General features: G+C 42.0%; 10 protein-coding genes and 1 pseudogene across 37 annotated transcripts; 9 read left to right on the top strand and 2 right to left on the bottom strand.

Annotated features, from left to right (window-relative positions):
- Positions 1–5,593: 5,593 nt before the first annotated feature.
- Positions 5,594–22,133, bottom strand: LOC110506096 (polycystic kidney disease protein 1-like 2). Its single transcript, XM_036964559.1, is given in 35 exon segments — positions 5,594–6,291; positions 7,404–7,535; positions 7,614–7,715; positions 7,917–8,127; positions 8,329–8,489; positions 8,608–8,735; positions 8,832–8,965; positions 9,122–9,452; positions 9,567–9,752; positions 9,843–9,983; positions 10,091–10,187; positions 10,286–10,749; positions 10,853–11,075; positions 11,263–11,495; positions 11,586–11,785; positions 11,883–12,029; positions 12,123–12,301; positions 12,396–12,497; positions 12,581–12,811; positions 12,933–13,123; positions 13,232–13,457; positions 13,666–13,797; positions 13,977–14,097; positions 14,266–14,609; positions 14,706–14,843; positions 15,063–15,239; positions 15,366–15,514; positions 15,672–15,952; positions 17,978–18,182; positions 18,427–18,580; positions 18,715–18,836; positions 18,974–19,381; positions 19,476–19,616; positions 20,672–20,830; positions 21,493–22,133. Coding segments are annotated over 35 exon segments (6,840 nt in total). The 5' UTR covers positions 21,812–22,133; the 3' UTR covers positions 5,594–6,120.
- Positions 22,134–27,551: 5,418 nt separating this feature from the next.
- On the top strand, positions 27,552–35,507 carry LOC110506506 (beta,beta-carotene 15,15'-dioxygenase). Its single transcript, XM_021586162.2, has 11 exons — positions 27,552–27,764; positions 31,143–31,271; positions 31,363–31,492; positions 31,635–31,782; positions 31,884–32,031; positions 32,133–32,353; positions 32,471–32,740; positions 33,069–33,174; positions 33,385–33,479; positions 33,581–33,692; positions 33,794–35,507. Exons 1-11 carry the CDS (start codon positions 27,698–27,700, stop codon positions 33,952–33,954), a joined length of 1,587 nt encoding a protein of 528 aa, XP_021441837.2. The 5' UTR covers positions 27,552–27,697; the 3' UTR covers positions 33,955–35,507.
- A 3,900-nt stretch (positions 35,508–39,407) lies between these two features.
- bola3 (BolA-like protein 3) lies at positions 39,408–43,513 on the top strand. The gene is given in 4 exon segments (NM_001160638.2): positions 39,408–39,555; positions 39,770–39,896; positions 42,360–42,448; positions 42,727–43,513. Coding segments are annotated over 4 exon segments (318 nt in total). The 5' UTR covers positions 39,408–39,519; the 3' UTR covers positions 42,793–43,513.
- A 3,525-nt stretch (positions 43,514–47,038) lies between these two features.
- On the top strand, positions 47,039–77,604 carry LOC110506505 (synaptic vesicle membrane protein VAT-1 homolog-like). Its single transcript, XM_021586160.2, has 9 exons — positions 47,039–47,371; positions 48,372–48,501; positions 48,761–48,976; positions 50,174–50,316; positions 52,002–52,105; positions 55,359–55,414; positions 55,560–55,754; positions 72,722–72,805; positions 75,813–77,604. The coding sequence occupies exons 1-9, from the start codon at positions 47,142–47,144 to the stop codon at positions 75,909–75,911; spliced, it is 1,257 nt and encodes a 418-aa protein (XP_021441835.2). The 5' UTR covers positions 47,039–47,141; the 3' UTR covers positions 75,912–77,604.
- Positions 77,605–81,215: 3,611 nt separating this feature from the next.
- Positions 81,216–83,130, top strand: clec3a (C-type lectin domain family 3, member A). Of its 2 annotated transcripts, none has more exons than XM_021585637.2 (3): positions 81,216–81,463; positions 81,576–81,662; positions 82,649–83,130. In XM_021585637.2, the coding sequence occupies exons 1-3, from the start codon at positions 81,355–81,357 to the stop codon at positions 83,044–83,046; spliced, it is 594 nt and encodes a 197-aa protein (XP_021441312.1). In that variant the 5' UTR covers positions 81,216–81,354; the 3' UTR covers positions 83,047–83,130. The 2 variants fall into 2 exon arrangements, with proteins under 2 accessions (XP_021441312.1, XP_021441311.1); XM_021585636.2 differs by having other exon boundaries at positions 81,260–81,463; positions 81,570–81,662.
- Positions 83,131–85,584: 2,454 nt separating this feature from the next.
- On the top strand, positions 85,585–108,284 carry LOC110506502 (ubiquitin carboxyl-terminal hydrolase 47). Of its 5 annotated transcripts, none has more exons than XM_021586156.2 (30): positions 85,585–85,883; positions 90,222–90,281; positions 91,584–91,778; positions 92,419–92,532; positions 92,678–92,831; positions 95,060–95,156; positions 95,265–95,410; positions 95,607–95,686; positions 95,996–96,013; positions 98,268–98,417; positions 98,653–98,748; positions 98,909–99,061; positions 99,310–99,468; positions 99,637–99,768; positions 99,975–100,051; positions 100,493–100,548; positions 100,753–100,865; positions 100,981–101,088; positions 101,329–101,536; positions 101,659–101,774; positions 101,928–102,047; positions 102,188–102,989; positions 103,856–104,031; positions 104,146–104,226; positions 104,384–104,499; positions 105,009–105,127; positions 105,776–105,906; positions 106,216–106,263; positions 106,383–106,513; positions 106,674–106,848. In XM_021586156.2, exons 1-30 carry the CDS (start codon positions 85,839–85,841, stop codon positions 106,846–106,848), a joined length of 4,176 nt encoding a protein of 1,391 aa, XP_021441831.1. In that variant the 5' UTR covers positions 85,585–85,838. The 5 variants fall into 5 exon arrangements, with proteins under 5 accessions (XP_021441831.1, XP_021441833.1, XP_021441832.1 ...); XM_021586155.2 differs by having other exon boundaries at positions 85,586–85,883; positions 95,993–96,013; positions 106,674–108,284; XM_021586158.2 differs by lacking the exon at positions 90,222–90,281 and having other exon boundaries at positions 95,993–96,013.
- A 4-nt stretch (positions 108,285–108,288) lies between these two features.
- Positions 108,289–114,533, bottom strand: LOC110506504 (annotated as a pseudogene).
- A 1,368-nt stretch (positions 114,534–115,901) lies between these two features.
- Positions 115,902–160,242, top strand: LOC110506499 (F-actin-monooxygenase MICAL2). Of its 14 annotated transcripts, none has more exons than XR_005039679.1 (21): positions 115,902–116,111; positions 129,438–129,818; positions 137,515–137,722; positions 138,223–138,339; positions 140,262–140,363; positions 142,427–142,582; positions 142,740–142,840; positions 143,401–143,658; positions 143,767–143,882; positions 143,952–144,078; positions 144,248–144,344; positions 147,492–147,639; positions 148,427–148,626; positions 150,090–150,184; positions 150,403–150,474; positions 150,591–150,728; positions 152,865–152,972; positions 155,418–155,489; positions 155,677–155,754; positions 156,543–156,696; positions 157,019–157,159. XR_005039679.1 is itself a non-coding variant. In XM_036963525.1 (21 exons), exons 2-21 carry the CDS (start codon positions 129,558–129,560, stop codon positions 159,597–159,599), a joined length of 2,706 nt encoding a protein of 901 aa, XP_036819420.1. In that variant the 5' UTR covers positions 115,902–116,111; positions 129,438–129,557; the 3' UTR covers positions 159,600–160,242. The 14 variants fall into 14 exon arrangements, 7 of the variants coding, with proteins under 7 accessions (XP_036819420.1, XP_021441823.1, XP_021441826.1 ...); XM_036963525.1 differs by lacking the exons at positions 155,418–155,489; positions 155,677–155,754; positions 156,543–156,696 and adding exons at positions 157,541–157,617; positions 157,713–157,800; positions 159,541–160,242 and having other exon boundaries at positions 157,019–157,196; XR_005039680.1 differs by lacking the exon at positions 155,677–155,754.
- A 5,464-nt stretch (positions 160,243–165,706) lies between these two features.
- LOC110506498 (alpha-parvin) lies at positions 165,707–174,027 on the top strand. Its single transcript, XM_021586145.2, has 13 exons — positions 165,707–166,005; positions 168,450–168,539; positions 168,763–168,833; positions 168,955–169,057; positions 169,207–169,347; positions 170,295–170,410; positions 170,510–170,568; positions 171,557–171,576; positions 171,724–171,785; positions 171,873–171,941; positions 172,030–172,131; positions 172,235–172,307; positions 173,191–174,027. Exons 1-13 carry the CDS (start codon positions 165,870–165,872, stop codon positions 173,265–173,267), a joined length of 1,119 nt encoding a protein of 372 aa, XP_021441820.2. The 5' UTR covers positions 165,707–165,869; the 3' UTR covers positions 173,268–174,027.
- A 6,666-nt stretch (positions 174,028–180,693) lies between these two features.
- LOC110506490 (transcriptional enhancer factor TEF-1) lies at positions 180,694–241,524 on the top strand. Of its 10 annotated transcripts, XM_021586134.2 has the most exons (16): positions 180,694–180,884; positions 181,304–181,430; positions 204,505–204,602; positions 205,061–205,313; positions 223,807–223,871; positions 225,599–225,661; positions 225,753–225,815; positions 230,291–230,302; positions 233,050–233,184; positions 233,458–233,504; positions 233,838–233,899; positions 234,065–234,189; positions 235,414–235,587; positions 236,798–236,938; positions 237,593–237,745; positions 238,385–241,524. In XM_021586134.2, the coding sequence occupies exons 4-16, from the start codon at positions 205,112–205,114 to the stop codon at positions 238,496–238,498; spliced, it is 1,356 nt and encodes a 451-aa protein (XP_021441809.1). In that variant the 5' UTR covers positions 180,694–180,884; positions 181,304–181,430; positions 204,505–204,602; positions 205,061–205,111; the 3' UTR covers positions 238,499–241,524. The 10 variants fall into 10 exon arrangements, with proteins under 10 accessions (XP_021441809.1, XP_036819244.1, XP_021441810.1 ...); XM_036963349.1 differs by lacking the exon at positions 204,505–204,602 and having other exon boundaries at positions 238,385–238,705; XM_021586135.2 differs by lacking the exon at positions 225,599–225,661 and having other exon boundaries at positions 238,385–238,705.
- A 2,520-nt stretch (positions 241,525–244,044) lies between these two features.
- On the top strand, positions 244,045–246,187 carry LOC110506489 (ras association domain-containing protein 10). Its single transcript, XM_021586133.2, has one exon. The coding sequence runs from the start codon at positions 244,332–244,334 to the stop codon at positions 245,724–245,726; it is 1,395 nt and encodes a 464-aa protein (XP_021441808.2). The 5' UTR covers positions 244,045–244,331; the 3' UTR covers positions 245,727–246,187.
- The last annotated feature ends 12,091 nt before the right edge of the window (positions 246,188–258,278 follow it).

Here is a 258,278-nt window from a genome sequence, read left to right as displayed (position 1 = left end):
GTTTGATGTCAGCAAATAACAGTAATGTGAAGTTGATGTGCTGTAGCTTACAGTGCATCTCTCTCTAGTCTGTCTTGCTAACCTAGTGGGCAGTGCATCTCTTGGTCTGTCTGTGTCTTGCTGGCTTGCCAGCCACTTCCAGGGCTGTGTTCTGCGACTTTGTGCCTGACAAAAGTGAGAGTGAAATATGACTATTTATTATGTTTGATAAACAGCAACTAAATTGCAGCGCAGGGAACATGCGTTCATATGCACGTGCACAAAATGAAACTTTCCATGCAGCAACCTCTGTGGGGACCAGTCCAGACAATATATGGGTGTGGTGACACTCCTCATATGCGCACATAATTTTAAAACAAGACAATGATTATCTAGTCTCTCAGTCAAGGTTTAGTTACAACTCTGGACTAATGCAAGATGGAAAACAATGGATTGACATTGACTATCAATTTATATATTGAATTTAAAATGTTGATTAGCTAGGCGTACTGGGCAATATGGATGCAATGGATGCATCTAATATGGTTGCATCTCTCGGTAATTAATAACCATCAAGTATTCAGCCAAGCCACAGTATAAATAGTATTTTATATTTGAAAATGTATAAAAGGATATCTGGGGGAGCCAATTTGAATGGACCTGATGCAGTTGATAAAAATAATAATAGTATTGTTGTCACGCTCTGACCTTAGTTCCTTTGTTGCGTCTTTGTTTTAGTGTGGTCAGGGCGTGAGTTGGGTGGGTTGTCTATGTTGTGTTTTCTATGTTGTGTTTTGCGTTTGGCCTGGTATGGTTCTCAATCAGAGGCAGGTGTCGTTAGTTGTCTCTGATTGAGAATCATACTTAGGTAGCCTTTTCCCACTTGTGTTTCGTGGGTGTTTATTTTCTGTGTCTGTGTGTTCCACACGGAACTGTTTCGGTTGGTTATTTCACGTTTATTGTTTTGTTTCAGTGTTCGATTGTTTTAATAAAGAGCATGAACATGTACCAGAATGCGCATTGGTCCTCCGATCCTTACTACTCCTCCTCATCAGAGAAAGACAGCCGTTAATTGTTATCTATAATTTACAGGTGCTATGCTTAAGTTTGTCAGTAGAGGAGATGCTAGATCATCAACCAGTACAAGCACAGACTCAGTTGATCCACATCCAGTCTCAGCCAGTACTAACACAGACCCAGTACAGCCGTCTTCAGCGAGTACTAACACAGACACAGGTGAAGTACTGTACAGGCAGCCTCAGCCAGTACTAGCACAACCAGAGGTGTATAGCCAGCATTATTTAAGCAGCTCAGACCCTAATAGAACACCAAATGACCCAGCAGATTGGCCCCCAGTCTTAACAGATTTTATGAGGACTGAGTTATTGCGCAGAGGTCAATTCAAACCAGGACTGGATTTTTCTTACCCTAAAGACAAGTCTAGAAGAGGTTTCCATTCAGGCTTATTACAGAGACAGCTGTCAAGTGGGGAAAAGATTACCAGGAGCTGGCTAAATGGGGGAAAGATTACCAGGAGCTGGCTAAATGGGGGAAAGATTACCAGGAGCTGGCTGAATGGGGGAAAAGATTACCAAGAGCTGGCTAAATGGGGGAAAAGATTACCAGGAGCTGGCTAAATGGGGGAAAAGATTACCAGGAGCTGGCTAAATGGGGGAAAAGATTACCAGGAGCTGGCTAAATGGGGAAAAGATGAGCTCTTTTCTACAAAAAAACTACAAAACAATAAAGGAAGGTGTCAACAACACCATTCTGAAACACCATGATGGTACTCCTGAACACACAGACAATATGATTAAGTGGATAGAACTTGATCTGCTCCTAAGTCTGACTCTTGACCAGATACAAATGACAATTTTGGAGGCTGAAAGAAAGAGATGGTGGGATGTTCTTATATGTTTAATAAGTATCATCACCCAGTCTCCGGCTGAAAGAAACCTAGCATTCAGGGGTTCATCAGACAAACTCTTCAAACCAGATAATGGAAACTTCCTAAAAGAGGTTGAATTACTGGCAAAAATTTGACCCCGTTATGGAAAATCATCTTAGCAAAATTAAAGAGGGAGAGACACATGCTCATTACTTTGGGAAGCGCACACAGAATAAGCTGATACAGATTGTGAGTGACAAGATTCTGGAAGCAATAGTGACTCAAGTAAGAGACTCAAAGTACTTCTCCATTATCTTGGACTGTACACCTGACATTAGTCACCAGGAGTAAATGTCCATTAATCTGAGAAGCATGGCTTTAAAGGGAAAGCCAGAGATCAAGAAGCACTTCCTCGGCTTTGTGAATGTTGAGGTTACAACTGGCTTGAATCTGTCAACTGTCATCTTAGATAACCTGAACGAGCTGAAGATTCCATTTGAAGATTGAAGAGGACAAGCTTATGAAAATGGGGCCATGAAGCGCAAGCACCAAGGAGTACAAGCCACACTGCTAAAAAATAAATCCCAGAGCCGTGTTCATCCCATGTGGAGCACCTACTCCAAACCTTGTCATTGCAGATGCTGCCAAATCTTCAAAAGATGCAGTTGGGTTTTTTGGGCATGTGCAAAAGCTCTTCACCTTCTTTTCAATTGGCACACAAAGATGGAGTGTTTTGAAGAAACACATGAAAATAACTGTGAAGTCATGGAGTGACACAAGATGGGAGAGTCGGCTCCAAAGTGTTCATGCAATCAGGTATCAGGCTTCTGAGGTTGTGTGACAGAAGTGCATTTGTGTAAATGACTGCTTAACTAACTATGTGACATTGTTTCTCAATTTCCTTCAGACAGTCCAGATAGACTGGTGCCCATGCTGATGCTGACAATGCCCAGACTGTAGAGGGAACCAAAGTTAATCACACAGCTGTTTAGGTTTTATTTGACTATTTTAATACATATAGCTATAGCCATAGCTGCAGTGTTATATTTTATTATTTTCTACATTTTATATTTTCTACAATTTCTTATTTATGTTAATGTTAATATTCACTTATCTTAAGATTCTATAGAAAATACTATATTCAATAAAAATGGTTTGTTTATACCTCATTCTGTTCTGTATAGGACTTGTTATTCTTAGGCCGATGGAGCAAACTGTTTTAAAGGAGGAAGGATTGTAGTGGGAGCACTGGGATGTCAGGTGTGACTGTGTGGCAATGGTAAAAGGTTTACATGGCTCACGGGTCAGGTAGGAGGGCCCCTTAGCAGAATTTTGCTTCGGGCCCCAGGGAGGTCAGGTACAATGAAACTGCTAATAGTTCATCAGTTATGGATTCTTGATCACTCCAAAGTTACTTGGATAATTGTGACAATTCTAGAGCTAATACAGATGTAGGATCTTCATTTGAGCCAGTTTGCTTCAGCAGGAAAATAATCCTACTGGAACAGGAAATGTGAATTACTTTGTGGATTATAATTAATAGACGTTCTTGATAGACGTTGATACATTTCTCGTGAAAGTGAGAATCATGTGGAAACTACAAACTTAAGAAGCCTTATCAAACCTACACTACATGTTTTGAATGTCCTGCATTGCAGGAAAGTTCTGCAACAGGTTGATCAAATTAAGATCCTACATCTGTACATTCCAACGAACGTTGACTTTTGAGGATTTGTGCATTTATCAAACCCCAAACGCATGTGGGGTCCTCTCGGGCACCCAGGGCACTTTTTGTGACTCTAGATAACCTTGAGCTGATAGAGTGCCCGTCGTTGCAGTGACATTTCATGATAATATCTGATCTATTAACTTTCCATTGGTTCTTCTGTGCACACTATGGTGACCACGGGTAATGAGGAATCAGGGTTTGACTGCGGAGAGTGAGCCTGAGCAACGGCTATCATACCCAAGGATTAAGGCAGCAAGAGCAAAATTACCCGCTGCCGACTTGGGGAAGTACACAAAAAATAACAAGGCCCTGTAATTGGAGTGAACACACTAGAAATTATTTAACGAGGATCCATTGCAAATATTTAGAAGTTGAATTGTACAGTGGTTAGAAACTTTGGAAATTGTCATTAATATGTTTTAATAGTAAAATTTGACTGCCTGTTGTGTATTGTCCAACGGTGTGACATAATGTCCTATGGGTGATGCTGATAAATGATAGGGGAAAAATGGTGTTGTCTTGGACAAAATGTGAAGAAAAAAATAAAAAATAAATAATTGTTAATAATTGCATGTGGCAGGTAACATCATCATAAGACACAAGTAAATGAATTACTTTTTCTCAAGGTTTGGCAAAATTTCGGGAAATTTGACTCAAAATGTAATGGGGAGGCGCTTGGTTATTGTCATTGTACAAGAAAATAATTTGTTTTTTAATTGAAATTCCAGAAAATCATGACTGATTTAAAGACAGAAGAAACTAATAATGAGTACAATTCATTTTCTTGGTTTGTTAATTTTGATATAAATGTTAAATCATTGGTGGCCACGAAACATTTCGAATTGTGTAGACATTGTTTTCAATTTTAGAAAATGTTATATATATATATATATATATATATATATATATATATATATATATATACAATTAAAAATAGAGGGGAATTTAATTTTGACATGAGGTAAGTAGAGAGCAAGTGGGCCTAAAATAGACCCACCTTTGGGAAGTATTTTTAATAACATGTTCGTTTAGATATTTGGTTTTAAATTCCTCCCATCTAAAAGAGATTCTTCAGTACTTTTGTAGCCAGTAGTTCTGAAAGTAGCATGCATGAGCCAAAAGTGTTTCCCGAAAATTGCATACTACATCGCATATTTGCAGATATGTGCACCACATCAGTGCTCTTTCTCGCTCTGCTTTGTGTGCATCTTGCTAGCTGTCACTCAAATGGAGAAAGGCTAAAGCTCGTTGGCTGAAACTCGAAATGCTAGGGGACGTGGGGGAAAATGTAGGGAAAATGGTGGCTAATTGAGGTAAGTAATAAAAAAAGTATCCACGAGTTCATCTGACTCTGGGGAAGTAGATAAAGGGCCTCATTGCCAGAATCCTGCCAGTATCCCTTTAATGACCAACCATCCTGCACACCAGAACAGTAAGTGGAAATTGAATTTTTGTTTACTTCTGGCTTCCCACAAACTGTTTTTGTGCAACCCAATACAATAGGGAGCAACACTAGTGTATGTAAATATACCCGCATTGCGAAAAGCACCTGTGTTGTAGCTATCTACAGTAGCTAGCCAATCTTGCAGTTTGTCCATGCAACTATGGGCCAGTCAAGCAAAGCTAGATTTCTGCTTAATCTATGCATGGTACGGCTAGCTTAGCCTATAACCAACTGTGTTCGTTTTCATTGTTTCATTGTGTGGCTTATTTATATTTTTAGCATATAGGATGGCAACTTCACCTAACTTCGACATGGCCTGTCAACCAAGCATGTATAACTCTGTCACCCAACCAGACTGGGGTTAAAATTATTTTACAATACATTTCGAAATAAGTATCCAGATAAACTTTACTTGAAATAAAAATACACTCTCATGCATTTAACCCAAGTATTTGAAAAATACTTTAAAATATAATTTATTTGTAACCATTCAAATACTCAAATAAAGGTACTTGTTTTGGGCTGTGTATTTGAAAATACTCAAATACAGGATGTGTATTTGAAAATACTCAAATACAGGATGTGTATTTGAAACTACTCAAATACAAAGAAAACAAGTATTTACATAACAAATACTCAAATACACATGCATTTGAACTTAGGTCTGCAACCTACTCTTACAAGTAAAAACAGAAACTGCACTAAACCATTTCTGTAGTAGTTCTTTATCCTAGGGAAAGTGATCGGAATGAATTGCGCAGCCCACAACAGTCATCTCAGGCCTTTTATCTGATCTTAATGCAACCCATTATAATGATGAAAGAATACAGTTTGCTCTGGTTCAACACCCTTTATATTGTTTATTTATTTTGGAACTAAATATATTGAAAAAGCAGAACTGTTAGATAGAGGAAATATTATTTCATGTACATATGGTTAGAACATTGCTAGATTTTATTAAACAGCTACAAGCAACCATACAAGTGGTGCAAAAGTCTTGAAATAACATGTTTTAATACTCCTATTGAGCAACATAAATGAAAGCAGTTCCAATATCAATTCATACAGAGTGGCAGATCTTTACTGAGAACTAAGCATCTCTGAGGATATAGTGGAGGGTTCTTGCTTAGTAACAGAGGCATGGTTGGCAATCACCTTGGGACTGTTACTTTCTTCTTTCTTATATTTGATCCCGAACAAGCTGCAGAACTTCATCAGCATCAGATCCACTATCTCCTCCTCCTCTGAGGGCTGTAAAAAAAAAGATCAGTCAAATCTGATTGGTCTGACAATGATACACCTACAGTAGCCAATGGCCACTGTTAAATGGTGGTGTTGATACTGTATTATTTAAGTGATAATGCCCTCGAAGCCGGTGTTTGGAGGATATATTGGCAGTCCTCCAAACACCGACTTCGGGTTACCAACATATTCAAATAATGATTGACATATTTGAATTAAAAACGTTATTTGGATTAATTTATTCATACTATTTCATCCTACCCTTGACGGCTAGTCGTTCAGTCTTTTTGTTCTGTATTTATGGACGCGACCCAGTCATACATTGTAAATGTTCCATTGCCATACTGGCTGGCAACGTTCTGATCCCTTGCTTGCTAGCTAGCCAACAATGGGTAACTTACATTCACAACAAAATGTGCAGCCAGAATAACGGCAAAGTAACTGCATTTGCATTTGTTTAAACTGTTTTCTAGTGATATTTATTGTGATTAATCCCCATAATGAGCTAATGAGGCACGATTTCGCTTGGCATAGAAAATGTGTTCACTTGTCAGGACACTGTTGTTCAGAGGAGCTAGCCAACAACTCAGCTAATCACTTCAAACTGAAGCTGGAAAGACTGCAAACTAGCTGCACTTAGTTTTGTTTAAGCTATTTTCAACTGACATTTCTTTGCGTTTATCCATAAAAATGACGGCAGCTGATTCATGATTTCGACTGGATGAGAAACGCAGCCTGCCTGTCTGTCTCGTCCCGACTCCTTCATTACCATGGAACAGCTGGAGATAGAATTTGAATATTGAAACAATGTTTAAAATGTTGGAGATGCAGACAGCAAGGTTTATACAAATCTCTGCTGTTGAAAACGAAATGTCAGTCTAAAAGAAATGTGAGATAATGTCTAGATGCTTTTTATAGTGGAGATCAAGTTTGTAAATTGCTTGGCTGGGCTGATGAGACAGTGGATTGCGCAGTCAGATGGAACAGAGTAAATACGTCATAGATTTAGTCAGTGGTAACTTGTGGAATCAGCTGGAATGCGGTTTTAACCAATCAGCATTCAGGATTAGACCCATCTGTTATATAAACACAGAATATTATATGATTATGATGCACAGTACCTTGTGATGCATTTGCTCTTGAGTGAACGCCACCAGGATGACTGAGATGAACAGGTTCAGAACCACAAAGGTCATGAATATAATGCAAGAGCCAATGAGGAACGCTCCAAGCACCGGGTTGTAATCAAGAACCTGGATTGGAAGGAGATACCAATCAAAGACCTGCCATCATGGCCATAGCTGTAATTTAGAGAGCTTTCCTTTACTAACCTCGTCATAGTTGAAGATGCCTAGTTGCAAGCTGACCATGGTCAGAGCAGAATCCAGGAGAGTCCTATATGAGTACAGCTTCCAGCCATACATCAGATTAGACTGCAGACAATGATCACATGCTAGATTTAGTGTTAAAGCGTAATGAATCATAACTCAGCTGTGAAAGATTCAGTTAAATTGAAGAGACATTTATCACAAAAGCAAGCACATCGCAATTTATTAGGAATACAGATGCATTGCTACAAGAGAATGCCAAATAGGAAAGTTGGAGAATGAAAAGTTTTCCAGGAAGACCCTTACAATCATAGAATAGGCCAGGAACATAATGGTGATGACCAGTATGAAGCCTGATATGTCAGTCCAGGCACGTTGCAGTGTGGCTGTGATCATGTGTAGCTTGGAGTTGAACCTCATCAGGTGCCACAGTTTGACTGTAGCCAGTAGCACCAGGAATGCAATCAGATACCCCAGCACTGCATCTGCTGTGGCTGTCTCATGGAAACTGGCAAACCTGGATAGAGAGGGGAGAAGTTGAACATCACACAGGAGCAACGGACCAACAATAGGGATAACAGACTAGCGAAAGAATCAAATCAAATCAAATTTATTTATATAGCCCTAAGTACATCAGCTGATATCTCAAAGTGCTGTACAGAAACCCAGCCTAAAACTGAAGAAGAACAGAAACTCATGATACCCAGTGTGAACTCACTGGTCTTTATGGTTGTGGTAGTACTCCATGTCCCGGTTCCCTAGCAGGCTCCTCTTAATGAAGACAGACAGTGCGCTCCAGCTCAGGAGGATGATGGCGAGCTCCAGCAGGTTCCACTTTGTCTTGAAGTAAGCCCACTTCTGCTGCTTCATCAGCTTTCCCTGTGAGGAGAGGAGAAGAGTTAGACTCAGGAGGAATTCCAGAACAATGGCACTAGACCATTGTGTCACAGATTTTATACGCTTTACATATAAGAAAGGTATTTAAATGAAGGCTTACCTGAACATACATGTAGTAGAAGATAAAGAGGAAATAGATGACCTCAGAGGCCATGACAAAGATGTGGAGTCCACCGGTGGACTGGTATAGTCGGACACTCTGCAGCTCACTGCGAAACTGGAACGCTCCTGAGAGAATAAGACAGGTGCTGACAATCTGAGTTTTGGATGCCTTTAAATACTTACTTTGTGCTGTATCATGGAGTGATATAACAACTGTCTCACCTACAGCTGTGGTCTCCAGCATGAGTGTGACAATGCAGAAGAGGTTGACATTGGCATTGTACACTGTGAACTCTACAAAGACTGCTCGGGTGAACATATCAAGCCAGGTGTTGTCAAACAGATACTGAAGGGTACTGCAGGGACAGAATACATGGATGAATAAAATACACCATTCGATACACTACAGCCTTTGGGGACCGGGGCACCAACCTCCATTATATAACATTATATACATTTGCTATGGCATGATAATTGTGATCAATTTGAAGCATTGGTAATTGTGAGCTTACCTGCTAGCATTCTGTGAGTCAGGGCCCAGGTCCACCACAAACCCCCCTCCCCTGTAGAGAACCACACTCCCCCAGATGGGTTGGGCTCTGAGTCGGGCCTGGGTTTGATACCGCCAGGGGCTGCGAAGGGTCTTTGAGGTGTTTTCACTCGCAGAGCGGTTCCAGCCTGGCCCATAGGAGCCCATGTCCTCCACCTCCCATGAGTATGGAGCATGGCAGTCAGGTACAGCCTGGCGCATGGAGCGGGCGATTCGGCAGGAATTCTTCTGCACCCTCACCTGGCGAAGACGGGCATTACCAACCAGTTTGGAGTTCCCATCTGTGATGAAACCTTCAACACACCATTTGCTTTTGTTGACATAGGATTCAATCTATACCTTTATTTAGAAAATTTTGGAGCGTCGTGTTTCTCAAAGAAATAAACATCCTCTTTAGAGAATCCTACCTGGGTACTCTCCGAAGAGGTTGCTGAGAAGAGAGGTATTTGCCCAGGTGAACACATTTCCGTGGCTCATACTGTCTGAGATCCCTTGGCTGAAGCTCTGCCGAATGTGCTGAATCAGGAAGTAAGCGTTAGGGTCCCGCTGACCATACGCCACAAGGAGCAACATCCACATGAACCCCATGTAGGCTGCAACAGAATCATAGGGCTTAAACATGTATGTTAACCAATAGGTGCAGTGAATGACAGTGCAGTGAACGAAAAAGTGGTTCCTCTTACTGAGAATCTCTTTGATGAGGGCGAAAACCTTCTGCTCCTTGATCATGTTGTTCCTCATCCTCTCGACGTCTGTGGGTGGCGGGGGCTGGTAGAAGCTACATGTGCTATCCCTCCTGACAGCCCAGACTACATCAGGGTCATCTGTGGACCAGATTGTGTCATCTTACACGGCTTAATGTTGTAAAAGTCTAGCTAATGTACAAGTAAACAGAATTTCCCCAAAACTGTAAATAAGGAAAACAAAGAACCTGGGTTTCTGAGTGCCCCCTCAATTTTTGGATCCCCATACTCCTCCTGATCAACTTTCTTCAGAACGAGAGCAAAGAAGGCTGCAAAACCTAGCACCTGTGATAGGAAATCCACAAAGTTATACCCAGATTACAGATACATGCTGCAGGGCATTTTAAATTGAAATGAGAAAGTTCTAATCTAATGTTTCTCACTTTCAGCGGCTGAATGATTAAGAGGCTCTGAAAGAAAGAAACGACCATGGAGATGAGCCAGCTTATAGAGCGGTCCTTCCCATAGGTCAGCCCATACATCATGGTGAAGTATCCTGATACTCCGCTGGTGGCTACCACCAGTATCCAGCCAATAAACACAAACCACCAGGGCAGCCCGTCTTGACAGCACTTTTTACTGCCACTGTCCCCATCACTACTCTCAGCTTGGCCCGGGCTTTGAGCCAGGTCATCCCCTGCCAGGCTGGAAGACTCTAGCAATCCCTTCATGCCCTGGACCTGCTGCACTGCCCGGCAGTAGCTGTCTGGGTTGGGGAAGCGAGAAGGTCCCAGTAGGCTCAGCTCCTTCTCTACATGGCGTAGCTGCCTGTACAGATACTGGCTGTTGGTGCTCCTTTTCTGTCTCCCATCCCCAGTCTTCTCAGGGCTCCCACACATGCTGGTCTCTGAAAGCAGAGGGACATAGGAAATATATGGGTCAGACAGAGTTTAACATCTTCAACCAATACTGATGATCATCATTGTAGGATCTGGAGGCTCGGGCTGTACCTTGCAGATTGGTTACCCCTAGTGAGAGAATGAGCGATCCCTCTTTCTTGGAGGCATCAGTGTAGAACTCTCCACTGGCTCGGTTCTGCTGCCGGATGATGTCCTCCACCAGAGAGAGCAGATTGTTGATATCAGTCTGTGGTCCAGACTTCATCTCTAACTCCAGGCGTGGAATGGGGCTCTTCATAGCCTTGGAGAGTGACTGAGCAATCTTCTTTATGTCCTGCGAGAATACAGTACATTAACAGCCTTGCTAATGTGGAGAGAATACAGAATAAAGACAGTCAGGAAGAGATCAAACTTACAACTGTCTACTTACAAATCATAGCTGACATACAGTATCTAAAATGAGATTTTATGGTAGGGACTGTTGGCTTCAATTGGAATATTAATATATTGACATAGTTTACCTTGATGACTGTGTCTGGTGTGAGTTCTCTGTCCCTCTGTGGGGAGGGGGGCTGTGAGTGAGTCACTCTGCCAGTCTTCCCCTGCTTGGACACCTCTGCCTTGGGCTTTCCAGGCTTCGTCTCTCGGGGGCGGGTGTTTCTGAAGATACTCACAATGAGGAGATTAATTGGAAACATTATGATTGAACTCTGAACTCCAATCATCAGCTGCTGCCAGGTGAACTCGATATGACCTACAGGAGTAGAAAAAGAAAGAAGAACCAGTTATTGTTCTGAAAACCTACCATTTCCAAATGCCACCAATACTGTGCAGGTGTCCATACCCAGGTCCATGGTCTGCTCAGAGGGGTCGGTGGGGATGCCCCAGAACATGATGCTGGTCAGCATGGTGCACAGCAGCAGAGAGAAACAGCAGGAGACTCGCTGGACACATGTGAAGGTGCTCGTTGGAGGCCGGCTGATCACAGAAAACCAGATGTGGCCATCACGGAAATCCTTTGCCGTCCTCATGAAGAACATATTGCTGCAGAATATACGGTATAGGAAGCTTGTACCATAATGGACAATTAGATTTGTATTAATATTTTACCATTCCAAGGTGCATTCAAGTTCCTTCTCACCTGAATTTCTTCAAATCCATCTCCGTGGCTACAGGGAAAACTTTATCCAGAGTGCACTCACTCATATCTATGGTCAGCCATGAGTTACACAGGAAGTGCCACTTCTGTCCTGTCTCTACATCTTGCACCATAACTTTGTTTATGTACCTGCAAGAAAACTCTTATTGTCAACTAGACCTACATCTTCACTTCAAAGTTCAACTTTGGTCATAGATTTTTCCCCTCCTCCCCCTTTCCTACCAGGCTGGGTGCCCCCCTGAGTTGTCGTGCCACAGCCTGATGCTCTGCAGCTCCCCCAGAGAGAAGGGTGTGGTCAACAGGAACATATCCACTGCACCCCTCTCAAACACAGGCTTGTCAGGGTCAGTGAGGTGGTGTGGCTCACTCTCTCCTTGCATGCCCAGCAGAGTCACAGTAACCTGCAGCATCAACACAGGGTCAGGGTGACTGAGTGTGGTTTTATCAGAGAACAGAATATGATGTCCTGCAGCAGTGGGAACTGTTGGTACCGACCTGAGAGGAGGTGGAAGCACCACGCCGATGCCCAGTGCTAATATTCAGCATGTAACGGTATTCAGCCAAGGGGTCATTATCTTCCAACAATGTCACCTTCACCTATAAGAAGTAACACTTGAAGGTAAAACTCTGCATCAACAGCAAAGATGATAAAATGGTAGCAGTGGTTTTTCAAGTCAGACCTTGGCTGTGTCCTGGATGTCCTTCCTGCGTGCCCATATGACCACCAATACGTAAGCAACAAAGATGGAACCAATAAAGCACACCACCACAGGATTTTGGGCGAAGGTGCCAAAGAGCTCAGCCGTACGTGACACGTCTACGAGGTTGGGCATGACGAAGAAAGAGTTCCCGAAGAAGGTCAAGTGCGTACATAAGCACTGGGTGGCCAATAGCGTGGTTAAAGGACCAACCTAAGGAGATCACAGTTGGTTTATGTATTTCATTATGGCCTGGTCTAGGATTGCAGGGATGCTGCAATGTGCCTTTGTTTTATCATAAGGTGTTGTGTTGTGTAGTACTTGTTTAACTCACCCTGCAGCCATCTTCACTCCAGGTGGATAAGGTTTCATTCCAATATTTGCACTGAGCAGCAATGGAGGTGACAGTCACAGTGGCATTGACGGATTTAACCCCTGCTTCCACAATGGGCCTCACAACAAGGTAATGCACTCCAACTTTTCCTGTCAAATCTTTGGGACCCAGGACCCAGGTGTATTTCTCCTCTGTACCCAAAACACACACACAGTTTCTAAACGTGAAATGCTTTCCGTTCACCATGCTTCACAATTCTTATGTCTACGTGACTCATGTACGTTCAGGAGGTACATCACCTTGCGTGTTGCTCTGGTGAGGCATCTGAGTCTTGGCTATGTATTGTTTATCGTTTGGGTAGTCTTTATACCCCAGGAACAGTTGAAAGGTTATGTTCTTCGATGGCTTTATCTTCAGCACCAGTGTTACATCAGGTGAAGGGACGTCGACCATCAGTGTGCTGTAGTTTCCCAAGTACAGTATTGTGCTGTTTGCTTGCACTCCTTCAGGCCTTGGCAAGAAGATCTGAGCATCAAAGAAGAGATTATGTTTTTCAAAGAAGAGATAATGGGTATATAATTTATTATATACAGCAGGATGTCATTCGCCACTGATATCTGATCCAGGATCTGCAATCTTATATCTTTAATTTAATATGGTATTATTAAGGCAACAGTAGAGTTGTTCCACTCTCAAATGACATAGAATATGAAGGGGTTTGCAGCACTCTGACCTCAATCTCCTCAGATAGGTTCTCTATGGGGATGACAGAACCATTTCCTCTTGTCAGGGAGACAGATCCCACAGTGCCGGTAATGTTGTTCTCCTCGCTCCATGAAAATGGGTTCTTCTTGAAACTTAGCATCTGTAACAAATAGGAAATCGTGAATCAAGAGAGAGGGTTTAAAAACCATACCTAATTATTCATCAACAAAACTAACAGGTACAAAAAGACATATCTCTCTTCACAATGAAAATACCTTTCATGCATACTGACTCATGATAATACATACATACAGTATATAGTCCCACATGCACACTTACTCTCACATCCACTGGTTCATCTGGAGAAAGGACATCAGCACCCAGGGGAGGGAAGGAAAAGCTTGCAGAGGAGCTATCTGGGATGTTTATAGACTGCATCTGAATAGTTTCTGTTGACACTCTGAGAGGGCATGATATGCTGTCACTCAATATTGAGGCTATATAACAGTTGCAATGTCTTGCAGACATTGCATTGTAACAGCAATGAAAATATGTCTGATGTGGTACAATCGTTGCTTTTTAAAACTACAGTTCCTTTTCTTATGTCCTCTGCCCACATTCTTCTTACCTGTTCACAAACACAGTTATCTGAGAGCTGTTGACAATCACAGGAGCTTCATCAACCTTCTTCCAATTCAACAGTGCACTCTGCACATTGTCCATGCCCTTGAGAAGTAAATCAGAGACTTCCTTCTGTGAAAGACAAACTGTTCAGTAAGGATGCTTCATTACTGTCATTAGACTAAGTGAAGGTAAATATGTGCTCACGTTTGAGGAAACATCCAGGATATTGCTGGCTGCCTCTACAATTGGTGTAGCTGCCTGCACCATCTCCTCTTCTCCACCATGCTCACTGACGTTCATGAAGAGGAGGGAAGAGCTGAGGTTTGCCACCAGGAAGCTAGCTTCAAGCTGGAAAAAATAGACCATCTGAAATGAAGTCTTTATTCTGGGCACATTTTGACCAATAGGCCTATGTGTTGGGGGGCTAGGTCTATCCAAGTGTACCTGAGCATCAGGACTAAGCTCATCACCCCTCTTGGTGAGTCCTGCCACAGCTCTGGCCGTCAGCTGCACTTTATGAGGAGTGCTGCTGGAGCTGTTCTCCAGTGCTTCAGTTATATTCATCAGCATCTGTTCTCGCAGCTTAAGGAGACACACCAACATTGAAGAATGATGTTTAAAGCCCTTAACCTGGACCTTTTACATGTACGCCAATTGCACAATCTCCATCTGGATTATTCAATCAAGATACCTCACAAACATCTGTCTTGTAAACTCAACGAAAACATACCACTATCTTTGTCTTAAAGTTCATATTCATTTAGTATCCCCCCCCCCCCCACACACACACACTCCTTATACCTTCATCCTGTCATTCTTTTCCTCACTGGAGCCTTTATTCAGTATGTCCGACACAGACTTGAACATCTGTCCAAGGGTCTCTCCAGAGAGCATCCCCTGCTGCCCTAGATTAGCCACTGTGCACGCCACTGCAGATTGGAGCTCCTGCACTGAAGTTCCGGACTTGGCTGGCCGCACCTTGGGGGATAACAACTAAATGAGTGCTCCAATTACTAAATGGATGTGAACTATGGAGATGAAAGGCAAGTCAGAGCCCATACATGAAATTATATCATTTATTTATTTTGTTTGGTAATAACAAACCTCAGTGTTGATTGTGGTACTTCCACGTGTCTTTGTGTTCAATTCTGTAACAGTCACCTCTACCGACAGCATGTAGTTGCTGCTTATCTCCCCAACAGGTAGAAAGATTAACGTTACTTTATTTACAGAACTGCAGCGCAGATGTTTACCTGAAAGATAAAGAAGAAAAACTATCTGATTATATATATATTTTTTTTTTTACTAAATCAATATGGCATTTTTATCTTAATCTGGCTCTGGTGCTAAACTTCTTTGATGGGAGAAGGTTTCCTGAAATATACAACACTGGCAAAGAGGGATACTCACCTTGGTCAGTTTTAAAACAATATTGGCAGCCGTTTGTGCAGGATGTAGGTGTTGTACAGGTGATATTGAAAGGATCCAGAACGGTGCCATTCGGAGGGTAAATACTACATGAAGGGGGACTTAAGGTGATAGTCGGAGCAGAGGTTACAGGTGGCGTAGTATCAGCAGGTGCAGGAGTCGTAACACCTGGTATCTGAATGGTGTACCTGGCATATTCAAAAGTTTCCTTATCTAAAGAACGGTGATATAAAAGGATATTTATCTTATTTCCACTCGTGAACATGTTACATTAGGTCCATACTTTCTGAGGATGAATCAATCCCAAATATGCTCCTATAAATATCTCCAACAAAAATGGGGATGTCTAATTGATCAGTCGGGAAATGTCTAAATATGACAATTTGTTGACTTTTTTTCTGTCGATATGCTAAAGAACAGTTTGATGCAAGTTCAACATATCTGAAGGACATCCTGTTATCAACTGAGTTAACCAAACATTTAGCCTGTACTTATAGTGTTTTTGGAATTGAATAGAAGGAATAGATACTCACCATAAACTACCACATGGAGATTCTGAAGCCTATCTGAAGCTTCTTTCAGGTAGTTTTTGTTCACTTTGTACTCTTTCTGACCATCTTGATCTTTTCTTTCCGTAAGTGGCTTTTTCCCTGCGTTGTTGTAACAGTTTTGCAGGGCACCCTAGAAGACCACAGAATTCAAAATGTTGTCCTCATGTACGCTGAACTCTGGCTATTGTATAGTCCATCACATGAAGTCCACAAATAATGTGTTTATGCATCAACTTGTTTTATTTATCTAGAATATGTCAACTCCAAATTAGACAGCATGGGTTAGTCAATAAATTGATTCATGCACTCCAATAAAACTCATTCACACATGAAAACAAACATTTCTCTACATCCACAATAAAATCTTCTAAACACGTGTATGTGACAAATAAAATTTGATTTGAAACCAATAAAACACACTTACTGTTGAAGGTCTTGGGTCCTCAATTTGCCAAATTACTTTTGGGCAACTGGAGTTACAGTCCAAATTTAATTTGACATCTTTTTTTACATCCACTATATTACAATTATCCTGGCAACTGAAAGAATATGGGAACGTTTTTAGCATAAAATAGACCTTAAAAACATTGAATTCACATTTTGTAACATAGTAACTTGATTATTGCTTCGTAAATAGAATGGAGTTCAGCAGTTATTGTTATCATACAAATGGAAATAGGAACAGTGTTGTACCAGAAACAGTTTACCTTTGTAATAACAAAGCAATACATACATTATTATGTCATTATTGGGCAACTAATGCAACATTAGTATTACAGTAATTACAGCATGCTCCATAGGCATGAGAGCAACTCATGTTAAATGTGACCAATTTACTTCTGAATTTGAATTAAATCAGTCAATTAACATGCTAATGTCATAACCCTGCTGTACACTTAAGGATTACAAATATGTCAATAGTTTAAGCTAAATCATTTCTAACCCAATTCATTCCAGATATTTAGTATCATTCTGTATGGCCACCTAGGCCAGTCCAAAAGCCTTATGATGTCCAACATACATGTAACTGCCAAAAGAAAGGAAACACTTGATTAAATGAGGGGTACAAAGTATATTGAAAGCCAGTCCTTCCACACAGGTGTTGTTCCTGAGTTAATTATGCAATTATTATTATTATTCCCTCATACTTAGGGTCATGTATAAAAATGCCCAGTTATTATTATTATTATTATTATTATTATTTTGGCTACCATGGCTGGATGAAGAAATGTCAGTGAGGGCTCTCAAAGGAGCATAGGGGGTTTAAGGTGTGTGTGTGTGTGTTTGTCTCAGTCACCAGATTGCAACACAATTGCAGACTTATTGGAGATTCTGGAGTGGTGCATGAGACAGAGTTTTTCACCAGCATCAACAAAACACTAACTTATGGAATTTCTAGAGGAAGCTTAGTGTCACCTCCCTCCAACAGAGATCCAGGCACTTGTAGAATCTATGCAAGGTGCACTGAAACCGTTCTGGGGGCCCAACACCCTATTAAGACACTTTATGTTGGTGTTTCCTTTATTTTGGCAGTTACCTGTACTTCTCTGAGGATGATTATGACGATGATACTAGAATTATTAATAGGCTTCTAGGATATTTAAATAGCAATTTTTATAATATTGTCATTGACTGTTTTTATAATGACACTGATGGGAGTTATCATGTCATGAAATAAAATAGCAAGACTTTGTTAATTATATTAACTTCACTATTTGAAGTGTATCCCCATATTACCAAATTCTAAAGTTGGCGAAGTTTGTTGGAGTAACCGTGATGCATTGGGATGTTGAAATCAAGTCGACCCATTTCCCATCGGCACTCCATTTTTTCACAGAAAAAGTGTATTCAAAAAACTCAAATGGGTTTGGAAGACAGTCTTTTTCAACCAAACGAGTCGTGTCTGTTGTTTTATCCTTGCATTTCCCTTTACAGTCTTCTTCTATTGGAATTGGAAAGGGAAAAAGGTTAGAAAACATCACCATAAGGCCATGCTGTAAAAAGATGACAGACACAACACTGAGTAAACAGAGGGGAAAAAACGATTGAGATTGTTACGGAAAATGGAAGTTATAAAACAAAGTTTACAGTCATTGTTTTTCATTTCATTCATATACTGTAATAGGGTGAGGTGAGAGGGTTCTCTTCAACAGCCCTGTGGCTTCAAGGCCTTAACTGGTACTTACTGCATTCCCATTCAAATTTGCTCTGCTTTCCATTAGATAGTCCTCCTAAGCCAGTTACCTCAAGTTTGACGCTTTCAGTGTCTTGACTGGCAGTTTCTGGAATGGCAGTGATTCTCAAGGTATAGGCTCGGCGAACTCTCATACGCTTTTCTGTCTGGGGATGAAAACAAATATGTGAAGAAAAACTGCAGGAAAATAATTACCTTCACATTAGTGAAAAAGGTGCTACCTGTTTAAGGTTAAAGAGAAATATATACATTTTTTGTAATTCTTAGCTATTTGACATACTGTGTTTGCATAGCCATTCTGCCTGAGGTCTGAACTGTTGTGACAAACAACTGTTGTGTTCCCCACATCCACATCCATGTGTGAGAAGACATTCCAGGCCCTGACTTTCACTTGCAAAAATCCTGTAACAAAACAGCTTATATGAATAATATAAACAAGAGTATTATAAAGAATTTTAAAAAAGGTCTCTTCATCAGTCTCTGTTTTAATCTCTGAGTAAGGTTTGTTGGATGACAGTTTGAGTAGATAGGTTAGGTACCTTGGATAGTGGTTGAGATATTATAAACCTGCATGCTTCTGTTTTGCATGTCTCTGGTCTCAGAGATGCTGTCGTTGGCTCCAGACACCTGGAAGAGAAGCTGCACCGGGGCTCCCCGGTCTAGGGAGACACTAACATAGAGGTCTGAGTCTGGACACTCCCCCTCCTCAGCCATCACTGATCCCAGCAGGCCCTCCACAGGCTCCAGCAGACACACCTGCAGCTCAGTGGACACGCCCAAGAACGAGACCCCGTTAGAGGCATGCAGGGTCAGCTGGTGGCAGCCAGAACCCAGCTGTTGCTCCACCTCTGGTCCCACTGTGATGTTGTGGGGGACAATTCCTCTGACTGCTGATGAATTGGCCACCAACATCTCACCACTGTGGAGTTTGTAGATCACATTCGTACCTGTAGATAGCAAAGTTGTCTCACTCTACCAAGATTTGTACTCGGAAATGTAAGACCAGATACTTTTATTTCGGCTCATGTTGGTTTTACTTACCAGCTTCTACTTCTACCTGGATTTGAAGGGGGCTTCCGTACAGGGCCTTGCAGTTTGCACCATCTATTGATTGGTTCATGCTATAGCACTTAATGACGCCAAACTCCCCGATGGGCTCCTGAAGGATGACGTTTTTCTGGACTGTGGACCAGAGACACAGCTGGGTGATGAATATGACTGTGTGTGCTGGGTGCTAGTCTCTGCTCTAGCTTGCCAATGTGTTCAAATATAAGAACTGAAATGTACCAAACTAGAACAAAGTTAATGGCCTACTTGGGTATTTTTGTCTAGTTTAATTTGAAATGCATCACATTGCATTCTGCATTTGAATTGAATATACTGTATTCTCATGTGTGTTGCTGTATTATTAGAATATGCCTGAGGGACAACTAAAGTTGACTGGCTGATGATGCTGTGCCATTTTTCACATAGTGGTCGACTAAAGATTGGTTGTTGTGTAATCCAACTGATAAGAGGGAGAGAGATTGGAATCAAGCAGAGAAGCATGTAGTACAGGTACTGTCTGAAGGCCACACAGCAACCACTGCTTCCTATATACTGAGGGAGAGGAAAATCACTTTACATAGTACATACTGTAACAGAGTGGGATAAGCTGTGTAGATAATAAGGGGCATATACTGTAGGCCTGTTTTTGTCACTACAGAAAGTGCTACTAACGACGTAAATTATATGAAATTGTCATTATCGTTCACCTCATTAGGCTGTCTTCCTTTTTAGAATTGAGTTGTACAAAAGCCATTACATTTATGGGAGGGGTATCAGTACACATGGTTTAGATAGAGGATCATTATTACAATGCCTACTCTGAATGTCTGCCATTCATGCATGAAACACTAGCTCAGGAGGACAAACAGTGCAATACGTTAAATGCAAAGGTCAATATTTACTACCTTGTATTTCTATTTATTTGTATTGTTTTTACAACCAAAGCATGTGATTTCACTATATTCAGGCTATAGTCAGTGGCTTTGCTTTTATTCGGCTACTGTGGTTTCCCGTGCGATAAAGACATCTTTTATGTTGATTATACAATAGCTCCTTCCTCAAGTGGAATTTTGTTCTCGTGCATTTCCCTCCTTTGCTGCAGCTGTGTTTGTTTTACAATAATAACAGTTCTATCCAGCTGCTCTCCTCGCTCTCTGCCTCACAAACACACACACGCATCAAATACAAACCAAATTGGCAGATGAAGTGCAGCTCCTGGCTACAGTTGCTTGTTGCCTCCCACTGAAACCCTGAGCTCCTCAGTATGTGACCACAGCCAGCCCCTGGATCAGGGTCGTTCACCCAGTTAGAGTAGCTGACATCAGAGCCATCAAGCCAGGAGAGAGGACCTGAGGATTTACAGCACAAACACCAATGAAAGTATTATATTCTATATACACTGTGGGTACAAAACATTAGGAACACCTGCTCTTCAAAGGAGAGGAAATAAAGTATTATTTTCCCACAATATTAGATGTCCCATCTGTTCGACCTGACATGCTTACTGTGTACTATCTAGTTAATTTAATAAATACTATGATAGCTTGTGTTCTCATGAGGAATGTCAGAGGCATTAATAAAATATGTAAAGGAGCAGGAAGGAAAGGAAACAGCGCTATTAGGTGATACAGTTTGGTCCTTTGTGTGGGGAATTTAAAAGACTGCTTTAATTCAACGGACTGGACAGCAAAACCTATTGAATGACAGATGTACCTCATTAGCTGCTAAAAGGATATATCTAAATGTGGCATGGTCTCCTAGCAATGGTGCGAGATGAACACATTATAAATCTCCCAGCAAGAGGCCAGCTGATGTGAGAGTCAACAAGCCCAGCATCTTAGTCTTAGGTTGGGAGACCAGTGGAAATGTAACGGTTATCTGTACAATATCTGCTCAAATGAATACAATGCACTCTACTCCCACCCTTTGAGATCCTTTGGATGATCAAAGGATCTAATGCATTAGTGTCATCAAATAATGCCCACTTTAGTTGCCTGGGCTGCTCTCTTACCTTCAGCAACAGCAGAGTCCAGTGTTAGGTTTGGGGAGGCAGGTGCTAAACCCAGCCACCAGTCCTGCTCTGGCTGCAGGTGCTTCTGTAGGAACTGCTGTGTATCAATATTTAGAATGAAGGCCAGGTGTCCACCACCCCGCTCACACCAGCCCTGTCCACTGAGGAAGGAACGCGGTAGAGCCACAAACTCATAACAGGAGCCGTCAAAACCCTCTTGGTACTCTGGGCAGGATAGAGGTGCCATCTCATCCTCTGCACAAGACAGGCTTAAGAGGAGAGCCATCAAGAGCAATACAGAGAGATTAGTGCTGTCCATCTTCACCCCTTCACCTGTGCACTATTACAGGCAGCCTGATGACATGCTGTCTTTTAAAGGGGCCTGACATTACAGAATAACCTGTTATGGCTGACTGCACTTTCTTTGTGAAGTTCTAATGGACATAATCCTTGTGTACAGACCACAGGGATATAGTGAATGGTCTACAATAAGGTCCTCAGGGAAGGACCCTGTGTCAACAGTAATAATGGGTGCCTCTGAAGGCTACCATTGATGTAACACACTGCAGCTTGCAGGTGTAGATCAACTTTATACAGGTTTGGCAGCAACAAACCAATGACCCAGATAAAGACCATCAGAGTTATAAAAGTCCAAAAATACAGAGACTCTTTGTATTTATACCACATATTAAACTTTACAGGGTCAAGAATTTTGTTGATTAACATTGGTACTGCTGTGAACTGTCAGAGGACTTTTAAATCGACCACTGACCCAGACAGTGGCCTTGTCTCCTGATAGTCATGTCCAACTCTTCTGGACTTTTGACATCCTTAGTTGTAAAGGAAAATGCATTTGTTCATGTGGTGAACTCGACAAGTCTGCTGTCTGTTTTGACTAATAAGAACATGTCTCTTTTAAGGAGCTGCATGTGAGTCGGTATCATGTCATTTGGTGTTTATTCAGTTTTAGCTCCCTTGTTTCTATTGTGTATGAAAATGTAATCTAATGATAGAATGTTGGCGTTTATGGGACTTTAGACCAGCGCTTCCCAAACTCGGTCCTGGGGCCCCCCTGGGTGTAAGTTTTGGATTTTTCCCTAACAATACTCAGCTAATTCAAATAATCAAAGCTTGATGATGAGTTGGTTGTTTGATTCAGCTGTGTAGTGGTAGGGCAAAAAACAAAACGTGCCCCCATGGGGGCCCCAGGACCGAGTTTGGGAAGCATTGCTCTAGACCAGCTGTACTATGTGGTAATCAGTGACAGTAGAATTGACCTCTGTAAAACCATAAACACATATAGCTAAGTATGTGCACAGATAAAGGCAAATAAACTTAGGTCCAAAGTATAGGCCTGCTCTACATTTTCTAATTGACTAAAGAGAATCCAGGCCATGGTGGATGAATGCATTTTCCATTTGGATACATTTTAAAAACTTCAAGGAGTTTGTGGGATTAAACTCAAGTTGCCTTACATCATGTCAACATGATAGGCTACAATAATTGCACTGAGATAATAACAGAACATATTAAATGTGTTATTCCCAGATGCCTGAATGTGTGTGGCCTTATCGTGTGTTTAAAGATAATGGACATGATCTGTGTTTTGAAAGAATTGCGTAATCATTTTGCACAGAATTGGCATTTAGATAACAGTAAGTTTCACAACAATTAGTTGAAAAGGCATGTGTGTGCGTGCATGCACTTCTGTGTGGAGTGTGCATGCACTTCTGTGTGGAGTGTGCATACTAGTCCATGAGCCAGGGCGGGGGATCGGTCGGGCTCACTTGGGGTGATGTCTCATAGTGATTTCTTTAAAGGTCTATGTCCCTAGAGTTGGAAAATGTGTGATAGCAATGCAGCAATTTGAGCTTTCTCCGGTTATCAGGCTTTCTTTCATCCCTCCATTCCATACATTTTCCCATAGGGATTTTAGCCTTTGACAAACCATGCCAGTATAGAACAAGTTATTGGTCACGTATACCATTTAATCATATATCATTGGAAAGCTTGAATTTACAGTTATCCATCAGACACATTTTCGGTATGTTCAGAGCTTCGACCAACTATGTTTTTGGATTGTAACTTTGGTGATAGAGGCACCAAATTGCACATACTGTACACAGCTAGAAAAGATTTGTAGATCTTGTAGATTTGTGAAATTTATCCCCAATGAGTTATGTGGCGGCCATATTGAGAGAAAAAAACCCTGTGGGGATAATGCCTGAATCCTCTGATGGCCCTGTATCTACACATCTGTTTAAAACCCTGTTCTAGCTATGTGTGTGAAATCTGGTGCCTCTATCACCAAAGTTACAATTCAAAAACATAGTTGCCCCACTACATGAAAGTATATGGCTAAGCTTCCAAAATTCTAATGTCAATAGCATAATATGGGTGATTATTAAACAATAGTTGTAGCGAGTGCTTTCAAAGTTAGTTATATTATATATAATATATATATTACCTTTCAGAACCACTTGTCAAACAAAGTTAAAAATGTGTCAGGGTTTCCTTTTAAAAGCAATTTATACAGGTAATTCTGATATGTACCCTCTAGGTCAAAGGTTAAACTTCTGTTGACCTGAACATTCCAAAAATGTGTCTGATGGACAGCTGTGAATCTTTCCAATGATATACAGTATAATTAAAGCTTATACGTGAGCAATGACTTGTATATTAGCATTATCTGTCATAGGGTAAAACCCCTATGGGAAAATTGTACAGGGTTGAGGAATGAAAGAAATAGTTATTACTGGAGAAAGCTCCAATTGCTGCACTGCTATCACACATTTTCTAAATTCACTAGGACACATTGTCGCCTCCAGTGAGCCTGATAGACCAAATTTGGGGGTCTGGCTTATGGACTTAATGTAATGTATAATGTAGCCACCGTCGTAGAGTCCTGCTGGAGACTGAGAATCTGGCCTCTCATTAAAAGAGCCTCTGGCTAAATTGGCCCCTCAGTAAAACTGGGCCACTCCTACGTAATTTCCTTCTATTTTCATGTCTACTCCTCGGCTCAGAAGGACGCAATTACCAGTGCAAGAACATTAATTGATTGATTTATTGATACACTGATTGCAAATAATTTACAGTGACACTGGATCTCTATTGGAGGGAGGTGACACCAATCTTCCTCTAGAAATTCCATAATTTAATGTTTTGTTGATGCTGGTGGAAAACGCTGTCTCAGGCGCCACTCCAGAATCTCCAATAAGTCTGCAATTGGGTTGCGATCTGGTGACTGAGACAAACACACACCGTTAACCCCCTATGCTCCTTTGAGGCCCCTCTTTCAAAGTCACTGACATCTCTTCATCCAGCCATGGCAGCCAAAATAATGGGCAGTGAACTCTTACCATCTACTGACACTTTCATGGATTTTAACATATGTATGCTTGTTTACTCCTTTAAACTTCCCTTTATCCATTCATTAAGTTACAATGGTAAATTATTGTTTTTTAATACTGTCCCAGGCCACTATCCAGGCCATGTCAGCCAGAGACAAAATCTCTGTTGGGGAGGCGAAGAGGAAGTTTGAGAGGGGACCAATTTATTATGAAAGGTAAAAAGGTCTTAAAGGGTCAATCTGGGATTGGTACATACAAGTACATTCGGAAAGTACTCAGACCCCTCACTTTTTCTACATTTTGTTACGGTACAGCCTTATTCTAAAATGGATTCAATAAAACACTTTCCTCATCAATCTATACACAATACCCCATAATGACAAAGCAAAAACAGATTTTTTGGACATTTTGCAAATGTATATATAATTTTTAAAAACTATTTAAAAAAAAACAAATTATTTACCCTTTTCTATGAGGCTTGAAATTGAGCTCAGGTGCATCCTGTTTCCACTGATCATCCTTGAGAGGTTTCTACAATTTCAAATAAAATGTTATTGGTCACATACACACGGTTAGCAGATGTTAATGCAAGTGTACCGAAATGCTTGTGCTTCTAGTTCCGACCATACAGTAATATCTAACAAGTAATCTAACAATTTCACAAAAATTACCTTATACACACAAGTGTAAAGGAATGAATAAGAATATGTACAGTACATATAAATATATGGATGAGCGATTGCCGTGCGGCATTGATTGGTTGGAGTCCAAGTTGAACTTGATTGGAGTCCACCTGTGGTAAATTTAATTGATTGGACATGATTTGGAAAGGCACACATCTATCTATACAACAAAAAACAAGCAGTGAGGTCGAAGGAGCTCTGAGACAGGATTGTGTCGAGGCACAGATCTGGAGAAGGGTAACAAAAAATGTCTGTAGCATTGAATGTCCCCAAGAACACAGTGGTCGTCGTGATTCTTAAATGGAATAAATTTGGAGCTGGCTGCCCGGCCAAACTGAGCAATCAGGGGAGAAGGGCCTTGGACTTGGCAGTGACCAAGAACCCGATGGTCACTCTGACAAAGCTCCAGAGTTCCTCTGTGGAGTTGGGAGAATCTTCCAGAAGGACAACATTCTCTGCAGCACTTCACCAATCAGGCCTGTATGGTAGAGAGGCCAGACAGAAGCCACTCCTCAGTAAGAGGCACATGACAGCCCGCTTCGAGTTTGCCAAAGGGCACGTTAGGACTCTCAGACCATGAGAAACAAGCATCTCTGGTCTGATGAAACCAAATTGAACTATTTGATCTAAATGCCAAGTGTCACGTCTGGAGGAAACCTGACAACATCCCTACGGTGAAGCATGGTGGTGGCAGTATCATTCTGTGGGGCTGTTTTTCAGTGGCAGGGACTTGGAGACTAGTCAGGATTGAGTGAAAGATGAATGGAGCAAAGTACAGAGAGATCCTTGATGAAAATCTGCTCCAGAGAGCTCAGGACCTCAGGCTGGGGCAAAGGTTCGCCTTCTAACAGGACAACAACCCTAAGCACACAGCCAAGAGAACGCAGGAGTGACTTCAGGACAAGTCTCGGAATGTCCTTGAGTGGCCCAGCCAGAGCCCTGAGTTAAACCTGATCGAACATCTCTGGAGAGACCTGAAAATAGCTCTGCAGCGACGCTCCCCATCCAATCTGACAGAGCTTGAGAGGATTTGGAGAGAAGAATTGGGGAAACTCCCCAAATACAAGCTTGTAGCGTCTTACCCAAGAAGACTCGAGGCTGTAATTGTTGCCAAAGGTGCTTCAACAATGTACTAAGTAAAGGGTTTGAATACTTATGTAAATGTGGTATCTGTTATTATTATTAATTTTTTTATAAATTAGCAAACATTGAGGGGGGAAAAACAATTTAATCGATTTTAGAATAAGGCTGTAACGTAACAAAATGTGGAAAAAGTCAAGGGGTCTGAATACTCTCCAAATGCACTGTACATGTTTTCACTTGTAAAAGAATGACACTGTATATAGCAATTGATTCTTGAATAATGTAATTTGTAATGCCTGTTGAGCTTATTCAACTGTCTAAATATAACTGTTTTACTCCATTACTTTGTAAACAAAAATTGTAAATAAACACTGTATAGCTCCAAAACATGGTTAAAACTTACATTTTTATCTCATGGATGAGCAGTCCTTGCATCCATAGCTCTGTCTATGAATTTGAGAGTGGTTACATTTCTCCAGCCCATCCCTCAGCTGTTTACCAGGTGTTTGCTTTTTAGTTTTCATTAATAAACTTACTATAGGGCAGCCCATTACATGTATAAAATCAATAAACTCCCATTATCGTGAAGACTGCCCAAAAGCACATTTTATTTCTAATCTATCCATTTCTTTTTTTTCTTTTCCATCTTTTAGTAAAGTTCAAGATGTCAATTTGATAAGAGATGAAGAAGAAGGAGTAAAAGAGAAGAAGTGGAGTTTCAATTCAAAGTTGTAATAAAATGCATTAAAGAGTCTGACCTCTGTTTCTTCGTGATGTTATATAACCACCATTGTTACAGTTTGATTATACATAAACAGGCCAGTAGATGGCGATAGTATTGTTTTAGTGAGTTATCACTTTTTGTGATCGCTTTACCTAAACCAGCCAATAGACGGGGCCTAGTAGCCTACGTGGTCATACGTGATACAGTTATGTAATACATTTGGAATTTTACCCCTAGACTATTGTCCATACCACAAAGATATAGACGGACCCGTCCATAGTCTAGCTTGATATAACCTATTGTGGTTGATAAGGGACCACTGTACCACATAACAGCCTATAGATTGAAACATAGTTGATGCCATGTTTCAATCCATCATCGGCAAGAACGGGACTGAATCACCCGAACCTGTCAAAGCAGAAGTAACAGGTAGGCGTATCCCTTTATGTACTAGCTAGCCGATCTTTCAAGGTAGTTCAGTGTTATTGCTATGTTAGTAAGTTAGTTTCCTATTTGCTAGTGACTTGCATAATAAAACTATTATTTCCTTCTGAGCAACTTTACTTTTTTAACGTTGGCACGTTCTGATTAATATCTTGTGCAGTGTTTCCAACTATTTTTCAGTGAGCTCCGCTATTGGCTCCGCTAGAAAACGGTGGATTACGTTTTGCTGTTGCTGCGACGACGTCACAGCACCAATTTGTATTGCTGCGGCACAGCTGCGGTCCCCGAAGAAGCGTTTTCGTCTGCTCTCTCGCCGCACCTCCATCCTTTTGTGCTTCTCTTTTTTTTATTTTTTTTATTATTAATTTCAAATCAATACATAAAGCACATGAGGGAACACAAGCATACATAGATTACAAACAATAGACAATCGAGCTAGGGGGTACAATATCACAATACAATTACACAAGGACTTTAAGGGACATGCATATACTTACAATTCTAACAGCTTTTTTTGTTAGTAGAGCATTTAACTGTCTTAAAATACAGTTCAATTTCTTTTTGTAGGGTACGAAAATGTGGTTTTCTGTTTGTAAATTTACATTTGTGTATATGAAATTTGGCCAAAAGAATAATGAAATTAATTACATAAAAATGATTCCGCTTATTTCTATTGTATGTAAAGAATCCAAACAGTACATCTCTCCACAATAGTGTTAAATCTTCATAAATGTGTTCAATTATAAACCTACTGATGTCTTACCACAGTATCATTTTAAACCGTCCCCTCGCCCATACCCGGGCGCGAACCAGGGACCTTCTGCACACATCAACGACTGACGCCTACGAAGCGTCGTTACCCATCGCTCCACAAAAGCCGCGGCCCTTGCAGAGCAAGGGGAACTACTACTTCAAGGTCTCAGAGCAAGTGACGTCACTGATTGAAACGCTATTTAGCGCCCACGCTAACTAAGCTAGCCGTTTCACATCCGTTACACATGCATACAATGCCAAAAAAGATGCACAACTGTTTCTGGGTGGTCATTACAAAAGGAGCAATTTGAGTTGATGTTTTCCTTAAACTTCTTCATATAGTGGTTGGCAGGATAATATTTATGAATAATTTTAAAGGAAACTTCCTTAAGTTTGTTAACAAGTAGGTATGTGTGTGGCAACATCCAAACTTTTTTCCAACATATATTATCAATAAATCCATTCCAATAAGGCATGACATAAGGTATAGATACAACATCCTGCTGAAACAAGGTTCGTATCGCTCTGTTGTTGAATGGACCAAAAGAGAAACAAATCTTTCCTACTGATGAGTCAACAGGGTCAATAGAAGGTAGGCTCTGAGGGTCAGGTCTTGACATAACATAGCAACACCTGAGGGAATGGCATCTAAAACAATTGCAAAATCTTTAGGTGTTACAGGGACCTTGTAAAGTGATAAGAATTCTTTATAACTGAGTAAAAGACCCTCTGCATTTACCAGTTGGCTCACCAATAGGATATTATTTCGGAACCAATATTCTAAAAACAGAGAGGTATTTTTATACAATATATCCCGATTATTCCATATATAATATCTGTGTGGAGAAAAAGTGTGTTTATAAATTAAAGATCGTGACAAGAAAACCTGGGGATGAAAAGCAGAAAGTTTCACTGGAACTTTGTCAATATTACAATTGCAAAACAACATGAAGTTAAGGCCACCAAAAGTAGAGAAGACATGATGAGGAATACAATTCCAGATAGAAGTGGGTCTTCTTAGGAATTGTTTTATCCAATTGATCTTAAAAGTATTATTTAAAGTAGTAAAATCCAGAAAATTCAGTCCTCCATTCTCATAAGTGTTCACTACAACAGTTTTCCTAATGTAATGGGTACGGTTTCTCCAAAGAAAGTTGAAAAGCATCTGGTCTATCTCCTTGCTTATTTTACGGTCAAGATATAAAGATAACGCACCATATGTTAGTCTAGCGATACCTTCAGCCTTGGTTATTAGGACTCTACCTTTTAAAGATAGGTCCCTCTGTAGCCATTGATTTAGTTTCTTCTGTTTTTTTTTAATAAGAGGGTTAAAATTGAGTAAGCCTCTAGACTTCTGATCCTTTGTAATGGTTATGCCTAAATATGTAAGTTCTTCTTTTACTGGAATACCATAATATGAAGGTGTCACACAATCTTTTGACAGCCATGAGTTCACATTTCTTAATGTTAAGATATAGACCAGACGCTTTGGAAAATGATTGTATCACATTGATCGATATGGGAATTTGGTTAGCGTCTTTCAGAAAAAGTGTCCTTTGTGCTTCTCTGCCTGTGTGTTCGCAGTTTCTGTGACGACACGGAACCCAAACCGGCTGCGCGCGTGCGCTATCGTGCATACATTTATTTTATCCCCCTACACCAAACGCGATCAAGACACGCAGGTTAAAATAACGAAACAAACTCTGAACCAATGACATTCATTTGGGAACACGTCGAAAAGCATTAAACATGTTTGGCAATTTAGCTAGCTAGCTTGCACTTGCTAACTAATTTGTCCTATTTAGCTAGCTAGATTGCACTTGCTAACTAATTTGTCCTATTTAGCTAGCTTGCTGTTGCTAGCTAACTTGTCCTGGGATATAAACATTGAGTTGTTATTTTACCTGAAATGCCAAGGTCCTTTTTATAGCCCGTGTAGGGCTACTGTGGTATAGCTAAGGGGTCCCAAATTGTCAAGACTCTCTATAGCCTATTCTTATTGCCAGATCTGTTTTCTCTATCAGCCACTGCAAGTGCTTCTTCAAATATTTCGTTTTTTTTTAAAGGCTATATTTAGAGGCCTGTGAGATAGGGTCTCATTTTAAGTGTAGCCTTGTAGTAAAAACAGTTATAAAACACAAATAGAGTTAAACAATTATCCTGCGAGACATCAGTACCCAAAATGATAGCCTAAATTGCAATGCTTACAAGTTGAAGGACTATTTTTTTTTACTGTAGACCATTGCAAAACAATGTTTTAATCAATTATTTGGTGACATGATTATATTTAGTATAATTTTATCTAAAAAGGATAACTTTTTTAATGTTTTACAATTGAGATTTTTCTGAAAATCACTGAGGACGATGGGCCTCCCCTTCCTCCTCCGAAGAGCCTTCACTGACACAAACACCTATATACAGTATATGAGGTATAATGAACCTCTATTGTAAACTTTCAAAAGTTATCAAATTTGCCATTCAAAAAAATATATAGGCTGAAGGTCAAACTTTATCAGGGATCAGCTCCATTTGTACATTGTTTGGTTTATCACATGGAAATATGGTAAAAATGAAAGCATTTATTATGTCTTGTATCTTCTGTGCTTGCAGGATGTGTCCCTGAGTGGCTACAAGGGACATTGCTGCGCAATGGGCCTGGTCTCTTTAAAGTGGGAGACACAGAATACAACCACTGGTTTGATGGCATGGCCTTAATTCATAGTTTCACCTTCAAAGATGGTGAGACAGGAACAACACATTGTACATTTCCACAAATGGTGAACACTTTCCCAGCTGGCTGAATCGGGCTGAGAATCTTTGTGTTTTACAGGTGATGTGTACTACAGGAGTAAATTCCTGAGGAGTGACACCTTCAAGAAAAACACTCAGGCAAACAAGATTGTTGTGTCAGAATTTGGGACCATGATCTATCCCGATCCCTGCAAAAACATATTTTCAAAGTAAATAATGCATTTTTAAACATGATTTATAGTTTATTTGTTACTGATTTTACATGTCCCTTTCATGGATGTCCACACAAAAAATCTCAACAAACATGACCAATAACACATAATATCACATAGTGTCTTGTCCTTTTTTCAGAGCCTTCTCCTACCTTCTCGCTGCCATCCCAGACTTCACAGATAACAACCTGATAAACATCATTAGATATGGTGAGGACTACTATGCCTCATCAGAAGTCAACTACATTAATCAAATTGACCCAATGACCCTGGATGTAATTGGAAAGGTAAATTCACATCTGTTGAAATGATCACTGTTGTCCATGTAATCTATTATCACTGGCTTTAATATATTCTCCCTTTGCCTGTCCTGTAAACTCAACCTCAGATGAACTACAGGAATCACATTGCTCTGAACATGGCGACTTCACACCCTCACTACGACGATGAGGGAAACACCTATAACATGGGAACTGCCCTCATGAGGTTTGGCATGCCCAACTATGTCATCTTCAAGGTTCCAGTAAATGCATCAGGTATCGGAACATTTTAATTTTGGGGGTTCTTGGCCATATACATGTTAGGGGAATGATTACACATTTAAGTGTTCACAGGACAATGTTCTTTCCCTCTCCAGATAAGGAGCATAAGAAGCCTGCCCTGCGGAAGGTGAAGCAGGTCTGCAATATACCGTTTCGCTCTACCCTCTTTCCCAGCTACTTCCACAGCTTCGGCATGACAGAGAATTACATAATCTTTGTCGAGCAGCCATTCAAACTGGACATCGTCAGACTGGCCACAGCTATATTTAGAAGCGTCAACTGGGCCAGCTGCCTCAGATACGACAAAGAGGACATTGTAAGCTACACTTGTCTGATCACAGCCTCATGGGATGTTCATTTTTATCTTCAACTCACTTTGCCAACAATCAAACTTCTTACATTCTCTCTGGTGATCCCCTTGGTCATTCTTTAGACGCTGATCCACCTGGTCGACAAGAAGACTGGGAAGGCTGTGTCCACCAAGTTCTACACCGATGCCCTGGTGGTTTTCCACCACATCAACGCCTACGAGGACGACGGCCATGTAGTGTTTGACATGGTCACCTACAAAGACAGCAATCTGTATGAAATGTTCTACTTAGCGAACCTGAGAAAGGAAACCCATGAATTCATTGAGAGCAACAACGTCAACTTCTCCCCACCAGTCTGCCAGAGATTCGTCTTGCCTCTCACTGTTGACAAGGTATATATAGGTAGATAAGACCACACATCTATCCTGTAAATACATTCATATTTAGCTCCTTATGAACAGTTAAAACATTGAGCACCTTAAAGAGGGAGCTATAGAGCATAATAGGCATTAAAGCATGAGAGGTCGTGATATATTGTGAATATATCACATCTAGAACTGATGTGATATTTTGCTTAATTAGACATTTTCATGATGAACTAGCTATTAATTCATATTATGTTTTCAAAGCGATCTAAGCTTCATGCAAAGCCACTTCAAATTAAATGTTACCATTACATGTTTATACAACAAATAAAGACTGGATACATGTATGTTATAGGATACTCCAAAAGGAACAAATCTTGTGAGGCTCAAAGACACAACAGCCAAAACAGTGATGCAGAGAGATGGCTCGCTGTATTGCCTGCCGGACACAATATTTGAAGGTGAGACTTTGATGTTAACTGAACATCACAGTGATCGGTATACCATTATATATCAAATGCTACATTAGTAAAACAGTTGTTAGTTTTAATGAAATATTGAGGGTTATAAGTTGCAGCATTTTTTATGGAACATCGTACCCATAAAAAAATGTAATTTTCTAAATAAATGTTACAATACAATTGTATTTATCTCCATTTGTACACAAACAGGTTTGGAGTTGCCAGGGATGAACTACAAATTCAATGGCAAGAAGTACCGTTATTTCTATGGCTCAAGAGTGGAGTGGACTCCACACCCAAATAAGGTGGTCTCTTACCAATGTATTCTCCTTAAAGATAGAGAAGTTGTTCCTCCTCATTACTCACTGAAAACATGCTTCTGCTTGTGTTAATAATACTTACACAGATTGGGAAGGGGGACATTGTGACCAGAAAGTACATTGAGTGGACAGAAGAGGACTGCTACCCCTCTGAGCCTGTGTTTGTTGCCACACCAGGAGCTGTGGAGGAGGATGATGGTAAGAGGCAGTAGGTCTTCTTCAGCACTACAAAAGCATTTAATCAGCTCTGATGTCTATGTCACTATAAAACGGTACATTTATTTATTTTCTGTTTTCAGGAGTCATTTTGTCCTCAGTCGTCTCACTCAATCCAAAGAAATCCCCCTTCATGCTTGTCCTTAATGCCAAAACCTTTAAGGAAATTGCTCGTGCCTCAATTGACGCCAGCATTCACATGGATCTGCATGGACACTTCATTCCCACACAGAGCACCAACTGACATAGCCAGCTAAGGGCAGGATTGTACCTTAACAATGTAGAGGGCAAAGTATTACTCCCAACCATTTAAAGTTGATGTCCGTGCCCCTGTGGAAATTAAATTAGCATAATTAGCATAATAAACAAAAATCCCCATCAAAATCCTTCAGTTTAAAGTAGAGATATCTGTTTTGTGTGGGCTGCGTCTCAGTCCACCGCATCCGACAATGACGGCCTTCCACATCTGTGGTAGAAGGTGGCAGAGCTACAAGATCATGTCTAGATGGGATACAGATTGTCAAATTGACCTCAAAAGGTGATTATTTTAGCTAACACTAACCCCTTTCCTAACCTTAACCTAATTCTCCTAACCTGCTACTTTAATTATCGTAACCTGCTGTGTAAGTTCTAAACCTGATACGAAATGTAAATCTGTTATTTCATGAATTAATCTGTTACTCAATGTGTTTCTATGGGCTAATATCAGTAAGACCAAATTCAATGTTTTATCAAATATTTTTTTAATACAAAATTGTATACCTACAATTCAAATCAAATAGCTAAATGATCCTTGGTATGACCATCTTAAAACAATTCCATATAGCTTAGTAGAAAACCAGCCCCGGGCCATTCGGTTACTAGGCTACCTCTCCAATAGTATTTGCTCAAATGTTGTATAATTTATGTTTACAGAACATCTACCACAAAGTGTCTTTTTAAATCTTATTTTTAGACAGAGAACGACATAACCTCTATTTTTCTAATCAGGATGTATACAATATAGTTTTGTATGTAAAAAGGGTTTATAATAATGTATTATTAATAATAATGTATTAATTCCAGTCTATCCTGGTCACCCAATTGTACATTATATTGTGTTTCTGTACACCAGGTTATTAAGGAAAACAATAGTGTATGGCAAAGCAGTTATGGCATTGTTATTATTTCTGTGGCATTGCTATCACCATTACTTCTCTCAAAAGTGAGAACTTACAGCACTTTCTGCGCACATAATTACCTCATTCAACAACATTATGATGATTATTACCATGGGTCACTACAATGTACTTACATTAGGTTTGTAAATATATATTTGAATATCCATTAGAATAGTGTGTTTATGAAATATGTCATACTTTTATTTAATTCACACAAAAAAAAACATGTATACTTTGATTTAGTACATTCCAGAGGAAGACTGAAACAATACATTAATGCTCTAAAGTTAGTTTAACAGTTTGACAATTTGCTGTGCATTAAATGCCAGTTATTGTTGTTGTTAATGTTATGTTTTGTTTTGTTTTAATAGTGTGTTAGTCTGAGTTTGATTCTGTGACTTTGCCTAAAACGGACCCCCTGATGTCTGTGTAAATGTGCAATTGAACTATTTGTCTTTAAGTCTGACCATGTCATCACCGTTTTAATTAATACATTCTAAAAGGAACATATTGTTTACAACTACAGTAATACAAGTGGCTATTTATTTATGTGTAATATAGTCCAACAACAACATGGCTATGCCAGTAAAGTACATGTTTGCTTGCTAAGAAATAAAAACTTCAGGGAAAAAACATATTCAAACCTTGTTGTTGCTTTATCCATATCTCTTGATGTTTGTAGAGGAACCAATCTTTCCCTGCCAGAAAAAAAATCTACAAAAATCTACAAAGAATATTACAGAAAAAAACAGACAAATGTTAAGACCATTTGTTCAGTTGGTTGATATGATTGTTAATGTAGCCCCTCTTTCCCCCATGGGAAATGTGGTTTGACTCGGGGACTTCACCCTTACTAATAAGAGACAGACACTGGATATTCTTCAGCGCCAGGCATGCACAATTAACAAGAAATTGGCATAGGTACCAATGGCTTAAAAATATAATATATTAGGTGACCTGGTGCAATCTCTAGGATGGGATTAGACTAATCATGGTATACATGTATAAGATTTGGGTAACTCAGTGCCAAGAACTGCCATCATGATTTCTTACCCCCGACCTTACCTCACAGCATAGACACAATACAGAGATGCCATTATTTAGACATAGTTATCTTTTAAAATAATTAGACTTTTCAGATGATCACTGCAACATTTTCATGTTTTATGTCACATTTTGCTATTTACATTTACTGTGCATGAGAAGCCATTTTGACAGCTTCACACAGCAATAATGAAATCACCCAAGACAGACAAGTTATTTATTGTAACTGATGAGTACTTACAGTAATAATAGTCTTGTGACTACTATCCTTATGCTATTTTCTCCCCCAAAAACCTGTCACAACATGGCAATTACAGTAAGTAGAAGTCTTACCTTAGTCTTATCCTTACCTTTCAGACAGCAGAATGAATGGAGAAGAGAGGCTTTTCAATCTTACAGGCAGTGTCACGGAGTTCACCGAAATCAATTTCACAGGCCTGTCTTAACAAACTGTAATAAAAGTGTTGAATTACATAAATATGTGACCATAACTGTAATTCCTAGAATGTTCAAGAGATCTAACAAAGTGAGAACAAAGATGAGGCCTACTATCTGATACAGAGTGTATAGCCAAGTACATCAGACGACAGTTACAGTTGAAGTCAGAAGTTTACATACACTTAGGTTGTCATAAACACTCCACACATTTCTTGTTAACAAACTATAGTTTTGGCAAGTCGGTTAGGACATCTACTTTGTGCATGACACAAGTAATTTTTCCAACAGTTGTTTACAGACAGATTATGTCACTTATAATTCACTGTATCACAATTCCAGTGGGTCAGAAGTTTACATACACTAAATTGACTGTGCCTTTAAACAGCTTGGAAAATTCCAGAAAATGATGTCATAGCTTTAGAAGCTTCTGATAGGCTAATTGACATTATTTGAGTCAATTGGAGGTGTACCTGTAGATGTATTTCAAGGCCTACCTTCAAACTCAGTCCCTCTTTGCTTGACATCATGGGAAAATCTAAATAAATTAGCCAAGACCTCAGAATCAAAATTGTAGACCTCCACAAGTCTGGTAAATCCTTGGGAGCAATTTCTAAATGCCTGAAGGTACCACGTTCATCTGTACAAACAATAGTACGCAAGTATAAACACCATGGGACCACGCAGCCGTCATACCGCTCAGTCTCCTAGAGATGAACATACTTTTGTGCGAAAAGTGCAAATCAATCCCAGAACAACTGCAAAGGACCTTGTGAAGATGCTGGAGGAAACAGGTACAAAAGTATCTACATCCACAGTAAAAAGAGTCCTATATCGACATAACCTGAAAGGCCGCTCAGTAAGGAAGAAGCCACTGCTCCAAAACCGCCATAAAAAAAACAGACTACGGTTTGCAACTGCACATAGGGACCAAGATCATACTTTTTGGAGAACTGTCCTCTGGTCTGATGAAACAAAAATAGAACTGTTTGGCCATAATAACCATCGTTATGTTTGGAGGAAAAAGGGGGAGGCTTGCAAGCCGAAGAACACCATCCCAACCGTGAAGCACGGGGGTGGCAGCATCATGTTGTGGGGGTGCTTAGCTGCAGGAGGGACTGGTGCACTTCACAAAATAGATGGCATCATGAAGATGTGAAAATTATGTGGCTATATTGAGGCAACATCTCAAGACATCAGTCAGGAAGTTAAAGCTTGGTCGCAAATGGGTCTTCCAAATTGACAATGACCCCAAGCAAACTTCCAAAGTTGTGGCAAAATGGCTTAAGGACAACAAAGTCAAGGTATTGGATTGGCCATCACAAAGCCCCTCAATCCTATAGAAAATGTGTGGGCAGAACTGAAAAAGCGTGTGCAAGCAAGGAGGCCTACAAACCTGACTCAGTTACACCACCTCTGTCAAGAGGAATGGGCCAAAATTCACCCAATGTATTGTGGGAATGTTGTGGAAGGCTACCCAAAACGTTTGACCCAAGTTAAACAATTTAAAGGCAATGCTACCAAACACTAATTGAGTGTATGTAAACTTCTGACCCACTGGGAATGTGATGAAAGAAATTAAAGCTGAAATAAATAATTATCTTTACTATTATTCTGACATTTCACATTCTTAAAATAAAGTGGTGATCCTAACTGACCTAAGACAGGGAATTTTTACTAGGATTAAATGTCAGGAATTGTGAAATACTGAGTTGAAATGTATTTGGCTAAGGTGTATGTCAACTTCCTACTTCAACTGAACATAAATTGGCAACATGGTGAGGGGACAATCTTCAATTTGTACGTCCATTTTTGTACTTTTAAAATAAATATATATTCCTATTGATCTTGAAGAATATGACTTACAAATTCCTCCTGAGCCTAGTTTAACTGTCGTACCCAATTACACCCCAAAAATATAATCTTGTTTGTATATATGCATCATGACAATATTTCATGAAAGACATACTTATGACACTGGTTGATTATCTCAGTTGATACTACAATCATAGTTTGTGGTTGTATTTAAATGCTCCACTATACTGTAGGATATACAGTGCCTTGCGAAAGTATTCGGCCCCCTTGAACTTTGCGACCTTTTGCCACATTTCAGGCTTCAAACATAAAGATATAAAACTGTATTTTTTTGTGAAGAATCAACAACAAGTGGGACACAATCATGAAGTGGAACGACATTTATTGGATATTTCAAACTTTTTTAACAAATCAAAAACTGAAAAATTGGGCGTGCAAAATTATTATGTTTTGATTAGAATGGCCAGACATTCACACTGTATGCTGAATAAAGTTATAATTTCAATGAAAGTCTGTCCATCATATTACACCTACAATATTCTAACAAAATGTCTCTTATGTCCAGGTGTGGTCTTGACAACAGTCATCAACTCCAATCCAGGGGAATCTGGCTTCATCTTAGTGCTGGATGCAAAGTCTTTCAAGGAGGTAGCTCGAGCATATGTGAATGCAGAGCTTCACATGGACATGCATGGATACTTCATCCCAAAGGAAAATTAGTCTGACAAAGCAATTATTTACTCAGAGAGTAGTCTACTACCCTCTACAAAGAAATAGACACTATGGGAAACAATATGGATAGTATTAGAAACTCTAAATACCAAAGTGCCTTGTAAATATTGTCTAAACAATGTGCTAGTATTGCTACATTTTGCACAACACATGATGTGAGCAGTTATCTGTGGACTAATGCCAGTGTAGTCTGTAGTCTTATCTCAAGGGAAACCATAATGACTATCCTCAAAATCATCTACCAATCAATATACCATTAAATATTTTTATGAAAAATTGTTTTGCTACCTATTTAATTATGTGATTGGTGTGTTATATAGTTATGTATTTTTTGTCCTGTATAGGATTGTCAAGGAAAACCATTATAATACAAATTATTGTACCATTTATTATTGTTTTAATTAGGCAAATAAACAATGTGTGAAAAGGGTGATGGTTGTCTCCAGTCCACGAGAGGGCGCCAGTTACAACAAAGTGTACGTTGCTGTTTGCGTGACACGACTGTATACCTACGTCATATTGTGGAGACGAAAACTGACATCGAGGGGCATGACTTTTTAAAAACCTGTGTTGATTACTGTTCATTATTGTTAGTTTTATCTTCAGTAAAGGACTTGGTCACCATGCTCTCTATTTCCAGATTTCTTCAAAAAAATCAAGTAAATCAATTTCATTCATTCTTATGCATAACTTTAGACTAGCCAACTTTGAAGGTTGAGTGCGATGTTCTGCTCACTCAAATCAGACAGCAAGTGACACTGGCCATTTAACGTTAGCTAGTTAAGTGAGCTATCTAACGTTACATCTTGTAATTCAATATTTACTGTGAGTTAGCAAACGTTCGCTAACTGTCTTTGAAAACATTTGTTTTAGGCTGTTTTGGTTTCTAGACAGTTGCAGAGGACTCTGTCTTCTCAGACAGATGGAGAGACCCGAATTGCACAACTTCTCAAAGAGAAGTTTCCATCGGCCACGTCTCTAAAAGTAGTGGACATATCAGGTAAATAGACATGGAAACATGAGTGTCTTTGTTGGTGTCTTGCTGGTGTTCAGTGGACTCATTCTCGCGTGGTCATCCTTTCATATTAGGTCTCGTTTACGCGACTACTGGAATGAAATAGGAGAAACCTGGGCTTCCTAGAATTGTGGATTATTGGCGGTTGGCATCCAATAATAATAGTGCATTGGGGTACCAGATGCACTCATAGGTTCAATAAAATACTTATGGAAAAACAACCAAAAACCCAGGCCAAACTGCATATACTATCATACCAAGCATTATCCCTAACCACAGGCCTGAGTGGGCATTACCTACTCTTCCAACAACTTCTGTAGATCCTTTTCAGAAATATCTAGATTATCCAGAAAATGTTCAGCTGCTCTACACAACCATTCCAATTTTATCTGACCAGCTTTCTACTTGTGCAGCACAATTCACAACCATAGCGATGAAGGTCAGAAACCTGGATTTGTCCAAACACAGTTGCTTGGATCCATACATTTCACTGGGAACATTCACTATTTGTCCTCCTCCCTCTGAGCAGGCAATGGAGAGAGCCTTGAGATCCTACCTCCTGATTCACCCTTCTCAGTGCTTATGTAACACCCCCTCCCACCTGTATCTGTTTCACCTTTAGCAGGCACTCTGTAGCCCTGGCCTCATGACTACCTCCACAATTACTACACTTTCTGGGCTCATCCTCCAAATATTCCTCCACTAAGGGGAAACCTCCACACCTTGCACATCTAGGTTACCCCATCCTACACACGGATGCTACATGGCCACATTTCTGGCAGCGGAAACACTGCAGAACAGCTGGCACGAATGCTCTAACCGGATAGCTCAATATATCTCAACATTACCAGATCAAAAGTACCTCCAAATCAAAGCATAGCAAAACCGACAGGCTCCTCCTTACAGCTACGCCGCAAGGCCTCACACACACCAGAAACCTTCCTCTTAGCTGCTCAACCTCTACACTTAGAGGCACTGCTATCACACCCTTGAGTGGAGCCCTGCTCTGTAAACTAAAGCACATTATTTCTCGTTCTCCCAGTCAGACCATGCACACTGCTCAGTCCCTTTGGGAGGTGGATAGGAATCCTATCCTAGCGAATAAACTCATCTCTATCTTAGCATACTGCATACATACTTCCCTATCCTACTCTCCATCCACCTTGAGACCTCAAATGGGTGTGCCAAAACCCTAGATTGACTTTTTCTAAGAACCAAACCCCAATCACCATAGAATCCTCATAGACAATCCTCTTATTTCCATTCCCCATATCTGCTTCCTTTCCATTCTTTAAAGGCACAGCAGTCCGTCATCTTTCTTCTGACTGCTCTCTTCGATTTTTACCTATCTCATCTTAACTCTCTTCACTTCCCTCACTCCATCTCACTCCCTCCATGATCACTATTAACTGGAGGAAAAAAGGTTTTCAGCTTCATCTCTTAATTTATTTGCACGAGGGCTAGTTAAGTCTACGCTCGGCTAGTGCTCGGCCTAGGCAGAGGCGTCATGCACACATTATTTTAGAAGTGTTACGAAGTACGAGAGTATTGAGGGGGGATGATCCGGAGGGGGAAGTTGGATTAAAAAAATGTTTTCTTGCAATCTAGAGCCATAATCATTATGCCTAATTCAATGATTTTTCTGGATAGGTTATCTAAGCATACCTCTTTACCTGTTCAATTTTAATGAGGGTGTCATTCTGACTATTGTAAATCACACATATCAATATACTGCACTAATATGCCTAGGATATTACATATAAATTACAACACAGTACATGGGATCATAATACATATCAAAACAGGCACATATCATGGCATCATTATTCATTCACAACTATCATATCATAAGGTGCCATATTACATTTAAACCAAGTATGTTTCTGCATATCTAAGCATACCTCTTGAGCTGTCTGTATCATCATGCCTGGTGCTTATTTTTGTTATGCTTCTCTGCATCTCTGCTAAAATCTGGGTAAAAGATTGAAAGGAATGTGAGTTTTATTCAGTACGTTTAGTAATTACTTGCATTTCTAAAGTCTAGCAAAATTGCCAGCAGACATGCCAGCTAAGATAGTTGGACAAGCTATGCTTGTTATGAGGTTGGAAGATTGGGAACCTATCTAGCAGGCTAGCTAAAGCAAACTTCATAAAATGGCAAGGTATTTTAGAGAAAATGGCTAGGTACTTTTGAGAAAAGTATTACAGAGAAACAACAAAATATTTTTGTTTTATGTATTCATCAAGAAATAATCAATAGGCTACATAGCTTAATCAAATGAATGTATAATCTTACCTCCTGCGAGTTCTGCCCATCACCAGCAGCTAAAATCAAAAACCGGACAAATCTTAGTGGGCACGTGCCCTTGTTCCCCCTATGGGCATGACGCCTCTGATTCCTTTGGTGCACTCATAACAATTGTGTATCATTATGTTTTGTGTTCTCAGGTGGCTGTGGTGCCATGTATGAAGTCCATATAGAATCCAATGAATTTAAAGGGAAAAGAACTATTCAACAACACCAACTAGTCAACCAGGTAACCTATGGCTATACATTCTGGAGAGATCAATTAGTTTGCACCATTGTATGGAAGGGTATAGGCTATATAGTTGTCAAAATTGTATATTTGCTTTGGTTGATACTGTTTGTACCGATCGGATGTGGGGGGAGAGAAGGCAACAACAAGTAGTAAAGTATGTCAAGTCTTATATCAAACCTTTCAGGTGAAGTTATTATCCTGTATTGCATTTTATTCCATATGCAAAATTGTTGTAAAAACAGCACAGCTGAAAAGTGCTATGTTCTCATCCACAGGCTCTCAAGGAGGAGATCCAAGGAATGCATGGACTACGAATATTCACAGATGTTCCTCGAGAGTAGGACCAAGCCCTTTCACAAATTGTAGGTCTATGAACGTACACCCCTCCAACGGAATGTCATATGCTGATTACATTTTCATCTAAGGATAAATACCCCAAAATCTCAGATTAATTGCTAATGTGTCTGTGACAGTAACAAAGGAAATGGTTTGTCCTGTTACTTCCTGACAGTATTGTCAGAAATAATCTGAAGAATTTATGGTAGGGACATATTTTACAATGTCAATTGTGTAATACATGTAACACTAAAACATCATATATTTTTATTTATTTACCATAAACACAAATTATTGATGAGATTGATGATATTATTCGAATGATGCCTTTACAGAAGACATTGACCTAAAAAGCTATGATGCGCACAAAATAACGCTGTCAGGATTCATTAGTAAATTGCCAAGTCAATTAGGCCCCTATCCAATTGAGTTGGCCTATAGTGTTTTTAATCATTGTAAAGATAGGATGCAAATACATTGTAGTGAACAGACAGAAAACCTCATAAGACAACTAGTTATTCAACTATTCTTGTACATTTAATCTGTAATTGAAAATCCTTCCTATATTTGTGTTTTTGTTTAGTGTAGTAGTAGTAGTTTGTTTGTCATGAGACAAGTTTTCATTCCGTTTCCAGTATTTATGTTCTGTATTCCTCCTTGTAACCATTAACGTAGAAATACAAGTTGCTGATGAAGTAGATGGCTTTAAATAAATGGTATGTGATTAAAAGGACAAAAACACAGGACCCATATGTCTTTATTAAAGGGATACTTCAGGATTTTGCCTACACTACTGCAGAACTTAGAATTTGCAGGTGTCTAACAACCTCATTAGATTGTAATAATCACTGTGTTGACCTACTTCTACTGTGTGGCCCCAATGTGACCCATACTTGGTAAATGTACAGCAGTTTTTTCTACCGGGAAATTCACTATCAGGTGGGACCCACTAGCTATTTCCCTGGCCAATCTTTTCTTAAAGTGAGAATACATTTTACTACATGGTAGTCTACTTGAGATGTAACTTTGTTGCTCACTTTGTTGGATTATAGACATGAAAACTATTGCCAGTAAATGGGCATTCATCATTTTGATATTTCCCAAATACTGATATAGAGTGTCATGTAGCCTATATGTTGTGATAGTCAATTAATGTTCGGTCTGTGTTTTGATACTCACAAATATTTGAATTTATGTGCCTGGAAGAAGAAATTTGCGAATAACCTTGTCTGATCACGTGCTCATTTGTAGCCACAATAGTGGAATTTGCAAAAAAAAAAAAAAGGTGGAATTTGCAGTTTGTCTTCAAAATAAAAGTCCCCTGTTTGAAAGTGATGTTAAGGGATAAAAATAGTGGAATCGTGTCATATTTGGACAGAATAATCCTAAACAAAGTTGGATGTTACATAATTTAAAATGACATACAATAATTAATTAATTTGACAGTAAACAGAAAAATCTGTTGAAATCCAACTGCATTGTGTTACTTCAGATAATGCGTAAATTCCGCCTGCACTGATCGGTTGAGAGATGCGCTTTGCATAGGAGTGATGCCATCTGACATAAGACAATGATCCCACTGTGGATGTATTAGACTGCATAATTGCATTGGGGGACATTCATACAGTACAAGTCAAAAGTTTGGACACACCTCATTCAAGGATTTTTCTTTATTTTTACTATTTTCGACATTGTTGTAGCAACCAAAAAAGTGTTAAACAAATGAAAATATATTTTATATATGAGATTCTTCAAAGTAGCCACGCTTTGCCTTGATGACAGCTTTGCAAACTCTTGCCGTTCTCTCAACCAGCTTCATGAGGTAGTCACCTGGAATGCATTTCAATTAATAGGTGCGCATTGTTGAAAGTTCATTTGTGGGATTTCTTTCCTTTTTAATGTTTTTGAGCCAATCAGTTGTGTTGTGACAAGGTATGGGTGGTATACATAAAATAGCCCTATTTGGTAAAAGAACAAGTCCATATTATGACAAGAACAGCTCAAATAAGCAATGAGAAGCGACAGTCCATTACTTTAAGACATGAAGGGTAGTCAATCCGGGAAAATGTCAAAAACTTTTAACGTTTTTTCAAGTGCAGTTACAAAAGCCATTAAGCGCTATGATGAAACTGGCTCTTGAGGACCACCACAGGAAAGGAAGACCCAGAGTTACCTCTGCTGCTGAGGTTAAGTTCAGTAGAGTTAGCTGCACCTCAGATTGCAACCCATATAAATGCTTCACAGAGTTCCAGTAACAGACATCATCTGTTCCGAGGAGACTGCGTGAATCAGGCCTTCATGGTTGAATTGCTGCAAAGAAACAACTACTAAAGGACACCAATAATAAGAAGAGACTTGATTGGGCCAAGAAACACAAGCAATGAACATTAGACCGGTGAAATCTGTTTGGTCTGATGAGTCCAAATTTGAGATTTTTGGTTCCAACCGCCGTGTCTTTGTGAGACGCAGAGTAGGTGAACGGATGATCTCCGCATGTGTGGTTCCCACCGTGAAGCATGGAGGAGGAAGTGTGATGGTGTGGCGGTGCTTTGCTGGTGACACAGTCAGTGATTTATTTAGAATTCAAGGCACACTTAACCAGCATGGCTCCCACAGCATTCCACAGTGATATGCCATCCCATCTGGTTTGCGCTTAGTGGGACTATCATTTGTTTTTCAACAGGACAATGACCCAAAACACAGCTCCAGGCTCTGTAAGGGCTAATTGACCAAGAAGGAGAGTGATGGTGCTGCATCAGATGACCTGGCCTCCACAATCACCCGACCTCAACCCAATTGAGATGGTTTGGGATGAGTTGGACTGTAGAGTGAAGGAAAAGCAGCCAACAAGTGCTCAGCATATGTGGGAACTCCTTCAAGCCTGTTGGAAAAGCATTCCTTATTAAGCTGGTTGAGAGAATGCCAAGAGTGTGCAAATGTATTTTGATTTGTTTAACACTTTTTTGGTTACTACATGATTCATATGTGTTATTTCATAGTTTTGATGTCTTCATGATTATTCTACAATGTAGAAAATAGTACAAATAAAGAAAACCCTTGAATGAGTAGGTGTAACTTTTGACTGGTACTGTATATTCACTGTACAGCCTTATCCCGTTTCATTGGTGCACAATCCATAGGTGCACAATCCATATTTCATTGGTGCACAATACATATATTTTTTAAAGTATTTTTTTTATAAATGTTTACAAAAATGTTGACCTTATGCCGTAGTTGTAGGCCACATGTTTGGTGAAAATCACTACAATAAATGCACTTTAGTTGTCAGCCTGGCCTGATATTGTGACACTATCTAGATACCTACTTCTCTCCTAACTGCAGGAGGTGCTGTTGTGTTGCCTGCTTTGCAGAACAAACTATCCCCATTGGGCATTAGACTGTATCACAGTGACATCTAAATGGTTACTACCAATATTTGAAGTTATTTATCGTGTAGGCTGCTGTCCTACTCTACATATAATCAAGTGGCATGAAACAAATTCGCCACGTTACTGGCCCGTGAAGCAACTGCTGCAGCAGTGCTCCACCTCAATATCATACCGTTGTACTGGTCATTCACACGGGCTTGTTGTACGTTAGCTGACATCCAGATGGTGACCAATACTACAAGTTATTTCTCCATCGTCCATTGAAATAAACATAACTTTATTTTACAAGTTTGAATTAGTGCCAATGCCATGCTTCTGTTTTTGCCATCAAGTCAACATTAACTAGGCTCATCAGCACGACTGACTGAACCGAAGCCTTTCGTCTCCACTCGACTCTCAACTGCAAGACATACGTGATCAATTTGGGCACCAGGCGTGTCCCTGCTAATGATTTATATATACACTAGATGACTGTAAGGGGGCGCCGAGTTGTAGTTTCTGTACCTCCATCTTGGCACTTCCCCACCAGTGTAAAACAAATATTTTGGAAGCTACATAAATACATGTATGAATGTCTACATTCGTTTTTGCCACGTGTTACAGACAATGTAATGCATACTTTTAAATCATATTATGCGAGCTAAACGTAAAAAAACAAATTAAATCCTTAAAGTATATATTTTTTTAGATGAATAATGTTACTGTCCCCTCTACAACAAACAATACTTAAATAGATGCAATTTTGTCCTTGAAACGTTTAATTGAGGAGTGCCAATATGGCGAGTGGTGGCTTCAAATCCTCTCATTGGCCAATCACAACACCAGCAATCCAAGGTTTATAAACATCTTTGGTGCGAATAGCCTCTCCTTCTTCCAAAAGAGAACTGATTCGGCTCATACTGCGCATTCTGAACTTGGAAGGAGGGAAGGACCAGTTACAAGCTCGAGCATCCCCTTCCAGCCCCATGAAGCCCACCGACATGGCTAAAGAAGGAACGGAGATGACAGAGGAAACTGAGCACATGATAGAGAAGAATGGAGCAAAAGAAACAGAACATGTAGTATCTGCAGGAGATACCAAAGAAATGCGAGCCGTAATACTTTCCGGTTTCGGGGGTCTCAACAAACTCCGGGTAACCAAGAAGGCGATGCCTGAGCCACAAGAGGGAGAAGTGAAAATTCGCGTCAAAGCATGGTAAACGTTGCATATTAAACTGTTGATTAATTGTTACATTGATGCCTGCCTAAATGATCTTAAAATATCAGTGATGCGAAGTTACCACATTCATACGTGTATTGCGACATGTTGCAGATTCCGATTCAGTATGGGCGAGCCATGAATAAATCTTCAATTAAAGTAGGTTCAACTCGACCTGTATAGTTTGTAAAAGTGACACGAGAAAAGGACTCATTGCATTCATGAAGCCACATGCCCTCTGATGTTTCACTGTTTGTGTAGATTATTAATAAGGACTGTCTGTGGACCAATCATGCAAATGAAAAGCAAAAACACCTGAAATGTTGGAATGAATTACAATTTGGCGAGATATTTTTTTTTGCTTGGCTTGTTCTTGACTGATAATCTTAATCAGTTTTTATTGGCCAAGGCAGAAGGAGGAATAGTTACTGTAAATACCTCAAGCCAGTTGAAATGGATTTTCTCTTTACAACTGGCTCATACAAAGTCCTACAGTTGTGGTATTTGTGCTCTATTCTCTTATGATAGGCTACTTGGCATTTAGTAAGGATATTCTGTTGAGGGATTGAATAATTGTCTTTAGTCCAACCATATTGTTTTATTGATAATATTGAAATCCATAATAAATACACGTAAACTATACTTTCAACAAGTGGCATGCAATTTTTTCGTAAGAGGGAGCGCCTATTACAGATATGCTCTATCACAGATTGGCTATTCATTGTTCAGTGCATGTGAATCACCATGGCCTTGGAACTGTAGCCAGTTTTAATAGTCTGGAATTCAAGTATGGGTTTGTAGATGTCAAACAGTTTGTGTTGTAAATTTATGACTGCTAAGGCTTTTATTTAGTAACATATTTTAAGTCTAAGTAACATTTATCGAATAGTGAAAATGTCCATCATGCATTATTGTGTCTTCTCCAATCACCTAAGTTAAAAATAAATAACTTTGCTTGATTGTGAGGTTTATATCAATGAGACGTTTACTGTTGCAGTGGCTTGAACTTCCTGGATCTTATGGTGCGTCAAGGTAATATTGACAATCCTCCGAAAACTCCACTTGTCCCTGGATTTGAATGTTCTGGAATAGTTGAGGCGATGGGAGGAAACACCAAGGGATTCGAGGTCAGTGAATCCAGATCACAGTATGTCACAGAATTATGTCATGGATTAGTAGCACAACTATATTGATCTCACTTTGCATTTTTACCTCCCAAATGATTGATTTGTGTTCCAGTTTGAAATGGTTAATGTTGATATTTTGAAATGCATTGGTCAGAGTAGCATGTGAGGTTTGTTGCATTTCTAAAAACAAACCTGTAACCATGTCACCTCTCAAATCTGCATTTATCATATTTTATAGCTTACCCTTTCCTCTCTCCAGATAGGAGACCGGGTTATGGCTTTTGTAAATTACAACGCCTGGGCAGAGGTGGTTTGCACACCGCTGGATTACGTCTATAACATGCCTGATGATATGACATTTCCTGAGGCAGCGGCCTTCTCCATGAACTTCGTGGCTGCCTACATGATGCTGTTTGAGGTTGCCAATCTCAGAGAGGGGATGTCAGTATTGGTCCACTCAGCAGGGGGGGGTGTGGTAAGTCAACTCCCGAAAGGAGGTGGAAAGAAAAACACAGCATCTCCTGAAAATGATATCAGTGATGTTACTATAGATACCGCCAAGGTGTGTATCTCTGGTGGTTCTTGAGGGTAACAGCCTGTGGCTATTATCAGACAGCTCAGATGCTGTTTTACATAATGCTCTATTCATGATTGAAGATGATGGTGAGATGTGGCTGAGAAAACGACATCTAGGAAAGATGTGACTGTGGTTGAAGATAGTGTGTCTGGGCTGTGCTGGTTACAGTATATATGCACACAGACTCTTCAAATTTAATATTTTTTTTTACAAGACATTGAATTATCAGGCGCATGTAGCAAATTTCCCTTTAGCGAAAGCACTGTTAGTGATTCCCAGCTTTAATAATTAAACATAACTAGAGATGTAACTCTAGTCTAGAGATGCTCCTACAGACTGTAATTCATTTATTTTTATATTTTTTTTATTTCACCTTTATTTAACCAGGTAGGCTAGTTGAGAAGAAGTTTTCATTTGCAACTGCCACCTGGCCAAGATAAAGCATAGCAGTGTGAACAGACAACACAGAGTTACACATGGAGTAAACAATTAACAAGTCAATAACACAGTAGAAAAAAAGGAGAGTCTATATACATTGTGTGCAAAAGGCATGAGGAGGTAGGCGAATAATTACAATTTAGCAGATTAACACTGGAGTGATAAATGATCAGATGGTCATGTACAGGTAGAGATATTGGTGTGCAAAAGAGCAGAAAGTAAATAAATAAAAACAGTATGGGGATGAGGTAGGTAAAAATGGGTGGGCTATTTACCGATAGACTATGTACAGCTGCAGCGATCGGTTAGCTGCTCAATTCATGAACAACCTCTTACAGTGTGTCAACATACAGTAGAGCGACTGCTCAGATTTCAGACTGATGCACACAATGGGGTATAACTCTGTTGTTTAATTCACACATGTAGTACCATACTGTAGTGGAGATGGACAAGAAAACATTTACTGTCTTTACCTAGTGTGTTGAATGATTAGAACAGGATGAGAATAATTATTATAATTATTTTTCATATCAAATATGGATTATGGTTGGTAAAGCTGTGATGCATAACCTGTGGAAATGTCATTGTCTGGATTGGCCTTGTGTAATTGTGTCTGTGTCTTGGAGAGTCTGACTGGGATTGTGTGGTGTTTTTCAGGGTCAAGCTGTGGCTCAGCTGTGCTCCACTATACCCAGCGTGACCGTGTTTGGAACGGCCTCATCTTTCAAACATGAATCCATCAAAGACTCTGTGACCTACCTCTTCGACAGAAATGCTGATTATGTACAAGAAGTTAAAAAGTAAGGTTTGTTTTTTGTTCTACAATAGCAATTATTGGGATAAAACCTTCTTCTAAACATAGAGCTGCAGAGGTAATTGTTCTACTCAATTTTTATGAATAAGACTAATTTGTTAGCAAATGTGTAATTTCGTTGGATCTTACAGGTTTATTAAAATATGTTTAGATATAATTTCACATAATTACTAATAATCTATTTTGGTTATAATGTGCAATTTGATATGTACATATGAAATGATAATGTGATAACGTAGAACACAGAGCATGTAGAGCTCAGGGAGGATGCAGATGTTAGTCGATGCCATATTTGGACGTGTGTGGCTGCGGTCCCTATGGCAACACGCAGTTCGTCTCCGAGAGCAACGGCAGTGTGTGGGGCAGAGTGCTCAGAGGCTCTCTGAAGGCAACCTGCAACAGGCTGTCTGCTGGGGACGTGGAACAGCTGGGCCAATCAGGAAAGCGCCCTGATGCCTCATAAATACTATGCCCATTCAGATCACTCTGTATGTCGTTGTCTTGTCTGTTCCAAACATATTACTCACCATATGTCTGCTGCAGGGGGACAAGAGAGAGCCATGAGAAAATTAGTTTTGATCAGTCATGGAAATAAAATTGCTGAAAACAAATTGGCTCCCTATTTAAAAAGAAGATGGAGAGCAAGCTTTGGAGGAAAAATACTGGAGTTTTAGTGTAGGTACAGACAACTAGCGCAAAAATAATATTGCGATATTGTCATAACGATACGATATATCGTTCAAAAATAATATCCCGATATGTAACTGTATGGATTTAGTCTCCCGTCGCTAATTATCTTGTTTGATTGACAATCACTGCAATCCGTAGGGATGCTGCCACCTCAATAGGAGACAATCAGAAAATAACCCTCTATGCCAAGGCTAACTTCATGTCTACTGTCTAATAGGAATAGTGTTTTGGAGGTGAGTCATGCAGTCAGGAGGCTTAAAGCATGTCCATCCGATAATCACATTCTGAATTTATTCTGAAGTGCTTTATAAATGCATACATTCAACCAAGCTTTCCTCTTGAGTTCCTTTCTTAAGGAGCCTAATCCCTGGTTCCCCCTCAGTACTTATTGACAGAGGCAGAATACTGTCTGCCTGCATATCACAATGGTAGTAAATACAGCCATATCAGAGGGAGAGGCAGATTAATAAGCCTTTCATCTCCGTGGCCCCACATTCCTCTCAGGATCAAGAGAAAAGCTAAATTAAATAGGTCTTAAGTCGCTCCTTTTCTAATATGCAAGGCCATGAGCATCATAAGACCCCCGAGCAGTTTAGCCAAGCAGGCGGTCAGACCACCAGGCAGAAAGGAAGGCTATAGGACCCCTTGATCAGAACATGCCTCTCATTCTTTCTTTCACATTGGTGCTCTTAAGTGAGTCATGCCACGAAAAATCGCACTGATGGTTAGCCTGTCCAATGCTTTTAATACTGTATCACTTGAAATCAAGAGTGGAATCTGATGGAACAAAGGGCTGATCGAATTGTCAATAAAGTGGATTGTTTAGTATTTGCTAAAAATATATAAGTGTAACTATTGAAATCTGAACTAAACATTGAATGACTAATAGATTGATAGGCGTCTGATGAAGCCTGTAGTTGGGGCTGTCTGTAAATGAGGAACGTGTTGATTCTCGTTAATTGAATATCCTGTATTTGGTAGGATCTCTCCAGAGGGAGTGGACATCGTCCTGGACTGTCTGTCTGGGGAGAACACTGGTAAAGGCCTCGGTCTGCTGAGACCTCTGGGAACCTACATCCTCTACGGTTGGTGTCCTATCAGGATGCTACTCATAAATTTGCTACATTGTGCCACCAGTATCGCACATAAGACTCTTGAGATATGATGTGGTGTTAGCCTGTGAATGATGAAGTATCTTGAGTGACATTTTTAATTTAGAAGATTTCAAACTTACTGACAGGTATTGTAAATAGGTTAGGCACCATTGTACTTGTGCTATACTGTACATATACACTGCCTTCAATAAGTATTCACACCCCTTGACTTATTCCATATCTGTTGTTTTACAGCCTGAATTCAAAATGGATTAAATAAATAAAAAAATCTCACTCATCTTCACACAATACCCCGCAATGACAAAGTGAAAACATATTTTTAGAAATGTTAGCAAATTTATTCAAAATTAAATACAGAAATATCTCATGTACTTAAGTATTCACACTCCTGAGTCAATACATGTAGCGGCAGATAGCCTAGTGGTTAAAGCGTTGGGCCAGTAACCGAAAGGTTGCTAGATCGAATCCCCGAGCTGACAAGGTAAAAATCTGTCGGTCTGCCTTGCAACTGTCATTGTTATTAAGAATTTGTTCTTAACTGACTTGCCTAGTTAAATAAAAGTTAAATTTAAAAAATGTAAAACATTTGGCAGCAATTACAACTGTGAGTCTTTCTGCAAACCTGGATTGTACAATATTTGCCCATTTATTCTTTAAAAAAAAATAGTTGTTGATCATTACAAGACATAGATTTTCAAGCAGATTTAAGTCAAAACGGTAACTTTCCACTCAGAAACATACACTGTTTTCTTGGTAAGCAACTTCAGTGTAGATTTGGCCTTGTGTTTTATATTGTTGTCCTGCTGCAAGGTGAATTCATCTCCCAGTGTCTGGTGGAACAAGGTTTTACTGTAGGATTACTGTAGGATTTGCCTGTGCTCCATTCTCTATGTATTCTGTATTCTGAAAAACTCCCCAGTCCTTAATGATTACCATAACTTGATGCAGCCACCACTATGCTTGAAAATATGGAGAGTAGTACTCGGTAATGTGTTGTATTAGATTTGCCCCAAACATAATACTTTGTATTCAGGACAAAAAGTTTTTTGCATTATTACTTTAGTGTCTTGTTGCAAACTGGATGCATATTTTTAAATAGTTCTGTTCAAGATTCCTTAGTATTGTAGAGTAACTACAATGTTGTTGATCAATCCTCAGTTTTTTCCTATCACAGCCATTAAACTCTGTAACTGTTTTAAAGTCACTATTGGCATGGTGAAATCCCTGAGCGGTTTCCTTCCTCTCCGGCAACTGAGTTAGAAAGGACACCTGTATATTTGTAGTGACTGGGTGTATTGATACACCATCCAAAGTGTGATTCATAACTTCACCATGCTCAAAGGGATATTCAATGTCTGCTTTTTATAAAAAAACATTTACCCATCTACAAATAGGTGCCCTTCTTTGCAAGGCATTGGAAACCTCCCTGGTCTTTGTAATTGAATCTGTATTTCAAATGCACTGCTCGACTGAGGGACCTTACATATAATTGTATGTGTGGGTTACAGAGATGAGGTAGTAATTCAAAATTCATGTTAAAAACTATTAATCCACCCAGAGTCCATGCAACTACTTACACTACTTGACCAAAAGTATGTGGACACCTGCTAGTCAGACATCTCATTCCAAAATCATGGGCATTAATATGGAGTTGATCCCCCCTTTGCTGCTATAACAGCGTCCACTCTTCTGGGAAGGCTTTCCACTAGATGCTGGAACATTGCTGTGGGGACTTGCTTCCGTTCAGCCAAAAGAGCATTAGTGAGGTCGGGCACAGATGTTGGGCAATTAGGCCTGGCTCACAGTCTGTATGGACTTCGCTTTGTGCACAGGGGCATTGTCATGCTGAAATAGGAAAGGTCCTTCCCCAAACTGTTGCCACAAAGTTGGAAGCATAGAATCATCTAGAATGTATGCTGTAGCATTAAGATTTCCCTTAACTGTATCTAAGGAGCCTAGCCTGAACCATGAAAAATAGCCCCAGACCATTATTCCTCATCCACCAAACTTTACAGTTGGGACTATGCATTCGAGCAGGTAGCATTCTCCTGGCATCCGCCAAACTCAGATTTGTCCGTCGGAAGGCAAGATGGTAAAGTGCGCTTCATCACTCCAGAGAATGCATTTCCACTGCTCCTGAGTCCAATGGCGGTGAGCTTTACACCACTCCAGCCGACGCTTGACATTGCGCATGGTGATCTTAGGCTTGTGTACGGCTGCTAGTCCATGGAAACCCATTTCATGAAGCTCCCGACGAACAGTTCTTGTGCTGACATTGCTACCAGAGGCATTTTGGAACTCGGTAGTGGGTATTGCAACCGAGGACAGACGATTTTTACGCGCTACGCACTTCAGCAGTCAGCGGCCCCGTTCTGTGAGCTTGTGTGGCCTACCACTTCGCTGCTGAGCCGTTCCTCCTCCTAGACGTTTCCACTTCACAATAACAGCACTTACAGTTGACCGGGGCAGCTCTAGCAGGGCAGAAATGTGTTGTTTGTCTATGGAGATTGCATGGCGGTGTGCTCGATTTTATACACCTGTGTGGCTGAAATAACTGAATCCACTAATTTGAAGGGGTGTCCATATACTTTTGTATATATAGTGTGTGTGACTTGTTAAGCACATTTTTACTCCTGAACTTGTTTAGGCTTGCCATAACAAAGGGGTTGAATACTTGTTGACTCAAGACATTTCAGCTTTTCATAAAACAAAAATACAAAAATGGCTTTGACGTTATTGGGTACGAAAAATCGCAATTTAATCTATTTTAAATTCAGGCTTAAACACAACAAAATGTGGAAAAAGTCAACAGGTGTGAATACTTTCTGAAGGCACTGTTTCCTATGACATAGCTTAGACCACATATTTTTTTTACGTTTCTTGTAAGATATAGGCTCAAGCTCTTTCACCTTGTCTAAGGACACTTAGAATACAGATGGTCCTATTATTTAAAGGTAATATCCCTCCATCTACTCAATAGTCAATCTGGACTGTATGACAGTCGTGGAGTTGTAACACTAATGCGGCATGAATCAATTAATGGTATGACGGTGAACAGAGTTCATTAGCTGTGCCAGATCTAAAGGAGGCAACCACTCCTCCCCCACAATAACCCCTCTTCACCTCTCGGCTCTTTATGGTTCACCCATCACTTCAGCCCAACAGTTAACATCGCCACCCTGTCTCTCTCTATAAGCTTGTGCCTTTGTTTTTGTGTTTTCAGGCTCATCAAACATGGTGACCGGGGAAACAAAGAGTTTCTTCAGCCTTGCAAAATCTGTGAGTCAGAAATGCTGAGTCTCTCACTGAGTTTACTGAATGGAACAGTCTGTTTTAATATTTATCGGGGATTCATTACTTATAAATGAAACACAAATTCATTATTGGGGTAAGTGATGTGTGTGTCTCTGGTTTGACTCCCCAGTGGTGGCAGGTTGAGAAGGTGAACCCTATTAAACTCTACGAGGAGAACAAGGTCATTGCTGGATTCTCGCTGCTCAACCTCCTGTTCAAGCAGGGCAGGTGTGGGCAGGTGAAAACGGTGGTGGAGAAACTGTTCTCCCTCTACAACCAGAAGAAGATCAAACCTGTGGTTGACTCCCTTTGGGCACTGGAGGAGGTAAGGGGACAGCTGGTGAGCAGGGACATTTCCCTGAACACATCTGGTATGATGTCTTTGACTGGCAGGTCTACTATACAGCCAATCTGGGAATGATCCACACGGTCACTAAGGAAACACAGATGGGTAGTAGGAAAGTTTTAGAGAAGGTGGTATGGAAACATCTTGGATGGAGTGTCATCTGTTGTTTGTCACTGTTCCGCTGTTAGTGGACATTGGTTCGGCCCGCAGATGGCAGGTGGGCCGTTGAGACCGGTTGCTTGTTTTGATGGCTGCAGTTATGTGACGTTCACATTCACGCCCACATGAATTCCATACATCAATCTCTCCATCTCTGCCAGTGCATCTCTCTGGGTGTCTGTTTTCCTCTTTCTGTTTCTACACCGTCACCAACTGTGTGTAAAGAAACACAAATGTGACATTTGGGTGTTTCACACATTCTGCTATTTCTGTGGACTTGATAGTGGAGCTGCTCGTGGTTAGCAGGCAGCTCAGCACAGAGGGTCATAGATTCATTTATTGAGACAACACTCCTGCTGCTATGAGGTAGATGATTGGTGGTTTAATTATTCACAAGATCCCCTGCTGATAGAACAGTGAAAGGCTTTTCCTCTCCATTCATATTACTGGTGTTTACACTCAGTTATATTTCTTTATACACATATATATATACAGATATTGACCAAAATCTGTTTCAAGTAAAAAAATGTATAGACAAATTAATGTATAGACAAATTATTTCTGTCCTTCCTATCGAATGTCCGAAACACTACTGTACATTTCATTTATCCATTCCAGGAAATGTGAATAGTTTCTCTGGTAAGGCTGACATGTTGTTATTTGAGTAGAAACAGTCAAGGAGATACAGTGTGTCATGTAATTTAACTGAATTACATTGTGTTGGTCAGGTGGCCAGTTCAAGTCACAGAGCTGACCTCTCTGATTCAGAGGGGTTGGGTTAAAAGCGGAAGTAAAGTTTTGGTTGTGTGCACTAGACCAGTGGTTCCCAAACTTTTTATAGTCCTATACCCCTTCAAACATTCAACCTCCAGCTTTGTACGCCCTCTAGCACCAGGGTCAGCGCACTCTCAAATGTTGTTTTTTGTCTTCATTGTAAGCCTGCCACACACACACACACTATACAATACATTTATTAAACATAAGAATGAGTGTGAGTTTTTTGTCACAACCCGGCTCGTGGGAAGTGACAAAGAGCTCTTATAGGACCTGGGCACAAATAATAATAATCAATAATTTTGCTCTTTATCTCACCATCTTAAAAATAAAACCTTATTTGTTCATTGAAAATTGTGAATAACTGACCACAGGTTAATGAGAATGGTGTGCTTGAAAGGATGCACATAACTCTGCAATGTTGGGTTGTATTGTATTGGAGAGAGTCTGTCTTAAATCATTTTCTACACACAGTCTGTGCCTTTATTTAGTTTTCATGCCAGGGAGGACTGAGAATCCACTATCACATAGGTACGTCGTTGCAAAGGGTATCAGTGTCTTAACAGCGCGATTTGTCAAGGTTAGGATACTCTGAGCGTAGCCCAATCCAGAAATCTGGCAGTGACTTCTGACTAAATTCAATTTTCACAGTTTTCGATGAGTCTCTCTTGTTCAGATATCAGGACTGGAGGCAGGGCATGAAAGGGACAACGAATCCAGTTGTTTGTGTCATCCGTTTCGCGAATATACCTGCATAATTGTGCACCCAACTCCAGTGCTTCCATATATCACATTTGACATTGTCCGTAAGCTTGAGTTAATTTGCACACAAAAAATCATACAATGATGGAAAGACCTGTGTGTTGTCCTTGTTAATGCAGACAGAGAACTTCTTAATCATAGCCTCAATTTTGTCCCGCACATTGAATGTAGTTGCGGAGAGTCCCTGTAATCTTAGATTCAGATCATTCAGGCGAGAAAAAACGTCACCCAGGTAGGCCAGTCATGTGAGAAACTCGTCATCATACAAGTGGTCAGACAAGTGAAAATGATGCTCAGTAAAGAAAACTTTAAGCTCGTAGGCTTAAATTCAAACAAATGTGTCAATACATTGCTCCTTGATAACCAGCGCACTTCTGTATGTTGTAAAAGCGTTACATGGTCGCTGCCCATATCATTGCATAGTGTAGAAAATACACGAGAGTTCAGGGGCCTTGCTTTAACAAAGCATTTTCACTGTAGTGTCCAAAACGTCTTTCAAGCTGTCAGGCATTCCTTTGGTAGAAAGAGCCTCTCTGAGGATGCTGGAGTGTACCCAAGTGGTGTCGGGAGCAACTGTTTGCACGCGCGTTACCACTCCACTATGTCTCCCTGTCATGGCTTTTGCATCATCAGTACAGATACCAACACATCTTGACCAACAAAGTCCATTTGATGTCACAAAGCTGTCCAGTACTTTAAAAATATCCTCCCCTGTTGTCCTGGTTTCCAGTGGTTTGCAGAAGAGGATGTCTTCCTTAATTGACCCCCCATAAACGTAACGGACATATACCAGGAGCTGTGCCAGGCCCGACATATCTGTTGACTCATCCAGCTGTAACGCATAGAATTCACTGGCTTGTATGCGAAGCAGTAATTGTTTCAAAACATCTCTTGCTATGTCACTGATGCGTCATGAAACAGTGTTGTTTGATAAAGGCATTGTCTGTAAAGTTTTCTTTTGGCCTTGTCCACCAGCATTGTCCCAGCCATATCCGCGGCAGCAGGTAGAATTAAAGTCCAACGTCCCTGTCTGTTGTTAGGTGCTTTCCCGGGTAAGGAGGCAGTAGCTCTTCGGCTGCATCAGATTCACAACTGTCAGTGTCCATGCTAACAACAAATGTATTATTTCTGATGCTAGCATTGGATGTGCTCGTGGAAGCAGAACAACTTGTGTCGTCGACAGGTGCAGGTGTAGTACTGCTGGTAGTAGCAATACCACCAGTAGAGCAGGTATGTGTCTCTATGGACACAGGCCTTACTTTTTTTTTACCATTTATCAATTTTTGAGCAAGCGGAATGAGCAGCAGCTACTTTTGGCTACATACTGACCGTTAGTGGAATTCCCACAAGAGAGAAGTGGTTAATGTGATTGGATGCTAATTCTTTGACTAGGCTACCTGTATTTGACATTGTGTTGTTATTTTGCTGAACACTAGACTGTTTAATTTTATTTTTGGCAGTGAAACGAGGCTACTTATGTGAGGAAAAAACTCACCCAAATGTATAGACCCGTTGAAAAATATAAATGGACTGTTTGAAAATGTGAAATAAATAAATAAAATGTGTATTTTATTAAATAAATATATACACATTTTATATATATATATACATACATACATATATATATACATACATACATACATACATACATACATACATACATACATACATACATACATACATACATACATACATACATATATATATATATATATATATATATATATATATATATATATATATATATATATATATATATATATCTCTTTTAAAAAATATTTATTTTATTTTAAATGTGAATCACATTTTTCTTTGTCTTACCCCCAGAGGCTGGTTTGGTACATGATTCTGTACAGTTCCAAAAGGGTTCTTCAGCTGTACCCATAGGAGAACCGTTTTGTTTCCAGGTAGAACTCTTTTGGGTTCCATGTTGAACCCTCCTTGGAAGGGGTTCTACCTGGAACAATAAAGTATTCTTCAAAGGGTTATCCTATGGAGATAGCCAAAGAACCCTAATTGGTTCTAAATAGCACCTTTTTTTCTAAGATGGGCTCCCTTGTGTTCAGAACACAGCCTTAGTTGAACAGCCACCTGTGACTTGCTTGAAGACAGTAAGCAATAAATAAAGGATTTATTTTATACTGAACAAAATTATAAACGCAACATGCAACAATTTCAACCATTTTACTGAGTCACAGTTCATAGAAGGAAATTAGTCAATTCAAATAAATACATTAGGCCCAAATCTATAGATTTCACATGACTTGGCAGGGGCACAGCAATGGGCGGGCCTGGCTTCCCAGTGGGTGGGCCTATGCCCACCCATGGCTGTGCCCCTGCCCAGTCATGTGAAATCTATAGAGTTGGGCCTAGTGTATTTATTTGAATTGACTGATTCAGAATGTTTTTCCCCACGAAATAGTTTTACTACAGATAGAAATAGTCCTCAGTTTCATCAGTTGTTCATGTGGCTGGTCTCAGACAATTCCGCAAGTGAAGAAGCCGGATGTGAAATCAAATTCAAATAAAATTGTATTTGTCACATACACATGGTTATCAGATGTTAATGTGATTGTAACAAAATGCTTTTGGTTCTAGTTCCGACAGTGCAGTAATATCTAACAAGTAATTTAACAATTCCCCAACAACTACCTAATACACACAAATCTAAAGGGGTGAATGAGAATATGTAAGTACATGTAAGTATATGGATGAGTGATGGCCGAGCGGCATAGGCAAGGTGCAATAGATGGTATAAAATACAGTATATACATGTGAAATGAGTAATGTAAGATATGTAAACATTATTAAAGTGGCATTATTTAGAGTGCATTGTATAAAGTGACTAGTGATACATTTTTTAAAGTGACCAGTGATTGGGTCTCAATGTAGGCAGCAGCCTCTCTGAGTTAGTGATTACTGTTTAGTAGTCTGATGGCCTTGAGATAGAAGCTGTTTTTCATTCTCTCGCTCCCAGCTTTGATGCACCTATACTGACCCAGCCTTCTGGATGGTAGCGGTGTGAACAGGCAGTGGCTCGGATGGTTGATGTCCTTGATGATCTTTTTGGCCTTCCTGTGACATCGGGTGCTGTAGGTGCCCCCGGTGATGCGTTGTGCAGGCCACACCACCCTCTGGTGAGCCTTGTGGTTGAGGGCGGTGCAGTTGCCATACCAGGCTGTGATACAGCCTGAAAGGATGCTCTCGATTGTGCATCTGTAAAAGTTTATCGGGGTTTTGGGTGACAAGCCTAATTTCTTCAGCCTCCTGAGGTTGAAGAGGCATTGTTGCTTCTTCTTCACCACCACCTCACGTCTGTGTGAGTGTACCATTTCAGTTTGTCTGTGATGTGTACGCCGAGGAACTTAAAACTTTCCACCTTCTCCACTGCTGTCCCTTCGATGTGGATAGGGGGGTGCTCCCTTTGCTGCTTCCTGAAGTCCAAGATCATCTCCTTTGTTTTGTTGACATTGAGAGGTTGTTTTCCTGACACAACACTCCGAGGGCCTCACCTCCTCCCTGGAGGCTGTCTCGTCATTGTTGGTAATCAAGCCCACTACTGTTGAGTCATCTGCAAACTTGATGATTGAGTTGGAGGCGTGCATGGCTACGCAGTCATGGGTGAACAGGGAGTACAGGAGGGGGCTGAGTACGCACCCTTGAAGGTCCTGGGTGTGCGTGGTTTAACGTGACCTGCAGTTGTGAGGCCAGTTGGACGTACTGCCAAATACTCTAAAATGACTTTGTGGCTAATGGTAGGGCAACATTAAATTCTCTGGCAACTGCTCTGGTGGACATTCCTGCAGTCAGCATGCCAATTGTAAACTCCCTCAAAGCTTGAGACATCTGTGGCATTGTGTTGTGACAAAACTGCACATTTTAGTGTGGTCTTTTCTTGTCCCCAGCACAAGGTGTACCTCTGTAATGATCATGCTGTTTAATCAGCTTCTTTATATGCCACACCTGTCAGGTGGATGGATTATCTTGGCAAGGCGAAAATACTCAATAACAGGAATGTAAACTAATTTGTCCACAACCTTTCAGAGAAATAAGCTTTTTGTGCATATGGAACATTTCTGGGATTTTTAATTTCAGCTCATGAACCTTTGGACCAATACTTTTGTTCAGTAAAGATCCTTGTTTGCTTGGTTTATTGTTTTTCCTTTTGATCCTATCAGGTGTTGTGGTGGGAAAGTGACAGACTGACTCCCCACTATTCTGCATGGTTGTCATGGTTTCAGAAGTTGATCCATCCACAGCATTCTGCAAAGTCATGCCAGGGTGGTTGGCACCTTTAAATGCTCATACCAGAATAGGAAATAAAGGGATTGAGGAATTTTAAATCCCTAATTACAGATGTATCACACTTATATGACATACTGTAATAAGTTATAATTTTTTTCCAATCAAGATTTTTTATTTGGAAATAATGATCTAAATATTTGCCGTGAGGTCACTGTCTTCGAAATCAGTCATCCGAATAAACTTGAAATAAACATATAATGACAGTCAGTGGAATAAATGCTATCCTAGCATGTCAGTTACTTTGAGTTGATAAATTGACTTTTCTAAAAGGCTTCCCTATCTTAGTTCTGTCCATTATAAACATTATTGACTTACAGGCTTTCAGAGTGTTGACTAAACCTACAATAATTTTACTCTGGGGACTGCATGTACTTGTAATACTATTGACAATGAGATTACTCCTCGTGTGCAACAATAGTGCAGGCCTGAGTTGGTCAGAGAGACATGACTGACCTTCTGTATCCATATGGTCCCTTTCCATCAGGACATAATGTGATGTGTGATGAATTGAGCTCTGTCACCTGAATGCAGAACCACCGTTCCCCAGACATGGTTCTTATTAATCTCTGCTGTTCACATCCCCCAAGAGGGCTCTTCAGAACACATGTTCTCTATCTGGAAGCCTCCACCACACAGAGAGTTATGTTTTGGATGTGAAGGTGTGTTCTGCCTTATGCCGTCACAGCGTGGAAAAGTGTAATTTAGAAAGTCATGGAGATTAGTACCTGCTGCTCCATACTCATCATAAGATGTAATAACATACTAGCTACGTGGTCTGTATCACCTGACTGATATGTCTGCAGACTCCGCACTGCCTGGAGCAAAACTACTCTGCTAATCTTGAGGAGACTGCAGCTGGTACCGCAGAAGAGGGCGAGAGAGTGTAAGGGCTGAGAGAGAGAGAGAGATAAATTAGTGAAGGTTAATGAGAAAGCAAGGGATAGTGGGGGATAGTGTTGTGAGAGAGAGAGGTTTGAAGGAGGCTTCAGTGTTGTAACATTTCACAGCATCGCTCACACTAAAGCTCAGCCCTAATAGTCATCCTTGTTTATGATCCTACTGTTCTGCTTGGAAACAATACCAGACCCAGAGGGGGAAATAGATGAGTTGGCCATGTCTTCTCCAAGCAATGTGAATCTTATTACCTGTGTTGTGGCCATGCTTTCTGGATGCCATTTAACCCCCTGAGCTGAAGATGATTATCTGGATACTTTCTATGACAGCAACAGTCATCATTCAACACCAGTGTGGCCAGGGGCCTCGCTGTGATTGTTTGGTATGGTCCTCTACCTTCTGTTCCACAGTAGTCATGAGGGAACTCATGCACCATCTCCCCGTGACATCCTGACCAGGGGATATCATTTTGTTCTCCACAGCCTCTTAATGTCTCTAGACTCAGATTTGTTTTGCAAAGCAATATATCAAACGGGTTTGCACAATGAAAATCAAGTTTACCTATAAGGCTTTTGTCTTGGAGAAAGGCAATGATGTGTTTCTGTCTTTTTTTCTTCCTCTGCTTTGAAGAGTGGCTTTGAAGCCACAGATTTCAATTACTACAAACTATTTCTGAACGCCCTGAGCATCACAGAGGCAATTCTCTCCTGTGCCCGTGAGTCAAGTGATGTCCTGGAGAGGTTCATAATAAAGTTGAGGGGGCTATTAGAGGAATGCAGCCGGAGAATGCACAAAGCTCCCCCCTAGAGATGCACATCAACCAGCTGTATCCTGCTCCTCCAAACCAGTCAGTCTTTCACAGCACTCCAGGAAATGAACACCCCTCCAGAAACACAACTCTAGTATGCTTTATGCTGTGCTGCTCACTCAGGGAAGAACCCATTTTTAACTTGGGCCACATCCATTTGTCTGTTGCCTAGGAATTGTCAGTGACCTGACACCTGAATGCATATCGGTTGTTTTCGGACAGTTGTTTACTGTTGTTGCAGAGCTCTCCCTCCCAACCAGCCTGGCTGTTCCACTTTGCTCCCTGACGCCTCAGATCTGGCATTGGCAGGAGGCAGGCAAGGCAGCTCTGGACAATCTGATTTATGGTCCTCTCAGACAGCACTTGTTAAAACTCAGCACCAGCAGTGTTTTCCCCTCACCAGCCTATCAGGCAGAAGGCCATTACTGACACTGGCATTACTCAGGATGTACTACCACCGTAGCCAGGCTACAGATAACCCAAGCCTCAGTAGATTCACTAGTCCACCTTGTCCTGGAAATATGTTTTGATTTTTTCATTAATGAGACTGTCATGGTTAAAGTCTGCTGAGTTGGCACCTACATCTTGTGTAACACAAGCTTGAACCACACTTCCAATGCTTTAATGCTGTCGTCTGTATCCTATCTGTATCCTATCCTACAGCCGAGAAGTATTCTCAACACAGCACCTTTTCTGTCGCTACTTGTTGCCCAGTGGACTTCTGCTCCGCTGTCTCGTGTCACTAACTGAGCTACAGCATTAGTATTACGTGGTTGTATATCACGGCACAGCTCTCGGTTTGGCCACACCAGATCTGGCGTTACCTCCCCGGCTGAGCCAAGCTTGGCACTGTTGCCATAGGAACCAAGGCCCTGCATTGAGAAACAGGCCGGAGTGTAGCCAGGGATCTCTCCGAACGTGAGGGTGGGAAGAGAGTGACCAGGCTGCCACAACCTGTTATGACACCCTAGAGACATTTTCACTGACCAGTGACCTGTAGGACTGTGAAATCTATCAGCAGCATGTGGGCTCTCAGACACACTGAAATGAGACGTGCTAAGACAGGCATGTATTATGGGTTGTTATCATTGTTAGCTACTGATTCCACCACATGGTCTGATCATTCCTGTTTATTTCAGTGATTCAAATGGCTGTTGTCATCCACCCCATGTTTGCTCTGGCTCCTGCACCTTTCTATTACCACTATCATGTAAATGAAGGCTCTTAAATCTTGGCCTTAGCTACGCTTGTTGATTTAATGACCTCACACCTGGCAAACCTGGCCTGTGTAAGACAGCATGATGAACACAGTCCTCTCCTCTCGTAGTAGGCAGTAAGCTGAATGTGCCCAAATGGCAAAGGAACTGAAGCCCCCAGAAAAGGTTGTTTACTGTTATCTGTTCATCTGTAATACATGGAGGAAAATGGATGGCTGACTCGTATTGGTGAATTGTTCATAAACATGTGAAATGATAGACATTAATGTTATTCATCACTGTGCAGTCCAACTGATTTGCAGAGATGAATTGAACAGCATGTAAACGGCTGTAAATAACTAGATAATATCACTGTGATTCCTAAACCCTATTCACTTTGATTAAATCTATTTTTAATAATGTAACTTTTTTCCTTATATGCACAGCATTGGAAATATGAATTTCTGTATCACTTGACTGAGTGGACTATTTTCCTCTGCATTGTTAAATGTGTCAAGTCAAGATATCTCAACATGTGTCCATCACAGCACACCGTGTTTCCTTCAGGTGATCGACGGGAGCTTGTGAATTTTCTAACTATAATAATAGCACATCAGAATTTCCAGAATAATGACAGTTTCTCTTTTCCTCCATTAAGAAGTCTGAAATGTCACTTGTGATAATGCCACTTGTGATAATGCACTTCTATTTTTTGTGGCTATTAGCAGGCCTTTTGGGTATTTCCAATCCACAGATGTGGTAGACATTTTTAGATGGGATCTCTTTATTTCTGCTGACAACATCCCAATTTGAAGACTATTAGTACATTTTCAAAAAGACAAGCTTAGCTTTCCCACTCAGTACTGTACTATCTTTTTCATATGCACGTGCAGGAAGTATTTACACCCCTTGACTAATAATTGTTACATCCTGAGTTTAAAATGGATTAAATTGAGAATTTGTGTCACTGATCTACACACAATACCTAATAATATCAAAGTGGAATTATGTTTTTCTAAATATTTAGTAGTGGTGGCTGCATCATGTTGTGGGTATGCTTGTAATCATTAAGGATTGGGGAGTTTTTCAGGATACAAAATACACTCAATGGAGCTAAGCACAGGCACAATCCTAGAGGAAAACCTGCTTCAGTCTACTTTCCACCAGACACTGGGAGATTAATTCACCTTCCAGCAGGACAATAACCTAAAACACAAGGCCAAATATACACTGGAGTTGCTTACCAAGAAGACAGTGAATGTTCCTGAGTGGCTGAGTTACTTGTCTAGAAATGATTAACAACCAATTTGACAGAGCTTGAAGATTTCGAAAAAAAAAAGAAGAGTCGTCAAAAATTGTACAATCCAGTTGTGCAAAGTTCTTAGAGATTTACCCAGAAAGACTCACAGCTGTAAACGCTGCCAAAGGTGATTCTAACATATATTGACTCAGTGGTGTGAATACTTATGTAAATTAGATATTTAAAAAATATATATATACACAAAAGTTTGGGGTAACTTAGAAATGTCCTTGTTTTTGAAGGAAAATATATTTTTTTGTCTATTAAAATAACATCAAATTGATCAGAAATACAGTGTAGACATTGTTAATGTTGTAAATTACTTTTGTTGCTGGAAATTGTAGACTTTATGGAATATCTACATAGACGTACAGAGGCCCATTATCAGCAACAATCACTCCTGTGCTCCAATGGCACGTTGTGTTAGCTAATCCAAGTTTATCATTTTAAAAGGCTAATTGATCATTAGAAAACCCTTTTGCAATTATGTTAGCACAGCTGAAAACTGTTGTCCTTGATTTTAATCACAACGTTTCTAAGTGACCTCAAACTTTTGAACGGTAGTGTATATTTCTAAAACCATGTTTTCACTTTGTCATTATGGGGTATTGTGTGTAGATGGGTGTGAAAAAAATGCTATTTAATCCTTTTTGAATTCAGGCTATAACAAGAACATGTGGAGTAAGTCCAGGGGTATGAGTACTTTCTGAAGGCACTGTATTTTAAAAGGAACATATGCTTTGTCCTCTTACTAGCACACCATAGAACAGCAGTCTTGCCAAATTCAATGAAAACCTACTTTTGTTGTTGTGGGACAATGATCTGAAAAGAACTTGGCCACACTGGCCACCATAAACACATTGAAAGTCTTGGGAACCCACATCCAGTTTAATCTTCTCCATGTCAGCATTTTCCTTTTCAGATTTTAGATTCACTCTAGCTCACATGGTGACAAGATTCTGTTATTTGGTGGCACAAAGGGAGGTCTTTTTTGCGTGGTGAAAAAATATTTTCCGTTATAAAGCTTTTGTAACACAGGTCTATTGATGCTATGGCTTTGGTTACCTCTCTTGCTCTCAAGCAATTTCCTATGCTACAAACATCTGTCGTGGAAAAATTCTTACACAGGGACACTCAAAGTCAATCTTAAATGAATCATTGTTTATTGTCTTCGCGCTGGAGAGGTTCCAACCAACTCAATGCACCATAGAACACATGTCTGTCAGAAGCTCTTCCTGGGCAGTCCCAGCAGTTGTCTTATATACAGCTATACACAGACAAGTTATATTTGCATGATTTAGCATAATTAATTAATCATTATCGTTTTGTTTCATTCATGGGACCGACCAATACTGTTTCATAACATGTGACAGACCTCATGAGGCTTCTCCTCTCTAAGCTGAGACCTTAACTGAGATATCGTTTGTTCGTTCTCAAAACAACGTCTGGGCGTACTGCCAAATTGCCGTTACTGATAAGAGGAGGATTTGTTCAGTCAACCACTTGCATGAACACAGACATTGGTTTATATAACAGCACATGAATAGAACACAGAAATTAGTTATAAGCACAAACATTCAAATTCCCTTTACACACCTCCGCCTGAACCAGCTATAATATGACTGACAATGTAATCGTCTTCTTCAGAATTTCTGCCTTTCCTGTCATTTGGGGTCTTGTTAATGTTGGAATCTATTAGAAGTTGTGACAGTAGCTGTGTGCCTAGAGATCGATCTCCTGTGTGAGGCTGGTGTGGGATGCCGTGGCCTTTTCCTGCTGTGGGAGGAGGATCTGTTCATTAACCAGCTGCCCACATTCATCTGGGAGGACCGCTCTCTGCTAACATTCAGATTACAGCTGCCTGATAACGAATGTTAAGTAATTGATCAAGCCTGACAATGCTTTTTCGGAAAGGGCCTTCTGATCCTCATAGGCTTGGCACTCACCGGTACGACACATCACAATGCTACCTCTGGCATGGTCTCAGAAAGGAATTCCAAGATATGACTGTTTAACATCGCAGGGACTTTATGCAGCCATACCTGGTTGTGTAAGCAGAAGCTTTTCCGTAAAGTCCATTCGGAAGTTATTTTTGTGGTTTGTTGGTGAAATGAGTTGTGCAATTGTCAGCAGTTGTGGGAAGACAGATACTGTAGCTGTCTATGGAGATCTCCGTGATGTTGTCTTGGGAGGATATCGTGCAGCATGTGAGTTTCAGCTTTGTATGAGCGAGGGAGAGAGAGAGAGAGAGAAAGGGAAAGGTGTGTTTATGAGATGTTTTTGTATTTTTCCTGGGAACCCTGTGCTCTGCTGTCAGTGAGGTTTGGCGTGAAATGCAGGGTATTCTCTGGATCCACAGCCCATGAAGAGCCTCATTAAAGGGAAGTGGGGTGGCGAGCCAGAGGAAAAGACTCCCATTGCTTGTGTGCGTGGGATGAGAATTCAGGGGCCGTTGGTTAGTGTAAATGCTGAGGCTGGAAAACGGTTCTCGCCTGGGTGGAGGGTGTGTCTTCAGAATGGAATGAAGGAAAGGTTGCCTGGATACCCATGTAGCATTGCCTGTCTAACTTGGAGTGTCTTGGCCAATTAGGGTGTAATCGGGATCTAGACAGGGAGGACAGTAGGGGTTCACCATGGATAAAGCATGGCGGAGCCTCCTTGCTGGTTCTCAGATATGTGCCTGCTTCACAATTTACCCCCTACCGACTCTCCAACCAGCCACAATTCTCCATCATTGTTAATTAACATCACATTAACAGTCCCTGACCTGCTTCTGCTTCAGGCTATGTCATTTCTTTTAACTAAAGAATGTTTTGGAAACAATGGGATCTAGACAAAGAGGTACATTGTCTGTGTGTACCATGGTAATGAGAACAGTGATATAGGCCATCCACGGTCAACATCTCTGAGGGGTTGAACTATTCCCATGTAGTGATTATGTTTGATCCCCATGAGTTTTAATGAGCGAGATCAGAGAGTAATCACATTACCCTTTTCCATGAAACCCCTCTACCTTCCAGCACAGTTATTGAATGACTTTATAGTATACATCATTTCCAATGCAGTAACTCTGATAATGGCTTTGAACACAGGAACAAACACTGGCACAGACTGCTGGTTAACAGTCTGGAATATATTGTTCTGGTTTCATGCTTGAGTTCCTTCCACCCTCCTCAGCCCATGAAAAGACTCAATGCCCTTATTCCGCATGCGAAATGAACGAGTGTGCTTGCATACTCCATTAAAAGACCTTTGCTTGAAAAATTTGAAAAAAGTGTCAATACTACTGTTTGTCCATCTTGAGACGCCGTAGCCACTTCCTCAAAATAGACAGAATAATTTTTAATGTTTTTGCCAAATCGCGCAATTTTACATTTAACTAAGATGTTATGTTCAGTATATCTCAAGTGAATAAATTTGCATGAAAACGATTTGTCTCTCATCAATTAACTGTTTGTTGTCATTCAAGAATCCCTAATGTTGACCAATCATCGACAAAGGGGCATAGACTTCGGCTACCGACTTCGGCTACCGACTTCAGGCTACCGACTTCGGCTTGCCTCAAGATATTTTTTGTGTGCACAAACATGCGAAAAAACCCTTGCCGAACAAAAACGTCACAAAATGTTGTCATAATATATGGAAAAACTGTTCCGGATGGGAAGCATGGGGACGTCTTAAATCTTCTTTAACAAAGGAACCTAAAGATTAAGAGATGGGGGTGGAGTGTAAGGTGTCACAGCCGTCCAAACCAAACTGTCTCACATTGAAAGTACTCTGTTTGCAGTGGCTTGTAGGAAAATGCTGAGGCAATATTTGTCAGAAATGGAGGGATCCACTGAATCACAGTAACTGTATGACCTCACCAGGCTGTATTTATGATCCCACTTTTTCCCATAACATATTTTATTTACTAACATCATCATTTATGTATGGACAGGGATTAGTGCACCTACCTGGTAGAAATGGTTTTCTCATGGTGTACCTACTGAGTACTGTCTGGATAGCACGCCACTTGGATATCCCAAGGCAAAAAATATTTGCCATTCAAACTGGATAAAATGGTCTCCTTCAAATACATTTTAGATTATATCAGTTTTTAGTCTTGAAAGAAAATAAAATAGTTATTGTTCCAACTTCAAACATCGGTGCTACTCAAGTCTGGTAAATCCTGTTTGAGTTGTAGGAGAAATAACATGAGGATTAGATCTAATTCCACAACCCACCACCCATCAGGTTGGAGTGGCTCACAGCTGCCACTACTAAAGCAGCCACTCTCCACTTTGAGTCAATGGTCGTTGAAAACTCATTTTTAACAAGCTATTGTACACTGGGATATTCTGTGTGGCTGAGTTAGTAAGCATGTATTAGATTTATGGTGAACATTATGAATGATAATTATTCACATGCTGATAATTGTTTACCTACAGGGAGGGATGTGACTCAAGGCTCTACGCTGACCATTTTTACAGGGAGCACGTGAAATTTCAGAGAAATTTAAGAGCACAATTAAAAATATTTGAGGTAACAAGCAGTTTTCTTTGTAGTAATGATGCAATCGTATACTCCGTGGCACCCAGGGCCTGCGGTACAGTGAAGGAATCATTGCAACAATTATCATCTGGGTGATTTTATTCTAAGCGCACTGGTGCTCCTATATTAAAATTCCAGGTCACACAGCAAAATATTTAGGTACATATGCAAGTAAAATGGTCACACTGTAGAGCCATGTGACTCATGTTTTCCATTGCAGAGTGCATCATGTTGAATTACAGCATCACAGAGCCTTCTAGTGCATCTCCCCGTATTTGACTGCAGGATTGTTCATGGTACACTCATTTTCCTAATTGTGTTCTCAAGTGGGTTTCTGGTAATGCAAACACTACTGCCATTAGAAATGACCAGGGATGAATTAAAGGAAATTAGAGATCTATCCAACCCCGAGGGGAATGAAACAACACACAATCAGGGAAAACACAATATGTGCTCAATGGATTTCGGAATCATTGTAGAAATGTTACCTCTGATACATTTCCATGCTAAAGATATTACAATAATGTAATGGGTGCCTACTCATGACTCAGTTGCTTCCTTTCAAAACATTCAAAGACAATTGCTCCATTATACGGATATGACTTTGAAAATGCACAGTGCCTTGAAAGATATATTTTGAACTACTCTCTCAGTGATGCGTTTTATTGTGCTCGCCAGGCCATGGACTGCTGTAAATGGATTCATTCTGCAGTAATCACACTGAGCATAGAGGCAATATCCCTGAGATGCATCAGGGCAGACTGGTCTCAGCTATCCCTTCTCTGCTGTACGTAGCAACAGGTGATGGGGAGCATGGGGAGTGGTGTGCTTTGAGCACTGAAACATTGGGATTGGTGAAACGTCACCACATAGAACAAAGAGTATAGAGGCAGAGATGCAACTTTAAAATGGAGTCTGACAGTAAGGTAAGAATACTTGGAAGGGCAGCCCTAAAGTGGTCTCCAGTGGCAATGACTTAGAGGAGGTAATCATTATAGGTCATCTCATCATGCTATATGTCATACTGTGAAATGGTGTGATGAAAAGTATTGGTGTGGCAGGGTTGACCTCCTTAGAAGTAGGAGGAATACACTTGCAGCACCTTTTCTTTTAGGCGGGCGGGGAGCATTTCCAATCATCTGTAAATGTCATGAGCTCTGACGGAGGGTTTGGGTATTGACTGAGTCTGGATAGATGAAGGACGGACGCTAATCTTCTCCGGCCATGTATATCAATTCAGAAAAGCCACCAGCACATGTCACGCAATATACAAATTACAGTATTCTAGAAATGACACCGATTTTTCAGTCCTGTGAAATGGTGTGATGATCGTCATGCTTTGTGCACATCCTGGCTGTGTTAAATGTGTGCTGGCTCTGATGACTGACTGAATGATTATACAGTGACCTGCACTGATTTATTTGAGAGAGAACCGGTGTGTGCTTCAAGTTACTGTCTGTCTGGGAAGTGGAATGTTTGACCTCTCACTTCCACCCAGCTGAATGAACAGGCAGTAACACTTTAAAACATGGCCCTCAGCTTAGCACATGTAGCAACTGTTCCACTCAGATAATAACACTCTGATCATTCTAAATGAGAGCATGTACTGACACTGGTCGTGTGATTGGTTGAGTTTGGAATCTGAACACCAATTAGTTGTGGTTGTTGGCTGTAATTTTTTGGGCTGTGTATATAGATTGCACCATGGCTAACCCTGTAAAACAACAAATTTCACTGCACCTATATGTTTTTTTTAAACTCTCTGTTGTTAGTCAGGCTATTTGCACGGCATAATAGCATTCAGTTCTGTGGACTGTGATTTAAGAATGTGATTTTTAGCTGGCTCCTATTATAAGAGTTTGGATGGAAGATGCTGTTAAATGTAGTTTTGAAGTTGTTGTGACGAGAAATGCAAACCCTTATCACCCCGATTGCAACGTCTACTCCTCTGTGCACATACTCCTCTGTGCACATGCGTCACACTCTGTTGCTATGTTTTTCATGGGCTTGCTGTGTCACCACTGCCACCTAATGTGCAGTGCCTAAAACTGCATAAACTCTATTCAGAAGGTCACATACAGCTCCCAAACAAAATCACAAGCTGTATTTTGGGGGATCGAATGTCTAAACTATATGGTATATATTGTTATTACTGACATTGATTTTATGTGACAGTCAGTATTTTGTCTGATTGGTTATTGTGTATGTACCCCAGGTAAAAGAAGCCATGCAGAGGATCCACGACAGAGGCAACATAGGAAAGCTAATCCTGGATGTGGAGAAGTCTCCCACTCCTTTGGTAAGTACACAACCCTGACCTTTTTTTCTACAAAAACAAGTTATTAATAAGTGGTCTAAAATTGCACATGCATTCAAGCAGTTTGAAAATCCTTGAGGAAAAAGGAAATTATTAAATAGCATCATGACTCACCACAGTGAGCAATTTATCCCTGGAAAACTCTTGGCCAAATCAACACATGGTTAGGTTTGAGGTTCCTAGATAAAACTGAGTCTGATAACAATGAATATGATCTCTTCCAATGGCACTGGTTTCTATAGTGACCCGTGAATGTCAGCGTCCCCATTTGGAGCAGCAAACATAAGAAACAAAAGCCTGAGCAGCGTTGACAAAATGTAGATTCAATGTTGATACTTTAAAAGTAACTGTCCAGTAAAACCCCATCTCAAACTCTTTTAATCAAATGTAATGCTTGAAATTTGCTTGGGCCATATGTGATTGGTCCAGCAGCTTTTGCCTTTTTTGTTTTTATTCTCCAGTGGGGCGAAGGATCATTCTTGAGATAATGGGAGGCACGTGCTCAGTAATGCACACTCACTGCACACAAGCAAGATAGCTAGCACGCCGAGCAATCCACAGCTGGTGTTAGCAAAAAGGACAACGCCTATGCAACAACTATCTCACCTGTCACCTCTATTTCAAATGATGTGGTTTGTATAGGTAGACCACAATTAAAATACCCAAATGTGGGACAACAGGATGATTTTGCGGGACATTCGCGAGACAGTTGCCTTCATGAATAAAAACATTTAGCAGCACGTCCCCATCCCACCCAGATGTAGCCTATTGAATATCATTATAGAATATGCATAAAATGTATCCTCCAATTTCAACATCTACCTATGGCCCACACATATTGTCTCAAGAAACATTTATATTTTTAATACCCTCAAACACCAAGTTAGGCATCCCTCATTTCAGAATAGGCCATGGCATCATCACTGTCAATCATGAATGAATGAATGATAATTCTTCACATTTTACCAGTGAAATGTCCAAGCTGCGTCTGCATGCCGATCATTTGATCTCAAATAGTTCCATGGTAATATGCATTTAGATCTTTGTGAATTCCTATTTCGTGGGCAAATTAGAGCAGATGGTGTTAAACTTCATAGCCTTTCTCTATTTTAATTTTTTCAATCATAGCACTGTTGAGTTTTGGCCGTCTGATCATTTTGGGGGACTATTCAGCTTACCATCCTAAAATCTCATAAGAAATTAAGTGGTATTTTTGGTGTAACAGTAACGTTATACTATGCTATTATATTTGGTTTTGTTATGTAGAATACTAATCCACTGGCACACACTGGTTGAATGAACGTTGTTTCCACGTCATTTCAATTAAATTAATTGACGTCTGTGCCCAGTGAGAATGAATCATTATGTGATCTTCTAAGACATTGATTCAGCTTTGATCTAACATTACTAAATGAGCACCATTGTGAGAAGTAGCAGAGTAATGGCAGCACTACACCCCTGCAGTCCTTTGACTAAATAAGTAATTGAAGCGCACCTAGCCTACGCCTTTCGAAAGATTCGGTGATGCAGAAATGAGAGACTACATGTGTGGCTGTTTTGTGAAAATATGGGAATATTTGTCCAAGGAAATATTTTTGGTGGTCTCATGGAAGGTCAAATAGCTAGGAAGGGAGACGTTAAAATCGGATTTAGTGAAGTAGCAACTATTGTGCAACTAATGAGCATGGAGAGCCTCACAAGTTTGACGAAATGACCTTATCTTTCAGTCTAATACGGTTATTTACTTACTTTTGTAGTTCTTTATCAGAAGCATGCTTTTTGAAAATAGTTAGGCCTACCTGTCCTCTCCAAGTTTAGCTGGAATTTAGCCCGAAATGATTTGAGAAATATGATTGGTTGACAATAAGCCTATGACATTAGTCTACATCTCGTCTTGCGCTGTGCAGAATATCAGATCTCAGCAACGATTGGAGAAGTGTTTAACATCACCAGTAGGCTACCACATTCTTATGATATTCATTTTTTTTTCATAAGCGAAAAGAGACAGGTTGGAATGTCTGATTGAAATACGGGACTAATAAAAAAAAATCTAAATTAGTGATGTTTGAATTTGTTAATAAAATGCAGAACATAATTGTATGGTTGTGGGATGTGGGAAAAAGGGCCAAACTGCTGGACTGTCCCGCACAATCCGGGACTTGTAGTCTCCCTAGGTTAGTAAGAGTTGGCCTGCTGACTGTTTAGAAGCAGTTAGCTAATGTTAGCATGCTAACGTTAGCGAGCATGCTAAGGTTCGCTATCAATGCTAAATAAGTCAGCTGGCTAACCAACAAGAAAGCACAACAACCATCTCACTACCTCCTTCAATTTTAAATCCTGTGGTATGCAGCTTAAAGTTTTAGGTCAAGGGGAAACATAGTTAGCTGTTGTTGTCTGATAAAGGTAGCAGCAGCCAGTAGCTAGTTAGCTTCACAACTACCTAGCTAGCTAACGTTATTTAGGTTGCTAACAACATAAATATTAGTAATATAATGACAAAGCAAAGGACAGAAACAAATCATAATTGTGCAATAATCAGTGTGCATTTATTCATTTATTGCTGTTATAGTAAAGTGCCCTAGTAGTTTTATTGTGTATTTCCAAATCCAGAATCCATCCATACTATTTGACTTGGTGCAGCCAGGCTCAGGAAGTCTGCCCCAGTGCCTCCACATGGGAACTAATTTGAATATCCAAGTGTATGCCAGTGTTGTTTCTGAAGCGCCAAGCAGGGACACAGAGAAAATCTGCTTTTTAACATCCTTAATTATATATATTTTGTATTAGTAATCTATTTAATTCATATTGTAATTAATTGTAGGTAATATTTCATAACAAATCTGGAACACTGGACAGATACTTTAATATCTGTATCCTTTGTTCCTTGTCTTTGGATGTTTTCTTATAGATACAGTTTATACCGTACATGTTGTGTATTGGTACTCTATTCTGTATTTGGATAAATTACAGTGTGTTCAATTCTGTGTAGATGGCCAGTGACAGCACAGAGACCAGTGAGGCTGGTGAGGAGGAGGAGGAGCATGAAGGGGACAGTGACAACAAGGAGCGCATGCCTTTCATCCAGTAGGCCCAGGTACGGTACCACAACTGGCCTGGACACCTCAAAGGAAGGAGATGGAGCGGGGGATTAGTTCCATAACAGATGACTCCACAACCCGAACTACGCACCGTGAACTCAAACCTTTGTACAGTATGTGAGTGTATGTTTGTGTGCTTGTGTGTGGGTTTGTTGTCTTTTGTTATGTAAGATGTTTGAAAGACATATGGAAACTCATAAGACACTGGTTGTCAAAGTTGCCCATCAGCTAAAGTGCCATTCACTATCCAGTATTATGATGAGCATTGTGTTGCTGAACAAATGATGTTAAAAGATGCTTAGACCTATCTGCAGCCTCGTCATTGTTCATTGTGTTCTATGGCAACCTTAACAAGGGAGCAAAGTAGGAATGGAGTGAATAAGGGGTTGATTATATTGCTTTTAGGGAAAATACGAGAGTGAGTGATTGAGTGTTAAAGAGAACAGTAAGTGAGTGAGAGTGAACCAGGCACATAAGTGATATTGACCATGCTTGTACTCCTGTCTTGATGGTTGAAACAAGAGGGAAACTAGGAGGGTGGGTGTTAGAGTAAACATCTCCTCTAAGCTATATTCCCCTTTCTCTTTTACCACTATTATGATGACTCAGAAGTGAGATTCATTTTGGCTGCTTCATGAACACTAGTCACTCTGATCACCCCATTACCACTGAATACACAGCAAACCCAGAGCAGATTGGCCCTGGGCTATTTACCTCCACCTGCTGCAGTGAGTCTATCAAAATTACTCTCTGAGATCGTTTCTCACCCTCCTCTCTCAGGTTATCTTCAGCAGTGTGTGAGCTAGGAGAGAGTATTATGAAATGCCACTGTAAATGCCTGCTACCATGTTTACCGACACATTAGAGATCCAACCTTCTGCGATGTTGTTATGGAATCACCAGTGCCTTTGAGCTAGAAGTCTGCAGCAGTCTTGTAGAAGATTTCAGTATTTGAATTGTACCCATTCCACAAACACTAAATTTCATGGTGGTTAGGCCAAATGACAGGCAGAATTCTGAGTGTGTTTCCTACATTTCTGCAACTAATAAAAATAAGAATGATAATGTCAGCTTTTGGCCTCATCCATAGTCCACATTTCAGACAAACAATGCAGAGAGAAATGGCATGGTGGTCAGGTAATGATGATGATTAACCACACCCGTTTCTGTTTAGTCTGTGTTCTTTATGTGTGTGTGTAAGAAGTTGTGTTACATTTACTGGCTGGTGCCTGTGTATAGTGTACAATGCCTCCCAAACAGAGTGCCAATGAGAGGGAGGACTAAAGACACATTCACTTACAGATGAGCTGATGGGCCATCAAGAATGGAAGTACTATTGCTGTGGATACCACAGGACAGGAGTTATTCGTATCAGATGTTACCATCTCATGTGAGATGGAGTATGACAACTGTATTGTGCTAACAGTATTATCCATATGGAAAGTGTGAAATCAATCATCCAACGTACAAAGCTATTTATTCATTAAAATATGAAACTACCATTGATGGTACGGAGATGAAAGCTATTCAATCGCCTTGTTATAAACAGTAAATCTAGCTAAGGCAGCTACAGTGCCTTGCGAAAGTATTCGGCCCCCTTGAACTTTGCAACCTTTTGCCACATTTCAGGCTTCAAACATAAAGATATAAAACTGTATTTATTTGTGAAGAATCAACAACAAGTGGGACACAATCATGAAGTGGAACGACATTTATTGGATTTTTCAAACTTTTTTAACAAATCAAAAACTGAAAAATTGGGCGTGCAAAATGATTCAGCCCCCTTAAGTTAATACTTTGTAGCGCCACCTTTTGCTGCGATTACAGCTGTAAGTCGCTTGGGGTATGTCTCTATCAGTTTTGCACATCGAGAGACTGACATTTTTTCCCATTCCTCCTTGCAAAACAGCTCAAGCTCAGTGAGGTTGGATGGAGAGCATTTGTGAACAGCAGTTTTCAGTTCTTTCCACAGATTCTCGATTGGATTCAGGTCTGAACTTTGACTTGGCCATTCTAACACCTGGATATGTTTATTTTTGAACCATTCCATTGTAGATTTTGCTTTATGTTTTGGATCATTGTCTTGTTGGAAGACAAATCTTCGTCCCAGTCTCAGGTCTTTTGCAGACTCCATCAGGTTTTCTTCCAGAATGGTCCTGTATTTGGCTCCATCCATCTTCCCATCAATTTTAACCATCTTCCCTGTCCCTGCTGAAGAAAAGCAGGCCCAAACCATGATGCTGCCACCACCATGTTTGACAGTGTTCAGGGTGATGAGCTGTGTTGCTTTTACGCCAAACATAACGTTTTGCATTGTTGCCAAAAAGTTCAATTTTGGTTTCATCTGACCAGAGCACCTTCTTCCACATGTTTGGTGTGTCTCCCAGGTGGCTTGTGGCAAACTTTAAACGACACTTTTTATGGATAATTTTAAGAAATGGCTTTCTTCTTGCCACTCTTCCATAAAGGCCAGATTTGTGCAATATACGACTGATTGTTGTCCTATGGACAGAGTCTCCCACCTCAGCTGTAGATCTCTGCAGTTCATCCAGAGTGATCATGGGCCTCTTGGCTGCATCTCTGATCAGTCTTCTCCTTGTATGAGCTGAAAGTTTAGAGGGACGGCCAGGTCTTGGTAGATTTGCAGTGGTCTCATACTCCTTCCATTTCAATATTATCGCTTGCACAGTGCTCCTTGGGATGTTTAAAGCTTGGGAAATCTTTTTGTATCCAAATCCGGCTTTAAACTTCTTCACAACAGTATCTCGGACCTGCCTGGTGTGTTCCTTGTTCTTCATGATGCTCTCTGCGCTTTTAACGGACCTCTGAGACTATCACAGTGCAGGTGCATTTATACGGAGACTTGATTACACACAGGTGGATTGTATTTATCATCATTAGTCATTTAGGTCAACATTGGATCATTCAGAGAACCTCACTGAACTTCTGGAGAGAGTTTGCTGCACTGAAAGTAAAGGGGCTGAATAATTTTGCACGCCCAATTTTTCAGTTTTTGATTTGTTAAAAAAGTTTGAAATATCCAATAAATGTCGTTCCACTTCATGATTGTGTCCCACTTGTTGATTCTTCATAAAAAAATACAGTTTTATATCTTTATGTTTGAAGCCTGAAATGTGGCAAAAGGTTGCAAAGTTCAAGAGGGCCAAATACTTTCGCAAGGCACTGTATGTTTCATATAACTGCAAGCTTACATATTACCTTCAGGATTATTCCCAAAGCAAAAATAAATGTAAATGTACAGACACATAAATAAATGTACAGACACAGTATAAAACAGCATACAATTCTTGTAACTTTGCAAGTGAATAGAAAATATGATACATTTTTGTATGTAACCTACTGTCTGTATGGAAAGAAAGGGCCCAGTTATTACATGGCTGTAGAAGTGATTGGAAAGTAGTCAGCTGTGCTTCTCCAAACGAACCACCCACTGGTGAAGAAATACAGTTTCACACATTTCATTGATCTTTCATTTGCCACTTACAACATTCATATGATCTTTAATTAGCTAAGTCACATTAAATGTCACAACATTTTATTCAAAATGTTATTAGCCACATCACAACATTGCACCTATTTCCTTTCATGATAGACTTGGCAATGGTGCTGGAAATCAAGTATATTAATGAAGGAGAACAGTACATCTAAATGTGAATGTCTCTTTGGGTTTTCCTGTTAGTCTAGGTCTCGAATGTAGAGTAACTTGCAGTGTGTATGTTTGTGTTTCCATGGGAGGTCATTATGATGGATAGTCATCTTGCCTTAAAAGTAAAAAAAGATAAACTATGTAGGCGTGTTTAGTACTGTAGCTGGAGCCTGATTACAGACTTATATGAAGATATTGTTTAACTGTATTTGTTGGTATTAGTGTTTTTGTTATGTTATACTGTACGTAGTCCAGTTCTGTTTACATGAATAAATGTTTCTGCAGAGCATTCTGGGAAAGCTGTGTGTTTTTCTTGGCCTGTGTCATCTGCAGGTTTTCTCCACAAGCCACCGTGAAAGACTCCCTATAATATCACACTCTTATAGGCTGGGGTATTTCTCCAAGAATGTACAGTATGAAAAATTATTTAAGCTTTAAATCCATGGTAACTTTCTCACTGTAAATTACTTGCCTGTTAACAACAGTAAATAGACTTTGACCATGGTTACTTTAAGTAGCTCTGCCGATTTCTTAGGTTCTTATCTAATTAAGACTCACTTTGAGTCTTGATATTCTCTTATCATCCCTTTTCCACTTATAGCAGTGGGGTATGTACACCTTTATTATGCAATATAAATGAGGTTGGTCCTTTGCTATTTACTGGCAGGCCGAATATCTTTTACTGTTTTTATTCTCCAATGCTGTAATCTATTTGAAATATGGATTGCATCCTTTTAGCATTGTGTAGCTAAACCACTTTAACTATGTGGTCATATTGCACCTCTCAACAGCCCTAGACTATTATCTGGATGAGACCAGGGTTCCAGAGTGTTGTTACGACATTGTGATTACTTTTCAATGTTGCTCTTCAGGTTTTGGGAATTAATTAATGCAAATGGTTTCACACAGACATTATATTTACTGTATCATTACACCTAATCCAATTTGAAAGGTATCTCCATTAATTTTTAAGTGCTTGGGCATCCCGGCTCTCTCAATCAGACAGCAGAGTTTTTCTTAACACTGCACCCCTCTTCCATCTGATCTGTCTACTCTACAACATCACAGACTAAAAAGAACCTCTGCTGCACCAGAGCAGGGAGCTGGACTTCTTCAGCTCTATTAAGCTCCCTGTTTTCCATGGTTACACAACTGAATCTGTATTTTCAGCACATTTGAATGAGATATAATTAGAGTTGACAAGCAAAATGTCATCATCCTCATAATGTTTTGATACATTGGGAGACCTATCTATCCATTTGGTCATACAAATAATGTTGGTGACATGGCGTTTAAAATAAATCTCTTAGCCATCTAGGGAGTAACAACATTTCTTTTTCTGGGTTAATTTACTGTGGGTCAAATGTATCCATGCACAGGGGAATGGTGGGAGGTCAGATACAGAAGCTATCAGATATTCTCATGCGGAACAATCTGTGCAGTGTTGCAGTCCATGAATTTACGGCTTGTTTGTGAAATGGATGGGGAAAACGGTAAATGAATTGCACCTTGTCCCAAGTAAATATTTATGAATGGGCAGAAACAGGGGCATCATTGTTGTCACCCCACCCATGGTATTTGAGATCCCCCTGACGTTTGAAAAAACCCAAAGTTACATAGTGTCAGCCAATGAGAGGTGAATCACTGCAGGAGCAAACAATGAGCAAACAGTGAGCCTGTATATAGTGAACTGCCCACAGTGCTTTGGGCTCCTGTGTCAATGTTAAAAGGTGTGCCCTTTTCTTTTGTCGGAATTTAGTGCAGACATGGCGCGTCTGGTTCTCCCCATCTTTTTGGTTATCTCTCTTACCTTGCTCCACCAGGGATATAGCCATCCATCTCGTACCAGGAAAGCAGTGCCATCACCACAGAGAGGTAAGTCTCACCACACACACTACACTAAACTTCAGTGGCTCTACTATGTTTTTTCTGTACATTTTCTCTCTGACATGCCTGCCTGCTTGTCTGTGTTTCTATGGAGATGCAGCGACAGATGAGGATGATGTAAAGTTGCAGCTGGAGAAGCTGTGGCAGGAGGTGAACTCCCTGAAGGAGATCTCGGCTCTGCAGACAGGTATGCTGAGCTGGCTGCTCTGTGCGCTCATACTGAGTGCTGCTTTATGGCCAGGAAGGTTTCAAAGAGGGAATGCTTCTCATGAGGAAATGTAGCTGTTACTCATGCAGATTTAGCAGTTACTGTATGTTTCTTATGGGTTAGGCAGGTGTATACTGTATGTACCTTTGGTACATGCACTCTTGGAGAAAAAAAATGGTGCTATCTGGAACATAAAAGGGTTATTCGGCTGTCCCCACAGGAAAACCCTTAAGAAAATGCTTTTTGGTTCCAGGTAGAATCTTTTTGATTTCCATGTAGAACCCAACAAGGTTCTACCTGGAATCAAAAAGGGTTCTCCTATGGATACAGTTGAAGAACCCTTTTGGAACCTTTTTTTCTAATAGTGTGGAATTAATGCAGAGAAATTATGATTTTGTATTTATTATGGTAATTCACGCTAACCCCAGACATTTACTAATATGCTCAGTCACCAGTAGAGGGCAGGAGTACTCTTACCTTCAACCTCATGCCTGCAGCAGCAATAATGATGTTGACAGATCACTGAGTCATGTGCTGTGGAAGATAATGCAGTTGAATTTCTGGAGCACATTGCGAAATGTATGATGATGGATATAAAAGTATTATGATGAGACAGGTTCTTTATACAGGGAGGGTGGAAGAACAGAGTGTTACAGTCTCATATAGTATGCCTCTGTCTGAGTTCCTCCCACTGAAAGGGCTTATGTCTTATTTTGGGAACTTGGTTTAGGAAACATGGATACAGATGAAAACCTTTGCTTGGTCCTACTAGTCTTCATTATGTCTGATTGATATTCTATAGATTAGAAAATGTCAGTGAGACATTATACACCAATATATTATGTAAATATATATTTTGTATATATTTCAAATTCTTCAGTAATATTTGAGCAAGGTAGGTGGGGTTATTGCCTGAGGAAGTTTTAAGGAGATAAATGTACTAAACTGCTTCCCTCTGCTTCCAGTTTGTCTTCGTGGCATCAAAGCTCACAGGAAGTGTTACCTGACCATCGAGGAACCCAAGCACTACCATGAGGCCAACGAACACTGCATCGCATGGGGTGGAACACTTGCCACTCCACGTGACCTCAATGAAAACAATGACCTGAGGGACTATGCCAAGAGGAGTGCACCAGGTACCAAGGAGTTCTGGATCGGTGTGACAGACATTGTGAAGGAGGGCCAGTATGTAGACGTCAACAGCATGCCCATCAGCTACTTCAACTGGGACAAGACCAAGAAGCAGCCCACAGGGACAAAGAGGGAGAGCTGTGTCGTGCTCTCACTGGCTGCACAGGGAAAGTGGCATGATGAGGTCTGCCTTGGCAAGAAAAAGTACATTTGTGAATACCCCATTCCCTAACTTGTGTACCACCATGGAGACCAGATGGTTGTTGACAACCTGATGATCATTTATGCTCGTCATTAAAAAATACATAGGAAATGGTTCCAGTGTGAGTCTCTCTTTCACCTTCACCTTTACTGCTAATCAAAATGTCCAATTTGCTTTAATTTATGAGTTTGTGAATTTGTAGAGAAGTTGGAATTCTAGGTAAACAATGACCAATTCCCTTCTGTACTCCCACTTGCAATAATGATTGTTAATGTGTTAATTGTTTAATAGTTATTTAAAAATAACAAGTAGATAGGGCACACTGCTAGTCCTACCAAAATATGCCACTTGATGATTGGTACAGGACTAGACCTTACAGTAGATTCTATTCTAATCTCTGATATTGGCCATAACAGACAGACAGCCAGACATAAGTTACGCCCATACATACATCCATACATAGGCCTACATACATACAGGTAACTGCCAAAATAAAGGAAACACCTAACATAAAGTGTCTTAATAGGGTGTTAGGCAACCACGAGTCAGGACAGCTTCAATGCATCTTGGAATAGATTCCACAAGTATCTGGAAGTCTATTGAAGGGAAGCAACACCACTCTTCCACAGGAAATTCCATAATTTGGTGTTTTGTTGATGGTGGTGGAAAATGCTGTCTCAGGTGCTGCTCCAGAATCTCCCATAAGTGTTCAATTGGGTTGAGATCTGATGACTGAGACGACCCTGGAATATGGTTTGCATCGTTTTCATGCTCATCAAACCACCATCAAACCATTCAGTGACCACTTTTGCCCGGTGGATGGGGCATTGTCATCCTATGTGGCAGTCAAAATAATGGCCTGCCCAGCATTTTTATACATTACCCTAAGCATGATGGGGTGTTAATTGCTTAATTAACTCAGGAACCACATCAGTGTGGAAGCACCTGCTTTCAATATACTTTGTATTCCTCATTTACTCAAGTGCTTCCTTTATTTTTGGCAGTTACCTGTACATACATGCAGTGGTGGATTTAGGTACTGTACAGGCGGCACTGGGCACCCGCACAAAAAAATATTGGAATGGTGATATTTGCGTGATCAGTTTTCTATCTCTCATTTGCACGTCACGTCATTGATACATGTCACCGTGTGGGACTGTGGGTCAATTAACCTTGTCGGAGTGGGCTCCCTGATTCTAGTTTGTGAGCTAGGCAGACCTCAGGTATCCCCACTTGAAGCCTGAAGTAGGAGGAGCGGGGGAATCTATCAAATAGCGCAACTCTAACTTTTTACAGTAAAATCAGTCAGTGGGGGCTGAAGGGGGCCCAGGCCCAGGGAGCCATACAAGCTAGAACAACCACTGCATACATTCCCTACATACTTTTTATATATACATATATATATATATTTTTTTTTATTAACAACAAATCAATACAGAAAGTACATGGGGGAACAGATGTATATATAAATAATATATCAAGGACAATTGGGTTAGGCGGTACAATATCACATTACACAAGGACCTTCAGGGGCATACGTACACTTACAATTCTAACAGCTTTTTGTGTTAGTAGAGTATTTAATTGTCTTAAAATATAGTTTTAAAAAAACAATTGTAAGGTAAGAAAATGTAGTGTTTTGTTTGTAAATTTACATTTGTGAACATGAAATTTGGCCAAAAGAATAATGAAATGAATTACATAAAATTGTTTCAACTTATTTCTATCATAGGTAAAGAATCCAAGCAGTACATCTCTCCACAATAGTGTAAAATCGTCATTATAATCTACTGATGTTTTGCCACAGTTTCCTTACATGAATACAATGCCAAAAAAGATGCAACACCGTTTCTGGGTGGTCATTACAAAAGGTACGATTTAAGTTGATGTTTTTCTTAAACTTCTTCATATAGTGGTTGGCAGGATAATATTTATGAATAATTTAAAGGAAACCTACTTAATTTTAACATCCACACTTTTTTCCAACAGATATGATCAATAAAACCGTTCCAAACCGTTCTTTAACGTATAGATAGATACAACATCCTGCTGAAACAAGGTTCGTATCGCTCGGTGGTTGAATGGACCAAAAGAGAAATACATTTTTCCTACTGATGAGTCAACAGGGTTAATGGAAGTTAGGTTCTGAGGGTCAGGTCTTGACACGTTCCTGAATAATAAAGCAACACCTGAGGGAATGGTATCTAAAACATTGCAAAATATGTAGGTGTTACAGGGATCTTGTAAAATGATTTTAAAAAATCCTTATAAGTACGTTTTTTTTCAACTCTGCATTTACAAGTTGGCTCACCAATAGGATATTATTTCGGAACCAATATTCTAAAAACAAATACGTATGTTTTCACAATATATCCCGATTATTCCATATATAATATCTGTGTGGAGAAAAATTATGCTTATAAATTAAAGACCGTGACAAGAAAACCTGGGGATGAAAAGCACAGCATTTCACTGGAACTTTGTCAATATTATAATTGTTAACATGCACTACAGACTTGATCTACGTACTTGGGTTATCAGTGACATCAGAGATGTTTAAGGATGTGACGATGATACCTTCTCTGAAATCTCGGGAAACTGAAGGCTGTCCATTTCCTCCCCATTGATAGCTGTGTGTTTGTGCTTGGTGGTGTAACAGAAACTATCCTATATCATTTTCATACAAGTTTTTATTAGTTTCAGTTTAGTTCTACAGACCCTCGGGTGGAAAAAACACAAATTATGTTTTTGTTCACCGTCGTAAAGTTTTCCCGTTGACATCGAGCTCGGGTAGATAGATGCCTGTATAAATTGTCGCACAAATGGAAATGGTGCCCAGCGAAGAGAACCAGCTCGTACCGAAAGAGGTGAGATTATCATAGCCAGTTACAGAACGGGTTTCTGGCAACAACGGGCCCTTAGTAATCATCCTTATCACAGTCAATGATATAATCAACTTTTTAGTTAGTACAGAAAATGAGTTGGTGGCATTATCTACTGACGCGTAAAACCGCAATGACAGAGCTGGCTAACTAACGTTAGCTTTCAGCTAGCTAGTTAGAAAAGATTGCTAGCATGCTAACCATAGCTAGATAGCGTTACTGTAGCTTTAAGCCCGACTGTTTCGCTCAAAACGGCGTAGGAACGTTTAACTATGAAGCTATGGTGGACAATAGGAAGCCAGCTAGCTACATGGAAAATAAAACAAGTGTAGAGTAATAATGCACGTTTTTTTTTGTTGGCTAGCTTGCTAATAATGTCGTTAGACATTGCTTTGAGCTGCTGCTAACGTTAAATTGTAGTTGGCTAGCTTGTCAAAGCAAAGGCAAACTAGCCAGCTGGACGGTGTCGTTGTCGATGACTAGCTAGTTTCAGATCGGGTAAACAAAAAAAGTCCTTGTTCCAGGTAACGTTAGCTAGCGAGAGCTAGCCAGCTGGCTATCTATTTTTCTAAGCATCAGTCTCACATGACATTTTGGTTTCATACCTAACGTTAACTATTTGATATATCGTGCACACAAAATGTGCTATTAGCTAGCTGTGCTAATGTTAGATGTTAAGTATAACTTAACTAGCTAGTAAGTAATGGTCCAATAGCCTCAATACCCTATAATTAGGTCTAACTGTTAACAATCTAAACGTTTTTATGACACTGTCAGTACCTCCTTATTAACATTTCATAGGGTTGTTTGTGTCCACAATTTCCACACGAAGATTTATTGTAGCTAATCCGGCCACAGTCTTGCCCTAGTTTGCTGAAATATAGTGCCAAGGGCTGTAGACGGAGAACTGCCTGCTTTCATTGCAATCAGAAATAATTACATTGTCTTTTGACATATTGTGTTAATCGCTTTCCAACCTAAATGGTACTAGAATGACAATTTAAATCTTATATTAATTTAGAAATGTGTATCTAGCTAAGAAATAATATAATGGCAGATCAAGGATAAAGACAAGAAGTGTTGCGCCTCTGTTTAGGCTGGTATTAGGGCTGAGTCTGGAATGTTGGCCTCAATAGGATAACACATCTCCTTAAAATGGAATTGACTAGTTTTAATCTGCTCTGGACAGCCGCGCTCAATAATCAAGTGTTCCCAGTGCTGAAGGTCCAAACCGTTGTGCTGCTGTGCTCAGCGAAGCCTTGATCAGTCCTCTCTCTCTCCATCCCCCTAATCACACAGCTGAAACCATTATTTCAGCTCTATGCAGGGCTCACTGCTCTCCATGGCCAAACTCTGATGACAATCTCCAACCCTATACACATCGCTGCCTGGGCCCCTGTCACTCTGCATTTGAGCATGGCTAGGCCTCATATTTCAGTGGATGTCTTGTGTAAAATAATGGAGAATCGTCTTTGTTATCCATTAACCAAGCAAGAGAACTATTCTTTTATTTCTGTCTCAATTTGAACTGGAACAGGTTAGGTGACACAGCTTTTTTGACAGTACCAAAACTCAGTTTAAAGATCTTGTTATTGTCCAACCAATATTCATTATTTGAAGCAGTAGCATCACAACATATCCACTCCTGCCTACTGTTAAGTTGTCCAGAGGGAACTGGTTGGTTTAAACTTTGTAGAGCCACCTGCTAGCTGCTGTTAAAGCGCTTGACAGAAGTCGTGTGCAGTGGGATGAGTCAGTGGGGTGGAGAAATCTGGCATTGAGCATAGGCACACCTGCTGTTGTATTGTTACGCAATTGTTCCGGTTTCCTCAAGTAAAGCAAGGTCTGCAAGTCAAATATTTAATTCTCGGTAAGTTGTGTAGGCTAGCTTCAAACACTCATATAATTTCCTCTGTGCTGGTGGTGGCCTTAGCCCTTGCGCAGGCCTGTTGCGTGAGCAGACCTTCCTAGGAGGTAACAGGATGTTAATACTGTGTAAGGGCTATTCTATTTACTAGAGGTCGACCGATTAATCGGAATGGCCGATTAATTAGGGCCGATTTCAAGTTTTCATAACAATCGGAAATCAGTATTTTTGGGCACCGATTTATATAAAATAAATAAATGTATACCTTTATTTGACTAGGTAAGTCAGTTAAGAACACATTCTTATTTTCAATGACTGCCTAGGAACGGTGGGTTAACTGCCTTGTTCATTGGCAGAACGACAGATTTTCACCTTGTCAGCTCGGGGGATCCAACTTTGCAACCGTACACTTAACTAGTCCAATGCAATAACGACCTGCCTCTCTCTTGTTGCACTCCACAAGGAGACTGCCTGTTATGCAAATGCAGTAATCCAAGGTAAGTTGCTAGCTAGCATTAAACTTATCTTATAAAAAACAATAAATCATAATCACTAGTTAACTACACATGGTTGATATTACTAGATATTATCTAGCCTGTCCTGCGTTGCATATAATCTGACTGAGCATTCAAGTATCTGACTGAGCGGTGGTAGGCAGAAGCAGGCGCGTAAGCATTCATTCAAACAGCACTTACGTGCGTTTTGACAGCAGCTCTTTGTTGTGCGTCAAGCATTGCGCTGTTTATGACTTCAAGCCAATCAACTCACGAGATGAGGCTGGTGTAACTGAAGTGAAATGGCTAGCTAGTTAACGCGTGCTAACTAGAGGGACGGAAGCTATACTGTTACACTGGCAATACTAAAATGCCTATAAGAACATCCAGTAGTCAAAGGTTAATGAAATACAAATGATATAGAGGGAAATAGTCCTATAATTCCTATAACTACAACCTAAAACTTCTTACCTGGGAATATTGAAGACTCATGTTAAAAGGAACCACCAGCTTTCATATGTTCTCATGTTCTGAGCAAGGAACTGAAACGTAGCAGGAACTCAAACATAGCACATATTGCACTTTTACTTTCTTCTCCAACACTTTGTTTTTGAATTATTTAAACCAAATTGGACATGTTTCATTATTTACTTGAGGCTAAATAGATTTTATTGATGTATTATATTAAGTTAAAATAAGTGTTCATCTAGTATTGTTGTAATTGTCCTTATTACAAAAAAAATCCAAAAGAAATCAGCCGTGTAATCGGTATCAGCTTTTTTGGTCCTCTAATAATTGGTATCGGCGTTGAAAAATCATAATCGGTCGACCTCTAGTATTTACGTTCATTGTCATGTTTGTTTTTTTTCCTTGAGATTTTATAAAATGTTTAGTTTCAGACCTTTCATAACTATACTAGGGACATTTTATCTTCTTTCCCCGAAAGTATGTCTACAGTTTGTCAGATGTGCAAATGCATGTTAATGCAATGTAACTCCCATGGCAACTCATGTTAGGCCTAAATGTTATTTTGAAAACCAAATCCCCAAGCAGGTTAACAAGCCCACTCTTGCTTTCGCTTTATGCAATGTTCACAGTTCCTGAGAAACAACATGCATAGAAAAGTTTCAGTATCTGTTTCCGGAAGAGTCATTAGCCCTCAGGTGCTACTGTGAAACCAGGAAGTAAAGAGACACTTTTCCCCCTCCCAGACTGTCTTCTTGATTGAAGAAACAATGAGATCTTACAGACTGGAGTGACATGAAAATGAGACTGAAAATTACAGGCTGAAGTTCTACTGAAATTCCGTGTTTTCTGCCAGCCAGCGACTATAGACCAGGTTGTTCTCTCACCCTCTGAAGGCTCTTCAATAAAGTTAGTATTGCTGTAGGCCTACTGATGCTGGGTGTTAGTTTGCTGTTATTTGCCCTATTGGCAGGAAAATGTTTTTCGGTGTCACCTGACTGGCTCAATAATGATTTAACAACAGAAATCCAGACTAGTAACTCTGGTTGTAGTTAAGTAATAATTCCCCTGTTTGTCATTTAGCCTAGATTCTCGTATCTGTTCTGTGTAGTGCATTTGTGTCTGTGCTCTATAGCACCTACGGCTGCATGTCAGCACCTTGCAACATTATCTGTGATAAAAATACCCCTAATCTTATAATTCACTCGTGTTGACATCTGCGGCTTGTTTGTAGCATCGGCCGGGACATATTTTGCCAAGATCACCAGCTTTACATAGTTAGTTGTTCTGTCTGTTTGATTTTAATAATACCTACAGTATTAGTGGTGGTGTTTAGAAGTTAATTGAAAGCGTGCCATTCCCAGTTAGTCTGAGCCGGTGTGCTTGTGGATACATAGAGAAACTCTGGCATGTTGCATAACTGTTTCACTTCTCGGTAACAGCTGTTTGCACTGCTTTAATCTGTGTTTAACACCCCTCCTCCCCATGTGTCATTAGGGTATGTTTTGGAGTTGCAGGCAGAGTATTTTCAATGAGATGAAGAAGAGGTTTTCTCAGGTAGTTCCTCCTAGCGGAGTGGATAGTCTGTGACTGTGTGCAGCTTACTGTGTGGGATTTGCTGACGACTGCATGGAGCATCAGGTTTTTGCTGTCCTGAATGTTTGGCCAACCTACTACCAGCTGGTCACTGTGCCTAGACCGTAACAAAATAGTAACTTTTAGAATAGAGGGCTGGCTGATTGAGTGAGGGCCAGTTTTGTTAACCCAAATGGCGGTAACACCAGCCCAACATGACACACACGTAGTTTAAATAAACAGACCATAGGCATTTTTGTTTGGGGGATAACTCATTTGAATTCTTTAGGAAAATACAAAAGGTTCTTCGATTAGGGAAACATTTGTCAAATGCTAACACACCACACTCATGTACTATAATTGTGGACAGTTAAATAAAGGTCACAATAAGCACGGACCATGTAATGGTGCCGATAGACCTTTTAAGCACATGTTATTGCGCGAGTCTCACTGAAAGTTGTTTTGGGCACACTTAGTCACACAAACACCACTATGTCTTAGACAGGTTTCTCTTGTGTCATTCCTGGAAGGCCTGCTTTGGGGAAAATAGTATGATACACTGTAGTGGACATTGTAATCATAACAAATGTTGGCTTCACTAGATTAGCTGAATAACTAGCCATCATTTCATAAATAACATGGACAAAGCCAGATTGAATAGAAACAATGAGGTCTATAGGTTGCGATGGTGTGAGGCTCTCTCTAGACACGCAGATGGTAAACCAGACTAGCCCTATAGATTCCATGTATGCATGAGGCTCAAATCTTGATCTATCATTGCATGTTATGATTTTTGGTCAATTTTAATAATGTACTGTCATCCTGTCCCTTGATGAGTTACTTAACCAGATATTTTCAGTTTCCTTATTGATGAGACATTCCTTATGGAGGAATTTTTGGCACTATGATAGTTTGGAAGCATGGCTCTGTTCCAGTCTCTGTAATGTTCCTCCCCCTCTAGGTTTGGGCTATTTTAATCTGCATCTTCCAAGAATGTAATGCAACGTGAGGTCCACACCGTAGGTCATATAATAGTAATCCTGCATTGCACCATCCGCCTGCTCTAGTTTCTTGTCTGGTGTTCGTTCGCCTGTTATGACATTCACGTGTGAGTATGAGAATGCCCTACCCACTGACTGTAGTCAAATCTCTCGGCTCCCTGAATGCATGCAAATAACCTGGTGATAACATTTTTGTTTTAATATTTTGTCATGAAGTAGAACACTGAATGGAGAGGTGTGTGCTCTGCACTCAAGGTGTTTGTATGTTTCCTGTATCCTACAGATAGAGAATGCGGCGGAGGAGCCCAGAGTGCTGTGCATAGTCCAGGACACTACCAATGCTAAGACAGTCAACGAGAGGCTCACCCTCAACTTGCCAGCCTCCACCACCCTCCCCAAACTCTTTGAGGATGTGGCCCACAAGGCGGGCTATGTGAACGGCACCTTTGACCTGGCATGGCGCAAGACAGGGGACATGGTGAGTCTGTGTCCTACGACAACCTTATGATCCCAGGTCCCTTTATTGGATCCTGGTGGTGGGGGGGGGCTTACGTACTTGTGTAGTCCTCCAAAACGTCCGTCGTTGTTTGCTCCTCCTCCGCACATGGCTATACTGTCTACTGTACGTCAGCTGTTCAACTGAGCTGCACTCACTGACCAACGGCTTGAAATAGTGTCGTTTGGATCCTCCCCATAGTGTGTAAATAGCTTTATGTACGCCAGTCTTTCTTTCCTGTCCCTGAAGTAATCTGAAGCTGGAGTTATCTCACAAGAGTAGGTCAGTGGATTAAGCTCTCTTTCAGCTGCTGGCTACTCCCCCCCCTCTTCTACAGCCAACATTACATGACAAAACACTGCTGCTTCATAGCATGCTCCACAGCATGCTCCACAAACTGGTCCTAAAAGCTCATCTTTTGAATGATCATGGTGAGGATTCTCCTTATGAATTTAATGGGAACCTCTGATTGACAGGTTGATTAGGTTGTATTGTGGGGAAACTACTGAAATTTTTTCAATCTCAAATCCTAGTTTTATTTTGTTTGCGTCTGCTGTTTTCTCATGTTCAGACCTGCCTGTCCAAACTGAAGGGTGTTTTTTCTCTTTCTGATCTCTCCCAGGGTTCGCTGGATCCCAGCAGTGAGATGTCCCTCACTGAGTTCGGGTTTGAGCCCGGGAAGAGGAACTTCCTCCAGCTCACAGACAAGGACGGAGAACAGCCTCAGATTGCATCGGTGAGTGAGTGGGAAGATGAGAGTTAATGGTTAATATGAATACCAACATGCCTAGGGCATTCCCCTGGAGGAGGGATTGACATGCAGCTCATTCTTGGTAGACTAGTGGTAGCTATGAGCTGAAGCTTAATTCTCCTTTGTGTAGGATGAGTTGGGGACAGCGGGCAGCAGTGGTCTGGATGACAGCTCCCAGGAGCGCTTCATCGGCCCTCTGCCCAGAGACTGCACGGTGGGCTGCAGCAGTGACTACAGCAGCCCCAGCTACTCCTACTCCTCCATCCTCAACAAGTCTGACACAGGTACACCCTTTCTGTCAACAGCATATTCTTGACCTCACTTCCTGTTATGTAACCCCACCCCCCTGACAGCTCACTTCATGAAGCAGATGCTAAGCTACAGGACTGTTTTGCTAGCACAGACTGGAATATGTTCCGGGATTCCTCCGCTGGCATTGAGTACACCACGTCTGGCTGGCTTCATCAACTTGCTTCATCAGTAAGTGCATTGATGTCATCCCCTCAGTGACTACGTACATACCCCAACCAGAAGCCATGGATTACAGGCAGCATCTGCATGGAGCTTAAGGGTAGAGCTGCTGCTTTCAAGGAGCGAGACTATAACCTGGAAGCTCCCGCTACGCCCTTCGACGAACCATCAAACAGGCAAAGCATCAAAACAGGACTAAGATTGAATCGTACTACACCAGCTCCGACACTCGTTGGCTGTGGCAGGGCTTGCAAACTATTACTGACTACAAAGAGAAGCACAGTGACACAAGCCTACCAGACGAGCTAAATGACTTCTATGCTCGCTTCAAGGAAAGTAACACTGCATGCATGAGAGCGTCAGTTGTTCCGGATGACTGTGATCACGCTCTCTGTAGCTGATGTAAGACCTTCAAACAGGTCAACATTCACAAGGCCAGACGGTTAACAGCACATGTACTCTGAGCATCCGCTGACCAACTGGCAAGTGTCTTCACTGACATTTTCAACCTGTGTCTGTAATACCAACATGTTTCAAGCAAACCACCAATGTCCCTATGCCCAAGAACACTAAGGTAACCTGCCTAAATGACTACCGACCCGTAGCGCTCACATCTGTAGCCATGAAGTTCTTTGAAAGGCTGGTCATGGCTCACATCAACACCATTATCCCAGAAACCCTAGACCCACTCCAATTTGCATACCGCCCCAACAGATCCACAGATGATGCAATCTCTATTGCACTCCACTGTTCTTTCCCACCTGGACAAAAGGAACACCTATGTGAGAATGCTGTTAATTGACTACAGCGCAGCATTCAACACCATAGTGCCCTCAAAGCTCATCACTATGTTAAGGACCCTGGAACTAAACACCTCCCTCTGCAACTGGATCCTGGACTTCCTGACAGGCCACCCCCAGGTGGAAAGGGTAGGTAACAACATCCACCACACTGATCCTCAACACAGGAGCCCCTCAGGGGTGTGTGCTCAGTCCCCTCCTGTATTCTTGTTCACTCATGACTGCATGGTCAAGCAAGACTCCAACACCAAGTTTGCCGATGACACAACAGTGGCCTGATCACCGACAACGATGAGACCGCCTATAGGGAGGAGGCCAGACCTGGCCGTGTGGTGCCAGGACAACCTCTCCCTCAACGTGATCAAGACAAAGGAGATGATTGTGGACTACAGGACAAGGAGGACCGAGCATGCCACCGTTCTCATCGATGGAGCTGTAGTGGAGCAGGTTGAGAGCTTCAAGTTCCTTGGCGTCCCCATCACCAAACTATCATGTTCCGAACACACCAAGACACTCGTGAAGAGGGCACGACAAAACCTGTACCCCCTCAGGAGACTGAAAAGATTTGGCATGGGTCTTCAGATCCTCAAAAGGTTCTACAGCTGCACCATCGAGAGCATGGTTGCATCACTGCCTGGTATGGCAATTGCTTGGCCTCCGACCGCAAGGCACTAGAGTAGTGCGTACAGCCCAGTAAATCACTGGGGCCAAGCTTCATGCCATCCAGGACCTCTATACCAGGCTGTGTCAGAGGAAGGCCCTAAAAAACAGACTCCAGCCACCCTAGTCATAGACTGTTCTCTCTGCTACCGCACGGCAAGCGGTACCAGCACGCCAAGTCTATTTCCAAAACAGCTTCTACCCACAAGCCGTGAGACACCTGAACAGCTAATCAAATGGCTACCCGGACTGTTTGCATTACCCCTCCCCCTTTACGCTGCTGCTACTCTCGGTTTATTATCTATGCGTAGTTACTTTAACTTACCTACATGTTCATATTACCTCAACTAACCGGTGCCCCCGCACATTGACTCTGTACCGGTACCCCCTGTATATAGCCTCGCTATTATTATTTTACTGCTGATCTTTAATTATTTGTAACTTTGATTTTTTTTTAACTTAACACTTATTTTTTCTTAACTGCATTGTTGGTTAAAAGCTTGTAAGTAAGCTTTTCACTGTATTCGGCGCATGTAACAAATTACATTTGATTTTGATTTCATGTCTCTCCCCCTCTGCAGGATATGTGGGTTTGGTTAACCAGGCCATGACCTGCTATTTGAACAGCCTTCTACAAACACTGTTTATGACCCCGGAGTTCAGAAATGCACTGTACAAGTAAGTACCTGTTCTCGTGAAGCTCTTTGTATTGTTCTAATAAACAACTGTATTTAATGAAGAGCTTTGTCCTAAAACTATTTTCTACTTGTCCACTGTTCCCTCCAGCTGGGAGTTTGAGGAGTCGGAGGAAGACCCGGTTACCAGCATCCCTTACCAGCTACAGAGGCTGTTTTTGCTGCTGCAGACCAGTAAGAAGAGGGCCATCGAGACCACCGACGTGACCCGCAGCTTCGGCTGGGACAGCAGCGAAGGTGGGCTGTCACACTGCTACATCTAGGCAGCCTCCCTGTAACCAGGAGTGGCCCAGGCTCAACTGCTTCTGATATTTTGATAAAGGAACTGGAAGAGTGTGGGGGAAGGGTACTTTGTTTGTTTTGTCACACAGTTCACTGTGTCTTGACTGGTCCGTGTGTCTCTTCTGTGGTGTCTGCGTATCTGTGTTTTCAGCCTGGCAGCAGCATGACGTCCAGGAGCTGTGTAGGGTCATGTTTGATGCCTTGGAGCAGAAATGGAAGCAGACAGAGCAGGTATGAAAGAAAATTTAACCCTGCCACTTGTCTGACAACACTAATCCAGGGAGCCAATGAGGGCCTCCCCCAGGCCCAGAACAAAGGGCCTTCTGTGGGAAGGTGAGAGAGCCAGTAAGGCTGAGGGTTAGCGTTTTCTGATCTCAGGAGTTTGGTATGAACCGTAAACACTTAAATCACTGTGAATATAAGCACTAGGCTCCTACACGTGAGCTCCTGTGTTTAGCTGTATTTGTAAAGAATGCTCTGCATTATCAGTGGTTAATCAAAGTCCCATTTTGATTTTTGCTATATTTGTGTCCCCAGCAGCAGTTTTCTCCACTTACGGTACTTATTTGAACTTCTATTATTGTCTTCTTCAACTGTTTGTTTGATTTTTTTTGTCATTTAAAAAATTACATGTACACATTACATGCATACAAAAACCGTGAACGGGATTGCACAATAAATTCAGATTTATTTCTGCTGTGGTCCCTATTTCTTTGGGTTGTTGACATACAGAGTGTACAAAACATTAATGCCTTCTTAATATTAAGTTGCACCCCCTTTCACCCTCCGAACAGCCTCAACTTGTCGAGGCTTGGTTTCTAAGGTGTCAATCGTTCCACAGTGATGCTGGCCCATGTTGATGCCAATGCTTCCCACAGTTGTGAAGTTGGCTGGATGTCCTTTGGGTGGTGGACCATTCTTATTACACATGAGAAACTGTTGAGTGTGAAACTGCTTTGCAGTTCTTGCCACAAATCGGTGTGCCTGGCACCTACTACCGTACCCCCATTCAAAGGCATTTAAGTTTCTCTTGCCTATTCACCCTCTGAATGTCACACACAATCCATGTCTCAAGACATAAAAATCCCTCTCTTACCTGTCTCCTCCCCTTCATCTACACTGATTTGAGTGGATTTAACAGATGACGTCAATAAGGGATCATAGCTTCCACCTGGTCAGGGAAAGAGCAGATGTTCATAATGTTTTTCACACTCAGGGTAGATTAGTAACATATTCCAGATATATACAGACATGAAAATGTTTTCTACTTTTCAATCAGCTAGCTTTTACATTCTATTTAAATTAGGTTATTGTTGGTATGGTTGTAAGTTGCTATGGTAGTTTGTTTTACTCCACAGCACCGGAATATAAGAAAGGGTTCTTACCAGATAAACTCTTAAATTTAAAATGGTGAAGGTCTCTGGCGCCGGTATTATGCTGGTGGACATCTCTAAATAAACAATTGGATAGGTATGTGAGGGCTGAGACAGTGGTAATTCTGTGGACCTTACCGGACTAGTTCAATTAACATTTATTTTTACACAGATAGCCACCCTAGCTGCTTAAACTGCTGGACCTCCAGATAAGTTCAAGGGCCGGGGGAGTTAAAATGCAATTCTTACAAGCTTGTTTTAGCTGGTCTGTGGCTTATTCTTTAGAATCAAAAGTTTTTAAATCTAAAATTGTTGTTTAGATGTTTGTGGCTGGTGAGCACACATTTTATTTTTATTTCACCTTTATTTAACCAGGTAGGCTAGTTGAGAACAAGTTCTCATTTGCAACTGCGACCTGGCCAAGATAAAGCATAGCAGTGTGAACAGACAACACAGAGTTACACATGGAGTAAACAATTAACAATTCAATAACACAGTAGAAAAAATAGTCTATATACATTGCGTGCAAAAGGCATGAGGAGGTAGGCGAATAATTAAAATTTTGCAGATTAACACTGGAGTGATAAATGATCAGATGGTCATGTACAGGTAGAGATACTGGTGTGCAAATGAGCAGAAAAGTAAATAAATATAAACAGTATGGGGATGAGGTAGGTAAAATTGGGTAGGCTAATCAGTGACACTGAACTAGCTTACCTGCCAGACTTCAGGGTGTAAATATCAAGCCATTTAGAGGTCTGAGCTAGGAATTATATTTTGGGGTTTATTTTTGTTAAACATAATCTTACAGGTCAGGTACCTATCAAAATGAATACCCAAGGTGATGTTTTTGGTCTAACCTCTGAGTTGCCCACTTTGACACAGAAATCAGGGGACCTTGCAAGCATTACTCAGGAACCAAATAAGCCATTTAGTAATCTTGAATAACTCCGCTCTAAGGATCTCTTCTACTGAGACTTTGTTCTTTTGGGACACCAATTGAGCAGAGTCATCCGTGTACAAAAATAATTTACGAGCAGGCTGATTTTCATATTAATGTGCAGTGGACCAAGGACACTCCCCTGCGGGACTCCACAGCTAATCTCCTCTTGCATTAGACAGTTTTCCCATTAACATCCAACACTTGGACCAATTGGTAGGGTCTTGGACCTGTTAAGTAGGGTCTTACCCAGTTAATGAGCCTGCTGTTGCAATCACATATTAAGTGAAATGTGTTGACTCTTTGAGAGGAGCCAAGTCATTGTCTTTGGGGGGTGTTAGAGTTTAGGGAGTTTACATTATTATGAAGCTGGCATAGAGTTGTGAGTAGTAGGTTCAGTGTGAGCAGTGAAGTGCGTATTTCACAATTCTGAGAGATACATGTGTGTGAGTGTTGTGACTGCTTGGGCCTGACTCCCTCGTGTTGTGTCCCCCCTCAGGCTGACCTGATTAACCAGCTGTACCAGGGGAAGCTGAAGGACTATGTGCGCTGTCTGGAGTGTGGCTATGAGAGCTGGAGGATCGACACCTACCTGGACATCCCTCTGGTCATCAGACCATTTGGGGCCAGCCAGGCTTATGGCAGCGTGGTGCGTGTCTCTCTGCCTCCATCTCTTATGTCTCTGCCCTTCTTCATGACTATAGCAGTATTAATCCAAGTGTGTGAAGAGATCAAAGCTATGATGGTCATTTATGTATTCACCGCGCAGACACTGAAGTCCAGACCGTGCTGTATGCTCCTGCATTTTCCTAAGACAGTGTAATTTGATGTAAATGTGGTCAGAGTTGTTACTGATACAGTGCCTTTGTGACTCACTGAAACAGGAGGAGGCTCTGCAGGCCTTCGTTCAGCCAGAGACTCTGGACGGGGCCAACCAGTACTTCTGTGAGCGCTGCAAGAAAAAATGTGATGCCCGAAAGGTGAGTATACAGACTAGTGATCTTGTTGATGTTAAGACCACACCTTCCTTTGGGTCATGGGAGAACTGATGGGGGTGTTGAGTGAAGGTGGTCACTGGTCTGCCCAGGCAATTTGTGTTCTGACCCATCAGTGTTCTGGCCCTTTGCCCTCCCTCCACAGGGGCTGAGATTTCTGCACTTTCCCTACCTGCTGACTCTGCAGCTGAAGCGTTTTGACTTTGACTACACCACTATGCACCGCATCAAACTCAATGACCGCATGTCCTTCCCTGAGGAGCTGGACATGGGTCCCTTCATCGACGTGGAGGACGAGGTGAGACACACCAGCACAGTGTGGCCTCCTATATGTTATACTCTAGATAGAATAATGAGGCATGGGGTGCGGTGGAATAGAGCCAGCCTTTCAGGTCCACTCAAATTAGATTTTCGATTATGTTTCATGTATTAGTAATTTCCATGAAGTCATCATTAATTCATGAGTGTAACTGATACCTGAGCTCTGTCTGCTTTCTCTGTCTTTCCATCCTGCTCTTTGTTTTTGATCAATGCCTGCTCTCATAGAAATCTCCTCAAACGGAGAGCTGCACTGACAGCGGGGCAGAGAATGAAGGCAGTTGCCACAGCGACCAGATGAGCAACGACTTCTCGGCGGACGACGGTGTGGATGAGGGCATCTGCCTGGACAGCGCCAGCAGTACTGAGAGGGTCCTGAAGCCAAAGGTACGCAGCCTCAACACTATGTAATACCACATAAACCGTCCTTACACTCTAGCACCCGTACTCCCTGTGTCTTATAGCCCATCCTGGTCTGTTTGCATGTAGTGCAATCTGCTGTCATTGGATTTAATTGTTAGCCAATTGTCTCTCCTGCCCCTGTCTCTTCTCCAGAGTTCATTGACCTTTGAGCTGTTCTCGGTCATGGTGCATTCGGGCAGCGCTGCAGGTGGCCACTACTATGCCTGCATTAAGTCCTTCAGCGATGGCCAGTGGTACAGTTTCAACGACCAGCACGTCAGCAAGGTTATTCTCAGTCTTCAAATAACTTATGTTTACTATGCATGTAATACTAGACAAAACAACTCAACACAGGTTGCATCAACATAACTCCTTGACCTATGCTTTAAATAGACTTAAGAAATCGACGCCTGTCATTGTAACTGACAGTTGTCAGAAACACACCGGTGGTGGTCCAGTGTGTTGATGTGTGTGTGTGTGTCCTTCTATAGATCACCCAGGAAGACATCAGGAAAACGTATGGAGGGTCCTCGGGGAGCAGAGGCTATTACTCCAGTGCCTTTGCCAGGTCAGTGGAGCTCCTGTCTCTCAGTCACTCTCTGGATTGATCTGAAATCAATATGTCCCTGAACACATCTCACTCCCATGCCTGGCTCTCCCATCTCACAATATGGGAGATATGTACCTACTAATGCATGCCTACATGGCCAGAACATTACCAGCATCTGTTCACTTCCCACTCCACACACCGCAATGTTCAATACCAGAGGAAGCTTTAATGGGGATGAACTGGTGCTTGTTTACTCAGAGCCCTACATTTTATTGAAGTCTCCCTGGGAGAAAAACAAGAGGGTGGTTATTCAGGCTAGGACAAAGCCCTGTTGATAACTGAGCTTTTACGTAATGCACTGTTCTTTCATGTGTTTGGAAAGGAAGATGGAACTCTATTTGGCTACTCATTTTCCTTTTCTCCATTTGCATTTAATACGATGTTTTTCTGTTCCAACAGCTCTACGAATGCGTATATGCTGATTTATAGGTTGAAAGACCCCTCAAGGAATGCAAGTAAGGGAAACATATTGAACCAAGTCTAGTTCCATAATCAAGTTTGCTTTTAAATGTATAAAATGACTATTCATCTGTATAAAGTTAAATATGTGGGTATAACCATCCTAGAAGGTTAAACCTTCCTAGTCTCTCTCAATGACTTGGACCCCCAGTTAGTTATGGTGATCTCTTGACTGATGGGCCGTGTTGTTACCACTGCAGAGTATCTGGATTGTGATGACTTCCCTGAGCACATAAAGCATCTGGTCCAGAGGGAGAAGGAGTCTGAGGAGCAGGAGAAAAGACAGAGGGAGATCGAGCGCAATACCTGCAAGGTACATCCTCCTCCTGTGGACTTTCCCATGGGCAACGGTGTCGGTCATTTGACTGAATGTTCTGTTGTTTTTCACAGCGGTTGTATTGTTGTTAATTGCTCTATTTCTCTGTCAGATCAAGCTGTTCTGCATGCATCCGGTGAAGATGATGGCTATGATGGAGAACAAGCTGGAAGTGCACAAGGACAAGACGCTCAGAGAGGCAACAGAGATGGCCTACAAGGTACGACAGAGTGGAAGCTAAATGCGGAGGAAAGCATTGAAAGCTAATCTCACTCAGCAGCTGCAGTTCACACCAGCCAGCGGTCGGTGTCAGAATAGAGAGAGGTCCTAGGATAGACATAGTTCTAAGAATAAAAGGGGGGTTACAATGACCAAGAGAAGCTTCAAAACATTATCTTATGTGTCTATTAGCAATTGGACGTCTTTGTGTGTGTCTTTGGCCACCCATTCTGCCCCCTAGCTCATGGAACTGGATGGGGTGGTCCCGCTGGACTGCTGTCGCCTGGTCAAGTACGATGAGTTCCATGAGTACCTGGAGCGCTCGTACGAGGGTGAGGAGGACACCCCCATGGGGCTGCTGCTGGGCGGGGTCAAGTCCTCCTACATGTTTGACCTGCTGCTGGAGACGCGCAGACCAGAGCAAGTCTTCCAGCCATACAAACCCGGAGGTCAGTAAAAAACACATTCAATACTTTAAATATAATACTTTAACTAGCAACTCTTTTAGCCTTTTCGGAAAACAGTTGTGTGTGTGTGTGTGTGTGTGACTGGTTGGTGTGTGTCTCTGTAGAGGTGATGGTGAAGGTTCACGTGGTGGATCTGAAGACTGACACTGTTGCCCCTCCCGTCAGCATCAGGGCCTACCTAAACCAGTCAATCACTGAGTTCAAGCAGCTCATTGCACAGGTAAGTTAGTTCAGACACTCCTCTTTAATTCTTCCTTTCTATCTAATCCAGCCTGATACAGTCCATACTTGTAAGACCATGAAATCTGCCCGTATTTGTTTTGGGATCTGTGGTGAAGTATCTCTCCACGGTGTGTGTATTGTTTGTTGAAAGGCCACAGAGCTCTCAGCTGAAACCATGCGTGTCGTCCTGGAGCGCTGCTATAATGACCTTCGGCTTCTCTACGTGCCCAACAAGACATTGAAAGCAGAGGGTTTCTTCAGGAGCAACAAGGTCACACACTACTTGTATTATTGTCCTTTCCAGCTTGTCTGCTGTGTTAATGTTGTTTATCTGTAAACATAATTTTTCAACAGTGCTTTGATTGCAGATGTAACACAAACCTAATTTGTTCATTATCTGGTTTCTCTTAGGTTTTCGTGGAAAGCTCTGAATCCCCAGATCACCAGGTCACTTTCACTGATTCCCTCTTGTGGAAACTGCTGGATCGCCATGGGAACACAATCCGCCTGTTTGTCTCGCTGCCTGTGCAATCCCCCGGCACCAACAGAACTATTTGCCAAAAAGTGGGCGGCGACCCTGAGGAGTGCTCTGAGGGGTCAAAGGGCAACAGGAATTCTGTAGAGACCATCTTGGAGGAGAGCACAGAAAAGCTGAAGAACCTGTCCCTCCAGCCGCAGCAGGGCTCCAGCACCAGTGACAGCCAGAAGAGCTCAGACACCAGCGACTTCGAACAAATTGAGTCCCCCTCACCTTCTCAGGAACCAGACTCCTCCTCCGTATCTGCTGTCGTTGCAGTCGACAACCGAGAGCTGGAGAACCGGATCCGGGTGGCCAGCGGTGGGGGGGCCTACTCCGACCCGGAAACCCAGTTCCCTGGGGAGGAGCGCTCGGACTCTGAGGTGAACAACGATCGCAGCACGAGCTCAGTGGACAGTGACATCCTGAGCTCCAGCCACAGCAGTGACACGCTGTGCAACGCCGACAGCGGCCCCATCCAGCTGGCCAATGGCCTGGACTCACACAGCATCACCAGCAGCCGCCGCTCCAAGGCCAATGAGGGCAAGAAGGAGACGTGGGACACAGCCGAGGAGGACAGTGGCACGGACAGCGAGTATGATGAGAATGGGAAGAGCAAGGCGGAATCCTATTACCTCTACTTCAGAGCAGAACCATATGCACAGGAGGACGGCTCTGGGGAAGGAGGCCAGAAATGTATGTCTTCTAAATCTATTTACAAATGCAGGTCTTTGATTCTAATCCTGTTTAGTCTGTCCTAACTTTTTTTGATTGAATGTTTAGTTTGTGGGAACTGTAGAATTGTTTTTTTTTACCCTTTTTCTGTGGAATAAGTGTGGGTTGTTCATACTATGAATTTAATTCATGAGACATCCGGGTGTGCATGTCTGTGGTATGTGTGTACACGTGTGCTTGTGAGAAAGGGGGAGAATGCTGTAGCAGGCCTCATTCTCCATTGGATTTGCTTATACTGTATAATAAGATTTGAAGATGTTTTAGATCTGAGAGGGAGAACGCTGTAAAAGGACTCTCTCCAATCTCCATTAAGACAGCTTGTATTGCATATACTGTATTCTGTATACTACGATACAGAAATGGCTGCAGTTAACAAACAACAAGGAGTTGAATCATATATTTGGGCTTAGAACAAGTCAGATAACAATACTATATGCTTTTAAACAATTTAATTCTGAAATGTATTTCAAAATGCATATGCTGAAGTCATTTTAAAGTATGATAGAGAATAACAATACTAAAATGTCATTATGGCCTGTCTTAGACACTTGTGCTAACTGTGTTGACACCAAATTTCATGCATTTACACAAACCAGAATTTCTGGCACATGTTTGATATCGTACTAAATATAGTACATGGATGTGAATGGGTTAATTTAAGATGAGCACTCATGTCAGTTATCTGACAGAGCAACACCTCGAGGGTTAAGAAACACTGGTTTAGATGCTGTTAGAACAAAATCCACATGTAGTATTTAATATACTGTTATATGATTAGTTTGTTCCAACTAATTGAAACGTATGTTTTGGTGCTGTTTGCCTGTCAGGTGTACTGGTCCACGTGGATAAGAGGATAACTCTGTCAGCGTTCAAACAGAACCTGGAGCCTTTCGTGGGGGTCACCTCTACCCAGTTCAAGGTGTTCCGCGTCTACGCCAACAACCAGGAGTTTGAGAGTGTACGGCTCAACGAGACCCTCTCCTCCTTCTCTGACGACAACAAGGTCCGTAGCGTCTCACTATCTGCCCCTTTCAAAACATGACTTTTTTCAAAAGATAATGGTGTTGTTTTTTTACAAACAACCTTATCCATGACGCTCCTCTTGGTCTTCTTACAGATAACCATTCGATTAGGCAGAGCACTGAAGAAGGGCGAGTATCGGGTGAAAGTGTACCAGCTACTAGTGAATGATGCAGAGGTAAGGGCCGGGATGTGCTGATGTTTCTTCACACACACAAGTGAAGTTATTCGGTGTTGTGCAATTTCCGCACATAACAGCAGTCTGTAGGTGTGTCACTGATGGATTTGTCATTGTGTTTCATGCTTAAGTGTGTGTGTGTGTGTCTCCTCCCCAGCCCTGTAAGTTCCTCGTAGACACAGTGTTTGCTAAGGGCATGACTGTGAAACAGTCCAAAGAGGAGCTAATGCCTCAGCTGAAAGACCAATGCAAGCTGGACCTCAACATCGACAAGTGGGTTCCACCGTACACACTTAAAAACATCTAATCTGCATATCTAAGATGATCTATATACACAATCCAATGCACACATCCAACCATACATCAAATATTATACACTTGAATCCTTTACCTACGTATTTTCTTCTGAAAACATTTGTTGACTGTAAAAGGTACCACAAGTGTCTTCATGGTGATACAATTAGAATGTCAGTCTTTAGTCATTTAGAAGACGCTCTTAACCCTAATTGCTCCTGTAAGTTGCTCTGGATAAGTGCCTTGCTCAAAGGCACATCGACAGATGTTTCTCGGGGATTCAAACCAGCGACCTTTCGGGTTACTGGCCAAACGCTCTTAACAGCTAGGTTACCTGCTGCAGATCCTCTCACTTCAAAGTATTATGGGTGCCTTTGTTCACTTATGGATGGGTACTGTGAGTGACCTTTTTAAAGCACTGACTCACAGCTGATGCTTATTGATAAGAAGTGTTGTTGAATCCTAATTGTGTGTGTATGTGGGGTCAGGTTCCGTCTCAGGAAGAAGACGTGGAAGAACCCAGGGACAGTGTTTCTGGACTACCACGTCTACGAGGAGGACATCAACATCTCCAGTAACTGGGAGGTCTTTTTGGAGGTTTTAGATGGTAATACTGGTTTGCTATTGTGGTCATCATAGCCTGAAAAGAGACAAACTTATTCTAAAATATATTACTGCTTTATATCAAACGCCTATATTAGGTCACGTAAAAATGGCTTTAGAGGAAGCTTTAACAATTACTTCTGTAAAAGGAAAAGCCCTGTAGAACTGAATTGTCTCATCTGAATGAGTATCACTTGTGCGCACAATTGGCCTAGCGTCGTCCGGGTTAGGGAGGGCTTGGTCGGTAGGGATGTCCTTGTCTCATCGCGCACCAGCGACTCCTGTGGCGGGCCGGGCGCAGTGCGCGCTAACCAAGGTTGCCAGGTGCACGGTGTTTCCTCCGACACATTGGTGCGGCTGGCTTCCGGGTTGGATGCGCGCTGTGTTAAGAAGCAGTGCGGCTAGGTTGGGTTGTGTATCGGAGGACGCATGACTTTCAACCTTCGTCTCTCCCGAGCCCGTACGGGAGTTGTAGCGATGAGACAAGATAGTAGCTACTACAACAATTGGACACCACGAAATTGGGGAGGGAAAAAAGGGGGTAAAAAGGGGGAAAAAAAGAGTATCACTTGTGAGAGAGAGAGGCAGACCGAGACAGTGGGTGTGTGCTCGCTCAGCCATCCCCAACCCTCCCCTCCTGCCCCTTTTCCAGGACCAGAGAAGATGAAGTCCATGTCCCAGCTGGCTGTGCTGACCCGCCGCTGGACCCCCGCCCAGATGAAGCTGGAGCCCTTCCAGGAAGTGGTTCTGGAGAGCAGCAGTGTGGAGGAACTCAAGGAAAAGGTGTGTGTGTGTATTCACGTCCTGAATGTGGTGCCAGGCCTTGTACACTGATGCACATGTCTGAGGCCACAGACACGCTGGCTTGCAAGGCAGCACTGTGGGATTGTCTTACCCACTAAGTGCTGCTCCCAGCAACATCACTGGGTCTGATGTATCACATGGGAGTAGTGAGATGCACTGTAACTTTTCACATCACAGTATATAACATCAGCCTCTAGACTTTTGAGATGCATAAGTTGCAAGGTAAATTATAGGGCATGCTAAATGGATATTAAAAGGCAATTTGTGACATCAATTCTCTCTCTCCAGCTCAGTGAAATAAGTGGTGTTCCTCTTGAAAACCTGGAGTTTGCCAAGGTAGGTAAACTGTTTTTGATGCTGTTAGGATTTACTTTTACTCTTGCGCTGTTTCACTCCACTTAATTTCCTGAAATGTTTCCCAATTTACTGACTGGCGTCCTGATTGTCTCCTGCAGGGGCGAGGAACATTTCCTTGTGATATCTCGGTATTGGAGATCCATCAGGATCTGGACTGGAACCCTAAAGTGTCCACTCTGAATGTGTGGCCTCTGTACATCTGTGATGATGGTGCTGTGGTCTTCTACAGGTAAACCCATCATACTCTGCCATACTGGAACAGGGCCCTTTGCCATTTCAAATGAGTAGGTGTTGTGACATGACAATGGGATGTTCAGGAAAATTGCTGATATTTTGTTTAATATAGGTATATTCTCCAGAAAATCTCAGCTTGTGCTCTGGGGTTTCAGGGACAGCACAGAGGAGCCTATGGAACAGTCTGAAGACGAACGCAATGAGCTGATGAAGAAGGAGAGCAGCCGGCTGCTGAAGACTGGCCACCGGGTCAGTTACTCACCTCGTAAGGAGAAGGCCCTTAAGATCTACCTGGATGGGGGCCCGGTCAAGGACCCGGGGCAGGACTGAGGCCCTTCTGAGGCCCGTCCCAGTTAGCTGGTTGGCCTGCCTGCCTGCCGCAGTGTAGCTTTGCCCGGCCAAGGGACCCTGTCTGGCGTGGGGCCCCACATTGACTCGACAACGTCACCAGATCAGTGCGGCTCACACACCATCTCTCGTCCTCCCATCTGGGCTCTAGGGGAAAGAGAGTGGCTCAGAAATCATATTGTGCACTATAGTTTATTGTACTGTGAAGTTTAAAGGGAAGTGCAAAAGCTATTCAATAAAAAAATACTATACAGACAAATCAATTTAACGAAAATGTTCCAGACATGGGTGCACGATCAGAGTAGAGCTGTGTAGGCCAGAGGAAAAGACAAGTCTGTCAGTTTCCTCTCCTTCTCCGCAACACTTTATTTCTCCTCATCTCCCTCTTGCACTTGGGTTTCTCGCTCTCCCTCTGTTAGACAGACTAGCGATAGAGCCTACCCGACCCATCTGTGAACATGTACCTGGTTCAAATTCTCCACATCTGATATTTCACCATGCTAAAGTGATGCTCGTCCCACCCACCCACTTTAGAGACTGTGAGTATAAAGCCAAGAGTATCTACGACAACAAACTCACTTTGTCTTCTTCCAGTTTCTTTGTCTTCTTTAATCCAAACTGCAGTTTTTTAATCATCTTTGGCAAATCGATACGTAGTTCACACTCAACATTTAATGACCTGTCTTCTGATTCTATAAAGTGGTAATTTTTGATTTGCTGACGTGGAGGGTTTCTGCTGTTTTCCCAGAATGCCACAGTGTACATCACTGTGGAAACTCCTCTTACTGCTGCTCCACCCCCTACGCTTTATAGGAGCTTAGCCTCACTTCCTCCTGATTCACTGATACGTGTTAGTCCTCCAATTACCAAGGAAATGGCAACTAGACCACCATGTAGACTATGTTAAGGAGCTCATCATTTTGTTCAATGTAAATTATTTTGATGTTATTGTGAGCGACCTCTGGCACACATTAAAAACATTTTGTCTGTATTTAACCTTATGTTAATTTAGAAACCTGTTTATTTCTGCACGATGTGAAAGTGTGCGTGTCTGTCGAGGCCACGTGCATGCTGATTGCTTGAGGGGCGGGAGCCCTCAGTGGTTTTGGGAGATGGTTGGGTGGTAGTTGTGGCAATATATACCTGCTGCTGCTTCTCAGACTGAGACCAGAGGGCATAGACCTTACTGGACCAGCTGACTGGGTATCCACGCTGCAGGGCCCAGCAGAGCTCCTCTGGGCTTCTAATGCTGCCTGCCACAAGCTGTTCACAGTAGAAATGCCAATAAAATAATTTGTTTCTTTGTTTTGAGTTTTAAATCTTGTGTGAACATAGATTTTAGAATTGAAATTAAAATGTTTTTTTCATAACTGCAGTATTCTGTTATTGTAAATTAAATATTTTGAATCCCCACTTTACCAATTCTGCATTTTATATGGATTTAACATTGTATACATATAAGAATATTTACAGCTCAAGAATAGACATTATCAAAGCCTTTTATTTTCTTATAAGCAAAAGTTGTGCAAGCTGCATGTGTCTGGGTTATAGTTTCCATTACCAAGTTGTGGGCATGATGAGCTGACCTGTCAAAGTGCTCCATATATTCAGAAATGTCATCTGTCCTTGTTTAAACCACTATTTAAAACAAAAAACAGGACTAAGCAAGCTACAATGCATTGTGTTTGAGCAAAGGGCCTCAATGGTGCATCCTTAAGGTAGGCACATAAGTGAGACATCAGAGAGCGCAGGATGGGGTATGTTTTAAGTACATATTTGTTAACACGAACTCTTATTGCAGAATTGGAGTGTAGTCATCATACACAGTACCTTTGAACAGCATGAACGTCTAGGAATCGGGGAAATACTCAATGTAAATTCTATCTAATACATACATGGTGTTATGCACTACGCAACATCTAGAGCTTTGGTTAACTTCGAGCAGATCGAGAACTGCAATGGCTTGAATAAACAATGACAAGCTTATAGATGGAAGAATCTTACATGTAAGCCTTGTGAGAGGGTGAGCAACTTCATTTTCTAGGCTGAAATCGCTGGAGACCCTTCTGATTGTCTACAGGCCTGAAAAGGTTGAGCTGCATGGTTACTCCTAGACAATATAGTCAATTTCTGAATAAAGTGCGTCTGTCAGGTCCTCTTCACGCGAGTTCTGTCTTTTCAGACACAGGGAGCCTCGGCTGTCAAAGAGATTAGGACATTTGTAATTAATCCATTTGTAGCATCATACTGGGTCAACAGCATTTTGAGTGATCGCTATGGCTTTTGTCTACCAAGTCTTTATTTTTTATGTAATGACTTATGCCTTCATTTCAATTGAATGTAAATGTTGCAGGTTTGCAGCATATAGATTCTTACCCGAGATGTTCGCACTGGAGGTCCCCAGCACAGGGGCAATGTTCCCTTGGTCCCTGGCCCTCTATGTCCCAGGACAGCAGCTCCATGAGGTGATTGGAGGAGCCATGACAGCGCTCACGCTCTATTGGCTTAGCCGTGCACACAGGGAACAGCAGAGCTGACCACAAGGTAAGGGGAGAGAGATGGGTAGTGACAAAGGTAAGTGACATTACTACAGAAACTTAAATACAGGCGTACAGTATATGGAAAGTGCTTGGAAGGGAAAGCAGGTTACGGACCTTCACATGATCACTTAACTATCTGAAACTTCAATGCGCCTTGCTTCACTTGACTTCATGACTATCATAATTGGCTAGGGACAAGTACATTGAGAACAGAGGCTTTGTGGTATCGCAATTTGAAGCCTCCCTTTTTTGGATGTCAAAGCAATCCCTGTAGGTTTTTATCTGGCTGAGTCATAGCCACATGAAATGAGCCCATTTCGCTCCCCACAGATTATGTTAATTTCATGTAGAATGACTCATGGTGTATAATTTAGCAGAGGAATTATGTTCTGTGTGTGACCTTGTGGCCTGCACCTTTATGGAAAGCACATCAGAGGTCTGGGCTGCAGTTGCTCTGGTATTGGCAGATGCTGCCAGCTTCCCTCTTAGTGGTGTTCTGGCTGCACTGGCCCCACACACACAGCTGTCCTGTACAGCACTCATCCTTTTTGCAGGGCTGGAACACACACACAGTGACAAACTGTCAGATGACATGCATGGCATGATATCAGGCCCATGGTCATGGAATGACCAGTCTCTTGTAACTCTCCTAAGCTCTCTAGGTGCAGCAAATTCCTGCTACTTGTGCAAGCTGAACTAATAGTGGTATCTAATTAATAGTTAATAGTGTGCTGCTTGACATATGACTGTTTTTCTGTGCAGGACATTAACACAGGCGTTATCAACTTGGAAGACCCTTAACTATTCTCAGCGTACCTTTGACTTTGAATGCAAGCCAGTATCTACAGTATTATGTGGATTGTTTTCTACTCTGCCCTGCCAAAAACATTAAATTCAATTACATTGTTTGTGTCTGTAGAGTAGGCTCTCATTACCTCTCATCCTGCTCCTCTCTTTGTCCTCTGAGAGAGGGGGAGAGAGGTGGAGCTCTTATTCAATCAGACACATGCTTTGATGCACAGCCAAGAGGAGAGAAGCTCTCCGTCATGAAACACTCCAGTTACACTTGTGGCAACACTGCAATGCAGTAACAATGCAGAAGCAGCTGCATCATATTGTTTAAGCAATCTGCTGCTCTGTGATTGCTGTGTGTGTGCACGTGCGCACTAAAGCACTGTTACAAAACCTGGAGATGGTCTGAAGTTGTACGTAATAGAAACTAGGAAGGAGTCAAAGTCCCCTGGGAAACATAGGTCTGCACGAATACATTCTAGATGGGTTCAGTGTCAGGGTGTGTAAAATGTGTGTAACACTGTTAATAACCATGAAATGGACCTACCACGTCGAGGGCTTTGCAGGTTAGACACTTGGATCGGTGCGTCTCATACAGGCAATATTTCCCCTTTTTACAGTCCTCATCAATGATACACTACTGTGAAGAGGGGACACTCAAGACACACCCTCCTTCACAGATAAACATGCAGATGGTCTCTATATGGTACCAAAGCCGCCCACAATCCAGAGTTTTGCACTAGAAAACAGATTGTTCTGGAAAAATTGGCTAAATCAAACATGGTGGTCTTGAAGAGAAATGCAGAGGTTGTAGCCATGTACTATTGCAAACTTATTTACAAATTTAACTTTAAAATAACTTCAAAGTACATTTTTGAGGATGTGATACGTTGTTGCACGGTCTCTTCCAATATTTACACTACCGTTCAAAAGTTTGGGCTCACTTAGAAATGTACTTGTTTTTGAAAGAAAATCACATTTTCCGTCCATTAAAATAACATAAAATAGATCAGAAATACAGTGTAGACATTGTTAATGCTGTAAATGACTATTGTAGCTGGAAATGGCTGATTTTTAATGGAATAATTAGATAGGTTTACGGAGGACCATCATAAACAACCATCACTCCTGTGTTCCAATGGCACGTTGTGTTAGCTAATCGAAGTTTATAATTTCAAAAGGCTAATTGATCATTAGAAAACCATTTTGCAATTATGTTAGCACAGCTGAAAACTGTTGTTCTGATTAAAGAAGCAATAAAACTGTCCTTCTTTAAAATAGTTGAGTATCTGGAGCATAAGCATTTGTGGGTTTGATTACAGGCTCAAAATGGCCAGAAACAAAGAACTTTCTTCTGAAACTCATCAGTCTATTATTGTTCTGAGAAATGAAGGCTATTCCATGCAAGAAATTGCCAAGAAACTGAAGATCTCATACAACGCTGTGTACTACTCCGTAGTACACAGATTATTGTCTCTAACTGTCTCTAACCAGAATAGAAAGAGGACTGGGAGGCCCCGGTGCACAACTGAGCAAGAGGACAAGTACATTAGAGTGTCTATTTTGAGAAACAGATGCCTCACAAGTCCTCAACTGGTAGCTTCATGAAATAGTACCCGCAAAACACCAGTCTCAACGTCAACAGTGAAGAGGCAACTCCAGGATGCTGGCCTTCTAGGCAGAGTTCATCTTTTCATTTTATTGGCCAGTCTGAGATATGGCTTTTTCTTTGCAACTCTGCCTAGAAGGCCAGCATCCCGGACTCGCCTCTTCACTGTTGACGTTGAGACTGGTTTCTAGCCATTTTGAGCCTGTAATCAAACCCACAAATACTGATGCTCCAGATACTCAACTATTCTGAAGAAGGACAGTTTTATTGATTCTTTAATCAGAACAACAGTTTTCAGCTGTGCTAACATAATTGCAAAGGGGTTTTCTAATGATCAATTAGCCTTTTAAAATGATAAACTTGGATTCGCTAACACAACGTCGATTGGAACACAGGAGTGATTGTTGCTGATAATGGGCCTCTGTACGCCTATGTAGATATTCCATAAAAAATCTGCCATTTCCAGCTACAATAGTCCTTTACAACATTAACAATGTCTACACTGTATTTCTGATCAATTTTTGTTATTTTAATGGAAAACATTTGCAAACCTTTCAAAAACGAGGACATTTCTAAGTGACCCCAAACTTTTGAACAGTAGTGTATGTGTGCCTAAAGTGACCTGAATAAAATGGGCCTGCTGTTGAAACTGTCCCAAAATTTGTCCCAATTCCCTCTCACTTGTCCCTCTACCACATATCTTAAGGAAAAGACTGGTAGGAATGGCATGCTCTGAGACTGTCTATTATTTTAACTAAATATTAAAACCTGTGACTGCAATAAAGAAAATGTTTAATGTGCAGGATGTTATGAAAATGACTACACGCAATGTTTACCAAAAGCCCCGAATCAAATGATAGACATTTAACAGTTATTGTTCAAAACTATGCAGCTAGATATTGTGACTAAAACCCCCAAAACAAATAACTAAAAACCCTTCAGACTTTTGCTGATAAGATGGATTGAGCACTTCTTGCACTGTGTCCTGGTCAGGGGCCGGTTAAAGCAGTAATCTAGTGTCTGTCTCCAAAGACCTACTGTATACTGGTCAAAGACAGGCACTCACGCACACATCTGACTTGATTGATCTGTTATTATTTTGCTCTTATCTTGCCTGATCAGCGGCCCCATCAGGGCTGAGACGTGGCTGCCATATATAATCTATGTACAGACAGATGCAGCTCTGAAGAGAGCTTATCAACCAGCCACCATCCTGCATGTCACGCTGCCTGGATAAGACTAGCTTTAACCTGGCTTATAGAGAATGAGACAGCACAGTTGAGACTGGAGAGGCGTACAGGGCATGGGGAAAGAGAAATGAGATTCCCAAACATGACAGCAGCTGTGGCCGCATGCAGAACAGCACAGAAAGAGGAAACGCATCCCATGACTTGTTAAATCTTTCATGAATTGTGACTTGCATTAAGGATGGAATGGTATTCATCTTATGCCCACTGTCTTTATTAAACACAAAACACCAGTTAGAGTTATAGTGTTCAAGTTATTGTGGATAATGCATGTTTTTTTTGTGTTTTTTTTTTAAATCTGTTGTAAATCATGATGAAGGGAAATTCCAAAGATTGTTGTTGACTCACATGAATAATATGATTTTCCTTGTCACTGGACTGGATAACTGTTCTGGTGATGTGGGTCTCTTCTGTTCTGTTGTCTGTCTCCTAAAGAAAGAGAGACACATTTCCAGTTAGGGTCACTTCTGTAGGATTTCTGCAATTTTGCTTTGTCTTCATAACAAATGTGGGATGCCAGAATAGTACTACCACACAGTATTACAATTCATAATAGCATTTCAGCATTGTAGTTTTGAATGAAATACAGTACAAAAATACATTTGCATGTGACTACTACTGTACCTTATGTAATGTCTCTATGGTGTGGATGGATTGAGTTTCAACCACACTCTCAGAAGTGCTTTCGTTGTGGTAATTTGAGGGAAGGTTATTGGGATGCAAGCTGGACATTGTCCATCTAAAGAGGTTTGATGCAAAAGATCAATACTGCATTGGGGTCACCACTGTTTTTTTTTACACAATGTGCATGTTAAGATTGACTTAGACTTATCTCAACCCACATTGGCAACTGTTTTTATTAGTCTGATACATTTTTAAGTCTCAAGTTAAACTTGTGGTTACTTTAATTTAACAGAAAAGTTTCAGATCAACTAACATGATATAATCAGAGTGTACTGCGCTATTATTATCTGTTGCATTTTACATAACATTAAAAATCATACAAATGAAACGGGTGCTATGGGAAATAATAGGCTCATTAATTTTTTTATCAACGCTCTGCAAATATACATCTGAGTAGACCTAACCATTAACCGACCTGGTGCACCGCATCCTCCAGTTTATTATGCGTGTCCTCCATCAGTTGCTCTACCTCCTCAAACATGTCGTTTAATGTCGTGTGTCCTTGTGCCAAATTATCCTCAAGGATCTGGTTGAAGTCCAAATCCACGGGCCTGGTAGAACCAGGAAGGAGGATGCCATGGATAAACGTTAGGCTCAGAGTTAGAAGAGAGAAATACAACATCCTTGCTGCTGCGCAAAAAGGCATCCGAATGAATTAGGTTCTTTGGACGTCCCATCCGCGCACTGGGTGTGTGCGGTGATGCTGCTGCTGGGTCACTCTGTCCGAAGAGAAGGGGGAGGATAGACTATAATATTGCCTTATGCATGTATTTATATTTGGAGAAAGTTGTAGTTTATTTTGTCCCAAGTTATGCGACTACTGTAGGCTATAGCCTAATTGACAGGTGCAAGCCATGGTGATACGTTTTCGATACTCTTACCTTTCAAAGTAACGTCAGTGACGAGCCTATTCTGGGCCAACCGCAGCAGGCTGGGGGAGGATGCCGCCAATGAAGGAGGGATGGTGGCACACCGCAATGGGCTGACTGCTTGTCTTTGAGCAATGATCAGACTTGCCTAGAGCCCGGGTTAACGTTGGGACATCTGTGTAATGAGATCTGTGTAATGTTGGCGACGACTCTTTATTGTTACTCTTCAATTATAAGTTTATAATTCACTTGTTATTATATTTCACAATTAGTAGACCTAGTTACAATGTATTAAAGTTGTGATAGTTAGGCTACACAGTAATATAGTCTGCTGTGACTGTACGTTAACGTGGATGTGGCTCCGGCGCATGTTTTCGCCCATTTACCACTAGATGGCCTCATTTGCATGGAATATATTTTCAGTAGCCTAGTCTAAACCACTGTGGAGTAGCCTAGTTTATAGGTTTATGGCTATGAAACTATAATTGCTAGACGTATGGGTAAACACCCACCCACCACCCCGAGAAACCACTCGACTAAGTAACCATCTTATGTAACCATACCAAACATAACATATTATACTAATGTGAGTGCCCCGGATTTATCTTTACTATGTTACGTCTAGTCTGAGACCAGGTTTTTTAGAGAGTTCACTCCTTGGTATGGAGAGCCTTGTGAAGACATTGGAGCAGAGAGGTGTCACGGTGAATAACTGACCATGTCAACGCCATCACCATCATCCGAACGCGTCGTTTTATGTAATGGACAAAACAGTCAATACTTTAAAGCAGTCCATGTTTACTCACTGCGTAAATGCCAAATGTAGCCTATTATGGATCAATTAATTTAGCGTAATTTGACGCAAGTTCTTTGTTTTGTTTGTTTGTTCTTGAAACATTATTCTGGACACTGAACAGCTGAAGATATGTTTGTGCTAGAGCCTGTGCACGTGCCTCAATCACTTGCTGAGTCCAACTTGTGCCTCAAAATGTATTTGAATTATTACAATGATATACATAATGATTTAGGCTATATGCCGATATTCCACTTGGTTAATTTATTTGTTGCTTAATTAGCTAAATACCCATTAAACTTAAATCCAGCTTTATTCTCCATAAAATAATCAGAGTATACTACTATCTATGCTGTCATTTTTTGCACTGTGGCTACATGAAAAGTATTTGTGTCTACAGTTGTAATGAAGCCTTTATAATTTAAATTTCGAGCGCAGTGTATCAGCAGTTACCATTGGGTCTTGTAATATCCTGCACCTCCCTCGTGCAATAAACGGAAGGTACAGTGGTGGTGAGACCGAGTGAGACAATAATTTAGCCCAGTAGTAGTTCAGAATGAGTGAGTGGAAGAGACACACCGACACATATAGCCAGCGCAAATTCGATTAGATACATTTTCTCTGACCGGTCATTGCGTTTTTGAATATCCCTCTTCAATCAACTGCGAAGACTGGACCAGTTGACTTATTTTTTCTCCTCTGTAAACTAAGGTAAATCACACTTCCAATTACGCATGTTTCACAAATCAGTGACCGCTGGGCAGATGTCTAGGCAGTTGAGCAACATGACAGCTGAGTCTGAACACTGTGACATAGTTCATTCAAGGTTGTAAAATCGAATCTTATTTTAGGAATTAATTGTGTTTCTCTACTGTGGGATGTGTACATGTTCTTTGCTTTAGTATTCAAATAGATACATTCTGATAGGATTAGATCCAGATCCCTGTACCTACAGTATGAGCCTGTATGTCTGAACTGGATAATAAAACATCTGGTTTGTCTCCATACTCTGATAAGATAGCTCTGCGTGTTCAACCATTATAATAATGATGTATGTGTCTCCACCATAATCCAGGTTTAAAAGCCTTTATACTTGATGTTTCTGGCTGAGTTTTACAATGGTATAGGCTACTACCATGGCATGGTATTTTCTTTACATTGAGTTACATTAAGAGAAAGACAATGATTAAACAGTCATTCTTTGAGGGTTCATCACCCTTTTACCTCAGGAAAACTATATTATTATTTGATTGTTTTCTTAATCATAGTATAGTATTGTAAAGGCGCAATTATGTTGTATTTATATCAACAGATATTACTGTCTGCACAAGCCAGTGTGAATTTTCTCCTCCTGCAGCTGTTAGTAGTGAAATACAGAGTTCCACAACTTTACGGCCCTTTGCGTGTCGTTGGGGAGTGGGAGAGGTATTGTGACACTGGGAGAGGTATTGTGACACTGTCTGTCTGCTTTAGCGCTGCTGTTTTTGTCAGATGAATTCATGTTCCCCTTTCATAATAATTATGGGAAGTTCTAAGCTTACTCACTAATGTGTTTGATTTTGAGTTTGAACTTCTGACTTTAAATAATACTGTACAGTAGGCTGTATTTTTCTTTGTCCCAGGTGAGACACGTTAGTTACAGCACACATGGTCACATGATCCGTTTCAGAGACATCTGTAAGGTATTTAGATACAGTATATAATCTGTTATAAGCACACATTTTTGGATGACTGAAATCTGAATTGAATTGTCAATTTTCATTTTGGTACTCTTGAAAGTGTACCTACAGTATGTGGGGGTTTCTGTCTGACACGTTTGTCTCAAAGTCACTCTCGAAAACAGGCCACTGTGAGTATCTGGCCATGAGAGAGCAGCTGTGATTCTGTAAGGACATTTTGAGAAGGCAGCAGCAATCACACAGTCATGTAATTTTCCACCCCCTCTTGAATGAGCAATAATTTCCTGTGCATCCTGTGCCGGTTGAAAACATGGCACGCTCTTCCTCACAGTGCTGTGAGACTTAAAGTCCTGCTTCTTTACTCTGTGATTCACCTTACTACCTTACTGATAAAGTATGTGTCAACATCTCAATACACTACATGTCTATCTCTGAATCTGTCTCAGGTATTGGTTGTCCATGTGTGATTTAAGTACTCTGTTCTCCCTGGATTCGATAAATATTGCATGCTCAAACAAAAAACACAATTTTCCTCCTTTCTTGCTGGAATTTCCTCAGGAATGTTCAATCTTGTTAGTATTTTTTTGTGCTATAAAGCAACTGAAGTTAAGGAACAGTACAAATAATATTGTTCAGTAAGATTTATACACTTGCTGTTAGCCATGGGAGTATACTCTTAGAATTTTTATTTTATTTGGTCTACTGTACATAACTTTTAGGTGTTCCATATAAGAAGCAAGCGATAGAACCCTTTTTGGTTCGATATGGAACCTTTTCCCAAGACTATACAACATAAACAAATGTGATTACTTCAGTGCCAATGTTTTTGCGCAGTGTATACAACAGACATTAACAAATCAAAAGTTTATCTGTAGCGGTGCACTTCCTTCATTTTTCTTCTCCTGTTTCATCAATATACCTATGCTATCTGGAATAACAATACATCAGCAGGTTTGACTTGCTCTCCCCAAAAGCAGATTTCTAGAAAGATCACAAGGTTTTACAGTTTGGCAAAAAAGTATTTAGTCAGCCACCAATTGTGCAAGTTCTCCCACTTAAAAAGATGAGAGAGGCCTGTAATTTTCATCATAGGTACACTTCAACTATGACAGACAAAATGAGAAAACAAATCCAGAAAATCACATTGTAGGATTTTTAATGAATTTATTTGCAAATTATGGTGGAAAATAAGTATTTGGTCAAAAACAAAAGTTTATCTCAATACTTTGTTATATACCCTTTGTTGGCAATGACAGAGGTCAAACATTTTCTGTAAGTCTTCACAAGGTTTTCACACACTGTTGCTGGTATTTTGGCCCATTCTTCCATGCAGATCTCCTCTAGAGCAGTGATGTTTTGGGGCTGTTGCTGGGCACGGACTTTCAACTCCCTCCAAAGATTTTCTATGGGGTTGAGATCTGGTGACTGGCTAGGCCACTCCAGGACCTTGAAATGCTTCTTACGAAGCCACTCCTTCGTTGCCCGGGCGGTGTGTTTGGGATCATTGTCATGCTGAAAGACCCAGCCACATTTAATCTTCAATGCCCTTGCTGATGGAAGGAGGTTTTCAATCAAAATCTCACGATACATGGCCCCCATTCATTCTTTCCTTTACTCGGATCAGTCGTCCTGGTCCCTTTGCAGAAAAACAGCCCCAAAGCATGATGTTTCCACCCCCATGCTTCACAGTAGGTATGGTGTTCTTTGGATGCAACTCAGCATTCTTTGTCCTCGAGTTGAGTTTTTACCAAAAAGTTATATTTTGGTTTCATCTGACCATATGACATTCTCCCAATCTTCTTCTGGATCATCCAAATGCTCTCTAGCAAACTTCAGACGGGCCTGGACATGTACTGGCACTGCAGGATTTGAGTCCCTGGCGGCGTAGTGTGTTACTGATGGTAGGCTTTGTTACTTTGGTCCCAGCTCTCTGCAGATCATTCACTAGGTCCCCCCGTGTGGTTCTGGGATTTTTGCTCACCGTTCTTGTGATCATTTTGACCCCACGGGGTGAGATCTTGCGTGGAGCCCCAGATCGAGGGAGATTATCAGTGGTGTTGTATGTCTTCCATTTCCTAATAATTGCTCCCACAGTTGATTTCTTCAAACCAAGCTGCTTACCTATTGCAGATTCAGTCTTCCTAGCCTGGTGCAGGTCTACAATTTTGTTTCTGGTGTCCTTTGACAGCTCTTTGGTCTTGGCCATAGTGGAGTTTGGAGTGTGACTGTTTGAGGTTGTGGACTTTATACTGATAACAAGTTCAAACAGGTGCCATTAATACAGGTAACGAGTGGAGGACAGAGGAGCCTCTTAAAGAAGAAGTTACAGGTCTGTGAGAGCCAATAATCTTGCTTGTTTGTAGGTGACCAAATACTTATTTTCCACCATAATTTGCAAATAAATTCATTAAAAATCCTACAATGTGAGTTTCTGGATTGTTTTTCTCATTTTGTCTGTCATAGTTGAAGTGTACCTATGATGAAAATTACAGGCCTCTCTCATCTTTTTAAGTGGGAGAACTTCCACAATTGGTGGCTGACTAAATACTTTTTTGCCCCACTGTATATCAGGAGTGAATGTAGAGATGTAAAGATGCTGAAGGTTGATGGTCTCTCTCTAGATGTCACAGTTAGTCTAATGGAGGGGGTGGGTGGGTAAAGATCAAATCCACGCTGATTTAATACGTTTTAATGTGTCTGCATGAAAATACCCACATGTTGCCAAAATATCTGAATTTGCCCCCTTAAGGGAGTTTCCCAAACTCAGCATGAACCTGTTGTTCTTGTAATTTAGTCAAAATTGACTTGGATGCAAATGCTGCCAGCAGCCAGTTTCATCTTCTAAGTTTGTAATTAGTGGTTGTGTCGAGGCTTCAGGGGCGGACTGGGACAAAAATTCAGCCCTGGCATTTTAGCCACACCATTAGCCACACCAGCCCCCATCCACATAATAATTCACATTTCCTGTTGCTACAGGATACTTTCCCTGCTGTAACAAACTGGCTCAAATTAAGATCGTACAACTGTGTGACTCTGTTTTCTTCCTACCTCCACTGTACTCACCTCTGAGCTGTCTCTGCTAAGTCTCCTTTCCCACATCACTGGCACCAGAAGACCAGGGGAGCCCACTGCCCGCGCTGGGCCCAGCAAGATCCTAGTTGTGAATGAATAATCACATGTATTAGATTGAAAAAAATAGGTGAATGTAATTGTATAACTGGTTTAACTAGTATAACTCGTTTTAAATGAACCAAGCCTTTGGATTCAGAGCTATGTCACTCTATCAGGGCACACTACAGTAAAGAAGACAAATAAGCTGAAGTCAACAATACTTTTGTCTCTGTCAGTCAGCAGACAGCATTCCAAATGAGCAGCGTATTCCAGCCTGACTGGTCTGTCTGTAGGCTTATTCACAATATCCCAGAGCAGAACTATGTGAACTTTCTTCTTCCTCTTTGCATTACTTCCTTCCTAGAGCCACACTGTGGAAGTGAGCACATGATTCCAGGCAACAGCTCCAGCACAGAAAAAGGACGTGGGAGGTTGAGGCTCAGAAACCAAATCACTTGCAGGATTTATGCATGGTTTAAATTGGTTGATCCTTTCAGTAGGATCCCACTCTACCAGCTTAAACCACCACCTCAGTCATCAGCAGGATATAAATCTCCACCTAGACTACATTAACAAGTTCCCCCTGGCTTGTACAAGCTCAGACATCGGTCATTAAGGGAACTTAAAAGGAGTTTGTGTGAAAGGCACAAGGCGAGACCCAAATGCAGACACAGGAGGCAGATGGTTGGAATCTTACAATGTTTATTAATCCAAAAGGGGAGGCAAGAGAATGGTCGTGGACAGGCAAAAAGGTCAAAACCAGAACAGAGTCCAGGAGGTACAAAGTGGCAGACAGGCTTGTGGTCAGGTAGGTACAAAGTCAAAACTGGGAGGACTATAGAAGGGAGAATGCAAAAAGCAGGAGAACGGGAAAACCGCTGGATGGCTTGGAAACATACAAGACAAACTGGCACAGAGAGACAGGAAATACAGGGATAAATACACTGGGGAAAATAAGCGACACCTGGAGGGGGTGGAGACAATAACAGGAACAGGTGAAACAGATCAGGGTGTGACAGATTGAGTCAGGCCTTGTGCTTTAACCTCCAGCAAAGGCAATTTCACAGTGGCAGCTCTCCATCCCTTTGATCTGGACAGGAAAACAGACACACTCACATATCCGATGACCCAACAACACACCAGAGCTTTGTCACAGAAGTAAACATACCTTAATGGAAAATGACTCAAGTTAAAGTGAAAGTCACCCTGTAAAATAGTACTTGAGTAAAAGTCTACAAGTATTTGGTTTTAAATATACTTAAGTATCAAAAGTAAATGTAATTGCTCAAATATACTTAAGTAGCAAAAGTAAAAGCATAAATCATTTTAAATTCCTTACATAAAGCAAACCAGGCTGCACTATTTTCTTGTTTTTTAGACAGGGGCATACTCCAACACTCAGACACAATTTACAAAGAAAGCATGTGTGTTTAGTGAGTCTGCCAGATCAGAGGCAATAGACATGACCGGGGATGTTCTCTTGATAAATGCATGAATTGGACCAATTTCCTGTCTTGCTTAGCATTGAAAATGCAATGAGAACCTTTGGGTGTCAGATAAAATGTATGGAGTAAAAAGTACGTTGTTTTCTTTAGGAATGTAGTGAAGTAAAAGTAAAAGTTGTCAAATATAAATAGTAAAGTAAAGTACAGATACCCCTAAAAACTACTGAAGTAGTTTACACCACTGGCTGGAGGCATGTCATGACTTTCTTTACCCTGAAATTACTGTAAGGATTAAAGTAGAATTGTGTTTACAGAGCAACAACCCCTAAGCACTCCATCATTGTGTCTATGATCACAATAAATGGTCACCAAATGTCATGGACAGAGTCCAGCAGTCCTTTTTTCTGAAGAGTGGCACAGATCCTTCAGGTCTGATTGAGCTGTTCTCTTTGTGGTCAGCAACACAGTGTATTTATGTTTGTAGAGTGGTCTTATACAGATGTCAGGCTATCCTCCAGGACATGTGCTGTTTTCCTCTGGAACATGACACCTGTCTATTCTGAGCACGACTTCCCTGAAAGCTGCCTTACCGGCTCCTCTATTCCTTCCCTGTGGTCATACACTGTCCTATAAACCCCTCGGTGCCATTCTGAGACATGGAACAGGATCTCTGGATCCAATTGCCTCTGCTGACTGACTGTCTGTCTGACTGTCTGGGGGAATGTCAGTTACCAAAAATTCTGCCTTCAGTGTGCAGTCACTTCTCACCGTAAGAATCTTGATCTCAATCACATTGTGAGGATCTCATGTTACTGTATGGTATATTGGTGTAATAATTGCATTGAATATGTCATCAGTGTTTCCAAGATTTTCCAATGTTGATTTAAGAACGTCAGAGCATTCTTTATGTGCAATCTTTTTACATGGCGAGAGTTCACTGCATTTGTCAGCTATTTGCTCATTTATTTGTGTGAAATGAAGAAAGGAATGTGGCACTGGATAAGGTCAAACTATTGTGTGCCAAGTGGATTACATACTGTATGTCAAACTTCAAATAGCTGGACAGACATTATTTGTGTGCTTGGTGTGTCTGAAGTTTGTCCAGATAAATCTTTCTCCAAGTCCAAGAGGACATGTGGTTAGCACACACTGCGTGGGTCAGACAGGCCTCCAGACGGCAGACAGCTGCTTCACCTCTCCAGCGCCTGCTTCTGTGTAAATTCATTATTTTCTCCTCTCTAGATGAATGACATTCACTGGGACCGGCCAGATAACGCAGTGTTTTTAACCGTGTCCAAGACGCTCTCCTTTGTTTTGGCACCGCTGCCTGAAGAAGCAGCCAGATTTCTCAGAGTTGAGATAGTACAAGCGAGTTATGAGGGCTGGAGAGGGGCAAAGTTGTTGGCGGGATGCTGGAACATATGGTTTTCTTAGATTGTTGTCCAGCTCTGAGGCGTAATGTCTGCTTATCAGGGGTTGAGGGCTTACTTCCTGGTTTCCTTCAGTTCTCTCGGTAATTAACTGCATTACGTGTCATTCCTAGCCCTCCCATTGTTTTCCTTTGAGTCGTCAGCTTCCCATTGTTTTTTTGATAGCTAAAGGCTGTGTGAAGCAATAACGATGGACATCACGTCATTGTTTTGTGTTTTACTGGTCTAGCAGTATGTACTATATCGCTCAGTTTCTATGACCTTGGCTGATGTAGTAATGGGCACACTTATTAAGTTATTGGCCAGTATTTCCTGCCTTAGACCGTGTATTGCCTGGTTGGTTGTGATTAGACCAAGTCTTAATACAACCTGACACTGGTGTTGTTATAAAGGTATCTGAGGTGTTAAGGTGGCGGGTTCCTTCTCATTAAAGGTGCTCCACTACCAGTCTCATTGCATGGAGCTGCATGTGTAACTGAGGGGGAATTTAAGTCACAGCTGATGGCTCATGTGGTATGGAAATGAAACGCATGAGCAACTATGCTAATGAGAGTGTCGGTTATAACTCAAATTGAATAAATGAAACATTACAGAACATTGGTTAAACAGCTAGTGGTTAAATAATTGTTTTGTTCTCAAAGAAAATGTGCTGATTATTTACAGTATAATGCGTGTACAGGTATGTGTGTGTTTGAGGGAGTGTGTGTCTCTGGCTAGCCCCCTTTTAGCTGTTCTGCCTTGGCAGGCCAGCTGTAACAGGTACATACTTAACATCTCTGGAATTCCTCCTCTGGAAACTGATAGCATGTACACTCATCCCTCTGAAAAATGCACTGGATTACCTGAGCTCAGAATAACCTTCAGGAGATATACTATATACTATATACTATAGCTCTGCCTCAGTTTCTCTGTAGAGTATACTCTGTCAGAGTCATGAGTCAAGTGTCTTTGAATAACAAAGTTATGAGAACTATTATCTAATACAATAACAGGTAACTGAGACGCCTGTGGTGTACTGTGAAAGCATCAGTGATGGGATGGTTTGTTTGATATAACAGGCATAAAATGAATAGCCAGTGTTTGCAAATGGATTAGTCATTAGCCAAGTCATAGATGAGCAGATATGATTTAAAAAACAGGTATGATTGAAGAGTATGGTGAAATTGAACGTTCAGGCTCTCATAAAAACAGCTTGGAATGGCCATTGATCCCAGCCGCGGTCTGCTCTTTGTCTCGGTCTCTGTCTCGGTCTCTGTCTCTGTCTCTGTCTCTCTCTCTCTCTCTCTTTTTTTTTAAATGTGTGTTTTTTACGGGTGCTCTGTGGGTTGGTGCTGTCTGCCTGCTGATTGCCTTTCCATGCTGTCAGATGGAGATCATGGGTGAGGTCATGGGATTCCATCTGGGACAATGTAGCATCAGCTCTTCTAGCTGACCATACAGTGCCTTTGGAAAAGTATTCAGACCACTTGACTTTTTCCACATTTTGTTACGTTACAGCCTTATTCTAAAATGTATTAAATGATTGATTTCCCTCATCGATATACACACAATAGCCCATAATGACAAAGCAAAAACAGGTTGAAAGGTTTGCTAATTTCTTTCAAATAAAAAACTTAAATATCACGTTTACTTAAGTATTCAGACCCTTTACTCAGTACTTTGTTGAAGCACCTTTGGCAGCGATTACAGCATTGAGTCTTCTTGGGTATGACGCTACAAGCTTGGCACACCTTTATTTGGGGAGTTTCTCCCATTCATCTCTGCAGATACTCTCAAGCTCTGTCAGGTTGGATGGGGAGTGTTGCTGCACAGCTATTTTCAGGTCTCTCCAGAGATGTTCGATCGGGTTCAAGTCCGTGCTCTGGCTGGGCCACTCAAGGACATTCAGAGACTTGACTTGTCCCGAAGCCACTCCTGTGTTGTCTTGGCTGTGTGCTTAGGGTCGTTGTCCTGTTGGAAGGTGAACCTTCACCCCAGTCTGAGGTCCTGAGCGCTCTGGAGCAGGTTTTCATCAAGGATCTCTCTGTACAATGGATTGTTCATCTTTGCCTCGATCCTGACTAGTCTACCAGTCACTGCCACTGAAAAACATCCCCACAGCATGATTCTGCCACCACCATGCATCACCGTAGGGATGGTGCTAGGATTCCTCCAGATGTGATGCTTGGCATTCAGGCCAAAGAGTTCAATCTTGGTTTCATCAGACCAGAGAATCTTGTTTCTCATGGTCTGAGAGTGTTTAGGTGCCTTTTGGCAAACTCCAAGCGGGCTGTCATGTGCCTTTTACTGAGAAGCGGCTTCCGCCTGGCCACTCTACCATACAGGCCTGATTGGTGGAGTGATGCTGAGATGGTTGTCCTGCTGGAAGATTCTACCATCTCCACAGAGGAACTCTAGAGCGTTGTCTTCCTTGTTGATAGAGCAGTTCAGTGCTATGTGAGGCATGCAGCGTTGGAATGCAGTCTGGGGCTTGGCTGTCTCCAGAGCGAGGCCTGTAGGGTTTTGTGTCTGACACTAGGACAGGAGCCGGGGGTCACTATGGTGTGTGTGTATCAGCCTGGGGAGAGAAGTTGACACCCCTCCCACATTGTCCTCAATACTAGCTGGCATCCCATTATCCAGGATGAATGACTGTAAGGCAAAGAAACAACAACAGCGAACAGGATGCAAAATATACAGCTAGTTAGGGCCAAACAGATTCTGTAAGATAGAATGATTTTGTTTGTATGAGAACTGGCATGTTTCCAGTGACCACGAATAGTGCTCATGTTCCAGGGAAAATCATTTCAAATTGTATTTTGTTCTTTTTTTTGAATTAGCCCACGGTAATACAGTCCCAAAATGCATCATCACGAGTGACACTTTGCTTCTTGAAAATCCTATATCTTGAAAACTCAACTGCTGACATGCAAAACATTTTGAGACTGTATCAACAGTGGACTAATACCTAAAGATTTTTCCTTTAAGTATGCCTATTTAGAGTTGTTTCCCAAAATGCTTCACTGAAAGCTGTCTGAGAACCAAGACTTGGTTCAAATCTGTTGTTCTGCCCCTGAACAGGCAGTTAACCCACCGTTCCTAGGCCGTCATTGAAAATAAGAATTTGTTCTTAACTGACTTGCCTAGTTAAATAAAGACCAAATAAAAATGTGTCAGTGACATAATAACACTTTTCTTAATGGACAGATGGCATATCGATCTCTCAACAGCTGCTGCACAGTGGAAGAGGAGAGGTGGTGTCACTCGGACCAACTCCAGTAGTCAGCAGAGCAGTTACACTACATGACTCTTTACTGCTATAACAGCCTCCACTCTTCTGGGAAGGCTTTCCACTAGATGTTGGAACATTGCTGTGGGGACTTGCTTCCATTCAGCCACAAGAGCATTAGTGAGGTTGGGCACTGATATTGGGCGATTAGGCCTGGCTCGCAGTCGGCGTTCCAAGTCATCCCAATGGTGTTCGATAGTGTTTAGGTCAGAATATTGTGCAGGCCAGTAAAGCTCTTCCTCACCGATCTCGACATTTCTGTATGGACCTCGCTTTGTGCACGGGGGCATTGTCATGCTGAAACAAGAAAGGTCCTTCCCCAAACTGTTGCCACAAAGTTGGAAGCACAGAATTGTCTAGAATGTTATTGTATGATGTAGCGTTAAGAGTTTCCTTCACTGGAACTAAGGGGTCTAGCCGGAACCATAAAAAACAGCCCCAGACCATTATTCCTCCTCCACCAAACTTTACCGTTAGCACTATGCATTCGGGCAGGTAGAGTTCTCCTGGCATCCCCCAAACCTAGATTCGTCCGTCGGACTGCCAGATGGTGAAGCGTGATTCATCACTCTAGATAATGCGATTACACTGCTCCAGAGTGGTGAGCTATTCACCACTCCAGCCGACGCTTGGCATTGTGCATGGTGATCTTAGGCTTGTGTGTGGCTGCTCAGACATGGAAACCCATTTCATGAAGCTCCCGACTAACAATTATTGTGCTGACTTTGCTTCCAGAGGCAGTTTGGAACTAGTCAAGCTACGCGCTTTAACACTTGGCGGTCCCATTCTGTGAGCTTGTGTGACCTACCACTTTGCGGCTGAGTTGTTGTTGCCCATAGACGTTTCCACTTCAAAATAACACCACTCACAGTTTACCGGGGCAGCTCCAGCAGGGCAGAAAGTTGACGAACTGACTTGTTGGAAAGGTGGCATCCTATGACGGTGCCAGGTTGAATGTCACTCAGCTCTTCAGTACAGGTCATTCTACTGCCAATGTTTGTCTATGGAGATTACATGGCGGTGTGCTCAATTTTATACACCTGTCAGCAACGGGTGTGGCTGAAATAGCCGAATCCACTCATTTGAAGCGGTGTCCACACACGTTTGTATATATAGTGTACCTCCCCCAGACCCTGTTAGTTGGGGTGGGGGTGGAGAGTGGGGTACTGCACTGCAGCAGGACCTGCTGGGCTGGGCTCACCTCTCCCCTGGCCAAGTCCAGCACAGCCCAACCCTCTCCATGGATGATTTGAATAGCAAAGGACTGCTATTCCCAAACCTCACCGAAGCCATGGTCCCCACCCAAAAAGTTCCCATATTTTTAGGAGAGGTTTCCATGTTATGCTTTTATGTTGTGCTCTGGTGTGGATTCCCTGGCATGCTTTTCAAATGTTTGATTAGTGGTTTTTGAAAGAGGGGATTGGGTTATTTTTCTAGTGTCAGTTTCATTTTTCAATATATGGTGTGTGAGGGTAATGCTACAAGTAAAAGTAAGCATATGTAAGCCTCATTCATAATTAATGAAGAGTTTTCAGTCTCTCTCAGTTAAGGTGTGGCCTGAGTACCATCCTGGCCACTCAATGATACAGAGAGGTTGTCCTCAAACTAATATTCTGTTTCACTTTTATCCTTCAGACCTGTCGAGACATCAATATTATCATAGGGAATTCAATGGCTTTGAAATCCTATAGGGGAGCGAAAAAACAAACAAACACAACTCTCAACATGGTCTCAGAGCATTTCTTATTATTCTGTAAGTTAAATTTGAGACATTACATTTAGTATGTGTTACGTTTCATATGGTATGTATTCATTTGTGGGAGTTGTATGATATGTTAAGAATGACAATTTGTATGATAAGTTACGTATTGCATTTTGTACAATATGTTATGAAATTGCAAAACGTACAACATGTTACGCATTTGCAAAACCTCTAATATGTTACAAATTCACATTTGTTTTGGCTAACATTAGCTAGGTGGCTAATGCTAACATTCGTTTTTTTAGTGGTTAAGGTAAGGAGTTAGGTTAGGGTTAGGGTTAGCTAAAATGCTAAGTAATTGCAAAGTACCTAAAAAGTAGTAAGTAGTTGCAAAGTTGCTAATTAGTGCATATCACTCATACTAATTTGAGTGTCCCAGATGTACATTTACTATGTAATGTAGACCTATGAGACTAGTCTACAACTCGAGGTAGTATATCCAGGGGTAGGTGTCCCCCTTCTGCGGATGAAAGAAATGAACCTCTGTCCAGTTTCCAGCCGCAAGACAAGCACTTTTTTCTCCCTGCTTAGCAGTATGTCTGTGTCCACTAGTGCCAAGTCAGTGATGTGCGAACAGGCATGGGCCGAACTGTCTGACCTCACTGAGCTGTCTGGTATTTTTATCCATAGATTTGGTCATTAGATTGAAATGCACTGTACTTTGTTGATGGAAACCATGATTCATTATTGTGTTGATGTTCTCTGTGTTACTGCATGACCTCCTGTATTTCATTTAGTTCCTAGAAATGGGAACACTGTATGTTTTGAAACACGTTTCTATTTTGAGATTTTGAACTTTGGCATTGACTTTTGGAAATGTGCACTTTTCCACAGTCCATTGTTGACCAGAAAGGAAGACAATCATTATCCCAGGATCTATCTAGAAACAATCAGTTAGTATGGCATGCTGTATTCGTTTGTCAGAAAATTAAAAAGCTTTCTTTGAGAGCTCAAACACATCTATTCTTACACTGGTAATATAAGTCAGTGATTTGAAGTAAAATACACACATACAATGAAACCAGTTCTGTAGAAAATCAGTGATTGTTGCAGGCTGGTTAATTGACTGTTTCCCTAATTGTCTTCCCCATGCACTATATGAACTTGTCTATTCCCTTTGTGATTATTCTGAAGAAGGCCATTGAAGGCCGAAACATCAACCTTTTAAACTTACATAATAAAACTTAGAATGGTTAGCGAGGATTGTGCCTTTTCCTGTCCAAAACTTGACTGTTCAATTTTTTTCTCCCAATGTTCCATAAAACCATCTGTTAAGGATTCTACACTTCTAAAGGCCGTGCGATGACATCCGACTCAATATGTTTTCTCTGTACCTCCTCAGATTGGGCATGACCATGGGGGCCAGGCTGTGGGTGTAGCCACTGAGACAGCTGGGGGAGAGCGAGAGAGGAGGAAAGGCAAGCCAGCACCAGCCAAGCACCCTGCAGTCCTCCTGGGAAAGATGGGGGAGACAGAGGAGGAGAAGGACCAGGCAGGGAAGCTGTTTGAGAACTTCATCCAGGCCTCCACCTGTAAGGGCACCCTGCAGTCCTTCAACCTCCTGTGCAGGCTGCTGGATCTAGACCCTCAGGACCATGAGACGTTCTACTGTAGTCTGAAGACCAGGCTCACCTCCTGGAGGGCCAAAGCCCTCTGGACCAAGCTGGACAAGAGAACCTGCCACAAGGAGTATAAGAAGGGCCAAGCCTGTGTGGGCACCAAGGTAAGCTAACAGCCACTCACCATGACATTCGAAGGACACTTGCTTTGCATCATACAGAGGTGTTGTTTTTCCTCTGGTGTTATGTGCACACTGTAGACGGAGCTCTGTTGCATGGAAGTCTTTGGAGATAAAAGAGACAAAGAACTACAAGACCATCAGTGTGAAAATTGTCTTGACTGCACAGTGCACACTCTACAGTAGTTTGAAATAAGATCCCAATATATTCATGTGGAAGTAATATTTATGAATGTTATGCATTTCACTTCTCTTTGTGTAGCTGTGAGTTGTATGACTGGTCTGACCCATTGGACTTATGATTAATCAGGATTCAAGTCACAATAGTGACAGGTGTGACTGATTCTCTGACTTTTTCCCGGCTATAATCGGTTTTAGACAATCGGCAGTTTGTCCATTCTTAGTAGAGAAGTGCTCTGTTATAGGGAGAGTAGTGACTTAGGCAACGTCATGGTCATCACTTTAAACTCTATCTGTCAGGACACATTAAATCAGCTACTATCCTTTACTGCAGCTGGCGCATATAAACAGCTGAGAAGGTGTGTTCTTCTGATCAGACACAACTCAAATTTTATCTCAGTATTTACACACGCATGTTCACAAATGCACATGCATGCACGTACGCACTCACGCACGCACACACACACACACACACAATCAAACACACACAGACACTTAAAGCAGCAGCATGCTTCAGTTCGGTTGGTACCTAGCCAAACTCACCTAGGCGAACCGAACAAGTGTGCTCACATAGTCCCTTAAAATACCTTCTCTTGAAAAACTTGAAAAAAGCTGCAATGGTACTGTTTGTACAGTTGAAGTTGTAAGTTTACATACACCTTAACCAAATAAATTTAAACTCCGATTTTCACAATTCCTGACATTTAATCCTAATAAAAATTCCCTGTCTTAGGTCAGTTAGGATCACCACTTTTTTTAAGAATGTGAAATGTCAGAATAATAGTAGAGAGAATGATTTATTTCAGCTTTTATTTTTTTCATCACATTCCCAGTGTGTCAGAAGTTTACATACACTCAATTTGGTAGCATTGCCTTAAAATTGTTTAGCTTTGGTCAAACGTTTTGGGTAGCTTCCACAAGCTTCCCACAATAAGTTGGGTGAATTTTGGCCCATTCCTCCTGACAGAGCTGGTGTTTCTGAGTCAGGTTTGTAGGCCTCCTGGCTCGCACACGCTTTTTCAGTTCTGCCCACAAATTTTCTATGGGATTGAGGTCAGGGCTTTGTGATGGCCACTCCAATACCTTGACTTTGTTGTCCTTAAGCCATTTTTCCACAACTTTGGAAGTATGCTTGGGCTCATTGTCCATTTGGAAGACCCATTTGCGACCAAGCTTTAACTTCCTGACTGATGTCTTGAGATGTTGCTTCAATATATACACATAATTTTCCTCCTCATGATGCCATCTATTTTGTGAGGTGCACCAGTCCCTCCTGCAGCAAAGCACCCCCACAACATGATGCTGCCACCCCCGTGCTTCACGGTTGGGATGGTGTTCTTCAGCTTGCAAGCTTCCCCCTTTTTCCTCCAAACATAATGATGGTCATTATGGCCAAACAGTTCTATTTTTGTTTCATCTTCATCAGACCAGAGGACATTTTTCCAAAAAGTACGATCTTTGTCCCCATGTGCAGCTGCAAACTGTTGTCTGGCTTTTTTTATGGAGGTTTTGGAGCAGTGGCTTCTTCCTTGCTGAGCGGCCTTTCAGGTTATGTCGATATAGGACTTGTTTTATTGTGGATATAGATACTTTTGTACCTGTTTCCTCCAGCATCTTCACAAGTTCCTTTGCTGTTGTTCTGGGATTGATTTGCACTTTTCGCACCAAAGTACGTTCATCTCTAGGAGACAGAACCCTTCCTGAGTGGTTTGACTTTCGCATCAAAGTACATTCATCTCTTGGAGAATGAACGCGTCTCCTTCCTGAGCGGTATGACGGCTGCGTGGTCCAATGGTGTTTATACTTGCGTACTATTGTTTGTACAGATGAACGTAGTACCTTCGGGCGTTTGGAAACTGCTCCCAAGGATGAACCAGGCCTTGAAATACACCCATAGGTACACCTCCAATTGACTCAAATTATGTCAATTACCCTATCAGAAGCTTCTTAAACCATGACATAATTTTCTGGAATTTTTCACCTGGGGGCGGCCCGTCAGGAAGTCCAGTAGCCAGTTGCACAGGGCGGGGTCGAGACCCAGGTTCTCGAGCTTGATGACGAGTTTGGAGGGTACTATGGTGTTAAATGCTGAGCTGTAGTCGATGAACAGCATTCTCACCTCTTGTCCAGATGGGTTAGGGCAGTGTGCAGTGTGGTTTAGACCCCATAGCTAGTGTATACTTCCTCAATATAGTCAGAATTAATCTAAGATAACGTTGACATTTTTTCAGAGGAGATCTTAAACACGCAATTTTACATCTAACTTAGATGTTTGGGTGCAGATGCAGTATTTCTCTAACTGTGCCCGAACAGATGAAAAAACCCTCACTGAAGTCCAAAACGTACAAACGCCACAAAATGTCATCATAATATATGCACAAACTCTTCCGAACTGTTTCGGCTGGGAAGCATACCAACGCCTTTACGGTAACTCTCTTCAGCACTATCCTCATCCCTCCTCATCCACAGCTCTACAGAGCCTTGCCCCTTTCAGCTTGGCAGAATGGTGCATTACAAAGCTACACAGCACCCTCAATCAGTCACCAAAATGCTTTCATAACACACAGCCACAGACAGCATCACTCAGCAAGTGTGATTATTTTTCTTAGTTCTACTGAGAGGGTGGTGTTTTTTAATGGGCCCTCCTGAAGGGTTGGAACCCTGCCCAGATATTATTAAAGTGTGTTTTAAGTTATCCAAAATAAGCCAGGTTTTACTAGTTCTCTCTGATACCAACTATAAACCAGGTTTGAACACCATATACCCCCTTGATCTGAGAGTATGCCATGATTAGGTGCTATCCCAGTTCTATTGAACCTTTCATTTAAAGTGACTGATTGTCTTTAGTCCCATGCCAAATAGTTTCAGCTAGGATTCCTCAGTCTGACAAGCCACAGGACAGCGTAGAATGGCCTTATTGATCAAAGTAATGAAACAGATGTACAGTACAGTCTCTGAGTTCTGGGTAATTAACCATACTGTTAGTACAGTAGGAGAGACTCACATAAGTATTTCATTACTCTGGCTGTGTGGATGGAAGTGTATTTTGTGAAGGAGAAACGACCTTGTAAAAAACGTCGGCCAGAATTCAACTTACCCTCACTTCTTTTGTTTGAAGTCTCTTTACAGAATAGGAGATTTAAGGCGTAAAATGATTGACTGACATCTCCCACAGATAGTGGTACAGTATATGGCTCTCCTGTTGTGATTAATTGCAGCCCATCTGCCACAACTTGATAAATGACTTGACTTTCTTCACAAGGAGTGGATGACGTAACCGTTGAGTTAGGGTTTGGTGGTGGTTCACAGGGAATAATAACGTGATAGCGTTCCTCACCCAGCCTCCAAATGCCTGCTGGAGATACAATCTGTATAGGATATGAAGTCATCCCCAGTTTGTTACTGCATACAGCTGGCTATAATGCTAATGACACACACGTACTGTTGGTTTCTTCTATATACGTTTTTAATGAGGAACACTATGAAGGCCCATATGAATGTTTTTTAAATACGAAGCAGATACACTGAACAGAATGGTCATAGGACACATGTTACTGGGCTTAGTCTCTTTCACTGATTATGCTGTTAAATGTAAGTGCTTTAGGCCTATTGAAGTGGCTTCTTGAGCCCGAGATCTGACAAGCTTATTTTAATAGTGTCAGAGTTGCTTTGTGCTCGTCTCATCCGAGAGGTCTGGAGAAGTGAGCTGAAGTGGGAAGAGGCCCAGTGAGAGAGACGGTTAGTTTTCCAGGGCGGTGCCGCTGTCCAGTGCCAGATTCTATGGAAACTATTTGTACCGGCTATGTCCTGAAGGTGAGCTCCTGACCTGCACTTCAGCGCCAGTATACCTCAGCAAAATACAGACACTGTTTTCTATTAAGGATCTGGTTTGTGTGTTCTCTGAATTTCTACATCACAATTACAAAGTAAGCCCTCTAATTATTAGGCAATCTAACTCCACATTATGACATATACTATTATTGCAGTAATAGCCTAATTAAATGAAATGGCAAATAGCCTGATAGTTTGTAGTCTCCGTTGTGCAAACGTAATTCTCCTTGAGCTATGTAATATGTTTGTAATGGTTTGGGCATTCATGAAATGCCTTCAATCATAAGTCCTACAATTAATTTCCTTTTTCTTCTGTGAACTTTTATGCCTGTATCATGTTGGCACATACCTCATGTATGAAGCACATGGAAACGTTTTCATTGTATTGTTGTTTATTGCACTGTTCAGTTCCCCAGTCTCCTTCCCTTTAGACTAAACTACAGTGAAGACACGAACTCTTTACTTCACAACCCACTGAATGCGGTTTAGCATTAAAGACGGAACAACTGCTTTTTTGATTTCCTACTGTATTTCCCCCCTCATTGTAGATTAGCTCTCCTTGATAACATGTTGTCTATGCCATGCTCGTAAATCTCACCCTAGATGGCCCATCATTGAACAGTGTGTCATCAACATTTCCATGCTTGGCATCCTCTCTTGACATCCCTTAATTATATGGTTTGATGCTGTGGAAAAGTGTGCTTCCACTGAGCAAATAATTCACGGTATGGAACCTTCTACGGTATGATTTGAAAGTTCAGAGACACACTGTGCCCTCATTGCCTGTTTCTCAGGCCTATTTCATGCTCAGACAGGAGTATTGCACCTTTTCTCCTCTTCTAATTCCCATGAAGTCCCAGATGGCTGTCTGCGAGGGTTGCCAGTTCATGTTGTGGCTCTCCCGGTGGTCTCTCTCAGTTGATTGAGTACCTTGAGTCTGACGTTTTGTCCCAAAACAGCGTGAGCCACCACCGTGCGCTGAGCCAAGCTAGTGAGGCATCACATCATGTCTGCAGGTGCACAGGCTCCGCTCGCTCACTCAAACACACAGTCAGTTTGTTTTACTCCGGTGAAGCCAGAATAAGCATGTGTGTTAAGGAGCTCCACTCAGCCCAGTGTTGGGTGGTGTTCCTGTCAATCTAACCTGGCTGGCAGCATGAACACACTGGAGACCACCAGTCAGCTAATGCCTATGACCTTAGAGGACATACTATTCTCCGTAGAGTGTAACAAGTCATTTGTACTCATTCAAAAACAGTGCAGTTATGGAGGATAATGCTTGGTTCAGCAGTATCCTATAGTCTTGAGCTCTATAGATTGATCAGGATTCTAGGAGAAAATAATTACCAACTGCCTGACATTATGTCCACTTTCCATTTTGATAAGCATGTTTGAGTTGGCCTCCAGTCTACATTCTGCATGATCTGAGTATGATAAACTGTGTACATGGCCAATAAACTTTAATTTGATTTTGATTTGATTGACAGCTAATAGGGCTCCAGGTGCAGTAAGTAATGAACGGGAGAGAAGTGAAAGGTGAGGTGGGGTGAGGTCACACTCCTGGTGAGGGGGTGAGGTCACACTCCTGGTGAGGGGGTGAGGTCACAGGTGGAGGACAGACAGGAAGTAGCTGTGGTCTGACTCAGCAGAACTGCAGTGGGCCCTCAGGAAGCCCTCCCATCTGCGATAACACAGCATTGCATAGAAACAGGAAAAACAAACCGCTCATCTCTCATAGCACCATAGAGACAGACTAAAACAAAAGTAGTGCTTTGATAGTGATTATCTAGCTCATATCAGGTTTGATAATTCCCCACATTGTGGGATTGTGTGGTTAGGCACATCTGAATAAACTGAGCTGATGTTGTTCTGTGTTTGTGAATGAGGCATTGTTCCACATTTTTTTTTTCTTTTTCCTCTGTGGCGGTGATGCTTAACACACCTGGCACGTCTCAGTGACTGTCTTATTCTCCTGACAATGGTTAAAGAGCCCATTCACTTTAATCCCCCCTCGTGATGAAAAGAACTGGGCCAGGCCTGTCCAGACACCTGGGTTTGACTAGTATACCTGATGAGCATTGAATACCTCATACTCTTACCCCTAGGCTGCTGATGTTATGTTCTCCTTCGCCTCCTGATGACACCCTGCAGCAGACTCACACACGCAGAATGAGAAAACAGAATGACTAAAGCCCAATCATATTTTTATTGCTGGGAGCAGCGGTACCATTTATGGTGTGATCTGGGCAGCTGCCACGTTTAGCTCTGTAAACAGCACCCTGGGACAGAGCGGGAGAGAGAGAAGGGGGCGGGAATAGAGGGGGGAGAGAAAGTGAAGGAGAGCGAGTGGGAGAACGAGAGAGAGAGAAGGATAGAGAGCTAGAGAAAAAGAGAGAGAGAGTATACCCCTTTCAGCACAGAGCTACAGTATACAAACATGATAAGGCCCCCGAGGCTGGGGCTGAAACACGACCGTGTCACAATACTGATCGGAGTGACACATGGGAGTTCCTGTGGCCCTTCAGGCAGACACACAGGGTGACAGGAAGTGAGTCCCGCTGTTCAAATATACTGCTGGGGATTTAGAGGTCAGGTGTGTGGGTTGACTGGGCTGGGGAGGAAATAAGGTATCTGAAATGAAAAGCTCACAGTGGGCTGAGTTAGCTGAGCCTGGTCGAGAGAGGCTCTGATTGGTTATAAGGTTAAGGAAACAGGAAGCAGCCCAACTCGTTGGGCACAGCAGGGGCTACTGTCTGACTCAGGAGTGGTTGGACAGTGAGATGATTCCTCAGAAGAACTAACACCCCAAAAAAGTCCCTTCTCATCCTTTCTAGAAGGCTGGATGAAGTCATGTTCTCACCACACATTCTCAGAAGGATCCTTTAACCCAAAAGAACTGACTTCATGCATATTTGAGTGAGGCAGATGCATGAATCATGTCTTTGATATGACTAGGCTGTAATAAGGATCTACTGTTGAGGTAATGACACATACTCTCCCAGCCCTGGGTCAGAGTAACACACAACATACTGTGACCATAAACATCCACCCTAGAACTCTGTCTGTTTACTTGGCAATATACAGTAAACACTCATCAACTCATCCCCTCATATTTCATCTGCTATGGAGTATGTCTACGTGTTTAAACAATGATTCTATTTCCAGTAAGTATTATTTATTATGGTGATAAGGCACGTATACAGTTCATGATCTCTTTGGCAGGCATATGGTTATGATGTACACATGTATTGTAAAGGAGTGTGTAAACTGGGTAATCAACGGAGCAGTTTTATTCATAAAACCACCGGAAACCAGAACAACAAACAAATGGGTACAAAACCCGTCGGGCACCAGAGAAAACGTGCACATGCACTTACAATAAACAATTACGCACAAAGACATGGGGGGAACAAAGGGTTAAATACACAACATGTAATGAGGGAATTGAGACCAGGTGTGTGGGAAGACAAAACAAAAGGAAAATGAAAAGTGGATCGATGATGGCTAGAAGACCGGCGACACCGAGCGCTGCCCTAACAAGGAGAGGAACCGACATCGTGACATGTATTGCATTTTGTGTAACAGAAATGTGACTGAAATACAATTTTGAGTCCTATTTATTTGCACTCATAAAGATAATGGTGTCCCTCTGTCATTCTTGTCCCTGCAGTGCCTTATCATCGGGGGAGGCCCATGTGGCTTGCGGACGGCAATCGAGCTGGCTCTGCTGGGGGCCAAGGTGGTGGTGATTGAGAAGAGGGACACCTTCTCCAGGAACAACGTGCTGCACCTTTGGCCCTACACCATCCACGACCTCAAGGGCCTCGGGGCTAAGAAGTTCTATGGCAAATTCTGTGCTGGAGCCATAGACCACATCAGTAAGCACCTTTACATGTGGAGTAAACATCTCACCAGGAAACCTTTCCGCCCGTACAGCCATAACAGTTGTTATTAATAACAGCCAATTCCCATAGCCCGACATGTACTTACTTTTGCAACGTAATATTTTGCTTAACGATATTGTTGGATTCATGTTCTTAGCTTATGATTATGCTATTGTATCCTATTCCTCTCCAAAGCTATTTTTTGTCTGGTAGCCTTGATGCTGCCAATACCTTCCGTTGCATAATGTCAACGTTGTGAGCCATGGAAGGTGAACCTTCCACCTGCTCTTAGCTACAGAGATACAAAATAGAGCTGCCTACTGCTGCTGTTAAAAGCAAATATTTCTACAGCTGTCAAGTGTGTGTATAATGTGTAAATGCATGGATGCCTGTGCAGTGTGCATGTACTAGGTACTGTATTAGATAAGCCAGAAAATCCAGCTGAGTTTCTTGCATGGTTCTTAGACCCCCTGATTCTTGTCTTTGTTTGCCAGGTATTCGTCAGCTCCAGCTCATGCTGCTGAAGATCGCCCTGCTCGCAGCTGTGGAGTTCCACGTCAATGTGGAGTTTGTCAAGCTGCTGGAACCTCTAGAGAACCAGGAGAATGACGGTGAGTGACAGTCCACTTACAGGCCGTCACTTCCAGTAGCTACATGTCCATTGAAATCCATCAACATTGGCCTAGTACCCATCAATCCATCATCCCTGCTCCTTTCTGCTCACCCTTCCAGGTCTTTTGGATGTAGTTCAGGGTTCAGGCAAGGGCTAGGTTACAGCATTTGGGACCAGACTTTATGCAATGCATTTGGAGAACATCAACAGTGCACCTTAACATGAGCTTTGCAACAGTCAGTAAGACTTTTACAGATGTAGGATTTTAATTTGATCCAGTTTGCTACAGCAGGAAACTAATCCTGCAGCAACAGGAAATGGGAATTATGGAGGATTGGATTATTATGGAGGAGTGGATTATAATTAATGAAGGTTGATACATTTTTCTTAAGGGAAAATTCAGTCTGAAATTTCGAAGTGGAAATTATAAACTTTAGAATCCTTTTGAAAAACCTCTACAAGTTGATACAAGTTTAACATTTCATGCATTGCAGGAAAGTTCTCCTGCAACAGGTTGATCAAATTAAGATCCTACATCTGCACGTGGCTGCACAGAGGATCCCAACACAGTATATTCTCTCCCACACCATAGCATTCTGCTGCTTTACATCACTGTACCTTGAGCTACAGGGAGTTACTGCAGTCCATAACTAGTACCTGTTAGAGTAGTTCTGCCTCCCCCATTCAACAGTGAATCTCCTTGGCAACCAGCAGTAAACAGCAGCACTGTTACAGCAGTGCTCTGATCGCCCTTTATTTGATATTGCATTGCCATGGAAATCAAATGTTTAAAAGTCATAATCATTGCTTCACCATTCCTATTCAGCTGCTAATGGTTAGCAACCTCCCCAGATGCTAATGTTATTTTATGGCTGCTGCTGAGCAGAGCACACAGTAATATCAGTGAGCAGAGCAGACCTAGTGGCTTTGTTTAAGGAGCAGCAGAGCCAAATTACGGCTGTGGAAGTGAATTAAGAGCTGATTAGCCAGTGTAATTACAACCGTGCCCCCTCGACCAAGTTCTTTTAACAGTACTAGCTGCTTCAAGATGTGAATGGTGTGTGGTGATGTGAGGCCGAGCTGAAAGGCTGGCTATCTGAAATACCTCTACACTTGACCCCCCTCTCTCCTACAGAGCTTTGTTGATTGAACTCCTGGACTGGAGGTCATTAGCTATCCCATGTGGCCTCCTCGACAGCGACGTCAACCAACGGATATAAACAAGAGTCTTTACTAAATTTGGATACAGAATGGTCCCCCTACTTTTGCTGTCACAGGGTGCTTGGTGTCCTTGACAGGATGGAATGCATTTTTGACATGGTGATATTACACAGCGGATCGACAGCCAACCCAACGCTGCTGGGGTCTCACACTGCCTCTGTGGCTGACATTATTCACCACATTTGATCCACTACGTGCTAAAACGCTGTAACATATTGAATTATATACTGTAGCTAGCTAGCGCTCTGGTATCAATTACACAGTACAAGTGAGACTGACATTAATCAACATCTTATATAATTACAGCACGGTATAGTCTGCTGAGCTAAATGACACATGTGTGTGGCCTCTGTGTCACCCTCTTGGTTGAGAGCTGTCAGGATTAGCAAACCCTTTTCCCCACTGGTGTTGATAGGCATCATAAATATTGTTCCCCAGAAAAAAACAGGCCGAAAGAGCAACCAAGTAAATGTTTTGTTTGTTTCTCTAGCCCACGTCCTCTCATTCTCTCTATCTGGGTTGAACTCTACCCGCTTGTATACTGATAAGTGTGTTTGTTTGAGGTGTGTGTCCCTGTGAACTGTACTGACCTTCTCTCCCTCCTCTCCTCCCTTCGTGCTCTCCCTCCTCTCCTCCCTTCGTGCTCTCCCTCCTCTCCTCCCTTCCCGCTCTCCCTCCTCTCCTCTGTCTGTGTTTCAGGGCCTGGCTGGAGAGCTGAGATCAGGCCTGCCGATCACCCTGTGGCTAATATTGACTTTGACGTGGTGGTGGGGGCTGATGGGAGGAGAAATACCCTGGAAGGTGAGATCTCTGGATGGGAGGGTGACGGGTTGTATCCATGCAGAGTATATCTACATACCGTTAATGACCTGACCCCAGACATAGGATATGGTGATATGGTACTGTATATGATATCATGTGATTAAATCCGTGGAATGGCTCTCTCTGAGATGCTCAATATGTTTACTAAACACTACTTGCTCCAAAGCTAAATTTAGCTCCAAGTTAAAATGCAGTTGGATATTATCTGAAGCGCCTTCTAAAACATAATTTCTACATTGAAAAGTATGTTTATGTAGCTTTGTTGACAGTGGCTTGTTTCAAATAATATCCAGGACACCTTTCTCATATCATTATTTTGTCTGGATAACAGCCTAACAACTGTAACTAAGAAACATACAATTGTTGTTGGCTGCGGCTTTTGGCTACAAAAAGCATCAATTTAAAAAGGCATAGTCTTATCCACGAAGGTTAGGAAGCCATACAATGGAACTCTGTAAAACGATACCCTTTGTGATGTCATTAATCTCTCCTTCAAAGGGCAAAGTTACACATGAAATCACCATCTCTCTGTACCTTAATAAAAAAGATCTTGGGCCCTGTGTGTGTCGTCATCTGGATGCTGTTCAACAGTTGATGCATGCATGTTGGACTCTCCCTCACAGATGCCTGTCATCACCTCACCAATCCACATCAGATGCTTATTCCTAAAAAGGGCATTTTCTGTCTCCAAACAATGAGGCGTTTAGGTCATCGTCGGATGACGAAAAGCCTGGGGAAAAATTTCTTTTTAGAAGTCCTTCTACTTTTGAACTGCCATGCAAGCCCTGTCTGAGAGGAGGGTTAAATATACCGCAATCTGTTCTGTACCCAGCTAATCGTCTGAGAGGAACACAGCTGCATAGGAAAGAGTGATGTGGGTGGGGGGAAGTGACCGTAATGGAACATTGCTGGCTCATATTAAAATGCTACCTCCTCCTAGAAAAGCATCTCTCAGAAGCTCATACATTATTTTGTAGGAGGAAGAGAGGCCGAACACATTATAACATTCATCCTCCTTTCTTTCCTGAGTCACAGGTAATGAGGATGTATCTTCTTTCACTGAAGGGCTTTGGTGCAGAACCCTCCTCTTCCCCAGGACAGTTATAAGCATACTAACATGTGACCTGTGGGAGATACAGCCTGCAGTGACATACAGTATCTCGGGTATTGGCTGTGGATGGTTGGCTTTTCCAGGCTTTAAGGAGCTTTGGTGGAGCTTTGACACCACAAAGAGACGTTTAAAAATGATATCACCATATTCTCTTTCACAAAGGCAAGGTTTTGCATGTCATTTAAAAAGTCAGACAGCTTTTTATGAAACCATAACTGTGAGAATAGCAGCAACAGGAACCCAAGTGAATAGCAGTCTGGCATTAAAAGTCTGAGCCCATGCTTCAGTCTATTTTAAGGCTTGTCTGCAGTTATGTTTTGCCTTGGAATGGGCACAGAAAGTTCATGTTAAATGAGCCTCTAAAATGTCTCCATTAACAAAAAAAACTTTTCAGCATCAGTGAGAGTATGGCAATAAACTCTTTAATGCAAGAAGCAATTCCCCAATGTTTCTATCTGAAGAGGAACTGATTCTGTTCTATTGTGGTTGATATCCTAAATAGCAGAAGTGTACGCAATTGCAGCCAATAATAATACAGTATATATTGTAAAATCTCACGTGAAAAAAACAAGACTGCACCTTCTCTTACAGTCGTCCAGTTCATGTAAGGAGTGGCTGCACTCTACTCCACCTGAAGTTTTGAAAGTTATTCAACCTGGAAAACACATTTATTAGATCAGAACATTTTAGTACTGACCCAACTCTCCCGCAGAGGCTTTCGCTCACCTGGTATAAACAGTATCACCTCGGTAACAAGACTCTCTGATCCTAAAATAACTGGCCTGTGATTACAGCTCAGTGCTAGATTTCCTCTGGATTAGTATGCCTCTGCAGGCCTGGCCAGAGAATAGTAACATCCCATCCCTGTCTCTCTTTTTCTCTCTCTCTCTCTTTCCCTCTTTCTCTCTCCCCCTCTTTCTCTCGCTCTCAGGGTTCAAGAGGAAGGAGTTCCGTGGTAAGCTGGCTATCGCCATCACGGCCAACTTTGTCAACAGGAACACCACGGCCGAGGCCAAGGTGGAGGAGATCAGCGGTGTGGCCTTCATCTTTAACCAGAAGTTCTTCCTGGACCTCAAAGAGGAGACAGGTGGGCCTGAGATCCCCCACAGCCAATGAGTCAGCCAGAGGAGCAGACTTCCCTCAGAATGCACTTAAATCCACACATTGTTGAACAACAGCAATCTTCAACCCTGTCATTATCATGGGGTGTTTTAACCTTCCTGTCTGTCTGTCATTTGTTGCAGGTATTGACCTGGAGAACATTGTGTACTACAAGGACAACACACACTACTTTGTCATGACAGCAAAGAAGCAGAGCCTACTGGACAAGGGGGTCATCATTCATGTGAGCAAACATTGTTTAGATCAGGGATCATCAACTAGATTCAGACGCGGGGTGATTTTTCTTGCTGTCTGAGGGTGTTGTATTCAGATGTGTGTGAGAGAGAGGAAGAGAAAGACAGAGAGAGAGGCGGAGAGAGAAGGAGAGGTGAGGAGTTGATAGAGGAGGATGCCGGGTCGGAGGAATCTCATCCTTGGTGGTCTGCCAGCTGAACAGCCTATGAGCCGGGCGGGCACCACAATGACATCCATGAAAGCTAAGTGTTATAAACATCCCTAAAGGAGCACATATTTCACTGGCTTATGACTCCCTCTCAGCGCTCACTCTCACTTCAATTGCCAGGGTTCTGCATGAGTCATCCCATGAATTCATTCATAAAGACAATGTGGGACTTTGAGACTGGCGTCACAGTACAATTTAAAGAGCATCCATCTTTAATGGTCCTCTAATATGCAAGGTGAATAACTGTTGTTACACCTGGGGTATGTTGCATCTCATTTAACCTCTTTGACCTTTTGGTCATGGTATCTCATAAACACAATTCCCCTGACTTTGTCTCGTAGGACTACATAGACACAGAGATGCTGCTGAGCAGTACGAATGTGAACCAGGAAGCTCTGCTGGGTTATGCCCGCGAAGCTGCTGACTTTGGCACCAACTACCAGCTTCCCACGCTGGACTTTGCCATAAATGCCTGTGGCCAGCCGGACGTGGCCATGTTTGACTTCACCAGCATGTATGCTTCGGAGAACGCAGCGCTAGTCAGAGAATGCTTCGGACGCCAGCTACTGGTGGCACTGGTTGGGGACAGCTTGTTAGAGGTGAGAAGGCTGTGACAACAGTGTTTAATCATGCTTTAAAATGGTTGGATGATAAAAACTACATGTGCATGTTCAGCAAAATGTACTGTTATGTGTCTGTGTGTGCAGCCGTTCTGGCCCATGGGTACAGGGTGTGCGAGAGGCTTCCTGGCTGCTTTTGACTCAGCCTGGATGGTGAAAAGGTGGGCTGAGGGCATGACCCCTCTGGAGGTGCTAGCTGAGAGGTCAGTGGTCAGCACACATACTGTACACACACACACACACACACACACTAAATATATGCATTTCTCCAGGGAGAGTCTTTACAGAATTCTGCCGCAGACAACCACTGAAAACATTGCCAAAAACTTTGAGCAGTACACCATTGACCCTGGGACTCGGTATCCCAACCTCATCTCCACCTGTGTCAGGCAAAACCAGGTACGAAAGACATTCTCAAGGATCACATTGTTTACTGCAGTATTCACTTGTTCCTGTCACCAATAACAGATTCACCCTTAACATTAACACAAGAAGGATGGACTGTGCTTGTCTTCTTATCTCTTCTTCTGCCTAAATCTCAGCTGTGTCTCTTTGTTATTTCTTCCAGGTGCGTCACCTGTACATCAATGGAGAGCTGCCAGTGAAGTCGTGCTCTCTGGAACGTAATGGTACAATACGTCGCCCTGTGAACCTGGCCAGACGAGGTGAGCCACACACAATACAGGAGAGGCCAGAGAGACTGGAGTTGGGAGGCTTTAGTACAGTGTGTTTAGTATGGACTTACAGTTGAAGTCGGAAGTTTACCTTAGCCAAATACATAGCCAAGTACCTTAACCAAATACCTTAGCCAAATACATTTAAATTCAGTTTTTCACAATTCTTGAGATTTAATCCGAGTAAAAATTCCCTGTCTTAGGTCACTTAGGATCACCACCTAATTTTAAGAATGTGAAATGTCAGAATAATAGTAGAGAGAGTGATTTATTTCAGCTTTTATTTCTTTCATAACATTCCCAGTGGGTCAGAAGTTTACATACACCCAATTAGTATTTGGTAGCGTTGCCTTTAAAGTGTTTAACTTGGGTCAAACGTTTTGGGTAGCCTTCCACAAGCTTCCCACAATAGGTTTGGTGAATTTTGGCCCATTCCTCCTGACAGAGCTGGTATAACTGAGTCAGGTTTGTAGGATCCTTGCTCGCACAAGCTTTTTCAGTTCTGCCCACAAATTTTCTATGGGATTGAGGTCAGGGCTTTGTGATGGCCACTCCAATACCTTGACTTTGTTGTCCTTAAGCCATTTTTCCACAACTTTGGAAGTATGCTTGGGGTCATTGTCCATTTGGAAGACCCATTTGCGACCAAGCTTTAACTTCCTGACTGATGTCTTGATGTTGCTTCAATATATACGTTGCCATCATTTTTGTGAAGTGCACCAGTCCCTCCTGCAGCAAAGCACCCCCACAACATGATGCTGCCACCACCATGCTTCACGGTTGGGATGGTGTTCTTTGGCTTGCAAGCTTCCCCCTTTTTCCTCCAAACATCACGATAGTGGCCAAACAGTTGTATTTTTGTTTCATCAGACCAGAGAACTTTTCTCCTTAAAGTACAATATTTTTCCCTATGTGCAGTTGCAAACCGTAGTCTGGCTTTTTTATGGTGGTTTTGGAGCAGTGGCTTCTTCCTTGCTGAGCGGCCTTTCAGGTTATGTCGATATAGAACTAATTGTACTGTGGGTATAGAAACCTTTGTACCTGTTTCCTCCAGCATCTTCACAAGGTCCTTTGCTGCTGTTCTGGGATTGATTTGCACTTTTCGCACCAAAGTACGTTCATCTCTAGGAGACAGAACCCTTCCTGAGTGGTTTGACGGCTGCGTGGTCCCATGGTGTTTATACTTGTGTACTATTGTTTGTACAGATGAACGTGGTACCTTCAGGCATTTGGAAATTGCTCCCAAGGATGAACCAGACTTGTGGAGGTCTACAATTTATTTTCTGAGGTCTTGGCTGATTTCTTTTGATTTTCCCATGATGTCAAGCAAAGAGGCACTGAGTTTGAAGGTAGGCCTTGAAATACATCCACAGGTACACCTCCAATTGACTCAAAGTATGTCAATTGGCCTATCAGAAGCTTAAACCATGACATCATTTTCTGGAATTTTCCAAGCTGTTTAAAGGCACAGTCAGCTTAGTGTAAACTTCTGACCCACTGGAATTGTGATACAGTGAATTATAAGTGAAATAATCTGTCTGTTAACAATTGTTAAAGTTCTGACGAAGGCCGTGTGGCCGATACGTAAGCTTATTAAATATCGGTGATCAAGAGCAGTGTGCGGTTTCCTTTTTCCTTCACCTTGTTCAATTGTTGCCATGCACCTGCAAATTAGATTGCTCAGATGTGCGAGTGCCTTTTTAATTTTGTAAACAATTGTTGGAAAAATTACTTGTGTGATGCACAAAGTAGATGTCCTAACCGACTTGCCAAAACTATAATTTGTTAACAAGAAATATGTGGAGTGGTTGAAAAACAAGTTTTAATGACACCAACCTAAGTGTGTGTAAACCTCAGACTTCAACTGCACCTCTGATCCAGTGCATGACTCCAACCTACAGAACATGCTGTGATTCAACTGGTTCAAGTAACTCATTTGAAAAGGATGACGGATGAGTCCCTTCGGTTTCAGGGGCTAAAATATCTGCAGCACTCATCCATTCAGTGGCTATTTTCCCAAAGTTAGGAGAAGATAAGCCATTCCATTCTAGTTCTATTGCGTTCTCTAACCATTCCCTGTGCTCTGGGAGTGTTCTGAGACAGAGGCCCACAGCAGTCTTTAAGGTGAGGCAGACCTTTTCTCTCACTAACAGGAATGTCAGACTGAGGACGGGCCCGCATGAATCTCTGCTTAGGAAATAAGTCACCTTCTGAGGTTTGTTTTTCAATGATCCATGGTGAGAGCAGAGTTTTGGTGAAGTGGGAGCCACTTGACTGTGGACAGGGTCATGTAGGGTACAACCCCCACCCCCCTACATTGATCATTTTTTTTGGAGGCCGAAGCTGTGGTTCTGTGTATTGTGAAAAGGAAGAACATGACTTGGTACACTAGTAGTTAAACGCATCAATGATATCTTCAGGATGTTCTCAGATACCAGACCTAACAAAGTCTAGCTGGTTACGTTTCAAGATATTTTTGGCCCCATGGCTCATGTTAAACATTAATACTGGAAAGTGTCTAGCAGTTATTCAAGGAGAACTGACCTCATTATAAACTGATGGGATTTTTGTCTCCATTTTGTCTCCATAATTTTTGTCTCCATGTATACTGTATCTCTTTAAGCACACCCTGGCCTCTACATAATGCGCTAAACATCATGTTACACAACCATTGGTCCTATTACACAATGACAGACAGGTTCAACATGTCCTGACAGAGTCATATGCATACTTCATCCCCTATTCTAACTTACCTCTTATCAGTCTTACCTCTCATTAACTTCACCTGCTGTCACTGTCCCACATCTATGATCTCACTTCCTGTTAGCTCTGTGGTTGTGTTGCCAGGTGAGTGGGTGGGTGGCTGTTAGCTGGGTTGTGTTTAGTATTTTATTTATTTGGATCCCCATTAGCTTTCGCAGAAGCATCAGCTACTCTTCCTGGTGTCCACAAAAACACAATACATGACAAGTGACAAAACACTGATACACTGATAGACGAGGACAGTCACACAAATGGAAAATAGGGCAATGGAAAACAAAAATCTATGTTCTTCTTATTGGACCAGCTTAGGTAGTGCCTCCCTCTTTCATGCCATTTTCTCCCTACTGGACACCTTGTTCCTGTCTGTGTGTGTAGAGTCGGAGATCAGGCCGGGCAGGCTGCTGACGTGGTGTCAGAAACAGACTGAGGGCTACAGGAACGTGAACGTGACAGACCTGACCACCTCGTGGCAGAGCGGCCTGGCTCTCTGTGCCCTCATCCACCGGTTCAGATCCCACCTCATGTACGTACTGCAACACACAACTAGCCTGTAAACTACCACAGTAAGACTGGCCTCATGTACTTTACAGTAACTGTAAATGAGCTCAGCACTCACTCTTTTCTCCTCATAAACCATGTGTGAGACTTCTTCTTGTCACACCCTGGCATGTAGCACTTCGTCATTGTAAGTCGATAGACTGGCTCCTCATAAAATGTCTCTATTGTGTAATGGGGAATTTCCTCATTAGGCTAACATTTACATCAAGACACCAGTAATAGCAAAACATCTTACACCCACGCTGTAATATTGTCTCCTTCTGTGAGTGTCTAATGTAAAGTATACCAGGCATCTAAGTATGTCAATGTATATCCTGGTGTACTCTCTACACAAGCCCCTGTCCCTCCCTCACAGCCTGTCTTTGTGTGAGAGTAAATGTAAGTGGTGGGTGCGAATGAAATTTGGCCTTCATCGAAGAGCCTTTTTCCTGATGGCTGTTCTCTCACTCTCTCTGTTACTGATAGGTGTGACGAAAAAGATCACACAGACACAACCGCTTTTAGAGAAACCCTATAGTATGTGAAAGGGAGTTTGGAAAGCATAACTATGTATTACATGTTACACTCAGTATCTAGGGCAGTTTGTTATTTCTGACGTCATCTTTGTGGTGAAGTGAGGGCTACACTGCTCGACTAGAACTGTTTCATAACTTCTATGTTGACGCCAGCTTAGTCTTATGAAGCCTTCACCTAGTTACCCACACAACATTACAACAACATCGCGTGATATCATTTCAATCGGTTTCCCTCAGAGAGTTTGATTCGCTGAATGAGGAGGATTCGGCTAACAACCTCCAGCTGGCATGTGACCTGGCTGAGCGGGAGTTTGGCATCCGGCCCTTCGCCACTGGAAAGGAGATGGCTGCTGGTCAGGAACCAGACAAGACCGGAATGGTCACCTACCTCTCCAAGTTCTACGAGCTGTTCCGCGGCACCCCCCTGCCCGTCTCAGGTACGCCTCACAACCCTCACCCCATCCCCCCGCAGACACGTGTGTCCTGAAGCCCCAGACTTCAGATCTCAATCCCGCACACACCCACACAGATATGCACACACACACACACACACACACACACACACACACACACACACACACACACACACACACACACACAAAATATCCCATGGTTTTTTATGTAGTCTGATTGAAGTAGCAGCCCTTTATATCATTAGGCCTTTTTTAAAAATCTCCTTCCCATGTCAGAGTTATTTTTAAATGCAGCAGAAGCGTTTGGCTCTGAACACTTGAGGAGCAGACAGGGTGGAGAGGCATGTAGTCCTACTGCTATGCACTGGCACCCCCGTAGATACATCCATTCACACACATTCATGCTACACCACATCACAACGGCTGCCACCAGATTCTTGCTATTATTGCTAAATACTGCACAATTTAAATTGTAGCCCCCCAATCCCCCCTTCCCCATAACGCGTGTAAATATTGAACTATAAATTGTGCCTTCCTGTATTATACTTATTCTATTCTACTGAGCCATTTACTTGATGTTCGTATTGTCATTTTTTATTCTTTCTTATTGCTGTTGCATTGTCCAGAAGGAACCTGCAGTATGCATTTCGTTGAACAGTGTATGCCGTGTGTATCCTGATCATACTACTAATAAAAAACCTGAAACTTGATGCTTGAACACCTCGTCACTGTCATTGGCCCTTCCACTGTGTCCACTGTATTAAAAGCCCAGCCTCTCAATGTATTGTTTTCACCAGGGCCATTTTTTTTTTTACATATCAAGCTGTCTCTTCTTTAACCTTTTTTCTGGGCTGACCCCTGCTCTCTTTCAGATAAGTTATGTCTTTCTAGAGAGCTGGTGTAAAAGAGGGTATGAGATTTAATCTGGCTTCCTTTTAAAGGAGGTATGCTTTGCACAACCCTATCAGTCATGTTGTCTGGCATGAGAGGAATGCACATCTGCCCAGCACAGTACAGGCTACCTTACAGATATTGTATGGGTCTAGGATGCCTGGAGAGAAAACACTACACCTTACTCCAGATATTTTCTGGTCTGAGATGCCTAAGGTGAACAGAGCATATTATTGCCACAGGGACATCAGTTGTACTAGCTTTATGGTCTCTAAGAGGTCACATGATATGCCTCTATCCACAGCAAAGCTGGTTGCCCATGGAATGATGATGTGCTATTTAGCAATAATTGTATACATTCTTATGATCTGTAGTGAAGTGTTTTCAGTATTGGTTTCCACGAATAAGCCCTTTGTTTATTAGGTGGCATTTCTCATAAAAGCAGATGGCCCCATCCGGTTCTTTCCGACACAGTAATATTAGGTTTCTTTTAGACGTAATGTAAAAACACATTGGCCATTGCTTTTATTTGACATTCATGGCTGAGCTCTGTGGAAAATATCATACCTTTTTAATGTACTCGTGTTTCACTGCAGATTCTAGAGGGGCTGACGAAAACAGTGAAGACTATCCTTCCAAGGCAGTCAGAAGTATGAACAAAGTTCTGGTACCAAGAAAAAGGGTACCGAAGGTAATCACACTCCTCTCTCCAGGTGCCTGTCTTCATTGATAACGACTGCAACTTGAGAGCCTCTCAGCCTCCCTGTGTTATCATTTCAAAAGTAATTTCATTTGAATAAGTTGACTTTTGAGATGGGCTCTATTTTAATAGTTCACTTTCATGTTGAATATTTTTACCTTTGAGTGAAGTGTTTAGTCATATACTATGGCTTGGTTGTTTTCTTTCAGGATGAGAAGAAGCTAGAAGATACTGACCCAACGTACAAAAGGAGACGAAAAGTCTGCAGTTATTTGGAAGAGGTAGTTATTACCATCAAACTACAATTTCGTAAGGACATTCTAAGTGCACGAGTCAAATACAGCAAAATGCCATTTATTTTGGCCCTGATGACTCAAGTCACTATTTCTCATGACAGGCAACCAACTTCTCCAGTCAGAGTGCATCCTGTGTGGGTGAGGAGAGGGGGATTAAGGAGAACAAGGTCCGCTCCATGGCCAGCCAGCTCCTGTCCAAGTTTGAGGAGAGCAACCCCAGCTTCACCCTCCGGAGACAGGTCAGAACCACCAAGATATGTCCCCCATTCCCCATCCTCAGGACACTGTCAGTGTTGGACAGTGTCCTCCATAGCTTATACAGTACTATAGTATGGTATAGTTTCTGGTATGTTTGTTCTCAGATGCCTCATACCACAGTGTGCCATAGGACAGAGGTGATCATTTGTGTTCCAAGGGAAAGAGCCAGGCTTGGTTGTGTACTGTTCGTTTTCTGGTTAAGAGTTGGTTATAAAGTCTTGGGGCTCCCGAGTGGCGCAGAGTTCTAAGGCGCTTAGTGCTAGAGGCGTCACTACAGACACCCTGGTTCGATTCCAGGCTGTATCACAACCGAGTCCCATTGGGTGGTGCACAATGGGCCCAGCGTCGTCCGGGTTTGGCCGGTGTAGGCCGTCATAGTAAATAAGAATTTGTTCTTAACTGATGGGTGAGATACTTATCTTGCAATTCACTTTCACTCTTTGCTTCCTTTTCTGTCTTTCTACTAACCTTTTTCCCTGGCTTTGTTTCTGGCTGACAAACCCCATCAGTCTCAGTGTGATTGGGATTCTGGGAGGGCCCCTCGGCCACGCTCCATAGACATGACTGAGACCCCACGCTTCACCAACCTCAGGCAGCAGACCCCACCCAACCCTCCCCCAAGACACAGGTAGAGGACTGGAGCAGGCCTGGTCAACATACTAAAATACACACACATAGCCACGCTAATTCACTCTGCAGAACACACACTGTCACTCAGTTTTGGTATACACTCACTCACAAACCAGTCATCACCTACCTAGAGTGAGAGTGTTAAATGCTCCCTGTGGGTTGGAAATGAAAAATACCCCCAGTGAAGTAGATTCACATGATAAAGGAAAGCATGGGGCATAAATCTCCCTTCTATTCTCTCCAGCTGTTAAACTACTGGGGCCTGTTTGCTGCAATTGTTTTTTCATCAAGCTCACCCTGAGTTGACAGAGAGCCATAGAACTGCAGCTCACATGTGCTGTGTGTTTCCAGTTTCAGTCTGCAACCTGTGCCAAATATGCAGCTAAGTGCATCGCTCGGCTACCACCCCAGCCTCCTCCCAAACCCATGCTCTCGCCCCAGCTCCAAGCCCAGCTTCAGTCTCAGCACCAGCCCCAACCCCAGTTCCAGCTCCAACCCAAGCTCCAACCCCCACCCAGCCCAAATCACACCCTCAGGGAGGTCAGACAGGCTGATCAGACACGTACTCAGACACAACCCCAGACGCTTCCTAAAAAGCCAGAGAGCAAAGAGTACCCTGGCTACTCTTCCTCCTGCCACTCAGCGATCCTAGCCATGTCTAGAATGCTCCAACGCCTTGTGGAGATCACCAAGGTGACCTATTCTCCTCTCCTCTCCTCTCCATCTGTCCATTTCTCTTTGTCTGCTCTGTCTTTTTCTATTGTTATTGCCTCCTACTGTGTGATCATATTAGATATCCTTTTTAGGAAAAGGCTGGATATGAATGTTGAGATAATCATCCTGATTATACATTTAGCATTGTATGGCACATAGTCAGCTGGTGAAGTCAACACCGAATCATCCACACTGACCACAATAGCAAGAGCAGACCCATAGCCCTGACAGAGACGAAGAGTTACAGAGGCTGCTGACTGGCAAGTTTAGCCAGTGGGCTGCCCTTGTGGCCTCGTTCTGTGCCAGTCATGTGTCTCTGTCTCTGTCTCTGTCTCTGTCTGGATCTCAGTCTGCTGTTCCGGGAGCACATGTATAAGAGTGGAGTCATCTCTGCTGGTGTGTCAAATTAGTGTTGTAAAAACTGCCACTCCACTCCACACAGCAACACTATTGTTCTCCACCGCCCAGTAAACAATGTGCCATCTAGCTCCTTCAGTGGGAAAGTAGGACCAAAGTCCACTTATCTTGCTTGATCATTACCTTTGACATTTTAGTCATTCGGCAGACGCTCTTATCCAGAGCGATTTGCAATAGTGAGTGCATACATTTCATACTTTTATTTGTCTGTACATTATAACTCTGATTTGGGAGTTAATAATTAATATTCAGACACATTCATCAGACAGGGAGTATGTGGTGCTGTGTTGCGGGTGCAGCTTTCTCCTGCTGATGCCTGTTCTTTGTCTCTGTGTCTCATGGTATGTGTCCTGCAGAAGAAAGTTCAGACCCAGAATGCTAGAGCGTTTCACAATAAAAGTATCAAGGAGAAAGCTGTCCACCTGAGAGTACTGTTCTCTGAGGATGTGGCCTCTACGTCCCAGGTGACTATCTGACCCCTGAACTCTGACCACTCACTTCTCCCGTCCCTCAGTGTGTTTGTTGTGTTGCACGCTCGGTCTTGTTTGGCATCACTGCTGCTGCACAGAGTTCAATAAACCCTCCCTATGTTGAAATTCAACATCCATCATCTCCAGAAGCATGACTTTTATGGCAATGTTTTCATTAGCTGCTCAGAGCCTGTAGCTACAGAACACAGCTAGCGCAGGTGATTTTAGGTTATTGTAGGACACAGTGTTCTGTTATACAGATGTCGGATCTTAATTTGAGCCAATTCGTCAAAACAGGAAAATAATCCTGCACCAACGGGAAATTTGAATTATTATGTGACTTATAATTAATGGACATTTTTTGTAGGTGTTGTTTTTGTAGGGACCACTGTATGTCATGCTAAAACATTTTGTGATCATTCAACATTTATCATTTTCCGTTAGGGCAAAGAAAGTCAGACATTTTAAATTGGAAATTACAAACCTTAGAAATCTTTTTAAACCTTGAATACGCTACAAGTTTGCATTTCCTGCTGTGCAGGAAAATTGTCAGCAACAAAATAGTGATCAAATTAAGATCCTACATCTGAAATTTAAATCATCTTCACTGTCAGTCAATAAATTACTGTTTACACCAAGGGTTTCAACAAGGCTTTTTTAAAACAATGTAACGCCCTGTGAAAACACATCAGGCAATTCGTTGTTCAAGCAGGAATCATTCCATTAAATAGTTTCTTCTTGTTCCATTATGTGATTTTATATTCCCACTGAGACAGACCTGCAGAAGAGAGCTCAGGCTGAAAACTAGGTAGCCTCCTCTCTCAGCTCTGTCTGTGATGATATGTATGAACAACACTGGTAATTCACTTACTCGGTGTGCTCAGCACTGTTGAAAGGTAGCACAGGGTTCTCTGTGCCTCACTGGAAGAGGCTGCAGCTTTATTACTCACAGGATAGTTATCAAGCAAGGTGTTTAGTGCTAGAGTAGTCATCATACTGCAATTTCCATTACAGGAAAAGGTATTTCCATGGTATTTTATCATCAAAAAAGATACTGCTCACCTTCTTTAAATTAGTTTCCATCTCAGTGGAAACCAGGGTAAGCTGTTGTGTTGAGGCTCAGCAGGTTGGGGTTTAGTTAATACTATGATTTGATAGTGCCACGGAATACCTTTGCTTAAAGCTTATCCCCCTGTGCACGCCAGTTCTCATTGTAACTTCTATCAAATTACTAACACTCAAAGCTCTCCTTTAACAATCCTCTCCCTCTCTTCATTTGCAAATCTCCACTGTCCCATTCCTCACCTGGCCTGATTCTGACAAACAGGCCATTCCCTCATCCCATCCTCCCTAACCCCAGTCCAGAAGTCACCTCATTATACCTTCATCCAGATATCACAATTTCTGCCTTCTCACCTCCTCATCCCTATTCCTCATCCTCATCCTGTCTGCCCCAACCTCAGGTAAAAAAATAACCACATCCATGTCTGTCTCACTGTCTTGTATGTGTCCCTATCACTGTGTGTCATGCTACAACCTTTGTGATCATTTAACATTTATCATGAAGAAATACACGTTTTATCTATATCACTCTTGAGTTTCCATTTCAATGGAATGCAGTGTGATGGAACACCAGGCGTTTTAGGCTTGAGGCCCAACCCACTAAGCATGCAAACTCTAATTTAACCTCCATCTGATGCTCATAATATCTCTTCCTCTCTTTGACTTTCCCATTCCCACACTAGTCTGGATCTGCTGGACAGAGTCCCTCACCTCACATCCTCCCTGCTCCACGTCCTAAAATCTCTTCATCATGTCTTTGTCCAGAAATCACCCTTTCTACACCCCCCCCCCCTCCATACCTATTCTCCATCCTCCTCTTCCTCCTCTTCCTGTCAACTTCAACATCAAGTACAAATAACCACATCCATGTCTGTGTTTCAGCATGTCAAATCCAATCAAATCAAATTGTATTTGTCACATGCGCCAATTACAACAGGTTACAAGTTAGGTTATTTCACCTTACAGTGAAATGCTTACTGTGTCCCTATCGTTGTGTGTCATGCTAAAACCTTTGTGGTCATTCAATATTCATCATGCAGAGATATTGCACATCTTTAATATATAGCACTATAACTGAGTTGACGTCAAAATGGAATGTTGTGTTCTTGAATTGAAACTAATCAGGTTGGGGCTTGGTCAATAGGATGGTAGAGTGCCATGGAATACCAGGTACTGTAGCCCATCAAACTTAGAATGCCAACTATTATTTATCCTATCTGATTTTCAAAGTCTCTCTTTTAACAATCCTCTCCCTCTTTGACTTTCCATTCCTCTGTTTCCCATTCCCACCCTAGCCTGGATCTGCTGAACAGACCATTCCCTCTCCTCCCATCCCCCCTGCTCCCAGTCCTAAATTCACTTCCCTCCTTTGTCCAGAAATCACCCTTTCCTACTTTCTCACTCCCTCAAACCGTGTCTTCATCCTCATCCATTCTACTCCAACTCAAGGTGAAAACAAGCACATCCATTTCTCACCATGTGTCTGTCATGACGAAACCCATACCCCCTAATGTCAGAGCAAACATTATACTGTTATTTTGATGCACTCATCTATCCCTTATCTGTCACTGAACTGTTCGACTAAGTTTTCTTCTCTGTTGCCTCTAATTCCTTCATTCTTCATGGAAAACCAAAGACCAGTCAATCTGGGGCACTAGATATGCAGCTTTGTATGAAAGAAATGCAAAGAGATCCCTTGAATGAGTCACATGTGGTGAGTTCCTCTTGTGTGACTCCAAACCATAGCACTATTTATGGCCACATCATTTCTATATGCAGAGCCTGCTGCCTCTTAGAGAAACCCAAAATGAAGTGCTGTCTGTTTGATTTTAAACATGATGTAATCTGGATAATTATATATATTTTAGAAGTAGATATTTAACTTCTAATCTAATTTGCCTGTAACTTACAGTTGTAGTTATTAACATCACAGCCATGTTGCTGTTTCAGTGTCACATCAGTGGCTCCACATATGTATCCCAACAACAACGTACTGCAATGCTCCAACCAAAGCTGTTTTTAATAATGTCAAACAGGCATTTTGCCCCCAGCGCCACATGCCTGCTAAAGTAACTTGTACTACCCTCTACATTACAAAGGACACATGTAGACACAAAGGTCTTGCATGTAAGGTGTTATTTAGCTACTCTGGAGCCTCTCATGCTAAGGTTGAATATATTTTTGTGGTGTTGCACTTTGTGAGTTAGACTGCCCCTCCCTGTTCCCAGATTTCTGATCAGTTTGAGTCAGCGCCTTGCAGTCAGTCTAGAGAACAATCTGAAGCATCCAGACAGGCTCACTAGTTAACCACAATGAGAAAACATTCCTGAAAATCCTCACCTCTTCCCTCCTCTTCCGTGGCCATATTTTTGAGCTGAGACTCTTATTTTGATGAAAGAAATTTACTATTTTCCCCAACAGCGGCCTTAGTCAGAGAACAAAGTAGTCAAATCATCTATCTATCTATCCATCTTTCCATCTATCCATCTTTCCTTCCTCCAGTCGTTTCCTCTTTTCTGCGTGTCAGCGGAAGGTGGGGAAGGAGTCTCTGGCCATAGCAGCCAGGGCTGAGACGCTGGTCACCCTCTATGAGACTGACCACAGGCCTAAAGCCTCCTCCCCCTGTTCACCCCCAGCCTCTCCGCCTCTGTCTCCGGTAAGCATGTCTGACTGAGCATGCAGCCACTCAGGCTGTACCAGCCTTGAACAACAGCCCTTATCTAGGTGAAGAACATAGACTATGTCCCAGACCCTGGCTCTGAGTCAGATGAAGAGATATTGTGTAAAATAAGGATTGGGATGATTATTCTTTGCAGGACTCTATGACTCATTATGCTTTGTGAATCAAAGGCAAACTCGGCCATAAGGCCTTTTATGGTCAAAGTTGTGGAATGTGACACAAGTGCATCACTCCCTCATTATCTTCATTTGCTGTACTGACAACAATTGTAGCACTGTCTGTCTGTTCTGTTTCCCAGGGTTCCTTGCGGAGGGAGTTCCCCGGGTCTGGTGACAAGTGTCACTCCTGTCAGAAGCGCGTGTATGTGGTGGAGAGGATCAGTGCTGAGGGACTTTATTTCCACAGGGAATGCTTTCGCTGTGACACCTGTGGCGCCGCCCTACGCCAGGGAGGCCATGCCTTCGACTCTGAGCAGGGTATGTGTTTCCCAACACTAAGGTTTAGATGTTCGCTTACTGTCAATCAATCAACCAGCCAATCAATCAATCAATCAATCAATCAATCAATCAATCAATCAAATCAGCAGTAGTGACAAAGTCCTATTCAGATACCAAACCTAAAACCCCAAAGAGCAAGCAATGCAGATGTAGCGGCATGGTGTCTAGGAAAAACTCCCTAGAAAGGCAGGAGCCTAGGAAGAAACCTAGAGAGGAACCAGGCTCTGAGGTGTGGCCAGTCCTCTTCTGGCTGTGCCAGGTAGAGATAATTAACTGTTTATGTGCCCATTTTTCTAAATCCTCTTTTGATCATGTTCAATTAGGCAAGTTGTACTGCAAGCTGCACTTCACACAACGTAAGAATGGAATGAACCATCGGAGGACATTCAATTCACATCTGGTAATTGTTCTGGATCATTCAATCATCCACTTGCCATTGTCATTTTGATGTTAATTTGTGGGACATCTTTGTGACTCAATGGGTCTCTCTCTCAGGGTCAGAATGGAGCCGTGGTTCAGGAGGGATCAGAGACACAGACCCCCAACGGTGACCCAACAGAAGGCCTGCAGGGCCAGTCACCAGGTACCTTCAGCTCCCGCCTGAGGAAGAGCCTGAGCTGGCCCCTGAGTGTGACCCGGGCTGTGTGTGACTCCTCCCGCCTCCTGTCTCGCTGGGTGCATGGTACGGCCCAGGCTGTGGGCCTCCACTTTAGGGCCAATGTGCAGGACTATGTCTTCCTGTATGAGCTGCTGAGCCTGGGAGTGCCCCTGCTGTTCATGCTCCAGGAGGTGCTGCTGCAGATGTACTCTGAAACCGGGCCTGTCTCCCAGTCCATCCAGCCCCTACTGCTGTGGCTGGAGGAACACCTGGGCCACAGGCTCATGTAGAGGCCCACCAGGGAGGGAATTCTAATCCTAACCCTATCCCTAACCCTCGTGCAATAGGGTCTGAAGCTTGGCTGAACATTAACTAGTGTATCTTGCATTTGTGCCAAGTCATATGACGGCAAGCTACCATTTTACCATGCACCTTGCTAATATTTTCTCACAGAATATGTAGCTGTCAGTGCATTAGATCTAGTCCTACACCAACCAAAGAACAAATAACATTTCCCACGCAGTATCTTGGTTTGTGATACGTGTGGTAGTTTTTCCATGAACATCATATTTTTCTTTATGATGAGGGGTAATGTGCTGTACATGGTTTCATGGTGGTCTAAATAATTTACGGTATGTGGTTGATATGACTGCTGAAATCATCCAATCTATATTGCTCTAGAGTTGATTCTTTCAACAACTGGCTGTCGAAATAGAGCCAGTTTTTACATGGATTAACTCAGGTTATGACAGAGTTTTTGCGCGGAAGAAGTAATCTAAATGAAAAGACTGACTTGAAGCACTTTAACTTGGGGAGCTGCCTTTACCTGTGGCTGATGCCTGATGAATGGTGTGGGAGTTTATGGCTGCCTAATGGTTATCCAGGGCTTGGATAATGACTAGTGCTGACGCTGCACGTTTACTAAACCCTGCTGAACTCACAGGTCGGGGTCTGGGTCGGGGGCCAACGTGGATCTGTGCTTGACCAGATTTTCTCATCTTTTTTTCTATTTCAATATTGTTTGACACAAGTTTACATATAAAAGTTATTGTAAGATCTCCTATGATACCATGACCGTAGTGTACTTTCGCTACACATTATGAGAACTTGTATTGCTTTATTTTATGGCCCAGTGCCTCCAGTATTTTTGTGCATTGTCCGTTGTACTTAAAAAGGGGAAGAGCTTTCATGGCTATTAGCTTTGGTTTACGACTCCAGTTCATGGACTGTTTAATGCTTATTCATTGCTGCCACCTGTTGGTGAAACAGATGCAAGGCCAAATTCAATTTACTGTATGATGAGGTGGAATATGGGACAATCTTCTAAAGAGTTGATGTATGTTTGTAATATAAGTTTTTCTTCATTTTTGTTATTTTGTACAAGTCTATTTCACTTAAATATGTTTTTCATAATGTTACGAATATTGCTGAAAGGAATTGTTCAGGAGGACAGAATCTGACATGATAACTCAGGCTATGTTTGAATGCTGTGGTGTGTATGTGCTTTCCTGAACCAGAAGTTACATAATTCATGCAGTACACTGTACAGTGCTACTGCGTGTTACTGAGTAGCACAATCTCATGTTTTCTCAATGCCTTTTCTTTGACTATCTAACAATTACAAAGTTTCAATACATTTTAACTGGATTTGACCCTTCCTCTGATTTCTCTCTGTATTCTAACCTATATTTCCTTCCTTTAATTTCTTCTCGTGTTCACTTGAAGTCTGTTTTCAACTTTCTGATGATGAGCCTCCTGATTGGTTAGGAGACATGCCATTCTGAAGGTGATCACCTGCATGGTCACATGGTTATGTGAATAATGTTTTGGAATGAATGTCTGGTCAGATTAGTCCAAGTTACTGTCAGCACTTCCACACACAAATATAAAATGATTCTAACCCCTGTGTTTGAGCTACAGACAGCAGTATTTAAGCATTGTATTTTTCTGTTTCGTCTGCACCCGGCGATACCAACCATTCGCCGATGTACTTAACGGAGGCTGAACTAGAGCAGTGTTTGTGAGACAATGGTAGTTCCTGAAAACGGTTCTTCTCACAAAAATGTCTAATCTACAAACTATTATGATCCTACTATCGAAAGGCTGAGCTTCACAAACACGCAAGTGTGCTCGCGTCGGCGGCTTTCTGTCATGTAGAGGCATGCCACTCTTTCTCCCATCTTTTGCCATCTTTCTTTCTCTCTTCCAGAAGCTGTCACCCAGGAGAACTTTCTCTTGACCCACACAAACAAAGGGAATTCATATCCCAACAGGTTCATAACTCACGTTGTCTTAAATTAATGCATTGAATAATGTATTATGGGACTTCTAATGCAGCCTGCTTTTCTCATGGAGATTCTGTGTTGCTTTATGTATGACCTAAAGCAACAAATGTAAATAAATGAATGGAGTCATTTGTCATCTTGATCCAGTTTACTGTCATTTTTTCATAATGTTGTTCTCCCCATGGGTTGATATGGCACATAGAATAGTACAAATAGGGGGGTAACACGTTTAAATCAAGCCATTCAGCATCACATAGTATACAGGCTCAGTATTCAAAGTAAACCCTAAACATGAACTCCTCTTAAAGAGCATGTCTCCTATATTTAGTCTACTTACCATGTCTAGTCTCCTAAATTAAAATATATGGGTTAAGTTCCTCTGTCCCTGTCTCAGTGCTGATAAGGCCCCAGGCCAGACGGACATGTTCCTGGATGGGTTCCTGGAGCTCTTTCTGGATCCATGAGAGCCAGAAAGGATTCTTTGGTGATGAGGTCACAGGGGACATGTCAAACCATACAACACTCCCCCCAGCCAATCCACTGTAGTCCTGCCAGATATGGTTCATGGTTCTCACAGCTGAGGAAATGTACACCATCAGAGTCTTGGGTCTTATTCAACAGCCATGAAATCATCTCTCATCATACCTGGTTAAGATGTTTTGTTGTCACATACAGTTCACAGTATAGGTGCTGTGAAATGTGTTGTGTTACAGGGTCAGTCATAGCAGTACGACACCCCTGGAGCAAATTAGGGTTAAGTCCCTTGCTCAAGGGCACATTTGATAGACTTTTCACCTTGTTGGCTCGGGTATACGAACCAGAGACTTTCACTTACTGGACCAACGCTCTAACCTCTACGCTACATGCCACCCCACAACCCTAGAATACCTTTTTTTTTTTAAAGCATCTACTTTGGAATTACAATTATTTCATGGGAAACATCATATAATCAATGTATTATACTAGCTGCCAAAGCATGTCTCTCAGGCTGTATTACCATCAGGATCCAATACCTTTCATTAGCTTTGCTTTTAAGGGGAAAGCTTGATCTAATGTAATCACAGCAGAGGTACAGACTATTGAAGCACTCTTTTTTTATAGTATCATCCACTTGTCCCTTCAACCCATCACCATGGAAACCAAAAAAAACCTCAGCCAAACACTTTTGCAAGCCCTGATGATGCTGCTTGTAAAAAATGTCTGTTTCTCTGAGTTCTCAGAGCCTCTCATACAAACATTTGAGGGAGGTGTTCCAAACCAAACCTGACACATCTGCTAGACCGGGGCTGGATGGGCCTGGACATTTTGTTCAGAAAATGTGCATCACACAGTGTGAAAGGACAATGCAATTAAAGCTACTGGGGTCAGCAAATTGTCCCTCACTTCCTTGTCCAGTACAGCCGAGATCAAGGAGACGCTGAGGAAATGTGATCACTAAAAACATTTAAAGGTCTACAGAAGGCCAAGTGTTTAAAAGCAACTTTCTTGACTAAATAATAATGAAGGTTGGTAAAAGCAATGTATTTCAGTGAGATAAATCATGAGACACAGGTATGTGTCTCTTTGGTGTTGTATTTAAGTAGATATTTTATTTTATTAATTAATTACAGAACAATTACTTGCAAAGGGAAAATGCACTCAACTGAAGTGGCACACTCTCTTGACAGTCAATTAGAGTTGACCGCCTTGACATATTTTCTATTCAGCAGCCGTGCTTTGTAAATCACTGCCTTATAGTAAGTAATATGTAGCTGGTTAAGGGACTGAGAACTGTTTTTCCCATCTGACCCGGATTAGATTAACGTTGAGCCTCTGATGCCACCCACTGGCCGAATCATTGTTTTCAATAACGGTGTTTTATGGCTCCACTTTCTACTCTGACTCACACCTTCACCCTCAATCTGATCCCTGATCTATGTCACTGTCCCAGGAGAAGGAGTGATGAGACTTGAATATATAGTGCCTGTATGTGCATGTAGGTATGTTTGCCTGTGTCTCTCACTTTCACCCACTCTGTCTCTCCTCTGCCACTATACTGTATGTCTGCCTCTCTGTCCTGTGAGGGTCTTCCTCTCTTGTCTCCACCTTTTCCTTTTCCTGTTGTACCTCTTGCCCCTTCCTTCCTGCTCTGTCATCACACATTGCTGTGCAGCTCCTCTGGACTCAAGTTCTCACGGTAACTGTTGTGATCTCAAATCTGGGAAAATAAACTAAATTAGTCAAATGAGGTTCTCTAAGTTATTAACGGATCCCTTTTATGAGTCATTAACGGGTTGGCAACTACCATCTACCACAGCTCATAACAGTGTAATGATTCTATTTCATGTCCTCTAACATGTCATTGGAACAGGTAACCACTAGAGAGCACTGTTGTTTAGAAAGAGGCTCATATCAAGGGATCAAGGAAATGACCCAAAAATGCCTCTATGTAATTGTCTAATATGTGGGTTCAGGCATTGGCCAGCATAAACATGTTTAAAAGAACCAAGGCCTAAAGCATACCAACAGAATCAGAAACACTTTCTTTCTCTTTCTCTCTCCAACTTTCTCACTTGTTCAGCTCACTGAACCAGTTAAACCATCAGCTTCCGGCAGGTTTATGTTGATCTCCCAATATGCACGGCGGCTGATTTGATATCTCTCCTATCAGACCACACTGGCTGCTCCATGCTTAATGTCATTTACAACAGGATGAAATCTTTCCTGAATAATCGTATTGCTCAAGGGAGGGTCTGTTTGATCCCCAGTGTTTGGCTCCCATTATATGGCTCACCTCTCTATTGTAAGATAAGGCAGCTTGGTGACAAACAGGCCAGGACAGACTGCATATCTTCCTAATGGAAAGGTTAAGGTGCTCTGAATACCACAACCTTCGGTCACATGTCAGTCTGACAAACAATGTGACCGAGTGCCAACCTGTCAGATCCAACATGTGACCATTACTGACACAGATTCTAAAAAAATCTATCAGTTGAAGGAAATTAAAGACTTCAGGTTCTATTTTAGGAACCTGCTGAATAGCTAGCTATCAGTTGTGATAACCGCTTCTATTAATTTATTATATAGATTTTGTATAACCTCACCTCTTGACGTCAGTTATTTAACATGGAACATGCCTAGGCAAGTGGAGGTACCAGACGCTACATAGTACATAAGGGTTATCTGCTTATTAACTGGCTAGTGATATTAAATTAAATTACCAGCTGAGAAAAAATCATGCAAAGTCATTTAGACTCGGCACACACTCCTTGCTTACGCAATTAAAGAAAACAGAGATGCCATTTAAAAGCATTTAGCCCAACCAAACTGCACCGTGCAGATCTCTTTGGCATTTGATTACTTGTGTGTCATGGACACAGCATTTAATGCCTGGGGATGGAATTGGTAGGAGATGGGGTTAGCTGAGACCAGTTATGAAGGGCAAGTCAACTATCACAGTGATAACTCAAGTCTGTTTTGACGTGTGCACATGTGTTTGTGTGTGTCACTGCTGCATCTGAGGATCCCTCTGCCTGTGAACTTGACGGTCCTTAACCTGGGCCCTGTTCTGAAATAACAGCAGTGCATCAGTCAAGATGCATGTTGTTAATTCAGTACGTTATGATCAGCGTATTCTGGGAATCCACCTGCGAGCCGCACTCATGACCTAAGGTCTCAGATGAGACAGTAGTCCGTGGTGTAGGGTGACAGGGTGCATGGCCCTGGATGGTGGATAGAGAGGGGGGACTCCAGTGAGAGGAAAGGGAGCATTTTAGAGTTGTGTTCTTTGTTATTCTTTGTGTCTGTGGAGATGACCACAGTTGGGAGTTTAGGAGGCACAGAGGAGGCCGGATGCTGAGGTCGAGGGGATGTGGAGGTGTAAGGAGGAGGGCTGTGGGCTCAGCGCTTCCACTCCTCTCTAACATGCTCCTCATGCCTCACCCCACAGCAGGATCCTCCAGCACATGGGAAAATCTAAGTGCTGACACGGCCATGGGGGAACACATGCACTGACAAATAATCACACAAGCCCTATCACAGATCTCTCTCATTAATTGTGTCTAGTCTCAAGTTACATTCTACACCTCTGCATGTGATCAACACAACAGAAGCTGCAGGGACATGTTGAATGAGATTTCAGAAATGTATCTCTAACAGTAGAGCAAAGACCGATATGAGGTTTCAGTCACACAAAACATATGTGAAGTGGCCCTGCTCTTACCCCTCACTGTCTTTCACAGAACTGAGTATGGCAGAGCAAGTGGCATTGGTAGAATGCTGGTGTAAAATGGAATCCACTGCAGAGGTCACTGTTCATTGTTGTATCTGCCTGTCCGCTCTGCTCATCCCCGTGGACTGCAATGTGACTGTGAATTGACTCTGGGAGCATTTCATATTTTCATGTAAATGCCCTTATCGTTCATACAGGTTATATAATAACAATGATTAGCATTTAAAAAAAAAATAGCAATCTGAGGCTGAAATTGCAGTGAAATTACAGAAGCTGTAAGCGGCAATGAAAATAGAAAGCTGCGGAGAGGATACATTTAAAAAAGCACAATTTCATTATCTTAGCACTTTCCAAATCATTCCCTTAAATGGAACAAGACAAATGTTCCCATCGGCAAAAACCCCACATTGTTACAGTAAATGTATCTCAGAAGAGTAATATCTACATATGTTAATTATAAACCATGTTTCAGGTGAAATACTGTATGTAGGACTCTATTCCTTTGGCTGTATGACTCCTGATGGCAGAAGACAAACCCTATAAGTTGGTAAGCATGCTCTTAGTCATATCAGTTGGGTGCTAATATCAGTCAATTTGATTATGTCATTCTTAAAGCCTGCCTTAAAACAAGCTGCTGTGAGCATAGCTGTCCATCTCTTGTCAAATAACAGAACGTCAGTCTAGTGAGAAATGCATTTGTAAGCTTGGTCAGATGGGTCAAACTCAATGGTAGAGCTCTTGGGTGAAGTGGCCCCAGACGTCCTGACCAGAGGGGCTCCTCACTGTCTGCACCAGGGCCATGCCACAGATAGTCCAACAGTACTGTCTCCTCTAATGACAGCCCAGGGCAAGGCCAGGGCCATTGTGCATTTTGTTTACATGGCGTTGTTCACATAATTGTATAAAAAGAGATGGCAAAAGGGCTGCACTGTGAATAGGCCTTTTGTTAACCCAACATTTTTCCTAAAACTAGACAGCAAGAGTATGTTACTATTATTGTAATGGGGGGGGGGGGGGGGGGGGGGGGGGGGGGGGGGATCCTTGAACAAGTTTGTTACACTCCTTGTTAGGACTGCAGAACAAGTGTGCTGTATATCATTGATGTTATTTTCTATATTGGCCTTGTTCTAGCCCCATGAAAACGCATGTTTAGCATAAGTAAAAGAAAACTGATGGATAATTATGTTGCTGGAAGTAAATACATCTGGGTAGCAGAAAAACAAAGGAAAAATATGTTTGATAATTTCGCTGGATTTAATTTTCCTATGACTAGAATCGAACCCCCTCTGATTATTTTACATTATCGGCTCTTGCTTTACTATACTTATTCCCAATAGCTGGACATTGGCTACCTTATTTTTCCCATATCCCAGGAAAAGTGGGTGGGAAAGGAACGGGTACGGGAATCAAATAACAGTGAGACGTCAGATGGCTGCGCAAATACTTGGAATTCCGGTTCCGTCGTTGGCTATTCCGTAAACTTTGACAAGCAGAAAGTTGTATTTATATGATAGGCTACAACAGTCTCAATAGCTTGAATACCCAGTAATAAACTGGAAATGGCTTCTTCGCCACAGAAATCACCTTCTTCTCCCAAATCCCCGACTCCAAAATCACCACCTTCAAGAAAAAAAGATGACTCTTTCCTCGGAAAACTTGGGGGAACTTTGGCCAGAAGAAAAAAGGCAAAAGAAGGTTCGTGCATTGGGCTATATTTTGATTATTATTAAGGCATCTATATAAAACAATTGACATAACGAAAGCTAAAAAAGGATTAGAACTAAAATACGATTCCTGTTGAACAGTAGGCTACATTATGCTATAAATAGCCACATTCCAACGTGTTTTTTCTTAGAATTAAACAATTTGTTGAATAGATTAATGCTTGAAAACAAGCTAAGAAACTTTGCTATATGCTGCTTTCAAGATAAATGGGAACTCGGAGAAAAAAATCATGACGTCTGTGTTCTTCATGTCGGAAAGTCGGGGCTCTAGAAAGATGCACGAGTTCCCGACTTTGAATTCGAGTTGGATGACCGTTAAAAAAAACATTCTCAGTTGGAGCTCGTTTTTTCCGGAGTTCGCAGTTGTCTTGAAAGCACTGAAGATTGAAATCAGAAATGTTCGAGTTCCCAGTTGTTTTGAATGCGGTAATAGTATAGGCCCGCTGGTAATTGCTAGGTGTGTCTATTTCCATGACGTCATTTGGTTATACGTCAACGGGAATGGTGACTGAAATACCCTCTTCATGTTTGATGTCTGCATCTTTCATCAAATAACTGTGATAACAATTTGGATGATTTTGTTTTTGGTGAGGGGGGACAGCATCTGTTTGAGTTGTATTACGTTGTGTCTGTCCAATCCATAGCGGGAGAAGGCTATGTCTGTGTTTACAGTACACATGGCTGAGCTACTGCCATGTAACGATATAGAGACCTGCTGATAGGGATGAGGAAAAAATCCCATTCTCTTTCCAGCACAACCACTGCCTGAGTTCAGACCAGAGGCTGCTAAGGCTTTCATAGTTTAACATTTGATTTAAATCATACCTTCAATTAAGTATTAATTAGACAAGCACTTGAGTTTTCATTTAATCTTTTTATACCTTTATTTTACTAGGCTAGTCAGTTAAGAACAAATTATTATTTTCAATGATGGCCATTCTGCCCCTGCCTTGTCAGCTTGGGGAGTTGAACTTGCAACCTTTCGGTTACTAGTCCAACGCTCTAACCACTAGGCTACCTTGCCGCCCCAATAAGCAAGCATCAAGTATGATTAAATGTCTGAAGCACTATTATTGTTAATATTGTTTCTTGGAAGACACTTTGACCCATTTTCATTCATTACATCTGAAGCGTATCTTTTGATACAGACATGCCTTATATATACTCCTGAGGGGCATGTAAAAGTGAGTCTGCAGCTGGGCCCCATTCACCAAAATCCTGAACAAATACCGTCCAACCTGGTCCTGTAGGGGTCTGTTCCATGGAGGGCCTCTCCGATGCCATGCCAGCAACATACAGTATTTCAATCATAAGAGCGTTATTGTAAACCATGTTGTGTCTCTGCCTGTGAACTGAGGAGCAGTCCTTTCAGATCAGAGAGAAAGAGACAGACAGAGAGGTTTACATTATCCAGATGATGCTTTTGCGTTGATTCAACAATCTGTTGAAGAACCAAATGGATGCAGCTCTTTTAGTGTGAGGAAGGAGGAAGGTGATCTCTGTCTCTGTGGGTTAGGCTGAACAGCAGAGGGAGATCTTGGTGTTGATTACTAACAGGATGTTGACATCTCCAGGGGGCGCTTTCTCTGTTTGGGAGGAAACTGAAAAAAAACCTAGCGTAGTTTGTTCTGCAGGCCTTTATCACGTTATGTTATGCAGCTCTGCATCAGTGCTATAGTGATCTTACTGAAATATCAACTGGTCCGGACAGGAACTAGCAGTGCTGGCACCATGGCCAGACAGAGTGGTCAGGTTGTCACATCACCTGTGTGAATTCCCCACATGTGCCAATTTGCACGATGCCAGGCGAGGTAAGTGAAATGATCAGGGAAGGAGGCGGATGCTCAGGAGAGCAGCGTGAGACCGAGCCTAGATCTATGAACGCCTAGCAACTGGATGGAGAGGATGGCCTTGTCCTGTGTGGGGCGATGTGTCTCAGAGAGAAAGGGTTTTTTCAAAGAGGGCATGGTCTGAGCTATCAGAGCAACTGACCTTGACTGCTTAGTGAATAGACAATCACTCTCTCACATCTCCAATTTACGGTAATAGTGTGATTGGCTCGTTCTGGGAGTCTCCCATGTAGTATTATCACTGGCTACAATGAGGCACTTCATCTTATTAATCAAAGCTAGACTGAGCTCTCTCTCTCCTGGCTAACCCGAACGTGACCAAAGACGAGGTTATAATTAGAGACATGCGTTGTGAGCCAACTCTTTCTGGTAAGATCAATGTGCCATAATACTAACAACCTGGCATGAAGAGCAGAGCTTAACCTGAAGAAAAGAGCCCTAAATTGGGTGGACATATTTTTTCATGACTATTAACTCAATGGAGGTGTCAGGACAGTTGTATAATAATTAGCCTGTCACACATTGAGTCAGGCCACTAAAGGTCTCCGCTTCTCTGCTTCTGCAGTGTCTGAGCTCCAGGAGGAGGGGATGAATGCCATCAACCTGCCGCTCAGTCCCATCCCCTTTGAGCTGGACCCAGAGGACACCATGCTGGGTAAGGCCTCCATCTCCACTCCTGTAGTGTATCGCATGCACACACATACACGCGCACACACACACACACACACACACACACACACACACACACACACACACACACACACACACACACACACACACACACACACACACACACACACACACACATACTCTCTCACTTTCTCACTCTCTTGTACTCTCTCTCATTGTCTATATTCTAAACGTGTGTGTGGTTCTAGAGGAGAATGAGGTCCGCACCATGGTTGACCCTAACTCCAGAAATGACCCCAAACTGCAAGAACTGATGAAGGTGTGAGATATAAAATGACTGCCGTATGTCACAATCAAAGCATTGAAAAGCGATATTATGGGCCTTGTGAATGTACAGTTTGTATGTGCCTGTTAAATTCCATATAATGTTTTGTATGCAGGTACTCATAGACTGGATCAATGATGTGCTGGTGGGGGAGAGAATCATTGTCAAAGACCTGGCTGAAGACCTCTACGATGGGCAGGTTCTGCAGAAACTATTTGGTACAAATCCCTCCAAAACACCCCTTCTATGCTTGCAATGCAGCACATTATTCTCTGGAATTTGTCTGATTCCAATTGGATTTGATGGTCCTCCCTGTGCTCTCGTTGTATTTGACAATAAAAGATGTTTATTTATTTTTGTGTTACAGAGAAGCTGGAGGGTGAGCGGCTGAATGTGGCTGAGGTGACCCAGTCTGAGATAGCCCAGAAGCAGAAGTTGCAGACAGTTCTGGAGAAGATCAACGACACTCTGAAGGTCTCAATCAGAAACATCAAATGGACCATTGACTGTAGGTGACATGTTTCACAGAGCGCTGTTTCATTTGAATTCCTGCTATTCTATGAATTTGTTCATGTTTTTTTGGAATGTGTTGATCACAATTATTATTATGCCATTGGTGTGCGTAAAGGTGATGTAATAAGATAATGTTATTTTTTTACCGTGCTTGTTTGGTCATTTTGTTGGGTGACAGAGAGGCACAGAGAATGTTCACATTGGACTAATCTGCACCGTGCTGTCCCTCTGACATTATGACCATAGAAGTAATCCCTGTCTCAAGTGGTGGGAGGTCACGGTACTCAGTCTTGTTTCCTTTTTCAATTAGATTTTTTTAAGGGTATGCTGAAGCCATGTTTCCTTTCACATTGGTTTATTATTCTTTGGTGAATTGTAACCCTCTAATTCTCTTAAATTACAGTTTAATTTTCTTTTTATCCTTTGTAGATTATCTAAAAGCCCTTGAGGAAATCAATAGGATTGTTTTTGACTGTGATCAAAGGACAGCTAGTCCCTTTGTTTTTCACTCATATCCTCCCATACAGGTTCTCTAAATAGTAAATGTAATATTTTTTTTGTGGAAATTATCATATTTCACATTTATTTTGGAATTCTATCTTTCAAGAAGTTGTCATTTGCAGCTCGTTGTATCAGTCACTTGAATCGCTTTGACATTACAGACAACAAGATTGGAATTGGTCGTAACAGTTTTCTAACAGTCACATTACTTCTTCCCCAAAGACACAAGTTCAGTTTGTACAGGACACTGAATTCATTCTTTTGTTTTTGACCTTTGTTTAACCTATCTTGATAATTGTGAAAATAAATGGCATTTCTTCTTATCTTAAGCCTGCTCCAGTGCACCAGTGTGTGCATCATCTGTTAAATGACAATGCCGGTGGATGTACTAAAACATTCCTCTCATTCCTTCCCTCTTTCCCTTCCTATGTTCTCCCCTAGCTGTCCATGCTAAAAGCATCGTGGCCATTCTCCATTTATTGGTGGCGCTGTCTCAGCACTGCCGCGCCCCCATCCGCCTACCTGATCATGTGTCCATTCAAGTTGTGGTTGTACAGGTATAGTCCTTTCCTGATACATTTTGTACTATGAAAAGGGAAATCCTGAAAAAACTAACATTTCTGTCAAATGTCATAATTGTCTGTTTTTCCCCACAGAAACGGGAGGGGATCCTGCAGTCTCGCCAGGTTCAGGAAGAGATCACAGGGAACACGGAGTATGTCTTCACTGTCATCCCTTTTAACTAACTATGTACAGATGTCTGGATGAAACTACCCAACATGTCCTGTCTTCCACAAGGCCTTTATCAGACCCTCCAGGGTATGAAGAAAAAATGTCTGAAACTTGTTTATAGAGGCAGGCAAGAAAAATGAATGCCAATGTTTAAGGAAAGAAGGCCTTAGAAACTTGGCCGTGAAGATGATGTTAATTAATGGAGGTATAAGTATGAGGGACGAAAACCGAACACAATCATGTACTCTGCCTTGGAAAGGGCATTCAAAACAAGGTGATTATAGGGCAAATCACATGTCTGTAAATATCTGTTCACAAATCAGTCAGCAAATAAGTCCACTGGGCATTGAAGCTGTTGGAACAATTGAGGGACTGATTAGGGGAATGGAACGGCCTCTCTTGGCCTCGCGTTTAAAGCAGAAAGACAATGCGGAACCCCTTGGGGGGCCGATATGGACAGTTGGAGCCCCATGCTGATGGGAACATTTAGTGTGTGTGTGGGGGGGTTCGGGGGTTCTGCTCCTGCCAGCCACACCACTACTTTATGGCACTGCAGCTGATTAATAGTGGTCCAACGGGTGCAAATCAGCTCTGGAGATAAGAGGGAGGGGGCCCTGGGCTGTTGTCCTGCGAGGGGCAGCAGCTGCTGAAGCAGGTCTCTGCCGGGGAAGATTGGACCGTGAAGACAAGCCACTGCCTCCCGGGCACATGTCCACCAGGAAGGCCCACCACACAGCGTTTGATCGGACCGCTCCTGGGATAGAACCACAACGCAAATCTCTTTGTCTTCCTGCCTGGCCATCTTGATTAGACCATCTGCATTCAGTTAATATTTTTTCCAGTTTAAACAAAGTCCTAGTTTATTTTTTCTTCTCATTTGAACTTGTCTGTTTCGTCTAATGTCTTTCTACAGTGCTGTGATTACACAGTACGATACCAGTGCTGAAATACTTTGTTCTCTTCTCTTGCAGGGCTCTATCAGGAAGACATGGTAAGCATTTTCACTTTGTTCTAATAAAATAAAACGGGTCATATTACCATGCATTCATTTTAGTTAGTTTGCCATTACATTACTACTGTTTTATTACTAAAATGAACATTCTGTTATTGTAATCATTTAACCACTATTCAATTTCAGAACGAGATGCGTTTGACACTTTGTTTGACCATGCACCAGACAAGCTGAATGTGGTGAAAAAGGCAAGTCTCCATCCTAATTTCGAAAAATAGAAGTTATTCGTTGTTTGTGTAACATTTAAATTAACTGAATACCTGCCCTTTTTGCAGACTCTGATCACCTTTGTGAACAAGTACTTGAACAAGTTGAACCTGGAGGTGTCTGAATTGGACACACAGGTTTGTTTCCCATTTAATATACCTGCTTATGATTTGATGATGAACATGGTCATTATGTATGTTGTATGTTGTTCTACCTGTCATGCAGTTTGCTGATGGTGTGTACCTGGTGTTGCTGATGGGACTGCTTGAGGGCTACTTTGTTCCTCTCTTCAACTTCTTCCTAACGCCAGAGCATTTTGACCAAAAGGTGGGCTACATTGTAAATCGGACATTTTCATCTCTTACAAATAGTTTACAGTGAGCTGCTTACTGGACTGGCATGGCTGATGCTGGTCTCTTTTCCCATATAGGTGCACAATGTGGCTTTCTCCTTTGAGCTGATGCAAGATGGAGGCCTGGAGAAACCCAAGCCACGGGCAGAGGGTGAGTGCCTTAATTTTGTACACGTACATTGTTTCTGAAAGAAAGATATGTGACAGCAGAATTTCAACATTTTGTCTTTCGGGATTAAACAAAAACAAAATGTGTCAATGTTTTTCCCTTGGGGCAGTATTCACTCCAAACACTATATATAGTCAGAGCATGCCTTCTAATCATAACAACAGAGAGAGAGTGCATACATTTCCATTTTAGTCATTCAGCAGACACTCTTATCCAAAGCAAATTACAGGCACTGCTTTGCTCAATTGCAAATCAAAAGATTTTTCACCTAATCAGCTTAGGGATTCGAACCAGCAGCCTTTCAGTTACTGCCCCAACGCTTTTAACCGCTAGGCTACCTGCCACCCTATTTGATATGGGATTACTTTTATCCCCTGGGTATAACCATGTGACCGTTGTGTTAATTGAACTGAGGCCTGTAATAGTTATAATGGTACGGTCAAGCACCATTGAGTGGCCCATGATGACTGCATTGGGCTGTAACATTAAGTGTTCCCCTTTAGCTTTGATTTAAAGGTGGTTGCATGCCAAATTATAGCAATAGGCCTACTTAAAGCTCACTGCAATCATAACAGCTTCATTGAGGCATGGGGCTCAGGCAACATCTGTTTTTATAATGCATCTTTCCTCATAGCATAGATGAATGGGGCCAGTTTTGCCTCACTGGATGTAATGGGCTAATGTAGATCTTATAGGTGGTGTGTCTTACGTATGCAGTAGCTAGCAACAGGAGCTGGTTCCAATTACAGGAGATGTTTGAAGAAGGTGTCATACAGCGTGTACATGTCTGGGTCATTTAGATGTTTTTCTTGTAAATGTTTCTCAGACTAAAGTCTGCCTTTTGGTTTTTCTGATCTTTTGGCAGATATTGTGAACTGTGACCTGAAGTCTACTCTGAGGGTACTCTACAACCTCTTCACCAAATACAGAAATGTGGAATAAAGACGAGAGCTTCACCGTTCATTCAGTTATATCGACGTATCTATCAAGCAAATGCCCTGTTTAGATGTATATTTCAGGGCAAACACGATGCATCTAATAGGGAGAGCACACCTGTGTTAGCTTTGTCCTGCTGAAGGCTCACTAAAACACAAGTACAGCACAGTATGTTGTAAAGTGTTTGGATATGAAAAGACAGATATATTTCAGTATTATTGAAGGTTAACTTAATGAGTTATTGATTATGCCGTCGTATTGTTGAGTCATTGCCATGTTGAATTGTTCTTGCCCATGTCATTCCGGGCCGACACCGTTTGAAGTCTACTTGGATTCACATGAAGGATCAGAATATTGATGTATTGAATGTATGACAGCTGAGTTTGTGCTTATCAAAGTATTGACTTCCATCTTTTGAAAGAAATCAGAAGTTTTGAATTGACTCAGAAGGTTTTTGGTTGTTGTGCTTAAAGCAGTGGGACCACATACAGTGCACACTATTCATTTATATACTGCCACGCTGCATATGTTTACCTTTGTTTGCTTTGTCTACTTTTATATATTTTAATACTGGTCATTGTACTTTAAATATAGTCTACCTGTAGTGGTATTTTGGCTCATCATTTACCAAAGATAGTATTTTAGATACATTATTTGAAGCTGTTAGATTCTTTAAAATATTTTCTACTTATGCAAAGCATGATGTATGGCTAATTTTGAATATTTGTTTATAATCTATTCATAAAAAAAGGGTTGCAAAGTAAAATTCCAGTGCAGTGTTTACTACAACTACAGAACAGCAAGACCCCTGTACAGTTTATTTTTTTTAATGTCAAGAGCGGAGTATGAATTCAAACGATAAAACACTATATTCAACAGAACTAGCTAGTAGTGCTGAGAATATAGTGAGGGAGTTTGACCAAAATTGATTCCGTTGTGTTCTTTAATTTGAAGGTCGTAATAATTTCTTTCTATGTTGTGGTCTGAGTGCGGGTTTGATTATGGGCCTTGTGCTGTAACAAACGTGTGGCATTCCTTCCCATGGAAACCTGTATGCTCTGTATTGTTACCGTGCCATATCATCAAGTGAAATATAGAAGAGCACAGTAAAATGCTGACCGCTGAATGGCTCAGCGGTCTAAGGCACTGCATCTCAGGGCTAGAGGTGTCACTACAGACACCCTGGTTTGAATCCAGGCTGTATCACAACCAGCCGTGATTGGGAGTCCCGTAGGGCGGCGCACAATTGGCCCAGCGGCGTCCAGGATTGGCCAGTGTTAATAAGAATTTGTTCTTAACTGACTTGCCTAGTTAAATAAAGGTTCAATAAATCATGTTTACATTAAAATACCATCAGGATTTGGTGGTTTTAACATAGATTGATTTTACTCAACTTTTGTTACACCTGGCATTGTACCATTTCATAGACAAATAATACTGTATTGGGCTGTGGATGTTGGTTAAAGTGGCTGCTTTACAACGAGAACTTAGCTTACAGTATTCCCAAGAAGTCGAGGTACTCTACATGCAATTCATGAATGAATTTGCTAACCACACACAGACTGAATGGTTTTGCTAAGTGCTTAGCTGCAAATAGGAAGGTCACATTTTTCCTTTGAGTAACAACACTACTGTACAGTGAAGCACAGCACATAATGCATGACAAGGTTACAATAGAAGTTTCAGTGGAATTTCTTTGTGCCTGATTTGAACTATATAGCATGTTTCTTTTATTTAATTGCTTCTTTTTAGGAGTTGGAATTAATTTATTTCAATTTACAGACACTTAAGATTAGTTCAGATGCTTTTAGTGTGTCATGTCAACTGACTTAATTGAGCACAGAAATGAGTGAGAGAAGAAATGAGTGAGAGAAGAAATGAGTGAGAGAAGAAATGAGTGAGAGAAGAAATGAGTGAGTTACCTAAAGTAGAAAATACTCATAGCTCAGTTCTTTGTTTTCTTGATATTTCTGTTTTTACTCTTGGTCATATCTCTTGTGAACTGAGTTGCTATCTTTCTATACATCATACTGTATAACCTCTGACCGTCTGTTGTCTTCATCTTGCTTTTTGTGGTGCGTTTAACAACTACCGCTATTTCCATGAATTGAAGCCCAGAACTGAAGGCTTGGACCTTCAGGGGAGGATGTGACAATGTATTTCAGTACTTCATTGTTCTGACACATTTCTGGTCATGCTATTATCAGTCAAGCCCAGGGACTAAGAGCTCTGCGTTTTCATCAGAAAGCTGAAATGACCATCCATAATCAGCCATCGTGCGCAAAGGTGTTTTGAACAGGAGCTTTTGCAGCCATTAAAGTAATTACCCTCCCATCGCATCTTCTACATCCCTCCCTCCATTCATTATATCAAATAAGCCTCTACGCATGACTAACAGACATGATACTCTCTTGCCTCCGTAGTGTACGATGCTGAGAAAACACACACAGACACACACACACAAAAGGTGAGGCAAGAAGTGAGTAATACGATTGATAAGTGGTTCATAGTTATTACAGGGTTGGCACTTTATGTTGGCATCTATTGATTGGCACCAAGGATTATGATCTGAAAGACTGAATTGGTCCTTCATTGAAGTTCCTTTTTTCGATGTAGTATATGGTTGTAAAGGCTTTACCTTGTACTCCTTTTGTATAGATGGTTTGTTACATTTCTTGCTGAAGATTGCTTACGCCATTTTCCCTGTGTGCAATCAGTTTTTTCCTTGTAGATTGAAAATATTGATTTATGTGTGGTAAGAGTTTTGGGGTTTTCTGTAATTAAATCAGGTCAAGGGATTGGCAGATATGCAGCAATACATATCTCCTTTAGAGACACATCATTCCTGTTTGTTGCTAAAGAGATGTGCAGCACTAAAGTTATATTTTTTTTTTTAAATGGTAGGACATGAAACATACTTTTGTGTGATACCGTAAAAACCCTCTGCCTCATACAATCTGCACTCCCATCTGGTTTTAATCACGTTTAAGAAATCGGTTATGCCATAATCTTTGCTCGGTTTAGATTAATCTATCTGTTTTACATGCGATGCTGTGAAAGAAAAACACTATTTCAATGAACAATGTTTTGACCAGGATGTAGGTGTCTTATTTAATGATTACCCGTTACCTCTTCAAGAAGTTACCTCTTCAAGAAGTTCCTATCCTTTGTGGGGGGTAATCAAATTCAAAGACAACCCTAAAGCTGTAGCTGTTCTTCATTCTATTTACATTGTGTCAGGTTACTACAAAACAGACAATTGATTAACTCATCCACTCTCTCCCTTGCTATTTGTATTGATCTGGCAGAAAACAATTTTATTTTACTAGGCAAGTCAGTTAAGAACAAATTCTTATTTTCAATGACAGCCTAGGAACAGTGGGTTAACTGCCTGTTCAGGGGCAGAACGACAGATTGGTACCTTGTCAGCCCGGGGATTTGAACTTGCCGCCCCAGGGCAGCCTAGTAATTATGTAATTATGAAGAGATAAGATCTGTGAATAAAGATAGTGCCTGGTCTATTCTTCTCTTAATGCAGGCTGTGCAGGGTAGGGTTGGTAGGATTCATGCTTACTGTATAATGGTCTTCCAGTACCTTAGGAGTTGTACTCAAAGAAGAAAATGTTCTCCACATGGTTGCACACTTATCCTTCATGTGATGTGATTCAGAAATAGCACATAGTCCTCTATGATGAGACAACAATGAAAGGATCTGCATGGCCACGTTGGCTGCATCATGTGATGGGGTCCTTGTTGTTCTCTGTAGTGCAGGATTGGTACAATGACATGCCTCTGAGTACCAGGATGACCATCAAAGGCAGCAGGCATTGATCCGTATCTTCAAACACTGCATTACAGAATTGAATTAAAGAGACATTTAGTGCACAAACATTTAGACATCAAACCCTCAGCTGTTGCCTGGAGACTAGCGAAACCGGCTAAGTGTCTGCAGAGAGAGAGAGAGAGAGAGAGAGAGAGAACGGATGGATGGGCAGACTGAACTGACATGCATACATACAAACAGAGGGTAAGAATGCACAAGGACTGAAATTTCCCCTCCTTGTAAGAGGCCCAGGTGTACCCTGTTATCCACTGTCTGTAATTCAATCTGCCTGCTGAATTCACTGGTGGAGTATGCAGTAATTCATGTTTGGCCCTTTGTCACAATTTGGCCTTTTGTCAAGGCACTTTTTTGCGGTCAATTACTATTGAAAGTTAATTTATATACACAGATAAATATATTTTCCAACTTTAAAAAATGACATCCTCACACTTCATTGTTTTCAATTGTCTTCAATTTATCGTTGTTCAATATAGCACAATGATTGGTCATGGAAAGTTAATTTGAAGTGGGGGCTGTGTACAGTGTTTTACGTTTTAAGGTCATATGCAGTTAGACCATAGAGAGAAAACATTTTGCAATGATGTGTAAGTCATTGACTGAGCTCTGGCTCTACTATGGCATGTTCATACTGTAGTAGTCGATATACACAGCTCGCTCAATGTTCCTTAGTATGTTCACAAAGCACTGTTTCTAAGTGACCACAAGATGGCATCTGCTAACACATTTGGTTTGTTTGCGTGATGCACTTGAATGTCTATAGTTCCCAAACAAACTCCAACGCATGTTAAATTTTGGCCAATGTCAACACCAAAATGGCCACACACTATGATATACTGTTTTGTTATAATAATTTAACCTTCAGGTGTTGAGGAATCGTTCTGATATTTCATTTTCAGAAAAACATTTGACTTTATGCAAGATAAATTGATTTCAAATGAAGTGTAAGTGACCATATTAATCGAATTAACCCAGAGCCACCTTGGGTAATACCAATTTCTCTAAATAGTTTGATTGAAATGATGTGGGCTTTTTCCACCAGAGAGAATGGCCTTCAGCTCCTTGCTTACCCCTCTCCTATCTTCTAATAAAGCCAATCAGTGCACCTTCAGAGCAGAAAGCCAGTGACGATCTGCACCTGGCCCCCCAGGGTCGTCTGATTAGGAGAGGTCGGAGGGCAGGGCAGCCGGTTCACCTCTCCCCCCAACATCTCCCCATCCTCCTCAACCAGCAGCACCCCAGGCCTCCCCTGGAGCAGAGGCTCCAGAAGGCTCCAGTTCAAAGCCCTGCCACACCAGACCTTTAGGGCCTTATCTGCCCAGGTGTCAGGCAGCAGGCAGCTATCCCTGGATGCTTATGTAGTGACAAATGGTACTGTAGAACGCAAATCCATATCTGGCGTAAGACCTATGTAATTAACACTGAATGAGAAACGTGTCATTTAAAAAAGTGTCCTGTTAAAGTTTATATTTTAAACTTGTAAGATGTCATTCTTAAAAACAATGATCTGTGAACAAATACATATTTATTACAAATTAGGGCTAAATAGAATCTAACAGGATAATGATGTCCACTGCTCAAATACCAATAGATTTTTGTTGATACAATTACAATTATATTAGGCATATCTGTTTGGTTCCATCAATTGTCCCTGAATTATGGGATTGCCCTCCCCACTAAAATCCTTGCTGTGAGGTTTCTGTCCTCCCTTATTCCACCCCCACTCCTATTGCTCTGAGGCCACACCCAGTCATAAAAGAGTTTGAAGGCCGTGTGTGGATAGAGGGGTGGGGACAGAAACCTGCGATGTCTGTTTTGGGGTAAACAGTTCAGCCGTGTTGAGCACTGTCTTCTCCCCTCACCACATGCAGTGATCCTTTGCAAAGATGCACACAGATTCAATGATTAGTCTTGGTATAATTTGCCAGCGGAGAGGCACGAGAATTTCAGATGTTACGTTTTCACACGCACATGTGTTCCCATGCTGTCAGATAACACTTTTATGGCTTCAATATGACATGTAATATCTATTGAAATGCATACTATTAACTCAGTTTAACTTGTTCACCTACACATAGGAAGGAATAACAACACATTCTACACTGAAATGAGTGTTGGTTCAATATTGTAGCTTGTCAAATACATTCCCAACTGGGTACACACACATACACACACATACACACACATTTTCTTATGGCCACATTTCCTGGATGCAATCTGCCAGGAGACTCATGTGCCCGATAAGGCAACGAGAACAGGCTCTGATGTAAGGCTATGAACCATTTTACAGTTTGCCATTATGCTGGGATCCGCCGGTGGGCTTCCTGGATATGCAGGGCTAATATTTAACAAGGAGCTTGTGAAACACTGTCGACAGATGACCCCATGGCTGTGAATGAATCACCGCTGTGACTGTACTCAGGTGTTGGTGTGGTGTCACATGTGCTGTGCTAGCAGGGTTTGTTCCTCCAGGGCTTGCTGCATTTGCATAGATAAGGCTCCCTTTTGATGGTTAATAGGTTGGTATTGAGGGAACAGACACCACCCTAGAGAAGAGAGAAGCTGATAAGATAAGGGGCCCTTGGAAAGCAGGCATGCAGCCGGTGGTTAAGAATCACAGCTTAAAGTAGAGCTCTGCCAAGATGATGCAATTGAGACTGCCTGATATAAGGAATATGGAAGTGAACCACAATTTAAAAGAAACTGCAATAGAGAATGTTGTTGACTGGCAATCCATGTGTGTGTGATACTATCTATAGTTCAAGAACAAAACCCCACTCTCCATCTTCAACCCCACCCCCTCCTCTCGCTCGCTCTCTTCCTCTGTCTCTCTTTTCTAAACATGCACAGACATGTGTTACAAATGTTGATGGATGTCTTCAACAGGCCAGCCGTTCATCTTCATAGATCCCTCTTTATAAGAATTGGTGTCAAAACATTGCCTCCTAATGGATGGCTTGCACAGACACGATCAGACATATAAGCCCAAACCTGCTCTATGGTGTTTGACATGTCTTATGATTGTCTGCTCTCCCATATTACCAGGTTGTACTTCATAAGTACCGCTGATTGTGGCTCACAAGGTCTAGCCAACAGTTCTATCCTGCTTGTGTCTCAGATGATACTGTATTAAATATATAGTTCTGAAGATATAAGGCCTACTGATGTTACATTTACAACACATGCAGCTACCAAAGTCTGAGAGGCGGGTGACAGATGTTCAACCTGATAAATGTTTCTAAATCTGCTCTATTTCATGTCCCAGCTGTGGAAGTGTCAAATAAAAATGCCAGTGTTGTATTCACATCTGATATTTATCAAGCAACAACATTTCAAATGACTGATATGGTTGTGATGAAGGTATCATACATGTACTTTTATTCAGCTTTGTTGAGGTAGATGGTTACAATATAATGAACTTACTCCCCAAAGAAATTCCCTCTTCTTTCTCCCACCAATTTGAATTCGACGTGTCCTGTGAGATCATTCTGCTTGTTTTTTTCCGCCTTGTCCCTCCTATCTAGGGCTGTTAGGATCGGGATGACGCCACCTTTGCTCCGCCCCAAAGCAAACTCGCTCTTCGCGTTCATTTCATTCCTGTTCTCATTCCGAGCATTCTTCACATCTCTGTCCGTGCGCTGTCGATTCACGTACACATATCCGGCTGGCCCAGAAACACAACAATAACTTTACACAGTTTACAAAAAAAATGTAATATCCCACATTAGACAAACAAAGGGGGACGAATTGTATTACAAATAACAATAACGGAGGTGTTTGAGGTAAGTTTCAATGTAGTTAATGATATGCAAAATGGTTGCAGACTAACACTGTTATGATGAAGTTGCGCCTTTCATTAGAAATAAGAAGTAATGTATGGTATTAGAATGAGTGGGCATATTTTTATATTACAATAAAAGTGTGTCGGTGAGATTTTAGGTTGCCGTTTCTTGTCGCTGTTGCAACAGGGTGCTTTCACTTTGTCCACTCAGTGTTGTATTCGACTGACACGAAAATCTTTGACATTTTTCAAATTTTTGTAAAGAAGCCCGACCATACGCCCTATTATATAGCAGTAAGTCCAGTGCATGAACCTCAAACTCCTAACAGGATTCCGGATACGATTGGACGTACATTATTTTATGAATGACAATTTTGGACAAGATGACGGATCAAAATGTTGCTGTTTTCTTCTCCTTAGTTGGCTCAGCCGGGAGTTGGAGATTTCAGTGGAACATTTTCGGAGCAGTGCAAAAACATTCTGCTGAAAGACTTGTTGCTTCAACACCTTTGGTCGTGTATTTAATCAATCGTCCCTTGAAGTCACTGTAAGTATATTTTTTGTTATTTTATCTGTTTTAGGCTACAAAAATTCCATCAAATTCTTCGCATTCCATTTTCCATATGCGGGATTGATTCAACCGATCATAGGCAAGAATCTATCAATGTTGCCGAATTGATTAGATGTGTCTTTTAAGATTATTTTTGATAATCTTTGACAGTAGAATATTGTGGCCTACATTTAAACACATATTAGCCTACATTTAAACACATATTGCCCATGTGCCATCACAGTGTAGGATAGTGGGCCGGGCAACATACTTTTAGAGAATATAATTGATAAAGCACAATCTGTTACATTTACAAAATAATCTGAACATATAATTACATAGTTTTGGTGTTTTAGAGATAGTGGATGAAAACATTTGATATCTGTTTGGATTCAAAGCTAGGTTTTACTTGGCTTTCGGGCATTGTTGAAACGTTGCAAAAAAGAAAAATACCATTGCTACCCAGTTCTTATTTGCAACTCCCTTTGTCTGTTTAGTTTTTAAACAATTGGTAATTCAATATAGATTTGAACTATTTCAAAAATAAATTCTTACAAGTAGGTTATTGTGGGCTTTTAGCTATGTTTATGTCTGCTTCATTGCTCTGTTCGATCCTTGTTTTCCATATCCGCCTTTTTTCGGCATACATTGTTTCCTGCTCAGCTAAAATCTGAATAAGTCACAGGGACTGGGGTTGCATTATGTAGCCAAGGCCACTTCTATGTGTTACAAAGTTTCATCGCATCAGAAGAAACCGTGTGATCCGATGCCTATTAAATATAGGCCTATAACGTTAGTCCGTTAATCTCAGGAAAATCTTGATCAAGGTTAAGGGGGATTATGGAGCCATCTATTCCTTTAGAATTTCGTAATATACATGAATTACCTATAGGTTACACAGATGCGCAGCTGTTGCTATTTTAAGGATGAATTTGTTGCGGGAAACTTTGCACTGCCTTTTATTGTAGGCTGTGTGGATGTAGTGGTTTGCGCTGATGCTATTGCAGAGCTATGAAACATATGAATATTAATAGGTTATGTAGCCTGACTGCCCTCACTTGAACCAAATTCTAAACGTCATCAAGGTCACCACATCAGATACAATTCCAATATAGTTTGTCTGATATTTAAGCAAATATATTTTATAGAGTAGGCCTATGTAATTATTGTGTAATTAACTTATAGTGTTGTTTATAGTATCTCAAAGAATGTAAACCTTTCAATTATAACTGTATATGCTTGTTGGTGAATATAGAAGGTGAAATGTCTTGGTTATTTCTATGCATGGTGATATACACTTCATTCCTAACTAAACAAACCTAACTGCATGAGGGTATTCTTTGGCTGTGCAAGTTCTCTGCTATGGAGTGGAATTCAGCTCTTAATACAAGTTAGGGTTAACCCTAACCCTATTGTGTGATTGGGGAAAAACCTCTTTCTTGCAGTTAATTACCATCTTATATTTCAGTTTGTCTCCCTTGAAAATAGGGGCCAGCAAGATACAATGTGTTATTGGTTGATATTATAATTTACTACATTAAATAGGTTGACTTCTATCAGACTTAACCCCTGATATGTCATGATGTTGAGAAGTAAAGCTGCTTGCTGTAGGTGGGAAATTGGGAACAGCAATAGATGCTTTGTTTTCTGCTTATGCAACAAGTGGACCTGTTGGACATTAGCCTGCATGGCAATTTCAAGTGCAAGAATTGTACATGGTCTTTGCTTGACTCCATGTGTTTTTGCTTTTGAAATTGGGCTTATGAATTCCCATTTTACCAGATGATATCAGTTGAACCCCAAGTGTGTGTGAAGTTAAGAATTATTATAATTATCTGGAATTTCTCTTTTTCAAAAGTAATACCATATGTATGTTGAAACCCAATCACATAAACATATAATATTAATAAATAATAACAAGTCAATGTACATTATGGAAATATGCTACAGAGGCATTCAATAATGTATATCAGATGTATTGCAGGTATTTTGAACTTGGCATTTAACACAGATAGACTGTAGCCTACTAAGCCCGTCCTCCCCCATTTCTGAACATAAGTGTCGCATAGTTTTTTGTTATAACATTCATTTAGCCCCAAAGACTCATCGGACAGGTACAGTTGAAGTCGGAAGTTTACATACACTTTAGCCGCCAAATACATTTAAACTCAGTTTTTCACAATTCCTGACATTTAATCCTAATAAAAATTCCCTGTTTTAGGTCAGGTAGGATCACCATTTTATTTTAAGAATGTGAAATGACAGAATAATATTAGAGAGAATGATTTATTTCAGCTTTTATTTATTTCATCACATTCCCAGTGGGTCAGAAGTTTACATACACTCAATTAGTATTTGGTATCATTGCCTTTAAATTGTTTAACTTGGGTCAAACGTTTTGGGTAGCCTTCCAAAAGCTTCCCACAATAAGTTGGGTGAATTTTGGCCCATTCCTCCTGACAGAGTTGGTGTAACTGAGTCAGGTTTGTTGGCCTCCTTGCTCGCACACACTTTTTCAGTTCTGCCCATACATTTTCTATAGGATGGATGTCAGGGCTTTGTGATGGCCATTCCAATACCTTGACTTTGTTGTCCTTGAGCCATTTTGCCACAACTTTGGAAGTATGCTTGGGGTCATTGTCCACTTGACATGTTGCTTCAATATACAGTGCCTTGCGAAAGTATTCGGCCCCCTTGAACTTTGCGACCTTTTGCCACATTTCAGGCTTCAAACATAAAGATATAAAACTGTATTTAACAGTCAAAAACTGAAAAATTGGGCGTGCAAAATTATTCAGCCCCCTTAAGTTAATACTTTGTAGCGCCACCTTTTGCTGCGATTACAGCTGTAAGTCGCTTGGGGTATGTCTCTATCAGTTTTGCACATCGAGAGACTGACATTTTTTCCCATTTCCTCCTTGCAAAACAGCTCGAGCTCAGTGAGGTTGGATGGAGAGCATTTGTGAACAGCAGTTTTCAGTTCTTTCCACAGATTCTCGATTGGATTCAGGTCTGGACTTTGACTTGGCCATTCTAACACCTGGATATGTTTATTTTTGAACCATTCCATGGTAGATTTTGCTTTATGTTTTGGATCATTGTCTTGTTGGAAGACAAATCTCCGTCCCAGTCTCAGGTCTTTTGCAGACTCCATCAGGTTTTCTTCCAGAATGGTCCTGTATTTGGCTCCGTCCATCTTCCCATCAATTTTAACCATCTTCCCTGTCCCTGCTGAAGAAAAGCAGGCCCAAACCATGATGCTGCCACCACCATGTTTGACAGTGGGGATGGGGTGTTCAGCTGTGTTGCTTTTACGCCAAACATAACGTTTTGCATTGTTGCCAAAAAGTTCAATTTTGGTTTCATCTGACCAGAGTACCTTCTTCCACATGTTTGGTGTGTCTCCCAGGTGGCTTGTGGCAAACTTTAAACAACACTTTTTATGGATATCTTTAAGAAATGGCTTTCTTCTTGCCACTCTTCCATAAAGGCCAGATTTGTGCAATATACGACTGATTGTTGTCCTATGGACAGAGTCTCCCACCTCAGCTGTAGATCTCTGCAGTTCATCCAGAGTGATCATGGGCCTCTTGGCTGCATCTCTGATCAGTCTTCTCCTTGTATGAGCTGAAAGTTTAGAGGGACGGCCAGGTCTTGGTAGATTTGCAGTGGTCTGATACTCCTTCCATTTCAATATTATCGCTTGCACAGTGCTCCTTGGGATGTTTAAAGCTTGGGAAATCTTTTTGTATCCAAATCCGGCTTTAAACTTCTTCACAACAGTATCTCGGACCTGCCTGGTGTGTTCCTTGTTCTTCATGATGCTCTCTGAGCTTTTAACGGACCTCTGAGACTATCACAGTGCAGGTGCATTTATACGGAGACTTGATTACACACAGGTGGATTGTAATTTATCATCATTAGTCATTTAGGTCAACATTGGATCATTCAGAGATCCTCACTGAACTTCTGGAGAGAGTTTGCTGCTCTGAAAGTAAAGGGGCTGAATAATTTTGCACGCCCTATTTTTCAGTTTTTGATTTGTTACAAAAAGTTTGAAATATCCAATAAATGTCGTTCCACTTCATGATTGTGTCCCACTTGTTGTTGATTCTTCACAAAAAAATACAGTTTTATATCTTTATGTTTGAAGCCTGAAATGTGGCAAAAGGTCGCAAAGTTCAAGGGGGCCGAATACTTTCGCAAGGCACTGTATCCACATCATTTTCCTGCCTCATGATGCCATCCATTTTTGTGAAGTGCACCAGTCCCTCCTGCAGCTAAGCATCCCCACAACATGATGCTGCCACCCCCGTGCTTCACGGTTGGGATGGTGTTCTTCGGCTTGCAAGCCTCCCCCTTTTTCCTCGAAACATAACAATGGTCATTATGGCCAAACAGTTCCATTTTTGTTTCATCAGACCAGAGGACATTTCTCCAAAAAGTACGATCTTTGTCCCCATGTGCAGTTGCAAACCGGAGTCTGGCTTTTTTTATGGCGGTTTGGAGCAGTGTTGAGCGGCCTTTCAGGATATGTTGATATAGGACTCGTTTTACTGTGGATATAGATACTTTTGTGCCTGTTTCCTCCAGCATCTTCACAAGGTCCTTTGCTCCATAAAAAAGCCAGATTATGTTTAGTAACTGCACATGGGGACAAAGAGCGTACTTTTTGGAGAAATGTCCTCTGGTCTGATGAAACAAAAATGGAACTGTTTGGCCATAATGACCATCGTTATGTTTCGAGGAAAAGGGGGGAGGCTTGCAAGCCCAAGAACACCATCCCAACCGTGAAGCACGGCGGTGGCAGCATCATGTTGTGGGGATGCTTTGCTGCAGGAGGGACTGGTGCACTTCACAAAATAGATAACATCATGAGGATGGAAAATTATGTGTATATATTGAAGCAACATCTCAAGACATCAGTCAGGAAGTTAAAGCTTGGTCGCAAATGGGTCTTCCAAATGGACAATGAGCCCAAGCATACTTCCAAAGTGGTGGCAAAATGGCTTAAGGACAACAAAGTCAAGGTATTGGTGTGGCCATCACAAAGCCCTGACCTCAATCCCATAGAAAATGTGTGGGCAGAACTGAAAAAGCGTGTGCGAGCAAGGAGGCCTACAGTTACACCAGTGGGAAGCTTTTGGAAGGCTACCCAAAACAGCTTGACCCAAGTTAAACAATTTAAAGGCAATGCTACCAAATACTAATTGAGTGTATGTAAACTTCTGACCCACAGGGAATGTGATGAAATAAATAAAAGCTGAAATAAATCATTCTCTCTACTATTATTCTGACATTTCACATTCTTAAAATGAAGTGGTGATCCTAACTGACCTAAGACAGGGAATTCGTACTATAATTAAATGTCAGGAATTGTGAAAAACTGAGTTTAAATGTATTTGGCTAAGGTGTATGTAAACTTCCGACTTCAACTGTAAGTTATATTCTTCAAGAATCAATGGGTATACAGTGCCTTCGGGATGTTTTCTGACCCCTTGACTTTTTCCACATTTTGTTAGATTACAGCCTTATTCTAAATTTGATTAAATATATATTTTTTCTCAGCAATCTACACACAATGCCCAATAATGACAAAGTATTCCGACCCTTTGCTATGAGACTCGAAATTGAGCTCCGGTGCATCCTCTTTCCATTGATCATCCTTGAGATGTTTCTACAACTTGATTTGAGTCCACCTGTGGAAAATTCAATTGATTGAACATGATTTGGAAAAGCGCACACCTGTGTATATAAGGTCCCACAGTTGACAGTGTATGTCAGATCAAAAACCAAGGGTACCAAAACATTTCTGCTGTATTGAAGGTCCCCAAGAACACAGTGGCCTCCATCATTCTTAAATGGAACATGTTTGGATCAACCAAGTCTCTTCCTAGAGCTGGCCGCCCGGCCGAACTGAGCAATTGGGGGAGAAGGGCCTTGGTCAGGGAGGTAACCAAGAAACTGTTGGTCACTCTGACAGAGCTCTAGAGTTCCTCAGTGGAGATGGGAGAACCTTCCAGAAGAACAGCCATCTCTGCAGCACTCCACCGATCAGGCCTTTATGGTAGTGTGACCAGGCGGAAGCCACTCCTCAGTAAAAGGCACGTGACAGCCTTCTTGGAGTTTGCCGAAAGACATCTAAAGACTCTCAGACCATGAGAAACAAGATTTTTTAGTCTGATGAAACCAAAATGGAACTCTTTGGCCTGAATGCCAAATGTCACGTCTGGAGGAAACCTGACACCATCCCTACGGCGAAGCATGGTGGTGGCAGCATAATACTGTGGGGATGTTTATCAGCGGCAGGGACTGGGAGACTAGTCAGGATCGAGGCAAAGATTAAAGGAGCAAAGTACAGAGAGATCCTTGATGAAAACCTGCTCCAGAGCGCTCAGGACCTCAGACCGGGTCGAAGGTTCAAATTCAAACAGGACAATGACCCTAAGTACACAGCCAAGACAATGCAGGAGTGGCTTCATTTGCACACACTGTATACAGATTTTCTATTGTGTTATTGACTTTACGTTTGTTTATCCCATGTGTAACTCTGTGTTGTAGTTTTTTTGTCGCACTGCGTTGCTTTATCTTGACCAGGTCGCAGTTCTCAGTTGGCCTACCTGGTTAAATAAAGGTGAAATACATTTTTTATTTTTTTTAGTCTCTGAATGTCCTTGAGTGGCCCAGACAGAACTCGGACATGAACCTGATCGAACATCTCTGGAGAGATCTGAAAATAGCTGTACAGCAATGCTCCCTGTCCAACCTGACAGAGCTTGAGAGGTTCTGCAGAGAATGGGAGAAACTCCCCAAATACAGGTGTGCCAAGCTTGTAGCGTCATACGCAAGAAGACTCGAGGCTGTAATCGCTGCCAAAGGTGCTTCAACAAAGTACAGAGTAAATGGTCTGAATACTTATGTAAATTTGATATTTCAGTTTTTTGTTTCAATAAATTTGCAAAAAAGAATAAAACCTGTCTTTGCTTTGTCATTATGGGGTATTGTGTGTAGATTGATGAGGGGGAAAACAATTTAATACATTTTAGAATAAGGCTGTAACGTAACAATGTGGAAATAGTCAAGAGATCTGAATACTATCCGAATGCACGGTATATCATTAATTTATCATTTAAAAAATGAATGTAGCAACTAATGATTCTAGCTTTAAAACATGCTCCAAAATGTGAGTTTTTGAACCTCAACATGCAGTAGTTGTACGCAGACCACCTCTCTCTGAATACACATGCCTTTTTATAGATCCCACCGCTGTACTGTTTTGGCTAGGAATGTGGAAGTCTCAGGGCCGGGAAAAGAAGAATATAGTCTTTCACTTGTGAAATGTGGGGAGAATATGTGCATTGCTGAGGCATTGAGTGGATTGGATTACTTCTGGGAGCAGAGAGAGACCCATTGTCTTTCCTGTTGTCAAGACTGAATGTGTGCGAGGCTGTTGAGCTGCTGAGCGCCAACAAGCCCGTTCTCATTGACATCTGCTTGGGTCATTTTCTGCACCTGTATGAAAAAAATGCAAATATCAACATTTGCTCTAGCTTGTACTGCTCTGAGATTTCATGCCAACGACCATTAGTCAACTTGTGGTTCTACATCCTGGCCAGGCTATTGTTATGTCAAAAACAGGCTGTACTGGCTTTGGCACCATATGGCTCTTGTATGCTTCCGATAAGCTATCTGTTCCCTTGCTATATCATTTAATATGCCTCATATTTTATTCACCAGCTGTTGTAGGACAGTGTGTGTGTGAGTCATTGTAGGTGATGTGCACATAGGTGATTTCGTCTTACCATGAAATTCCTGGCCTAGAATTGTACTTCAATGTTTACTAAGCATAAATGTTGAAGCGAACCACAAATACATTCATAGTTATTGTAAACAAGTTCACCTAGTCAAGGCATCAGTAGGTATGACTGAACTACACATGGGCATTACCACATAATTTACAATTAGCAAGCTTGTTTTTCCCTCTGTGGTCATGGGTCATTGTGAAGATGTAAACTGTAGTGGGATACAGCCCAAAGCAAACAGGCATGTCCTGTCGTTTTAATGTTCCACTAAGTCATAATTTCCTATTAAAATCCATCTGCGGTCAAAACTAATTCAGAGTTATCACAGGCAAAAGAATGCCATGGAAACCGTTGGATCTTTGAGTGTGTTGGTTTTGTGCAGGGGGATTGTACTTGGGCTGGTGCCACATGTCAAGTTTTCCTTCACAATGCCATTTTATGTATTCATTTATTAGTAAAGGTTGGCATGGAAGAAATGTTATTTTCTTCAGAAAATCTATTCTTGTTCGATCCTCTTACATTTGTTGCATTCTTTAAGAAATGGAAACAGCTGTTAGGAATAAATGCCTAAACATATCAAAAGCACAATTAGGAATACCCAAGAAATATTTTATATTCCTGCATGATAACAGTCTGAGAAATGCCTTGAGGGAATCTGAATGGCACAAAGCATTCCTTTATCTAATCAAGGGAAGAATTGATGAAATGAAAGGATGCTGCTTTTGTTATAGCTACACAAAACAGGAGGAGTAGGGCGAGTATAAGAGATGTGATCTGTAATTTAATCTGGACACAGGGTCGTTAATTGTGTAATTACATCCAGACATTTAGCAGGGGAGGGACTCATCGTCACATCAATGTGTCTGTGATCGGATAGCATGCTTCGCTAAAACACACTACCGTACTGCTGGGTTCCAGTCACTCTGTACCCTGAGGTAAACTCTGTTCTAGAAAGAGAATTTTGCAGTATGGCCTGCTGCTCAACAGTTTCAGTAAGGCCTCAGAGAGGCCGATGTAGAGTGCCACCAAAAAGGAAAAGCTGGCTCAAAGCCACTGACGTCATCTAAGTAAATCTGCTTCAGGACTGCAGTCATAAAATGAATGCCAGCTAGAGTGCACTTTGGCCTTGTCAACCACCTTTGCAAGTGTAATTCACTTTTTCTACATATGTATAATTATGGCAAACAGCTTTTGTATTAATTTGTTTGTCCCACTTTGTCTGTTGGTATATTGACCTTTACCTCATCATATGTTAATTTTCAAAAGGTCCAAAGCACTTTCTCCCTAGATAAGTCAAAGAGTCAATGAAACCTTGAAAAACAAAGTTGTAGAGCATTATACTGCCATACTGTTGCAGGAAATCTGGGGGAAATAAGAAGGAAAGAGAAACATAAAATGTAAGAGCTTTCCTCATCTTTAGAAGTCATACAGTAAAGAAACCACTGTTTCAGCACTGTACAATTATAGTCTCATAATTCGTACCATATGTCAGCCTCAGTCAGTTTCTCAGGAAAGCAAATAATGTTGATACAAATTCTGTCTTAATCACGTCTTATTAAACTGTAATGATTTGGAAGTTGGGATTGGGAAATTGTTATGAGTACCTTCCCTGCTTTCACATTCTCCTAACTCTTCTTTTTTGCATGGGGAAAAAGTCATTTAAACGAGCTCCCACATGACCAGACACACATGAGAAGCAATATCTAATCCATGAATCATTAGATGAGTCAGTTCCTGAAACCACTATAAACCTTCAAGCTGTTGGCCACAGCCGAAATCAGGAAATCCAGGCTTCAATAACTTCCTTTCCCAGTGCAGGGTATGCTAGTGGTTTAGTGCCCACTAGCAATAGGAAGATGTACGCCTGTGGAACAAAGGCCCTCAGTCACTTCATTTACTGAAACTGTTTATAATTTGTGGTCTGTATTCAAATGTGGGCTGTCCAGGCTCTCTGGCACCGTATTCCCCAGTCCTCTCCTGTAATAAATCCCTACAAGGCCTTTCATTAATTGCTGCTGTATTGTTATCATGGCCGACAGAGATCAGGCAGGCTCGCTCTGCCCTGAAGCTGTCCTGGATTCAGCCGAGGCACAGATAGACTTTGGGTGAGCTCCCAACATTAGTATGCACTCTGTGCCCAGTGAATGAGTTTGAACTCTAGCCCGAAGCACAGCTTTCGTAGGTTTCTTTACGGCTTAGATCTATGTGTATGTAAATACTTCTGTAAGCATGTTTGGCTGGGAAAGCTGGGCCCAATATGATTGCACCTCGTAAACAGTTTAATTGCTCCGTCTGAGGACCATACAGTACATTTTGCTTTGGTCCATTTTTGCGTTGATGCTGGATGTGGCTATGGACTACAGCATGTTGAGACATTCCTTGCATTTATTGAAGATGTTGTCTCAAAATGTTCTGACAAAGTTGTGTTTTGGTGTTGTTTTGCCCTGACAAGTAAATAATTTTACAAGGTAAGCACTTCAATAGAGTTCCCCGCCTTACATTTTGGGCTTCAAATACGGAAATGATCATTGTCAATGTGAAACTTAGTTTCTTTCAATAGTTCAATGGTTTTTTGTTTGTGTACACTGCTTGCTTAATTGGAAACGCTCATGAAATGAATTAAAGCTTTGTGCTGAAGTTGGATGAAAAAATCAGTTGAGTAAATCAGAGTTTGAGAAAACCTTGAGTGAGGTTTGAGCTTTTGTTTGACACTGGCAGATTTATATGGTATTTGTTTCGTACAGTGACTCAACATGTACTTAACTAAGTCGGGTCAACAATACATTTTCTCCATCAAATTACCTTGGAGCTTCATGGGGACGATGTGTCACATCTGGCCAAGCCTTCCTTTAAGTACCAATAAACTGGACAGTGTCCGACACACAATGAACATCAAACAAAATAGTTTCTCGAAAATTCCATTTTACCCTTCTGCCGGTAGCACCTTGGTAGTAGGGGCTGGTTTATGGCAGATGGAGGCCCAAACAGATATTCTTTCTGAGATGGAGGCATCCGTGATGGTGAGTGTGGTGTGGAGGAGCTGGATGCAGATGGTGGTCTTCATGCTCATCACTGATTAGTTTTTTTCATGCCAATCCACAGTGTCCTGACTGAGCCCGCGCCCAGCCTGAAGCCCCCAGACTGCTCTACTCTCATAACTGTCAGGGGATCCTTTATCTGCCAGACGTTTATTTACAGCTTTCATTTCCTGCGCTTTATGTGCTCCCCCTTCTCTCCTCACTAGTGTGACGCGACCATGAGCAGACGTTGGAATGCCCTGCATATTTGTGACAAACAGAAGTTTATTGCGTCGAATGCATTGATTTCCAACATTGTTGCGGTTGGATGGCATGTTTTTATGTCATGGATTTGTAGTTCATCATTTCTGACGTGAAGAATGTATCATGGGCACATTTTTTAGAAGATCCTTTGCTAATTTTCTGAATAGACATCTACAGTAAAAGACTGGTTCCCTGCACTCCCACTGTATCTGATGTGATGCCCAGGTCTAGAAGGTGCTACTTGATTCTGATACGTCGTGAGGCAGGTGGGGACTGGGAGAGCTTCTTTGACAGCGCCTGTAAATCAATCCCATTCTCTACCGAGTAGAGATTGATCCCCGAGTGGCTGGCCCGTTGGTCGGGCGCTGGGCGGCGGGCTCCAGACCTCACATTTGAGTGGGATATTATCAGACAGATTCACTGCACCCAAGCCTGCTGGTTTAAAGAGGCATGAAATAAACGCTTGGCCGTTGCCAATAACAGAGGGAGCATTACCGAGCTACTCTACTGAACCTTTTGCTCTCTGCATTGGGAGATTGGTATTGAAAACCTTGTTCATTCATTTATCAGCACTCCATACCCAGCAGATTTATTCATGAAACCTGGAGAAAAATCCAATACTACGTAGATCAATCGGTTTGTCCCTGTGTACGGCAAGACATTCTTGTGTTCCCCTGCCCACCTTGTCATTTTCCTCTCCTTAAAGAGGCTACAGCAGAACAAATATCGTGCCTGTTTCAGAAAGAATAGATGTCTAACAGAAGAAGCCTCTTATTTCTATGTTGCTGGGTGTGTTCATCTAAGAAATGTAAAGACAAGCTTTCTGAATGTTTGAATCATTTCATGAATGTTCTATTACTTTATATCTCAAGGTCCATACCGTACTACAGAAAGGGTTTCTGCTCGTCATTCTTGATACATGCCATTCCAGTTACAATGAACATGTTTTGATGAAGCAAACTGTAAATGGAATCTCAGTAATGTCCCATCATGGTAATATGCATAATTGGATATGTTTTGTTCCAAACATGAGGGCTTTGGCATACATTCAACATTACTGAAATAATTATCCAAAGCCCATGGTACGCCTTTAAAACTCACAGCGACCATTGAGTTTTGTAATCACATGGTAATTATAGTTCTCCACAGTGCAGGCTTAACTACTAGGGGTCATTATGGGGTGCGCAAAAGCCATTCACAGGATCATTATTGCACCCTCTGAGATAACAGCACAAAAGGACTCCACATGGAAAATTACATTTGAGACCTCTCATCTGCTATTTCATTACCCAGGTCTGTATGATCGGTGAAATGGGTTCTTTTAATTTAAGGAGCTGGATTCCAACTTAGCGTGAACGAGAGTGGTTTATGTAATCTGCCGATAAGTGTCATCTCCCATAATGCCATGTCACAACTATGGCCCAACCCTTGCCAATGCATTCACTTGTTGCCCACTTTTGTCCTTATCTCGCTAATAAGACCATTTCCATGGTTCCGACCTTGGTGTGAAAGGAGTATGCAATTATCTGTTAAGGCCCCAAGTGTTTCTACAGGTGACATTCCAACCTCTCTTTGGCCGGGATAATTAGTGTTCAGATTCTCAGACACTAGGAGACCAGCTCAATAGGAAACCTCACAGTCCCCATGGACCTCTCACATCTCAGGACAGTAATGGCTCTAGAGTACCTCTGTGGAGATGGGAGAACCTTCAACCATCTGATTGATGCCACATGGTGTTGAAGACCAGGCATCTGGGGACAGAGATGGAGAGATGGAATCTGGGCATATGTATGAATTCTGTGGTGTACTCACTCAGTCCATGTTTCAGAAGTATTTAACATCTTTTAGTTCTCTAATTATCACGTTATTACCTTCAAATCAAATTTGAATGGTCACATGTGCCAAATACAACAGGTGTAATAGACTTTACAGTGAAAAGCTTACTTACGAGCCCATTCCCAACAACGCAGAGTTAAAAAGTAAAATAACCTTCTAACAGCATCCGTAATGGCTGTTCTAACTTGTGGGCCTGGTGGCTACTGAAGGTTTTGTGATAAACAAGGTGTAACATGGTGTCCTGGGGATATGTGGAGTCTATGAACACCAGTAACAGGAATACACAAGGAGATGGGTCTGTTCCATGACAGCCTGTGTGATGAGGTGATAACGATTCCCACTACCACAGAGCCTTCTGCAGGAATAAAAGATCCCGGACCCACTCAGCAGAGAGTGAGCAGACGCAACAAAATATGCACACTCTCACACAGATGTGTGCCATATAAATGTGAAAGGTCGGTGGAGGTTGAAAAGGGCTTCTTTTTTAGGTTAGCTTAATTGAATAGACATTTTATGATTGTAGTTTGTAGAAATCCTTTTGAATTGATGCAAGAACCTTAATCATATTCCTTGGCAATAACCTTATTCACAAGAAGCTTGTTTTAAAACATATCGGTTGGAATGTACTCAACATAGTTTTACCGTAAAGGAAATGTCAAACCAAGCCATATAGGGTTTGGGTTGGGAGTTTATAAGGGTTACAAAGACATTGGAATCAGAGTGTATAAAATATTAGGAACACCTTTTTCCATGACATAAACTGACCAGGTGAATCCAGGTGAAAGCTATGATCCCTTATTGATGTCACTTGTTAAATCCACTTCAATCAGTGTAGATGAAGGGGAGGAGACAGGTTAAAACTTTATTTTAAAGTCTTGAGACAATTGAGACATGGATTGTGTATGTGTGCCAATCAGAGGGTGAATGGGCAGACAAAATATTTAAGTTCCTTTGTACGTGGTATGGTAGTAGGTGCCAGGCGCATCGGTTTGTGTCAAGAACTGCAACGCTGCTGGGTTTTTCACGCTCAACAGTTTCCCGTGTGTATCAAGAATGGTCCACCACCCAAAGGATATCCAATCAACTTTACACAACTGTGGGAAGCATTGGAGTCAACATGCCCTGACAACTCAATATTAGGAAGGTGTTCCTAATGTTTTGTATACTCAGTGTAGATGTTTATTATCTGTCCAAAAGTAATATTGTTGTAGTTGTATTGTCATTCCTAAGGGACAGCAGGACACATGAAAACTTTCAATTATGCAAAGAATGTCTCCCTCTTCTGAATGTTGTACATTTGACAATCTCAAACTTTGTTCTGTAGTGGTTTCCTTTGTTTAGGGAAATCTCTTTCCTCCATATTTTCCAATGACCTTGAGAGAGCTTGACACGTAAAAAGTGAAATTCAATGATTGTCAACATCTTTTGAATTGTCCATCCTATATTAATAGTGCAGTGAGCCGAGTCTTTGTATCTTTGGATAGCACTATTGCCTTTGGAGTTCCAGTAAGTGAGTTTTTGGTAAGCACCCAGATTAGACAGTTCACTTCTCTAGGGACTAAACATATCAATCATGATATAGATTGTGCCATGTTTTATTACAGAATAGGGTTTACAAAACCCGGTATTTCCCATCAAAACCGGAAGTGTCATTCAAAAGCATTATAAAGCATGTCTAGATTTGATTGGAGCTTTGGTCAGCATGAAAATTCAAACCTGATACTACCTGAGCCTGATGAGACATATATTAACCACATTTAATGAGCCACTACATTAACGACATTTAATGAGCCCAAGCCCCCCAAAAAACAAATGCTGTTATCTAAGCACACAGTGCCTTCGGAAAGTATTCAGACTCCTTGACTTTTACCACATTTTGTTAAATTACAGCCTTATTCTAAAATTGTTTTTTTTTTAAATCCTCATCAATCTTCACACAATACCCAATAATGACAAAGCAAAAACAGGTTTTTAGAAATGTTTGCACATCTATTACAAATAAAAAAAACAGAAATGCCTTATTTACTTAAGTATTCAGACTCTTTGCTATGAGACTCGAAATCGAGCTTTGGTGCATCCTGTTTCAATGGATCACTCTTGAGATGTTTCTACAACTTGATTATAGTCCACCTGTGGTAAATTCAATTGATTGGACATGATTTGGAAAGGCACACACCTGTCTATATAAGGTCCCACATTTGACAGTGGATGTCAGAGCAAAAACCAAGCCATGAGATCAAAGGAATTGTCCGTAGAGCGCCAAGACAGGATTGTATAGAGGCACAGGTCTGGGGAAGGGTACCAAAACATTTCTGCAGCATTGAAGGTCCCCAAGAACACAGTGGCCTCCATCATTCTTAAATGGAAGACATTTGGAACCACCAAGACTCTTCCTAGAGCTGGCCGCTCACCCAAACTGAGCAATCGGGAGAGAAGGATCTTGTTCAGGGAGGTGACCAAGAACCCGTTGGTCACTCTGACAGAGCTCTAGAGTACCTCTGTGGAGATGGGAGAACCTTCCAGAATCTCTGCAGCAGTGCACCAATCAGGCCTTTATGGTAGAGTGGCCAGACGGAAGCCACTCCTCAGTAAAAGGCACATGACAGCCCACTTGGAGTTTGCCAAAAGGCATTTAAAGACTTTCATACCATGAGAAACAAGATTCTCTGGTCTGATGAAACCCAGATTGAACTCCTTTGGTCTGAATGCCAAACATAACGTCTGGTGGAAACCTGGCACAGTCCCTACGGTGAAGCATGCTGGTGGCAGAATCATGCTGTGGGGATGTTTTTCAGCGGCAAGGACTGGGAGACTAGTTAGGATCGAGGCAAAGATGAACGGAGCTAAGTACAGAGAGCTCTTTGATGAAAACCAGCTCCAGAGCTCTCAGGACCTCAGACTGGGGCGAAGGTTCACCTTCCAACAGGACAACGACCCTAAGCACACAGCCAAGACAACGCAGGAGTTGAATGTCTCTGAATGTCCTTGAGTGTCACAACCAGAGCCGGAATTAAACTTGATCGAACCTGACCGATCACTGGAGAGACCTGAAAATAGCTGTGCAGCAACGCTCCCCATCCAACCTGACAGAGCTTGAGAGGATCTGCAGAGAAGAATGGGAGAAACTCCCCAAATATTGGTGTGCCAAGCTTGTAGTGCCATACCCAAGAAGACTCAATACTGTAATCGCTGCCAAAGGTGCTTCAACAAAGTACTGACTAAAGGGTCTGAACACTTATGTAAATGTATATTTCAGTTTTCTATTTTTTATAAATCAGCAACATTTCTAAAAACCTGTTTTTGCTTTGTCATTATGAGGTATTGTGTGTAGATTGATGAGGGAAAAAACTATTTTATCAATTTTAGAATAAGGCTGTAACCTAACAAAATGGGGGAAAAAGTCAAGTGATCTGAATACTTTCCGAATGCACTTTATATGACACATTACTCAAGACAGAAAAACATAAAAGCCCATAGATGTAGCTAGCTATATGCTCTCTTGGGTAAATAAATTAAACTAGCTCCAGTAGGCTAATATTTTTTATTGTGAACTGTATTACTGTATTGTTCTATACTGTTTTATATGGATTGGAATTACGCACATCGTTCAAACCATGATAAAGCAGGGGAGAACATACGATTCTGGTGCAGCACATACATGTGGCCTACAAAGTTACAAGTATAGGCTAGCGAATTTGATTTGAATTTTGAAATATAATAGGGTCTATTTTTCAAATTAGTAGGCTGACGCATATATACAGTGGGGCAAAAAAGTATTTAGTCAGCCACCAATTGTGCAAGTTCTCCCACTTAAAAAGATGAGAGAGGCCTGTGATTTTCATTATAGGTACACTTCAACTATGACAGACAAAATGAGAAAAAAAGTCCAGAAAATCACATTGTAGGATTTTTTATGTATTTATTTGCAAATTATGGTGGAAAATAAGTATTTGGTCAATAACAAAAGTTTCTCCATACTTTGTTATATGTATTTGGTCACCTACAAACAAGCAAGATTTCTGGCTCTCACAGACCTTCTTTAAGAGGCTCCTCTGTCCTCCACTCGTTACCTGTATTAATGGCACCTGTTTGAACATGTTATCAGTATAAAAGACACCTGTCCACAACCTCAAACAGTCACACTTTTTTTTTCTCACCTATGATGAAAATTACAGGCCTCTCTCATCTTTTTAAGTGGGAGAACTTGCACAATTGGTGGCTGACTAAATACTTTTTTGCCCCACTGTCTAGGGTTATATATCAATCTAAAACACAATTATATATTTTGGATGCAATTTGAATGGAATAGATGGAGAGAGACAGAATGCGAGAGACTGCATGCGTGTGCACTGATTTAAGCAACGATATTCAAGTGATAGGCTTTTTTTTAAACTCAGCTTTAAAACTCTGCTTAAATTGCAGCTACAATTTAAAAAATTATAATCTTTACAATTGAAAAAACAAGCTGACCCACGAAAGCCAGATGGAGATGGGTAAATTAGACGTGCATTTGGTCTTTATATTACTGTAACATAGACTATGCTGCAGCAAATGTAGGCCTACCTGTTACAATGATGAGTTACCATGATGAGATGATAGGCCTACCTGCATTTTGAACTGCGCTCCATATTGAGATGGGCTGTCTGCCCCCACCCTCAGCGTTGATTCATCATGCAGAGGCCGTAGAGAAGACAGATTTAGACATCACATATCATTTAACAGTTCCATTTCACGCCATGCTGTTCATATAAATCATTTATTATAATTTAGCGCTTTCTCTTAGTTATTTATCCCGGGAAAAGGGAGTGGTTTTGGCGGTAAATCCCGGTAAATCTCAGTAACCGGGTTCCCACCATTTAACCATATCACTGAACTCTCTGCGTTATAAGTTGTCATTTTCTTTGTTTATGCATGTTGATAAATTGATTTTTGTCCTGATTCGCTCTATCACTCTCTTGCTTTCTCACTTTCATTTTTCTATCATTCTCTCTCTCTCTCTCTCTCTCTCTCTCTCTCGCTCTCTCTCTCCCTCTCTCTCTTTCTCGCTCTCTGTCACCCTCCTTTCTTGCTCTCGCTCTCTTTCTCTCTCCCGCTCTGTCTCCCTCCTTTCTTTCTCTCTCTCTTTCTCTCACTGTCTCTCTCTCTCTCCCTCTTTATCTCTCTTGTGTAATAATGGATGAGACACATCAGTGCCTTATCATCCAACCCGAACAGATACCAGAAATCCTGCCATCAAACAATAGCCACGTGGTGTATCCTGTTAAGCTTCCATCGTTTTTTTTACACTTCCAAATCCCCAATCCTGGAACTGTTGGTGTGTGTGTGTGTGTGTGTGTGTGTGTGTGTGTGTGTGTGTGTGTGTGTGTGTGTGTGTGTGTGTGTGTGTGTGTGTGTGTGTGTGTGTGTGTGTGTGTGTGTGTGTGTGTGTGTGTGTGTGTGTGTGTGTGTGTGTAGATGTCTGTGAGTTGTGAAAGAGGCGTGTAGGGGCACATCCTGGCTGAATTGATTGGGGAGACTTTTCAGAGAGGGGTACAGCCTCAGGAGAACCTGTGAACACACACACAGATACAATGAACGCAACCTTTTGGCGAGGAAAGCTATTGAACTCCACTATGATATTATAAGCACATTAATAAAAAATTATATAAACATGGGCCTGGCTTATGACCATGCCACCGAGATTTAAAAGCATAGAATTTGCCATCCACAGTGTTAGGCTCTTAGAGAAGGGAAATCCTCATTTCCAATTTTATGTTAGAGTAGACACGATGCAAGAAATCATCCATTGTATGTGAAGAGGGTTACAGGAATATGTGTGAGGAGAAAAGTACACACTTTGGGTACACGCTGTTGTTTCATCATTGATTCGATTTTTGGAAATGAAATTTATCAAATTAATTTAAAGTGGTCGCATTATAGTCATCACATACTTTTCATGTGGGGTTTTGTTGATGTCTTGTTCTTGTCCATTAGTCTTGTCATTATGATGACTGGAACAGTTGGGTTTAGTTGAGTTGGGAATTTGATTAGAGTTTTACAGAAACATTTCCAGACATTCAATTAACTGTAATGACTCACAAAAGCCACAATGCTCTTTACCTGCTGAAGGTTGCAGGTGTTCGTATTGTTTAATCATTTTTGTACTATTACGCAGAAATATATGAATGGAGCCAGATTGAGAAGCTCCCATCTACCATACAGTTCCGTTATTACAGCCAATTGCATTTTTATTAAGCATCTTTCTGCTTGGCATGCTGTAGGGCAGCTAATGCAATGTTGCTCTGCAAGTCTAGCTCCATAATTTTATTGAAAAGTGTGCAGCAAATACCTGCTTATAGTCCATCATTAGTGCACACCAGATTAAATTATCAGGTTTGTTGGTGGGCTATTTTGTTTTGAATGATGTACGATCGAGAGAAAGCGCCTCTCCCTGGGTGGGAATGGGATTTGTCTGTAGCCTATGGTGTCCTTGTTCTGGGTATGTCTGAAATGCTTTCCCTGCTTTGAGAGCGAGGTGTAGCGACAGCAGCCCAGCCACAGTATATTGTTGCATGACTAATCTCTGTCTCCCATCTGCCACTGGGGCCTGGACAAACATCACCACTTCAGCATCATCTGGAGACATATTGCACTAATCGCAACACTCGTCACTCTCCCGGTCCAAACACACAGCCAGCTCAGCATAGCATACCTGTTATGGCTAAAGCACACAGGCACATTCTCCTCTGTGTGTATTTATACAGAAGGCTGTGTAACATAGACTAAATATTAGAGACACACTCGTTTGATTGCTGTAAAATGTTCTTAACAACACAGTAAGTCTGTTAGGTTGCTATGCTCTTGGCATGGTGTGCATTTGGATTTGGCTCAGTTCAGCTGCATCATGTTGTATTGGTGAATTTCTTTCCCTTGCCTTTCATTACTCAAGTCTATAGGGGACAGTAATGATTTATGTTCGTCATGTAAATGTTTTAGGGACGAAAAGCCGAAGTCTTGGGGAGTCAGCAAATCCTCTATTCTCTCCTAGCAAGAAAGATAAGTATTTTATTTTCTGTTTGCAAAAATCCCCTGCGTTTGTTTCTCCACTAAGACAGCTGAGTGTCCATAGTTTAGAGGACGTTCATTAGAAGAATGGTCAAGGTGTTCTATGATATTCGTCTTGCGTTTAAAAGCAAACTTTCAGCAAACAATGTCTACTGCTCTAATGATGATCTCACTCTGTTCAAAACAGCAAGAACAACTCACTTGTCAATGTCTACTGCTATGCTCTAATGATGATCTCACTCTGTTCAAAACAGCAAGAACGACTCACTTGTCAATGTCTACTGCTATGCTCTGATGATGACCTCACTCTGTTCAAAACAGCAAGAACGACTCACTTGTCAATGTCTACTGCTATGCTCTGATGATGACCTCACTCTGTTCAAAACAGCAAGAACGACTCACTTGTCAATGTCTACTGCTATGCTCTAATGATGATCTCACTCTGTTCAAAACAGCAAGAACGACTCACTTGTCAATGTCTACTGCTATGCTCTGATGATGATCTCACTCTGTTCAAAACAGCAAGAACGACTCACTTGTCAATGTCGAGAGATCAACGAAACACAGGGTAATCAGTAATTGAAACATAAAGAAATATACATCAAACTCTGGCTAATTGACCTCATATTTCCTCAGAATGCTCAAGGAAGCGATCACCCGCTTGGACACAGAATTAATCTGGTTGTTGAGGTGTATCCTGAGAGATGCTCCTTATGAAATAGTGACAGAGGTCAATTATTTAGGGTGATATATCACTGAGCCAAATGACTGCAGAGTGACTTCAGCCATGCCCAGTGATTAAGCTGTTAACTCAATAGATTTATCTGCTGTTCTCTAACACTTGTTCAGGTTAATAGACTACAGCGTGCTAATGACAGTGTTAGGGTAAAGTCATTCATTCGGGGGACATACTGTGGAGTGCTTCTGGCTGTGGTGTCTTGGTGGGAAATAACGCCCTTGACAATGTACTATTCTATTGAATTTACTTTGGCGAATGGTGGCAATAAACGTACCAGTAACAAGACAAATGTGTAGTTATCACCAAAGAATTATGTGGACATTGATTATATCACATTGTAACTGCCACTAAGTAAATGCGTTTGTAAATAGCATTGACTTACTGTAGATCTTCCAGCTGTACGATGTGGGTGCTTCTACTGGCCAAGAGAGGTACTCTTGAGCCCCTTTGCCGCCTCAGTCTTTTAAACGCTTTGTAATTACATGGCAGGGAGTGTGTACCGCTGTTTCCCCCCTCAGAGTAATCCTGCAGCAGCTGCGGCTGCACACCATCCTCAGCAATGGATGGAGGAGACAGAAAATACTTATTTATGTTGGTTATATTAACTAAATTAATTAAGAGTACCTCTTAAAAGGAATTAATTAGCCTACCAGGTTCTATTATAACATTTCAATGTTATATATTACCCCTCCACCCCTACCCCCTCCATCTTTATACCCCAATAATTTTCTGCTTTAATCTTTTCATGTAGCAATATTATAGGCCAAGGATTTCTGCTGCCCTTCCCTAGTGGTAAATGCTAGTCGTGGTTGAGAGCTCAGTTTTTGTTTTGTTATTGGACGGGGGTGGGGTGGTGGATTCAATAATTCATTGCACGCTTCAGTGTAACAGTATTCATTTCCTGGTGTGGCGCGTCAGGGGAAACCACCTGTAGAAGAGCGGGGAAACATCAGCCCATTGTGGGATGAACATGGCCATGAGCTCACTAAACACCCCTCTAAATGTCAGTGTTGTTTCCCTCTTTTTGTCCAGACACTCACCTTAGCTCTTGCTTTCTCTCACTCTCACTTTTCTCTCTCACTCTCTCTCTTTTCTCTCTCTTTTCTCTCGTTTCTCTCTCTCTCTTTTCTCTCTCTTTCTCTCTCTCTCTTTTCTCTCTCTTTCTCTCTCTTTTCTCTCTCTTTTCTCTCTCTCTCTCTAAATATTTGTTTTCTCTCTCTCTCTCTCTGAATGGTGAACCCCTGGAAAGAGCATTCACAGCCATTTAACTTGTTGAAGAAGTAAAGAAGAAATCTTGCTTGAGATCAAGTATTAAAATCATGACCGTGCTGGAAGTGATTACCGGTGTAGTTTATTATTCAGTCTGGGTGGGGGGAGCAGGGCTGGAGAAAAAGCCCAAGCCATTTAGTGGTCGAAATGGGCGGTTTTTCCCCTCCCTCATCAGTCTGTGAGTAAGTTCTGCAGTGTCAGCAGTCAGCTCACAAAAACGGAATTCAGTAAATGCTCCCTCCGCTCTCTGGGAGTTTTTTTTCTCCCAAACAGCTTGCTCCCATCCCCCCTCTCCCCCCTCACAAACCGACATTCTAGAAGAAACATATGCTGCTAGTCCCACTTCACAACAGCTTGTGCTGCTTGAATAGAATCTTGCCTAGAGAGGGAGCGGTCGTCTGGAAGGGGAGAGGAGGATAGGGCTAAAGACGGTGGACCGAGAGGGGAGGATAGGGAGGGAGACTGGGTAGTGGGATGGCGGGTGGGGGGTGCTAGAGTGAAGGGCTACAACAACATCCACCGAATGAACTCCCCAGTTGTGATTTTCACCGTTAAAATTCAACTCAGCATGATTGTCTACAGCAATACATTAGAATGTACATTGCTTTTATGAGTCACTTTGTGGACAATAGTTTTGATTAAGGAGAGATGGACACTTTCAGTTTAGGTACATTTCTGCCTCTAATTCAATTAAATTTCAATCAGATGTATTTATAAAGCCCTTCTTACATCAGCTGATGTCACAAAGTGCTGTACAGAAACCCAGTCTAAAACCCCAAACAGCAAGCAATGCAGGTGTAGAAGCACTTAATGTTAAATGTTAAATGTGATTTCCTCCTTCTGCGCTTACAATCCAGCCATTTGAATGAGTTTTTAATGGGGATCTAATTCAGAGCATGTTGCTTACACAGCATAAATGCAATGAAAATTGAGGAACCTCACAAAGGAATGTTCTATGTCAAGGGAATTCACAATGTGGAAAACAGACTCTTTCCTGGAACAAAGAGGACAGGGGGATATTTCTTCCGTTTGAAATTTAAAGTGGTACAGATATGGTTGCATCCTTTCTTGAGTGGGCTTCTCTGTTTCTTTTTTTACAGTTCTCCTACATGAATTTCATCCAGATTTAAGAGTCTATTTGACAGTCCTGACAGCCGGTATAAAAAGGCTTCAACTGTTCCTGTGCAGGAAATACCAGGTGCGCTGGATGAGTTTTATGGTTATGTTCTCATTATATATTTTATATCTGCAGTCTTGTATTTTTATTTGCCTGCTTATCTATTTTGGAAAGTAAAGGAGGTGAATCTACTACAACAAGGTAAAAATGTATCCTGTGATGAAGTAGTTACATGTGACCTCCATCACATATATTTGTTTCAAATGGGAGCTAACACGAAGTATTTTCAATAGTACCATTTCACATGTCGTACAAAAACTAGCATAAAGCAAAGTTTCAGTCCCTTCCATGGCAACTAGTAAAACTGTACCACAGTCATCCTAACATCCTAGGTAGATAGCAAGGCCAAGAATCCTCTCCTGTTTGGCTCACCACACTATTGACCAGTGGCCATGAGCAGTGTGTTGTCGTCTTGGAGGCAGATGTCTGTGCTGTGGAGAGTAACGGATGGCTTGTGTTTGTTTATTTGGGAATTCCAGATCTCTCCCTACAGTGCTCCAGGCTTCGGCTTGGAGATCCCAAGCTCCACCATGGACCCCAGCAGCTGGAGCGGCAGCGAGAGCCCTGCCGAGGACATGGAGAGGATGAGCGACTCGGCAGACAAGCCCCTGGACAATGACGCCGAGGGGGTGTGGAGCCCCGACATCGAGCAGAGCTTTCAGGAGGCGCTGGCCATATATCCCCCCTGTGGGCGCAGGAAGATCATTCTATCTGACGAGGGAAAGATGTACGGTGAGTACAGGGGTCAGGGATGTGGGTTGGTACATGGCAGGAAGGGCGAGGATACCCTCCTTTGTAATTATACATGACTATTTTTTACATACATTTTTTTAAGATGAAGGTCACAACATTTCACTTTTAAAACCAATTGCATATCATCATTACACACTCAAATAATCTTGGTATGGGACCTTAAAAAGTGCCCAAAGTGACTGAGGAATATTTTCAGAGATTCTGTGTTGATAAAAGGGACCGCACAAGTGAAACAATAGACTGGGAGGGAAAATGTCAATCAGGAATTCATTTGTGGGACTTGCAGGCCTCCCTGGCTGTGGCCATACATGAATATCCCTTCTATGCAGAAGTAGGAGTCTATAAGTAAAGCAGCATTAACTATTAGTCAGGGGCAGATGGTACTGCGGCTGCCACCAGCTGTGTCCCCCCTCCCCCATCCCTGGCTGGGTGATGTCATAGAAAGAGGGAATATTTTCTTTCTGCAGTGTTGGACTCTCTCACAGCCTGTCAGTGTCAAGTGAAAGCAGAAAGCCCCTCGAGGTGTTTGTTTGCAGCTGTCATGTGACCCCTCCGGCCAAACCAAATGTAAAGTCTAGGAGTCGCAGCGAAGCCCCCTCAGCTGCCGGTACAAAGAGGCTTCAGACCACATGACCAAGCAGCTCACCACCCCAGCACCACCTCCTCTCTCCTACAAGCCGAATGGGAGTGCCAAAGAAACTCACTCACACTCCCCCTGCTCAGGATTAGAGCATAACAAATAGGTTTGCCTAGCAAGTTTTAAATGATTAACGCTAAGGACAAGACTCACTAGTGCAGACTGGACACGCTAGTCTCGTTTTTGGTTGGACGCATTCTTCTCTCCGATAAGAGATCAAATTAGGTGAAATAAAAGTTACATTTGGAGGAGAGATTTGACACCTTACTGAAAGCAGTTTGTTTAATGGCCACCATCAGACATATTTTAGCTCAGGTACTTCTACCATTTCAAGTTCCACAAAACAGCATTTAACATAACACAGCATGTTTTGTGTCAAATGCAAACCTTGGGAGAATTGATAGGTCTTTGCTGGCTCTGCTGATGCATAAAGAATATGATAATAGCTGATTCAAGGTTATTCATTTACATGAAAATCCATTGTCTGGAGCTCTGTTTGTTTTCAGTGCTGTGTAAAGGGAAGTGCCATGCAGAGTGGTGTTTACAGCTATTCCGTCAGTGCTTGTGTTATTGGGGGTATTGAACGTACTTTGACCTGCCTGAGATCGGGGGGGGGGGGGGGGGGGGGAGGGATTGAGCAAAGGTCAACCATGCCAGATGTGCTGCGTATCCGGTTGCATATATACTCACCAGCACAATCCACTGTCTCCCCGGACTGGCCTTTCACTGTGCCCTGAGCCAGAGCTGTCAGCCACCCCCAGTGAAATATTTTTACGGAAATATACACTCAGTTGCCAGTCTATTAGGTACTCAACTTTGTTCACAGAAATGGTTCGCTCCTACAGACAGTGAGTCACTTGGCCGTGGCTTGCAAAATAAAGCAGGCAGACAGGCATCAAGGCATTCAGTTACTGTTTGATTGAACGTTGGAATGGGCAAAAAAACTAGTGACCTAAGCGACTTTGCCTGGTGTCAACAGTACAGGCTGGTGGTAGTGGTGTTCTGGTGTGGGGAATGTTTTCCTGGCACACGTTAGGTCCCTTGATACCAATTGAGCAACGATTGAACACCACAGCATGTCATACCCCAAAGAAGTCAGGCTGTTCTGGAGGCAACCTGTGTAGGTGTGTAGATCTAGTGGGATGATCCCTCTTGTATTGAAGTAATGCTTCAAGTACCACTGATGTTTATCAAGGGATGTGTTAATGGACAATGTATTATGTGAGTAACACTCTTCATTTTCATGCTGCATAATTCAATTGCTTTTCTGCAGCACAATGGCCAACGGATCCAAAGATGTGAAGACAACAAGCTTACATGCTGCACATGAAAGCTCTATACAAGGTTGTTTGTTATGCCTTGGAAACAGACTGGGTCGAGTGCCAGTGTTCAGCTGTGTGAAAGAGCTTTTGAAAGACAGTGTGTAGAGGAAGATTTGTTTTTGTTTTTTTCAGGGGGCTAGGGAGGAGGGGGGACGTGGTCTTTCAGTGCCTAACTAACACAAAGTTTGGTGGGACTGTGAGGCGGGCGGGGAGGGGAGCAGATTGGAACTGGTCTCAGTGTGTTAGTGGGCTTTTTCTGGGGGCAAGGCTAGCTGTTCTGTTCAGCCCGGCAGCTGCTGCTGGGTCCTAGTGCCAAACCCATCATAGTGTGAACTGTGACCCCACTCATACTCACTGAGCCATTAAGAGGACTGTAGCACTACCCAGTATGGAAAATAGGCTGCCTTTTTACTGGGACTGTTTTGATTTTTAAAAACCTGGGTATAGTGTTTGTTTACATATAATAACTGTGCAATTAAGGAAATAGTAAGAAACATCAAACATCTTACCTTCAATCAATTTTACCAAAATCATTTCACTCAAATGTTATTGTTTTATTAAGAAATAATATTTGCACAAAAATGGTAAATAATGATCAAATATTGAAATTGTATTGTTATTAGAAGAATGCCAACTAGAGGGTAGTTATGTTGTACACTGTGGAGAGATGCAGCTCTCAACGAGGCAATGTTGTCTCACAGGAGACACTGAGTCTGGCTGGAGAGCCAAGAAGAATCTCACAACCCAGCCTCTTCCATCTCCCTCAGGAATCTCACACCTTCCTTTCTCACCAATCATGGATTGTTGGGATATCTGTATGATGCCGGTGTCATTCTTTAAAAAACAGAGAACAAAGGGGATATCTCTAGAGGTAGCGCCCGTGAAAGCAGATTTACCAGCAAGAGCCTCATCTTTAGACATACCGACCTGTTGCATTTCCCAGAGAAAAACTGAAGCGTTTTGTTTACAATGTTAGATATGTGTCTGTTTCTCCCTGCATGCTACAGATTTCCATTAGTGAGGTGCTCTAGCTCGCAGGGCATCACTTCAGAATGCCACCAGAGATGATGAGAAAGCCATGAAGTGGTCTTCAGTGCTGATGGAGGGCATTGATTGGTCTGAAACGCCACAGTGATTTGTGTTTTAAGAGGGCGAGCCGGGCCCTGCTAACCATAGAACATCTCCCCTCCCCCAGCCTTGTAATCCTGGTCCACAGAGTTGTGCCCTGATGGACAGACAGACAGGCAGACAGACCACCATCGCCCCTCTCATGGCATCTGTGACAGGTGGGGAGTGGAGACACAGGTATTTTGGTGATGAGAGACCCTGGGGATAGTACTGGGTACCGTGCATAAAGCTCATCACAAGAGGAACCGCCCTGAGTGCCCTTAAGCCCTTTGGTACCCCCGGGCCGAGTGCAGTTAATTAGCAACAGTCTCTATAGCAACTGCCTCTTGGTTCAAAACAATGTCTAATTTTGGCTTCTTAGCCAATCGTGGCGGTGTTTACCTGAAGAGCTTTCTGGTGCCCTGAGTCTCATCGGGGCTGGTGCCATGCCCAGTCTCAGAGGTTAATTGTGACTGGGGTGAACAACAGCACAGCTGCATGGTAGGCAGAGCCTGGCCCTGGCCTGGCTGATGAGAGGATCATGAAAAGCCCAGTGAGAAAGTGGCTGTGGCCCCAAGCCCCTAACACTGCTGCTTACTTACATAATTCACCTGCTGTGCAAACCTCTATTTAACTCAGCCCAGAAATGGGGTTGACGCATGAAATGACATGCCCCGCATTATGAATGTATTCACTGTATATTTGCATTTACGCGCTTGCCTTGCATTACAAGTGAGTGAATATTTCCCAATTTACTGCTGGCAAAGAAAATCTGAATTCATTCATTTTCCCCAGGTGTTGCCTATAGTCACATTTCTTGTATTTTACACCCATCACTTTAAGAGGATGGCTGTATCTAATTCTAGTGTTCCATAGCAGAGCTGTTTGACTCCTCTGGTGTGTGTGTGTTACATACCACAGCAAATGATTCCACTTTACATCAATGTAGACAAAGCACTGGCACAGCTGTCATAAACCAGTCTAAATATCACAATATGTTTGTGTTGGAGCAGTGAAGCCGTGGCAACAGTAATGATTATGATGTGTGAAACGACCATCTGTCTGGGGAACTCAGAGGTGCTCTGCTCTTGGAGGCTGTCGTCTGATTGGGCCCTATCTGACCCTGGTCAGTCACCACGCTGCATCTGTTGAGTTTAGAGGTGGAAAATGTTACGGCTTTCTGTCATTTCAGCTTGATGACTAAGGTACAGGTAAGACAGGGCGTTACATACGATTCTGGAGATTGGCGACACTATCAGTCCACATACAGTCCACGTATGCCTTGGTCCTTCTTGTCTTTTGAAACAAAGCTTTCCCATTACTGCTATGCTGTGTGCTCTGTCATCTCATCAGTGAGCCGACCCATGCCCCTCCTATGGGCACTAAGTGGCACTTGGTTTGCAGGGATGCCAAGGATGAGTTAGGCATAATGAGCAGACCTGGCTCACCCCCGATGGCCCAGCTCTGTGCTCCTCTGGGGCCCGCCTCGCCGGCCCTGCAGTGCTTCCAGAGACAGCGAGCGGACCTGAGATCCCCCGCTGGGCGGATAATGAGGAATTCTGGGATCAGCTCAGGCTCCCTGAGTCACCTGCATTCACACAGATTGGAGTGTGCGGAACTTCAGGACGGAGAGGCATCAGACACCTCCACAATAATCCCCTCTTTGTTCCTGAGCCATTGTGGCAATGGAGCACTGCTGTGTTTTTACACACATGAAGGAAAAATTCCAATTATATTATATTTTTTCTCCTGATAAGAGGAACTCTTGAAGTGTAATCTGAGTTCAGTCTGGACGGGCTGGATGTTGGCATTGTGAGACTAGCAGGGGGTTGTGTTGAATAATGTAAAGGATGTAAAGGTCATGAGTTCATAGGTTGACACACCAAGTTATGTAGTCATTCTGGGTCAGTCAGTGAAGCTGTTTCTGCTTCTATCTGCCCGTCTCTCTGTTTGTTTGTCGTCCGCCCTGCCCCACTCACTACAGTATATTTAGTTTACTCTCAGGGACAATGCTTCCAATTGTCTGCTCCTTAAAATTCTGTCGGATTTTCAAAGGGAGATTGTTGCAGTATAACGAGACTCAAAGGCACATGACATTTCAGCCTCTAAAATTCAAGGAGGGTACCTTTTATATGTGCTCTTTGTGCTGTCACTTTAAACCAAGCTCAACGCTGACAATCCTGCTGCTGCTTGCCTGCACCTGTTGTTTTGTGCCCGTGGCAATGAAGAGAGAGACGTGTGTGTGTGTGTGTTCGTTCAATACGCAAGACGCCAGCTCGAAGAGTATGAGGACAGGTGATAGAAACAGGTCTGGTTATATTTACAACTGGATTTCATATCACTTATGTAATCGTAATGTAATCAATTTAAGGGATTTTCACCAAGATTCTCCGCTTTTTTGATGATCAGTACTGTTATTTTTAGTAGGGGTCTCTCCAGCATGTAGACCCCAGTGTTAACCTGTGTTGTTATTGAAGTGACCCTGTGTGTGAGGTGTGACCAGGCATGGCATGTTGGCACTTGTCGTAGATTCCTGTCTCCTGCCTGCCTGCCTGCTGCGTTAACCAGCCGCAGGCTGTTGGGGGATTGCACCACGCTTGGCTGCTCAGCCAGAACAATGGGCCCTGGACTCTTGTTGTTGTTATTTGTTGACCAGTGGGTGACGGGATGCTATTGGCAGGAGCTTAAATAGTGCTAAAGAGGCGGCTTTACTCGTAGACGCAGAAATAGGAACGGAGATTTGATTTTGATTTGATTTGAGATAGCATGCAACGTTTATGAATATTGAGGATACTTTTGGTGTATCCATATGTCAGGGTTAGACGAAGGAAAATCCTTGTAAATCTCTTTCCGCTGGATTTGTTTCGTGACATTTAGGGACTTTTCGGTATATTATGTAAACCCATCAGCATACAGTAGCTGGTATGTCTGTAATGAACAGCAGTCTCAGTTTGTCTTTTGTAGGTCAGGACCTCAGTTGGTTTATCAATGTCCAGACACAGGCTCCTCATCAGAATGGAATGTACCATGGAATCTCAGATGGCTTTCTTAGAGACTGTGAGAACCCAGACACATTTATAGACAGACAAAACAGACACACATACATGCATGTAGGCTAAACACACACACATAAACACGGACCTCTGTGTTCTAAAATGATCAACACTGAGGCTGTTTTTATCATGAAATGATTGTACAAAATACAAAGTTTGTTTTTCCCATATAAAGGACACAATCAGGTTTTCAAGTCCCATACTGGTCTAACAAGAGAAGAAAGAGCGCATTCTAAAGGTGCCATGTAACTCCTGACCTGCAGGGAAGAGAGACTACAGAGGGTTACAGTGTGCTCAGTTGTGATTTGACCGTGGCGAGGTTTGCTCAACGTTTTTTCAGGAAATGTTTGTATGTGAGAGCAGGGTTACGTTAGTAGGGAATATTCTGCTGCCTGTGTGTGTCAGGGACTTTATGGGGTGTGTCCCAGCAGGGAAGCCTGTGTGAGTCTCTTTAGAGCTGGGCTGGTTTCAGGTTGCACGCTCCCAATTGGCTGCTTTTGTTTGAGTAAAACGCTGAAACTCTGGGTTTCTTAAAGTTGCAGTGTCTTGTGCTCTCCATTCATGTAGAGCATCAGTTTAACACTGATGATGGCACCATTTTATATTTATGAAACCCTTTCTACTGATGAGACCAGCCATTCTACACTGACGAAACCATTCTGTGTAATCAATGTAAGAATGGAATCTGTACTGTTACTCTATATTTTTCAACCAGTGCTCCTAAAGCATTTAATGTTGGCAGCAGATGTTGAAGCCTGTGATTGTATTTCCAAGGTAAAGCCTATAGTATTCTAAACTGTAAGTCTGTTCATGAAGAGGATCATGAAGAACAGGTAGGAGAAATGCTAACCTTGCCAATACTGCACAGTGTTTTTTGCAGAGAAGCAGACAAAGGAGCTGCTCTTAGAAGATTTCTATACTCATATCTCAACAGCAGAGAAATTATCACATTGGGCATGTTTACTATCATTTACTATCGTGTTTGGTCTGTATCACAGGTCTGTATCTCTTCTAGACTGATTGGAGCTGTCAGATTGTTACAGCCTTGACAGAGAGGATTGTGTGCGATTTCTCTGTTGGAAAATGATAGCATTCCCTCACAACTTTGAGAGATAAGGTTTTGACTTTCAGCCTGTGTGAGTGAAAGAGAAGCAAACAGGGAGAAGGAGAGGCAGAACACATCAGGGCCACAAAGTTGGGCTTTTCATTTACACATATTGGTCGCCGCTAACAGGTTTTTCTTTGTGTTCAGATGCCGGATTGATCCTGAGAGATTGAAAATATTGATTTAACCCTGTGAGGGGGCGGTTGGGGGTGCCTCCCTGCCTGCCAGCCAGCGGCATGTTCACACATCGGCCGCGCTCCGCTACGAGTTCCACAGGGGACTCCTAATTACCGCCGCCCTCACAGATTAGTCCAGCAGCCAGTCCGACTGTAGCCTGACTCCCTGGTTGTTTATTTCATCCCTCCGTCCTTCTCTTTCTCTTCTCCTCCCCCACTACTCCTGAAAGACACACCCCGACCCAACGGCCAGGCCTGCCTCTGCAGTAATGTATGTGATGATATACTCAGTGGCTTCTAATTGATAGAGTGATTCAGACGAGTGCTGGTTGCGTTAATTGGTCCCCGGTGAGCGCATGTATTGCTCTGAGAGGGGGGAGTAGGCCTCAGCCGCAGGCTCGCCTAAGCAGGACAGGTCAGGGAGAGAGGATGTAGAGCCGGCCAGGGCCACTGAGTGATGGGTGGCGCCCCTAACTCCTCGCCCCTGTCCAAAACACAGTCACCATTTAGCAGAGGTTAGCTGGTGTAATCCTCTCTGTGTCTCCATGAAGACCCAGGTCAGTAACCTGTTGATATCTGATGTCCCGTTAGCTTGAGAGAAAATACCCCACCTTTAATCTCTCGCGGTTAACCTGACTCATTACCTCAACCACTCACTGGGCTTTTACCCCACTTTAAGGTCAGTTAAAGTTAAGTATTGATTTCTTTTTGGTGTTGGCAGATATAAATAGATTTTTAAAGAGGTATTAATTACATACAAAGACATTATAAGGAGATATTAATTGATCAGCAGTCATATTTCCAGCCACCGAATGAGACTTTTTATCCATTAATCAGGCCTGAAGACTAAACACAGTGCCTTTGAGTGTCTGTGAGCACCGACCTCCACTGGGTTGAATTATGAATGTGTATCAGGAGTCGCGAGATCTTGGCGAAGCCTATTCAGCTGGCCACTTTCTGCGGGTGAAAGTGATGGTCTATTACCACTGAATGCTTGTAGATCCTGCTTGCATACCATGCTGTTACTCACTGTGGAACAGCAGTTATATCACATGACAATGATTAAGTAGTGGATATTGTTGGATGTCTTGATGACTGAATGAGAAACATTACTCAGGTCTGGGGTCTGCTGCTCTGTTTGTTTTTTGTTTGCTTAAGACCACAAACATAGCCTAGCCGTTCCATAGAAGAGCTCACCCTTTGTAGCCCTAATCATCAGAAGGAACTGCTTCTATTTTCTCAGCCAATCAGCAAAGGCCTCACATTAGAAACCACAAATGAACACACTGCAGAAATGGGATAGATGAATCACTTGAAATCATAGTGTATCTAAGAGAAAATGAGATTATACTTCAGAAAATATAAGATCTTATCTTCTCGTAGATACTGTGCCTTGCGAAAGTATTCGGCCCCCTTGAACTTTGCGACCTTTTGCCACATTTCAGGCTTCAAACATAAAGATATAAAACTGTATTTTTTTGTGAAGAATCAACAACAAGTGGGACACAATCATGAAGTGGAACGACATTTATTGGATATTTCAAACTTTTTTAACAAATCAAAAACTGAAAATTTGGGCGTGCAAAATTATTCAGCCCCCTTAAGTTAATACTTTGTAGCGCCACCTTTTGCTGCGATTACAGCTGTAAGTCGCTTGGGGTATGTCTCTATCAGTTTTGCACATCGAGAGACTGAAATTTTCTGATCTCTGCAGTTCATCCAGAGTGATCATGGGCCTCTTGGCTGCATCTCTGATCAGTCTTCTCCTTGTATGAGCTGAAAGTTTAGAGGGACGGCCAGGTCTTGGTAGATTTGCAGTGGTCTGATACTCCTTCCATTTCAATATTATCGCTTGCACAGTGCTCCTTGGGATGTTTAAAGCTTGGGAAATCTTTTTGTATCCAAATCCGGCTTTAAACTTCTTCACAACAGTATCTCGGACCTGCCTGGTGTGTTCCTTGTTCTTCATGATGCTCTCTGCGCTTTTAACGGACCTCTGAGACTATCACAGTGCAGGTGCATTTATACGGAGACTTGATTACACACAGGTGGATTGTATTTATCATCATTAGTCATTTAGGTCAACATTGGATCATTTAGAGATCCTCACTGAACTTCTGGAGAGAGTTTGCTGCACTGAAAGTAAAGGGGCTGAATAATTTTGCACGCCCAATTTTTCAGTTTTTGATTTGTTAAAAAAGTTTGAAATATCCAATAAATGTCGTTCCACTTCATGATTGTGTCCCACTTGTTGTTGATTCTTCACAAAAAAATACAGTTTTATATCTTTATGTTTGAAGCCTGAAATGTGGCAAAAGGTCGCAAAGTTCAAGGGGGCCGAATACTTTCGCAAGGCACTGTAAATACATTTTAGACAGAAGTATTTCAAATATAGGTTTATGGTAGTTTTGCAACGTATTCGTCTGCAACAGATTACTGGCACATCGTTTTTAGAGAAATACTGTAAATGTATTTGAGTACCGGTAATAGTTTTGAGTAATAGTAGGCCTGTTTTTAAAATGACAATCATGTCATTACATTTGAATGTTGCTTTCTATCATTTCACATTGTATGCTAAAGGTTATGTAAGAGATTGGGAACATCATTATATCTATGTCTTTGAAAGTTGACTGGATTTTGCCTTTTTGTTTGTGGAGCTCATTTTATATGGCGTTTTTAATGTTAAACGTGATATTATGTAAACATCATCTTAAAAACATAATCTGTTCGTGTAAAACCATATGTGAGTTTAGTGAGTTATTTGAGGGCATTCATGTTTTGTAAATGGGTGATATGAATCTCTGTGGTTTCTGTCTGCCCCACCGGCCTGTTTGAGAAGTCCCGAAGAGGGGACACATTACTTAATGACTTTTTAAACCAACCACATTTCTTCTTCAGTGTTACATGAGTGCCCTCATGGATTGGTTTCATTATTGTATTTTTTTCTGTTCAAATTAGCTCTGAATTTTTGTGATCTGTGGCTGTATGAATGAGAAATACCTATGTTGAGTGTTCGGACCGAGGTCAGAGCCGAAAGCAAACAGCCACTGATGTTCCATTTCTTTCTCCCAGAGACATTAAGGAGCCTGCCCTACATTTACACAGGCACACAGCAGGCTCTACAAATCAGATAGTCAAATCATGGATTGTGGAATTTTGGGTGAAGGCTACAATGAATGTACAGACTGCAGATGACAATCAGAATCCTTCACTATGTTTCACTTCAAATAATTCAGAACAACATTCTTGAAAACTTTTTGTGCAAAAAAACGAACATATGGTCTTTATTAATCCTTGTTTCCTCTAACTCAGCAGCATGGCACCATGCGATGGATTATTAAAGCAAGCTGAGTGAGTAGAATGTAGAGGATGTGTATACGTGTGTTTGCGTGTGACCTTGCCCTCTCAGCAGGAGGCAGATGGACGCACGCAGACAACCTCTCTGGAAGATATATAGGCTTAAACTTTCAGTTTGTAAAAGCCAGGAGGGATGGGTGGGACGTGTGTGTCTGTCATCGTGGGGGGTGGGCTAAACTATTGTGACCCTAAGAATGGCCCGAGTGTGTGTGAATGTCAACGTGCCAACTTTGGCCTTGAAGTCTTTCTTAGGGCCCCACGCTTTAAATACGGGGGGGGGGGGGTTAAGCCACCCTAATAAGTAGCTGGTTGGCTGGAGTCAGATGTTGGGATCAACAGACGTTATCCTCTTTCTAAATGGATTTCCCTGGCATAAGGGGCTGAGCCCCCTCTCCCTCTGACCCTAATTATTACTGATGAGAGAGCAGAGATTTGAAGAAAAGGGGGAGGAGGAAGAGGGGAGGGAGTTTCTTTGAGCCACACCTTCATGAGGAAACACCTGCAGGATCTTAGCAACTTCAAACCTTTATTGTTAGAAGCACTGGGATTGTTTCAGCTAGTCTCTTGATTAAAGGGCAGACCTATTGTTTTGTTCACCTTGGCAGCTCAGCAAGAATTGTTTTTGTACAATTAACACCAATACAAACAACATACTTTTGCAGTGTGATTATGTTTAATGATTATACAACTCGGCTATTGTTGCGTCATTTTACTTGAAATGGACAGCCAAACGTAGGACACCATTGTCTGTCACCTGTTCATTTTCCAGGCCACAAGTCTCCTTTATTGTTAGTGACTGGTTCTCCTCTTGGCAAGTGCTGTTTCCCAGTGTGTCGCTGTTCTTGTCAAGTTAAAGGCTTTCTGCCTCCTCTACCCACACCCTGACCCAGCCAGGGACACTCCTGCTGAATGCCTCCTCTACCCACACCCTGACCCAGCCAAGGACCCTCCTGCTGAATGCCTCCTCTACCCACACCCTGACCCAGCCAAGGACCCTCCTGCTGAATGCCTCTTCTACCCACACCCTGACCCAGCCAAGGACCCTCCTGCTGAATGCCTCCTCTACCCTCACCCTGACCCAGCCAAGGACCCTCCTGCTGAATGCCTCCTCTACCCACACTCTGACCCAGCCAAGGACCCTCCTGCTGAATGCCTCCTCTACCCACACCCTGACCCAGCCAAAGACCCTCCTGCTGAATGCCTCCTCTACCCACACCCTGACCCAGCCAAGGACCCTCCTGCTGAATGCCTCCTCTACCCACACCCTGACCCAGCCAAGGACCCTCCTGCTGAATGCCTCCTCTACCCACACCCTGACCCAGCCAGGGACCCTCCTGTTCTTGTCAAGTTAAAGGCTCTCTGCCTCCTCTACCCACACCCTGACCCAGCCAGGGACCCTCCTGCTGAATGCCTCCTCTACCCACACCCTGACCCAGCCAGGGACCCTCCTGCTGAATGCCTCCAGATTGTTGCTTTAGTCTATTGTAATGCTAATGTTAGCCTGAGACCCCTGAGTAATCTATCAGGGATGACAAGGAAGTCAGGCCTATTGTCTGAACCTGCTACTCCATCCACATAGAGAGAGAGGCTGGCCTCTGGCCCACACTGCATTCGGGGACAGGAAACCCAATGAAAAAGGATCAATGCTGCTCTTACTCTGCCCAGACAGGAAAACTGTCAAGCCATTTACATTGACAAGCATTCATGTAATCGATACTTACATAGATTCCTGTGTCTTTAGGAGGGGGGGGGGGGGGGGGGGGGGAGACAAGGAAGCACTTCCTCTGGTTTGAGAAAGTCCACTGTAGTGCTCCTTGACTTACGAATGAATGTTTAGAGACTGGAGAATGTGTAATAGGTGCTTTACCCAGTAGTTTCCTACAGCACAATGTTCTAAATATTGGGTTGAGATAATGACTGAGCAGTGCCCGAACATCTTACAGCGTGTTAAGCTTTCACAGGTCTAATTCAGGTTAAGCCTGGGCGAAATCACATTGGCGGTTCCTTTTGGGCCTTGACAAGTGACACTTGAGAAAATAACATTGTAATGAGATGGAATGAAAGATATGTTTGGTGGGGGCGGGGCGTGTGGGTGAGAGGTTGCCCCCTGTGTTGTTCACGGCGTGCCCCGTTGTCCTACTAAGAGGAGAGAGTTAAAACCACATGAGCGGCTGACATGGAGCCAGGCCCAGCACGGTCTCAACATCCCATTGACATCATCGCTCACCGCCGGACCAGATGTGACTGTGGTTGTGCCTGCATTAAACAAAAGTGTTGCTACAGGAAATGAGCGCCTTGAAAAGGAGGGAAAAAACCTTCAGCAAAGCGTTGTTATTACCACTCAAAGGACGTAACCAAGGCAGTTAAAACGTTTAATACACCATAACCTAAATTATTCCAATGTTTATAATATGCGGGTGCATTGCTTTGGGGCCTTTTCAGATTTAATGATCTTTTCATTGATATGCCAGTGGAGATGCTTCGTTTACAATGGCCTCTGGGTGCGTGATCAGTGGCAAATTTATGCACATCAAGCTCACTTATACTTATATAATTGACCAGCTCACCCTCTGGAGAAATGTATCTCATCACTGCTATGGATGAGAACATGAATGTCTGGGCTGAGTTCAAGTTCTGGAGGGTCAGCACCATTTTCGACCTAAATTAATATCTCATACCATATATATTCATGATATTATGGCCACATGACCCAGGCTATTGGTCTATCTCATTCCCTTCTTCAGATGAGGCTCTAGCACTGCTGTTCTCCTGGCAGGTGACAATAGTCAGACCACAGCACCACCTGTCTTTCCCCGGTGTCACTCACCACTCATACGTAGCAGGATACTTTAGAATACGGGCTGAAGCAGAAGGACATGTGGTCTACACATGTGGGATGAACTAACTTCAACTCAAACATCAATATACTGTATCTCCTGCAAGACTCAGCTTCTCTGCTTTTCATAGAGCAGCTAATGATGGACGGTTTGTTAGCATTGATTAGTTTAAATATAGAGACAGTAATGTGATGAGGAGAGAGAGTCAAGACATATAAATGATGAGAAGGGCTTACCGAGAAACATTTCCAAAAGGACTCATTCAAGGTAGAAAAGAGTTCGAGCGCTCAACAAAAAATGATACAGTGGGGATTTTTGAAACATTGAGAAAGACTATAAAGGTCAGAGGAAATTATTCCTAAAGAGGGAGTTCAGCTAATTAATGTTACTCAAAGTGTGATTGAACATTGTCAGAATATAACTAGGGAAAGTGGAGGAGTTGTAAATAAGCTGGGAGTCTGTTATTTTTAGGGGGAAGCAGGCTCCAGCAGCACCAGAGGGGGTATGAGTGGGGTGGGGTAGAGGCAGTGTGGGGGCTGGCTGTACGGGGGTGTTGGATGGGAGGTAGGAGCAAGCAGACACAGCAGCTGTGTAAACCCCAATAGTTCAGGGAGGGATAGAGCGGGGGGGGGGGGGGACTTTCCAGCTAGGCCAGTTAACCTCATAGACTACTGCAGTCTCACTCAAAATTTTTTTTACAGTTTAATGGTGGAACGTGTTATGTGCTACAATAACTGCATACCTTAGATGTTTCAAACCATGAAATAAGTGGTGCTGCTGTGTGAACCATGACAGCTAATAGGCCTAAGCAGCAGGTCATCCATCACATGTTGAATTGAAACATTATCCTATTAAAAGTGTGTTTGTGCACCCTTACCGTCCAGCAAACGTTACCGGAGCAACAGGACCAACAGGCCCCGAGACAGATTCTACCCCCAAGCCTTAAGACTGCTAAATAGCCATAAGACTGCTAAATAGTTAATTAATGGTTACCCGGACTATCTGCACTGGCCCTATCTTGCACTGACTCTATGCACACTCACAAGACTATATATACACACTCTTTCACACACACACTACACTGACACTCTCACACAAAACCCACAAGCATTCATTCTCTCTCACACACACACACACACACACACACACACACACACACACACACACACACACACACACACACACACACACACACACACTATTTTACTTTTATTATTATCTATCCTGATGCCTAGTCACTTTACCCTGCCTTCATGTACATATCTACCTCAAATACCTCATCTGGTACTGGTACTCCCTGTATATACCTCCACATTGATCTGGTACTGGTACTCCCTGTATATAGATCCATTCTTGTGTATTTTATTCCACTTTTTTCCCCATTTTTTTAAATTATTATTTTTTTAAACTCTACATCGTTGGGGAGGGCTCTTAAGCAAGTATTTCATGGTTAAGTCTACACCCGTTGTATTTGACTCATGTAACAAATAAAATGTGATTAGATTTTTGATTGCAGGGGCAGAAAAAGTGCATTCCTGTGGTCAGGCTTGAGTGGACTGTGACGATATTCTCTACTACTATTGTAACACCCAGCAGGGCTAGGGACCAGGGTGAGGCTGTTCCAGGATCCTCCCAGGGAGGAAGGATGCTCAGGGCCAAATTAGATTTCTGACTGAATGAAGAATCAGCTCTGGGGGACAATCCCAGGAAGAGTGGACCGACTGGCTCTTTGTGGTGCTGTGGTTTGAGTGCCATTGATATGGCCCAGGACCTTCAGGGTCATTGAGATTCAGAGGAGACCATTCTTACCAGGGGGAAGTAATCCACAGAGCGACTCTACTCTGGGGATCACACCATAAATATCTAATCCTTTTCCTGCTGCTTTGAGTGACAACAAGAACCCTCCTTCAAGAGTTAACTTCCTCAGTCAACCCCCATCCCCTCGCCATGACTTTCCCTATTTTCCTCCAGTGGGGCACAACTATCCACCCATCAACCTGAGTGAAAATGAAATCGTGGTCCCAACTCCCAAACGATGGTCCCAACTCCCAAAGATTGAGAGCTTCCCCCTCAGCAATTCCCTTCCAGCGCTCTGTAACTCAGGCGGATGCCCAGGGCATCATCGGTTACGATGCAGTGTTACTTTTGCCCAGCGGGAAACCTCTGAAGGAGAGATGCAGAGGAGCCAGGCCAGCGTAAAAGTCTGGTCTTGCGTTGGGAGAAGGTGTTAGCCAACATGTTGACAGATAGTGGAGTAAAACAGGCTGCTGCAGCGTCTTTAGGGGTGATAATTCACCCCAGTCGTATACCTCACTAAATAAGATGAACAGCTCATGTCAGCTCTGACTCTTACCTCCCACAGAGTTGAAATAAGCATGTGGGATGAAGCAGAGCTGGGACCCTGATGCTCATGTGGAGAAAAGGGTCTATCTTGATTCACAACAACTTTCAACTCCCTAAATGCTATTGGTTCTCACTGTTTAGGACATAGTAATCTGTTGATTCTCATTGAAATAATCTGCTAATCTGTTTTGAATTGATTGTTCTCATTTGTATGAATTTAATTACTTCTTTCACTTTAGTTAAGTAAAAACGTTCATGGCATCAAAAAGCTTGTTTGATCCAATGCCAATTGTTTCCAATTATGTTATGTGCTTTTAAAAGAGGAAATTAAAAACACTTGAAAAGTGTGAATGAAAAGGAAAGAGAGAGAGGGAGAAAGAAAGAAAGTCATCTGGCACTGCTTAGGTTCAAGTGAAATGAAAAGGCCGGACTTTAAAGCGCTGAATTAGAACTCTCAACAGGGGTAACTTCTCTACCGCGCGACTCCAGGCACTGCGCCACATCTCCCAGAGTAAAACACAAGTGTTGATTAGTTTACGGGAGACACAGTATTGCCCCTCAGAAATATTTTGAGTAGGTCGGAGAGCGGTTGAATAAAGTGGATTCAGAGTGCTGAATGTGGCCAGTTGCTGTTTTAGCAAATGTTGTTTTGCTGTGGAATCACAGGAAAGAAAGCAGGCTTGCCAAGACCCGCTGAGCAGTCTTTTTTCAGCCTGGTCAAGAAAAAAAAGAAAATTCAGCAGTAAGCATTTGTGTGCTTTGATCTAGGAATCAGGCGTCTGCATGAATGCCCTTATTGTCATGTTATGTGTACACAGTGTGTGAATTATTGAAAACAGCGTAGCCCCTAGGTTCATCTGGGAGAGATTACTGTGCAGGCACGCTGGGAGGCCCGGGCAGGGATTGAAATCCCCCAGATGCTGTTTATTTTTCCAGCGGAAGGAAACCTGATTCAGTCACCCTGGCCTTGTCTAAATGCTCCTCGTGAGGAGGCGAGACTTGGGTCACGACTCTCGCCACACCCCTCCTCCCAGTGCCTCGCCCACAACAATCCCCAGCCCCCGTCACGCTGCAGAGCAACACCTGTCTGGGTGTGCCAGACACATGGAGCAAGGTGTTGTGCTACACAACATGTGTTTACTTAACCTCTTCAGTTTTATCAGTGCGTTGATTTAAATGTGCTATTTTGAAAAGGCACTGGTAAATCTGCTACATCAGGGTGTCTTCTTTCAAAAGAAACTGAACATTTGACATGCTTATATATAGAGCCAGTGGTGAATCTAGGGGCTAATACATTTGATAAAATAGTGAAAGCAAACATCTTGGCATCCAAACCCCTCTGGCATCCAAAAATAACACTGAGGGTGACAGCCAGAGAGAGAGAGAGAGAGTCAGCCCGAGAGAGAGACAGCCAGAGAGAGAGAGAGAGAGAGAGAGAGAGAGAGAGAGAGAAAGACCCTCTCCGTTGACAGGTGTTGTTAATGGCAGTAACTCGAGGGGCAATACCCAGACTGAACGTCCTTTCATCTGGCACACCTGAACAGAGCGCGCTCCCTGGGTTCACAGCAGGTGGAGGCTTCTGCCTGGCTGCCTCGGTGTGACATTACACAAACAACAGGCAGCACATACAGCCCCAGCCTAACAACCCAGACCTGCCACCACCTCCACTACGCTTGTTCTATACTTCACTTTAGTCACCATCCCCATGTGCAGCCTCTGCATTAGGCCAGCCACTGCCTTTCACAGGAAATGCTGTAGCTTTTCCATTCTGAGAACACAGTCACTGCTCCGTAGCCAATGTACCGTTGTATATTGATGATGCTAAGTGAAATATCAAGACAAGGCCTTTCATTGAGCTGGAGAAAAAAGCCTGTTTGGTTGTTTAAAGGACGTGTTGCACTACATGGGAGGGAGAAGTAGGTCCATGGCATTGGTTGCCTTCAGCTGGACACATAATTAGAGTGGCTCCTTACCTATAATTTGCGTAATAGTTTTGGGGTGGCGGTATGTTATTACCATATGAAAAGGCTAAGCAGGGGTCATTGTGCATCGCTGCAGCAATTAGAGGCGAGCTGAGGGCAGAAGAATGTTTGGAGCTGCCATTAATTGGAAATCACTACAAAGCCCATGCTTTAATAATCATTTAGTGAGAACAGCACTGCTTAAATTAATATATTTCCAGTGCCATTATTTACAGTAACAGTACGAATGTCTGGATCAGTTTCTTTTCATAGTGTGAGGCTTTGAAGAGAATGGGATTCAATTAGATGAATTTGAAAGGCTGTATGCTTGTTGTAGGGCTTTCGCATGCTAATGCAACATGCCGCTTTTACATTTAAATGGGATTTTTGTTTGTTTGTCGAGATGTATATAGTGAGATGTAAATGTCTGATGATTATACAGTATGATGCATATTTGACTATTGTGTGCTTCATTTGTGTCATTGTAAATGAAAAGGACACACAAAGTCCAGGATCTCAATGATGGCTTATTTTGTGCTAACCTTCCTCTCTCCTTGCTGTGTGCTTTCTGCAGGTCGGAATGAGCTGATAGCCCGATACATCAAGCTTCGGACTGGAAAGACGAGGACGAGGAAGCAGGTAAGAGGGGAGCGGGAAAGTTTGCATGGCATGTTAAAACTGAAGAAGACCTGAATGTACCCACTGCCTGTGTTTCTGCTGGAGAGAACAGGGCACACACACACACATACACACATACACACACACACACACACACACACATACACACATACACACATACACACATACACATACACACACACACACACACACACACATACACACACGCATAGAGCTTTGCTGCATGCTTGGTCTGATGGGAGGCTGTCTTACCAGACCCTGGATGTGTTTAGTCTTCTTACAGTTATCCTGCATGAGAAGATGCCTCTGCAAACGCTCTCTCTCTCTCTCTCTCACACACACATACACACACACACACACACTGACTTGGACACCCTCACATTACAGTAACTCAACTATAACTCACTTGTTCCGTCTGGAAGGGTGTTATAAGATGGATACATTACTCAATATTTGTTGTGAAAAATGTATTTGGTGTTTTAAAATAATCACAACAGAAACTGGATTAGGACATAGATGATAGGACATTGATTGATAACAACATTATTGTAGTCTGTTATAAGTGTCCAGTTGATGTAAGCAACAGACTAGATATAAATAGATGTTACCCATAAGCTCCCATAATATCAGTTGGTGGGAAGGTGTCTGGCCATGAGGTCCATCAGTCTGGTTGAGCAGGAAGTCAGTCATGCTCGTATGTCCATGATAAACACCCCTGTGTCCAGACTGACACTCTATAGCTGGGTGGGAATTGATCAGCCAGCTAGAGGAAAGTCATGTGTGCTATGTCTCTGTAATTCACTCTCTCAATGGGGAATCACACAAGGCAGAAGGTTGTTTGCCTGCTGTAATATAATTTATGATACAACCAAAAAACACAAATATTTCATATGTAATTATTGAAGTGTTGAGATGTTAAGAATTCAGTTTCAATCAGAATTTTTTTACATTTATTTGAGTTAATTAACATAATTTGAAATATTATCATTACTTCCACATTCACTGTTCTAACTAAAGAGCCCTGTTCTGTATGAGACTAGAGAAAACAATATCAAGGCATAGGTTGATTAAAATAAGGAATGTCAGATTGAATTGTAATTGTAATCTTATTTTGGCGAGCTGGAATGGAGTACTTCCCCATTACCCTGCTCCCCCTATTAACAGACATGCTTTTAGGCTTTGATCATTCCCGGGTGAACTGCCTCAACAGCCACTTGTGTGTGATTGGCCTGATTAAGACCGAGAGGAGAGGAAGGAAATCCCCCTCAGACCAAGTGTTCGTCCCTCCCCCGTCAGAAATGCAGACTGACCACACATTATCTTACTATAGCCAACCATTTACACAACTTAATATTTTATACAAAGCATGACATATTTCCAAGTCTGTGTGAATGTTGAAGCAGCATGGGCCTCTGAAACACCTTATCCGGCTCCCTTAAGGATACAAGACTGGCCGATTCTCAGTCAGTACACAGTCGATCACATCTGCGCCCTGTTAATGTGTGCTAAAGAGGCCTGCATCCTTCTTAATCAGCTCACTTAAGTGACAACAACAGGCAACACAATGCTTTGTGGCTGTGAGCTTGGTGTGTGGCTTGGAGATGCTTCTATTATCCTATTGGGCAGCTCAAATCCCCCTGAAGTGTTCTCAACAAAGAGATGTGTAATCCTTTTTGTATTTTTGGTTCTCTTGTTTTCTCTCTCTTCTTTTGTTTTAAAAAATGGAGGTGTCTAGTCACATACAGGTCTTAGCAAGAAAGAAAGTTCGAGAAATCTCAGCTGCCATCAAGGTACGTCTGGCTTTGCCCAGTTGCAGGGGGGCTTTTCATCGCCATGGTTACAGGCTGTTCCTTTGTTTTCCTCCCCTCCCCTACCCCGCAGGTGTCTAGTCACATTCAGGTTCTTGCCAGAAGGAAATCTCGTGAGTTTCATTCCAAGCTAAAGGTATGCGCTTTTCTGCTTTTGGGCTTGTGGTTGCTGTGCGTCGTCTTACTTCCTGTTTCCCGTGGTGACAGAGTGAATGCCTGACGCTCTGATTCCCGTAGCCTAGATCCCCTGCTTATGATTAGAATTCATAATATAACCACACACACACACACACACACACACACACACACACACACACACACACACACACACACACACACACACACACACACCTCTCCATAAGTGTTTTATTTCTATTTTCTTTATTGTCATTGAACAATAAGTGAATTTGCTTTGAAAACAATTGTAAGGATCTGTTTAAAAACTTAAGAACTATATTTTAGGTTTGTGAACAATATAAGTTATAGTATTACTAGTGTCCATAATGCAAGTCTGAAAATAGATAACATTTTAAAATGTATTTATTTATTTAACTATTCAAGTCAGTTAAAAACAAATTCTTATTTACAATGATGGCCTACACCGACCAAACCCGGCCGACGCTGGGCCAATTGTGCGCAGCGCTATGGGGACTCCCAGTCACAGCCCATTGTGATACAGCTTGGATTCAAACCAGGGTGTCTATAGTAGTCGACCGACTATGATTTTTCAATACCGATACCAATTATTGGAGGACCAAATAAAGCCGATACCGATTAATCAGCCGATTAAAAAAAAAAAGTATTTATTCATTTGTAATAATGACAATTACAACAATACTGAATGAACACTTATTTTAACTTAATATAATACATATATAAAATCAATTTAGCCACAAATAAATAATGAAACATGTCCAATTTGGTTTAAATAATGCAAAAACAAAGTGTTGGAGAAGAAAGTAAAAGTGCAATATGAGCTATGTAAGAAAGCTAACGTTTCAGTTCCTTGCTCAGAACATGAGAACATATGAAAGCTGGTGGTTCCTTTTAACATGAGTCTTCAATATTCCCAGGTAAGAAGTTTTAGGTTGTAGTTATTATAGGACTATTTCTCTCTATACCATTTGTATTTCATATACCTTTGACTATTGGATGTTCTTATAGGCACCTTAGTATTGCCAGTGTAACAGTATAGCTTTCGTCCCTCTCCTCGCCCCTACCTGGGCTCGAACCAGGAACACATCGACAACAGCCACCCTCGAAGCATCGTTACCCATTGCTCCACAAAAGCCGCGTCCCTTGCAGAGCAAGGGAAACAACTACTTCAAGGTCTCAGAGCGAGTGACGTCACCGATTGAAACACTATTAGCGCGCACCCCGCTAATTAGCTAGCCATTTCACATCGGTTACACCAGCCTAATCTCGGGAGTTGATACACTTGAAGTCATAAACAGCGCAATGCTTGAAGCACAGCGAAGAGCTGCTGGCAAACGCACGAAAGTGCTGTTTGAATGAATGCTTACGAGCCTGCTGCTGCCTACCACCGCTCAGTCAGACTGCTCTATCAAATCATAGACTTAATTATAACATAATAACACACAGAAATACGAGCCTTAGGTCATTAATATGGTCAAATCCGGAAACTATCATTTAGAGAACAAGACGTTTATTCTTTCAGTGAAATACGGAACCGTTACTTATTTTATCTAACGGGTGGCATCCCTAAGTCTAAATATTGCTGTTACATTGCACAACCTTCAATGTTATGTCATAATTACGTAAAATTCTGGCAAATCAGTTCGCAGCGAGCCAGGCGGCCCAAACTGTTGCATATACCCTGACTCTGCGTGCAATGAACGCAAGAGAAGTGACACAATTTCCCTAGTTTAATATGGCCTGCTAACCCGGATTTCTTTTAACTAAATATGCAGGTTTAAGAAAATATACTTCTGTGTATTGATTTTAAAAAAGGCATTGATGCTTTTGTTAAATCATCCCCTGTTTGGCGAAGTTGGCTGTCTTTGTTAGGAACAAATAGTCTTCACACAGTTCGCAACGAGCCTGGCAGCCCAAACTGCTGCATGTACCCTGACTCTGTTGAAAAGAACGCAAGAGAATTGACACAATTTCCCTAGTTAAAAGAAATGCATGTTAGCAGGCAATATTAAATAAAAATACAGGTTTAAAAATATATACTTGTGTATTGATTTTAAGAAAGGCGTTGATGTTTATGGTTAGGTACACAGTGCTTTTTTCGCGAAAGCGCTTGTTTAATCACCCGTTTGGCGAAGTAGGCTATGATTCAATGATAAATTAACAGGCACCGTATCTATTATGTGCAACGCAGGACAAGCTAGATAAACTAGTAATATCATCAACCATGTGTAGTTAACCTGTGATTATGTTAATATTGATTGTTTTTTATAAGATACATTTAATGCTAGCTAGCACCTTACCTTGACTCCTTGCTGCACTCGCATAACAGGTAGTCAGCCTGCCACGCAGTCTCCTCGTGGAGTGCAATGTAATCGGCCATGATCGGTGTCCAAAAATGCAGATTACCGATTGTTACGAAAACTTGAAATCGGCCCTAACTAATCGGCCATTCCGATTAATGAGTCGACCTCTAGTCTGTAGTGACACCTCTAGCACTGAGATGCTAGGCCACTCGGGAGCATATATAGATATAATGTGAATGAGAAATTTAATATTCTCATGAGAGGAAGGCTTGCTAAATATTCTAAATCTGTTCCACATAGCTCAGTGGGCACTCTTAAAAAGAGCTTAAAGAATTTCACTTTCTTCTGTATTTTTTGCCAAGAAAAATATTTTCATGTTAGTCCAGACATCCAAAAGGCAATGTCATCATTTTCTACAGTTAAATTAAAATGAGCCCAACTGCGTCGGATCCTTATAAAACCCTCAAAGCAAATGGCGCTCACAGTTTGTAGACTTTGTTGCTTCTTTCTTTCTGTTTGGCATGACAATGTGAACCCAGAATCAGAGGTTGGTACTGGTGTTATCTGTATTGTATGTGGGAAAGCATGTTGGCAAGATGCATTGGCTGTTGGTGAGTGGCTGAGAGCTGGAGTTCAGAGGTCATCAGCAGAACTCTGTTTACATGTCATAAGCAGACACACTATTAAAGGGTTTAGGTTCAAAGACTAAGGGTGGTCTATGAAAAAACCTTTGCCTCTTTTTTGTTGTTGCTGTTTTAACCTAATCATCTTCCCCTGTCAATGCTGAGTTAAGACCATGAGGAAGCAGCATCTCACCTGCCCTCTCTGCTGTTATGCCAACCCTCCATATTGATAACTCTAGGCTATCACATTGACATTGACATTGCTATCAGTTGCCTTCTTTTCTCTGTGTACATGTGTAGCTGTCCTATTACATTCTTCCTTTGTGACTCATTTTACCAATAGCAATGTGTTGAAAATCATGGGCTAACACCAAATATACCTTTTCAAAAATGTCTTGTGAAAAAAATATATATTGTGAAAGGTGTAATCTTGTCATACATGTACCTGTAATTCAAAACATTTTTACAAGGGTCATTTGGTCATTTTTGTGTGTTTAAGGACCAGATTTCTTTCTCTCTCGTCTTTGAGGGGATGACTACATCTTTTGACTTTCCCCTGTTCCCAGTGTTCAGATGGATTAATGACCCCTCATTAGTGTGTGTGTGTGTGTGTGTGTGTGTGTGTGTGTGTGTGTGTGTGTGTGTGTGTGTGTGTGTGTGTGTGTGTGTGTGTGTGTGTGTGTGTGTGTGTGTGTGTGTGTGTGTGTGTGTGTGTGTGTGTGTGCGTGTGTGTGTGTATCAGCCAGCTGTGAATGCCTGGTCTTTCAGGCACAGTGCGTCTGTCTGAGTTAAAACAGCCATCTTTTGTACGGGTCTCTGTCTACTCTCATCTAAAGCAAATTAGAGATCAGCAGCAAAAAGAAAGGCACGCGTCCCCCTCCATTTTACAGGGAACATCTCTGTAAATCTGCTCTGTCTCGTTTTTTATCTGAGACATGTTGAGTGAAATGACAGTCATTACGGTGCCATTCTTTGTGCTACTTCTCTCGCACCATAGCTGACCATAGTGATCAAATTCTCAGACATTCCAAGTCCACCACATTCTCCAAAATGTCCCACCGCACATTATTATTATCCAAGTTTCAGTGTGACAGCAGTGCTAGTTGATTAATGAGTCCTGTACCGATACATTATTTCAGTGTAATGTTTTGACAGAGGACATGGCATGAATACTTCAGAGTGCAGTTTGCTTTGAATACACATTTTAATATTTTATACCATTTAACAATGGTATTTTGCCAGTCTAGGTCTTCTTACATTTTTGTTACGACCAAAGGGTATAATGTCCTAAAATATGATTCAATAGAATTCACATCATTTTGCAAGCATTATTTTTTTTATCAAATCTGATTAACTGAAATCTGATTAATTGAATGAAATCATAGAACTTTCACCTACATTGTCAAATTGATTAAAGTGATTCCTAGAAATGCTCGTTGTTATCATCATTGAAATCACAATGCTGTTTGATAAAACAGAAGCAAGATAGATTGTAAAATTACAATAAAACCTTGTTTATTTGCATTCAGGTTACAAGCATGGTAAGTATCAATTATCCGTCCAAGCTCCTGGCTCTGCTCTTGCCAGACCTGTCAGACCTTGAGTATCTTTGCTTCTGCTATAGTACCATAGCTGCTGCTGCAGCCCAGTGACTGTCTAGTCTGTGGGCCTCCGTCATAGTTTCACACCACTGCATCTACAGATACATGCTCTTGCCAGCATGCTTAACATCAGCTTCTGCATGTGTTCTCATGGGGATCCTAGTTCTGTAGGGATGGGTCAGAAGTCATACTGTATACTGCTCTACCTGTGTTGAGATAAGAAACTAAATGTATGTTTGTTTGTGCTGCTGTGTTAACACAGTAGAAACGGAATGCCATAGATATGGTTTAGCTGGATGGTATGCAGCAGACTACTGAGTGGAACTGATGCTAGCGAGTATTTCTCCGTCGTTCCCTCAGCCACTAACTCCCTAACTCACTACTCCTGCTATTGATTAATTAACCTTGCTTGATATCAACATTAAATTAAATATGATTACATTTTTCTGATACACAAAGGCTGATTGTAGTCCTCATGTATTGTATTGAGCTGAAGCCTTTCATTTTTTTTTTTTTAACCAGATAGGCCAGTTGAGAACTGCGACCTGGCCAAGATAAAGCAAAGCAGTGTGACACAAACAACACCGAGTTACACATAGGATAAACAAACGTACAGTCAATAACACAATAGAAAAATCTATAAACAGTGTGTGTAAATGTATTAAGATTAGGGAGGTAAGGCAAAAAATAGGCCATAGTGGCAAAATAATTACAATTTAGCCATTAAACACCGGAGTGATAGATGTGCAGAAGACGAAAGTGCAAGTAGAGATACTGGGTTGCAAAGGAGCAAAAAAAAGTTGGGTGGTGTATTTACAGATGAGCTGTGTACAGGTGCAAGGATCTGTAAGCTACTCTGAAAGCTGATGCTTAAAGTTAGTGAGGGAGATATAAGACTCCAGCGTCAGTGATTTTTGCAATTCGTTCCAGTCATTGGCAGCAGAAAACTGGAAGGAAAGGTGGCCAAATGAGGAGTTGGCTTTGGGGATGACCAGTAAAATATACCTGCTGGAGCACGTGCTACGGGTGGGTGCTGCTATGGTGACCAGTGAGCTTAGATAAGACTTATAGATGACCTGGAGCCAGTGGGTTTGGCGACAAATATGAAGCGAGGGCCAGCCAACGAGAGCATACAGGTCGCAGTGGTGGGTAGAATATGGGGCTTTGGTGACAAAACGGATGGCACTGTGATAGACTATATCCAATTTGCTGAGTAGAGTGTTGGAGGCTATTTTGTAAATGACATCGCCAAAGTCAAGGATCGGTAGGATTGTCAGTTTTACGAGGGTATGTTTGGCAGCATGAGTGAAGGATGCTTTGTTGTGAAATAGGAAGCCAATTCTAGATTTAATTTTGGATTGGAGATGCTTAATGTGAGTCTGGAAGGAGAGTTTACAGTCTAACCAGACACCTAGGTATTTGTAGATGCCCACATACAGTGAGGGAAAATAGTATTTGATCCCCTGCTGATTTTGAATGTTTGCACACTGACAAAGAAATTATCGGTCTATAATTTTGATGGTAGGTTTATTTCAACAGTGAGAGACAGAATAACAACAAAAAAATCCAGAAAAACCCATGTCAAAAATGTTATGAATTGATTTGTATTTTAATGAAGGAAATATGTAGAAATGTGTATATTGCTTCCTAACTTCCCTGAAAAGTTGCATATCGCGGGGGCTATTCGATGCTAATGCAGCTCGCCACAGGATGTTTTTGTGCTGGTCAAGGGCAGTCAAGTCTGGAGTGAACCAAGGGCAATATCTGTTCTTAGTTCTACATTTTTTGAATGTGGCATACTTATTTAAGATGGTGAGGAAAGCACTTTTAAAGAATAACCAGGCATCCTCTACTGACGGAATGAGGTCAATATCCTTCCAGGATACCCAGGCCAGGTCGATTAGAAAGGCCTGCTCGCTGAAGTGTTTTATTAGGGGTGGTCGTTTGACCGCAGACCCATTACGGTCGCAGGCAATGAGGCAGTGATCACTGAGATCCCGGCGGAAGACAGCAGAGGTGTATTTAGAGGGCAGGTTGGTCAGGATGATATCTATGAGGGTGCCCGTGTTTACGGATTTAGGGTTGTACCTGGTAGGTTCCTTGATCATTTGTGTGAGATTGAGGGCATCTAGCTTAGATTGTAGGACGGCCGGGGTGTTAAGCATATCCCAGTTTAGGTCATAAGGAGAAGAGTGGGGGGACTTGGTGAGAGGAGCCATGAAAGGAACTCTTAACCAAAGCTTTCGTCCTTCAGACTTAATTTAGTCATTCTATTTGTATGGTTAACTGTGTTCTGTCAGGCAGACAAATCCAACCTTGACATAAGAACTATTGAATTATGTTATATTCAAGGAATAACGGAGAAAGGAGTTATTATTAATCACTCTATTACCTATTCTATATGGTTGGAAGTGTGTTAGTGATAGATTTGTCAACGAGGAAGCATTATTAAGCACATACCTAGACTTACCATTTTCAGGAATTCAATTTGCTCTGTGGCACATTCCTTTGAAACAATCCACTTCTTTAATGGCTGCCGCAATATGTTTGCTTTTAACATGCATGCTGTCCGTTGTTGTTGGAGGCGAGTGTGTGTGCTTGTGTGTTTAGAAGTGTGGCTGTTGTTATCACTATGTCCCCCATCTTGCCGTCTGTGAGTGCTAAGCCTTTTGTGACGGCTGTTGAAGGATCAGACCGTGAAGGACAAAGCCCTCCAAAGCATGGCCTCCATGTCCTCGGCTCAGATCGTCTCTGCTACCGCCATCCACAACAAGCTGGGCCTGCCAGGCATCCCGCGCCCAGCCTTCCCCGGAGCGGCAGGGGTAAGAGGCCCGCCGGCAACCCACTATCGGTCCACTCAGACCAACACACCACAGAGGGCAGCCACCAGGCCCCCTGCTCCCCAGCCAACACAGCTGACGTCCCATCCAAATCACATTACACACACCAGGGCTTTATGGAAACTGACCACATCTGATAAGCACACAATCAAAACGAATGCTAGTCGAGATAACTACATGTGTTAATTGTGCTGCTTGGAAGTATTTTTCTGTGATGTGTTTGGATGTTTTGTATTGATATATCTAATTCTCTAGTTTTGGCAGGGCATGATATCGACAGCCCAACCTGGATCATCACAAGAGTGAGTATCGTGTTCTATTCTCAGAAAACATGCAACGTGACTGTTTTCCATTTCTCTCCCTCTCTCTGTTTCTCTCTGTCACCCTCTTGCTGTTCCGCTCGCTCTCTCGCTCTGTCGCTCTATATGTCACGTACTCGCCAATATTTTCTTTGTGGGTGCTGCGGTTGAAGGGTCTATATGTTCCAGAGATAGAAATGAATGGGCTCTCGTACAAATACTTCAGTCAGCCTTCTTTCTTTCTCGCTGCTTGTCAGTAGTGATATATTCAATATGTTGCTCTGTAGATGTTCCAGACCATTGCATTTTTCTAATGGGATCCTCCCTCTGTTTTAGCATCAAGCCGTTCACCCAACAAGCATATCCCATCCAGCCAGGAGTAACAACAACGATTTCCAGTAAGGCTTTCACTCATGCTTACAACCAATTTCCTTTTTTTTCTTAATACGTAGACCTGTGGCGTTGTTTAAAATCTGACATTATAATGAGTTATGGAGATAAAATTCAGTTTGATGATATGTCAGAGAGAGAGTTGTGTTATCTGAGTGTTGCTCGTGATGCAGGTTATGAGCCCACGTCAGCCCCAGCCCCCACAGTCCCAGCATGGCATGGCCGCTCCATCGGGACATCCAAGCTCAGGCTGGTGGAGTTCTCTGCCTTCCTGGAGCAGCAGAGAGACCAAGACTCAGTGAGTATCAGGGCCCAAACTCATTTATCAGACACTTTTATCCAGAGTGATTTACAGGAGCAATCAGGGTTAAGTGCCTTGTCCAAGGGAACATCAATACATTTTTCACCTAGTCAGCTCGGGGATTAGAACCAGCAACCTTTTGGTTACTGGCCCAACGCTCTTAACCACTATGCTACCTGCCGCTACTCATCACCACTACATATGTATCTTGCATGTACCACTCTACTAGGCTACTCATCACCACTCTACACCACTACACACTGCCACTGACCTATTCGCTGTATCCAGACTGGCACTACCTCAGGGTTATTTATGGGGTTTTAATGTTGAGGGAAAAAATACCCACTCGCTCTTCTTTTTCATGAAAGCATGTAAAAGCATGTCAAGATAGGGAGGGTATTGTCCGTATTCATGGCCGCTCTCATGAGACATAGCTGTCAGTCATTTCCAGCTCTTATCAGCCAGTTGTGGCCCCCTCTCACCACACAGAGGGTCTAGCTGCACACTGTCGAGGATCAAAGAGACGAGAATGAATGCACACTAGATTGAACTCCCTTCGCTAGTTCTGACCGACCATGCACACACACACAGAACACTGGGATTAGGAAAAGTAAGATGGACCACAGACCCATGTCACGTCATGTGAAAAGGCACAAAGACCAGCAGCCCTAAGCTCATGCCTCACATTCTTTATTGTTTGGTTTGGACGTGAGCGATCTGTCTTGGTTTGTCTGCATTCCCCCGAGAATTTTATTTTGTTATTGATATCGCATGACAACAGCCATTAATCTTGTATTTAGCTGAATATTTGAGATGGTTACATGGCCTTAAGGCTAGGCTGGAGAGGCCATGCAGCACTCTGGTACTGAAGTAAAGGGCAACAGTGACTTTGAAATAACCCTCATGATAAGATTTGACTCTCTCACAACCAGAGCATTAGGACAATAGTACAGATTTAATTGTGAAGATATTCCCAGATTTGCTGGCATTCCTCCTTTTTGTCTTATGACTATGTATCTTATTTATAGTTGTATATATCATACACATGGAGAACAGACTGACTGGTACTGTAAATTAGAATTTGGCTGAGGATCTCAGTCAGCCAGATGTTCTACAGTTATTGAAAACAGAACACCAATGAACTGAGAGATCAATACTCAAAAGCATTTTTTAAATGATTTACATGTGTCTTTTTTGACCCTCATGTTTACTGTCTTTCAGTACAACAAGCACCTCTTTGTGCACATCGGACAGACAAACCACTCCTATAGCGATGCCTTGCTGGAGTCAGTGGACATTCGTCAGATTTATGACAAATTCCCTGAAAAGAAAGGAGGACTGAAGGAGCTCTTTGGCAAGGGTCCCCAGAATTCCTTCTTCCTCATCAAATTTTGGGTGAGTGTCATGTTGCAAAGTATCTGCACTGGTCTGGTGACTGAATAGCACGTGAGTGTGTACAGTAGGCCAGTGTGTTTGTATGAAGAAAGAGGTAAGAAAAGATATGGAGAAGAAAAATCAACTCAAACAGATATTTAAACAAATATGTTCACAGAACTACTTACTATTAATTAGCTTGTGAAATGAAACGGGTGAGATTTAATGCATTTTGGTCTACATTAGTATCTCCATAAAGAAATATTGTATATCATTTCTCATGTTGTTTCTGTGGTAAAAAGCATTTCCTGTTCCTGTACAACCCAGAGAAAACTGAATTTGTTTGGTTTCATCTCCAGTGAATGGGTTTAATCAGAGGCTAAACACTGAAGATGGCTGCAGAATGCATGTTGCTATATTTGGCCTTGCATAGCAGGAGAACTTGTGATCAAAGCGCTCGCTAATTTAGTGTAATATCTCAAAACAATGGAGTGACCTGGTTGCACTCTTAATGGCTGTTTAAACATTGCATGTATTTTAGCCCAATGGAAAATGCTAACTAGCGGCAGCCAACAAAGTGGGCCTCGCCGTCGCAGCCAGAACAGCCCGCTCAAATTCTTTTTGAAGTGACCGGCCAATCTGAATTTCAAATGAAAGGCACAATCTGCACAATAATTAAAGTGTAACTGCTTTGACTAATGAAGGAGGAGGATGCTATAGAAGGAGATGTGCTCTTTTTGTCCCCATAATGAACATGATGTCCTGGACCTGGAGAGCTGCCCTCAGAGCACTGCTCCTTTTCACTAGCATGAATCAGCCTCTTAACATAACTTCATTTAATCTCCTTTATAATCTAGTTCCAAATATGGATTACATTTACATAGTCATTCAGAGGTGGCTAAGAAGTGTTTAATTTATTTAAGACTATCTGTTCACTTGATCACTGATGCCCCACTAGATGGTCATACATTCACAGGTGTAGGTCATTATTTATTTGAGATAAATGACTACTTTCAATCTACACTAACATTTTTCCATTGCATGGTGCATATCCATACAACATTCTGCATTCCATTAAATTGTCATCTCATTGCCCTCTCACTGGAGGGGCAGTATTGTGATGATGGCCATTTTTGGGCTAAAACACATTTCTCTCACCTCATATGGATGAAGAAATGGAACACATTTCTGTCTTACCAACGACTAATATTGTGTTATTTGTGGTTCCCAGGCTGACTTGAACTGCAACATTCAGGATGAAGCGGGGGCTTTCTATGGAGTGACCAGTCAGTATGAGAGCTCCGAGAACATGACAATCACCTGCTCAACTAAGGTGTGCTCCTTTGGCAAGCAGGTGGTCGAGAAGGTGGAGGTAGGTACTCAATCTGTCTTATTGTTTAAAAAAAAGATAATATTCTGTAAATGACATATTCAGTCATCAGTATATGTGGAGGTGGAAAGAAGCGCACACCTGGTCAGGTGAGGTTCTCAGGTGAGCCGCACACTCTAGGAGTTCAGATGAAATCATTTATTACCAACGTTTCGACAGACAAGCTGTCTTCATCCGGGTTTAATGACAAACACTGCGGGTCACTAGTTTATGTAGTTTGGAAGGACACACTCAGGTGTCTGTAATCCTGGCCAGCTGTGGCATGATTTCATTGGTCGATTTACAAATATCAATAGAACATATAAAAAAGCATGAATGGATAACATACGATCATAGATACAATTAGGCTACATCGTATAGGCCTACAAACCACTTTTATTTACAATGGATAACAAAAACACAAGCATCACAGGAATGACTTCAGATCAAACTCTATGATGAGACAGAAGGGAGCGAGGGTCTTTAAATTAAAGATCCAGGCGGTCTCTTGTTTTAACAATAAATTGTCAAGGTCACCCCCTCTCCTAGGGAGGGTGACGTGTTCGATGCAGATATAGTCATGGTATACAGTATGTGTGACATAGCTATCAGTATATGCGGCACACATTTCTGGATGTTGGTTCTCTCTCTCCCCAGACGGAGTATGCCCGGTTTGAGAACGGACGCTTTGTGTACAGGATAAGCCGGTCTCCCATGTGTGAATACATGATCAACTTTATCCACAAGCTCAAACACCTGCCTGAAAAATACATGATGAACAGTGTCCTGGAGAACTTCACCATTCTATTGGTAAGGATTACTTATTGTCCTGCCCGTCCTACTACTGCTTCCTTAAGCAGGCAATTACAAAAGCCAGTCTCCCACTACTCTAACCTGTGGCTAGGACCCTCCCTTTCCTTTATCCTAGCTTTCTGCTGGGCGCCTTTGGCTCCAGCGAACCTGAAAAGAGGAGCTCTGACTGGGGCCTGAGATGAGCCTCGCTCCCTGCTCCTGCATTCCTAACATTCCACAGGGGATGGAATGCAGTGTGAGGAGCCTTATCATCTGCAGGGGAGAGGAAGGGAGGAGGGGAGGGGAGCGATCAGAGGGGGTGGGGACCCCTGTTATTAGCCATCACATGGGGGCTTAAAGTCCTATTCTCCACTGCAGAGAGAGCTCTTTTTAATGCATGTGTGGGTGTGCACTCTCAACCCTGCCCCAGTTTTGTTTGTTTCATTTTTTTCACCCACTCCTTTAAATTCCTTAGATTTACAAATGGACTTGTTTTTGTCACACTGTTTGCTGATTGACATCTGTCCGTGGGCCTTTTAACATCGGAAAGTCCTTTTCCTGAGACCCATATTCCTCTCCAGAGACTGCTCATTGCATTACATGGAGTGGGATTGCGTTAGGTCCGAATGACTAACATGACATCTCCGTCTCTTCCAGGTGGTGACGAACAGGGACACACAGGAGACTCTGCTGTGTATGGCGTGTGTGTTTGAGGTGTCGAACAGCGAGCACGGTGCCCAGCATCATATCTACCGACTGGTGAAGGAATGAGACTCCTGAACCCCCTGAATCCTCCCTTTACATAGACTAAAGAACCTCAAAACAAAGTGACAGTGCCTCTAGCTGAAAATCACACATGCACTGCTTTTCGGTCACATTTTGGGCGAGGCCTATTGTTATTCGTTTCTTTGTATATTAATGTATGTATTTGATGTTTGACTGCAGCTGTGAATTGCGGTACAGTTGTTCTATGTTTTGATACAGGATAAGTTCTTCATTTTAAGGATGGCAAGTCAATCTTTGTTTGTAGGATGTACATATAAAAGAGGCAGTATATAAGGAATCTGTTGGTTGGGTTTAATTTGGTCAACAGACATTATGTGTATGTTGTCTTCTTCCTCTTTGATCTTGTAATGTACACTTAGAAAACACTAGAAAGATGTCTGTTCCCCATGGGTTCTGTAAACTATGTGTATATATGTAGTTGATTTGTGAGCGTATAGGTCACAGGAGGTTGGTGGCACCTTAATTGGGGAGGACGGGCTTGCGGTAACGACTGTAGTGGAACCAGTGGAAGGGTATCAAATACATCAAACACATTGTTTCCAGGTGCTTGATGCCATTCCATTTGCTTCGTTCTGGCCATTATTATGAGCCGTCTTCCCTTCACCAGCCTCCTGTGGTATAGATATACAAACCGTACATACACACTTGACCAATTGGTTTTCCAAAGAAAAGCATTTTTTTTAAAAACATTTTGGGGATAATAAAATTGCTACACGAAAGTTAGTCGAAGGCAGGTGATTGTGGGCACCATAATAGTGAAGTTATTGCTTTACAAAAACATCTGTTTCTTTCAGGGAAATAAGATACCGATCCCTGTGGACAATCCACGGTCTTAGACACTAACAGCAGAATGAATGCACTGTGATTACACTACAGAGGCCTAGTTCAACCTGTGTCTCTGCCTCAGACAGGGCTCACACGTCTTACATTGCAATAAGGAAACCATACATCTGTCCTGTTCCAGTGTCCGACTGAGTCATTCAAATGGATTTGATTCTAAAAACATGAAAGCACTACTTTAGCTACTCTGAGTGGACTGCCACCTTGTCCTAAGCACTTGGTTCCCCTTCTAGGACATGCCAATTTTAACTTGTACCTTTTTCATTTAGGATGTGTGATTTAAGGTTTTAGGATATCCTGAAATAACCATGAGAAAATGGATCACTTCTTAGACAGCGGGCTGTGTTCAGTATGCAGTTTCATTGCCTCTAAACAGATGATGCATTTTTTCTGGCCATTGCAGTGTAATTTCTACTAAGTTCTAGCCAGTGTCGCTGCCTTTACGTTTACACCACCCCATGCATCTGTGGCCTACACCAATTCCGAGCCTTAAACATGTTACGGACGTGTGAATTCCAAAAGATGCCACTAAAGCTGTGATCTCTTTCCTAAGCTGGGTGACTAATTTTCACATTTTGTAGGAATTCACCTACAGTACAATCTGCCAAAGTGTAACAGTGTACAGTGCCTTATTGTATGGTGTCAAACTGGCCTTGGTTCACTTTTAAGAATGTATTTTGTTTTTAACACGCACAAAAAAAATTATAAAATCACTCACCAATATACATATTGGTACAAAATTTTACCACAAACATGCGAGTTGAACTGAGTTACTTTTTAACATAAATAAGAACTGACTTTGCCTTTCCTGTTCTGAAAGACCAAAAATACAGAGATACATACGATCTCTAGTCATGTCCTGCACTGTAGCATGGAAGTGCCTTTGGTTTAAAATCTCCAGCAATGAAAATAGTAAATAATTATGAATTAAGTTGCTAAACCAAAAAAAGATGTAATGACACCAATCACCACATTGCCTTGCTGTAGGTTTGTGCTAGATGACAAGGGACAATGAGTGAGTCGATCAATGGTGAAATAAATGATATATTAATATAATTTGGTTTTAAGAAATGATCTGTTAAGAAGAGTACCTGTACTATACATGTGTGTAAAGTTATAGTCTGTTAAAGGCCTGTTTGACCAGACAGCAACTGATAGAATGGAGGATGGTGACTCGTTCCAGCAGCTGTGAAGTCACATAGGCTTACAACTTTACCTTAAGAAGAGATGTTTCCTGATTCTTACTAAATTATTTATGGGAACGTCTCATTCTGAATCATTGCAGAAAATGTTTCTGGTGGATACAGACAAAGTTGGTTCAATTGCTCAGTATTTTTGCTACAGCCCTATGGAGACTGGAGTTCAGTAGGCATATGTATTTTTCCTTTGTTAACTGTTTTATCTCCCTTTTTGCCCTGTGTACTAGTTCACGTTTAGGAATTACTTACTGAGGTGTTCCTGTTTTATTGTTCTACCTGTATATGATGGTTTGTGATTACATTTTGGGTATATTCCAAGCCCCAAGAGGGTGGTGATGCTGTTACTGCTACACTGCTGGTACATTTGACATGTCAGTTCCAGGCTGGAACAGCTGACTGTACCTCCCATGTCTCTGGGGACCAGAAGACTGTTGCCTTTGATCAGATGAATTGTCTAGAGGACACTCTGAATAAAATGGACACAAAGCATAATAACAGAATCTCGACACAAACATATCAGCAGTTTAGCTCTTGTTGTTATTTGTTTGTAATTTTGTCTAAATGTAGGTACTGGTACCTTTTTTGTTGGTTATTACCATTCTAAGATGTTGGTTATTACCATTTTAAGATGTTGGTTTTAAAGTGAACTTTTCCATAGTTCATCATAAAAACAACTATTGGGTTTGTGTGCAGACATTTTCTTTGTAAAAAAGGTGCTTTGTATAAAATGATATATCCTGGCTTTTCTTGGTACAGAAGTGTGATAACTTTTCATATCCACGACAGTAACGCGTTGGAGCAAGGGACAGAAAACAAAACCTGCTATGTGTATGTGTTCTCTACTGCATATGGTCTTGTCTTTGCTCCGTAACATTTTGATGCCTTCTTGATAAAGTGGTCAATATTTTGTAGCTTTCTAGATACTTTGTATGTATACAATATTGAAGTTAAATAAATCAGGAAAAATATGGTCTCCCTTTTTATTCTGTGCTCAACTGACAGTGAGAATGTAAAAAAAACATTTGGGAGCATCTCCAAATGAATACTTAAAATCCAACTAAACCTTTAGATTACAAAACATAATAATGTAAGAACACATCAGCTGTACTAACCACAATTACACACCAGAGGGAGCCATTTCCTGGCTTTTGTATTGGTGCCAGCCTTGTTACAGTGTCTCCATGTGGCAGTATTTTCAATTATGAAACTAGATTTCATAATCTGGGACAACAATTTACAAAAGAAGTCTTTATAACAACAACAATGAAGCCACTTAGAAAGGCTGCACTCTTTGATAAAGATTGTTTACATTTAACAGACACTCTTATCTAGAGCGAGTTGCAGGAGGAATTAGGGGTAAGTGCCTTGCTCAAGGGCACATCAACAGATGGTTAGAATCCCCCAGCCGACTACATGAACAAACACCCTTTCAGTTACTGGGCCAAAGCTCTTAAGGTTCCGCTAGGCTAGCTACCGCCCAATGTTATTATCCCTAGAGCAAAGCCCTCTCACAGCTAAAGTTCTGTGCTTCGTTCATTTTGAATAAGATCTAGCATGACTATTGCACTTAATTATATATATTTTTGTGAATAACTTATGAAGCATTAGTGTCATTGTAAAATGTATCACTTTCCTTTTTGAATAACAGTTATCATGGGTAACACTGAATGCTAACACCAGATGGAGCTATTGTCAAATGAAAGACTTGTCCATTGGACCAACCTAAAATAGACTGATGGCCACGGTGCTGCTGTTTAGCTGTTGCACTGACATGCTCATTCTGTAACACTGTTGTAAAAAGTGATAACAAATTTCAACCTGGAGCCTAGGTATGACTATTGCTCTCTCATTCACTCACTCGCACATCGATTATACCTTGTAATGGTTTTACGTTGTAATGACTGTGACATCAGTAGTTTTGTGTGCTTAAATAATCAGAGACAGAACAACTCGCCCGTCTACAGAATGCCCTCTCCCTATCCTCTCTCTCCACTGACACTGTCCACATAATATCTAACAGATGTGTGTCTGTCTGTCTGGCTCATGTGTGTGAGAGGATCTGATTATGGAGACATGTTTAAATCCATGCACAGTGCACCAGTGTAATCTTCCCAGGGGTCAGAGCCCTGACAGATTTGGACTACTACACTTCCTGTTTCCAGGGAGGCTTTTACGCAGCTGTATCTGAGTACAAGAGGAATAATACTGGACACTCATAATGGGTGTGAAATGTGTAGCTGTGTAGCTGTCCTCACTTGACAGGTACCAGCAGGGGGACAGAATGTCTCTCTAATTCCAGATAAATCCTTGAGCTCAAGTTTAGAACGCTGCCTTCTGAATGAACCAGGAAGTGATCATCTCATTCGGCACAGACGTCATTTCAACGTCTAGTTTTGGTTTACATTTGGTTGAGTCGTCATCTAATAAGAATTCAACGTAAAATCAACAAAGAATGTCACCATGTCATTAGATTTAGGTGGAAAAAAGATGACATTCCCTTATGTTTCCCACGTTGGTTCAACATCATCACAACTAATTGTTTTTGTTGAAATGACGTGGAAACAACATTGATTCAACCTGGCAATGTACTGTGGAACCACGAAGCTGGCTCAATACAATTGTTTTTATTTTACCATCTGTTTGTTTGTCAGTCAAGTGACATATGTGTGTCACCCAGAGAAGATGCAAGGTGCAATCTATTAGGCTACAGCCTCCTATGCAGATGTGTGTAAATTAGTCTTATTTTGTACACTGCATGCTAATGTCTTTGGTTTAAAAAAGTATAGATGCTCAGCAGTAAGATAACATCTTCTGATTTAGGGATGTCAGTACCTTAATTCACTCCTCCCATTGTCACTATTTGAAGTGTTGCACAACCCCCAGGACTGTGCATTTCTGTTGGCATCATCCAAGGCACCACATGATGTAATATGATGTTTACCTGAGTGGTGAAATGAAAAATGAATAGGCCTACACATTGGGTCTCATTCATAAACATTTACTACAGTAAATTATTATAAATTAATATTAGTAATAATAATACACGTGCATTTATACAATTATAATTCTAAGTATTTTTCGAATTTTACATATCAGTACTGTTATTGATGTGGTAGTTATTGTTATCATTATTAGTTGTAGTATTAGTCGTTTGTTGTTGTTATTCATGGATAATAGTGTTGTTATTGTTATTGGGGTGGTAGGTAGCCTAGTGGTTATACCGTTGGGCCATTAACCGAAAGGTTGCTAGATCGAATGCCAGAGCTGACAAGGTAAAAATCTGTCGTTCTGCCCCTGAACAAGGCACTGTTCCGAGGCCGTCATTATAAATAAGAATTTGTTCTTAACTGACTTGCTTAGTTAAATACACATTGTTATCACGTTTTATCAAAATACGCAATCAGGTCCCCTGGAGAGTAACAAACTGTATGGGCGGTGTTACTTGTTGAGTTTTGAAACTGTACAGTTGTCATGTGATCAAATCAGAGCGAGTCTCCGGTTGTAAGCACAGCGCTCAAAGAGCGCAGTTGAGTGTGCTTACTTGGACACAGAGCAAACAGCGACAGCAAGGACTTCCCATACGCTACCAACTACTTGAGGGAACGCGTAAAATGAACAATTTATCTCAGAATGTTGGATGTTGCTTTTTATTCTAACGTATGCGGATGTACAATTAATTTAGCACTTAAATGACAAAACCATTTTCCAATCCGTTTCCATCCTCAAAAAACGTAATTTGAATAGTTATCTAAAAGGGGGAAAAGGTTTAGTTTTAGTTTATGATGGAGTCCAAGGAAAGTAAGATATCTGTATGGGTTTGCCGAGAGGAGAAGCTTGTCTCCGGACTGTCAAAGCGCACCACCTGTGCAGATGTGGTCAATGTGCTCCTAGAGGATCAAAACTTGCAACAATGTGTCTCTGTAGACATGCTCTCGGGATCACCCCAGTCCTATTGCATCGTAGAAAAATGGAGAGGATCTGAGAGAATTTTGCCCAATAAAACGAAGATCCTTAGACTTTGGGGCGCGTGGGGAGAGGAACAGGAGAACGTGCGGTTTGTGTTGGTTAAAAATGAGGCTTCTTTGGCTAACCATGGACCCCGGAGCGCAGAGGCCCGTGTGGTGCTCAGCAAGGAGAGCCCGTGCATTTACAAGGGGACAGCAAGAGCCACCATGGGCTTCTCACCCGAGAAACAACGTCGGATTGTTAGGAAAGCTTTCAGAAAGTTGGATAAAATAAATAAAAAGAAGGCGCAAACCGTGTCCAAGGATGCGCCCACTGGGGAGAAAATGGAAACTTTGGTTCACCTGGTCATATCCCATGACCACACAATCCGCCAACAGATCCAGAGAATTAAAGAACTGGACAGAGAGATAGAAATGTATGAAGCTAAAGTTCATTTTGACAGGATGAAAATGCATGGGATTAATTACGTGCAGGACACATACTTAGTGGGTGCGCATTCTGAAGGGCTCTCCAAGCAGGAGGGTGAGAAGCCGTGCTCGGCGGAGGCTGTTGCCCAGTTTGAGGAGTATGCCCAACGGTGTGAGGAGGTGATTAGACTTCAGGATGAATTGGCTGAGCACGAAGCGCTCCTGGACAGCATTACTGTGGAGATCCAAGAGGAACTGAATCAGAGGTGGATGAAGCGAAGGCAAGAGGAGCTGTCAAGTAAAGAGGTGAAACCCAGCGCGGTAGAGACCGCTATGTGGGTATCAACAGCCCATGCGACACACACAGACACTTTAGCCCTCGAGGCTGATACATCATTCGATAACGATTTGCTTCTGGAGGAGGAGAGGATCAAAACGCAGCTGGATACTAGTTTATACATTGGACTGCGCTTGAACACGGATTTGGAGGCTATTAGGAATGATTTGAATGTAACCCAGGATATTTGGGGGGCGAAAGAAAAGGAGATACGGGATTTGCTGGAGAAAGTGAACTCGTTGTATATAGAGGATGACGAGACACCAAGCGAGGACAATGACTGCAACTCTGTGGTTACTGAGGCAGCAATGATGCGTCCCCTGGAGACGAAAAGCGAGTGGGTGGAGCAAGCCAGGGGGCTTTCAAAGACATGCAATGCCAACGATGACGACTCAGACACTGGCCTGAGCTCCATGCACAGTCAGGACTCGGATAACCCACCTGTGTGCGAGTCATTGGTATAAATTGCCAGGATGCTTCAAATTCTATTGACAATTATGGGACATAATTACTGTATGTCAAACAACTCAGGGATCTGACATAGAGTATATCCCCACAAAAAAAATACAATGTATTAAAAAATGTCCCAAAATGTATTGACTAATATGTAGTTTACAGAGTCAAAATACTTGATCACTTATATATACGCACTTATAGCTATTCACATATTTTGCTGCCTTTTCTCTATAAAAAAAACCTGTGCCCGGATAAGACAACTCAGTGTTATTGGTCAGATTATTATTGGTTAATTAAGGAATGGAAGTCTTTGTGTTTGCAAGACTAAACAGACTTAAAATAGACCATGCTAAATGTAACACTGCACAAGTGCTAATTCTGGTTGGAATGTGATTTTGTGGACACACTGATGAGTCTTAAATATGAAGGGTGTATGACATACTAAAATAAACATAATTTACAAAGCTTATGTGCAATTGCTTCATTGAAATGTGCAGAAAATGACTTTGCCTTGCTTAATCAATACTAAGTCTGCAAATTGTATGCATCAGGAAAGAGTTTGGGAAGAGTGAAAAGTATAGGATGTATGTGTGTGTGTGTGTGTGTGTGTGTGTGTGTGTGTGTGTGTGTGTGTGTGTATGTATGTGTGTGTGTATGTGTGAGAGTGTGTGGACGCATGCATCACTGTGTGTGTGTGTGTGTGTGTGTGTGTGTGTGTGTGTGTTCATGCCCTTGCTTGCATGTGTGCTTGAGAGAGACGGTGGGTAGGGTAAGGGGTGGCATGCAGCGTTACGCAATGGGATGAAAACTCCAAGCAGATGCTGGGCTCACACAGAGTAAACCAGAGCCTGTACAGTACATAACGGATCAGGGATACATACAGGACGTTTGTGCCCCAGTGTGAGTGAGAAAGGCCAGGGAAGGCATGAAGGATTTGGGCTCATATCCATGGGCGTCAGGCGATTCCAGGGGTGAAAACTTCCTCTGACATAAACCACACAGGGAGAAGCAGCAAAGATGCCTTTGACAGAGAGACACAGTAGTATGGCATTACATTGCATTTCCCCACAATAGCGAGTGTGAGGCTTGCTGTCTGGCCCAGGTGGGGTATCGCATGATGCTACTGTATTTCACTGTTGACTGGTCTTCAGTCAGGCTTCAGATCCAGTCCCTCTTAGCCAGGGTCTCATAAGAGGATCACCCCCCCCCCCCTCTACTGTACCCCTGCTATAGTGTACTCTTAACACATCCCTGAACACTAGATCAAACCAGCATCAGCTGTAATCAGAGGCTGGGCGTTGTCTGTTGAGCAGTGTGAGGATTGTAGCTATAAAACCAGAGCTGCAGATGCATTCAGACTGTCACAAATAACATCATCAGGTTTGTTTGTGAAGCTAATGTCAGAGCATTACCTCTGGCTCTACTTCACATTCACCACTGTAGCAACATAGTTTATTTATGCGGAACACTTAACAGATATTAACATTTTAATCATTCAGATAATTTTGTTATTACATATGTATAATCTACAGAATTTCATAACAGGGTGTAATATGCTCCAATGGCCCAAATAGTATCTGTCTTTCTATCACAGCCAGTAAACATCTGGACTAAAGTATTACCTCACCTCGGGTTGGGCAGGGTAATCATGGATTAAAGCAACATACTGTACGTTTGGCCAATAGCCTTTCCAGATGACAAAATTATAAAAGATTATAATAAGGCTGGATTATAATGTGGGTCGAAGACCAGTCATAATGAAAACCTCCAGTCTCAATGGTAGGGTTACTTTACTCTATAACCATGCTATTTCAGAAATGATTTTAGAATTCCAATCACTCTCAATTATATTAAATCTGTTCAGAAATTGATATTAGCATGCCAGCAGCACACCACTGAATGAACTAGTATGTGATCTGAATGCATTAGTGGATGCACTCAGAGGTCACAACAGATAGAGAATGCTAATCCCTTTTTAATGTCAGTCCAGAAACACTTGCTAGAGTTTATGGGAACCTCTCGTACCCTCCTCAGTAATAAAGTCAAGGATCTGTGACGCACCAGAGAGGAGGAATGCTGTAAAACTCCCTTCCTGGCTTTGCAGGCTCAGGAACACATAGTGTATGTCTTCCACTGAAATACACTATAGGGGCTAGGTTAGATTTTTACTCACACAAGAATGGCCACCCAACTAGTATGACATTTTACTGTTGTTGTAACTTATGTCACTATTTTCATGAGGCTCTCTTCACACACACACACATACACACACACACACACACACACACACACGAAGTATACATGATCATTTTTATATGAATTCTACAAGCCCTTCAAAGGAGTGTGGGAAAGTGAGTAACACGGTGGTGACTGAGCTGTAGCTTTGGGGAGGAGGTGTATTTAGAAGGAGGTTCTCAGGGGGCTCCTTCATCTCTCCAACAGCAAACAGGACGCAATTACTGCCATGTCTTTGATCCTTCATCAATCTCTTCCACTCCCCTGCACCGAGCACTGAGCCCCCACCCCCTCTAATGAAGCCCTGCCCCACTGACTCCCTGCAACTCCTTCCCCTGTCCTGAACGAGGCAGGTATCTATCAATGGGTGATAATGACAGGTACTCTAACTCCACCCCTCCCATAAATACTTCATTACTGCAGTGTGAGGAGAGGACAGGGCTATTATTGTTGACCCAGGTGGTCCAGGTTTCAGATAGTCTGAACCATAACCTTCTCTTTACACAGGGACAGAACCAGACCAGATAAAACACTTGATTTTCTCCCGCTTTATTACTTGCTCTCTCTCTCGCCCACACACACAGAGACAGAGACAGAGACAGAGACAGAGACAGAGCGAGAGAGAGAGAGAGAGAGAGAGAGATACCACACTATCAGAACTCCAATATTTGAAGGTTCAATGACTCCAGAGTAGATTAACCCAAAATAGGGCGCAGGTGTCAATCAAGTCATGGTCACGGGACACTGCCTTGCTCGGGGGGCTGTTTGTTTTGTTTTAAACAAGAGGGAGAAAAAAATGTCAGTGCCAAACTGACTTTCCAGACCAATGAGCAAGGCTCCAGCATGCTGACACTCACTACAATCATCCATTTCCCTGATTTGGCTGCTTTACAGTAGGATATAATTTATATTTGGTACACAGAGCCATTGAACATTGTATACAGGAGCCATGACAACAACATACAAGCCAAGCACAGCATGCATGCAGCCACAAAAGCACCCGCATCCATAAGCATACACAGCATACTGAGCACACTAACTCAAAAGGAGAAACTACTTGGGGTGTTTCCACATTTTCTTTTGTTTCTAACATCCTGGAGTAGGAGTCCACTGTTGGCTTAAATATTGACCAGGTTCGTATGACGCTCTGATTTTCCACCATATACAGTCGACTACTTTGGTGGTTCCAGCAGTTTTCCTACAAAGACGGATTATAGCTAAACTAAACTCCTTACTGTATGGATTCCTAGATACCACACACACTGTAAACCAACCAGTGTTTAATATACACACTGTACCTGTATACAGTAGGTATCCAGTGTCATGTGTTGGATTTGAGACATAGCAGCAGTATACTTTACTGCCTCCATCCTGGAAGCCTGGCAGGAGGTTCTCTGTTTTACATGTTTGATTATGATTGGATAAAACAAAACCAGAGGACTAACAAATGGCTATTCAATATTTTCAATGTATCGTATAAATGCACAGAGATGCTATGAGAAAGTTCTGTAATTATTTTGGGATGTCTAATGAGAACCTCAAGGTTATAATGCAGACAAAGCCTATTATGGCACAATGCACTTCTTCCGTGGTCTCCAACTGCTCTTAAACACTAGTAAAACCAAATGCATGCTTTTCAACCGTTCGCTGCCCACACCCGCCCACCCGACTAGCATCACTACTCTAGACGGTTCTAACTTAGAATATGTGGACAACTACAAATACCTAGGTGTCTGGCTAGACTGTAAACTCTCCTTACAGACTCATATGAAACATCTCCTATCCAAAATAAAATCTAGAATCGGCCTATTTTGTAACAAAGCCTCCTTTACTCATGCTGCCAAACATACCCTTGTAAAACTGACCATCCTAACGATCCTTGACTTCGGCGATGTCATTTACAAAATAGCTTCCAATACTCTTCTCAGCAAACTGGATGCAGTCTATCACAGTGCCATCCGTTTGTCACCAAATGCCCCATATACCACCCACCACTGCGACCTGTATGCTCTAGTCGGCTGGCCCTCGCTACATATTCGTCGCCAGACCCACTGGCTCCAGTTCATCTACAAGTTGATGCTAGGTAAAGCTCCGCCTTATCTCAGCTCACTGGTGACGATAACAACACCCACCCGTAGCATGCGCTCTAGCAGGTATATTTTACTGGCCATCCCCAAAGCAAACACGTCCTTTGGCCGCCTTTCCTTACAATTCTCTACTGCCAATGACTGGAACGAATTGCAAAAATCGCTGAAGTTGGAGACATATTTCCCTCACTAACTTTAAACATCAGCTATCTGAGCAGCTAACCGATAGCTGCCGCTGTACATAGCCCATCAGTAAATAGCCCACCCAATCTACCTACCTCATCCCCATATTGTTTTTATTTACTTTTCTGCTTTTTTGCACACCAGCTACTTGCACATCATCATCTGCTCATCTATCACGCCAATGTTAAATTGCAACTACCTCGCTACTATGGCCTATTTATTGCCTTACCTGCTCACGCCATTTGCACACACTGTATATAGACTTTCTTTTTTCTATTGTGTTATTGACTGTATGCTTGTTTATTCCATGTGTAACTCTGTGTTGTTGTTTGTGTCGCACTGCTTTGCGTTATCTTGGCCAGGTCGCAGTTGTAAATGAGAACTTGTTCTCAACTAGCTTACCTGGTTAAATAAAGGTGAAATAAAATAAAAATTCAATATTGGATGAAGAGTGTACGAGAGCATTAAAAGTATTCTTTCTAAGTTGTCTAAATAAGTCACACGAGCATGTTGGTATGTACGTTTATGGTGTAGAACATAAGACCAGAGGGGTGTTATGTTCAGATCATGCACAATACTTCCACTGAGTTTTAGCTTCTATCTCAAGGCCATCAGACTGTTAAACAGCCACCACTAACATTGAGTGGCTGCTGCCAACACACTGACTCAACTCCAGCCACTTTAATCATGGGAATTGATGGAAATGGATATAAAATATATCACTAGCCACATGAAACAATGCTACTTAATATAATAATTACATACCCTACATTACTCATCTCATATGTATATACCCTACTCTATATCATCTACTGCATCTTTATGTAATACATGTATCACTAGCCACTTTAAACTATGCCACTTTGTTTACATACCCTACATTACTCATCTCATATGTATATACTGTACTCGATACCATCTATTGCATCTTGCCTATGCCGCTCTGTACCATCACTCATTCATATCTTTATGTACATATTCTTTATCCCTTTACACTGTGTGTATAAGGTAGTAGTTTTGGAATTGTTAGGTTAGATTACTCGTTGGTTATTATGGCATTGTCGGAACTAGAAGCACAAGCATTTCGCTACACTCGCATTAACATCTGCTAACCATGTGTATGTGACAAATACATTTGACAATACTTCCATTGAGTTTTAGTTAGAAAACTTTTATCCAACATCAAAGATACTTGATAACCATAAAATGAGATCTGATACTTTGACAGCAATTAGTGTTGAGACCAGACACTATCCATAAGGAACCTATTCATGTGTGTTATTCACCCACAGGTACATCACCCATCCACCTCTCTATTGTTACCTGCTCTGATATCTCTCACCTTACACTACTAGTACAGACCTGGGATGGAGTGGTGATACTGTAACAAACTGCCCAGACAACCAGAGAGAGAACAGACTGTAAGATCTAGACAGCCACCCTGACGTTCCCAGTCTAAACAAATATATTGGAAAATACTATTTTTCATAGTTTGATTCCTTTGTGTTTGCATATTTGACAAAGGCAGACACTCCAGCGGACTTATGAACATGTCAGAGGGGCTCCTGAGTGGTGCAGTGGTCTAAGGCACTGCATCGCTATCTGTGCCACCAGAGATTCTGTGTTTGAGTCCAGGCTCTGTCGCAGCCGGCAGCGACTGGGAGATCCATTGGGCGGTGCACAATTGATCCAGCGTCGTCCGGGTTAGGGGAGGGTTTGGCCGGCAGGGATGTCCTTGTCCCATTGCGCACTAGTGACTCCTGTGGCGGGCCGGGTGCAGTGCACCGTGTTTCCTCTGACATATTGGTGTGGCAGGTTTCCGGGTTACCAAGCAGTGCGGCTTGGTTGTGTTTTGGATGACACAAAGCTCTCAACCTTTGCCTCTCCCGAGTCTTTATGGCAGTTGCAGCGATGAGACAAGACTGTAACTACCAATTGGATACCACAAAATTGGGGAGAAAAATAATTTTAAAAATGTAACATGTCAGAGGGGGATTAGTCTGAAGCCAAAACTCTAAACAGAACAATGACCCCTCTTCCCTTGTTATACAATCGGTGTCTTTCACAGTTCTCTGCTCATCTGCCATTTCTCATAACTTACTATGCTGTATGGCTTTTGCATTTTGAAAGAACACACAGGCCCTGAGGTAATGTTGACATTTTAATACCTTTGGCTCAGAAAACAATGAATCAGTTTCAGAGTGGTCCAACAGACTGGGACACACCTCAAACAGGTTGAACATTTTTATGCTCAGTATATGGGCTGTATTAGAAGAGAAGACAACCATCCACTGTGCTTATCAAATCCACCAAATGCAATATTTCCCCAAACCCATGAAGCCAGAACTCATGCACTAGACAATACAACCTCCTCGGCCAACCGAGCCACGGCCTGCTCTCCTCGCTTCCATCACTCAGACGAAGGCTGTATAGGAGAATCATGGCAAAAGCTGTCAGACATGCCAATAGCTTCTACCCCCAGACCATCAGGCTGCTAAATAGCCACTAGGCAGCTATCTGATATCCCTGTCCCCCTTATTATTGTCTCATCCACTTCTCACCCCCCCCCCCCCCCTGCTGCTCCCCCCGAATGGACACTTATCCTGCCCCCACCCCCCAATGGACACTTATAGTGCCACCACCCTCCAATGGACATGTATCCTCGCCCCACCCTCCAATGGACACGTATCCTCGCCCCACCCTCCAATGGACACTTATAGTGCCACTACCCTCCAATGGACATGTATCCTCGCCCCACCCTCCAATGGACATGTATCCTCGCCCCACCCTCCAATGGACATGTATCCTCGCCCCACCCTCCAATGGACACGTATCCTCGCCCCACCCTCCAATGGACATGTATCCTCGCCCCACCCTCCAATGGACATGTATCCTCGCCCCACCCTCCAATGGACATGTATCCTCGCCCCACCCTCCAATGGACATGTATCCTCGCCCCACCCTCCAATGGACATGTATCCTCGCCCCACCCTCCAATGGACACGTATCCTCGCCCCACCCTCCAATGGACATGTATCCTCGCCCCACCCTCCAATGGACACGTATCCTCGCCCCACCCTCCAATGGACATGTATCCTCGCCCCACCCTCCAATGGACATGTATCCTCGCCCCACCCTCCAATGGACACGTATCCTCGCCCCACCCTCCAATGGACATGTATCCTCGCCCCACCCTCCAATGGACATGTATCCTCGCCCCACCCTCCAATGGACATGTATCCTCGCCCCACCCTCCAATGGACATGTATCCTCGCCCCACCCTCCAATGGACATGTATCCTCGCCCCACCCTCCAATGGACACGTATCCTCGCCCCACCCTCCAATGGACATAGTATCCTCGCCCCACCCTCCAATGGACATGTATCCTCGCCCCACCCCCCAATGGACACTTATAGTGCCACCACCCTCCAATGGACATGTATCCTCGCCCCACCCTCCAATGGACACGTATCCTCGCCCCACCCTCCAATGGACACTTATAGTGCCACTACCCTCCAATGGACATGTATCCTCGCCCCACCCTCCAATGGACATGTATCCTCGCCCCACCCTCCAATGGACATGTATCCTCGCCCCACCCTCCAATGGACATGTATCCTCGCCCCACCCTCCAATGGACATGTATCCTCGCCCCACCCTCCAATGGACATGTATCCTCGCCCCACCCTCCAATGGACACGTATCCTCGCCCCACCCTCCAATGGACACGTATCCTCGCCCCACCCTCCAATGGACACGTATCCTCGCCCCACCCTCCAATGGACACGTATCCTCGCCCCACCCTCCAATGGACATGTATCCTCGCCCCACCCTCCAATGGACATGTATCCTCGCCCCACCCTCCAATGGACATGTATCCTCGCCCCACCCTCCAATGGACATGTATCCTCGCCCCACCCTCCAATGGACATGTATCCTCGCCCCACCCTCCAATGGACATGTATCCTCGCCCCACCCTCCAATGGACATGTATCCTCGCCCCACCCTCCAATGGACACGTATCCTCGCCCCACCCTCCAATGGACATGTATCCTCGCCCCACCCTCCAATGGACACGTATCCTCGCCCCACCCTCCAATGGACATGTATCCTCGCCCCACCCTCCAATGGACATGTATCCTCGCCCCACCCTCCAATGGACACGTATCCTCGCCCCACCCTCCAATGGACATGTATCCTCGCCCCACCCTCCAATGGACACGTATCATTGCTACAGTTGTAAATGTGTATATCTTTGTGTTGTATTTTTTTTTATTGTCGCATTCACTTCTCTTCTTTACATTTTTTAATTATTTTTATTTTTTTACCCCCTTTTTTCTCCCCAATTTTGTGGTATCCAATTGGTAGTAGTTACAGTGTTGTCTCATCGCTGCAACTCCCGTACGGACTCGGGAGAGGCGAAGGTCGAGAGCCATGCGTCCTCCGAAACACAACTCAACCAAGCCGCACAGTTTCTTGACATAACACACATCCAACCCGTACACCTGGCGACCTGGTCAGCGATGCAGTGCCTTAGACCACTGCGCCACCCGGGAGGCCCACTTCTTTTCTTTTTTTACCTGCACTGCTGGAGCATAAGAATTTCATTGTACCCTGTGATTACATCTGTGACTCTGTGACTAATAAACAAATCTGATCTATCTAATCCTATCAGTGGTTTACACAAACAATCTACAGGAATTCCCCTCCAGATCCCACATAAAGGGTTACAAAGTCATGGCATAACATCCATTCCATCTGGCTTCCATGTTAAGGATCTTCTGACATGGCTACAGTGGGTGTCTGTCTGTACAACATCCCACACACAGAAACAACAGCCAGAAACCCTATGGACCTGACCAGGCATGGGAGGGGCCCCTCACTTTATGGAGCTCATTAGGACCTGAGTGTAAGGAGCTGCCAGAGGTGCCATACACCATGAGGTCCACTGAGAGAAACACATGAGGCGGTGCAGGGTTCATCTCCCCTCTTTTCATCACGTCTCTGCACCATTTATCAGTGTATGAAAACACCCGGGCCTGGCCCCTCAGTCAGTTGTGTAAATAGCTGGCTGGCTGAATGGGAGGTTTACAGTGTTCGCACGGCATGTCATGAGGCCTGGTAGGCCTATCACTCTGAAGACGTTTGGAGCTGTATGGGGGACAACAACATCTCTTGTTTATATTGGTATTGGAATGTTAACTGCAGTAAATGATTGGTATATTGATCTCAATCACTTTGTGACAGAATAGAATGTGATATTATGTCCCATACTACATTCTATGGCAAACATTCCAATACCGTAACATTATATACTGTTTACATGTGCTATTATCAATAATCAATAATCATATTACCATACATCCAGACGATGTACTAGAATATTTTTTCCTTCCCATACTGACAACTGTGTGGCATAGGGAGTGAACTTGAAGAGTTTAGGACCTGTTTTGTGTCTTGACTTAAATGGTAAAAGTAAGGTTTCTTCCTACACAAACCACAAGAACACCATCACAGCTAGCCATCTTCAGAAAAAGAAGGGAGCGTGCAGGATTGAGAATAGGCCTGATTTGCATTTTGATTTAGGGGGATTACATTACTGGACCCTCACAACGCAGCTTCACTGTGTGGTATAATTGAAGATAGTTTGGGGAGTGTGCAATGGCCAGCTCATACTGAACAATGTGTCTTGAACCCCTCACGTCTCAGAGGCTGGGACTTCTGGGGGATTCTGGGATGTGTTGTTTGTCTCGCTGAGCAGTTGGCATCTCGGTGACAGCTCTGTATAAAAGGGACAAAAAAGGAAGTGATTGCAGTGCATGCAAACAGGCTCTTTCGAAACGTGTGCTAAAGGCAGAGCAAGTAGGAGAAGGAGAGGGGCGACAGGCAAACATGCATGAAACAATGTGGCTTTCAGTGGCGCCAGCGAGATACTGTGTGTGCCTCTCAGTGAAAAAAAAAAAAAAGGGAATGCACATGAAGCATGGCTGAGTCAGAGCTTAGGATCCCACACTGGCAGAGCCAATACCAGAGCAGAAGTTAAAACAATAAATTCATGTTAGGCAACAGGTGCATCCACCTTACACAATTCATTAATTAATTTCCTTTTCTATTCTAAGTGGTTCTAAGTACACACAATATAATAAAATTACATGTTGGAGTATCATGGATCTTTTGTCCAGTATTTTGTACTTCTTGATAGTGAAGGCACCTGATGGTTGAAGTAAACAGTTATTTTAGTTCAGAGATAAAGACAAGTAAAAGTCTCAGTGTTGTTTGAAATAAAGGGTTGCATTACCACCCTGAATAATAGAAGATGCATTGCACATAGAACTGAAGTCCTGAGGTGTCCTATCCCTTTAGGCACTAACAGCACTTCAGCATAATGCAGAATGCAGTTGAAAGACATTGAATATGAAATGCAGCTCAGAAATACAACAGGAAAGAGCTTTTATTCAGGGAGGCAACAGGAAATAAAGAACCAAATGAGGATTTCATCATGTGTGGTTTATTTGGGGATATGGGGTTCACTCCACTACTCCTCTTAGTTCTTAGATTAGTCATAATAATACTGCCTATATCTAGAATCTAGATGAACATGGGATGTTTTTCACCTTATTTCTACTTGTGTAATAATAATCAATACAAATTGCTTTAATGTCTGTGAGAGTGTTGAGAGAACAAGATGGTGGAACTTGACATTATATACATCTTATATACCAACTTTCCTGTTTAATATAACACGTTTCAACAGTTCACAGTTACAGTAGACTATCTATGTTCTCCCTCATTCTATGGCCCTACGTTATGAATGAAGTGTTTTGGTGACATACAGTACACGCACATAAAAGCTGGGTTAAAAACAACCCACGTGCAGTGGAAACTTGTCACAGGCACTGCACTCAGTTTGTCTACATTTTCCAATATCCCCTCAGCCTGCTGAGACCTGACTACTTCCTCTGCTGCATCTCATGAATAATTGGCCTCAGAGGAAAACCACTCTTTTGCCACAACTCTCTGACTTGATACTGTGTTGTGTTAACCAGTTGCTGCAGCCTCGTGTCATGTTAAGCAGCTGCTGCAGCCTGCCTGCCCTTTGTCTGGCAGTCCACGGTATGTGAAGAGAAATGACCATGCAGACCTGAGCTGCTCTTCAGCTGCAGGCTGTGCAGGCCCACTATGGGTAGATAAGCAGGACAGGTCATTGACCAAGCAAATGGACCATACACACAGCCTCTAATACCACTACAAACTCTAAGCCCCAGACACACCTCAGCCTGATGCTGATGGAATGAGTGCGAAGCTCCACATCTGCTCTTGTGAATGGACCACAGGAGCTCATCTCAACTTGCTAGCCAATCCAATGGTTCAGTGAAGAGAGAAATGGAAAGGGAATTAGAATACGAAAAGTAAAAGGTGGAAATGAGAGAACGAAATGCCTTTTGACAGCACAAAAAACATATTTAGTCACAGAGACAGACCTGGTCCTACCGCCAACTAGGAAGAGGGGAGAGAAGCCAGTCCTACTCTACCCAAACACATTGCCCTGGCCATATGGGATCTGACTGGGACAGGCAGTGCAGACAGGGTGGGCTGTCTGTTTGGATCTTCATGTCCCAGAGAATTATAACCCTGTAAATAAACCAATATACTTTGTGCAAACTCACGTCACAAAATATTGAATCTGGCAGTTAAACCGGGGCAGTAGAGGAACATTACCGCCATCTTTGTTGACCGTCGATGGACCAGACCAGAGAGAGGAGTAACAATAAATAATGATCCTGCTGGATTACAAGAAATGCCTCAATCCATTAATCATCATGATCTTTATAGTCATTTCTGTTTTGCTTTGTGATCAGGACAGACTTCATCTTGAAAAGAAGCTGCATGTATTTAAGTTCAGTCAAGGTTGCAACCTGTGGATAAGGAGACGTAGTCATAAGACATCCTACAGCCAGGTAGGCATGCAGTCTACAAGACTAAACCTAGAGAACAAGGACTACGCGTCTTTGTAGAGAAAACATCTCAGCTCGGTGGTAACAGGGAAGCTTTTA

Source organism: Oncorhynchus mykiss, chromosome 26 (genome assembly GCF_013265735.2).
Source record: "Oncorhynchus mykiss isolate Arlee chromosome 26, USDA_OmykA_1.1, whole genome shotgun sequence".
NCBI classification, from domain to species: domain Eukaryota; kingdom Metazoa; phylum Chordata; class Actinopteri; order Salmoniformes; family Salmonidae; genus Oncorhynchus; species Oncorhynchus mykiss.
Note: the sequence above shows the minus strand (reverse complement) of the source record. Positions and strands in the feature narration are given on the sequence as shown.

Excerpts from the sequence above, each read along its gene's own strand:
- LOC110506506 (XM_021586162.2), top strand. The coding sequence starts at position 27,698 with ATGTTTCAATCCATCATCGGCAAGAACGGGACTGAATCACCCGAACCT. Across the intron at positions 32,354-32,470 it reads GATACGACAAAGAGGACATT|ACGCTGATCCACCTGGTCGA; the intron begins GTAAGCTACACT and ends GTCATTCTTTAG. Across the intron at positions 33,480-33,580 it reads GGACTCCACACCCAAATAAG|ATTGGGAAGGGGGACATTGT; the intron begins GTGGTCTCTTAC and ends ATACTTACACAG.
- LOC110506505 (XM_021586160.2), top strand. The coding sequence starts at position 47,142 with ATGAAGCCCACCGACATGGCTAAAGAAGGAACGGAGATGACAGAGGAA. Across the intron at positions 52,106-55,358 it reads GGGAACCTACATCCTCTACG|GCTCATCAAACATGGTGACC; the intron begins GTTGGTGTCCTA and ends TTGTGTTTTCAG. Across the intron at positions 72,806-75,812 it reads AGAAGTCTCCCACTCCTTTG|ATGGCCAGTGACAGCACAGA; the intron begins GTAAGTACACAA and ends AATTCTGTGTAG.
- clec3a (XM_021585636.2), top strand. The coding sequence starts at position 81,355 with ATGGCGCGTCTGGTTCTCCCCATCTTTTTGGTTATCTCTCTTACCTTG. Across the intron at positions 81,464-81,569 it reads AGTGCCATCACCACAGAGAG|ATGCAGCGACAGATGAGGAT; the intron begins GTAAGTCTCACC and ends GTTTCTATGGAG. Across the intron at positions 81,663-82,648 it reads GATCTCGGCTCTGCAGACAG|TTTGTCTTCGTGGCATCAAA; the intron begins GTATGCTGAGCT and ends CTCTGCTTCCAG.
- LOC110506502 (XM_021586155.2), top strand. The coding sequence starts at position 85,839 with ATGGAAATGGTGCCCAGCGAAGAGAACCAGCTCGTACCGAAAGAG. Across the intron at positions 101,537-101,658 it reads CCAGCCATACAAACCCGGAG|AGGTGATGGTGAAGGTTCAC; the intron begins GTCAGTAAAAAA and ends GTGTCTCTGTAG. Across the intron at positions 102,990-103,855 it reads TGGGGAAGGAGGCCAGAAAT|GTGTACTGGTCCACGTGGAT; the intron begins GTATGTCTTCTA and ends TTTGCCTGTCAG.
- LOC110506499 (XM_021586148.2), top strand. The coding sequence starts at position 129,558 with ATGGGGGAGACAGAGGAGGAGAAGGACCAGGCAGGGAAGCTGTTTGAG. Across the intron at positions 150,729-152,864 it reads GCTTCACCCTCCGGAGACAG|AAGAAAGTTCAGACCCAGAA; the intron begins GTCAGAACCACC and ends TGTGTCCTGCAG. Across the intron at positions 152,973-157,018 it reads ATGTGGCCTCTACGTCCCAG|GGTTCCTTGCGGAGGGAGTT; the intron begins GTGACTATCTGA and ends TCTGTTTCCCAG.
- LOC110506498 (XM_021586145.2), top strand. The coding sequence starts at position 165,870 with ATGGCTTCTTCGCCACAGAAATCACCTTCTTCTCCCAAATCCCCGACT. Across the intron at positions 171,942-172,029 it reads TGTCTGAATTGGACACACAG|TTTGCTGATGGTGTGTACCT; the intron begins GTTTGTTTCCCA and ends CCTGTCATGCAG. Across the intron at positions 172,308-173,190 it reads ACCCAAGCCACGGGCAGAGG|ATATTGTGAACTGTGACCTG; the intron begins GTGAGTGCCTTA and ends ATCTTTTGGCAG.
- LOC110506490 (XM_021586134.2), top strand. The coding sequence starts at position 205,112 with ATGGACCCCAGCAGCTGGAGCGGCAGCGAGAGCCCTGCCGAGGACATG. Across the intron at positions 233,185-233,457 it reads CCTTCCCCGGAGCGGCAGGG|TTTTGGCAGGGCATGATATC; the intron begins GTAAGAGGCCCG and ends CTAATTCTCTAG. Across the intron at positions 235,588-236,797 it reads TCTTCCTCATCAAATTTTGG|GCTGACTTGAACTGCAACAT; the intron begins GTGAGTGTCATG and ends TGTGGTTCCCAG.
- LOC110506489 (XM_021586133.2), top strand. The coding sequence starts at position 244,332 with ATGATGGAGTCCAAGGAAAGTAAGATATCTGTATGGGTTTGCCGAGAG.